We start from the raw sequence: 288,358 nt of genomic DNA on the forward strand, positions 1-288,358 counted from the left end.
GCATTTATTTCCCCAGTTTTCAGTTTAACAATTGGCATTATTCTTTGTGTTGTAAGGGCTTTAAGACTCCAAGGCCCTGAACTTTGAACTCCCTGTTTTTGTCAGATTGTGATTTTGTTGATTTGGCAATTTTAACAAATCCTAATTTTGCCCTATTTAAACATTGCCAAGAATAACACTGTTCAGTAAAATGTATTAAATGTAAAAGCAACATGTGATTTTGAGGAAAGTAAATTTTATCTGTTTAAAAAGAGGCCGATAACTCAAATAAAAGATCAGACTAAACAAGTAAATGTATACAAGTAAATAAGTAACTAATTAAATAACTAAGTAATACCTAAATATGAACTAATTAAATAAACTTTTTTTCTATAGCACCTTTCTAAGCCAGAGGTACAAGGTGCACTAAAATACAAAACATGTAGACAAATCTAAAAACATTCAAGTAATAAGTTACAAAAATGCCAGTAATTGGTTTTTGATGAACTGGATTATGTTTGTCATGAAATTTTTATAGTTGCACTGATCTGATTTACTAAGACAGTGGGCCTGTGTTGTGAGCCAGCATTTAAAGAACATTGCTCTGAACAACTTACAACCCATCTAAAGAAATGCTTCAGACAATATAGTAGCTGTCCAGGCCTTTTTCTGTTTCTGTTTCTATGCACGATTAAATGCCAGTAATTATGCACATATTGATATTAATATTGCATTTTAATGTCATCACTCTCTACTTTCAGCATCCTCTCCTTTCTTCTTTCTTCTAAAATGACAAAATCAAAATGATAAATGCTATTGTCCACTGTCTAAAGTTGAAAGCGCAAAAGTGGAGTTTTTGTATTTCGCTGGTGATGCCAACAGTGTAACAGTGTTATACTGAACCTGCCTATCTCTGAAGGCAAGTAGAGGGAATGGTTGCAACACAAGCAAGTGTATCAGAAATGATGCGCATCATAACTTCTCATGTAGCTTACTTGCCTGTTGACGCAGTATCAGAATCAGAATCAGAATCAGAATCAGTTTTATTGCCAAGTATGTTTTCACATACAAGGAATTTTTTCTGGTGATTGGTGCAATTGATCAGCAACAGTGGGGCTCTCTAGCCTTGTTGATGAGGCTAATAGCAGATGGGAAGAAGCTATTTTTGTGGCGAGAGGTTTTGGTCCTGAAGGACCGCAGCCTCCTGCCAGAGGGGAGTGTCTCAAAGAGTTTGTGTCCAGGGTGGGAGGAGTCAGCTACAATCTTCCCTGCACGCCTCAGAGTCCTTGAGGCGTACAGGTCCTGGAGGGACGGAAGATTGCAGCCAATCACCTTCTCAGCAGAGTGGATGATACGCTGCAGTCTGTTATTGTCCCTCTCCGTGGCAGCAGCGTACCAGATGGTGATGGAGGAGGTGAGGATGGACTCAATGATGGAGGTGTAGAAGTTCACCATCATAGTCCTTGGCAGGTTGAACTTCTTCAATTGCCTCAGGAAATACATCCTCTGCTGAGCTTTTTTGATGAGGGAGCTGATGTTTAGCTCCCATTTGAGATCCTGTGTGATGGTGGTTCCCAAGAAGCGAAAATGCTCCACGGTAGCCACGGGGGAGTCACACAGGGAGATGGGGGTGGGTGGGGCTGGGCTCTTCCTGAAGTCCACTATCATTTCCACTGTCTTCAGAGCGTTTAGCTCTAGGTTGTTCTGCCTGCACCAGGTCACCAGACGCTCAGTCTCCCACCTGTAGGCAGACTCATCGCCATCAGAGATGAGTCCAATGAGAGTGGTGTCGTCTGCAAACTTCAGGAGCTTGACAGACTGATGGCTGGAGGTGCAGGTGTTGGTGTACAGGGAGAAGAGCAGAGGAGAAAGAACGCTGCCTTGCGGGGATCCAGTGCTGATGGTCTGGGAGTCAGACACGTGCTTTCCTAGCTTCACGTGCTGCCTCCTGTCAGACAGGAAGTCGGTGATCCACCTGCAGGTGGAGTCAGGCACGCTCAGCTGGGAGAGCTTGTCCTGCAGCAGAGCCGGGATGATGGTGTTGAAGGCAGAGCTGAAGTCCACAAACAGGATCCTGGCATAGGTCCCTGAGGAGTCCAGGTGCTGGAGGATGAAGTGGAGAGCCATGTTGACGGCGTCGTCTACGGACCTGTTGGCTCTGTAGGCGAACTGCAGGGGGTCCAGGAGTGGGTCAGTGATGGATTTGAGGTGGGACAGGACAAGGCGCTCAAATGATTTCATGACCACAGAGGTCAGGGCAATGGGTCTATAGTCATTTAGTCCTGTGGGCCTTGGTTTTTTGGGGACAGGGATGATGGTGGAGGATTTGAAGCAGGCTGGCACGTGGCAGGTCTCCAGTGAGGTGTTGAAGATGTCTGTGAACACTGGAGACAGCTGATCAGCACAGTGCTTCAGGGATGATGGAGAGACAGAGTCAGGACCGGCTGCTTTGCGGGGGTTCTGCTTCTTAAAAAGCCTGTTGACATCTCTCTCCAGGATAGAGAGAGACGTTCCTTTGGTAGAGGAGGAGGAGGGGGGTTCTGATGTGGCTCTGATGTGGAGGTTAGTGTCAGGCTTGTCCCACTGTCTTTCAAAGCGGCAGTAGAACTCATTCAGATCGTTGGCCAGACGGAAGTCATTAATGGAGTGGGGGGGTTTAGGTTTGTAGTTAGTGATCTGTCTGAGCCCTTTCCAGACAGAAGCAGAGTCATTGGCTGAGAACTGGAGCTGAAGTTTCTCAGAGTACAGTCGTTTAGCTTCTCTCACCGCTTTGCTAAACCTGTACTTGGACTCTTTAAACTTGTCCCTGTCCCCACTCCTGAAAGCTTCCTCCTTTTGCCTCCTGAGCTGACTGAGCTTAGCTGTGAACCAGGGTTTGTCATTGTTATAACTCACCCTGGTGCGTGATGGGATACAGCAGTCCTCACAGAAGCTGATGTATGACGTCACAGCCTCTGTGAACTCATCCAGACTGTTGGAAGCAGTCCTGAACACTTCCCAGTCAGTGCAGTCCAAACATGCCCGCAGATCCTCTATGGCTTCACTGCACCACTGCTTTGATGTCCTCGCAACAGGTTTACACAGTTTTAGTTTCTGCCTGTATGTGGGAATCAGGTGGACCATGACATGGTCAGAGTGGCCCAGTGCAGCCCGGGGGACGGCGTGATAAGCACCACTGATTGTGGTGTAACAGTGGTCCAGAGTGTTCCCCTCTCTGGTCGGGCAATTAACAAACTGTCTGTATTTTGTATTATGCGTAGGTATATTATATTTAGCATAGTCTCAAAAATTTCAAAGCGAAAAAAAGATTACTTTGGTGGTCCCACATTCCTCTGTCAGTTGATATATAATATGTTATATAATTGTAATATCATATAGACTGAGAATGTAAAAAGAAGTTGCTGAGCACCGCAACATTTGTGTCTTCTCTCACTGTAGAATACAGTCAGACATTCTCTATATAACTGTGTCACACACCGTGTTATATAATTGCAGGATAATGTGTAATAACTGAAATATGAAACCCCCAAAAGGCCAGCTCTGTAGGAATTCAAGGGGTGGTGAAAAATATCAGGATGAACATGCATGCCTCAACAGAAAAATACACCCAATGATCTCCAAAAATATACCAGACTTTAACTTTGAGCTGGTTCTGTGAACTGTGTGTATTTTAAACTAAAATGTGGACAAAAAGGGACAGAGCTGCACCGAGAAACACACATGCACACGTGACGGTAACACTTACTTTTATTAGCAGTCAGACACTAGGAAATAAATGGTCTAGGTCAACACAAACTAGCCAATGTGTGTTTCGGTGGAAAAGCGGCCCAATAAACTTGAAAACATGCACAAGGTTCACATGCATATTTCATTATGTCAGTTTCAGACTGGTCCAGTTGCCCTGAACCAACCCCTTGTACCCTTTACTCTGGGGAAGCCCTTTTTTTAGCAAGTGCTGAGTGATGTTTGGTCAGTGTGTTTGTTGATCGTGCACTCTCGGACCCCACATTGCTTTGCTAAAGGCCAGAGGGCTCCCAGGTTGGGCTGCTGAAAGTGACCACTGACCAGGACCCCAGGCCCCAAAATACAGACGGCACAAGGCACATATTGTTGCTGCGGTGGTACACTGAAAGTGGACCCAGCACGTTGCACTGTGACGCGCCACAGCACAGCCTGGTAGTCTTCACCCTCAGACCAGAGTAAATAAACACAACCAGCTACACAAACACTTTGGCTGGGGCTGGGAAAGCCCATGAAAAGCTCGCTACTAAAGATGGGCGTCTAAGTATAGAGGGCTTGTTGGGGCTGATGTTGCGACATTGTTTTTAGAGGGAGTTGTTTCTAGGTCCATTTAGAGAGGAGTAAGAATTACTGTTTGCCCAATAAAACATTTCTAATCCTGAAACAATTTAAAGGCCACTGCTGTGTGCCACTCAAAATCAAATTACATGTACTCGCATTACAGGAAATTAATTCAGCAGCTTTTTCAGACAGTGATTTTTTTTTTTTTTTTGTAGTACATCCTCAAACTCATAAATAAGTGTTGAAAAGATCTATTTTTAAGTTGTTTTCCATACTAATAATGCTACTCCTACTTGTACAATGTTTATTTAAATCAAGTCATAGTCCTTGTCTTTGACATTTAATCTGTATTTCCACACCTCATGAAATGGAGCAAGAAAAAAAAAAACAAATTGTGTATTTTATTACTTTGTGTCAACTCATATATTGAGTTGTTTTCCATCTCCTCCATCTTATCTGAGGACTGCATGAAATTGTTTTTGTCAGACAGACCTTGTGAGTCGGCACCCGGACATTATGTAACTGTGTAACTCAATGATTAGTCAGTCATGTCAGGGGAATAATATGGCAATGCTATTTTCAACCTCACTGTTCATCAACCTTGTAATAAACTTTATGAACAAAATACTATGGTTAGTGGTGTTGCCCTTTCTCATACACTTAATGTCATTTTTGATGGGCAATAAAACTGCAATAAATAACAGACAGACAGTGGGAAAGTTGGTCTAGGAAATGAGGGAGAGAGGTCACAGGTTTGATCCCTGGAGTCTCTAATCCTGACAAAGTGTCCTTGAACAACATACTAAACCTAATATTACCACATCCTCCTTGGCACAGTCCAGGTTCTTATTTTTACTGCCATTGTCCACACCTGCAATTCTGTATTTTGCCTCACAGGTCTAAGGACACAGGGTGTTGTAAATTGTACAAATTGAAGCAAATGTAGGATTTTAGGCTATTAACTAAAAACTGACTTGACTTGACTGTGTGTTGCCTTCAAAACCTGGCTACACTGTAGACTGTTGAGTATCTTTTAACACTGTGGTATTGTTATTGTCACTCAAGTATATTTCTCTTGCTACTGGTTTGGAGTGTAACAGAATCCTTTTTGCTGAAGCCCAACTGGATCCACGTTTCCTCTGGTGAATTTCTAAGACCTCTAGTTTAATGGTAGGCGTGCCTGTACACTTTCTCCCTATCTCTGGACTCTGTATCTGGAGGTGGATCTGCATAAAAAACGTGATTCAGCAGCAGTTTGTGAGAAAACAGTGAGAATACCTTTTCAAGTACTTTCAAGTATCTTCTGTTTATTAAACAGAGATAGGTTAAAGTTAACTGGAAATGAGAGGCAAGAGATACAACAGTGGTCCCCAACTTTACTTTCAGACCAACTGCCCTGTTGTGAATGTTTTGTGGTTGAATCCGGAGGAACACCAACAACTAATCATTATGTTTTGACTCTGGGTCTCAGTTTTGAAATCTGTTACAAGCTTTTTGCTGCTTGCTAGCACACTGACAGATCTAAAAATAGAGATGATTAAAAAAAGAACCCCATCGTTTCCATGTTCAGAAATGGCGTCACTCAAGCATAGGACAACATCATGACCCATTTATTTTTTTCTTTATGTCATGCGTTGATCCTGTGACAGACTGTCCTGCAGTCGAGCACAAGCCTTTGATGGCCTATATTGACACAATCACCTCTAGTCATCGGTTTATGGCAAATGAGTCACTATCGGGGAATAAGGTCACTAATACACCATGGATGAAATCAGGTAAGTAATTACAGGAGTTAAATGCAGTATTGTTGAAAACATTTCTTCCTATCCAAAAGGTTTCTCCTTCTGATAAGAGGTGTGTCACAGGCCCCATCCACCTTTTCCTTTATTTCATATTTTTTAAGGAGAGCTCTCAGACTATCTCAAGATCTATGCCTTAGTATGCTGCCATTACTAGACCTTCCTTTTATTAAAACATATATCATTCTTTTTTACCCTTCCAAAGCGGGGCCGGGAGGACAAATGTCAAATATACCTGGGAGAAAACTGGAGATCCCAGCTGTTTCTCAAGAACAGGTTTTCTTCTCAGGAACATATTAAGTTTTTGTGCTGTATACATTGGCCTCCAGTAATAAGAGACATGCGAGAATGAAACAAAATACAGTCCAAATTAGACCAAAACATAGACAAGAGTGTACTTCTCTTCGTCACTGAATGTGTTTTGTTTTGTGCTTTACCCTTAGGGGTCACCATAGTCATGGGCCATATGCATGAAGAATTTCCTGCTTGTGGGACATGACTGGATATGAACACTGGCCACCAGCCAAATACTGGTATGCTTTACTGGAAATTGTGTCTATAATGCTGGTTGTTTTGAGAGATGACAGGCCAACACTGAATCAAAGCTTGTCAGACAATGTCTTTCAGCCTTTTCAGGCTGAGTGTACTGGTGACTACCAAGTAGCTGAAAGTTGAAGTTGACTTTCCACAAAAGAATTGTGTTAGGTCTTGTTTAACATAGCAAATATCAAGTCCTTTTATTATGTTATTCATTTAATTTAGACATCAAATTTTAGTATTTAAGGAACAGCAATGTGAGATGTCTTTCTCTATTTCATATGATTTGTCTTATGATTGTAGCTTAGTTCCGTTTCTACCAATGATTTCTATTTTTTATAATTTCTGTTCTTATTATTTTAATTCAAGCTTTTGGAATGGCCCTCACTCAAACATCATTGAAAATCTGCAGGTAGTTCTTATATATTCTGTGTGTGTGAGACAGCCTAAAATCATCTCAGATGTTGAAGTGATATGCAGGAATAGTGGGTGAAAATTCCTGAATCAGGAATATAACTGGCTATCCGCCAAAGGAAGGGTCACTAAGTACTGACTTAGTATAGTGCCCAAACTTTTTCCATACGCCACAATTACTATTTACTATAAGTGCATGTGATAAAAAAGTGTCCATGCACTAACATTTGAAGGAAGGCTCACTTTTAGTGTCATTTTGCTCCCAATTCACTGTGACCACAGTGACCAAACTGATAACATACACACTATTATTCATTTTGCTGTCACGCCTGTATAGTCCTGATGAATGCACTGATGACTCTCAGTCTTGTTTGTTAGGCAGCATTAGGACTGACTCAGGTGATTTGAGTCACTGTGTTTTTATAATATGAATGTTTTAGACTTTAATCCCGGATAGAAACTGGATTTTGCAATAGGTTAGTTAAAAATATACTTTAAAAAAATGGACAGCAGTTTCTGTCAGCGGTTTCTGTTCAGACTATTTAAAAGGGCATCGCCTCTTATCATGGTTGTAGTGTCAACAACAATGAATAAAAATTTATATTGCTTAAACTATATATATATAATTCATGTGTTATCACAAAATTATCACCGAAACTAACATCTGTCAACAGCTGGTGAACTCTGTTCCGCTTTATCGGGTGGGACGTTAACCGGAAGTGATGCCGATGACGACGACGGCAGTTTTTTTTTTCTTTTACAGAAATAGACTTCAGCAATGTAAAAGTAATTTTTGCAAGACAACTTAAGAACAATAACAGAAACATACGAACAATATAGGATATAGTCTATTTCATATGTTAATAACTTCACTGGCAAAAGATCTAGGGGTTATTACATAAATATCTAATGACTAATAAAGTCAGATAAATCTCTGAAACATTTTGAACATATGCTGTTTGTTTTTCATGTCTCGGGTATAGATAAGTCCAAACCCTACTATATTATCAGTTTAAATATTATTTTGGCTAAGTTCCTTTGCAAGTGCAAATTGAATAAAGTTAAGCCCTTCTTTATTGTTTTTTCAAAATAAACTCAACAATATAGGCTATCTATTTATTTATTTCAAATTTAATTTGAGGATAACTCCTGTGATGCATCATTTCATTTTCAAGGTGGTATAATAATAATGAAAACTAATACAGTCTAATACTACAGTCTTACATCAGTCTTACTTACAACTTTTAGAGAGACTTTGCATACTGACAGGTGTTTTTATTTTATTTTTGCCACCACCATTTATATCAGTGAGGGTAGGCTAAGTAACAGAAACACCGCTCTATGTTATGCAGTACAGTTCAACAGCATCACAAACTATGTACTTCCAGAATGATCACACAGCTAAATCCACACCCCTGTAAAACTATTTCAATAAACACAACGTTGAAACCTTCATAAAGGTAGGGTTTACTCTAAGAGTATTAGAGCATTAGTTTTAGATCTTCCTATTAAACTGCAAACAGGGTGTACATACATTTGTGATATAAATTATTTATAATTTAAAACACCACCAGACTGAATGTATCACTTCCTTTCATGGCTTCAAGACTTCTTTGCTTGCTTGCCTCAAAAGTACTTCTATTTATTATTATTATTATTATTATTATCACTATTAATAATAATATTTTTTTACTATTTTAAAATTATTGACAGTTTCACAAACAGCATATAGGATGAGATAAAAGTTTGTGTTAGATTTTTTATTCATATATTTATTTATTTAACTAGTTTGACCTCCATACCCAGCATGCACTTCGTTCTTGCCATCTTGTCGGGTGGTTGGGGTAGAGGAGCGGAGTTAGCTGCCTGTTAGCTTACTCCCTCTGTGGTTTACTGGTTATCTGTCAGCTAGCTGCTAGTAGCAGCTGCCAAAAGTGAGCTGTCCATACGTCTGAGAGGTAAAACTTGACCGACTCTGAGACATTTTCTCTGTCTGCCGCTCGATTACATATTGTTTTTGAAACGCCGATGGATTTGTTTACATCATGATGTCGCACATGCTGGTACCGAGGTAGGGAAAACTGGCTAACATCAGCTAACTTAGCTAGTCGGCGAGATATACACATAGCAGAGAGAGAGAGGAGTGGGCTGAGAGACCGGGCCCGCCTCAGACTAAAGTGCCGGTGCCAGCAGCTGAACAAGAAGTTTGACAAGGGCCTGTTTGCTACCCCGCTGCCGGGACACAAAAAGGCCGACCGGGTGTTACAGAGGCCGGCGGAGGAGAGCAGCACTGTGCCGTTACCGGAGAGAGCGGAACGCATCGGGAGTTTCGGAGGATCTGGCCTCGGTTGTGACACTTTTCTCCGACAAGAGAGAGGGAGAGGGACGGTATGGAAATGAACTGTGACGGTACGTGTCTGTGTCATACCCCTCAGCTTTGAATTACTTCGAGAGACATTAGTCCAGCACTTAGTTTTATCTGGGAGCAGACAGGCTTGACGCAGATAGTCAACATGTCGAAAATGCCAGCAAAGAAGAAAAGTTGTTTCCAGATCACTAGTGTAACGCAGGCTCAGGTGGCGGCCAGCAGCATCACCGACGACACCGAGAGCCTGGACGATCCGGACGAGTCCCGGACAGAGGACGTGTCGTCGGAAATATTTGACGTTTCTCGGGCCGATCTGGGGGTGTGTGACAGGAGTTCATCCGAGGAAACCTTAAACAATGTCGGGGAGCCACAGGAAAGCCAGCCGCCCGCCACGGGTCCTGTCAACGGGGGACTCCCTTTTAAAAGTTTAGGCACTGGTCGTGTCACCCCACATAATTTAGGGGGAAGTGTGCCTGTGCAAGCTGCAGCTCAACCCATTGTTCCGAGCTCAGCCACCCATCCTTTGACAGTCATCAATTCGGCCCCTGCTGCCACAGTCTCTGCCAGTGTGGCTCACACAGCTCCTGTTAGCACCAGCTGTAGTTCCCGTTTCAGGGTCATTAAACTTGACCATGGTACCGGAGAGCCCTTCAGACGGGGCAGGTGGACATGCACTGAATTCTATGAGAGAGATTCAGATTCAAATGTTAATCGGACTGCGGATAGCATAAGGCCATCTGTAACCCTTGATCACAGTATAGACAGGGACAGTGGGCTAGGGGCCCCCAGTAGCTCAGTAGTCACTAGTAGTGCTTTTTCTGCACAGGCTTCAGAGAGCACCGCAGATAGTGGCTACTCTGCCGGGCACACTGCCCACCCCCACCTTTCAGAGCTTCAGCAGCAAGGCTACAGCTTGGCTCCTCAGATAGGGAGTGGAGCAAGTGCCTTCCAGCCCACAGGGTACACAACTTCAGCGTCACAGCAACCACAGCAGGCTCAGGTCAATATGCAACCTGTTGCTCCCCAAACCTTCCTGTCTAACAGCCTCAATGGTGTGCACCAAGGTCCCATGCAGCAGAAGTCTCCTATTATGCCTCCTGCCACACAGCCCCAGCAGTTTGCCTATTCTACTCATCCCACTGGCCTCTCAGCTGGCCAGCCAGACTATCGTCAGCAGCACTTTGGCCCAAGCACTCAGAACCCTCCCATGACCACCATCCCTGGGGTGCCTCCAAGCAGCCAGGTACCCTCGCCTTTAATCACCCCCGCTGGTCCAGGAGTCCAAGGGCTGGGTGGAGAGGCAGCCTCAGCCCAGGGCCTCCTGCTACAAGTGAGCAATGCACCAACCATTGCCCCCATCCATCCAACAAGTGGTCAACAGCAGCCTGTTAGCCAGACTCAGCCTTTGGGAGGGCTAGGCATTGCCCCTACACCTTCCGTCACCACCACCAACTCCCACAGCGGTGTTCAGAACGTGCCTGCCACAGTGCCCAGTACCACCAACACCCCTCCAGGTGTGCCAAGTCAGGCGCCTGGCACAGGAGGACTTGTCCACCCCCAAGGAGCCCATGGAGGAGCCACAACAGGTTTCAGTAACCAGGCAGAAGATAGTATTCAGAAGTCAGATGTTCTGCCTCAGCCCAGTGCTGGTTTGGTGCCAGGGAAAGATGGCGTCAAGCCTTTCATCAGTGAGGGCCTCAACCTGCCCACTCCTGCTGTCAACAATCTATTTGGCATCCATATTACCATGGATGTGGATGAGGACAGGTAAGATTGTATAATATTAAAACCCTTATGGGAAATGAGTCTACTGCCATAAATATTGTTTACTGCTTTATGTGTTCATCTACGGGCGATCAGCTATGCAATATTGTAATTCCAGTGGATATCACTTTGTCATGAAGAGTCTATGAAGAAAAAAAGCGAAGGTATATACCTGGAGCAGCACTGATAGACTGTTTGAAGTAGTACGTGTGTATCTGGAAGTTTTCCTGCATATTAAACATTCTTGTGGCATTCTACAGCAATGTGGTCATACTCTGCACTGTGGCGAACGCCTCTCCCTTCCCCAGTACCAAAATTAAACATGCTATAACTAAAGGGTTTGCTTGTACTTAACAATAAAACTAAACACACATATTTTTAGTTCTATTTGTAAGTGTAAAGTTGTAGATTGGGAGGAAGGAGGGATTAGAGGGGTAGTGAGCCAATGAAAAACTGGCAGAGACAGAAGGAATTTTCTGTCTTTGTCATTAATAGGCAACCCACAAAATGCTGGATGGTAACTTGCCTCTTTAGACATCCACAGCCCCCTCCCTCAAGCCCCTATTCAACCATTCAGGCTTTTTGTTGGGTTTAGGGGGCGTTAGCAAGCACTTGGATAGGTTACAACACACGCAGTAGCTGTGTTTTGTAGCTGAGAGGGGAATAACTCCCCAAACGTAGGCGGCTGGTTTTTATCCTCCTGTCTGTCTAGGAGAGATGGTTAGCATACTTGACCTGGGCAGTGATCCCAGCCTCCCAACTTTAAATCTCGTAAACACTGACTCTTCATGTGCCTACAGTACTCTTACAGTACTCCTCTAATGTACACACTGTAGCTATTTTGGGGTCTGTCTGATGGCACATAGCTTGAGCTGCAGTGTTGCCACTCTTTGCCATTCCAAGCAAGCAAGCAAGCAAGCGGAGCAGAGCTGAGAGGTGATGTCTGAGCCAAGAATGACCTAGTGTGGAGTCCACACACACACACTCACACACATGCATGGTGTGTCCTGTATTTATGTAGGCCTCAGTGTTTATCTGTGTGCTCTGTTCTGTTCTTCAGTGCTTATTATGAATGGTACAGCCAGAGGAGGAGGAGGTGTGTGTGTGTTTTTAGGAGGTTGTGGCCTGATTTCTATCACCCACAGTCCACATATTCCTGAAGCTAATCATTTATTACCAAGAGACTTAATCATAGCAGCATCACCCAAGCGTTGATAATATGTGGAGCGCAGAAACTGTGTGTGTTGTCCCTGATTTCATGAGAGAGGAACAGCCAGTGCCTGTTTCTTCATCGTGTGTGCGAGAGAGAAAGAGGGGTGACATCAGTGGCTGCCTGAGTAGCTATGGTGATGCTGGCAGCAGGACAGGACAGAACATGTCAGGGAGGTGGAGGGGACAGACAGACAGCACACAGACACACCTGTGGCAATGATAGCAGGCACGTAAGCCGCTGTGTTTGTGGCAGCGATGACTTGGGCAGTCTGAATCAGCAGGACGATGGCTGCTTTCTGCTCTTGTCAGGCGTGTCGATGTTGACACATCAGCTTAAGTGTTGACTTGTTGCTGACCTGTTAGGGGTTTAGGCTCCTTTGTCTTGTTCTTTGCACACTTTGTAATGTTTCCATGAGTCGTAAAACTGTGCACCACTCATAATTTTAAGTACGTAAAATCACATCCTTATCGCAAGACATTTGTCAACCTCAATGGTTCTGAGGTAATTTAAATAATTTAAAACCTTTTTGTACCTAACAGCAAATTAGTGTCAATTACACTTCATGACTATTTTTCAGTAAAGTAAGACACAAAACTGACTCTGAAGTCCGGATGAACCACAACTCATGAGGTGAGAGTTGAGTTGCTGCAGCATATTCAAGACAACCAATAGGGGTCACTACATCCTCTAATCCAGTGGATCAGGATGATTACGCACAATTTCAGTTAATGCCCTGATTGATTTGCGCTATGATAATAATAACCATCGAAAGACTTGTAAATAGACCTGCTGTTATAAAATAAGAAGTAAATGCCTCAGTCTTCTCCAGACAGGCACTTCGGAAGTCTCATGCAACTTCAGCAATAGTAGCAATTTAAAAACCCATTTTCCCAATGAGTTGCGCGCTTTGACCCGGGCATATGAGACTATCACAGCCTTATAATATATAGTATTCTCTTACTGTATGTATCATTACTACAAATACCAGCTTAAACCCCTCTGTGACTGTTAGCAGCTGTATGCCTGTCACTACTTTTTTTTTCAGTTCTCTATAGACTCTGCTTGCTTCATATATGCACACACATGTTAAATTTTGGTTAACCTCAAAAATTGTACAGTTTGCTGAGTGAGGCCCAAAGGCAAGTTGGCATTCAGAGGCATAATTTTAACTATCATCCGTTGTAATTAAAATGCCTTGTTAACTCATAACTTTCTTGTAAATCTCAGCGAGGACCAAAAGAGACATATTTCACGGAACACACCCCAGCATAACCGGACACAGATTTTCAGACTTTCTCCCCTTGTCAGAGGTGCATTGTTCTGTGCACGAGCTCAGCCTTGTAGAGGAATCTGTTCCAAGTTTCATTGTTTGGTTCTGTTTTGAATTAGAGTGCATCGCAAAAGTGGAACAAAGCGTTGTGGGGGTGGAGTCGTGAGATGAGAATAATTTCCCCTCAGTATGGGATGGTTGGTGTCTCCGCTCAGTAGACTGCATCTCTGCCAAATAAGTGATGAAGCTGCCCCTGGGACAAATTGGTTTCCTTCAATAAGAGCACTTGGCCTTTAACTCAGTTACTCCTCCCAGGACAGACCACAATACCCTTTCACTGTTCTCTCTCAATTAGGAATGTTAATTATTAATCCATAATTGATGACATTTTCTCCAGCAGAAAAACAGTGATAGCCCAAGTGCCTAGAAATACACTCTGAAGTAAATTCTCTTTGACAATTTGCATTTTACTATTTCATTTTACCGAGAAGGGAGCACAATAACTGCCCTGAAATCAAACAGATTATTCGTATTAATAATGTGAACAAAGGTTAGGTATGCATGTGCATCCCAGATACCTTAGCTTTTTGTTGAAAGGACTAATGACATGAGTCACACAGGCAGGATATGTTATGTTCTCCTCTGTGTATGTTGAGTCATGCTGCTCTTTTGATATCTGCACAAATCACATCAAGCACCGTCCACAAGTCCAGCCAGGAGGTCTGGCAAAGATGCACTTCAGAAGCAAAAGCCCTGTGTAATAAACAGTGATACTGGTGGAACGGTGTAAAGATTCCCCCTTTACTACCATACTATAAGCCATTTACTGACTAAGTCTTGCTTTTACATGATTCTTCCTCTGCTGGTTTCTCCTACACACTCCTCTACACCTTGCAAAACATCCTGACACTGTTGGTTGCTATTTTTCCTGAGGCAGTTTCAGTGGCCTAGTCTTAACTGAAAAACTGTTTGACATTTTTCCAGGGCTAAAAATGTTGGTCCGTCTTAGAAGAAGCCTGCAAAATGACATTTGGTGACAGATTAATTACAGTTTTTGTAATGCTATAGGAGGTGACTCTGGCAAGTATAAAAAGGTTATTTTTCCCAGTCAATGTGGGGATTTGAACCATCTACTCGCAAACATGGTTGTATAAACATTAATTTGTCTCCACAAGATTAAAAAACTGCCGCTCATATCAGCAAACAAGCCAAACAAAAGAAAAGTAAACCAGCTGCCAAACCTCCTCGACTTGTCTGGTAGCTGACATATGACGTCACTGTGCAATTGTGGAAACTCAGATACACGCAAGATTCATTTCTCCTCACACACACTGAATGTCACATAAAGTTGTAATCTGATTGGAAGCTTTATGAAAGGTCAGCTGCAAAGTGTGTATGAATTCAACTTGATGGAAAGTGAGTGTCGTTCACCTCCAACTGTGGTGAATGCAGCCTCTATAGCAGTCGGGAAATCTTCTGATCAATTAGTGCTGGTTGTGATGTAGGAAATTGTAAATCTTTGCTGTTGCTGCTCCCCGCAGTCTTTAAAGCAGCTGCCAGCTAATGTATGTTCACACAGGATTGACTTGAAGCTTAGCAGGAGATTAGCACGTATCTTGATGGTTAGCTCTTAATGGTTCTCAGTTGACTATGTTGTGAAAACATTGTTATTCCTGTCAGGCGGTGGATGGCTCGAAGGCATAGAGATGAATCTTTTTGTGTATTTTGCACTAAGTAATAATCCTTTTCTGCTACTTATACCTGCATTCTGAGCAGGGCAGGGAGATACACTGACATTACATGGACAATGTAATTAGAAACTTAAGAGATAATATAGTGACATTTGTTTTTGTCTTCATTATCCAGCCTTAAATCTGAGGTGAATGTAGACGGACTATTTTTGTCGAATTCCGTTAAGGTTTAATTGTTCTTTTATACTTTCTCCACATCTTCTTCATTTTTTTCTTCACTGACTCTCTGCTGAGCAGAAGGTCAAAGCTTTTGGGGCATGTTTAAAATCTTTTCAGTTAGTGACACATTTTGGACAGTGTATAAGTGGCTACATTCTGCTTAAAGTATATGTTACATTTTCTCACTATTTTATTGATTTGAATTATTTTGACTTATTATTTTAGTTGGAGTGTGTGACAGGCAGTTTCAGTGTCATTTAGTGTTGAACCCTGGAGAAAGAAGAAGAGTTTTTTCCCTGTGGTTTCTCATGACATTGAAAATGACAGCAAACTGTCAAAGGTTTTTGTTGTTAACTAGTACTTTTCAGCAGCCACTAAAACATGGCACTGCTTGGATATAAATATATTAGTTTTTAAATAAACTGTCCATAGAGGTTAGGAGAGAATTAAATGGTCCCCATTTGTTACACAGGTGCACATGGGGACACTGACGGGCTAAATGCGAGCATGTTCAGTACTTGTGCGGTAGCGCCTCCCTCCATTCCACCTCCTGGCAGTTTGACAGTTTAACACAAAGGGGGAGCGTGTGAGGACAGGGTGGGATGAAGAGTCAGGTTTGGGATGGGGCGTGTGCGTGTTAGGGGTTGTAGTTTGGTTGCCACGGTGCCTGGAAACAAGGCCGCAGCTTATTTTCCACAGATAGCTGACCTGCCTGAACTTCCAGGGGACACATTCCAGGAGCCCTGAATGGCAGTGGTTGTCAGACGCCCCGGGCTGCAGCCTGAGCGGATGGGTCTGCACCAGCTCTGTTTTTAGGATGGACGACTGGCCTGCCTCCTGTCTCCTTCTAATGTGGCTGCTCTGTCGCTTGGGGTTTTTTTTTTTTTTTTGGATCTATCCCTAACTGACCTGTTAACACACTCTCTGTTTCTGCTTTCACAGGGGGCTGTGCTTTCACCAAAAGCCACAGTTCATACTTCTCTCCTCTTTACTTTTAAATTAGGGTGGAAATCTTGTTGTTGAGCAATCACCAGCAGTTTTTACAAGCATAGAAGCTGGCAATAGTTGGCTTTTAATTATGTGTCGTTGAGCTGCTCTCATAGTGCTCATTAATGATTTCATCTAATTTGGTCCTGTTCCTAAAACAACAATCCTTTTGTAGAGGCAGAGCAAACAATTACCCCCTTTTGCCATGGTACAGTGAATTGTGTTTGATTTTAAACATGTCGAGTTTCTTATATTTTTTCCTTTTTATAAAATGTAAGATCTAACGGGGACAGTGGTGTGAGGCAGAGTGGTTGAACAAGTTAGCATAGCAGGACCCACCCTGTTATCTCAGCAAGATGTGGTCAGGGGATCACTTCCAATTAGAGTGGACCTGCCAAAGCAAGTAAACAACCACGCTCCTGGCGGCGTACCATAACTAACTCAGTTTTTGCTGGAAGCGAGACCATTGAATCAGCCGCAGAGTGTGTTGCAGGCAGTTCTAGGAATGAGGACAGTGTGTGCAAACTGTTTGTGTTTGTTGTCTTTTCCAGAATGGTCTCAGTACAGAACAGGTTAGACCCCTCTTTCGAGCGCTTTCAGTATGTTAAGTATGCACCCCTAACCTGTTGACAGGTCCTTGTTAACGCTCTGTATTTACTACGTAGAGAACGGGGCCATGTTGAGCTGAGGAACTGTGTAATATTCCATGATGTCGTAACTTTGGCAGAGGATGTTGATAGTTTATCAGTGATCAATCACTGTTTAGAACTTTTTAACCAAAAATATGCAACGTTAGTGTCATTATTTTACACATTTGCTCTGTCAGTGCTTTCAGAAGTGTGACTTTTTGTCAGTCATTTTAATTTGTCCAAGGAAGCTATCCTGAGCCTGACTGACGAGTTAGAAGAAGCACGGAGCCCTGACTTTCGATGATACCACAGCATCTCAGCTCTGCCACAGCTGAAGTGAGGGGAACTAAGTGGTTTGACATGGTCACTCAGTCAGCCATGTTTTGCAGTTTGAAAAAAGTCTTCAATTACCCAGAATTCACAGCAAGTCAAGAACTAGACAACTTTTTGCAAGAGATGAATACAGACATCAGACATCTGACTGTCAGTGTGATATAAGCCACAGTCAAAGTCTGTCTTAGTTATACCAATCCCTGCAGAGCTGCAGTGATTCGTATCTTTTAGTGGACTTATGGAAACTTTTTATCATTATTAACTTTTGTTCAATTGTTTACATCATTTATCAAGCAAATATGGAAACTGTAATGGGCCTTATTAATTATTATGACATTGTATATTTAAAACAATCTGCAAAAGAATCGATAATTAAAACATTTGTTGCAGACCAAGTCTGTAATAAGAAAAACAGTGACACAAGTTGTTTACGTACTACAAAAACAGCACATTAATAAGATCTTGATAAACTTCATCCAAGCTCAGCACCTGTAGCCAGCAGCTCATCTTTTTCTGGCTACTTTTTGTGACATTGACATATGGTTACAGCTGTTGCAGCTGACCTAAGACTGCAGAATAGTGCACATCATGGAGCTTGATCTGTTACATATCTTGTAGGTATTTCAGCATTGGGAAGTGAAAAGCCAGTCACCCACTGGTTTGTCCAGAATCAACTTGAACTTCCTGGCAACATGGTTTTTAGGTTCATTTAAAACAATACTCTTCTTGACAACTTCAGTGCTTCGGAGTTTCCTCAGAGGTCATCTCATGTATTTCCGATCTTGTTGTCTTTTACCCTGTTGGTTTACAGTAAAGTCAGATATTCTGACACAAAATTGGGAAGTGAAAGAGAGAAAGGTTCAGAGTCTATTAGTGGGACTGTTTCTCTACAAGTGTCAGATGGTACAATTTCCAGACAACCACTTAAATATACACACTATAGTGTGTAATATACACACTATAAACACATATCACAGTTTCTTGTCACAGTTGTCGCCTTGATTTGTTGTAATGATTGTGTTAATGATAAGCAGTAATAAATTTAAAAGTGCAGGGCAGTTCAGAGCAAGTAAAGCACGATAGGAAAGGGGAAGGAAAATAAAATAAAAATCTATTGGGGTTAATGCAGTGGTTCGGTGATTCAGCAGTTCTAGGACAATGACTTTTTGTTGAGGAGAGCTTTTAAAGCTGACCACAGATCGTCTTTAGGCATGGAGTTGAAGATTTGACTGGATGTCTGTGGGATATAAATGTCCTCAGCTCTAAAAAAGCTAACCAGTTGCTGTAGAAAATGTGAAGCTATGTATTGGAGTCATTCAGTCTCCCAGAGTGGGAAGCAAGGGCTGAACAACGAGGTTTCAGTGCTTAGGGCCTCCCGGAGCCCAAGATGTCTGAATAGTGAGTAATGAGGATGTGTGGAAAACATGGCAGGCAGCTGCATTTGAGTCATCCATCCCCTCTCTGTGCGTTAGCCTGCTTTCAGTGGGTGTCGTCGACTGATCTGCTTCACTGGTGCCTGTGACTGCATATCTGTTCTGTAGTCCCCTGTGTGTAGATGTATGTGTGTGTGACAGTATAGGATTGGCTGAGGGAGTTGAAGAAAGAGTGAGGAAGAGATTTCAGAGGGTACTCAAGTTTGGCTTCTCCTCAGCATCTCTGGGGTCAGGGAGCTTTTTCTCTTCACTGTCCTTTTCAATAGCCAATCACTGCCTGTCTTGTTTTCCTCCAAATCCTACAAGTCTCTTTCTCAAGGGGGTAAAAGTCTGTCTGTGGATGCACAAGTCCACACACAGAGAAACAAATCACTGCCAAGACTGATTCAGATCTGATTCAAATTTGAAGCTGATTTGGCCTGGCTTGTTTTGGCTTTGAGAATATGAAGGTTTAAGATTCCTCAATCACCCCTAAAGAATAGTCCTTGGATTCAGTATTTCAAGTTTTGAATTGATGCATACCACATTTCTCATCTGGAAAGCCAAGTGTAGTGGGTCAAGCCCAACAGATACAGTTTTTTGAGACAGATACTAATGTTCATATATATATATATATATATATATATATATATATATATATATATATATATATAGTATATATAGTATTTGCTTGTAAAACTAAAAATTGTTGTATACTGGCATCTTTACAAAATGTTCAAACATTTCAAGTGACTGCAAATGCCTGATGAAGCAGACCCCGTGCATAGTGCTGGATGTGTTATTGTATGTTTTTTGTAGTAGTTTGATTGTTTGCTGCTTGGAATGTAAGCCATGTGTGTGTGTCTGCTTTTCAAATGTCCAAGACAAATTTCTCCCAAGGGAGACAATAAGGGTTAACTTCACTTAACTTAACCCAATAGTCAATATATTGGTCGATGAGGTTAAATGGGCAACTGGCCATAATTTTGCAATATTTTGCTTGAATGAATCAATTATTTGTTCTATAAAATGTCAAAATTGTCAAAGAATTCTATTGCAACTTCCTAGAGCCCAAGGTGACATCCACAGATAGCCATAGGACAATTAAAGGATGAAAAATCATCAATTTGGTATCAGTATCTTCTGTATTCTTATAGTTATATCCCTACTAAATGAATCAGTTTTGTCAGATTGTATAGGATCTCAATAAGTAAGTCAACATGAGCACAAGCTGCTCTAAAGGCCAACTAAGGTCATATCTGTTCGGCAAGCTGAATCGAACATCCATGCAGGCAGTGCAAACTCCTCAGGGCGCTTTTTTTCTGTCTTCAGCTGAGAAAGACACAGGTTTTGTAAGAACCTCGGTTTCCTGCTTTGCTTTGATGTCCGCTTTCATATTCTGTCAAACGCTTCCTCTGTCATCTTCTTCCTCCTCTTTTTCTCAAGTCAGCTTCATCTCGAGTGTCTCCTCTCGTAAGCACTGAACCACTTTCTGCCCCCCTCACCTCCTCCAGTGTCTTACAATGAGCAGGCTTCTGCAAGGAAACGGACGTGAGTCATTGTGGCTGGGTAGACTGATAACGGTTTATTCACTCATTCGAAGCGACACTGTTGAACAGATGGCACCTTGGTTTATCACTGAATCAGAGTGGATTTGTCATAAGGGCCCAAACTCGTCCTCTTTCTCACCCAGTGAGACCATCCAGATGATAACATTTATCTCCTTGCTTCCAACACAAAACCTGTAATTATGTGACTATGTTTAATTTTGTGTGTTTTCGTGTGTGCGTGTGTGCGTGTGTGCTGCCCCTTATGAAATCATTATTTTCATAACACTTTGTTGACCTTATTGCTGCATGCCGTTGTGAATCAGACTCTTACTTGATTTCATCAGTAAAAAATGCTGATATCTGTGAAAACCCAAGCTGCCATTGTGATAATCACAGGCCTCCTATGATCTTGACACTTTTTAATTGGTTGCTTTAACACCATTTGTGTTTTTTTTTTTTTTTTGTCTCATCGTATTTAAGAGGTACTTAACCAACATGAGCCCTGTTCAACTTCCTGGTCAGCAGCATGGTGAGAGGTGATAACTGGTTCATGCTGAACTTTCACACCGTCAAGCCTCTGTATTCTTCGTCTGAGTCAGCCTCTAAGTTTAACATGTTGCAACATTTCACCCTCCGTCTTATCTGCCATAGAGCTGTGAAACATGAACATGGGTTAAAAGTAACAACACATGTCAGCTGAAGTACTGCACTTAAAGGTCTAGCTATCATCATTTGTTTTTAACATTTAGTACTGCTGCTGTTTTCTTGTGCTGCTGCTGTGCCACGCTCTGCCTCTCTGCCAGTGTGCCTCTTTGCCACCATGAGAATGAGGTCAGCCAAAAAACACTCCATACCAAACAACGGAAAATATTCTGCTGCCACTTCCTGTGCTGTCAGTGAGTTAACCTCAGCTGACGGACAGCAGCTGAAACCAGGAAGGCCAGTGCATTGGCATTTTATCACTGCACTCGGATTGCAACAAACATATTTGACAGTGTGACAATCCCTGAAAAGTTCATTTCGTGGGTGTTAGAGGCCAACAAACACTAAAACACAGGTCTCATGTTGTATGTGTTGGTGTGGCCCTCAACAGTCACCACCATTAGTTTTACTCCTCCACACCACCACACCGCACCTGGAAACTCCACAGTATAACTTTAGAATAGTTTTCTGGACCTTTCCACGCTCTGTGTCTGCCAATCACAGATATACCTGCAGTAGATGTTTGTAATGAAAGCTGATGTTGGTTGCTATGACTTAAAATGTTGCTGTTTAACAGAGCCAGAGCGCTAGTACCTTGTCCAAAGTTAGCTCACTTTAGTTTTTGTTTGCCAAGTAGCAGCAGAGACCTACTGAAAGCCTTATGTCACAATGTACAATTTATGTCCTTTATTTTGTTTTTTCTTTTTCATCTGTCAAAGGTGTCGGATAACTCTGCGTCTGAATTGATATAAGTAAACATGCACAGTAAAATCATATCTATTTTACAGACACTGTTGAGGATTAAATCAAGTAAGGTGTAACATACCTTACAATGCAAAATATGATAACTTAATACTACATTTAACATCAGCCTCTCTCAGCATTACTCTTTTTTTCCGCACAAAGACCTGCAATAGGAACTTGGCACTGGGAATAATTTCTTTACCAGAGAAAACTTTGGATTGACAAAAGTTTACCTTAGGGCAGTCAGTGTAATGCCCACAAGACACACCCACTGTACGGTATGTAAAAAGGGTTGGTTGTGATTTGTCACAGGAATCTGCTAGTGCTTAGTCTGCATGGAGATATGAAAGCCCAGGCAACCAGCAATACAACAGCTGGGAGGACTTTGCGTCAAAGCCAGGGTATGGTATTGAACACTCTCAATAGCAGTTAAATGGTTGGAATGGAAAGCTCCTTATGGGTCTGGGCATGATAAATTGAAGTTGTGTATGGTAGTGTTAGGTAGTTTGGATAAAAATGATAAGGAGACAATCTGCCCTGCCAAAACTTACTAAGAAACCTGCCCATTTTCCCACTTAGGCCACACACACAAAAAAAACCAACCAACCCACATCTATGTCATATACTGTACCTTGGTAAGTGTTTACCAAATGCCATACTGTCAACTATATGTTGCAGTTGCACCTTAAAGAAATAAGTTTATTCAAAAGTTCAATGTGAATAAATAAAAAAATGTGCCCTCTGTTTTTTATCTGATGACTTGGCTATGGGCCCATAACGCAGACAACTATTGAGGCTTATAAAAATTATTATTAACAATATTCAGAAGATTTGCTGTCCCACTAGATACATCCCTTGTACTCCTTTTCAGATCTGTACTTCTAAGTTGCCTGGCCTTGCCGCTTGACCTCAGGCGAAGTCACTGGAGAGTTACAGACCAGTGTTGTTAAAGAGCAGCCGACAAGCTGAGACAGAAACAGACCTGAAGACCAATATGGCAGAGTTCAATGGGCCAGCGTCACGCTTCAGGAAACAATTCTACACTTTATTTAACCGACTGAGTCGATGAACTTGAGCCTTGCTAAGTGAAATTGAGCAGATAGGGTGGCTTTGTAGCTCCAGGCTGATGCTATCAGCTTCCTCCTAGCTGAATGAGCCACCCCAGACCCTGAATTATACTGACTCATCTGTACTCATGGTAACAATTATGTGTAACCTGAGTAGAAATTAGCACCCTCTGCTTACCAGAATGCTCATATCAGTGTGACATATTTTCACTCATCTTTCACTGACTTTACATATTTGCCGGTTTTTTGCTGATGTGTTGCGGCCTGCATTTAACATTGCTAATGCTTGAGTTGTGATCTTACTTACTGAGGTTTTTAAACTTGAGTCACAAGTACCCCCAAAGATCCCGCTTCTCTGTCGTATGTACTGCAGCCTCCCATAGGAGAGTGGGCGGGATTGTGTTGTCAGTGGTGGTTAGCTGCACAGCTGGGACTGGCCTGACCCTGGTATGGCTGCAGGCTTGGCCCCATGCAGAGGGTCACATCCCTGTTTGCCATGGGGGCCTTTTCCCCTCTCTCCCACGGCATGTCCTAATCACTGCATTATGAGAGGAACTCCTCTTACTGCTGGGTCACATCGCGTCCCACCCTCCAGTTTATTCAGCCTCCCTCTGTGTCAGGCTTCAGCCGAAAAACTGTCTCGTGCTTATGAACAGGGACACAGTTTTGTAGGCATGACATGAAGCTAAAGATGTATAGTCTAAATCTGTGTATGGATAAAGTCTGCTCAGTTTTGTGTGCATGCATGAACATCAAAGGGACAGCTTCAGGAAAACAACCTGCAGTTCAAACCCCTGTGTTTGCAATACATTTGGTCTTTCATGTTGTGCAGCCTGACAGAATGGCACTTATGTTTGTTGAGTATATGGACTGAAGGCATCTTGTTTTTTATTTTGAAGGAAGGGAATGTAATTTCTGTGGTCTCTATTGAAAGCAGCAGCTTTCTTCAAGTGACCTGAGGGAGTATGCGTTCATTCAGACCCATGCAGCAGCCTTTTTCTGAGGCATCTAAAGGACTGAATCAGGTTTACAGACAAAATCCCACTTGATATGCACTATTCTTCATCTTGTGTATGTTGTGCCAGGATTGTTAACCTGTCAGAGCACAGGAATTTTTATGGGCATACTTGTTTTTATAAGTTCCTGTGCCACAGTGGGGAGTTGGAACATCATCAAACCATTATGGTTATGTCATTGTAGTTATATCACGTATAATAAACAGTATTTGAATTACCTTTTTTTTTGTCTCTCATCACGAATCAAATCATGTAAGATCCTAAAACTTGGATACTTTTGCAAATCCAGACGAGTGACAAATTAAAGGAAACCCAAATATAAAGTGTCTTGGGCCAACACAGGCCTCCCGAACAGCTACAATGATAACGATAAAGTCTTGGACTGTACTGAAGGGTTGAACACAGTTGTTCTCAAAGATATTCCCTTATTTGGTGTTTGGTGATGGATGTGGGAGAATGCTGTCTCATCCATAGGTGTTCAGCTGAGTTTAGATCTGGTGACTGCAGAGGCCATAGCATATGATTCACGCCATGGTCATACTCAAACCATTTGCCAAACAAACCAGTCTGAAAGCTTTTGTTTACGTTGTTTCTCCACTCATTAACTCAGACTTTTCCTTTAACTTGTGCCCCATCTGTAGTTCTGCGTGTTTGAGTTGACAGGCTCCTCATGTGAGATAAAAGGCTGTGAACATAGCTCCCTTATTGAAAGAAGTGCTGGCTGCTAAATCCCTTGTCAAGCACACATCATGAGACCAGGGAATGGTCTCACTCATCTGACAGTATAGTGTGACTTTCCCTCAGGAATCATGCCCGACCCATGTTTTTGTAGGAACTCATGATGTCTTTAACCGTGAAGATATCCGTCCATGATGTATTTCAAATAAAGTAAAAACAACACTCCATAAAAGTGCAGAACATTTAGTTATATCCTGGATGCTTAGTGGTATCTGATAATGTAAATACTGAGTTCATTAATTAAATTATAATTAAATAAAAATCACTATCCAGAGCGGGTAATGTTAAAACCTCACTAAGAGAAATAAATCCAGGCTGAATGGGGCTTCTTACATACATTTTGCTGGCCTGTGTTTGTGTAAAATGATAGACTAGTTCTGTAAACAGGCTGCAAGAGAGAAGTATCATAATGTGTCTTACCTACATGCGCTGTACTGTAATTTGTGTGACCTCTGAAAACTTTATAAACAACCTGACACAAATAACTCGGGTTGTGACCTGAGTATTTGAGGTCACAACCTGACCTCAAACACTCACTTAACATCCCACGGATTTTAATGCTCTTTCAGGAGTCACGCCAACAGTGGACAAGCAGTGGCCTGAGCTAGAGGCACTGCGGGCCTTCTCTCAACAGCCAATGCAAGAAAAACCAGTAAATGCTAACTCCGACGGAAACTCACCTGAAGGTTAAGTGTAGTCATGTGCACATCAGTCAACTTGTAAGATGAGTGCCTTCTAAATGAATGCCCGAGGGGTGCACAAGAGTTCCCATCATGTTTTGTAGTGTATTTCACTTGGGCTATAGGTCAAGCAGATAAGAAGCTATGGTTCTGAACTTGCATACCTACCTAACAACATTCTGTGAAATTCAAAGGTTGCAACGTGACGGGACTGCGCTTTGTAAAGTCAAGGTCTTGATTTATATTTGATTATGCCTACTACTAATGATTATTTTAATTATTGATTAATCTGCAGATTATTTCCTTGACCGGCCAGATGTTTTGTTTAAAAAAAAATCAGGAAATGTTTAAAATGACCAAGAGCCAAAGGCAATCCCTTCAGAGATCTTGTTTTGTCCGACAAACAGTCCCCAATCATACAAAACGAAGCATCAAATCCTTGCAGTCGAAAATTAGATTAGACTTAATGATATGTAGTATGACAGGTATGTGTGCCATTAAAGCGTTAATGCATTCATTTTTTGGGTCAGATGAAGCTGCGGTTTTCAGTCGCCCATGTGACTGAACTTCAGTTTTATTCAGTGCAGCTGCCTACAACAGCTGCAACGTGGCTCACCTTTACTCATGCTGTACATTTGTAACTGTGGCCCAAAGCATCTCTTTACACTTCAAGTTTTTGTTTTTCATGTGTGCTTTTAAGCACACGAGTATGTATTGCCAAATGAATCTTAATGTACTGCAGTGCTGTGACTGAAGTGTACACACTAACTGATGAAATGAAGTGATGCCTACTCATGACTTCCTCACAGACTCCATATGCAGAGTGACTTGCCAGTCAAACCAAAGAATAGTACTTCCTTTGTAGCTTACTTCACCCCATTAGAGACGACTTTCAAAAGGTTTGATGAATGACCGATAGCTAATATTCAAACCCTAATTTCTAATAGCACAGAGCAAACATGAATAAATAGTATTCAATACCAATCAACCACAAATGCTGGGCCTTTAAAATCGCTTTTACTGTGCTGTGTACAGTGCACTGCAGTATACTATATATAGCATTTAAAAAGAGATTTAAGTACTTCACGGTACGGTTCCTACTGCAGAGAGTAGGTTCAGGTGAGGTAACACACCATGTCCCCCCATTTCCCCTGATTTTTCCCTGTCTCTACTTCCAGGTTTTTAAATAGCAGCTTTTCACTCACTTTCACTCTCGTCAGATCTTTCTGCCTGTCTTGTTTTTGACTCGTCAAGCATACAAAATTCCCCCCCTGTCCCAATAACACCAAGTACAGATAGGTGAAAAATTAAAGGAAGAACCTATCCCGGGGCTTACTAACACACATTGTTAGATTTTACTTTCGTGTCATTCACCACGTCAGTACATTATTTACAGAATATAAGAAGATTGTAGGGGTCCTTTATAAGGTTCTGGTGGTTATTGACGGGAAAGTTCTAGAGGTCCTTTGGTTTGTTTTAGGGTTTTTTTAGAAGGTTTAAGTGGTCACTGAATAGGTTCTACGGATGGTTTTGGAGGTTTCAGTATAAAGCCATCAAAAAGTTTGAGTGGTCCTTTAGGAGGTTGTGGAGCTCAGTGAGGAGATCCTAGAGGTCCTCCGGGACTTTTTAGAGGGCTTTTGAAGGTTCCAAAGTTTTGGAAGTTTTAATGGTTGATGACAAGGTTATAGGTCCTTCACAAGATTCTGGGAGATGTTAGGAGGTTGTAGTGGCCATTGAGGGGGTTCTACAGGTCCTCTGGGAGTCCCGAGGGGTCTTTTTGGAGATTTTCCTTTAAGAATCCCCTTTTACGGTTCTAGTGGGCCTTTAGAGGATTTTAGTGGTCCTTTAGGTACCTAAACACCTATGAGATTTAGTGGTGATATTTATTAGGCTTAGGCAGAGTTCCTCACCATCATCAGCAAAACACCATTTAAGAGAATGTCCTTTGGACAAACGATGCCCTCTTGCTTTTGTTTTTTTGGTCCGCCAATGAAAACTGTCCACTTTACGATTTTGTAGACCACCCCTGCTCTTACTGTTTGACAAGCCATCCGTGGAAGGTTTTACATTTATTGTGCAGACAGCAGGGTGACTGACATGAACTTGACCCAGCCAGAGCATCTTCTTGTCTGACTGTTACCACTGTCAACTTGCCCTTTATCTCTTACTGTTTGTTCGTGAACACTGGTGTTAATGAAAGTTGTTTTGGCGTTTTAAATGTTTCTTGCTTTCCACCTCAGTATGCGGGAGTCTAAAGTTCTGAATATTTTGTTTATGAAATGCCTTCATTGTAGATTTAAAAAAAAAAAAAAGGACTTTAGTTGAATTTAGTTTTTCCAGTAAAGCATTAAATGCAGGTCTGTTGGGAGAAAACATCACAGCTGAAAACAAATATTTTATGGCCTTAAAAAATGTATGCAATCATGATATGTTAAGGCATTTTGATAGAAAATTGTTCACCAAATGTTCGTAAGAGAAGTTTATTAGAAGTCGCCTGTCTCTGTGTTTTTGTAGTCAACCTTCAGATATCCAGGAATGAGATTTGGAGTCAGATTAAATTATGAACTTTGTGTATTATTAACACCATGTGCTAGCAAATACCCAAATGCTGATAAATATTAGATGTGGCTGGTAATTTTATCTACTCCCAGCTGCTGTGTCAGGAAAACTGCCCCTGTTTTGAAGTTCACTTTCTACTCTACAAATCAGTCTGGCCTAGTAGCTGGAGAGTAATAGTAAATTTCTGAATGTGAATAGCTTTATGTGCACAACAAAGATCACTTAGTGTCTAGATCATCACTGATCGGTGGTGATTTTTGATGTGTCAGTAAGTGTCATAATATCACAATGTCCTTCTCTGCGTTGTGTTATTAAATATTAGACCACATGAGAGTACAAGTTGACAAGATGATCTCAACTGTAACTGATAACAAGAACTAAAACTAGAACAAGATCTATTTTAAAGTCTGTGTCAGTGTTCAGGGTTTTTAGTTTAGTAAGAGAGTGGCCACAAGACAAATGTCAGTTTACTGTTCATAATTTCCTGGGCTTTGCAGGTGCACACTGTATCAAATATTTTGCATTCTTTTTTTTCGGCTGAAAGATTTTTAATTTTTATTTTAATGTACTGGCAGAGTCTACCAAGAATAATTCTCCTAAATTATGGACAGACAATACATCTGTATGTCCCATCTTACAAAATGGTCAGTGGGAACAGTTGTTGGTTTAGCACTGAAATGTTTCTGTTATTTAAAATTACAATGATTAACAAGGGGTGACAGTACTTCAACTTGTCAGAGACAACATATGATAGGGTTTTTTTTTTTACAACTTGGAAAAATGCACCCATGATGCCCTTGGTCTTGCTATATCATGTAATTTCTGAATAGTGCTGGGCAGTCTGGATTGTGTCATCATTTCCTCTGACCTCTCAGTGTGAGAGGTCTTCCTCTACTCTCTCATTCAGTCTCTCTCTCTCTCTCCCTCTCTCTCTTGCTCAAAGCATGTCTCTCTATCAGTGTCCTTGTTTCTCCTCCTTTACTCATGTTTCCCCTGTCTCTGTTTCCTTGCCCATTAAAATGCAGGAACCCATCCACAGCTTTCTACCAGGCTTTCCGGCCTAGCAGATTACGAGGGTCAAAGCCTGTCAACGATAGGTATGAGCTCAGGTTTGTTTACGTGTGTGTGTGTGTGTGTGTGGCCTGGACTGGTTGGCTAACCAAGACCCTGCACCCTTATAACGCAGCACACCTTGCAAGGAAATGTCAGTTTTAACTTGTTGTTTAGCTATTTGTGGAATCCTGAAGTGTCATTTTTTTTTTGAGAATTTTCTCCTCAGATGCCATCAAGGTTCCTCCAGGACATAAAATCTTTTTGATAAAAAATATAAAAAAAGATGATTATAGTTTTATTCATTAGTTTCTCTACTTTTTGTGGTGGACAGGCCTTGGGTAAAAAACCACTAACTTCAAAAAAATGTTCTTACATTTGGTTTCAGAGACAAAGTTCAGTCAGTAAAAGTTATTTAAATAGAAAGCAAATGAATAGAAAAAAATCAAACAGAGAGGGAAAAGAAAGACTAAGTGTATCATTATGTTTTAAATACTGTTGTGTACACATTTCTACAAGGATAAAATGCAAGGAGAAAGGAACTGAATGTACTGCAAAATTATCACATGAAGATTGTAGGAACTTGTAGAAATTTCTGCTATCAACCACTTCATTGTTGCATTCAAAAACTTCCATGAATGAATCTTTATTTCACTTCTTTGGCAAACCTTTTTTTAAAGGAAAAATGGCACTTTGAGATGACCTACAGAAACAAAATGACTTGTCAAACTGGACATTTCAGCAGCTATGAGTGTGTGATGCATGGAGAAATCATGGCACTGCGGGAAACGTCCGGGTGCGTTTTGTAACACTCTGATCTGGCTCCGTTTCAGGGCTCGGTGACACTTTTGAGTATCCCTGTTCTGCCGGTCACGAGGATGTGGTGCTCAGGTTTCTCTTGCCCATACAACGTGCGTAACACAGTGCCAGGGGGTTTTAGCACTGCAAATAGAAGATCACACTGAGATAGCATGACGGAGGTTGTATTATATGATGTAATATTCTCTACAGGATGCATTTTAAAATTAACTCTTATCTTTGAAGAACTCGTCCCTAAAGCCAAAGAAATTAACGTAGAGCTGTAACTAACTTGTCTTGGCTGTTGGTCCTTTTTGTGTGAAATGCTAAATCGGCTAAATCAAATTAACTGAACATGCCAGTGCATTTCCCTTTATTCATTATACAGTCTTCACCACAGGGAGAAACTGCTCTCACAACCCAAGGCGAAAATATAAGTGGGGAAACAATTACGCTGGGAACACACTGCTCGTGTTGCGTGTGTGTGGCGGCCGCCATCGCTGGCCTGCTCCTGCCAGCTCTATCTGTCTGCATTGAGTTTGCAGGTTACTGGAATGTTGGATTTCTCTTCATTATGAATTATTTTCTTATTTACTTTTGACAGAAAACGTCACTAAAAGGCCACTGTCTCCATAAGCAGCTGCTAAAATGGTTAAAACATTTATTTTACATTTTTACATGTCTGTGTCATATTCAGATTCAGCCTTGACATAGAAAACTGTAGATCATGTAACATGTGATCATGAGACATGTGTCTCAGGCAGGCAAAGTGTCTACTCTAACCCATTAACATGGGCGCCAAAATGAAAACTAAGATGTTCCGCAGCCGCCACGCACACGCAACACCGACCTGAGTCGATTATGTCAGAAAATGAATCAGCAACTATTCTGATTAGTAAAATTTTGCAGGTTTCAGCTTCCCAATCGTCTTCAGTCAAGTAATTTATTGGTAACAGGCATTTTTCACTATTTCATTTTTACATTTTTGTAATCTAAACAGTAAATCAGTATTGTCGTTAAACTGTCATTAGTTGCAGCCCAAGGGGGTATAACTGAATCATTTCCAGGTCTTAAGAATGTTTGTTCAAGTGATTGTTAATTATTATAAATCATGTGAGTGCCTGTTGAATAGCATCATTACTGTCAGAAGATGAATGCTATTTGTTTTTGACTTCTAAGTAATTATGGTTTGCATTAGTCCCAACAACTTTTTGTTCCCATGTGCTGTCTCGTAGAGGCAGTTTGAGGTCTTGATTCTTTGCCATGGATATTGAATGGGCTGTCAGCAAACAATCACAAGCTCTGGGATTAAGGTGGCAACGCTTTTGCATTCAAGTCCTTGACGTTGAATGAATGGTTGGCACCAGTGTTTGAAATGATATGACATTGTTTGAGCAAAGATCTCCAGGGCAACAGTCCTTAGTTTGGGTCCAAGGACATAGGGATCCTTTAGAGTCCCAGGGCATCTGCAGGAAATTAGTGTAATTTTCATTGTGACTTTTGCTTAATCTGCCAGATTTGAGTGTGTGTGTTCTAACTCAGCTGTATGTTGCCAAACATATTATAACAAATATCTTCTCAGCCCATAGTTGTTCTGGTCTCTCATCTAAACGAATGTAATACGATGATTCGATTTTCTATTTGGCAGTGCCTCAGATGAAAAATTAGCAAAAACGCTGCTCTAAGGGAAATTATGCTAATGTATGTTAAATTTATTACATTTTCACTGTGGTTGATATTGGTGGCATGCAGTATAGTTTATATGTTTGTTTCCAATTATTATTTAACAGTTGTGATCAAAGGTATTAGTCACATAAAGTATTTGATTTACGTAACATAAATTAAGACATGACAAGTGACATGGGAATATCCTCCTGGTTTAGGCATCCCATGATGCCTACCAGCTGTTGCCAAGAAAACAAAGACCATTAGTGGAATAAAACTGATGTAACAATCATGAATCTAGTGTCTGTATGTGTGTAATTCAGTGCAGTGAGCATGAGATGCACCAACGTCCATATGACCATAACTTTAAAAGCGAAGCAGGTCCAGATGAGATGGATGTTTACGTAAAACAACAGTAGCAGTTGAACAAATGTGTCTCATTGCGGCTGGCAAACGATTGAGCGCTTCTGTTTGTTCTCAGTCCAGCTCATGTTTGCCTCTGGGCTCTGCAACTCACAGTGCAGCTTTATTCAAAACTTTTCAACTAACCGCAGATGAACCTGAGGGAGCCGCCTCATTCCACCTTCCTTTGTCCTATGCCTGCTCTCCTGCAAGGTTGGGCTTGTTGGTTGTGAAAGGGGGGGGGGGTTGCTCACAAACAGTTTGAGGGCATAATGGAGCATTCCTGAAAATGAGTGCTTTGAGAAAAATGTAAAACCTCAGCAGGGCAGCTTACCTCCTCATCACTTGTGCATAAAGAGCTGTGATATTTTGCGTATGTCTCTAGTACATTGCGGGCATCAAAACGTGCTTATCTGTTCATCTTCACAGTGCCACATCTGCTGTGGCCTCGTGGGCTTAAATACAAGTCAAAAAGATTTAGTGATCATGTTCAGAGTACACTTCAAAACCAAGGCTTACATAACATCCTTTATAAACAAATGACAAGATTCTACTTGATATTTCCAAGTTTGTGAATGTATAGAATCTTTTTTTACGTTTCAAAATAAAATTTGTGAAAAAATGATATCAACAATGAGGTGACACAAAGAAAATAAAATCCTTCAGTGAACATCTGAGTATAGATTTAAAGCAGAAAGTACATTTAAAAAAAAAAAAGAAAATGTAAAGTGCAAATTTTGGCCCTGATGTTGACTGTTAAAGCAGTGCTGCAATTAGTCCCTGTAACATGAATAGGTGTTTATTTGTATAGTGCTGTATGTGTAACTTCAGTGTGACATGCAGTATGGAACCTTTCTCATTTGTCTGTTTTGAATTTGTACTCATATGTTCACAAAAGCTTTTTTCTTCTCTGTGTTATCTCACCGTTGATGTAATTTGCGCACAAATTTTATTTTGACATTCTCAAATTTTTTCCGGCAACTCTTCACACTCACATCTTAAATTGCCCATGCTGTTTTTTTTTTTTTTTTGTTTACAAGGCTTGATCCCATACTGCTCTGTTTGGATCCCCTCTGGTTAACCTCGAGAAATTAATTTATTTTAGACTAACTAAATTACTAGTTACACTCTGAGTTTGTAAACATTTCAGGCAAGAGATCTGTTGATCCACTGAATGGATTCATTGTGATGCTGTGATTAGTCCCAAGCAAAGCAGCAGGAGCAGCCTTTTTATTGCCCTCCATCTACAGTGATCAACTTTATGATCACAGACAATAAAGAAAAGACAGATTTATATTCGGACTGAGCACACCTGATCAGTGGCCCCACACTCAGCCATGGAGGGTTATTTGCTCCAGACCAGGTATGCAGCCAGTGTTTATGACACAGAAACAAACATTTCATTATGAGGAAAGCTGAAGCTGAGAAAGCTGTAGTTTAACTCTTGACGTCCTGACAGGAAACGCTCATACCAGCGAACTCCTTAATCGGCTTAGTTGATACATTTTCAGCAATCTTGCCTTAATCAATCCCCTATGAAATCATGTATCCTTTATAAATTAATACTCGTTTATTCAACAGCCGTAAAACTTGGATTTTCACCTTATACTCCTTTTTAAATACTTTTTCGTGGCACTGACATAATTGTAGTCACCCTGCCTCCACACAAATGAAAAACATGCACACCAAAAAACACTTTGTAATTGCCAACAGACTGTGGGGCATATCCTCAGAGGACCTACCCCAATTCAATTTCAAAGTCTCTCTAAGAGGCACACACAAGCCTAAGTACATAATTTTGAACGGATTACTCAGCATTCGTGCAGGGGTACCCCCACCCCCAGCCAAAACACTAACTGCACATCTGTGATTGACATGACTTGACTTGACATTGTGTAGAGGTCTGGCCTTTTTAGATGCAGGGAGAAACTGACGGTTGGATCATAACCATCAAAGACTTTTAAACCGCTTATGTAACTGACCTCAGCACTCAAAGATGGCACTGTACGTTGGCAACATTTTCATCCCGTCAACTTTATCTTCGGAAACTTTGCTGACATTTGACCTTTTTATTTACCTAGAAAAAGTTTGCTGAGCACACATGCAGCCTTTTCAACATCGTCTTGCTTCACACTCAGTTAAAGGCATTCACACCTGGGAGATACCTGATATAACCACAGGCTATATTAGCCTGTGGTTATGTTAGGTATGTTTGCCATTAAACACCCCTACTGGACCAGCAGAGGGTCAAATACTATATACATGGTGGCCGATACAGCAGATGATTATGGACAATATTGAGTTATACATTTTACTTTCAACATAAATGGGGATGCAGTTAACAATTATTTTTATTATTGATTAATCAGATCTTTATTTTCTCACTGGATTAACTGCTATGTCTCTAAAACGTTAGAACTCAAAAATGTACTTTCAATTATGGCAAAGAAAAGTATCAAATCCTTACATTTGAGTTGCGGGAACCAACAAATCATCAAAATAGTCATTAATATTCTGTCAATCAGCTAATTAGACCATATGTGGAATCTTTAAACTCAGTTTTCCCTCTTGGTCCAGAGAGTAAAAACAGTTGCCATCTACCCACAAACCCATTTTCTAATCTTTAAGATAACTTTTGAGCTGTGTCTCTGCTTTGTTTTGTAATGTAAGTTTATCAGACTGAAGCCAAGTTGAAGAACAATTGCTGAGACATGTATCAGGCCCAGTGTCTTCGCAGCATAGTACCTAATGACGTTAGTCTGATTCAAGACAACGTCTGGAGGTGGTCCGGGCCACATGTGGCCACATTCTTTTAGGAGTGTCAGTGCAAATGTGTCCTGGGCCACACTGATGCACCTCTTACACAACTGATGTCCCCTGCTACAGTTTCATAATGAACTAAAAATATTTTTACACTTGTCACAGTGTTTCCCACACATTGATTTATTTTTGGCGGCCCACCATAACATCAGCATTGACTACATTGATTTTCCCTTTTTCCTTTTTTTTTTTTTTACTATTTCATTCACTCAGACCCTTCTTGCCCTGCTCTTCTTCCCCTCTCCCTATCTCACAAACACATTGACAACAGACCCGTCTGTCATAGTTGGACTGGCTAAAAACAACAACGCATTTGGCCTTAGCAAACAGAAATGATGTTTGTGTTTATGTGCATATAGAATGGGGAATTGAGAGCCAATCACAAATGGTCATGGAGACACATTCGAAAGCCAGGTGTGAACTGATGTGTTTAGAGTTGTCCACTTGGGACCGGATCACCCGAGACACACATTAATGCCAGGTCTGAACACCGACTAAGTCCTTGATCTTGTGATAAATGCTCTGCTGAATACAGAGGCTCGTTAACGGTGAGGTGCCAGGATTTTCCCATTAAAGCCTCAGGAGTAGCACCATTACTTTTAACACATTCCAGTGGGGTCTTAATCCACATTGAGCCAAACAAGTGGCACAGGCCCAAATCACTCAGGGAGGCAAAGAAAAAGTAGTGAAATATGATATTGAGGCACATGGTGCATGCTGAAGATCTGGTTTTAGTGGAACACCGTTTTGACAGTCATTATTGAAGGCTATAGGACCCCCTGCTCTGGATTCCCCCGTGTTTGCATATGGAGTTTGATGGTCACATTACACTGTGGCTCTTTATCACTTCTTCAGGAGCAGGACGGCTCTGCAACCATTAACAAACATCCCTGCTGGCAGTTATTTTAGCCTCTAGACAGCCTATAATAACAAGGTCCTCCATAACCCATTGAAATTGAGAGTGATGGCTAAAGCTCATCCGCTGTCTCAAGAATTCAGATCTTATCCTTGACTGTATTAAGCCCCCGAGGGCCTTGATTCCTGCTCACGCTCCCTGTCATCCGGTTCATCCACCAAGACATCTGGGAGAGGTGTCCATGACTTGGTGGTGGACAGGCTGGTGGTCTTTGAGCATGTCACGTAGGGACATATGCCGAACAAGGCGATGTTTGTGCACCAGTCTAGAGATTATGTAACAGGCGAGGGTGCAAGTGGGACAGTTCCTTTGAGCTGTTTACTAGGAAGCTCGGTGGCAGCAGACACACCTACTCATGACTCTGATTTAGTGCTGGAAAAATAAAGCTTCCATCTTCAGACAAGGAGGTCCCTGAGGTTTGTCTTATGTTGTTTTGTCTCTATTGTGTCAGCGTGGACCTCGGCTTATGTAGACAACATATCCCCCCCCAAAAAAATCCACCATGTTCAGAGGCACATATTAGCATACCTCAGCATCCTGCAATTGTTGTTATTGTTTAAAGCTCTTCAGGGCAATAAGGACAGAGGCAGCTAGACAAGATGCTTTCCTCTGTGACTACTGTAGTTCAAAATGCAAATTTAAGTCTCCATGTGGATTATGTAACTTGTTTCTCCCTTGAAATACTCAGAATATTTGACAAGGATGTTGATGGCATCCCTAGTTTCACACTTCCCTCAGTGCACATTATCATTTTACCCAGGCTGCTCGGTGGTGGAAGAGCTTAACATGGAAAGATTACACAGAAAAAATGTTCACCTTAAATCTTGTGTCCAGCTTTAAATAGTTATTAACAACAAAAAGGAAAGTTTTCTTTTGGTTTGATGTAATATGTTGTTGTCATGGAATTGTCCTGTGGTTATTCAAATCTTCTTTTTGTTGATGGATTAAGAGTTAAAAAAAAATACAGTCTTAGAAATGTTTTGTTAATGGATTAATTAGTTGATTGGTAGAATATTATTTAGCTGCCATTCTGATCATTTCAGTCATTTTTCAAGTAAAAATATCAAACATTTGCTGGTTTCCGTTTCTCTTTTCTTCTGCACATATGATAGTAAAAGATAAGATGAAATAGATAAATGGATTTTCATCTGGAAAATTATTGGAAGACTAATTGATAATGAAAACAGTCATTATTATTTTTAAATAATTTCCTTGAGAGACATTTTTATTTACAGTGGAGGTTTTCATGGAAAATTGGATGTGGCCGCTGCCATGATTTAATTTATCTAACTAGATAGGTAAACATGAGGGGCTCACAGGTCCCCTGTTGAGAAGGCCATCTTGCAAAATACTGGTCTCTTTGTTTTCAGAGAGGGTGATCATTAGTCCACAGTGTGTAGAGGGGCCAGCTTGTTTGGTTACAGGGTCAAGCAGTAGTTTTTTTTTTATGTTTTCAGTAAATTGAATAGAGGAGCCACATTCAGTTCTTTGCACACATGTTACATTTCCATGTTGACTTGTAGCATTTGGTGGACTGAGTGAGTTAGTGATTGATTTGGAAGTTTCACTTGTTACATGACAACTTCAAATGTTAGAGCCTTGATGATTGTGACTTTTGAGTGATTTTTTCCTCAAAATGGAAGCTTCTAACTGATTTCTGCCATAACAATGAGTTCATTGTGATCAATAAGGGAAGACAGATTAAACTGCTCTTGCCCAAAGCTGGTCTGTGAGTTTTCGCTCACGTTTTGTGCTGGAGCTGCTCGGAGCCTCTGCTGACCTCCTCTGATGCCTCAGCTGAACTGCATCTTGAAAGACAAACAGTGAGACCCAGGCCAAAGCAGGCCTCTGCATCTGAGAGAGGACAACAGTGAGTCGTCAGTGAGCGCGCTCCTCTGTTGTTACAGCCCCCACCCTTCAGCTATTGTTCTGAAATGCACTCACAGAGGGAGGAGGAGGGGTGTTATCACTGAGGTCTAATTTATTCAGCTGCCTCCCCCCATAGTGAGTGTTTGTATGCTTTGGGATGGGGACGTGTGCCGGTGCATCTGTGCTCCAGTGGAGAACGCAGTGGTTTTCAGATGCTATAAAACATCATGTGACAAACTCAGAGACATGGAAGAGACCACACTTTGCTCCTGCACGTGTCTCATATGTTACAGAGCCACACATAAAGTCGGATTCAATAGTATACCTCCTCTCTCCTTAGTAACTTGTGGTGTGTGAGCAGGTAGGAGCTCTGTGTCCGACCTGCTCACATGCCCATGATGGAAAACCAGGCTGTAGCTGGTATCAAACCGAACACCTTGTGGTTACAGGACTGTTTTGATAACCAGTCCTCACTGAGGAGCTTGACTGTGTGTTGTCCCAGCATGATGGTGGCTCTGACACAGATGTCTGGGATTGGAGGTGCTGGCCTCGGGACCGGAGGTGTCCAGAGCTGGAATGTGCTGCCATGTGGTCCTGCAGACTTTGTTGGGGGGGGGGACGAGTGCATGTGTGCGCTGCTACGGTCTGCGGGGAAGGCCCATGTTGAGGTTAACACAGCAAGTGGTCCTTATATAAACCACCACATGTCCTCCTCCTTGAATAAAATGTACAATTTTCTTTGTTTTGCTTGGACACCGAATAGCAACAAATTAGTTTAGGCCTTTTTTGTCTCCGTAACATTTCGAAACATTTCATTGTCCTGTAGGTCAGATTTTTCAGTCACTTGATGAGCTAATTTGTTCCAACCTGCATGTCTCTTGTTTTTTATTTGATAAAAACATATTTCAGCTGCAGCTAGTGGACTCTTTGTCCCAGATGTGTAACTGCTCAGTTCTAAGGGAGGAATGTCTTCTCCTCGCGTTGTTTATCAGTCTTCAGATCACAAGTCCGAGCGAGATGTTCATTGTGGAATGCACCTCATTTACCCTGCTGTCATTGCGTCAGTGTGGATTTGTTCTGCTGTACATCATCTCTGAACTACAGTTAAAATATTTTTAGCTTGCTCAGTAATTCGACAAGAATTCAGCTGAGTAGGAAAATGAGCTGGTATTTTTAAAGTATTTCTTTTGCATACGTATTTCGTTCTTTGTGTTGCCCCAGGACAGAGAGAGAGAAGAGGACGACTGTAGATATGTGGAACGCTGAATTTCCTATCTGATCACTTGCAAAGCACATGCATTCACCCTGTAGATTTGGTGTGACGTGTCACTGAGTCTTAATGTCATTACAGTAAAAGTTAACCCATCTGAATCGGCTTTTCACACTTCTTTTTGATGGCCCCAACACAGATTTCACAATTGAGCTGCTTGAAATGATCTCCCTCAACACTTTAGAAACAGAATAATCACATTAAAAGGACACTGACCATGTGCAGAAACATGACTGAAAATGTATGAAAACTGTTGTGGAGATGAACTTTGACGCAGTTAAATTTATACATGGTTAAAACACCCCCTCAGCAGTTGGCACCTACTGCTGTTATCATGCGCTCATACTCATCTGTCATTTCTCTTTAAAGACCAAACGGCACTGCACTTTTGTTATTCCCTGCAAAAAGATTTTTATTTAAAATAAATAAAAAAAAAAAAAAAACACTACTCCAGAGTTCAACATTTTGTACTAACAGAAAAGATCAGGGGCATTAAGACCTCTTTGTCAGCACATGCGAAAACACACTGCCTCCTCTTTAATTAAGGCTTAATCTTTGAATAAGTCGTCCTGTGCCTCTGGGGTGGCGGCGGCTCTGGCAGACAGTGGCAGCGAATAATGTGACTCAACAGCCTTCCCAGGAGTAAATGAGGTGCAGGAGAGGGGAGGGCAGGGAGAAGCTCAACTCCGCCCCCTTGTTTTCTCGCCATGTGACCGAGCGGGGTTTTAAGACTCACTCAGCACCTAAAGTCAAACAAGAGCCATCCGTGTTTGAACGCACAGTGGACTAGTTTATCAGAAAGCTTTGCAGAAGCCCCGGAGAGACGCCGACATGCGCTGCAGAATGAGCTACAGTCTGCCCTGCTCGCCGGGAACTTCACCCACATACTCGGGGCGTTTGATGTCTTACAGGGCGAGATGCGCCGGGTAAAAAGGCTTTTATTTACTCTTATGTTTTTTTGTTTTTTTTTTAATTGTAGGATAAGTTAACTTCAATGTGTTGTTACAATCTGTGGGCTTGTTTTTCTCATTTGATTTGAGTGCCCGGTTGTGCTTTTTGCTGTGTTTTGATTTGTGTCATACTTGCTGTGTTATTATTCTTAGCTTCACTGAAATCTGCGTGATGTGCCCCTCTCCTCGAACTGACGCGTTTCTCTATGTGGACTTTTTGACATTTCACTCTCAGTCATTGGAGGACTGCTTTATGGCATCTCGGCCACTGTTGACATCCAGTCCTTTGAATGGCCATCCGCTCTCGCTGGGTGCCCCGCATGTTTTGTTTTGGTTTTGTTTTTTGTTTTTTTAGTATTTTGCCATCAGCTGTTTGGTATTCAAGCCTCTCTCTGGTTGTGGCACAGCAGCGTGTTTTCCCTCAAGTGTGGCATCTGTTTGGTGTTTGTAGTATGTGCCCCTGCCCCCCTCTGCCCCCCTGCCCCCCGGCCCCCCAGGCTGTCCACAGTGCGCTGTACGTGCGCTCCAGCATGTCGGGATGTAAATGCAGGATGGGCTGCTGGGGCCACGCATGAGGCTGCGGTGAGATTTATGCACAAGACCTATGGTTTGTGTGTTAAAGACGGGTCGTTTTGAAGTAGGTCGCTTTACGCTTTTTATGTTTATTTATTTATTATTATTTTATTTTGTTCCCCCTCTCACTTTATGTACACCCCACTTGAGTTTAAACTCATTCCAAGGTTTACATTATGTTCCCCCTCTTGCCTCACATTCATGTCAGAGCACCTTCTAGCGGCACGAAAACGCCGTGCCCCCCCCCCCCCCCCCCCCCCCCCCCCTCCTCCTCCCCTCCCGTCCACATCCGAGCAGGGCGGTGATTGTGCAAGAGAGCGTTTCTGCAGAAGAACGGATAAAGATCCTGCATGGTGTTTGTTTTTTTTTTTGTTGTTGTTGTTGTTTTTCGTCTTTCCGAGAGGTAAACTATGGACCTTGGCACCGTTCTGTCGCATGAGGATACGCAGCGTGGTTGAGTAAGTTGACGGTCTTTTGTTTCTAAAGTGGGATGCGTTGTTTCTTTCTCCCGGTGGAGGGGAGGGGCTGGAAAACGAGATGTTGCGCTGCCCTGAAGTGGTTTTGATAACAGTTACACAAAGCCGGGCACACAAAGGAGTGACGCGGATGCTCCCCGTTTTAGTACAACATGATAAAAAAAAAAACCTGTCTTCTTACAGTCTGGAAATAGAAACAATGAGATTTGGCGGACAATGTGAACTGATGGCGACATCAGCCGCACCCGGGAACACATCTCCCGCAGGATTGAAGCCACACTCCCTGTCTGTGGTCTGCTTCCACTGGAGCTGTGCAGAGATCTGATGCTTGGTGAATGTCGTTTTCAACAGCCCCATTGAGCTTTGTTATCAATGCTCCTGCTGATGTGTTTTTGTTTTTTTTTTTACATAGAAAGGTTTTGGTGAAATGTGTTGCATTGCTTTTTTTGTGCGTTACTTTTGTTTAAAATGTTTAAAATCATTTATACAAGTATTCTAAAATGTTGCTTTCCATTATCTGTTTATGTGCTTGTGATCAGACTCTGACTCATACATGACCCAGCCTTCATTGTATGCTCTTAATGAGACTTGAGCACCTGTTTTTTTTTTTTTTTTTTACTGATGAAAGACGTCATGTGAGGTGCTTCAGTTGCCGCTGACTGCGTAAATGGAAACCTACCCTTGGTGACGTTTATAGTGTAGCTCTGAATCACTGTCCCTCATGTTGATATTGGCCACAAAGATCCCTCAAAATAAAAAAGACACAAGCAATTTAAAGGGAAATCTCCCTTATCTAGGACAGGTGAGACTGTTGGTGACAAGGGACAGTAACGGCAGTGTTTAGGACTTCGGGGGTTATCCTTTTATTTTAGTGTGTCGTGTCTTTGATTAAGGCCATCTGTATTTCAGTATATTGGCATTAGAGTCTATTTTGTGGCTTAATGCAGAAGTATATGTAAGGGAAATGGTGTTGGGACAGAGGAAATGAGAAGACCCTGTGCTGAAAGTGTTTGTTTTTACTTGTAATCCTGGTCCAGGTTGTGCAGTAGTATTGAAATGTAACCATTTTAAAGGGCTTCAGTACAAGCTGGGAGCTGACTGGCCACACAATGGAGTAATTAGCATGAGACAGTTTTCACCCCTCACCTCCTCACTCTGTTTTTTTTTTTTCATGTAAATCACTAGTTTGGTTTGTAACATCCCCCTCGTTGTCTCTGTGTTGGCATTGAAAGTGTTCACGTGTCACTTTCCCTCAAGAGCATTAAAAATGTTTGTTTTGGAAAAGGAATCAGTTCATCTCATTCTCCAGAAACAGATATGTCAGAAAATACCCTGAAGGGGTTTTTTTTTCTTTTACATCTCAGAAGTACCAGTTAACTCTCTGATTTCATGTTTGTTACTAACTTGGCAGTTAGTAAGTGTGAAAGAGCTGATATCACTCAAAAGCACGTGGCAGACATGAGCTTGATATCTTGTGGTAACTTTAGCTCCTTCTCTCCACAGTGCATCTGGAGCCAGTGTCGTCGCCATCGATAACAAGATTGAACAGGCAATGGTGAGTTTGCCCACACATGTGGAAGTTACAACAAAACATGGTCAGGTGACACACATTCTCTGTGGGGCCTATACAGTGACTTGTTTCATAATGAGTCTCCTGCAGCTGATGCTAAGTAACACAACAGTCTCAGAGAGGATGAACATGAAATAAATAACATCGTAAACATAAGAAATATAAAAGATTCACCACCTTCTGCATTTCCTGGTCTGAACAATACAACCTGTAGTAGGAGCATCTAAAAAAAAAAAAAAAACTTACAGTATTGCCCATGCAGTTTGATTGACAAGTCATCTCTTGAAAATGCAGCTGCAAAATCCCCAGGGTAATGAAGCCTCAATGCTAAAGATACTGCGTAAAAAAATCATCACACATCATCACTTTAAGCTCTGAAATCAGGTTTTTATTTTTTCTTTCTTTGAGGAAGACATCTGCTGTATGTAAAAATTGCTCATACCCATTTATTTTTCCTTAGCAAGTGTCACTCTGTGTAATAACTTCAGTTTCTCATTTCCTGTCTTCTCTCAGGACTTGGTGAAGAGCCATCTGATGTATGCCGTTCGTGAGGAGGTGGAGGTGTTGAAGGAGCAGATCAAGGAGCTGTACGAGAGGAACTCGGTGTTGGAGCGCGAGAACGCTGTGCTGAAGTCGCTGGCCAACACAGAGCAGCTCAGCCAGCTGTCAAATCAGCTCAGCCAGGGCAGCAGCACATCGCCGCCCCTGCAGCAGCAACAACACCCGCTCATCACAAACAACAACAACACCCCCTTAGCTCACCACGAGGGGAGTCAGAGCGTCCCTCATCAGCCCAACATCACCTCGGCGTGATCCTGCTTCCCCCAGTTCACACGCTCAAACACACCTTCCATGGACAGGAGTGGGAGATCCTGTTAGAAAAAGACAACAACTACTACCGTCCCCTTAGCTCCATAAAGCAAAAGGCTCGGCTCTGCGTTCAGTATGTTCCATTTTTAGGAAAAATCAACAACAGCGACATCTTTGTTTGCCACCAAGAGCCATGCTTCAGTGTGTGCACGCTGCCATCACCGGGCCTTCACATTAAGACATTTACCACCCATTGAAAGGTCTTATTCTGGCCCTGTGTTTGGCTGCAGGATAGCTGAAGAAGAAGAAGGAAGGAGGGGGCAGGGGAGCTCGTGTGCACCGTAGAACTGCATGCCGTTCTTGTGCAGGAGACGGGGGTCAAAGGGCACAGAGAGCTCGATTTGTTGGGGCAACAAGTGGTGGAAGAGGACGATGCCTCTGTGAGGGGCAAGTGTGGTGACGAGGGTCCTGTAAAACATCCAGCAGGGACTGTCCTCCCCAGTATCTCTACCCCACATCACTCCAGGGCTGAAAGAGGCCAGAGAACCGAGGGAGAAGTGGGGGAGAGGATTCTGCCTCCCCGAGCGGAGGAGGACGCCAGCGGGCTCCTCAGCTTGAGCGGAGCGAGTCGAGCGCCTCGGCTTGTTATATGCTGCAACAAAAGCTTGTGTTGTTTTCTCAGAGCCACCGTACTTTGACATGAATCATAATACTTTTTCATTAGTTCAGTTTTAGTATTTGCATTTATTTATTTCAGGGCTGCTATTTTCATAATGTAAATGAACAATGTCATGGAGATACTTATTAAAAACAAAAAAGAAACCCTTCTCTTTGGTCTTTTGGTATTTTAGAATCTGTCAGGTATAAAATTTGGTAGTCTCTTGCAACAAGTAGATCTCAATAAGTAGGCAATAAGTTCCATAATAGAAATTTTTCTTCTCATGAAATAGTGCTAACACTAAAGCTGAGCTTGCATTAGGTGAGATCCAGGTTGAATGTATATTTTGTAAAGTGTAAAGTATTAAGAGCGAGGAGGGTTTTTACAGGGGAATACCTGTTGTTAAGATATGAAATATGTGATGGGATGTTTCGATAAAGAAAACTATTAAATTACTTTTTCTAGACTTTCTTTGTCAAAACAAAAAAATACAAATGAATTTGGGGGTTTGGTTGTGGGGATGAAAAGCTGTGAAAATTGTTCGACCTACTTTATAACCAAAGACGCAAAGCTGTGTAAGATTTTTTTTTTTTTTTTTTTTTTTCTCCCCCCATTTTTAAATGCACACATATTTTTTTCTACTCTCTCCATCCCTATATTTTGTTGCTGTTTTGCATGTTCTGCATGATCTATAATCAAACCACTTTCTTACCTCATGTTTTTATCCAGCACTCTTGTTTTTCTGTCAAGTTGTCAGTCTGTGAATGATTGTGAGAGGATTTATGAAAGAGAAAGAACAATGGGCAGGGAGGGTGGAGTAAGTAGTCAAGGGTGAGAATTAAAAAGAAAAGAGAAAAAAAAAGAATGGAAAGGTGTTTGTGTCAGCTGGATGGAAGGGCCTCGTGCACAAAACAGTCAGAAAAGGAGCCATCTTTTGTTTTCATGTGTTGAATTTCATATGCAGAGAAAAGGTTTTGTTACATTGCAAATTTTAATGTATTTAATGAATGCAGCATTTAGATTTCGATTGTAGTGTACCAACACGTTGCTAACAAAGGAGAAAAGAAAAAAGAAAAAAAAAAAAACTAGACCACAATATCCACAAAACAAAACAATGGAAACTATTAAATATTTCACACTTCAAAGCTGGAACCCAGTCGATTGTGTATGAGCATATTATGGGATGTCCTGTCTGTGTCACGTCTTTGTGCCTCCTGTGCCGTCGTCTGCTGTCGTCAGGCGATCCGGTTTCTTTCTCTGTGGCTTAGAACCAAACCAAAATGCTTGGTAATTGTACAATCAGTCATCTTTCTACAGGATGGACTCTTTGATTTCCCTTTTTTTTTCTGTTTGCAAACAGGCTCATTTCTTCTCTGTGTAGAGTTGTTTTCTCTCTGTTTTTCTTTTGTTTTGAAGGAGATGCCGTGTACATGCCAAGTGTACTGTATGAAAGTGATCACTGAGCCTTGGAGAAAATATCTTAACAATGCCCTTGTAATGTGCTGTTCAGACGATTTTAGTTTTCAGTCAGAAATAAATTACTGTTTTATTAAGACACTGTCTTTGCGTGTTTTTATTACCTCGCCCCTTTTTGTGACAAATGTCAAACCACTTGTTTTACATTTCATAAATAAAATAACATTCCAACCATAGGTAAACAATATGCTAAATGTTTTCAAGTTGTCACAGATAATTTCTCCTTTAGAATTGTAAACTTTTTTTTTTTTTTATTGAATCAGAACAAAGAGCAATTTTGCTGTTTATACAAAACTCACATTAACGTATACAAAAGTGATAGAAGTTATAAGTCCAGCACAGTTGGCCTTTTTCACAGTGGACATTTTTATTTGTCCCAGTAGGAAAAGCATAGGTGTTACTAACAACAATGGCTCTGCACTATTCACGACCAGGACCATGAAACTGAAACAGCTAAATAGCTTTCAGCTGTAATTCAGTTTATTATTTACACCTGTAATTTTCCTACTGTTAAAGTGCGCGTTGGAGCTGGAATGACTTGTCCTTCAAAGTAAAGCTGATCTGGTCCCTTTGCACAGAGTAGATTTGATCAGTCATGTTTTAACAGGATGTTCACTGTAAAGGTATACACCACCTGTTAGAGGGCAAAGGATTTTAAAGCATCTTGACCTTTAAAGTCTAGAGAGAAAGAGGTGAGAATATCCCCAGGATACAGGCAAGAGACGGGCCAAGATAAGGATGTGACATCTTCAGTCTTACATTTCAGAACACGTGTGTCACTGTAGTGATATGAAGTCTAGTGTGTTTCGGTTATTTGAATTTGTCAGCTTAATTGTTGATCAACAACCTGTTATAGTGAATGACACCAGAATCTGAAAATGAATAAGAACAATAAAATAATTACATTTAATAACATTTAAAATGTGTGTATTTACATAAGGAAAAAGGGTAAATCTTAGTATTCCTATTGAAATGACATTTGTTATTAGACATTTTCCCATTAAAAGAATAACATTTACAATAAAATTACATTCAAAATATATTATCAAATCTTTCACAGAAAGCTTTAAATTATTAATTCAAATGACAACAAAACTGTAAAGAAGAAAACAGTGCCTGTGGTTTGAATGTCTGTAGTTCTCTTCAGTCAGATCAATGACCTTTTTAGTAATTAGGGCTCCAGCCAACTCCAACCTCATCATATCAAAATCATCTACACGGATGAAGTCAGATCCTCTTTCCACAATTCCTCAGAACTACAGGAGATCCTGATAACGCTCGGCAGAATCTGATTGTTTATTTGGAAGAATTCTTGTTGTTTTCCAAGGGGGAAGTAAGAAGTTCCTGTGTGTTCGCTGGGGGTTTTACGTAAAACAAGACAATCTGCTTCTTCTGAAGGGGGAAGGTGAAGATGATACCTGCACAGACTGAGGCATGTGCGACCGGGGATTAGTCATCCCAGACATCAAGTAGTACTTGTCCAGAAAGGTGGTTATTTTCAAAGCAACTCTGGCACCAAGCTTGATGTCCTTCATCACCCCATGACCGACATGACCGCTGCCAGCTGATGTCAGTTTCACTACTGAAAGTCAAAATAATACTTTTATTGTCTGTGTTTATGAACTGAGTAAGGAATGATTTGTTGCTCTCTCTGTTTCTCTTTTTTTTTCTCTTTTTTTTCCTCTTTCATGAATCGGTGAAAGTTCAAATGAAAGCTGGTTTTATGTATCAGCTTTTAATGATAATGATGATTTAAGCTTTGTTTATGCTGTTTGGCGTTCAAATCAATCAAAGCCACTGTGCCCTTTTTGTCCCTCATTGTGTAATGTTTCTTTTCTTTTCTCCCTCCAGGTGCTGAATGACTCACTGCTGTGGTTTCACACGTTTGGCACGTCCTATGCCAATCTGTGAATGCCATGCTTGCTTTTCAACAAAGGGAAAATACGTAATCTACAACAACTTCCCTATGTCAGCAACAGAGGGAGGTTGACCCTGGTGTTAAGTTTCAGCACGCATATTCTGCATACAGTATAGTCACCAGTGTGTTGATGTGCAGTGATGAAAATAAAGTGACACAAACCATGGCTTCAAGATGGGGATCGTTCTAGGGAATCGAAGCCAGTGATTCTAAAAATGTGCTGTATATTTGGAGGAAAAGACAAAATAATCTCAGTGACCTTCAGTGATCCCTTCATGTGACCAGAGGCAACAACATACGTGTGACCTCATTCATTCCCACCTTTCATTCCTTTGAATTACAGCAGCCTGTTGACACAAACTGCCACATCTTTGTGTAGGAGGATCGGTTTGTTCCAAAACGGTGAGCCTTCCAAAAAAAAAAAAAAAAAAAAGAGTTTTCAAGAGAATGCAATATCAGCAACTTTCCAAGTAATTGAGTCACAATCTCCCATCTCCTTCCTGCAAACAGCGCCTGACTACTTGCCCGGCTTTCATTCTAGCATCTCTTTCACCAGTTTATAACCTGCATCACTTGTATACTTGTCATGAATACTTTGAACATTTGTCCCTATAACCTTAAAGTTATAAACTGCTATTGAGTACAAAATGAAAACAAAATGAGGATGAAGAGTCTCTGCACAAATCACCAGCTTCCAAGAAGTGTTGGTTCTATGTTCATGTGAATCCAATTTCCTTCTTAGACTTTTACAAAGTTACTTGTAATCTGATCAACTGTTATTTATTTTCCACAGAAAGTTAGAATGGCACTTTGGGCTCATTCTTAGTATCAGGGTTGACCTTTGGACTGTCTTAGATTTGTATTTGATCTTTTTTTTTGTCATGTCAAAAGTCTTCTTGGAACGTGTTTACTCTCAGTCAAACATTACACTCCCTGTATGCGAACAATGACATATTGTGTTGTATAACAAGAACAAAAGGCTCTCCAGAAAAATTTGACACTGTTGAACAGATTTCATGTGAAATAAATTCATCCTTTAGGCTACATGAGGGTTTTTCTGAGCATATTCCCCAATGCACTTCTTTCTTGCCACTTGCTAAATGTCTGTGAAACCATCTGGATGCACATAGTTTTGACTTTCTCACTAAATTAGACAAAAAAAAACCCAAAATAAATTACTGACTTCTCTCTGTAGGTACAACATAAAAGAGTCAACTACAAAGGCAGCTTCTGGCTCCAGCTGGCATGTTTGTCGCAAACTAAAAAAGTGGATGGCCGAGTATTTGCGTCACTGTGACAGATCTTCCTATTCACCTACTTCCACTCATCGTGTGTGTTCATGCCACAGCAAGTTACAGCCGTGAGTCATAGCATCTCATGCAGAGTTGTGGTATGAACGGGGTGTGTTTTCCATGTCACTGTGAGCAAGTTAAGTAATTTTCAAAACCATGAATGAAGGGTGAAAATGAAAATCTTCTCCAACTCCCATCTCCTCATGACTTGATTATCAAGTCATCTTGACGTGCCTTGACTCTTGACGCATAATGTGATACGTGTCAGGAGTCAGGGCGCACATTAAACACACTCAGCGCAACATATTGTGTGTATTATTCAGTGGTGGGAAGCAACTAAGTACATTTACTCTGTACTTGAGTTTTTCCATTTTGTGCTACATTACACATCTACTCCACCATATTTTAAGAGAGATATATTGTACTTTTTTTACTCACAAAATCTATGATTATATAATAGCATTTATAATAATTGTCAAAACATTTAATTTTATTTAAACATTTAATTGCAAGAAAACTGTATGTGCTTCATATTAAAATGCAAGCACAAACACCCATCTACCCAGAGACCACAACCACAACGCTATTTACACCTATCACGAACAATTTTTACATTGTGATATTACTACTTCCGCTTAATTAAAGGATCTGAATACTTCCTTCAACACTGGTTTCATGAAATTTACACTGGTACATTCCCACTGTATTAATATTTCCAAAGAATAAGGGAATAAGATCAGATTTCCCCCTTCTCTGAAAAAAATCAGCAAGATACAATTGTGCAATGTTCTTGTACCAGAATGTCTTACGTGTCATATAGCAGAGGGGAAGGAAGTCTTATGTAATCTCAGGAGAGATTTGTACTTTGCAGGAACTGACCATGATGTGTATGTGTGCGTGCATGTATGTATGTGTGCGTGTATGTGTTCATTAGGCAAGGACAATTACTCACCATTCAGTCATCCGCAGCCACGCCTCGCAATTACAGGGATCATATGGACTGTACAACTGTCTCAACTCACCACTGCCATCAAGTGATAAACCTGATTCATGAGACCCTGTTTACATGGAGTCAGCACGCAGTTCAAGGCTGTGGTGCCATCATGTGGTGTGATATGAGAGTAGCTTCAAAGGTGCAGCTGACAGAAGGGAAGAGGGGGATGGGGGTGTTCAGGTCTCAGTGGTGTCACAAAGTTAAATACGTTTCAATGCAGTTATACAATGATGAAATCGTCCATATCCTGCTCATTTGTACCGGGTCGCGAGGGGGCTGGAGCCAATGGGGCGGGGTACACCCTGGACAGGACACCAATTTATCACAGGGCTGACATTTAGTGACAAGCAACCAGTTACACCTACGGGCAATTTAGAGTCACCAGTTTACTTGCATGTCTTTGGACTTGTGGGAGGAAGCTGAAGCCAGAGAACATGCAAACTCCATACAGAAAGAGGAAATGTGCCAAGTGTCAGAGTTTCTGCCACACCGTTTGCTTCTGGATGTATTACAGACTTTTTTCTATGAGCAGTTTCTCATTTGATTTCCCAGAAAATGTCTCCTTTCCTAACTACTTTTCCTTGACCTCATGACGTTTTCCATCGAGGTCAAGATGTGTAAGTGAGTCCGGCTGCACTTACACTAGACCTTTTTTCTTTTTAAACCAACTTTATTTATAACCTTATGACAATTGGACCATAAATGTTTCTTTCCTAACCGCAAAAACATACAGGACTGAATTTTTCAAAATAAGATAACATGAAGAGAAAACACACACGGAGAAAGTTGAAATAATAATTAAGTAAAAATAAGGAACTGAGCAAAGGATCAGAATAAATTATATTCAGACATAAGTATATAGAGTTTCCTGGCATGGGAGGTTCTGGCCTTTGTTGAATAGAAATTCATTTGTAGTGCAATCCACACTGGGGGATAACTTATTGTCATGTGTGTTCCACAATGATGATGCCTGTTCACTTGAAAATGTTTAATAAAGATGTTAAAAAATAGACATATTTTTCTCACCATGTAAGTAGTAACATATTAATATTAATACACACATTCTCTCTCTTTTAATTCTGGAGATTCTAAGTTACTGAAGATAAAACATTTTTCCTGCTCCACACAAGTCCAAAAACTGAAAACAAATTTGTTGATCAGAACTTCTTCTATATAGAGTTGTTCATGCAGACTTTTTTTGTATTGGTACCTTTATGTCTATGGTTTATGTAAGTAAAGTATCAGAGTATCTTTTCCTCTGCATATTAATCGATTGTCAACTCCAACATGGCAGTGAGACAGCAGTCATAGTTACAAAGCCAACTTGTACCAGCAGGCGGAAGCATTGGCCAAAGGTTATTCTGCGGCCCTGTCGCTCTTTCTTCACCAGCCACCTCAAAGGTTTCGATAATTCACTTGACATGCCTCATGCCTCGCAGAAAGCACAGCTAATCCGCAGGCTCAACAGCGGAAGAGAATGAACTCTGAGGTTATTTTGAGTAAAAGCGCGACGATGGTTAAAAAGTGGGCAGAGCAGAGGACAACACCCCCCGCCCACTCGCCGATGAGAGCGGTCATGCGGCCTCCACTGTTTTGATCCACGGCTCGGGACGAGCAGGAGCAGACATGGCGGAAGACTGGTGATCCGGGTGACTCTGTCAAGAGCAACCCTGCAACCGCTGATAAAAACTCCGTTGTACCAAGGAAGGCGGGAGAAAATATCGCTGAAGCTGGCAGCTTTGTACGGAGCTCTGTTCCTCCCGGAGGACATGGAGATCACGGAGGAGGGAGAGGCGGAGGAGCGCAGGTGAGTGACAGTCTGGGCTGGGCTGGCTATAGCCGGGTAGCCGGGCTAAGAGTGACCGTGGTGACATAAACAAGAAAACTAGAGACTGTATCACCGAGAACCCACTGTCTAGTTATTTCAAGACGACCAAAAGGTCCGGAAACTCACTTGAGTTGAGACACTAAATCTGCGGAGTAGCAGTGGAGGAGTACTGACGCTGGTTTGTAAACTAGCAGCGATGCTAGGCTAAGATAACCTGACATGTCAGGGTTTGACAGCTTTGAGACAGCATCATGAGTTCTGCAACCTGTCAAATCCAAAAGGTCAAGTGTTTGACTGAGTAGTCCTGTGTGAAAGTTTTCGTAGCGTCAAAGCAACATTGTTTTAACAGCTGAGGCACTGACTAGCTAATAGTTAACTGCGAGCTCCCCCTTAGCTAGGTTGTGCTAAGAGCTAACTAGCTAGCTGTCAAATCAAGTTGACATTTTCTAGCTCTTAGCTGTCGCTGCGTGTGCTGTGCGGAGTTATTTTCACACATTAGTTACAGACGTTATCAGGCAACGACTGGGGTTTTACTAATAGAATAAGCGAGCTGGACTGCTTGTTTTATTTCAGGCTGTTGACAATATTGTGTTGACATTACGATTAGTTTTCATGTGTTTTGGAGGAGCGTCGTGAGTAAATGCTGCACAAGTTCACTAAGATTTAACCCGGTGTGCTGTAACAGGAGCCTAATTTAACGTCCTTTCACTCGTAACTGTGCAAATATAGTGTAGTTATTGTTTTCATTTCAGTAGTTTGATTATTTAACGTAGAAATACTTGTCTTAATAGGACAACATAGGTACACAAGCCAAAAAAGTTAGAAACCACTGAGCTTCCCTTTAACATTGTGCTGTATTTTATAAGATGATCGTGTTTTTCTTTATGTTTTTCTTATTTATGTTCATCTGAAAAGTAACTAGTACATCCTGCTGTCAGATAAATGTAGTTGAGGAAAAAATACAACTAATCTCTCTGAAATGTGAAGTACTTCAAATCTATACTTAGTAAATGTATTTAGTTGTATTTCACCCCTGGATGAGCAGGGTACATCATGAACACCTTGAAATCATCTTCGTTTTTCCAAGAATTAAAGATCAGATTGTATAAACAAATCTCACTTGACCCTTGAGACAAACAAACACACACACACACACACACACACACACACACTCTCCTATAAACACAAACATGCCCAAACAAAACAGAGAGTTGTGAGGTTAATCTTTAACCTCAACAACCTCTTTGAGCCTTGTGAAATTTACTCCTTAATATCCAACACAACACAACACAACACAACACAACACAACACAACACAACACAACACAACAAACAAACCTCTGTTGTTGCATAAATATATCATGCTCTTCAATATGTGGAGAATGTTCTCTAACATTCAAACTCCCCCTCTCCATGTTACATGATGGCATTTGATCTGCTCAGCACTGCAGCTTTACAAAAAAAGCGTTGTTTTCATAAGTGCGCCATTCTCTGGTTTCATAGCCATTTTTTTGTGTATTTACACTGTCTTTGTCTTAGATATCATTTTTGGTATTTTAGGGAAAGAAAATACATTAATTGTCCTGGATTTAACTTTGGCCCTTCAAATGTTTTCAACTACAACCTAGTGACGTGTTTTAGGGCTGATTGTTGCGTCTTTATAATGCATTTAAGGACATTAAATGATAAAAACAAAAGCACGAGATGGCCATTTAAATTATGCACTCTAGGTTGTTGGTACCTTCTGGCTTTCAGCTTTACTGCTTACCTCAGGTGGAAAAAGAGGAACTCCTGGATATGAGCACGCACTTAATGACCTGTTAGAGAGTGTGACCTTTAACCTTTTAGTTCTGTATCTGACACTCTCTGAGCAACAGCTTTCCTTAGCTGCATCCTCAAGATAAGGTTTAACACCCTGGAATTGCACATTGCAAGCCCAGAATCTCAGACCTCTTGTTACGGGAATTAATGCCAATATTTATGTATCTGTCTATGTAGGAAAGGAGGTGGTAATATTGTTAGCACATTTATTCATGTTTTGAACTTCCAGGTAGTTATTGAGTAAAGTTTTCGTAACTTAACTGCTGAACAAGCAGTTTTCAATTTTGGGAGAGGTTTTTGTTCTTGTGAGTAATAATTCAAGCCACAACACAGCTAACACAAGCGCTTCTTTACCCTGTTCCTCATTCCTAAACTTCCTGCCTCACTCCTTCCTGCTACCAGGAGGGAGCACTGGAAACTGCTGTCCAGTCTGAAGACCACAGTGGAGGGTCTTGTGTCCACCAACAACCCCAATGTGTGGTCACGCTATGGGGGCCTGCAGCGGCTCCACAAGGACATGAATAACATCCTCAGCCATGGACTGAAGAATGAGCAGGTCAGGAGATCTGACTGATACAACTCTCCCTTTTGTAATCATTTGTTTTTTGTGTAATCTGTAAACTAAAAAAACTGCTGAACACTTTCAGTGTTAGCTCTGGTCAACTTTTGTTGCACTTTAACCTGTGAATCTGCATGGTTGGCCAACAGAAACAGTGTTGTCGTGATATGATCTGTGATTGAACATAGGGGTTATTGAGTCTGGCTGTGTCCCATAACCCTGTTTTGTATATACCCCACCATCAGACTACAAACTGCAGCAGTGGTTGGCTCAGTGTTTCCAGATTGCCTGTGTCACACTTCTGACATCACATTGTACTTGGGTGTGAAGGGACAAGGCAATACATGCCATTGGCAAATGTCATTGACAACCTACTGGGTTTACACTTCAGTTACATTACCAGTAAATGTAGACTTTACCTATGCCACATAATGTTCCCATTTTAGTGGGAAAGTTGCAGAAAAAACATTGAAGACCTTCACATCATTAGAAATTATGTAACAGGGAAGTTTCTCACTCACCAACACATTGTCAGGAATGTGTGCAACAGATTTTTATGTTAAGAGACAGGTGTTTCCTTTCATTATCAGTTGACCTCCCAAAATCCAGGGAAAAATATTGAAATTTGGGACACTCTTCCCCCCCACGATGGTTTATTGTGTTTATTGATGCTCCTCTTCTTTGTATGTGGGCCACGCTAACCACTGGTTTTGTGTTGCAGGTATACTACAAGCAGAGAGACTACTGGCCCTTTGTGTGGTGTGTTCGCTATATCAGCCCTCACCTTGCCTCGCATGTTGAACAGGTATGGTCACTGCCAGCCACACGCAGGGTGGCATTTAAATATTTTTGAGTTTAGTTGGGACACAGATCTCAAAGTTGCTCTAGACAGTTTTAAAAAAAATACAGATTTCAATTGTTAGTTGTTAAATCTCATTTAACATTGTTAGGTAGACTGACCTTTGGCTTTCAGGTTGTGAACTTTATTTGTTGTACAGTTTTCATCATGTCCCTCAAAAAATGTGATAATGTGAAACAAAATGTATTCTACACTACCCTTAATCTTAAGATGATTCACACCAACTGAGAAATAAAAGTCAATGTGTAGCAATTGTATTAGAGATGAGACTATACTGATAAGACATCAAACTTGAGGATGGAAAAAGTGAGCAGGGGAAAATTAGAAATGCATAATTAGCATTGCAAATGACATTGCTGTTAAAGGGAAAAAACCTTGTAATGCTGACAGTGATGAGCAGTCAGTTCCTATTTTTAAGAAGTTACTATGTGGGCATCTGTCTTTGATTTCCATCTGTTTTTCACACAGTAGTTTTATTTATCTCCTAATCATGAGTCATCTTGGTTTGTTTCAAAGCCTAATACAGCGTTGGAAAATTATGAGAACTTTTCAGGTTCCATGTTTACTGCAGAAGAGGAGCTTATGTGTTTCGGTTCTGTAATTCATTTTCACAGACAACGAGTGATGTCTACCCATGCATTTTTACTCACTCTGATTTCCACAGAGTATAACTCTTCTAGGAGGGAATAAGCTGGTGATTTTTTTCATATTTTAGCAGTGGCATTTTTTTGGTTTTCCCAACCAACCACTGTGGCAGGAGACGAATCCTCATTTAGCTAATAAATTGTCTTTTGCTTTGCTTGTTGGACAGTGAAAGTAGACATTGAATTTCGAACCTGTCTGCCTGCAGGACAAGAAACAATAATTCCTGCTTGTGTAAAGCTGTGCAGTTTTAGATGCGGTGAGAAGATGACCTCAGCAAAGTCACTACACTTCCTGGATTACCTAAGTTGTTGTGTTATGAAGTCATTCTTCATCTCCAGTCCTCTTTGTCAAGTGTTGACAATATTGTGCAGCAGCAGACAGACTTGGAGTCGTTGGAATCTAATCTTCTTTATGTCTGTTACTGTCCAGCAGGGCTTACAGCTCACTCAGCCATGATGCAATCATCATGTGACGATTTGTTGTTGATATCTTGTCTGCACTCTCCTAGTTTTGTGCTGATATGTTTCTCTCACTCCTCACTCCACTCATTGCTCTCTCTGTTCAGAGTGTCAAGCCAATCATCTACAACACACCATGTCAGTCCTATCTTAACCCAGGGTATCTGCTGGTATCTCTTGTAAAGTCTTCAAAAGCAATGAGTTAGTCACCTCAAAAAGGAGGTTATTTAAAAAATATGTTGAGACAAAAATTTTAAATAAAATGAACTATAGTTAACTGTTAAATACAGGTGGGAAGAACTGAAAGAAATGTCAGATAAATGTCAATAAATTCCTACAACAAATAATCGTAGATTGTCCCAGCTTTCATTCTTTGACATGACAGTGAGGAAGATATTGAACTGCATTCTATGCGATATTAAAAAACCTCTTTAAAAAAATGTACTTTTAGTGTGGTGAACACACGCAAACAGATTGAGTGTCATACCAACTGCCAGACTTAACTGGGCTACACACAAACAGCAGTATGTTTGGAGTAAACAGAAGATGTGGTTTGATGTCAACCACCGAAAACCCAGTGAAGATGATACCATGTTACTGGCTGCTATGTGGTTTATTTATCAGGGTAGACAACAAAAACAAAACAGATGAAGAGTTTACATATCACTAGTTTCAGTGTAGTAAAGAAGTATTAATATATGTTCTTTATACTGAAATGAAAAGCATTTTATAACCACTTCCCTCACAGATCTACTTCACATTTTCCTCTCTCTCTGCCTCTCTGTCCATCCTCAGTTCAGTCACCTGGAGCCGGTACTGAGCAGCGGGATGCAGAGTGCTGGTGAGAGCTACAAGGCCGAGCGCTGGCTGCTTCACAGCTTACAGGTTCACAAACTGTCGGCTCAGCTTCGGCCTCTGCTCAGGCATCTGGGACATACACGTAAATACTATAATGGTGAGTTGTCCAGTTTCATATATAAGAATTTGTGTGCACTGTAAACTTAAGTAAGAAAGTAATCGTGAAAATCAATTTCTGTTCTCCAATTCCCTTTGTGTCTATCCCTGTACTTCTGTATGAACTTCTCTGTTTCATTTTCTCTTTTTTGTGTCTTCACTTATGCCTTACAATGTATTGCTCTCCATATCTTCTCTCCTTCTCTGTTTTTCTCTCCTTGTATCTCTCTTGTCTTTCAGATGATGCCTTTCTGCTGAGTGAGCCCCACGTGACCGCCATGTTTCAGTGTCTGGAAGCTGTGGAGCAGAACAACCCCAAACTGCTAGCCCAAGTAGACACTGTTGGGGTGGGTCTGGTGAAATGACTTAAATGCTTGAGCTGTGCTTTAATAATGTCTCTCTGCTTTTTTTTTTTTTTTTTTTTAATCTTATACCCCATTATTTTGTTGTTCATCCTTTATCCATTTGTTGAATGTAGTTTTTTTGTAATTGCTGTGCCATAATGATGATGACTTCAAAATAAGGTTGTTTCAAGAAGAAGACCTAGGACATTGCCTTGAATTTCTTATTCCCTTTTCACCCACCAGCTATCCCCTCTGAAGGGCCCGCCATGTCTGGGTCTGTTGAAGAGCCAGAGCCTTTGTGTGTTGCCTGGGGCCAGTGGGACCTGGAGGAACCGTGACTCAGCCCCCCGAGGAGAATCTCTAAACCGCAGACTCACCACATCCAACTGCTCTCTGCGAGAAGCAGTCGCCACCAGCCACAAATCCGGGAACACTACGGGAGTCGGATCCCTAATCAGCAACAGCACAAGTGAGGAAAAGCTGAATTTTTCAGGGTTGGTGGGGGTTCATGTTGTGTGTTTTTTTTTTATGTGTAGGCTGACTGGCAGATTCGTATTGTTAGTTCTTTGGCCCAATTAAATGTAGGCAGACAGTTGACATGTTGATATCTCAAGTGGCAGATGTGTGTCACCACAAGAAGGTGAGCGATCAATGATATATTGACATGGAGCATGCTTTGGGTCATGAACTTTGTTGTTACAATTTTTGACCACATATGGGTTTGTGGTCATTTTTAGGAAAAGAAATTTAGTGAGAGTCCCACAAAATGATTTTCAGTGAACGATCTCACCAAAGAAAACCAGGATTGTGAAATGACAGTTTTTGAGGTTGCGCAATGAGTGAAGCAAATGAGAAAATGGTCACTATTCTGTAATCGGTATGTGGACAGATACAGGGGGTGCTGTCAGGGCATCTATGAATGGACTACAGTTTGTATGTGAATAGACTGACTGACTTAACCATACAGAGGCCTGATTGTTTGTGAACAAGGTTAGTTATTGAAGAATTTGTTGATAAAGCCTCTTAAACCTCAATGTCCTGAACTGGCTCACTAAAATGGATGAAACCAGCTTGGACTGGTTCTCCTAAGTATATTTGTATATTATTGTTGCTTTGCATTAAAAACAAACTTAATGTATAAGATAACCCTTGTCCATTCTACATGTGACCGTAGGTATTTCTTTTTAGGAAAATTTTGTTGTAAAAGCATGCTTCTTCACCCCCCTCACCTCATCTACATGTTGTGTTGCAGACACTACCTCTTCAGCCGGCAGCCTGGGAGCTCCCTGGGTGTGTGTGTCCAGGCCAGGGGAGAGCGAGTGGAATGTGACTCCCCCTCCTGTCCCCGTCTCGGTCCCTTCTATCTCCCTAACAGAGTCTCCCACTCCCAACTCCCTTCAGCCAGAGACTGGAGACTCTGGTGATGGCGACTATGATGATGGTCCAGAATACCTGGCTATTGGTAACCTGGGGCAACGCAGTCGCCGTGACTCCCAAAGCTCCACCCGCAGTAGTGAGCAGGGTGAAAACCTGGACCAGTCCCTGGAACAGAGTTCCCAGGCTCTGCCCCCACCCAGACGCTCATCTTTTTCAGAGGGCCAGAGGGGGCCAGGCCGTGGGTCCCGAGGACACACCCGCTCCTTTTCCGACACAGGGGTCAATCAGAAACTCAGGAATGGTAAGTAAACTTGAAGGTGACTCATTTGACAACAGGCAGGCTACCCACCATCTGCTTGTATGTTAGTTATGTTGTCCTGAATTAGAAAGGTTGAATTGAAATCTAAGTGTGGTTGACAAGCAACTGTATTTATTAATATTACTATTATTGATTTTTTTCAATAAAGTCAAGTAAGCATGAAGGATAAAACTGTTTTAGAATGAGCCTTTAGCTTTCTGCAGGTGATAGAAACATCTATTCTATTCCTCTGTGTTCCTTTTTTTTGCACACTGTCTGAGTTAAATGAGGGTGAGGTTTAGATTGAGTTACACTGTCGTAGGACACTGTGTAGTGTGTGTTCATTTATAACTGTGTAAGATGTGCTCAGGCCACATTCTCTCTCTGAAGGTGCACACTTCCTGTCTGACGCTTATTAACATCTCTGCTCTCGTTGCTCACTGTTTCCCCTTCTTGGCTTGAGGTGACTCTCTCTCTTTCTGCTCTATCTCTCGTGTCTATTTCTGCTGTTTGTGCGAAGGAGGGGCCCCCCGAAAAATCACCATAATAATAGAAGATCCAGTAGCAGGTTGGCAGTGCAGTTTCACTGTACTCCATCTCTTGATCCCTCCCACCCTTCTTTTTATTTTTCTCTGCATGGTGATGAACTCTCTCCATCCCTCTCATTTTCAGTTTTACCTTCAGGTTCATAATTTATGTATTTGGTTGTACAGGTTTTTTTTTTCACTGTTTTTGTTTTGGTTGTTTGTTTTATTCAGGTCAAATTGATGTGACTAAAGCCATGAATGATCACTTTCATTGTGTTATTCATGCACACACTTTTCATGACTTATTAGGGTTTTGATGAAAGTATCATGTTGTGTTCAAGTGTTCCTTCTGTTACAGTTATGCTTTATGCCAATGTCCTGATGGTGTACTGGCATTGACATTGAGAATCTTTCCTAATACTGTAATGGAACAATTAATGTTTACATGTCAAAGATTAATTAGCAGGAGCTTTCCTGTATTTGCTGTATGTACATGAGGTAGTTACAAAGAATGTAATTGCTGTACACTATAATTTAATTAAAGTTAAACTTTCTTTAATAAAAATAGTAATTGGGTCACTATTGTGTACCAGCTTTTGCATAGACGTGTATCACTTCTGTACCACTTAGAAATTTTTGTTAGCAGGGGAACACTAAATCTGTGCATCCCTGATTAAATTATACACACTGACTCTCATTATACTGACACTGATAAGGGTCAACAGTCAGCAGCCATATGTGTTTCTATGTGTTTCTGCATGCAATAAAATGAACCACATCCATTGATTTTATTGATTGTTTGACACAAAAACGATGACACAATAAAAGCATTGTTTAACCAGTTGCTTTCCCTGCTCTGTGTATAAATGATGCATGCTCCCATCAGTTTTTAAGAATTCGTTATCAATTTTATTGACTCTGGCTTTTAGGGGGTAAGAGGCAGCTAACATGGACTGTTTGTCTTTTAGAATCGGCAGGCGATGACTGCTGTATGAAGGACTATAGCCCCTTCTCAACTCAGTGCAGTGATTCCAGCACCCCCAGTTCTCTCTACATGGAGTCTCGTAAGTTTTCGGATGTTCTGTTTGTAATACCTAATCATGTGCTTTTTACAGTTCATTTTTTGGCTACTGTTGCACTTTTTCTGCATTTGACATATATTCATGTTTCAACTCCGTTGTTCTTGTCACAACAAAGTTGAAACAAGGATTACATATTTGAATTACTTATGCATTTAAATTAAAAAATCTGAAATTACAGTCATAAATATAGATAAAAATGTCTTTGTTTGTCACAGAGAACATGCTCTTATTTAGTAAAATTAATTTATATAGCACCTTTCACAGATAAAAATCAAAAAGTGCTTTACATCATAAATTAATTAATTAATCATAAATTTATTTATATATATATATATATATTTAGTGATTGTTTAAAGTTTAAGTCAGATGTGAGCCAAAGAAAGTCCACTGCAAACCTAAATACAGGAGGAAGCTGGACAGGAAAGCTGACATGACTGTTTCTTGGAAAAAAATTAGTTCCTGTATGTGAATGTGGTAAGTGTGTCAGCACATCCATTAACATGACACTCTGGATCATGAGCAGGAAGGTCAGAGAAAAGTTAATAAGTGTGTTTGTGAGTATAAAATGTTTTACTGGCCACAACATTTATCGTGAAGTTCATCTTACAAGACTTGGTGCATTACAGAGTTTATTGTTTAGATGAAAAGATATCCTGCTCTCGTGACATTGTTTTTTTTTTGAGCTTGGAATATTTAATGTTGTTAAGTTCATACCTATGTATAAAAACCAAACATTTATCTTGAAAGCTAAAACAGATTACATTAAAATTCCAACACTGAATCTCTTATGTGCATAATTGTAATGGTGTTTGTTGTGTGTTTGGTTGTGTATGTTTTGGGTGCTTCAGATGGGTCCCAGTACAGCAATGTGTCAGATGGGATGTTCAGGAAGCCGTCGGAGGGCCAGAGCCTCATCAGCTACTTGTCAGAGCAGGACTTTGGCAGCTGTGCAGACCTTGAAAAGGTCAGGGCTTGGTCCATTTGAACTAATGACTATTTACGTCTGGTGGTGGTGCTAATTGTTCAGTCAGTGGGTCAATCATTGATTTAGTCAAACTCTGTTTGTATGCCCTTTTTATGCAAGTGCTTTAAAAATGCAGGTTTAATTAGAAGAACTCAATACTAAATTTCAAATCCTGTTTGAAATAAAGGTTTGGAAAAGTACAGTCTTTAAGTTGAAATCACTGTTAGACAGTTGAAACAATGAAGTTAGTCTTCTCCCTTGGCTGATTTCTAATTTTCTGTGTTCTGTAGGAGAATGCTCATTTCAGCATTTCAGAGTCCCTCATTGCAGCCATTGAGCTGATGAAGTACAACCTGCGGCGTCAGGAGGAAGAGGGCGAGGAGGAGGGAGATAGCGACTGTGAAATTCAGCAGCTCAAGCAGAAGATTCGCCTGCGCAGGCAGCAGATACGTCGCAGCCGCCTGCCGCCCTGCACGACCTCTCATCACAGTAAGTCAGCATTAATAGTGGGGTGTGTAGATGTATTCAACATGATTTATATGTCTCAGTCTAAAATCTTTCCTTCTGGCTCAATAAATAGCCTCACTGGCATCATAGAATATACTGTATATTGTATACTTGTTATCTGCTACTGTTGATTTCTGTTGTTAATTTGCCTTTTTCTTTGTTTTGTCTCTTGTCTTCTTCCTCTCCAACAGTTTTTCACTCCACTGACAGCGGAGGCTCCAGAAGGAGCTCTCAGGACTCCTACCAGGGCCTGTCTGACTCTGGTTCAGCTGAGGAGGTGGAGGAATGTGAACTAAGAGGTAGAGACAGGGAATGAGGGAGCACCAGGGAAGCCTATCACGGAGGGGGGGGGCATATAAAAAAACATAAAATCACATTTATTTGTGGTCTTAACTGTCACAGCTGCTAAATCAGTATGACCGTGTGAACTTCTTCAATCCAGCTATATAACTGCACATTTCATGCATATGTCAGTTCAGTTAGCATCTTTTCACTTGAGCATGAACAGTCTACAGCTACAAATTTGAACTTTAACCAAAATATTTACAAAATATTTTCAATTTTTAATCAAAAATCCATAAGAATGCATTATCTGTCTGTGTGAATGAATTTGCATTCTGTTCCAGTTGTAACCTCATCGACCCACTGTCTTCATATTACTCACAAAGCATGCCATGTTTTACCATGGCCTATAAACATGGTTGTCTGAGTACAAAGTCTGTAGTGTCTGTGACAGTAAAATGATTTTATCAGTGTGGCTATTTATACAGACAGGACAGTCATGGAGTTGATAAATCTAGGATTTTTATGGTCACTAGATTGAAAGGGTGTGACTGGTGTTGGAAAGCCTCTTCTGTATTCCAGGCAGTCATTCTGAAACATTTTCTTCTGAGTTAGGGGAGCAGATGCCTGTTACTGTTATGTGTTACAAATAGTAGTCACAAGACCCTAATCACTAACATACATAAGTATTAGAACATGTAATTCTTTGATTCTATTAACATGGGTTGTGGGATTTTATGTGTGCTTGTACTTTCTGTTTCACTGTGATTGTGTGTAACTTCACCTCTCAGTACTGCAGTATGCATATACATAAGTGTTGTATCTTGGAGCTGTATAACTGCATGACTTCCACATGTACAGTATCAGTGCAGAATACTGTACAGTACATTTTGCCTGTGACACTGACACACAGCTCTGTGGAGTGTTAAAACTGTTTGTGTGTGTGGTGATGTTTGTGCTGAGTGTTAGTTTCTGTCTCTCAGATGGCTGTGAGGGTCAGTCCCTGCTGGCGGTGTCTCAGAACGGCCTCTCCCTGTCACTCGCCTCCCTCTTCTCAGGTATCTGCAGGCTGGACGGGTGGGCGAGGCTCCACAGATACATACTGACTGTTTACTGAGGCGGTGCTCCTCTGAGAGGAAGCTGATGGCTTCTCTCCAAACTGAAAATTTCTGTCTTTAATTCCTCCTGTTACACTGGGTGTGGCGTAAAGCACAATGTTTGCCAGTCCCAGTTTACAACTGATTTTTCATCTTTTTTTAGTCCTACTGATTGAGTCTGTCCAAAAAACTCTCTGTACATTTACAGTGTCAACCCCAAAACCCCAAGCATGTATTTTTCAGATATTTCACATATATATAAAATTTTATATTTTCATTCATATTTTTTAGAAATTCCTGTCCTGTCCAGCTTTAAGTTGTAATTTTTCCCTACTTCTCTTAGGTTTTTGATTTACATGTTTAGTTTTAGTGCATGTTGGCTCAGTAGGATTGTGTTGATAAATAAAATAGATACATCAAATCAAAGCTATTACACCCTTTATGGGGCAGGTAATCAGCTGTCAATAATTAGTTATTGTCCTTTGAGTTAATAATGTTCAGCAGTTAAAAGACTCACAGCAGCTATTGGACTTAAGTGGTCGTGTTATTCAGATTAAAAAGTTTATTCTCCTATTTGGTTCTTCAGTAGGCTCCAAATAAAACTCGATAGTAGGGTGGAGAATGTTGTAAGTTTTCAGTTTGGAGTTGAGCCAGCTGCCTCCTCGCATCTGCTGAATTGCGCACTTGGCTGTTTGTGATGGTGCTTGTTGCTCCAGGCTTTTGGTGGTGCAGGAGGACAAATGTGCCTGTGCATGTCAGAGTTCAGGGAGGTTCATGGGAGGAGATTGATGAGCTAACAAGTTGCATTTTGTGGTGACTGCAACTACAGGATTTATTCACTTATTTATCCATCAAACCATCCATCTATTCATCCATCAAACCACCCCATTATTCATTATCTCCAAAGTGGTCCCAGTGAGAATGAGGTGTGATTGCTATCACATACATCTTTCTACTTTGTCGTTCCTTTTTAAAGTTTGAAGTCAATCCAGTACAAGTTGTTTCTTTTGTGGGGTGTGGCAAAATGATTCAATGATTTTTTTTATTGAAAGCACAAAGGTGGTGTTGTCTGAAACTCACTATGAACATTATTAGAGTTGGAAAATACATATGTCAGTATAATATCACATTATGATAAAGGAGAAGACCAGATGTTGCTAAGGATTTTGGCTATGGTATTATCGTGTTATTAATTAAAATATATGTTTTTTTTGGTCTGCATTAAGTGATATATTTTTGTGTTCATAGTAGGCTGTTTATTGAACAGCCTCAAGGATTATTTTTTATTGTTTATTGAATGCCTCAATTGATACTGATATTCCCAAATGATTTATACTTGATTGAATCCCTTAATCAAAATAACTTCATTTAACCTAAATTTAGTAACTTAATCATAATCAAAATGACTAAACAAAACTTGAAATGATAAGTGTGATTACTCTTTGGTAACTCTTTGGTTATCAAATGAATTAATTTTCTGAGAATAGCCTTAGTCATCACTAAAAGAATGTCATATTATTGATATGGAGATGTTTGATCAAGATATATTGGTACTTGATTTAGTCAGTATTCCCTGAGTCCTCAACCTAATCAGAAGGACCAGCACTTTCTAAAATGTTCTTTTAAGCAAATCTTATTTAGACGTCATGGCGTATACAGTATTTGCCAATGGCAGTTTTGATTTAGAGTACAACACATATGGGAATGATAAACAGATTAATGAATTAATCTTGCCTAATGCCAGTGATGAAATATTCCTCCTAATCTCACACCCTTTCTAATTGTGCTGCAATTGCACCTCACTTCTCTGGACACAGAATTACTGAAAGTCAATCACCATGTTAACATGCCAGATGAAAATCTCCCTGTGCCTGTACAGTAGTATCAGTTTGTAGCCAACAATCTTCCCAACCCCCCTGTACAAATTAGGCCAAAGAATTATTATGTGGTCAGATGATCTTCACTCACCATTTAGGCCAATCGGATTAGTGCCTATGAAACTAAAACCAGATTATTATTATTATTATTATTATTTTATTTTATTTTTTTTTTAATAATTCCAATTGAAAATAAGTCTGCACATGAACAACAAAAGCTATTTGTTGATTCCTTCTGAGGACTAACTTGCTTATTCAATTCTTTACTGCTGTGTGACAGCTGTGAACCTAACCAGTGTTTTATGTGAGCAAATGTTGATCCTCTGATAGACAGAAGCTGCTGTAATTATACAACAATCCACACAGGTGGTCTCCTGTTCTGCCAAACCTCTACTGCTTCATGTCTTTGCTTCACATGTTGGTTGTGGAGTTTTATCTCTACTCTACTTTTGAATCTCTTTGGCTTTCCTATATGCTACCTGTTAAAATATATAATTAAATATGCCTGAACTTAATTAGATGTTATTGTGGTTTTTCAGGGAATTCCATTCAAGTATGGAAAAGGAAATTGACTTCCTGGATTTGTCTTACATTTGTATCCCTGATCTCATCTCTCTTAAGTCATTTCTTCTCACAACATTGAACAGTGCTTAGCTGTGGCAAATGGTCCCCTACACCTGTGATGAGAATTTAACACCGTCCACCAGCCAACTGCTGGTATATTTTTATTCAAATAAAATATCGATCATTTGACAACTTCACTCTGAATGTCACAAAATTTGGAATTTATTGCATAACTAATAATAATTTTCTAGTCTCTGTGGCTGGTGGATAAAAGCATTTTCTCATCCTTGTACCTGTCTCTGCTCCTAAGTGTTCAAGTCTCTGTTATTTTTTACTGTTCTTCCAGATGCAGACATAAAGCGCAGTGTGAGCTCCAGCACCAGGTCATTTCTCAGCTCAGAGTCCATGTAAGTAAAATAGACACTAAATCCTTTATACTCTTATTTCTCATAATCCATATAATTGTTACTTGATTTACCCACAGAAAAAAATCACACATTGGGGAAAAAACAAAATCATGACTTTCCCAAGGTAATTTCATTTAGAAAGTTAACCGTTTTCCATTTTTGGTGGTAATATAATCCACATTTGGGATTTTATGTTGGTTCTGTGGATTCGATGAAAACAGAACAAACTGAAGCATTTTTAAAATTGATTATCTCTTTTGTCTGTTTCCAGATCTCCATCCTTCCTCCAGTCTAACTCTGCTGAGTCAGTAGCCATGGGTTTGCTCAGACAGTTTGAGGGCATGCAGCTTCCTGCAGCCTCGGAGCTTGACTGGCTGGTCCCAGAACAGGACGCTCCACAGAAGGTACAACATTTTGTTTACATACTGTAAAGTAATTGGCAGAATAGCAGAATTCAGCTCTCCGCACATGGCACTCAACTTGCAATAACTGATCTAGAGAAGTCAGGAGGACGACAAACTGAACACATACAATTCTTTTTTGCTGTCTCCCAGCTGCTGCCCATTCCTGACTCTCTGCCAATCTCACCTGATGACGGTGAACATGCAGACATCTACAAATTGAGAATCCGAGTCCGTGGCAACCTTGAGTGGGCACCGCCTCGACCGCAGATCATCTTCAACATTCACCCTGCCCCCAAGTGAGTCCACATTAGGTGTCAACTCCCCTCACAGACACTCTGAATAATAATTAGTGTCTGTGTCTGTGAGGGGAGACTAAATAATTAGAAGTATTTGATAATGAGCTGCAAATTACAACAGAATAGGCTGGGCAGGATTTAAAAGGATTTTTCTGGTTCAGAACTGATCACAAGACTGCAGGCTTCATCTCATTATGGCACACCTATCATAATAACTGAGTGGAGACACAGTGACTGTAATGTGAAATGTTGTGAGCTCTGAAATATGTTTAGTTTTCCAAGTAAGCTGCTTCCAGCTGTCTTTGTGGTTTTGTCAGAAAACTGTTCGTGTACACAAATAGTGATCTAATTGGCCTTTAATTCTATTGGCCACATGTGTGCATTAATTCATAATAATTCATATTCCCCTTAATAAAGGTTAGTCCTTTGTCCTGGCTCTTTGTCCTACAAAATATATTTTGCTTACATGTTGTCTTTCTCTGTCAGGAGGAAGATAGTTGTGGCTAAACAGAACTACCGCTGTGCTGGCTGTGGCACCCGCATCGACCCAGGTGTGATCAGCAGTCCCAGAAATCCCTCTGTACAACCAGAAATTAAATGTTTTTGCTGTTCTTGAAATCTTTACAAGGGATTTAAGTTTTAACATACATTTGAGCATGTTTCCATTCAAACTGTATCAAAGCATTGAAATTTTGTTTACATTTACAGTTTTCAGTTGTTTTTAATATCATTTCATGAACAGAAAGTACAACTGTAAAACTTAAAAATAGTCTCTTTCCAATTTGATCAGCAGGCCTAAAATGTGGTATTTCCCTTTATGTAGAGATATTTTTACTTTTTGTACTCAAACATGTGTCCATTGCAAATTCTTACCTCTACCTTGCTTGTGTTTCTGCTGCCTGGCCCCCCTCAGACTATATTAAGCGACTTCGTTATTGTGAATACCTTGGCCGTTACTTCTGCCAGTGCTGTCATGAGAACTCCCAGGCGGTGGTTCCAGGCCGAGTGCTGAGGAAGTGGGACTTCAGCAAGTACTATGTCAGCAACTTTGCCCGGGACTTGCTGAGCAAGATCGCTGGAGACCCACTGTTCAACCCCAATGACATCAACAGCAGCCTGTACAAGAAGATCAAAGCTCTTGAGGCTGTCAGGGTGAGTATACAGGCAACATATACAGGCATTGGCCAGATGGTTGCAAATTTTGGCTGTGTGTGTTTGTGTGTGTTTGTGTTTGTTTTTAACAGTGACTGTAGTGGGAATCCCACCACCAATAGTGAGTTTCAATTGTTTTTAAAAATCAGCTGATAAAATTGTGTAATTTAAATAGGCACCATCCACCAAAAAAATGTTGATGCTGTTTGCTGAGCATGAATTTTCCTAATTGTATAATAGCAAACTTGTGACTGATTTTACTGCTCAAATTATCTGGGCGTAAAATCAGAATGAATAGAGCCATTCATGCCAATAACAACTACCATGAAGATGATGCTAAAAAAAGACTAATTGCTTCAGGGTTGCTGCTCTGTGGCCAGCAGTAGTACGAGACTGTCTAAACCATGCAGTACATTTGATGCTTGCTCAGTCCTTTATCAGCACAGATGATTGAAGCTGTCTTTTTGTTCCTTACGCAGGGAACACACTGGATGTGTGGCATGTGCGTTGCGGCTGTGCAAAAATGTGTGTGTTCACACTGGCTTCTACTGCCAACTCTATCTCTCTACATTTGCAGGATACTTTAATGTTGGATTTCTCTTCATTATAAATTCATTTCTGAATGCTCTAAAATGGTTAAAAAATATATTTATATTTTTTCATGCCTATGACATATTCAGATTCAGCCTAGACATAGAGACTACAGTGGAAGGTGTCAGCTTTGTGTAATATTGCTGGTATGATGTCAAAATGACTGTCAACAGGTCTTTTCCCTGTTGATTTTTGCTGGGAGACACGTGCGTCATGCGTTAAAAATAGGCGAGATCATGTGACACAGCATGTTTTTAACATGGACGCTGAAATGAAAAAGATGTTCTATAGGTGCTGTTCCTGGCCTTATCCTTATGTTTCACACAATAGTTACAATAGTGTTTTTGTTGTCATTGTCTGTTGAAGTAACCAGATATTTCTTATTCAATTTTATTGTTTAGGTTTTGAGGGTGCAGCTGTTTCACATGAAAAATCTCTTCAAGACCTGTCGTTTTGCCAAAGAGTAAGAAATCTGTTTGTGCATGTTCTTAAATTTCACAATACTTTTGATATCTCACAAAATTACGCTCCCTGTTAACACGGGCATCACCATTGTGTGTGTCTGTGTGTGTCTGTGTGTGTCTGTGTGTGTGTCTGTGTGTGTCTGTGTGTGTGTGTGTGTCTCAGGGTGCTGGAACAGTTTGACAGCCTCCCAGGTCACCTGACCGAGGACCTTCACCTGTTCTCCCTCAATGACCTCACTGCTGTGCGCAACGGGGAACTGGCTCCCCGAATGAAAGAGCTGCTTAAACTTGGTACCATGCACGTAGCTGGCTGTGTGGTAAGATAACCATCTACTTTGGAGAGATTTGTCACAGTGATTTTACACTTTCAGGGAAGAGATCAGTCACATCAGGAGCTGAAATCAGTAAATAACCAGATATTTCGAAAACCCATTTGATCTTAATCCAGTGTGTGGCTTTTCTGTCACCTTTGCTTCGATCCTCTCCAGCTGTGCCAGGCGAAGGGTTTTGTGTGCGAGTTCTGTGGCAACGACAAAGACATCATCTTCCCCTTCCAGCTGAACAAGTGCCAACGCTGCGAAGGTGAGCCCTCTCTGCTGGTGGCAGGCCTGGGCGGCTCCAGAGCCCCCTCCCCCCGCCCCATCATTCCAATTTCCTGGAGAGACTGGAAGATCTCCAAACCTCGTAGCCTGGCAAGGGCTCTCTCCCGAGACAGGAAAGAGGGGGAGGGAGGGGAAGAGGATTTAGAGCTAGAGGGGGATCAGAGTGGAGAGCAAGAAGAGGGGGGACAGATGGGGGAAGAGCAAAGGGATACAACAGAAGAGAAACAGGAAAGAGGAGGAATATTCCAAGCTTTCGCTCCTGGAAAGCTGGTTAAAGTTTTCTCCAGGAGTAAAGACAATGAAGGGGAGCATGAGATGACAGGTAGGACAGAGTCAGAAAGGGAGGAAGAGAGAGAGCTGCAAGGAAATGATCGTGGGGAGGAATCTAGCAAAAGGAGAGAAAAGAAAAAGGAAGGGAGAGATACGCATGCAAAAAAGGAAAAAGTAAATTTGTTGAAAGTTCTTCAAATAGACAGACTAAAGAAGAGCATCTCAAAAGGAGACAGATGTGACAGTGACAGTGAAACATGCAGCAGTATGGAGAGTTTAGATGAAGTAGGACAAGAGAGGAAGGGACATCGGAAGGTTTCACGGTTACTGAGTCTATCGAAGAGTTTCTCAAAAACAGAGCTGGAATGTGAAGGGAAAACAGAAGTGAAAGTGGAAGAGTCTGAAAATCAGTTTTTGGAGAAACCAACAGTAACTGAAGAGAAGGAGAAAACCAAGTGGGAGGTTGAGGAGAATAATGACATGCAAGATAAAGCCAAAATGGACGCAGCTGAAACGGTAAAATCTGAATCTGGTGCAGAAAAAGGAGAGAAAAATCTAAAACCTAGAAAGCTAAGGCCTCATCAGCTGTCAGGTATTTTTTCCAGAGGGAAAAGCAGGAGAGAGGAGGATAAAAGTGGGGAAAGTGATGGGAAAAGAGAGGTAGAAACTGAGGAGGAAGGCGAAAAAGAATCAACCGTCATAACCCAGACTAACTGGAGAGGTCGCAAAACCCGCAGAGCCAGGAGAGTAACCAAAGGCAGGAAGACAAGGGAAGGAATAGAAAAGGACAGCAACACAGAGGGTGGAGAGACAAATGACACAGATGATTGTAGTGAGAGAGGCGAAGGACAAGAGTAAGAGCAATAAAAAGCTAAGACATACTCAAACTACGAAGGGTAAGACATCCTGTCTCCTGCAATGTAATCAGCCAAGTTACAGTACACGAGATAGCTAAAAGGTTAATATTTGATGGACTGTAAATTGTATGTGTCCAGATACTGATGACTGATTGTTGGTAACAGTTAGCTGAAGGCGTATAAAGCAAAAGTCTATAGTTGTTTTAGGTTTAAAGAGGTTACAGTTCCCTCTTGTTTTACATGGTTTTATTTTTTATCCTCGATACTGTAGACTTCAAATACTGTCTTGCAGGGCTGCACAATTACAACTACATTGACAAGTGTGAATATTTAGACTTTTTTTGCCTTTACAATCAACCTGACAGCAATGTTTACAATATCAAATAAACAAATGTTATAGGTGTTAAGTAACATTAAAGGAACGTTTTGGGAAATATGCTTATTGACTTTGTTGCTTAGAAAAGGGGCGGAGCTAGGCTGGCTTTCACTGATGGTAACAATATCTGCCTGCCAGTAACCTTAAAGCTCACTAATTCACATGTTTTATCTTGTTTGCTTAGAACTTGTAAAAAATGAATTACAGTTTGTGGCGGGTCTTGGGTCAGACTATCTGTTGGCTGGGTGCAGTGGCTTCCTTCTAGCTGTAGCGTCATATTTAGCAGACACATAGATAGACAGTGGTATTGATTTTCTCATCTAATTATCAGCATGAATAAAAATAAGCATGTTTCCCATTATGCTAAACATGTTTTTGCCCTTCATCACGATCTGAGTATCAGATTAATTTTGCAGTTCTTTTGTATTTCTCCCTTCAACCTTGCACACCCTTTCAACTGTCTGGTGGTTTGACTCTCACACTTTTCCACTACTGCTCCCATTTGTCGCTCAGTTCCTGGCACTATGGTTGTGTTGGTGTTTCTTGGCTTTGCACAGCTGGTGGAGGGAAGATATTTTGGCAGCTATTTGGTACCGGGTGTCTTTTGGCTTAGATTCTGGAGGTGTCGGTGTGTCACCACTGGTTTAGCTTCCTGTCTTTGGCTCTGAGCTCTGCACTGTTTTTAACTTGGCCTCAGCCTGTCACTATCAGATGGATTGCGGCCAAGTCAAGATAATTTCTTGCGCTAGAAATGGTGGATGATACCAAAGTGGTGTTTCACTCATGCATGTTTACATTTCAGCTTGCTTTGGTCATGAATTTCAGTCTGGATATTCGTAAGAGTAGTCTATTACACATGTTGCCCCAGAGAGCCTGTGGAGGTTTTTTTTTTAATCTAGTCATACACAACTCACAGTGGGGAAATTTGCAAATTAGCTTAGGCTGATTTCCCTGTTGTCTCTTTGAAATCAGCAGAAGTAGTGTTTTAGATAGATGTGGACTCTTCCTCCACCTCAGAGGAAACATTGTGCCTATTGTTGTGCTGCCTCATCTGGGATGTTTTGAACCCATTTTGTTTTTCTTTAGATTTTTGTCGAAGGAAGAATGTCTTATGATACGAGATGACTACATGTGTCAGAAAGAATGAATGTGTTATTTATGCTTTTTAGTTGCTTTTACATCTGCATGATATTATTTAAGCTACATCTTAATGTGAACTTGAAATAAACACTATTTTTGAATTTGAATGGCTTGTCATTTCATCAAATTTATTTTTTTCATTGCATTTGGAAACAGAAACAGATAGGGATAGGGATCTGCTATCTTTAGAAGCAGATGAGTTGAGAGATTGAAGAGTTGTGAAGGGCCCCTGAAAGAACGGATTGTGTCTGTCTGAACAGGTTTAGGGTGTGTGTGTCTGTGTGTGTCCCAGGATATCAGCTTTCTCACATACCTGCCTCCTCCTGCCTTCTGCCTCGCTGTCCTAAACTCCTGCACCTTTTATACTCCCCTCCTCACCCTTCCTCCCTCAGGTCTGATCGTGATTGGCTGTTGTGTTTGCTGCTGTCAGTAAACTGGTTTAACTGGTTTACGACTTCTATGTGAACACTGCTGCATTGTTTGGTTTAGGAGCTGGGAGTGGCTCTCTGTGTTATCTTCCTCTGTTAAGATGACACATTTGTGCTGTAAATGCTTTTAACTGTCATGTCACTGACCCTTATTTTCGCATTCTTTCTCCCTTTTCAGAGTGTCATGCATGTTACCATCGCAGCTGCTTCCGGTCAGGTAAAGACTGTCCTCGATGTCAGCGGCTGGCAGAGCGGAGAGAGAGGATGGCACGCAAAAACATGGAGGAACAAGAAGACGAGGGAGGTGGGACCTAGTGCTTGTAACAGAGGAAGCTCAGAGACAAGAGAAGAAGAAAGAAGAGCACAACGCGACCATGATTGTAGGGACTGACCACCTCTCTTTCCGTTCCAGTCTTCTCAGGCCTGGGTGACAGTACTCGAAGCAAACAGCTGTTTTAATGTCAATAGACCTGAAAGAGACCCATACATTTTTTCTCCAAGCTCTTTTCACACATGCTGCGAATGCTCTGTGAATGCATCCTGTTTGAACAAGAGTCATTTCAGTCAGTATTTGAATTGAGTTTTCATATTTTGAAAATATTCAAACTTTTCCTCCACAATTTTGCATCTGCTCATCCACAGAATGTTGGTCCTAAAATGATAATTTCATTTATTTTCCTTGTACCTTAAATTAAAATGAAAGGTCCTGCATGTAGGATTAGAAAATATTTATTTTGGCAACACCCAGTGACAGTATCAGAAAATCTGAAAAATCTGACAATCATTGCCGCTCCAAAAATATGTTTTGAAATCGAACATTTTGGTGTGTGAGAGAGGTAAGAACACACACATTGTGTGCTGCACTCGTGCACAGTTCAGAAAGCTTGTGTGAAAAAAAATCTACTATTTTGTGTGAGAAAGTTATGTGTGAATGACAAAACGTGCTGCCTTACAGGGATATTTGACACCAGACCTGTTACAGCTACATGTGTGAAAAGGGCCTGAGATTCACTAAATGTCTTGACACTTAGTTCTTCTGTGGTAAAATAAATATATTTGACATTTAAGTGGATCAGAAAAACAAATGTTTGCTCAGACTGTTGTACCCAGGATTGATATTTCTCCTTCCTACAATTGCAGCTTCTGGCAACTGCTTCGACTCTGGTGATTTTACTGGCTACTGGCTTAGCTGAACTTTGTTTTCGTGACCTAAAATGAAATGGTGTATTTAAAAAAAAAAAAAAATCTAATATTAAGTAAAAGTTTAGATCTGTTTTATGATTTGACTCATTTTCAGTGCAGATATTGTACTGAAGCTATCCTGCCCTTTATTTTGAGTTTTTTGTTTAGATTTTAAATTACTGAAGACATTTAATTAATCCCTTCTCCTCCCTGACCCTTACTGTCATGTTTTAAGCTGTTTTAGCCACGCTAATGTGCCTCTGGGACCAATGAACTTAGACTGGCAGAGCTGGTGGAGTTACATTGGATAGCTGAATTTATAGAAGGACTGCACTTCAGGAGGAGGTTTCAGAGTCAGTGTTGTAAATATTTTTAATGAAACTACAAATGCTCCATTCTTTGTGCTGCTTTGTGTGTGTGTGGTTGCTAGAAAATGCTGTGTGAATATGAATGCTGGGTGTGTGTGTGTGTGTGTGTGTGTGTGTGTGTGTGTGTGTGTGTGTGTGTGTGTGTGTGTGTGTGTGTGTGTGTGTGTGTGTGTGTGTGTGTGTGTGAGTGAGAGTGTGTGAGAGAGAGTGTGTGAGAGAGTGTATGAGTATGTATGTACACACGTCTACCTGCTGTACATGCAGCCATGCACAAACGGTTTGCACCAGCCTAATCAGCACTTGCCTGTTTTCTAACATTGTAGGTTTTGGAATAATAGAGAGTCCAGTTAATTGCACTGATCGTGTCTGTATGTGTTGGAGGGGTGAGTCGGGATGGTCACTCTCTTTGGGGATTTTTCAGATGCTCATTATTAGAGAATCTTCACCATGAATTGTCCTTGTTTCTTTAATGAAGCTCCTGTCACCTGGGTTGCACTACATTGTGAAGGGTTTAGATCCTCAGTTTAACTGTAATTATCCATTACTCTTAACATGCCACAGAAGCATTAATGACCTCTGGACTGAAATCTTTCATATTAAAGTGGGGTTTCTCCTCCAACAGATCATAGAAGTCTGGCATAGTGGTTCCTAACCCCTCGCTTCTCACTTGTGACCCCTCAAAAGAATATTTTGACATTTTGGAAAATATACTTCTTTGCTCTTTTGGCAAAGTTCAATGAGAAGACTGATACCACTCACATGTCTGTAAGCTTAATATGCAGCTGGGGCCAGTTCAATGAAACAATCCTTCTCAGATTGTTTTATGTGAGTGAGCTCAAAGATGTACCCTGTATCTAACAAGATTAATGTGCGTAATTTGGAAAAACAGGATGACGCACCTGAGGTGTCCTGGGTTTGGAACCCCTGATCTAGTTACATTTTGTTGTCATTTTTCACTTGTTAAAAGCATATCTGGACTGAAACTCCAAAAAAAAAAAAAAAAAAAATCTTGTGACTCACTTTGCATTTAGGGCTTCATCAGAATTGTGCAAAAGTGCTGTTTCTATAGTGAGTTAAAATAACCAGCAGCCTGAGGTGTTGCTTTTAAAAATGTTAGGTAACTTCTTTTTACAGGATGATCCAAGAGTTTTTAGGGAAGAGTGAATATATGTTCATGTCATAGTTAATAAAAGAAGGAAGGATGTGGGAAAACAAATTTGCCCCCCACTGGTTAAACCAAACATTTCAGAAATTAGATTTTTATACCCAGGATTTTGTTCTAATACGGTTTTATACGTATAAACCTTTTAATGGATTAGGCTCCAGGGTACATACCATCCTGTACAGCCCCGCATGACATGAACACACTCTTCATGAGATGCTGCTTAGAGCAATAAATATTCGTGCCCTGTAGCCCTCACAGATGAGCAATGAAGAGATAAACTGCACCGGTGTCTTTTCATTTTAAGCAGGCTGCTTTTAAAGGAAACACTGAACTCCTCACTTCATGGTTTCTGAACAAAGCGACCAAACGACTCCGCTGAAAAAACCTCCCCAGCTCCGCAGATTGTTTGTCCTTGGATTGCCTTTAACATGGAGGCGTGTGGAGATTTAAAGTGCACTACAGATTAAAATGTCTATCATTAAAAATGTTAATTATTGTTATTATGATTATTATTTGTGTTGATTTGCTCTGTTATTCTGTTGACAATAAAAGAATGGCTAGACTGTTCATGAGGGTCTTTGTCTTTATTGATAGAAGATGGTTGGGGTGATGACTTTTCAGCTACCACAAAATCAAAGAGATTCAGTTTATAATTTGCAGTTTAATGTTGACTTAAAACAATTCATCATGAAAATACTTGCAGATAAATTGACTTCAGCTCTAAACTAAAGCTCAGATTTTTTATTTAAGAGACTTTTATGTTTTTCTCTCAACTCAAGCTGCTAGTTCACTTTCAGGGTTTTGACCAACAGTAAAAAAAAACAAAAAAAAAAACCAAACATATAATATTATGACAGTGAGATGGAGACCATGCAATCCACAGAATCCACACGACAGATAAAACCTGATCCAATACTCCCTAACTTTCAACAAGATTTATAGGAGAACCAACTTCATTATCTCCAGTAACCAAAATCATGAACTACTAAATGTACAATTGTTCTATGATCACAAAGCGGTGAGGCAGCACTGACATTATTTTTTGTTAAAACATGCTGAACACAGGAAAAACATTTTTTTAGCTCTTTGTATTTTGCACATAGATTTTTATCAATGAAGTACAGAGAAGGGAGAAGACAGAAGAGAAACAATCTCTGTCACTGTGACCTGTCTTATTAATCTGTGACTAGTAACTAAACTTATCACGGAAGTGCACTGGAGTAAAGTGGAATCTTTCCCTCTTGAACTAGTGGATTAGAAGTATAACGTAGCAGAAAATTAGAATATTACAGTAAAGTACATGCACATTAGAATTGTACTTAAGTACAGTGCTTGAGTAAATGTACTTTCACCAATGAAATGAAAACTTTCTGTGAGAAACTAGTAATATAATAATAATGTAGTTCTGTTGCAAAGGCTATAGAAGTCATACAATTCATGAGCACACTAACAGGTCACAAAGAAATAGCACAAAGAAATGAATCATCCATATAAATTTAAATGACCCATGGGACACTTGCATTACAGAGTTATGTGGACAGCTTTTGTGTATTCTGTCCAAAACTAATTATAACTTTAATAGCCCACATACTTAAAACAGACAGTTTAATCAGTGTCCAAAACGTCCAACAATCGACCAATAGCACCATCTACTGGAAACAATCTGACATAGTTCTGCAGAACATCAACCTCCAGTGGCTTTAATAAGCTTCGATAACATAATGCAAACTGTGTGACCTTAAAAATGATGAGTGTCTGGGAAATTTTTCTACTGGTGTTTTCACCTCATTTCAAATTTTCTCATCAGTCCAAATATATATGTATGTAGATGTACAGAGGCAGCCCACTGTCTACAATAATGAGTTAAGAAACAATAAAAACAAGAAAAATTGGTTTTAATGATGTAGCCTTGTCCAACCATCAAATATAGTCAAAAAGTTTAAATGTGAAAGTGTGTAACATTTTATAACATTTCTTGAAAAGTAAATGCAAATTGTCCCTTGATTTAGTGATGTACATGGACACAAACTGGTGACAAATGTGGATTTTCTTCCCCCAATAAAACCATTATGTTCGATGGTGTAATTAAAAATTAATTAAATTAAATCTCATTTTATTCAAAATGTAAAACACAGTTAGGTCTCAGAGGCAAACCCAGATTATTATAAATAATTCTACTATAATATAATTAATACTTACTTACTTTTTTATCAGTTGTTAAATATCAACTATTGGAGGGATCGCCATGACATTTTGTAAAGCCCATTGGCTTTGGAAATCTCTTAACTTTTTGACATTTGTGGTTTTTTGGTATTGCCAAAAACTGGACTGGTGTGAAGCAGGTGAATTGTGGGACACCATTCTGCTTCGAAGCGGTATTGGGAGAAGTGTGCATGGATTAAGTGCACTGTATGTTGGCATTTTTCAGACGTGAGACACACTTGCCTTTTACTGGGCAGTGCATAAACCTGCACTGAGTGCTCGAGCCTACAAGGGTGGGTATTGGGTCAGAGCCAAGATTTGTGGTGGTAATTGATGCAAGAAGAATCTAAATGAAATGCAGCACGAATACAAAACCTTTCAGTTTCTTTTTCGGAATTTCAGTACAAACTTCACTGCTCTGCATGATCTTAAAAGAAAAACTGACAAGTATAAGTCTCCAAATACCAGTCTCCTGAAATTAGTATGTAAAACTCCTGTAGATTTTCTCTATCAATGACTGTATATACTGTATTATATACACATATAAAGTCACTGGTCTGTACGATTCCAGTCAGGATTTTAAGCCGATGATTAATCATACAGCATATGAGTTGTTCCAGATCCAGATAACAATGATGGTGATGAAGCTGACAGAGATGAAAATAATGTACAAGCCGAACAGAAGACGGTCAATGACTATCCCAATCATGTGCCATTCCTGTGAGGTGTCGCTCCCCTGAAAGTGTTTGTCCATCTGGTGACGGATGGCCATGAGATTTCTGCTCAGCTTCCTCAGTTCTTCCAGGGCTGGCTCCGCAGGCAAGAGGGCTGGATGGGGTTTCACGAGAGGCGTATCATCAGGAACGGCCTGAGCATCTATTACTGAGATGTTGCTGAGGTTGGTATTGATTGCTTGGTCTGTCAAAAACAAAAAACAGCATATTTGAATTCTAATACATGTAAATAGATCTACTAATCATGAACACCTTATTTTGAAAATAATAAATCTAAATGGTACCTAGAATATTATCCAGTTGCCAAGTAAAATAGTCTTGGCTGGCAAGTGTCCATAAAAATTTTTCATCTGTTCAACTGTTCTACAACTTTTTGAAATCAGTGCATATCACAGTGATTCCCAAACAAAAGTTATGGTGTGCTGTCGCTGGGGGAATACCCATTAAGATTGTGGAGAATTATGATTTTGATCAAAAATGTTTATATATCCATATATTTTTATTTAGGGGGAAAATAAACAACCAAATAGGATTCAAAATTCATGTGATGCTGATCTAAGCTCTCAAGTTCACTGTGCAGGACATGCTTCAGTTCCCCACCAACTTCAGTCAGATGTGCATCATCTCAACATCTCAACACCAATCAGTTAAACTGGCAACAAATAAAAATTTAAAGACTGGTTGACAATTTCAACACGGAGTCAAAGTTAAGGGTGATTATCATTATTATGTCGAGGTACTTTGTTGTGCATTACTGAAACAATAGCTGCCACGAATGGAAGAAAATCATTTGAAAGTGGGTGAAAAAGCTCATTGAATAAATAACTAAAGTAATAGATATACAGTATTTTACAACCAACAGTAATAATAATGACAATACCTCCAGTAGACGGGTTGAGGAAGACTGTGATTCGGTTGCTCTTTTTCTTTGGAGGGATGCAAACAACAACAGCTAGATATCGTAACACGAGGACACTGAGCCAGTGAGGCACAGCATTGTACTGGCTGGAGCTAAACTGAATGTTAGTGATAAACACCGTCTCCAACAGGCTGGCCACCATCAGAGCGAGACTGATGCAGAAGAAAACGTCTGCAGTAAACAACAACACCAACAACAGGGAGGGTTCAGCACACTTTCATTAAATATTGTATGTTTCACATGTATGTTGATATTGTGGTTTTCAGTCTCACCTTGGTAATGATCTTGCGTGTGAAATGATCTTTACACTAAAACTTGAGGAACCTGTTATTCATCTCTTTGAATACACGATTGCAGCAGTGTCCACTTAATTGTCATCTACATAGGGGTGTGCCTTGGTAACAACCAAAACATAACCAGGATACTAAAGTCAACACTAAAGTCAACACACTCATTTAACCCCTCTTATTCAGGGTTGAGCTGCAGATATTAAAGTGCTGTTTCACATTAACTGTGAAAAAAAATATCTTCTCTCTGGCCTCTAGTGAAGGGGTTTTTGAAGTCTGACACCGAGGAACACACCTAAAACAAAACTAAGACAACCACATCCCCATCACCCATACAGTTGAACTTTTTTTTGTCTACATGTTTTAAACACATGGCACATTTGTGTATTGATGGGCAGAAGAGATTGCAGTGCTTAAGGAATATAGGAAACATCTCAGTGGTGCCATCTTAGCCTTATTTCTGTCGTAAAATATTAAAAGTATGCCGAATTAGCCATTAGCTGTTCCTGTTTGCAGTGTACAAACGAATGAAAAGACAGTAAAAGCAGTTTAATGAAAGTGCAGAGTTTTGCGCTTGAATTTGTGATGGACATTGGAGATGATGGCAGCTTCAGGGAACATCAGTCACTCTTAATTAATGTGTGATATGTATATGTTTTCAGGCTCGACCAAGATGATTCTTTTTTTTTCTCTTTTACTGCAAATGATCCAATTAGGCGCTCATGGTTTTAAAATGTGACTGTCTCAATGAGCATGTGTGGAAAATTATGGTGGAAAACCACTGCTGGAGCTACAACTGGTGACCTTCATTATTGGGCCAGATTATAATAACCCTGCAGAAAGGGTTTATCATTAAACTTAAACTGTAGTTGAAATCAAAATGGTCTCCTACAGGATTAAAAAAAATACAAATTTACAAATTAAACAAGATTTTTGTCCAGAAACAATGTCCTGGTCCAGTTTTCATTAAGAAGCATCAAAGTTCATTCAAGCTTCTCCGAAATAAAATGAGTAAAAATATCACAGGTGTCACTCACTGATGAGAGGCGTTGTCTCCCCAGTGACAGGCAGCAGGTCATTCATGATGAGCAGGAAGACGGTGTAGCCCAGGATGAGGGTCATCTTGAAGGAGGATCTGTCCACACTTTGTGGAGGCAGCAGGAAGCTGAAGAGGTCCAATGTGATGAGGAAGCAGCTGGGGATCAGCAGGTTCACCACATAGAGGAGTGGACGACGTCTTAAAATGATCTTGGGAAGAGACACAGGTACACAGCCTTAAGAGTATTGTTTGAGTTTGGACATTCATTTCTTTCTAAAGCGTGGTATCCTGCAAAAGCTGATATTTTTTAGAGTCATTGGAGTCATCTTCACGTTTTTACTTAAGTAAATTATCTGGTATCTGGTATAATTACTATGAAAAGGTCAGTTGCCAAGAGGTCTTCCTGCATTTGGCAAACAAAAAAATTCTGCATCAGAACCATGAACCTGGTTAGATCTGGGACAGACAGCCTGGTTACTTTGTTTGGGTTAGGGTTAGGGTTTCTCAGCAGATAAAGTCTGTGCTCTGATGCATGCTGTTCATCCTCATCACTAACACTGTGTGTGTAGCCAGGATTTAAGAAATACTGAGTTCATTCTTATCAGAAGATTCTGACCAGACAAAAAACGCACTAATGTTTTGATTATTTAGATATTTCACCTTTTCTCTGCTCCATTAAGCTAACAATTTTTTTTTCTGTAAATGTTGTTTCCCAACATGAAGGTCTATATGCTTAACCACAGAACCAGGAATAAACATGATAATACAGAGGCTGTATTACAGGCATAGGCATAAGGTTTACTTGTTACAAATGTCATAAATGTTATCCGTTAATTTAAAGGATTAGTGCTGCACGAAGACAGTTGGTCAAATCAAAAGTCTATAAATCAAAAATCTATACTACATGCTAATTCAAAGCAGGTTGTGAGAATACATGTTGTGTTTAAACCATAAAAATGAGAAAGAGCCCGCAGAACAGTGTCTATGCTAAGAAACTTCTTGATATTTGTGTGCTGTTGATGCAGTGCACAGTGGAAATGGAGAAGCCACTCATAGCTGGAAAAACTGTGGATAGTGCTGAAACCGCCACACCTCAGAAAATAAACAAACAAAAAAAGAATTTTTGGAGGAGAATTTTGCTGTTTCTTTGTTAAATTTCGATTCTTAACTTGCAGTTTTGATTGATGTCTCAAGGCGCAGATATATAAGTATGTTGATTTCTCCTATGGTAACAGGACCTATATAGTGTGATCAGCTATTTTAATTCAAAATAAGTGATCATAGGATGATTAAACTGTTCAAAAATGCTTACGGAGTACTGGATTTCGGAATAGTCTCCCACGTCTAACACCAGGGCAACATTAGATATACTGACGTCTGCCAGCTCCCACTCCCCATTGGTCGTCAGCACTTGTCTGGACTCCTGCAGGATCTGTTCAGCGGTGGTGCTTGGAACCATCCTTACATCTGTAGCTTGAGTAAGATTTAACAGCACAGTTTGGATTTGAGTCATTAGATGCCCAAAGTGATAGTGTAGTTTGTAGTTTGAGAAAGATTGAAATGAGGCATGAAGCTTTGGTTAAATTAAATGGTTTAGTTCAACATTTTGTAGGATTTTGACAGGAAACAGCTAGCAATATTTGGGTAAAAAGGCTGCACATAGGACCTTTAAAATTTAAACACAATAAGGCCAGAGTTGATCTCCGGTCAACATTTTGTAGTATACAATGCTGCATTTTATCCTGTACTGTATTTTTTTGTGTGTGTTGTCGCTCAAAGATTAGACTATTTCTGTTTATTTTTTGTTTAGGCAACCTTACCAAAGTGTAGATATGATCCAAAGGTCAGAGAGCAGTTTTGGAAATCAAATGGGAAAGTGTAGATTACTAATCGGCAGGAACTGACCACTCTGACCGGTTTATCATCAAAAACACGACCTGTGTTGTATAAGTAGACATAGGGAGTTTTTGGAGAATTGTCCTCGTCCATGCTGGAAAAGAATACAATAGAATTACAAAACAGTTTAACTATTAACTAATTAATTCATAACTAGAATGACTTGGTATTTTTATACAGTTTTTGTAGTGAGTTTTAAAAAAATGTAATATGTAAATGTGTAAATGTAATAATTTTTAGCAGATAATTGATTTAAAGGGTTAAAGTTAAAGTAGGTTTTTTAAAACCTCCATAGCAGACAACCACAACACTGTATCCCTGCATGGAGGTTTATCTCTCTCTTCTATTTGATTTACAAGATTTATGACTGCTCTCCGAGTGCTAACATTTCAGGTTTTTACTTTAATTACAATTTCTCCGATTTGTACAATAATTTGAAAAGGCTCACAAACTACACAGCATCCTTTTCACTCACAACTCAGCAATGTGGATGTCCGGGACCCAAAGCTTTTCCCGAGGCACAGAGACTCTTCCAGTTCCACATTCCTTCTCATCCCAGCTCAGTCCCTCTATATCCCACTTCTACATTAAACAAAACAAAACTAATGTAATGTAGTAATTTTAAACTAATAGGTGTGTATGTATGATATTGGAATAAGTCTCTTTGATTGATTTGAGAAATCCAAGAGGTACAATCTGCAAATTACAGACTTTGACAAATTTGCTGAATTCATTGATGTTTTGTTAGCACTCTTAAAACTTACCAGGACTTGCCATAATACTGTTGTCAAAGTCTGAGACTTTGCATCCTAAAGATGAAATGTATTTTATGTTAATTAGTGCTGGTAATGAATTTTAATTATGACTTAAAATCAGTGACTGTTAAAAACGTATTTTAAAACATTATATGCAGGCATAATTGCAAAAGGTGCTTGTGTAAACTCACCACTCCTATAATTCCCACCACAGTGATGCCGATGGATATGTTAATTGGATTTGAAAAGCTTTTTAGAGGGCGAATCAGTTTTTTAGGGAATAATTCTTTCTCAAGGCTATTAAACAGGGATTCAGGAGTTGGGCTGGTGCAGTTCAATGCTGCAACAAAACCTGAGAATAAAAAAAGAAAGTAGGAAACAAAAATCACAAGATAGTTAATGCACTTTACAGAAGCCCTGAAAGGCAAGTCAAAATTTTGTTCAGGATCAGTCTTTTTTTCATCTGTGAAAGCAGGTGAAAAAAAAAAAATTCATTTGCCTCTCTGGGCAAAAAAATAATAATTTAATGTTCCTTCTTTTGCCTAGAAATGTATTTTAATTGGCGAAGGCTTTGCCAAGAACCTTTTAGGAAGTCAGGTGTATAGTATAAAGAGTGACAAAGTCTGCACAAGGACCAAGCTCTGATAGAAGAATGGATCATACATAGGATGTTCACCTAAGAGACTGGGGTACAAATCTTGTTATATGTTGATTGATTTAGTTTACTCATTATTTTAGTTCTGTCTTTATTTTTATTTTAAACCTTTTGGCCAGAAGCCCATGAGGACCTGAAGCCTTTTTTTAAATCTATTTTCACAGATGAAAATGAAACACTGAGAAAAATTAGCTTCAAAAAAAAAAAAAAAAAAAAAAAAACTTAGAAAAATCTGTTGCCTGTCAGGGTTTCCATAGAATCTTATAATCTGGAAAGTCCCTGACTGACTGACTGACTGACTGACTGAGTGAGTGATGATATTTCCACCACTAGTCAGCTGAATGCCACGTTACTGTGTTGGAGTTTCTGGCACAAAACAGGTTCTTTTAGGGAGGTGTTTACGGCCGTCAGCGTTGCCAACTTAGCGCATTGTTGCTAGATTTAGTTGGTTTAATTTTTCAAACCTAGCGTATGGCTGGACTGTGCATGGATGCCAACCAGGGAGATAAGGGCTACACCTATGTTATATGCAATCTATCAAGTCTGGTTGCCTGAGCCTCACCTCTTTTATAGCAAATACATTTTAATTACATGAGTCATTATTACTAAAGGAGGCAGAGGAATAAGTAAACATCTGATACATCGAGCAGAGAGAGCGGGAGAGTTGTGGATCCCAGGCAGAGGCTGTGCTCTGTGTGTGAGACAAAAAAAAAGATATTCTGTTGCTTCTAACTTTCTCTCTGAGTTATCATTTTATATGTAAATATAGCTGAACACGTCACAGTTTTTGTCTTTAAATTATGTTTGGTCATTTTGTCAGATGACATCGCAGCTATAAAATCAGGATTTCACAATTTGACCAGTCTTTTTAAGCTTTTATCCTGAAATCCCAGGTGAATTATCTTTTTATAATGAAGTTGTTTTCTCACAATAACGCAATCATTATCCTGAAAAACTTCCAGATAAATGCAGTGAATGTTTGTGGCTGGGTGCCGTACCAGGGCATGGGGCACTGGAAAAATTGAGTATTTGGATATGGGTGTGGTTGAGATCATGGCCACCCCACAGGCTCCTCTCATCTTCTTATAATGCAGTGTGATGAGATAATTAACATATGGCCCAGAGATAATACAATAAAATTAAATTATTGCAGCTGCAGCTGGCTTCTGTTGCATGGCCATCACTGTACTGACAGCAATAAAGACCTAAAAATAAAATGCTTGCAAAATACTAGATATATAATTAAATTACAACTTGCATAACCCTTTATAAAGGGTGCCTTGTTAGAAGATCAGTTACATGTTATATCAGTGCCTGATAATTTTACTGATCCTTTAATAACCAAAATAAACAGATTCATCCCCTGATTTTCTTTAAGAAGTAATAAACACTGGTAATAATGAGTTAATACCTCATAGAAACAAGGACTGAAACAGTATTTAATAATAATGCGGCTGTTATAAAACCCATTTAGTCAAATGTGTATTATGCAGTGTGAAGGAACTGAAGCCATATATTCATATGTACCCTGTTTATTTTCTTGTATTTTATAGCTGCATATAACATGCAGTATATCTGTATAAAGTAGGAAAATGCATTATTTTATTTCATGTTAGCTTCTAGTTTAGCACAAACCTTAAGTAAACTTTAAATAAAACTTAATCAGCACTATTTATCTGAAGGTGGTTCCAGCTGTACAGGATAAGAAGTAACCTAAGAAATACCAACTTCAGCTTTTAACAGATCATCTTTGCTTATTTTGTGGATAGTCAAAATTTTTCTCCGCCTTACCGTGAAGCAGCATGAAACAGAAGAAGATGAGCTCTGTGGGCTTTACCTCTGTCATTTTCAGCCTCAGTTACACCTTTATTACCTCAAGTGCCTCTGATAATTAGGCAAAGAAGTCAAGTCTGCCCCATATGAGAGACTATCATCTGGAGCAACGTGAATTTGTATTTAGAAAGATGAAATGTGTAACCTCCTCTGAAAGCCAATATTGACTCTAGAGTTTGATGCATGGTAGCACAACCTCCCAGTTGCTTGTGGAGATCCACTCGCCTGATAACTGTATTTGAATAATGTGTGTTTGGATTGCACAACAGGTTTTTTTAATCATCATCAGGTGTATTTTTGTTATATTTATCAACGTCATCGCTTGAATTCATGGCAGCTGAGGTCAACACAGAAGTATGTGCTTGGCTGATTGTTGTGTCAACTTGCTTCCTATAGGGAACTGTATGAAAATGACTCTTTGCCTCTTCTATTGTTAATGGTATAATTTATTACACCAACTCAGTTCAGTTTTACTTTGAGCTTAAACTGAAACTGAAACGAAACATGAAGAGTCTTCTGCCTGACTGGCAGCTTTGTGTGACCTACATTTGCCCAACAACTAACATCAGTATGCAGACATGCTGACAGTGATGATGCTAACACCATCACTGATCAATTCAGTGCGGCCCTCGCTCAACTCTGTGAGCTTTGAATCGCACAAAAAAACAATAAAGGAATGAAACCGAAAGAAAATTAATTCTGATAATTAACGGAGAAGATTAATAATGTCATCTTATCATCAATTAATGCAATAGGTTGAAAAATAATAATAATAATAGAAGTCCAAGAATTAACCCCTGAGGGGGCCCACTCGGTAATGGCATAGGCCCGCTTTTGAGATATGATCTGAACCATCTGAGGACCAGATAATCCTCCAACTCTAGAGGAGGTAGGAGTGGTGGAGGGTAATCCTACTTTATAAGTATTTCTAGACAGCAACCGTATAAAGATTCACCAGTATCAGAAGCTTTGTATGTGTTATGTGATACCTTTTCAGTATTACTTCGATGCTAAGTTATGGTTGGAAACTAGAATGAACTTTGTCCAACAGCCATTTACATTAAAGAAGTTGTTGATTTAATAAAAACAGCTTCTTCAATCATTTTCCCAAAAAATTATAGTTCAGAGTTTAGGTTGTAGCTACCTCCTTAGACAGTTTTATTGATAGCACTAAATGTTGAAATTCTAGTCAGACTATGTCCATCTATAACAGTGATCATGTTCCATAGTTTGGCATGGAGGAAATTTTGGGTCACTTTGATATTTAAGATTTTTATTGTTCCATGAAGAAAGGCAGAAAAGAGATGAGGGGTTAACAGTGCTGGGAGTAAGCTGGCTTATAACACACAGTAAATAACACACAGGAACAGTAAATATTATTGTTGATGATGATCAATATTATACAGTCATTATAGTCATATAATGACTATAATGACTTTTCATTTTTTTATTTAGACATCCTCTGAATAGACAGTGAATTGATTCCTGCCCTTGTCCAGTCAGGACTGGCTGATCCAGATGCACCACATGCAGATGATGACCAAAGCATAGCAGGAGATGAGCAGCAGATAGATGCGGAAGAGCAGGAAGTCGAGAACATATCCCACATGGCACCACTGGTCCTGCAGCTCGCTCTCCTTCTGCAGCGAGATGAGGTGGGCACGAAGGTCGCCTAGGTATTGACAGATCTGTTGCAGTTCAGGCAGAGCTGCTATACCTGGTGGGGGAACAGTGATGGGAAGGAAACTGTTGCATCTGCTGTTTGAAAACATTATTTTTGGAAGTTATGTTTTAGCTTGTGATGCTACAATGATTGTTTACATAGTTGATTGCTTTTTATTGGACAGGCTACAGATGTTAGCTCCCTAAGATGTTCCTTAAGTTGTATTAAGTTGATTATTTGAAACTAGCTAGTAATTACTATGAAGTTGGAGCTTGAAGGGCTTTACACACAAACCTAGTAATAGATTTACAAAAATCTGGAGTAAGATGGTGTAAGGTGGAGATTGCTTTGAACTGGAATTGTGATGCCAAATTCTAATATATGTATAATTTTATAGGGTTTGAATGGTCTGGAATATGATAGACTGTAATGGTGCCATTACGAGTACCTTCGTTGTTTGTTGGCTGCTGGGCAGGGGTCTGGCTGGCTGGTTGGATGATCCATGGGCCTGGGCTGCCATTTGAGCTTTCAGGTTTATCTTTCTGTGGTACAGATGGGGGCCGGACGTCTTCTGGCCAGCGGTAGCAGATGAGGTTAGCAATGTGTTTGAGGACAATCACCCTCACCCAGTTTGGAACCTCTTGGTATTTCATGGAGTTGTGGTGGAGAACATTGGTAATGATGACTGTCTCTAGTAGACTGATGACCATGAGTGCCAGACACACTGAGAAATAGATGCCTAGATCGAACGACAGATTGAAACATTGAAGGATACAGATTAAAGACGTCATATGTGAAACTTGTAAGATTTCAAGTTTCCCTCGTATCTTTAGAGGGTTGACAGAGTTGTTGGTCAGTTTCATTGACTCAGCAATTTCTTTTGCAAGGTACTCAGATTTCCAGCTTCCAAAACTCAGCCCATTGACCCAAATTACAATATTTCTTCTTTAGTAAACATTTTTTAGTTTAGTCTCTTTTTAACTAGCTAGCTTTTTTCAAGGAATGTTTTTGTTAATGGACCAGAGATTATAGATCAAGTGAATAGGTGTCTTTAACAACACTGTTAGCAAATATATTCTTATTTTTAATCAAAACTTTTGCAACAGAAATGAACCAGTATGGGATACATAGTGAAAAGCAGCGCAATAAAATGATTGAATTTGGCCTTGTCACATTGGGAGCAATGTGACACTGGGTCCTGTACAGAGATTACTTTAACATAGAATATACTGAAGAAAAACAAAAATTTGGGGATGTAAAAGTTTTGTCATTCACTTAAAAATTTTGGAAAAACAGTTTTTTTGTCTTTTAATTTCAATTAGTTTTAGAAATTACTATCTGTGTCAATCAGCTGTTGCAACTTTAGAGGGCTGGACAGTTTTGTAGTTTGTCACAATTTCTAAAGTGATGGGGAAAATTTAAAGTTTCAAAACTTGATTTTGTTTTGGCAGTGACCAAATTTACATCGCGATGTACACCATGAATTATCATGACGTTAGTGGCGGTGGAACCAATAACTCAGGTGCAAATTTTTATCACCTCTACATGTCATCAACGCTGACCTATGATGGGCGTGCCGTTTGCTGTGCTGGGCAGCAGGTCGTTCATGATGAGCAGGAAGACGGTGTAGCCCAAGATGAGGGTCATCTTGAAGGACGCGCGGTCGACACTGTGGGGTGGCAGGTAGAAAGACAGGATGTCGATGAGCATGAGGAAGGAGCTGGGGATGAGCAGGTTTACCACGTAGAGCACTGGACGCCGCTTGATGACCACCTAATGAACAAGAAAGGTGCGTTCACTTAAAATGCATCTTTGTGGACATGTTATCCAGAAATTTGAAAAGTGATTTTTTTTTGTGTTTGACAGCAAGGAACTTAATGTATTGGAACATTGACATATCATCACCTTTTAGAGTTGACGGCTGCTTATTGAGGCTAGTGTTACACTTTTTGCAGCCATGAGTACACAAAGGTCCACTGCGTGATGTAAATTTCATCATCAGAGGATATAAGTGGGGCCCTGTGTGGACATCTATGTGCAATATTCACACTCTTTTTGCTCTGATTTTGGTCTTTACCAAATCCTGAGGGGAATATCTTTATCTGCTAAATGCTCCACTATGTTCACCAACTAGTAGCTGTCTGTCTGCTGTTTGTTGCCCTATTAGGTTGCAGACAGTACGTTTTTAGAGCTTTCTCACTGCTTCCTGTAGCCAAAAATTATACTATGAAAGAAGTGAGAGCAAACTAAAACAGTAAAGTTACTGTCAGACGGCTTAAGAATGAGCTGAAACTCACTTTAAAACTCCATAAAGTTGAAGGGAGCGGCAGGGTCATCACCATGAGAGACGCCTGTCATGATGCCACATTGTTTTCAATTTGTCATTTGATGCACAAAAATATTGATTATGTCTGCATGTTACATATAAGGCTACAGATAAAGCTGCACTTTTGCAGTAAGTGTGTTTCCCCAAATGTCAAACTTTCCTTTTAGCATTTGTCATCATTGTTTGCTGTAGTCACGCACTGTTCTGTTTACAGTTGTTATATTTGAAGATGCATGAGTGGTAAACACTGAGTAAACTGATTTCTCTCACCCAGAAGGTGATGATGTCCCACTCGTCGACCCCAAACTGGAGGATGGATGTCTCTCCCAGTATGTCCACCAGTTCCCACTCTCCACTGGCTTCAAGGTAACGCTTTGAGTTGTAAGATATCTCCTTGAAGGTCAGGGCAGGACTTACCCTTACATCCCTTACTGTGAAAGAGAAAAATACAGTGAGTGGGGGAACCAGACAGTTCTATTCTGCAATCCAAGCTAAACTAAATAAATAAGATGGCTTAATGTAAAGTGAGCGTCATCTATTCCATCGTGATTAATATTTTGAATAAATGCAAGGTGCATTTTCCGACCTACTTTAGGCTCTATGTGTCTGACTGTAGCCTATGACTTGATGAGTGTGTTTTTGACTACGTCATTTTAAAGAAGGCTTTTCTTACTGGTGTGCATGTAGGAGCCAAACGTAAATGTGCAGTTCTGCACATCAAATGGAAAACTGAAGATCTCCAGGTTGCAGGCTGAGACGAGCCGCAGCATCCTGTCCCAGCGGATGTGACCCGTGTTGTTGACATAAACATAAGGACAAGCTTGGGAGACGTCATCATCCACACTGGGAGGGTTGGAGATGGAGGAGTCAGGATGAAGTAAAAGAAATAAACAGAAACACAATGACAGAAAAAACTCATTGAGATAGTATTTAAATCAGACCAATGGGAATCAAAAGTAAGTGGTGAAATCACTCTCTCAATTCATGCAAATTTTCTGCTGTCTTGACTTGACTCTGAATATCTCACCTGTTTCAACAGGGAATATATATAACACTGAAAAGGGAGCTGGAAATATCCCAAGCCAGTCTGAGCAGGAGCTTCCATCTACTTCCCCCAATTCTCTGGGTCTGAAGAAACTAGGAAGTATATTGCTGATTCTGAACCTCTGAACTGTCATATTGGGCATTATGGTTCTTTGTTGGCGAGTTGGTGCGAGGCATGAACCAGTGACACTTACATATGCTCTATCCAGAATCTGCTCTTACTAGTTTAATTCACTGTCACTTAATATGATGTGAATGAGTGGTAAGTGCACCCGTCTGTCTCAGGGCAGGAACTACTGTGTGATTAGGCATTTAGTTTGTGCACACGAGACCCTCAGAGATTTATCAAAGATGAAAAAAAAAAAAAACTTGTACAGCTGAATTGAACTTACAATTCATACACAATAATGTCTGGAGACCAAAGCTGCCTCACAGGGAGAGAAATCCTGGTGACGCCGTCACACTCATCAGGGTCCCAAACCAGGAACTCATGGTGCCAGTACTGCAGTGAAATAATCCGAAACAATTCACAGTTCAATTTCCAACAGAAAATTTAAATATCTGTTGTCATTTGTCATTTTATAATCTTAATACTTGTTCCTGCTGTGGATACAGACAAATGATAAATTGCACATGGTCAGATTACATTACATTATTGTCTTTCCATGCTACTTACCAGCCTCAACCAAAGGAAAGTAGTGAGTATCTGTGTCTTCTCATTCTAAAATTACAGTAAACAAAAGGTAGAACTTAAGTGAAGCTGATCGCTACCTCTTGGGAGTTAAATAAAACATGCAATGATTTGAAACAATACACATGATGATCAGTGAAATTAATTGCAGTGATGAGTGTTTGCACGTAAAATATATAGACTAACATTGTAATTTCTCTGAATACTTCTTTATTCTGGATTTAAGTGCTTGTTATATTTTCTTGGAGCATTAGTTGACAAACTCACCACACCCAGGACAGCATACAGGGTGAAGGAGATGTTGGTTATGGTGGGATTGCTGAGGTTCACTGCTGGCCTGAAGGGTTGCAGGTCAAACACAGCTTGCATGGACTCATAGGTTGGACCACTGTGGCCTTCTTTACAGGACAGTTTACTGTAACATAGAGACACTGACGAGAGAGGGATGAAGTTTATAAAAAACTTTTGCTTAATTACGCCTTAATTGCACTTTTACATTTTCCCATTATCAGTTTTTAAGAGCTATTTCATATGTATAAAGCTATACTAAACTATATAAATCTCATGCAGTACTTTTGCAATTAAAATGCCATTAAACAGTGATAACATATTTATTAAGACACTAAATAGAATATCATTCCAGACTTAAATGTTATATAATAATTATATATATATAATTATTAAACTTAAATTATTAAATTTGAATTAAACTGGAAACCAAACAACCAGACGCATTGATTAATGTTATGACATAGATATTATATGGCATAAGGTAAATGCGGTTTGACAGTAGACAGTAGTGTTCTTAAACTTGAGCATGTGCCTTGACAGAATGTGGCATGACTTGCAACTTGCATCAGTTGAGAAATAAATAAATATTGAAATTTGGTGGATTGATAAATGTTTTCAGGGTTTTATACATCCTCATATGCAATATAAGAGTCAATTCAAATCTGCTTGGCTAAGATGGAAATGATGACATTATCACATTGTAAAAATCATTTAAACCTGAAACAGGATAAACTACTGCATTAATTATTAAAATAATTATAGCACTACTTATTATTTGCATGGAGAGAAAGATGCATTTTTTTCAGTTGCAGAGGTCAACATGCTTCAGTTTGGAAAATACGACGCACACATAACTCCAAACTCTAAAGTAGTGAATAAAGCTAGGTTATCTTTACCTGACATCAAGAGTAAAGCTGAGATGATGCTGATTCTCCGCTGAGATGGACTCATGCTGGATGTTTCTGATGGACCAAATATCCTCCACAACCACCGACTAAAGCAAGGAGAGCTGACTGCTGGCAGTCTACATACACACATGCTTGTTTTTGGAACTTAATGGGGGATTGTAATGACTAAGATGAACTCTCTGGAGACTTAACCTAACCATAACCACAACCACCCCATGCCTAACACCAAGTCATAACCTAACACGAACCAAACCCAAACCCTAAGCAGAAACTAAAAAGGAACCAGCTTTTTTGTACCCAAATCACAGATGAGCCCACATCATGTAACCGTGTAAGCAAGCCAGGTAAGATGAGTGCTCACAGACATACATGTAAAAACACACAAACACATGTACTACGATAAACAAACAACTGGACTAATTACAAATAGGAATATGTCTATTCAGTTGCCCGATGAACTAATTACATTGCGGATATACTAAATTTCCTTTTAATACAGAGCTCAAGCTTAAAAAAAAAGGATGCTTTCATACTTTTGATTTAAGAGTGCTGTGGATCCCAGGAAGACTACAGACCACTTAGTGGAAGCTTTGATCCAGATAAAATATAAAGAATTCTATTGCAAACAATGAATAGATTTGAATGAATAGAGATGCAAAACATACAAAACACTGTGATACATGCAGATGGTTCATAAACACACACTGGACAGCCTGGAACTTGTTGTTGTACACCTTTGGTAACCACTCATCCATTGTATTTTTCAACACCTCCACCTCTGGGAGTTAAGATCTGCTGTGTTCTCTGCTGTTGAACAATGTGCTTTGATTCAGTCTTATGTTGTTTTAGAAATCTGTGATTCAGTGTCACAAACCAGCTGTCTATGGATTTTGGTATTTATTGCAGGATTGATTGTTTTTGTGACTTAAGTTTACAAATAACAACAAAAAAGACAAATTGAAATCGAATAAATAAAACCAAGATGACTTACTCAAAATTTTTTAAGAGGTCTTTATTTATTTTAAAGAAAAGGAAAATAAAACCTAGCTTAACTGAATTTCCTACCACGTACCTATACAAATTAAAACACATTTAAAACAGCACTCCTATTCCTAATGATTCTGTACAAGTAGTTTGCTAGATACAGTCTGCTGGATAAAATCCTCAGTCCTTATTCCTTACATACAGAGAAGAAAGACAAAAAACATTCCCTGAGATTTCTGAAACCAAGAAATATTAACATTTAACATAAACCTTATATAGAAAACACAACAAAACTAAATTAAACAACACAAAACACAGCACATTTTGAATCTTCTACATGAACCATTGAGAAAACTGAGAACTACCACATGTTATTAATTTGTGAGCTGCCACAAATTGCTAATGATGAATATAATTGTGTGATTTAACTCTCCCGCCAAGTCAACCCTCCAATGACTTATTCCAGATCCAGAGAGATACGATGGTGATGAAGCTGACTGAGATGAAGATAATGTACAAGCCGAACAGAAGACGGTCAATGACCATCCCGATCATTTGCCATTCTTGTGAGGTGTTACTCCCCTGGAAATGTTTGTCCATCTGGAGGCGGATGGCCTTGAGATCTCTGCTTAGTTTCCTCAGTTCATCCAGGGCCAGCTCTGGAGGGGGTTTCTCTAGAGGTGTACCACCAGAGATGCTCTGAAAAGCTCTTGAATAGATGACGCTGCTATTCATTGCTGTGTCTGTCAAAAATTAAGAGTGACACTGTGATGCATAAAGTAGCACATGCTTTTAAAAAGTCAAGGTAATCACAACAAACAGTGAAACAAACATAAAAAAATCTAAGCAATCAAAGCACATTATACAAAATCATAGCAACTCAAAAACTTTGGCTGACAAACCAACGTAAAATTTTACAGCTCTGATCTTGAGCGTCAACATTAAAACTTGGAAGAGTGTAAAAATAAGCTTCAGGTCCCTTAGGTGGTCTGTGTAGACAGAGTTCTGACAGATGGAAATAAGATGGATGACTGAAACAATTATTCAGTGAGAAATTAGAAAATCATGATCATCTTACCACCTATTTCCAGAGCTTTTAAATGTTTTGGTGCAGAAGTGGGTTTCTATTCAGGTGGAAACCCACTTACAAAGTGGGTTTGTAAGTAATGCAAATTTTAACCAAATTTTGAGAAAAATGACAAATGAAAATGTAAATTAAGGTGTGTTTCGGTCCACTGCCATTAGCTGAAAATTAGAAGTTGGTTTGTCAAGATAAACAGCTAGTTGCTAATTTTTCAGTGCTATCAAACCATTGCAGAAGAAGAGAGTGCAACTACATGTTCATTAAAAGAGTGCCTGTCAAACAAAAATATAGCAAAAATATAGCAAACATGATGGCAATTTGGCATTTCTTTTTGCTTCATGTATTAATTTTGATTAATTCAAAGCTATAATTTCTTCATCACTGGACACAGATCTGATTTTGTCTGCTGATGTTTCTCGTGGAGCTGAAGCTTCATTGGACGTTTAAGATGTACTTCACGTACATCAAGATTAATTGTCAAAGTGTGTTTCCATTGCTCTTTGTCGCATTTTGCTTGTACAGAATAATTCTCTACCTCAGCCAAAGGTAGAAAACCTTTTTTAAAAACAGGTGGATGGAAACCCACCTAATGACAACTGAGCAAACTCCATTCGTTCAAGAAGAGCATTAGATGCAGTTGGACACTCTGGTGGTATCAGATAGTAAGTGCACTTTGAGCCAAAATTATTTTGACAAACTACTATTTCCAAGATTAAGATAAAGAATGAATTGTAACACTCAATTTACACCTATTATGTGGAACTTTTTTGAATGAGATTTAATCAAAATGATTACAGTAAGATGCAGCACCATCAGTAGTGTCAAAATTATCATGATTGTTATGTGATTATACCTGCAGCACGTGGGGGAATGGATACTGTGATGCAGTTGTTCTTCTTTTTTGGAGGGAGACAAACGACAATGGCTAGATATTGTAACACGAGGACGCTGAGCCAGGGAGGCACTGCACTGTATTGACTGGAGCTGAACTGGATAGCAGTAATAAATACTGTCTCCAACAGGCTGGCCACCATCAGAGCGAGACTGACTGAGAACAGGACGTCTGCAGGAAACAAAAAAACATTCAGAAATAAGAGATATTTTTCGTTCAGACTTCATGAGGGAAGAAGTTATCATATTGAGCACAGATAAGCAGTACATGGTAGATGATAGGTGGATGGAGGTGGAATGTTGTCAGGGCAAAAAAGGCAAGCAGTGCTTGACCAGTTAAAGCTTAAAATAGACATCACTTAGAACAATAACAAAGTGGAAGTGATATATCTCTTTACATGATCTCAGAACAGCTTTCTGTCCCATAAAGGATCTGATGCCTGTTTGCATCAGTCATGTAATTTACCTCCCATTTTCATGGGTGTTACAACTGCTCAAAACCCAAAGCAACTTCCTGCATTTCACCTTTGCGTCCCTACCACAGTCCGGCCAGTGAGCCAGGAAAGGTTAACAACATTGAGGCTGGCAATGAGTGTCATTATCAATTAATGGCAAATATTTTGAAAGTTACTATAGAAGTTATTTTTTTTAAATATTTTTCCTCTATGCTGCATTTGATATGTTAAGTGTCAGATCAAAGGAATAATCCTAATAATTCTTCATCATGGAAGGAGTGCAGAAAGGTGAAGATGTCCAGGCAAAGCAATCTATAAAAGCCAGCACATGTCACTGACTTATAGGTGTCACTCACTCATGAGAGGTGTTGTCTCCCCAGTGACAGGCAACAAGTCATTCATCATGAGCAGGAAGACGGTGTAGCCCAGGATGAGGGTCATCTTGAAGGAGGATCTGTCCACACTTTGTGGAGGCAGCAGGAAGCTGAAGAGGTCCAACGTGATGAGGAAGCAGCTGGGGATCAGCAGGTTCACCACATAGACAAGTGGCCTACGTCTCAAAATGATCTTGATGAAATGAGACACAGGTACAAAGCTTGAAGGTTTAAGCCAGACATGATGACGATATTAATGATATAAATGATATTACCATTGATCAATGAAACCTTTGCAAGGAATATTGACCTCTTCTACCACTCAAAGCTCCTCCCTTGAGGTGGGAGGTTGTGCCCTGTCAATGAGGATTTTTCAACATGTGGCAAAATGCAGAATAAAATAAGACAAAAAAAACTGCTCACATAGAATGTGATGTCGGAGTAGGTTCCATCAGATATCTCCAGCGTAGATGAAGTTATTTTGATATCTGCAAGCTCCCACTCCCCTCTGGTCTGTATCACTCTTCTGGACCCTGCCAGAATTGCTTCAGCTGCGTAACCTTGAATCATTTTTATGTCTGAAGCTGGAAGAAAAATAAAAAGACAAATTGTTCATATTTGATGCCTAGCCGGTGAGATTGTTGTGGTTGTGGCTTGTGGTCTTCTGCAAATGAGTAGAGCTCAGCTGTCAATGTGAAAGTTTATAGAAGTTCAGGGCCAACAATAACTAAATGAATTTATTTGATTCTACTGAAACTGAATTTGACATTTCTGTTAAATGCTCAATTTTGAAATGCATATTTAATGCAAAACTTAATTAGACGTAATTAAACTCAAATGACAATTTTCTTCGTAATCTAAGCACTTAATTTAACTTAACTTAATGAAACTGTGAGGTGGACTGAGATCAGTTTTTATTATGTTGGTGTTGTTTTCTGGGCAGACTTACCAAAGTGTAAGTATGGTTCAAAGGTCAGAGAGCAGTTTTGGAAATCAAAGGGGAAAGTATAGATTTCTAATCGGCAGGAACTGACCACTCTGACCGGTTTATCATCAAAAACACGACCTGTGTTGTATAAGTAGACATAGGGAGTTTTTGGAGATTTGTCCTCGTCCATGCTGGAAGAGAATATGATGGAAAACATTTTAATTGCACATACATTCTTTAAAAGGATACTGATGATGTTCCACTCAGCTGACTTGTTTCCTTAATTTATGTAGCTAATACTTAATTAAACCACCAAATACTTAAAGTTGGGTACAGTTGTTGTGTTTGCTGTTTACAGTGTTTCTAAATTGGTAGCAATTTGATCAAAATGAGCATAAAAGATAAACAACGTAGCGGTTTGATTCTTTTTGTTTTTGTTGAAGGTTAAACAAGTTCACAGACTACTGAACATTCTCTTAACTCACAACTCGGAGATGTGGACATCCGGGACCCAAAGCTTTTCCCGAGGGATGGAGACTCTTTTAGTTCCACATTCCTTCTCATCCCAGCTCAGTCCCTCTATATTCCACTCCTAAATTAAACAGAACAATTACCTATTTGTTATTGTCAACAAATACCAGAACAAATACCGGAACCAACAGTTTATGGATCCAACTAAAAGTATGCCAGGTATAGACCCTGGGGCTCTAAGCCTCCACACCAGGCTCATGTGCAAGGGTACTAGCCATGCTCCTACCCTAAAGAGCCACCCCAGAGAAAGAGTCAGGGGCAAGCTTCTGGGAAAGTTTGTGACACCGGGCCCATCCGTTAGAGGACGCATTTGTGCAAGTGTCTGTTTTGAATACTTATGTACCATATGGTTCCTGAATGTCCTCTTGACTGCAGGGCCCAGGGCAGACTTTCTAAAAGAAAAGTCTGTCCTTTTGAAATTTAAGTTGAAGAGGGTTTTAAGGTCATCCCTTAGATTGAGTAGGGGTGACAAGCCAGGGAGCCCTGTCCCAGAACATGCATGCTGTGCACCCTGAATGACAGGCACAGAGAAAGGGCTGGGAAAGAAAATCCACAGGGCCAGTCCAAAGACTTTAAGTTCTTTTGAATTTTTGCAAAAGCAACATTGCTTTGTGTGATTATCTGCGGATAGGGGCTTCTCTGTACCTGCTCTTTTCTCTTGCTCATGTTGCACAAATATGTGGAATAAGTAGTAATTTAACCTGCTGGACATGTATGAAACTGTCAATCACATTTATTTACTTCTAAGTTAATTAAGGTGCTGTAATGCTGTTCCATACTGTTCCAGCCCATTTAAACCCCTGTGTACGACCCTCTCTCAGAGATTTGAGTCTATTTTTTTTATAAGAATGCTAGCATGCTAGCATTTTTAGTATGTTGTTGCCACAACTGTGTGGTGAAGAATGATGGTCATTCATCCTATCCTATCTCATCCCATCCCATCCTACACATCCTTTAGATGACCTTACCACTCATTAGTGGGCAGTCTGATTAAAAATCTGGCATGTGTTTTTCAATTTGATTTCGCCTTACTGTATATCTCAGCGCTTTTTCATTTTCAGAATGAAACTCTACACTTTTGTTTCAAGAATATTTTAGAAAAGTAATTAATGTTTTGTCAGTGCTCTGAAAACTTACCATGATTTGCCATATGAATGTTGTCAGGGACTGGGCTTTTTCATTCTATGGATGAGACATATTTATGATTATTAATGATGAATAAAATTCAGTTACAGTGTAGTTAGTTGAAAATCTATGCATGTGCATGTGCAGGCATGAATATATGTTTATGTAGCTCAGGGACTCACCACTCCTAAAATTCCCACCACAGCAATATTGATGGTTACGTTAAGTGTATCTGAAAACCTTTTTACGGGCCGCAGCAGTTTTTTAGGAAATAATTCCTTCTCAAGGGCATTTAACAGAGATTCAGGAGTTGGGCTGGTGCAGTTCAGTGCTGCAACAAAACCTGAGTTCAAAGAGAGAAGAAGTCTTAGTTAATGAGATCAATCAAGGATTTCTTATTCGCTCACAGGCTTGGCAGATCTTTCACTGTATGCTTAATAGTGGGGTAACACTTCATAAAATGTTTAAAATCCCAATAAAATCTAAGGTTACGCTCTAAATTATTTTTCAGCTATGCACCATATATTTCTTTCATTTACTTTCCATTTCTTCTGACAGAAAAGTGTATCATAGTGTTGCTGGACATTTTGTAGGGCTGAATATTCTATAGGGGCTTAAATGAAGAGCTGTCTCTGTCATGTTTTTTATGAAAGTACTGTTTAAGTATTGTATATGTTTTCATATTTTCAATGAAGATACTGCACAATGTGTGTTTTCATTCTTACATGTTTATTTTGTAATATGAATAGGTAGATTATTATCAGGATTTAATACAAAACGAATATTAAAATGTTAAATAATAACTTCAATTAATATCAAAGTATCTTTGATATTAACCCTAAAAAGGGACAAGATAGCCAATTCACTGATTCAGTCTCAAAATATACTATCAATTTGGAACTATTTTTTAAAATCAATTTTAATAACTACAACCAAAATTACCATTAATAGTTGGTAAGTGTGGAAGGATTTGGACTTATGCAGAATAGAATCTGACGCACCACACCTCATTTTAAGACCAACATGCCCATGACCACTCAGTTAGACTTTTGCTATTTAAAGGGCACCCTCAGTCTTAACCTATGTTGTACTTCTCTCAGCTTTATACAGTAACTTATGGTTACATATTTTGTTTTTTGAAAGTTTTAAATAAACAAACAAACAAACAAAAACACTACTGTTTCACAAAGTTAATAAACATCTCATGACAGTTTTCATTAATGTGCCACAAAACTCCTGTAAATATGCGGTCATATGTACAGTAGGGTATGTCTCAAATTCAAAGCTACTGTCACCATATTATAAAATCATCATCATAATAAAACACAAACATTTTATTGTAGTTCAGTTTCTTTGGTTTTTAGTTTAGCTTGTATTTTTTTTTAAAATCATTTTTAAAGTTTCATCAAACATTAGCATGTGAATAGGTTTCATCATCATCATTTTTTATTGTCCTAACTTGACCAAAATTGACCAATTTCCTAACTAAATTGCCCAAATTCTTTTGTCCTTACCGTGAAGTAGCAAAAAACAGATGAAGATAAGCCCAGCAGTCTTTACCTCGCTCATCTTGTCTGTGCAAGCACAAACATTTTCATAGCATAAGGGAAAATGTCAACAGTCTGAATAAACAATGCATCTTCTTTCTGACTGGCTGAATCCAGCCTCAACTCACACATTTTGACCCTGAATAACTTGCTTGCATATCTAGCTTGTCAAAACATCAGCATTGCATAATTCAACCAGAGAGCTAATTAAGCTAATTATACAGTTAATTACATTGAGTTGAGTTTAATTATCTTTAGATTTAAGACAAAAAAAATCTTGTATGTATGTGCAGTCTTTACTAAAAATAGTTGGCAACACTGCTTTTGAGATGTCATTGCAAATCGTCCATTGGTTGTCTAAGGGACTGGAGCCACATTTTGAGACCTTTCTGTTGAGTAAAGTTTGTTAGCCCTCAAGCCCCAAGCAGTTGTTTGCCTTGCCTGTTCAAACTTCTCACTTCTCACTTCTCTCATCCCTCTCGTCTTTGCTGAATTCTTTAGAATTAGATGATCTGTAAGCTGTGCTGATGATGGTCCTTTAACTGAAACTAAACTTTTCTTCACAATTTTTCCCAGTGTAAATTTTTGCACTTAAAATAAAGTTACTCTTTTTTCATCTTTAAGGCCTCTTTTACTTTTTAGTCAGTGTATTGGCAGTATTTCTGTTATGGGACAGCACAGCATGTTTAACTACTACTGAAATGAATATTTTCCTAGAATGGCAGACACAAATTAACTGTATTTAATATCTATATGATATTAAATGCAAAGTTAATGTGTCCTCCTAGTCATTTATATTAGAGAGAAGTAAAGTCCTGCACTTAATTCTCTCATATGTGCAAAAAGCAAAACAGAAGAATTGAAAAACACACAAACAGTGTTGTGCTGGTTACTGGAAACTTCCAGGTGTAAGAGAATATTGTAGGTCCAACCGGTTTGTTGAAACATGTGAATATTTGTTGCTTAGACAATGCAAGAGAAAAGACTTTCCAGACATAAAAAGTGCAAGCAGCCAACTGGCTTCAAGGGGTTAATGCCATTAAACATAAACGTAAGCGAGACCATTTTAAAGGAAAATAAGTAACACAAAGTGAAAAGGGATTTAACTCATATGACATGCATATAACATGTTACTTGCTGTTCTTAGGATTGTGCTTAAGAAAAGAATTATGAGAATGCTTGTTAACAAACAGATATCCACAAAATCCCTCAAAATATGACAAAAAAACCCCCCAAAAAACCAAACAAAACAACAAACAAACAAAACAAACAAACAAACAACAAGTAGAATTATGAGATAAGCTGGAGAATCCTGTTGCAGTGGATGTGACCCGTGTGCAGTGCTGTTTTTCTCATGGCCTCTTTGAGTGACAGGTGGGTGCCATCACAGTTGGCTAGCCGCTTGGTGTCTAGCTGTTAGCTGTCTACTCGGCGTCACCTCAGCTAATTGGAGTCTCTCAACGTGATCTCTGGATCATATTTGTAATTTTGGTGCCTTTTGAAGGAATTTTCATACAAATATCAGACAGATAATATGACTTGTTGTTCAGTTAATTATCTAACAGAATGTGAGGAAGTCTCCTGTTTTTTGAGGTGAGTGAATTTCTACTATTATTTTATTTATATGTTAGCACTATTTAGCAGGTATCAGTGTCTGCACTCACCGTGCCTGGCTTGTTAGCTTAGCTGTTAATTAGCTTATTAGCCAGCAAATTAATCAGCCTTGGGTTAACCTTTGAGCAAGATGCCCAGCTGGGTTAACGATAGTGACGGCGTGCACCAAAACCTGGGCTCCAGACACACCCCACCTCTTTGCCCATTTTTGTGCTAGCAGGGAGTTAGGAGGAGTCAGGCACTGACTCATATTTCATGTCTTATTACATATTAACCATAACAAATGAATTTACTATTTATCAATCAACTCAGATTTATATTTTAACCTTACATGAAATGCATTGTTTACTCGTTAATTGTCTTATTTATTTAGTGCATGAAGTCATGAAATGCATTATGAATTAATTATGCATCATGAAATTGCATCCATGCAACAACACTTACAGTCAATGAAACCACACTTTTTTCATTGTCATCCACACTGGCATGGTTGGAGGTGGAGGAGTAAGGATGAAATAAGACTAGATCAAAACCTAGAATATGGCTCTCTCTGCTCGGTGTATCTTTTTCCTCTGCCATAATGGAGGTGAGCAGCCCTAAGCCCCTGGTTGGCATCCATATACGGTCCAGCTCTGTACTAGGTTTGTACCTAGTCTTGTTTGAAACTACAGTTATGGTCCAGCCTGGGGATACCGACACAACACAACATGAAACTCCTTCTTCCCAGCTCCCAAGAACAGAGAATGGTTCTGAGAAATTCATAATCATGAAGATGTACTAAAACACGTAAAACACAATAGCAGATATGAAAAAATGGGATCGTCCACATAGATTTTATTATTTGTAAATTGACTAAGCAGAATATTATTGCAGGATAGTTTTCCTTTTGCTACCTGGGCAATGTTAGCATTAGCAGCTGTTTACTTATCTGTCTAGAAGAAACATTGCCAAATCTTTATCAAACTTTGTTCCTTTACCCACCAAGAGTTAACCAGCTAGACCCGCGCCTTGTTGGGACTGTCTCGCAACTTTCCGATACCAAGTCACTGTAGCGTCCATTCTGTCCTAAAGAAGTAGTGCTACTCAGAGGACATATTATAACATCTTGTAAACACAACTTGCCAAGACTAATAACTAAACAGCTGTTAATGCTCACACTGGCTATGTAAAAAAAAAAGCAAAACTTACAAATTGTTCCTTTAAAATATGAGAACATAGAACAGAAAAAGTGACATAAACAAATATAAGAGACAAATATGAGACGAGTCCCTTTGGGCTTTGATTATGATAAAAAAAAAAAAATTGGGGCTCAACTCAATCACTGAATCCATGGCAACATAGAGTGGGGATCCGGTGGGAGTGCAGCTGCCTCGATCTTGCCTAGGGGGGCCCAAAGCATTAGGCTTTGAAAACCTCTGACTTAGACCACAGAGGCACTCAGTAAATACAGGACCTGTTGTTCCACACCTCCAGTAACCACTCACCCATTTTATTTTTCAACACCTGCACCTTTGGGAGTTATGATCTGTTACATTCTCTAGTGTGCTGTGCTGTTGAACCATGTGAGTTTTCATATTCTGCCTGAATGTTGTTAACATATCCTGAGAGGAGAGACAAAGCATTGTCTGAAATTTCTGAAAGTAAGAAATATTAACATTTTTTATACAGAAAACAAACACAGACAATCAAAACAGATCTACACCGAATAAACAGCTCAAAATGCAGCTCTAGATTGAACTGAATTGGTTGTAAGACATTCAGGATACAACTTTTTGCATCTAATTTTGTTTCTCCTGCATGGAATTTACATAAACTAGTGAGAAAACAGATAATTGTGTGAGACAACTCCCCCACCAAGTCAACCTTCCAATGAATTATTCCAGATCCAGATAGATACGATGGTGATAAAGCTGACTGAGATGAAGATAATGTACAAGCCAAACAGCAGGCGGTCAATGACCATGCCAATCATTTGCCATTCCTGAGAGGTTTTGGTCCCCTGGAAGTGTTTGTCCATCTGGAGGCGGATGGCCATAAGGTCTCTGCTTAGTTTCCTCAGTTCATCCAGGGCCAGCTCTGGAGGGGGTTTCTCTAGAGATGTATCACCAGAGATGCTCTGAAGATCCCTTGAGGAGAGGATGCTGGTATTCATTGCATTGTCTGTCAGAAATTATGTTAAAAAATACATGTTTACATGAGTTTAAAAGGAGCAGATGTTCAGCAAAAACCTTTAAGCACCATACAACTGACTGTTGCTAAGACCCTTGGCTACGGCTGTTCAGGATCGGGAGTCAGTGATCAAGCAAACAAACTGAAGCATAGAAATCGATTTGATGCGTTGGCAGCCATGTAGCGCAACAGTTGGATTGATTAAAGGAGTGCATCTTTTCTATTAGATATGCATGAGACAGATGACTGTCTGTCTGTGTTTTCTGTGTAGATGTGTCTGAAATGACAATTTTTTAGTTCTTTCCAGGAAATTTAGGAGAAAACCATGTGAAAATCATACGCCTTAAATCCTCTTACCACCGTTTTCCAGAGCTTTCAGTTGCATCTTAATGAAAACTGAGTGAGGTCTTTTGAAAAGCGTGAGATGCAATTAGAAACTTTGGGAAAAGCTACTAAATGGAGTAAAGATTATTATTTTGTCAAACTTGTATTTCCAAGATTAAGGAAAGAGAATGAACCAATTTCCCGTTGTATTATAGAACTTTGTTCAAATGAGTGGCATACAAAATTATTTCAATAAGACATAGCACTGTTAGCAGTGAAAAAATATTAGTGATTATGTGATTATACCTGCAGCAGGTGGGCGAAGGCAGACTGTGGTGCGGTTGCTCTTTTCTTTTGGAGGGAGAAAGACGACAACGGCTAGATACCTTAACACAAGGATGCTGAGCCAGTGAGGCACTTCACTGTACTGGTTGGAGCTGAACTGGATATTAGTGATAAACACAGTCTCCAACAGGCTGGCCACCATCAGAGCGAGACTGACTGAGAACAGGACATCTGCAGTGAACAAAAAAAAAAAAGGGACAAATATGAAATGGAGAGATATTTTTCATTCAGACTTTATCAATTTTAAATGTACTCATATCGCAGATGTCACTCACTCATGAGAGGTGTTGTGTCCCCAGTGACAGGCAACAGATCGTTCATGATGAGCAGGAAGACGGTGTAGCCCAGGATGAGGGTCATCTTGAAGGCAGATCGGTCCACACTCTCAGGAGGCAGCAGGAAGCTGAAGAGGTCCAATGTCATAAGGAAGCAGCTGGGGATCAGCAAGTTCACCACATAGAGGATTGGTCTGCGTCTCAAAATGAGCTTTGGATGAGATGCAAATGCAAAGCTTGAAGGTTTAAGCCAGCAAGATTTTACCATTAATCAATGAAACCTTTGCCAAGAATATTGACCCCATCTACCAAAGACCATGAAACTTTCTCTGTTTGTGATGCTTTGTCAGTGGCCCCTCAAACTTTTGGTGCTCACCAAGGGTCCTTCCTCGGGTCCCTTTCGTATCGCTGTTTCCATGCTCCTTCTACACTGACAAATTATCCATGAAAACTATGTCTACTTCTTAAAACTTAGTTTCATACACTAAACAAACCACAAACAAACTTTGAACTATTTAATTCAACTTTTAATGATACGTTTTGACTTATCCTTTTGTGTTGCTTGCTGCTCCCCTTATACATTATGACATTTAGCACTGTGGTCTTGCAGTATTCTTAGTTTTGCAGCATTAAAAAAAAACATTGAGATACACTACCAGCTGCGGCCTCTGATACTGAGATTAGTCAAGACTGAGCCTGAGATTGCCTCATTTTTGTACAAACAAAAACTTCAGAAGAATAATTTCAAAGATTAAGCACGTAAATGAAACCAAATGTTCTACACACTGTTTCTTTACGATATTGCTGATTTAAAGATGATGTTACAGATATAATTACTGATATTCATCATATGAATACAGATTGCAGAATAAAATAAGACAGATAAAACTGCTCACATAGACTTTGATGTCAGAGTAGGTTCCATCAGATATCTCCAGGGTAGATGGAGATATTTTGATATCTGCAAGCTCCCACTCCCCTTTGGTCTTCAACACTTTTCTGGACTCTGCCAGACTTTCTGCAGCAGTCTCACCTTGAATCATCCTTATGTCTGAAGCTGGAAGAAAAATCAAGAAAATTTTGTTCACATTTGATTCACATTTGTCAGTCAGTTCCAACAATATTTAACTGAATTTATTTGATTGTACTGAAACTGAATTTGATATTTGTGTTAAATATTCATTTTATATTTTTAAAATGCATACTTACTGCAAAACATGTAACCAAACTGAAGTGACAGTTTTCATTGTACTATGTATACTAACTGTCATAATGAAACTGTGAGGTGAACTTGCGGCTCTGAGATCAGTTTTTATTATATTGGTGTTCTTTTCTGGGCAGACTTACCAAAGTGTAGATGTGGTCCAAAGGTCAGAGAGCAGTTTTGGAAATCAAAGGGGAAAGTATAGATTTCTAATCGGCAGGAACTGACCACTCTGACCGGTTTATCATCAAAAACACGACCTGTGTTGTATAAGTAGACATAGGGAGTTTTTGGAGATTTGTCCTCGTCCATGCTGGAAGAGAATATGATGGAAAACATTTTAATTGCACATACATTCTTTAAAAGGATACTGATGATGTTCCACTCAGCTGACTCGTTTCCTTTATTTCTGTGACTAATAGTCAATTAAACCACCATTGTTGTGTTTGTTGTTTGTAGCATTTCTAAATTGGTAGAAAGAAGAAGCATAAAAGATAAATTACCACGTGGCTTGATTCTTTTTGTTTTTGTTGAAGGTTAAACAAGTTCACAGACTACTGAACATCCTCTTAACTCACAACTCGGAGATGTGGACGTCCGGGACCCAAAGCTTTTCCCGAGGGATGGAGACTCTTTTAGTTCCACATTCCTTCTCATCCCAGCTCAGTCCATCTATATTCCACTCCTACATTAAACAGAACAATTACAGTGTGATGTACATCTTAGAAAATGGTAAACATTTTAACTAAGTCTCTGCTTACTTTAATTTAAAGGACAGGTCCGGAAATATATTTAATTGACTGAATCTGGCTAGGCAGGTAGTTTCACCTATTCTACAGCTTTGGTAAAAGCTTTCATTGGATCTAACCATATTTTCCCTCAGGTCAGTTGAAAAGCTGTAAGAATTTCATTTGCTTCTGTTTCAACCTTGCAGTGTGTGTTCATGCACAGTGAGTGGGAGTTTTTACATTTCATGTGTAGGTTCCCAGGCCCTGTAATTTAGGTTTTGTTTAGAGACGGTTAACTAGATATTTCATAGTGTCTCAGATATTGATATGATGGCTAATGGAGATTGACTGCCGAATGAGATAAGTAAGGATAGTTGACTGGCTGCGGATCTGTGTGTTTGCGCATTGTGCCACTGCACAGACACCACAGTGTCCACCATGCTGACTGAGCTAGCCTGTAATCTGACTTCTCTTCCCACTCGTCCTTGAGAGACACTTCCTGGTTTCCCTGGACATTTAAAAGAAAATGGAGCCATATTTGTTCGAGTGGCCTTAGGCTAAGTCCACGCTAATAGAGTTTTCAAACTAAAGTGACTTTTAAAAGTCACAAAAGGGGCTCAAAAACTCCGGAGTAGTGTGGATGGCTGGCCATAATGTAGCCACGAAAACATGCCCTAAATTATTTTGTGACACCGAAGGCTGAATTGCCTTGCCCCTAAAATTATGACATTCCTAGCCTGGTCACCAGCCTTACATTATTTAGATTGTTAATACTGATGCATCACTGGATTTGCAGCATTTTACTGTTGTGGCAGGTCAATGTGCTAGTGTAGCTAGGAGCTAGTTTTAAATGTGAAAACAAGGGAAAAGGGAACTGCAACACTGGTAGGCCTCCTGAGTATAAAAATGTTGATGTTGGATCCAAAAATATAGTTAGTTTTTCTGTTTACAAGCAATTTTCTAAAGTTTGTACTGTGTATACATTTATTTAGATGTATACAGATCTTATATCTTAATAAACATTTGGCTGACAGCATTAAAAAGTCCTCTTTGTTTTGGAGAGGTGGCAGGGTTATTTTGTTGTTTTGTGTTTTGTCCCCCGTCAATGTTGAGTCCAAACCTAGGCCCTTGTGTGTGTGTATGAAGCGTGTGCATATGCCTGTGAAGGGCAGCTGTATTTTCAAAACACTGTAATCCCCCCCCCCCCATTTTTCTAGATTTCTGTCTACCCCAGCTTTAATCAGCATTTCTTAAATTTAGACTGATTAAAATTCTGGCATGTGGGGCAAACTTTCGCACTTTGGTTTTGCCTTTTAATTTACGTTTCAGCATTTTCAATTTTAAGAATGAAACTCTAAAACTCTATAAGAATATTATAGAAATATTTCTGAAGTAATTCATGTTTTGTCAGTACATATAAAACTTACCATGACTTGCCATATGAATGTTGTCAAGGACTGGGCTTTTTCATTCTATGGAGACATATTTATGATTATTAATGGTGAATAAAATTTAGTTCCAGTACACTTAGCTATACATGTGTGTGTGCATGCATGAATAGATGTTTGTGTATTGCATGGACTCACCACTCCTAAAATTCCCACCACAGTAATATGGACGGTTACGTTAAGTGTATCTGAAAACCTTTTTACGGGCCGCAGTAGTTTTTTAGGAAATAATTCCTTCTCAAGGGCATTTAACAGAGATTCAGGAGTTGGGCTGGTGCAGTTCAACGCTGCAACAAAACCTGAGTTCAAAGAGAGAAGAAATCTAAGTTGCTGTACACTCTTGGTCTTAACATATGTTGTACTTAATTTGGTTTGTGGACAGGTGTTTATTTACAGTTTTTTTCCCCACAAAATACATCCCACAGGTGTTAGTCTTTTGGGTTTAAGATTTAACATTTTAAATTATTGAAATTTTAAAATATAAAATACTAACATTTCACTGTATTACAGTTCATTTGGTTTTATCTCTTATTTTCTTCCAAATCATCTTGAAATTTAAAGTTTCAAGATTTCAACTGATCATCTTCCTTTTTTATTTTCCCAACTTAGTATAATGTCAGAAGTATTTTGTTCTTACCGTGCAGCAGTGAAAAACAGATGAGGATAAGCCCAGCAGTCTTTGCCTCTGTCATCTTGTCTGTGCAAGCACAAACATTTCCGTAACTTAAAGGAAAATGTCAACAGTCTGAACAAATGGTGCATCTTGTTTCTGATTGGCTAGATTCAGTCTCACCTCACTCATTTTGCACCTCATTTATTTTCTTGCATGTGTAGTTTGTCAAAACATTTTAAAACTATGTAAAAGCCTAATCAAACAAGAATGCCTGCTGCTTTCTTTACATGATTAAATTATATTGGTTTATATAAGTCTGTTTATCTTGGGAGTTTTTCAGTCCTAAACAAGTATTGTAAGCACACATATCTCAACAGGCAGTGAGTCTTAATCAGCATTCACATTTACATCAAACACAATTCAAGGGTCAAGACAAGCCCATAGAAATTGTTTTTGAAAATTTAAATGTATGAAGGTTGAAAAATTCTCTGCAGTGTATATCTGCAGTCTAATTAGCATTTTTAAAATTTTCAGTGTTAAGTGTTACTCTGCTCTGCACTCATATTCACTCATTTATCTGAACGTAATCAGACATTAATGATTTAAATAAGACACACACAAGAGAGGATTTTCATAAAGTTGCAGCTTGTTATACCAGGAAATCAATGTTTTCCTACGATGGCAGACACAGTCTAACTGTATTACATATTAGGATGAATATTAAATGCAAAGGAGACAGTTTATGTCTTCTGTTATGTATAGGCATCTGATATTTCATAGAGGTATAAAATTGGCTTTCAGACTTAGGAAAAAAAGGAAACTGAAGAACTTTAAAGACACATGTACAGCATTGTGCTGCGTACTACAAACCTCCAGGGAGGAGGGATTATGGGAGGTCCAGGTGTTTGTTAAAAAATGCAAATATTTGTTGCTTAACTGACAATGCAAGAGACAAGCTAGCAGGACCTTCAAGATGTAATGGTAAGGACAAGCTTCATCATCCTTACTCCTCCCGGTGGGAAGATAAAGTCAATCCATCTATTAGCTATACCACCTACCCTTATAGGGTCACATTCACACCTACAGCCAATTTAGAATTGCCAATTAACCTAATGTACAGGTTTTTGGACTGTGAGAGGAAGCCAGAGTAAGCACACACATCAACATGCAGTTGAATCAGCTTGAATCAGCACTCACATTTGTATCAAGCACCACACAAAAAGGTTGAGTCAAAGCCACAGGAATCGTATTGAAGAACTTTAATGTATGAAGTTAGACAGATACTAGTGATGTGTAAAATTTTCTTCAGTGTGTTTTTATATTATTCAGCGTTTCTCTGCTCTGCATTCATATTCACTCATTTATTTTAATGGAATCAGATATAACCATGAAAAGACACACACAAGAGACGACTTTCACAAAGGCAAAGTTAGGTCTTTTAATATTCGCAAAATTAATATCTTTCTACAACGGCAGACACAAGCATATTACATATTAATAGAAATAATTAATGCAGAGGAGAAGTTTGGGCATTATCTGTCCTCTGTTGTGTCTATAAGTTTCATGAATATGTATGAATCATCCACTGTGAATGTTATTTTGTCATCATTTCTAGACCTATAGGAGTGTGGTAAACAACCGCATAAAGAAAAACAGAAGAAAAGATACGGAACCTGAAAATGTACAAACACGAAAGTGTCACTTTAGCCAGAAGAGATGAATGTAATAGATATCAAGTGGAAGAAGAGGAAAATTATGGTAGGAACTGGCAGATGAGTTGTACAAATCAAGGTGGATTTCACAATCGTTTTAACCTTAAGATACATTTGGGAACCAAGACCCTGGACTTGATTTGGTTACAGACTTAGGGAAAAAAATTGAAAATAAAAGAACTTGTAAGACATATGAGCAGTATTTGCCTGCTCACTAGTAACCTCCAGGGTAGAGTCTAGCTGTAGGTCCAATTGTTTGTTTACACACACAAACAGCTGCGTAACTAACAATGTAAAAGGAAAGCAGGAATTTCAAGATCTGTCAAATATTGGTTTCAGAGCCTGACTGCTTCAAAATTGTAACTGTAAAGAATATAATTTAAAAAATGAATAGAAGATCTATAAGGTATTAAACCATATTAATGAAGAGTAAATGGAGGACAATTGGAGAGGCGTGATGTCACATTAGATTACTTTCAAATACAAAATTTAAACCAACCTTATGCCCGGAATGAATTAACAAGGAATATGGATATGCATGTTAATAAATAATAATTCACAAAAGCCTTCAAAATATGAAAAACAAACTATCTAAAGAGCAAAATCAGGTTGTGTTGTATGACAGCACCCAGATGATGATGATGGTAATGAAGCTGATTGATATGAAGAAGATGTAGAAGATGAACAGCAGGCGGTCTAAGATCAAACCCACCTGGATCCACTCCTCTGAGCTCTGGTTTCCACTGAGCTGCTGCTTCAGCTGAAGGCGGAGAGCCTCGAGATCCCTGCCCAGGCTCCTCAGCTCTTCCAGGGCCTCTTCCTCTTCAAGTGGTCCTTTCTGCTCTGGAGTGTCACTGTCCTCCTTCACCAGGGAGCAGACTTTCATCTCTGTCGCACAGGAGATACAGAAGGAGGTGATGGCAGCTCTGACTGTGCATGTTGATTTGAAAAAAAAAAATGTTTGCAAAACTTTTGCAGCTCATTTAAATGCACGTGACTGCATGAGTAATTTCGCTCATGTAAAATCACATCCCAGGTCTGACATACTACCTTGTGCTGCAGGATTTTGGATGACTGTGTTGTCTTGTACTTCTCTGGGCTTCGGAGAAAACCGTACCAGTCGGGCCAGGATATGAAGAACAAACACTCTGATCCAGTGAGGAACTGGAGAGTAGTGAGCGGAGCCACACATCAGGTTGGTGATCAGGATAGTCTCCAGTAGACTAGCCACCATCAGTGCCAGGCACAGAGACAGGAAAACATCTGGGATGATAATAAGTATTTTTTAAAATCCTTAACCTGTAGCAAGTGATTTCGATATTTGGGACAGTGGACACCAGCTGTAAACAAAAACAATAGCAAATAAACACAAACAAAACAATGAAAACAATTTTCACATCAGGCAGATACAGTGTAACATTAACATTCATTTAGAGCTGTGTGTCTTCCCTCTTGATGAATTCAAGCCTTTTTATCTCTGATTCTGGTCTCCAGTATGGAGAAATGGAATAAAGAAAATGGTGCTTTTTAGCTGCTAAATGCTACATTATGTTACTAAGAGAGTGAAGATTTAAAGGATATTAAAAAAAAGCACAGATGGTAAACATAAGTCTAGTAAGAACAACAATAGCAAAAGTAAGAGGGACAAATTCTGTTGCAACATTGTAAAAAGGGACTTTTGAAAAAACACAGGCAATGCAAAAAAATGAGGTCCAATTCTCAACTTCACAACTTATACTCTCTTAGGTATGTCATTGAGGATGGTCTGAACGGCTTGATATCTTTAAAATATTTTGTGCATCTTGAGGTCTTTTTTCCAGCTGTATTCATAGTTAAATTAGGTTAGAAGGGTGGATATATAAACAGGAGCCGCCACTTTTAAAAATGAGCAATAGTTTACACTCAAACAATATAAAATGTTGCAGAAAAGCTTGGATTCTAAAAACATGAAACAATGAGTAATGCATTTTCTTTGCTCCTGCATTTCACATATGAAACCATGGCATTACAAAATGGTCGAATTATGTAATGGACCAACAAGACATTTACTCGGTCACAATAATTGTCACTATTTAATTTTCAGCAGGTTTTTATTCATCTTGTGATAGCAATTTTCAGAGTGTGTTCTTTTTTGTTATTTTTAATCAACAATGTGTGTATTGCAAGTCTACACAACATTCTTCATTTCTTTTTTTCACGTTCAGGATTTTGTTTTGACCAGATTTTAAACTGGATTTATAGTATCTACACCAATGACGTTGATCAGAGGGAATCATACAGACTCAAGCTGTAACCTAATAGTACTGGGTGCAAGAGTCACAGTGACTACTGACAACAAGAAATAAATATTAATGAAGGAATTGTCAACTGACTTATTAGAGGTATGGTGTTTCCAGTGATAGGCAGAAGGTCATTCATGATGAGCAGGAAGACGGTGTAGCCCAGGATGAGGGTCATCTTGAACAAGGACCGGTCGACGTGCTTGGGAGGCAGCAAGAAGCTTAAGAGGTCCACTGTGATGAGGAAGCAGCTGGGGATCAGCAGGTTCACCACATACAGGGTGGGACGGCGCCTCACTGAGACCTGCAGCACAGTCGGCAGATACACGGCAGCAGGTAAACCTCACTTTTCCCAAAATTTCTACGGCGCTGGTGATATACTGAGTTGAGAATTACAAAAGGCTGTGAAAAGCTGTCTGAGTGGGATCCCAGAGAAACGCTATCTCTTTTTGTATGTAACCAGGACAGGAGACTACAAAAAGACAATAAAGCTTGATTTGATTTGAATATTTATACAAAACACAATTAAAAACAGACTAAACATGTTAATGCAGTATACATGACTGTACTGTCAATTTTTAAGGTAAAAAAAACGAACATTTGGAGTGTTTAATAACTACAGTACAACTCTTTATGATTATGGTCATGCATCCTCAGTATGGTAAATGTTAGGTCATATTATGCTCTGTGATAGCCTATATTTCATTTAACCATATCATTTAATTTCTTATATATAAATTATAGAGTAAAATATTTGGTGACGTAGATTAAATAAAACTATTGGATTAAATAGTTACAGTATAATGAAGTATATAGTATTTACTTACAAAGAATCGGAGTTCCTCATACAGTTCGTCCTGCCCGGCTGGAAGGACGTATTTCTTCGCTGTGATTCCAATTAGTTCCCACTCACCCATAGTTGTCATGACATTTTTAGAGTATTCTGATATTTCCTCTGTAGATATTATGAGGCCAAGCTGTATAGAAGTAACTGAAAGGAAGATATAATATAGTCAAAGCGTTTGTGGAATTTAATCAATTTTATAATTACATTAATATTGCATAATTAAGTTAATACCCATGAACCCTTTTAGTAAAAAAGTCCCCAGAAGAAAAAAATAAATAGAAATACTGGTTCAGTTTCTTCTTACTACGGTGTAAGTAGGAGTTGAAGCTTAAGCTGCAGTTCTGGATGTCAAATGGAAACATGTAGATGTCAAGCCTGCATGAGCTGACCACTTTGACAGGCTGTTCATCAATAATGATGCCATCAAACAGCAGATAGCTGTATGGGGCAAATGGAGCTGAATTCTTCTCCATACTGCAGGATGAGAAAAGACATAAAACTCAGTAAATCTGACTGATGGCATGTTTTTTCTTTGTATATATTATGCCCATGACTCACTGACATGAATGACTACTAGGTGCTGACTTGCAGTTTTGTGTTGTGCTGAAACCTTGAGCATATATCCCTACTTCAACACAGTCCCCCCACTTTTAGGCCAATAGGACAATAATCTTTAACATAGAGACAAGAGCTTTAGTGAGTTGTTTATTTAAGGGATAGTTTGGGTTATTTGATGTGGGGTTGTGTGAGGTAGTCAGTGTACTACCTGCAGTAGATCAACGTGCTGCCAGTTAGGAGAGGCAACAAGGAACACGCCACACTCGCAGAGAGATGTGCCATGAGCTAAACTTCCCTTAGCCTACACTTAAACAGATATTGGATTGTTTTGGTGGACATCTTTTCAAAATGTCTAAAACTTGTTTTTTTTCTGCGGGCTCCATGCACAGCAGTACATGGCTCAGCTTCTGTGCCAGTGCTTCTGGCTGCTTTTTTAAATGGGCAGCGTGCTGATCAAGTCTACTGCAGGTAACACACTGACTTTGCATGACTACCTCACACAACTCCATGTCTAATAACTTGAACTATCACTTAAATGTACACTATGTGTCAACTACAATTTGTCCTCTGAAGACATATTTTATATTATGGATATATGACCGCGTTCAACCATACTGCCATATATTATCTCTTTGTACAGCAGCCTGCACTAGGAATTTAAGTTGTTATCAAATACATAAAAAACTGAGATGTGCTTACATCTATATTAAGCCCCTTTTCCAGTGGTCAAACAACCCCACTAAGACCTGCTAACAACAGGCTTTTGTCGGCAATGGAAAAGAGTACAATCAGCATTCATACCCGGGTCAAATGACTCTATAGCGGATGTGGCTATTTATCGGCTCTGTCTCTAGTCGGCATTGATTTAAATACAACACCCAGGTGAATCTGCTAACTTTCGCCCCTTTTTCTGCTGTAACATCTTTCAGTGCACACAGACCATAAACCTGTCACCAGCCCAGCATGGTTCTGTTAAACCAGAAACACTGTGGCTACAATGGGCTTGAGGATGAAAGAGTGAGTTGAAGCCCTGAAATAACACACAATCACTAATTGAACTGTCTCACACGGAGGTGAACCAGAATCAGAGATGAACCAGATCCGTTTTACCAGTTTGCATGGTGGCTAGCAGCTGCCATGGGATGACAACATTCCTTGCAGTTGTGTGTCCTCAGTCTGAACAGAAAGGTAAATCGACAGGCAGTGGAAAAGGGGTCAAATGGCTTTTATTAGTGGGTTTACCTGCGTTTAAAAAAACACTTACACTAGCTAATTTTGGTGCCATGTATTAAGTGTACTGTCCATAAATGCTAGATGGGGGTGTTTCCCTGTTTTTGTGTTTAAAATTAACCTATGTCCAGATGCATCAGGCAACTTTTATCAGTGCAACACCTCTAATTAACCTGCCCAGCATCAAATGGCTGCTGATTGTGTAAATAGACAACAGTTTGCTGACATGTTTGCCGTAATAACTTTATAAAGTGATAAAGTTATGTTAAGGAAGAATATTAGACACATACTATCACGTTCTGTCCCCTGAAACTGGGGGACTGTGTGTGAAAATGATACAATTCCTACACTGCTCATGGGATGTGGAGTGAGCCAACATAATGTATGACTGTCTTCATATGGTCTAACCGCACTAGGAGGACATTTAAGATACAGTAGATGCAAGTTTACTGCCTCAGGTAGTGTGCTATATGAAACTGTATATCAGCTCAGTTCCCTAAATCCTCTTACTTTACTTTTCCTTATTCTCTACCTCATTCTTCCACATTGCTGCTGAGTGTGCCTCAAGTGGTTATGGTTTTTTAGATCAGCCCGGTCTTGAGATCACAATGTTGTTATCTCATTTTCTGTGTTGTCACACGTAAAACCCACAAATGTTTCAGGGTAATCCATGAAAAAAAATCAAGGAACAACATTTTGTTTTCGTCAACAGGGACTCCAGGACTAGGTTTTTCCTAGAAACGCTATTGGTGCATGGTGTTATTTTACTTCATACCTTATATTTACATATTATTTAGTATTAAAGGTCTAAGTATTATTATATAATATTATATAATATATATTATAATATATATATATATATTATAATAATTTAAGTATTATTATGACAACCTTAAATGGTTGGTTACCCAAATAATACTCCACCTCAAAACCAAAAATAGGTTAAAATGATAAGTTACCCCAAGATAAAGAGGAAGAGTGTCTCTGTGATGTCACCCATTGGTTTTTGAGGAGCGGTTTTGAGATGGCTGTTTCATCGTTACCATCTTGACACGGCCTGACTCTACCTAACTCCTGGCTAATCCAAAAATGGGAAAAGAGGTGGGGCATGTATGGAGCTGAGACTTTGGTGCATGCCAGTTTCATATCTGTGGCAAGCATATGCTCCTGTCAGCATCATTAGCACAGCTGAGCCTTTGGGCGCCTCGCTTGAAGGCTGTCTTAAGACTAATTCATTTGCTGGCTAATAAGCTAGTTAACAAGGTAAGCTAACGCACCAGACACCGACACCTGCTAATTCGCGCTAACATATAAATAATAATAATAATAAAACAATACTAGAATTTCACTTACCTCAAAACAGGAACACAGACTTCCTCACATTCTGTTAGTCAATTAGAGAGGTCACGTTCAGTGACTTGAATTAGCTGAGGTGACGCTGTGCAGAGAGCTAGTGGCGGCACCCAACGGCACACAAGAATTATGCATAATTTTAGGTTAATGCATAATGCATAATTTTATTAAATTTTAAATACAGTTTAAACGGGTGAATTATAGAAAAACTCATCTCTGAAAAGTTGTTCTGAAGAGGGATTGATATAGAGACCAAGACCGTTCTTTGTACCAGGCAGTAAACACATTTATTTCTGCTGTCAAGTTTGGCATTTTAACATGGGAGTCTATGGGGAATGACTCACTTTTGGGGCCAGCCTCAAGTGGCTATCCAAGGAGCTTGCACTTACGTGTTTGCTTCATTTTTCAGCCCTGGCAGTTGCCGCTTGGTGGGGATCAATTGAGATCAGGTCAGTGATGTGCATAAAGCTATCTCACAGTTAAGGCTGCACACAGTAGATGGTACTTACAATTCATTGATGACCACATCTGGTACCCAGAGCAGTTTTCTTGGAACTGTAATCCATGGAGAACCACACTGTTCTGGGTCCCAACTGATAAACTCATTTCGCCATGTCTGCAACATGAATCATACAGATGCAACAAGCACGTACCTGACTACATACAGTATGAAACTAGAGCTTTCAGGTGATGTCTGGCAGACATAATGCTACATTGAAGTTACAAGTTAACATTTTGAAATGTAAGATTGTCCCATTTTAAAAGAATTCAAAAGCCAGCGACATTGTCGTAATTCTTTCTGACTAAAACGTTTTATTTTGCCACTAATAAGTTACTGTCTTGTTTAGTAAAGCTTATAGTTAGGGCTGGCTCGGGTATGTCCTGACCCATCCCTTAGTTATGCTGCTATAGAGCTAGACTGCTGGGGGATTCCCATGATTCACTGGGCGCTCTCTCTCTATTTCTGTCTCTCTCCCCCTCTCTCTCTCGATAACTTCATGCCATTAACTTTGTATTTTTTCTCTCCTGTAGTTTGTGCTTCTCCTCTCTCTCCCTCTCTCTGTCCTCATTCTGCAGGTATCTCTGCCCCGGGAGCAGCAGGATCCAGATCCACCACTACTCATCTTTACTATTAACCACTGTTACCTGTCATTATTATTGATAACACCATTACCGACACAGCTGTTCCTGGTCTCTCTCTCTCTCTCTCTTCTCTCCCCTCTCCTCCCCCTCCCCCTCTTTCTATCTTCTCCTAAACCCAACCGGTCGAGGCAGACGGCCGCCCACCCCGAGCCCGGTTCTGTTGGAGGTTTCTTCCTGTTAAAAGGGAGTTTTTCCTCCCCCCTGTCGCCAAACGCTTGCTCTTTGTGGGAACTGTTGGGTTTATTCTGTAACAAAGTAAGGTCTTGACCTTACCCTGTACAGTGCCTTGAGATAATGTATATTATGATTTGGCGCTATACAAATAAAATTGAATTGAATTGAATTACGGTATCTGATTAGTTTTGTGGTCGATTTCATTATGTAGTATCTCGTGTTCTGCTGCTAGTACACAGTAGAATGTGCCCACTAGGTTACACTGTTCTCTGATTCCCAAGCCTGGAGAAAGATGAACAATTTCGTCTCTTCTTGTAAACTGTGAAATTGATTGTACTTACTAAAGATTGCCAGATAAACGTTCTCAAGATTTGGGCCTTTTCATCCTGAAAAAGAACCAACATTTGGTCGTATGCATTTCTTCTTTACAGATGTTTCCTGAATGGTGAGTTGATATGATCATTGTTGTTATTGAGATTTTAGGCTTAGTGAAAAAAATCAATGCTGAAATCAAAAAATAAAATGAATCAATTAATATAAAGTTGACTTTACACTTAGAATCAATTGAACATGGCTGAGTACTGAATTGGTTTTTAGAGTCCCTTACCACCCCCAAAATGCCAAACATGGTGAAGCTAATGTTGACATGGGTGGGTTCTGACAAATTCATGACAGGTCGAATGGAGCTCAGTTTGAAGACTGGTTGGAGAGCCTCCAGCAGGGAAGGCGTGTCTGGTTGAGAGCAGTTCAGCATGATGGAATTGCACTTAGCTACAGAGGAAAGAAGATATGGGTCATTAGCATTGTTAAAGGACACTGGCAGCAACGACTAGCAGCAAATCATTGCTAATGTCAAAAGCCACAAATTGTAATGTAACTTATTATAACCTAAGTAACCTGCACAAAGCCGGGGTTAAACAGCACCAGAGTCAGCATGGTTTAGAAATATCATTTTGCCATTTTTTTTTTATTTTACTTTTTTTAGTAAGAGGCCCAGTCTCAATGTCTCTGTCCTCTGTCCTGAAGAATCAATGCTCACAAATCTAAATAGTTAATGAAGATTTCCCGTGTTATCTTCTTTTTAATGTTTTGAAAACATGTAATTACAACTGAGTAGTATGTATTTTTCTTTTCACTTGACTCAACATGATGGCCTCAGTTTTCTAAACCACAAGGATGGCTCAATAAGTTGAAAACCTTTTGACTTCACTTATTCACATGTCGGGATACTGGACAGTTGACATACTAAAAGTGACCTGAATTATAACTGTGAGGTAGTTAATTTATGAAAATCAATAATAAGCAGAATTTCTAAATATGTGTGACTGTATAATATGAGCTTTACTCACCATGCAAGAGCACAGAGATGAAGATGAATAGAAGCTTAGAAGGCTTGACTTTCAGCTGGCAGCGCTAAAAACATTAACATTGGGTCAAAAGTGGTTGTTAGTGTGAGTGGTGTGCCGGTGGTGACAGCTGTCCTGTAAAGTTGTCTTCACAGATTTAAGTGGCAACTACAATTAAAAGATATATCACAAATATATGTTTATCTGTAGGTGTAGGTGCTTTTTAAGGGCTACATCTGTATGTAGATGTATTATTTTAAAGTGCAACATGCCTGAAAAGACCTGAATTCTACAAAGTGCCAACAGTGTGAAACTGTTACATAATATTCAGATGTAAATTGAGGACCTAAACAAGAAAATGTAAGTCTTCAAGGTTTCCAACACTGAAGGGAATTTTTTATGTGATTTTTGTTGGTGCTGATTTTGTAATGCAAATGTAAAAATTGTGATCTCCTTTTTTGTCTTTCCTAAAACAAATCCCTAAATGTGAGGTCAATAATTTTTCCATTCTACTTACATCCCTACATCCTCCTTGAATATTCAGATAGTTAAATACAGCAGGTTTACTTGTGTGTACATATATTTAATGAAATTTGGTAACCAGATACGCTATTATGCCAAGAGTATGTTGATGTATGTTTTGCCATGGCCCTAACTTAGGGACATCTTAATGCAATAGCATATAGGGATATTTTAGACAACAATGCACTTCCAGTTTTGTAGCACAGAGCCCTGACCTCAACCACATCTGCAGAACACCGACCGTGAGTGAGGCCATATCGCCCAACATAAGTGCATGACCTCACTAATTCCTGCAACCATATTTCAAAATCTTGTGATTGGATGTCCACATACTTTTGGCCATGTAGTGAACCCTGTTTAGTACACCTTTACTTTCAATATTTTATAGGAATACATTTGGCTTGTGTAATATGAATTATTAATATAACCTAAGTCTCAAAATTGAAATTTTATAGTTACATTTGGTAAATGCATTACCTACACATCATCAGAAACATGTACATAGCTTTCAAATGAGTTATTGCTTGGTTATACTGTATGCTTCTTTACCAATGCAGTAACAGTATTTCTTATATTTCTGCTAATTTCCTTATTTCCTTTTATTAAGAGTTTTGTTATGATGATATGATCAAATGAGAGCAGCAATTTATATTTTTTCTAATTATGTTAGCTTAGCTTAGTTTGGGATATCTGTCTGCACAGTGTGAGCACTGTTAATGTTAGAATTCAACACCCACCAACAATATTTGACTAAAATTAATAAGTAAATGGAAAAAATAATTGGAACATGATAATTATGTTTGAAATAAATGTCCATCAAAAACTGAAAGAAATGTTTCCAAGTAGTTTTATTTTGCATACAGTGGTTTCCTCCAGTTTTAAATTGCACAATACAACACAAAAGGCTAAAACTACATCTCGTTATTGTAGTGGAGTTAATTAAATGTCCAATAGTTATAATATGACCATTTGTTATTATAACAGTAATATATTAACTGTAGAATATACAGTATGTATTGCATTAATTTGCTCTAGGAGAACCATCTAAAACATCACAAAATTTTGATGTGTTGTTAAAAAACTGATTGAAACATTTGAGTGACTAGCGACATAAATGGAGTGCTTCAAAGCAGATAACAGTTGTCTACTGACTGTATGAGTTCACCCAGATAATGATGATGGTAATGAAGCTGACTGATATGAAGAGGATGTAGAGGCCGAACAGCAGGCGGTCTATGATCAAACCCACCTGGATCCACTCCTCTGAGTTTTGGCTTCCCCCATCCTGCTGCTCCACCTGGAGGCGGAGGGCCTGGAGGTCCCTGCCCAGGCTCCTCAGCTCCTGCAGGGCCTTGTCCTCTACCACTGGGCCCCTCTCCTCTGGAGGCCTCTCATCAGCTTTACTCTTTGCCACCACAGCACTTTGCTCCATGTCTGTTTTTAAGGACAAAAAGGTAGATTTTTTTTTTTTAATCAGTTCCGACAAAATGTCATTAAATTTAGCTCTTTGCTGCGGTTGCTTTTGTTCCTTTTTTCAGTTGATCTTTTAGTACAACAATCACGTTCATCCCATTTTCTATAATCTTGTACTGTATTTAACCATTGTAAAACTGCCAATAAACTGAATACCTGAACCTTTAGCCTTACGGGGCAGGCAAACAAGACAGCCCAGAATTTGTAGTATAACCACTTGAACCCAACGGGGAACAGGGGAGAAGTCACCAGAGCCGCACAGCAGGTTGGTGATGATGATAGTCTCGAGTAGACTGGCCACCATCAAAGCCAGGCAGAGAGAGAAGAACACGTCTGACACAGGTAAACAAGAGAGAGTGAGTCCGTGTTAAGTGAGACCAAAACCACTGAAGATTTACACTGTGAAAATGTGACTCATTATTCACTGTATATTCAGCAGCTGCCCATATTGGTCAGAATGCAAGCCTCTTGTTACACCTTCTGGAAAAGCACATATAAATAACAAATGAATCAAAACACATTCTGCCCACAGTATCTGTTTATGGAGTAGGGGATGGCTTGCAGATGAACATCTCTCATCACCATTTCCAGGGACAGAGACGTTCTCATGCAGATTTTCTACAGTACATTGGCTTTGCTATCATCTTAGTTCTATCATCAGTTGTGGGCGGATTTCTCTGTGACGGTTCAGTGGAGTAAAAAGTAATCCCTTCTAATCCATGCACTGCATAGATCAGCTTTCAAACAAATTCAAAGGAAACAACAGGTTTCAATAAAACACTACTGAAAATATTTGCTTAATCTGAATAGCACTGACTTATGAGAGGTATGGTGTTTCCAGTGATAGGCAGCAGGTCGTTCATGATAAGAAGGAAGACGGTGTAGCCCAGGATGAGGGTCATCTTGAAGGAGGATCGGTCCACACTCTGGGGAGGCAGCAGGAAGCTGAACATGTCCACTGTGATGAGGAAGCAGCTGGGGATCAGCAAGTTCACCACATACAGGGTGGCACGACGTCTCACTCTGATCTGCAAGAGGAATATAAAAAACAAACAAACAAAAAACAAAAACACCAAACAAACACTTTGTCAGGTACCTTTTCTGTTCACATTTGTAAACTGTCTTCTTTTAAATACAGCTTTGCCGCTTATTTCTCAGCCCTGTGATAAACTGGCGAACTGTTGAGGGTGTACCCCGCCATCGCCCAATGTCAGCTGGACTTGGCTCCAGCCCCCCTGCAACCCTGTATGGATAAGCGGTATAGAAAATTCCTGGATTGATGGATGGGTGCTTATTTCTCTGACAGACTGTCAAAGATATTTAAGCTGGCTATTATTATGGTAGTTTTGAAGTTCTTTTTATAACTTTAAATTATTCAAAATGACATGAAACTTGATTGGCATGCAGGGACTGTATGACAACGATAAAATAATTCAAATTCGCTTAAGAGAAAGCATAAGTTCATTCAATTCAATGTAATCATTATTCTGGGGTATAACTGAGCTGAATAAATGTGTGAGGAGTGAAACACTTGTCCTGTGTGAAACACTTCAGGTTTGTGGGCAGAATTCTGGGTCGAACAGATCAGACTCAATACACATTATATCATTTATTTTTAAATGTGAATAATTTTCTAAATCCTGTAAACCTGAATAAATTTCACCTTAGTAAATATTGTACTGTATTAAAAAAAAAAGTAATGGGTAATGAGCGTATTATATACATACATACATACAGTACATACAGGTTCAGCAAAACTTGGACTTCAGTCACCTGAAATCTCTGCCAACAAAGTTTTCTTCAAATCAATTTGCACTGAGGGCTGTTAAAATAATTGTGGCATTTGGACACATGCTGTGAAATATTGTTTATTAATGTGGTATTATGCAAGTCAAATATTTTGGACAGAATAATCAATATAGAAATTGCATAATATAAGTTTGCTTGCTTTGAACCCAAATAAATACTCAACAGACAGTACAATCAACTTACATGAAATGCAAGCTCATCAATGTATTCACCATTATCAAGGCCTAAGCTGTATTTGTTGGAGGTGATATCTAGTAGCTCCCACTCCCCCATTGTGGTCATAACCTCCTTGGAGTGCTCTGTGATGTGAGCTGCATCTGAGCTCAGGGTAATCACTATGTCTGACGCTGAGGAGAGAAGAACAGAAAAATATGTTATGTTCGGTTCAATTTTCAGTAACCTGGACAGGACAGTTCATCTCGCTGACATAGAGGACAAAGCTCACTTACTGCCTCTTTAAGTTTACATCGTTAACTTGGGAGAAGCTTTTGTGCACACTGGCATACCAGTTCTAAAATACACCTTCTGGTGCTAGTTGGACATGTCTGCAGTGATGAACCTGGGGTCATAGGTTGTTTCAGGTCTTTAATCATCAGACATCCTCAACCAGCAACCCATCCAGGGGTCATCAGTTTGCTGTAGTGAGTGGCCAGTGAAGACCCAGCACCCAATTTTAACTGGCTCTCCAGCCTTTGCTCCAGTATATTTGGCCCATTGGCCTCTTCTATCTGGAAAGTTCCAGCAGGACCACTTGCTTTGTAGACTCTGATATTAACATGATATCTGGGCAGAGCAAAGTGCTCATCATGTTTCCCAGGAGCTTGATCTTGCATCTTAGTGGAGTGCCCCATACAGCACAATACTGCTTAAGAACAGGGAGAGCCCCAACCATCTCCTCAGATACCGGGAGATGGTCTACTCTGGTGCCTTCCCTGTTGAAAAAATCTTTAAAGAAAGTAAATGAAAATACTGTGAAGTGTCTTACCATAGTGGATGTATGAGTTGAAAGTCAGAGTGCAGTTCTGTATGTCAAAGGGGAATGTGTAGATGTCAAGGTTACAGGAGCTGACAACTTTGGCTGGTAGAGCATTACGCACCAGACCATCACTATGCAGGTACACATACGGGACAGTTGGGGCTGTGTTTTTATCCATACTGAAAGACAAGAAGAAGCAGAGAAGTTGTGAGTAAAACGCCTCTATAATGAGAGTATGGCACATTTTCTAAAAACAGTAGTGTTGAAGAGTTTAACCTTCTTTGTTGTGTAAGAGACTGCTTTTGTGCACAAATGTTAAAATTCAAAACAAAGCTGTTTGTATGCAATATTCTAATTAATATATTTTTTTAAACTGTTTTTTTTTTTCTTCATATTGGCTTCATTTGCATTGAGAATTCTCTACCCAGTTATAACCATTCAGGACAGGAAACCGGTCTGATGTAGTCTACTTGGAACTAAAATGTCCCTTTTCTGTATTATTACTAACAAAATAAAGCTTTTGGGGAGGGTTTCAGACAGCGTTTCAGCTTTATCTTAACCTTATAACACAATTTTCATAACAGTAAGAAGTGCAGTAAACGGAGGATTTGTCACTCAGCTGTGTAAATTAAGTTTCCCTAAACTTTTCCCTTAACTTTCCCCTGAAGTGCTGAATCGGAAGCTAACTTCAGCGTCATCAAAGTTCTGAAGTGCCTGCGCAAGTTGACAAATAATAACAATACCATCTATATACTTAAAGACACAAGTATCTCTCAATGTCTCAAACCCAAACCAAAATATAACTGGATCAAACTTAAACACGCGGGACATGCCTGCTTCAGTGCTCTTAGTGAGAGCTTCTAGCTTGCGGTGGACTATTTAATTAATTCATGAATTAATTTTTCTCCAATGAATCCAAAAATGTATTATTCTGCAGCTGACAATAGTTGCTAAAAACTACAGTGCCCAGCTATTTAGGAAACTGCTGTACCCTTTAAAGATAATGAAAATATAAATTTTGGTTTTGGTCTTTTCATGGTATTTGTTGGCAATAACAAAAATATAGAATAGCACCACCCATATCTGTTAACAAAGATATATTGTGACATTGTGTTAAGATTATTGTATGTACAGTAAATACAATGCATGGTGTGAGATATATATATATAGATACATATATGGTCTGGTGTTAGGAAACTCACAATTCATTGATAACAATGTCTGGCAACCAAAATTTCTCTTTGGGGAGAGAAATCTTGTTGGTGCCGCACTGGTTTGGATCCCAACTGACAAACTCGATCTTCCACCGCTAAAACAACAAAACTGGAGTCAGTGCACACAACAGGTATACACTAAGTAAGTTATATTCTCATCATTCACAAAAAATGATCAGAGTTTTCCGTACGGCACAAGCCTGACTGAGAAATTAGGATGGATCATTGCAGTACTTACATAATTTATCCACAGGTAAGTGATCAAGAGTTGAGACTTTTCATCCTGGAGGACATGAAAACTCTGTTAGTGTTTCCTAATGTGTTCTTTAGGGACCACATGGGTCCTCAGACAAGTCTCAGTGGAGCTCAGCAACATGAAAAACTTGATTCAGGTTAAACCACATGAAAAATGTGGTTGAAGACTGTAACAGAATGATGGAGCATGTCGCTTTTCTATTGATTCTTAATTGTTCATCAATAATAATCAAAAATCTTACACTTACACACATAAAGCTCCTCACACTATAGAAATGACTAGTTGCTGATTTTGCTACTGTTCTATACACCTCAAGTATCATCAGTACAGTCTAATGTACAATACTCATTGTGGTTATCTACTGAGAGCTAAACATACCACTCCTAGTATTCCATACAAGATGAAGGTAGTGTTGATGTTGGTGACGGTTGTCATGTTTGTGACGGGTCGTATGGCGTTCAGGTTAAAGACTGGAGTTAGAGCCTCCAGCAGGGCAAGTTGGTTCGGCTCAGAGCAGGTCACCGTGATGGCACTGCACTGAGCTGATGGGTGGATTCAAAGATAATGAGTCTAGTTATCTTAACAAGCTTTGGCTAACATGCTTATGTGATTTTCAATGAAACAAATCCAACAAAGTGGATTCAAAAATAGATTTTGAGTATTGTTTTAGCTTTCCAAATTAATGCACAATGCACAGGAATTTAAATCTTCCAGAAGCTTACAATATTGCATTATATAATACATACTTTATACATTATTCTGCACCTTTTGTCATATTCACATTGTGCTGACCAAAAAGCTTACCTGTTGTTAGAATAATAAGCATAACCAGAGTGGGCTTGACTAATGGAAAGAGCCACTATAATGAACACAGAATAAAACCTGTTATTGTAGAATAAATTATATGGGAAAGGATTAAAGGAAAAGATTAAAGGAGATTTATTTAAATAATTAAAACTAATACTGTATTCAGCCTCAGAAATAACACTTCATAACGTACAGAATATGCAATGAGAAAGGATACTTTACCTTCAGTGTATTAATCTTGGATGCCATGATGTCAAGAGTAAATCTTTATTTTTCTTCAGTATGACAGGGCCTGAAAGCATAGAATAATCAGTTCATTGCTTTATTGCATTTGCTTTAAGTTGTATGAACAGAAGAGTCATCTAAAAAGACTGCTGAGGTTATTTATAAATAACCATTGCCAGACAGAACATGCATAACAGCTACTTACCTGGGGGACCAACTCTTGCAGGACTAAATTCATCCTTAGCGGCCAAGATATACATTGTGCCATCGGCAAATGATGTGGGAAATGGAAAACTTCGCAAGCTACTTTTCATGTAGGTGGTTTCATACAAAACAAAGCGAACCCACAGTTAATGTTTGGTATGTCAGAGCGTGACTTGCAGATGATGAAGACTAACCACAGCGGCATCAGTGTCACACCTGTTTGCCGGATGCAAATGACTGGTGGATGCTCTGTGAGAAACAGGTGTCCTCTGGTGTCATCCCTTACCTCTGCCAGCCAACTGTTTTTCATGTTGTGTTGTTGTTGTCTTTCAAAATGAAACAGCTTGCACAACTCTGATCCAACTCGTGACGCTTTAATCCCCAAAGCTCTGGCAAGCTTTTGTTATCTTACAGCAGAACTTTGTGCTGTTGCCACATCACAGAGAGTTAGTGATGGCAACATCACTAACTCTCTGTCCTAACACGGGATTAGAGGAAATTACCTCGAAGAACTTACAAGTGGTTTCCTTAAGTTTCAGGTTTAATTCATAGTAATATCAAGTTTATAAGCAGGGTGGGGCATGAAAGGCTTGTGTTGCTGGGGCAGATGTCAAGTGTACACCATTAGTCACTGAACTGTCTAATTGTGGAAAAGCTAAATATACAGATAAAAGTGGTTGTTGATGTTGGTGTTGTTGTCACAGTATCTAGTGTTTTTATATCTGCCAACTGAATTGGACATCTCATACTCATTATTTTTTATTAGAACAGTGAAAGGACCAATTGTATTTGACTTGGACAGCTTTATTTTGAGGCATTTGGCCAGAAAAAGCATGTCCAGCAAAGTAATCGCCAGCAAAATAATAGTTTATATAGACTGCTTTACATTGACATATAAAGCACTGCTCTGTCTTAAATAGAAAAATATACTACTGCAGCCACAGCAGTGTCTTTTGCAGTCTACAATGCACACACATCCTCCGTTGCATTGTGGGCTGGTGATTACACACACTTTTGTTGTTTCCTGTTTTCGTATACAATTGACAGTAGCTAATCTTATAAGCGCTCTAGCTTGGTGTTGTATTGCACTATTTCATGCCTATAGTGTACTGTATTGTTTTTATGTGTATGTTGTTGTGGTTGCAAAACGAAGTAGGTTTTATTACGTGTTGTATCACAGACAAAGTTGTTTAAGTAGGTATTGCACTGACACAGTCTACACACAGGTGTTCTGTAGACTATGTCTCTGATGTGTTTGTGACTTGTACTTTAAATGTTTTTTAATGCCTTCACAGTATGTTTCTTTTTGTGTCCAGATTACAAATAAATTTTGACCTGGAGATACATTTATTCAGTTGACACAATATTCATCATCATTACATTTTTTATTATTATTCAAAATAAACTATTGTATACATTTGTTGGGGAAAGCAATAAAATGAAACATATCATTAGCTGGGAAAACTGTTGCTTTTGTCAATAAGAGTTTAAATATGAGCATAAAACTGAACAAAAGCAACGGCACAAAACTTAACAATCAGGAAGCTCAGCTCAATCTCTTGTACAGACACCAGACATACAGCCCTCACAATGGTCAGGCTCGTGAGGACTCTTGACATCAATCTTCTGGTGATTATAGTGGCCTTGATCCAGCTTTTCATTGTAACACTTTATTCTAATCTTCTTCACCAGATTCCTCATGAGGATGGTGATGTTCTCTGAAGCGATGCTAGGATCTACCATTGGGGCTGCGATGCAATTCTTGCATTTCTGACGGAAACGCCGCACTTTGACAATGCCCTTCCCGTCCATCAGGCACATGTGGAAGACCACCATCACTCGGTTGGAAGGCCAGCCCCTTGGACAGTTAGTGCACTCAAACCTTCAAAGGACAGAGGCCACATATTTCTAAATTATAGCAAACATGGGCATTAAACAGACATTAAACAGACAATATACTTCAATCAACAATATTCACAATATTCATTACTATACCTTACATATTTCCAACTCAAGCCTTAACAGTGCAGAGCTATGCTATGTATTAACCATCGTCCATAACAACACAGCTGTTTGCAAGATTTTAACTAGGCTGTTGTGTTTTGTGGTTTCATGCTCTGGAAGCTAGTATAGATTTATATTTGACTGGTTTTATTGGTTCAAAATCTGAGACCAACCACTATCTTTGCTGAAAGAAAACATTGCATAAATCATCACCACAACTGACAATTATATAAAAGTTACAGCAGTTGAGTCAAGTTGTGAAACCTTTACCAGGCCCCTTGAATGAATGACCAGAGTTAATATGGGTGGGGTTTTAGTGTCCAGCACCTTAAGGTGGATGTGATGTTCTGGATGACAAAATTATATAGGACTAATTGTTGGGAGATTTAGGGGTAGATGTGTGTGGAACAAATAATAATTTTTTCTGCCTCGGTGGTCCTCTTGTTAAACTGAACCCACTGCACAACACAAGGGGTAAGAGCAGAGGAACCTGCCTCGTTGCAAAAACTTCTTACAAAGGAACCAGATTTTCTACATAGTTGTTTTGCTTACCGGCTAACTTAGACCCACAGGTTTCTCGCATTCTCTCACACACACACACACACACACACACACAGTAGTCCAGCACACTGACCTTGCACTTGTGTTCCTGATGTACTGCTGCCATCCCTGCTCTGGGTGATCGGCTGTAATGGCGGAATCAAACTGCAGATCCCAGGAGTCTCCATGCAAGAGATTTTCTGCTTCAGTCTGGAAGATCCGTGTCCACTCTGGTTGTGCCATCCTGTCAGTGCCAGTGGTGCTGGTGGGTGAGGACACAAAATTCTGACAGCTGATCTGTACAGTACAGCTTGAGGCAATGACACATCAGCCTGACAACTGAGAGTTAGAGGAAAATGAAACTTACAGTCGGTTTCCTTAAGTTTCAGGTCTAATTTTAGTAATACTCAGGTAATGACCAAGATGTGGGAAGGCTTGTGTTGCTAGGTCAGATGTTGAATATAAACACCATTAGTCACTGAACAGTCTAATTGTGAGAAAGACAAGTATACGCAGAAAAATAGTATGTTTTGGGCAGTCTGAAGAAAATCTACCTGCTCTTTGTTTACATGGGTCACTGTGGTCTCTTAGGCCTAGAGGCTACTATTTTGTAGTTATTACAACATCACACACATGAGTGTTTTGATTCGTGTGGATTCACTGGGGGACTGTTGTTGTTTATGTGTCTTTCATTTGTCAAAAATAAAAGCACTTGACTAGGCTAGAGGAGGCGGGCTGCAAGAGAAATGGAAACTTACAGTTTTCCACAGTTGTGTTTTTGAAATACTGCCGCCTGCTGGAGTTTTTCTGCTTCACATCCAACAGTTCATCTATTTACAGTCGGTTTCCTTAAGTTTCAGGTCTAATTTTAGTAATACTCAGGTAATGACCAAGATGTGGGAAGGCTTGTGTTGCTAGGTCAGATGTTGAATATAAACACCATTAGTCACTGAACAGTCTAATTGTGAGAAAGACAAGTATACGCAGAAAAATAGTATGTTTTGGGCAGTCTGACGAAAATCTACCTGCTCTTTGTTTACATGGGTCACTGTGGTCTCTTAGGCCTAGAGGCTACTATTTTGTAGTTATTACAACATCACACACATGAGTGTTTTGATTCGTGTGGATTCACTGGGGGACTGTTGTTGTTTATGTGTCTTTCATTTGTCAAAAATAAAAGCACTTGACTAGGCTAGAGGAGGCGGGCTGCAAGAGAAATGGAAACTTACAGTTTTCCACAGTTGTGTTTTTGAAATACTGCCGCCTGCTGGAGTTTTTCTGCTTCACATCCAACAGTTCATCTATTTACAGTCGGTTTCCTTAAGTTTCAGGTCTAATTTTAGTAATACTCAGGTAATGACCAAGATGTGGGAAGGCTTGTGTTGCTAGGTCAGATGTTGAATATAAACACCATTAGTCACTGAACAGTCTAATTGTGAGAAAGACAAGTATACGCAGAAAAATAGTATGTTTTGGGCAGTCTGAAGAAAATCTACCTGCTCTTTGTTTACATGGGTCACTGTGGTCTCTTAGGCCTAGAGGCCACTATTTTGTAGTTATTACAACATCACACACATGAGTGTTTTGATTTGGGTGGATTTACTGGGGGACTGTGGTTGTTTATGTGTCTTTCATTTGTCAAAAATAAAAGCACTTGACTAGACTGCAAGAGAGATGGAAACCTATAGTTTTCCACAGTTATATTTGTGAAATACTGCTGCCTGCTGGAGTTTTTCTGCTTCACATCCAACAGTTCATCTATTTACAGTTGCATGTAAAAATGTCAACAATATGCAACCCTCCTGGGCAAATTACATTTTTTTTTTAATTAAACAGTACTTGTGACATGTGCAAAAGTACTTTGCTCATTACAATTATAATTTCAACTTCTTGGAACTGTGCATTTCCAATTCAACCATAAGTGATATGTTTACACATTAACCTGAGTCACATTCAGTCATCAGTGGAGGAACTGCAAGAGTAAATGGTGCTTAACATTAAACAACAACTCTTAAACCTTTAATTTCTTCCAGGAAAACAATTCATGTAGACCCCTGTGGTCAGCAGCTCATTGTAACAAACCAATAAAAAAACATTGACTTCTGCTGGGTCATTTGCAGGTTTCATGTCTTAAGGGAGAGTAATTCAATTACTGTAATTTTAAATTTGTACCTCATCAAGGGCCTGTAGATAATGATGACTAGTACTGAATGTCATGAATAACACCATTCAGCCATTAGCCTCAATATTATCAGACATATAGAGGCTTTTTGGCTTGCTGTCTTCCAAATGATGAGAAATTAAACTGAGCACACAGTGTTTACCCCTCTGGCTGTTTGACACAAGCGATTGATCTGAAACTCAAATGAGTAACTTTAATTATTCTAATACAGCTTCATGTAGATTTGGAACAGAATTGTTAGCTTTGTGTTGTCTGACTGGCTGGTATTGTTAAGGACTGCATTTACCTTATGTAGATGTTGGATGGTGCAGTCAGGGGAAACCTTGTTATAATGCAGATATTTCAAGTTGGCCTACATGTGATACACAGTAGAAAATATTTGTGGATGGAATAAAAAAGAAGCATGGGTTTTAATGTGTACAGTGTAACCACAAAAAAAGCCATAGCTTTTTTTTTTTTCAAATAGGATGTGGGAGATTTGAAATTTGAGAAATGGTAGATTTAGATGATGTAGAGTTCTCATCAAAGTCAGACACTGATCTTTAAAGCTAGGCAGTAGTCTTCATTTGCTCCTGAAATCATTGCACTTTGTGCTCCTTTTGTCAGGCAAATGAATTCAAATGAGAAGTATTCAGATTTGACTGCAGCTCAAGAGGCCTTGAAAGCAGAGGAGTTCAGAAATCATGATGAAGATCTCGGAGAAGTAGAGACACGGTGTTCCCTCTTTGAATACTACCCTGCAGATACTGATCCATGTTAGAGTAAAAGGAAGGGGGTGAATGTCCACACATCACTGGTTAAGACAGAAATACATATGGAGTGGAAGACAAAATCATTTTGGTTGAAGGAGAAGCTTTAGGCAACATCTTGCCTAAAGATTTCATATAAGAAACTGTCGGTTCATTCATATCTGTATGGCTCTTTTCAACTGCTTTTCAATAGAATATCATAGTCTTTTTCAGCAGTGGGAGGAATAACAAAAAAAAGATTAATTAAATCTATTCAATTAAAAAAGATTTTAACAAGAATAAATTTAAAAGAAATACCCTACGAATTATCAGATAGTATTACAGGAAGTATTCACCATACTCTTATTTTGAAACAGGAAACAAGGACAAGACGTCGCTATGGTAACGGTTACAACTCTGCAAAGATTAGCTAGTTAGCAACGTCCTGTGGTAGCCATAAAATCAACTCGCAATGGAGGGGTCAGATACATACCTCATACGACCTAATCATCAGCACAAGTGAGTCGGTCAACGTGGTTCACTATCATTTCTAGGGGGTAAAGTTAGCTTTAAGCTAACGAGTTCATTGCTGACGATAGGTTGTTCGCTAGCCACTACATCTGTTTTCCAGTGTAACTAGCTATCATGCAAGTACTTACTACAGTTAACGGGCGTCTACGGTAACGTAGCTAATAACGTCAGCTGTATACATATGTGGGAAAAGTGTTAAAATTACTCTAACTCTAATGTTGGTAAATTGTGTGGTAGCGTCGATGCACTTATCTGCCTCATTGTTGATCAGGGTTAAGAAGTTAACATCCAGAATTGTCTTCTGCAGGAACCTCACGAATTCATAAGTGCTGACTAAAATATATACAAGATATTACTCACACATATTGTGGGGCATTTATGCAGGTGTTTTAGTTAATGTCCTGATTTGTTGCTCACTGTAAAATCTTTCAGGTTTAAGCCAGCCATGGTAAAGGAGTGCATTCGTGAAATTGTGAGGGAGCGACTTTCTGGGGTGCAGTACGACCCAGAGCAAGTCCCGGACCTGTCCCGTTCACTGGCAGACTGCATTAAGGACAAAGTGAAGAGTGAGTGTTTCTTTCTCCCTCTCTTGTGATCTAATTCAGATGGACCAAGTAGCCAAATACTGAAGTAAATATGTGTTCATCAGTGGTGTCACTTCACAGCTTGATTTAATATTCAGAATACCAGTGAAATAACTACAAAACTAAAGACTCAGCCTAGTGTTGGCTAAATTCACAATAAGATAATGTACAAACAAAACTAGAACACTGAAAAAGTGATCATGGTTGTTACTTGAACATGTCCCTTTGAGTTTTTAATCCTCCCTTGTCAAGTAATGATGGCCTAAAGATGATCTGCCACTCGGTGTGGCTGGCAGTACAGAATCCCTTGGAGAAGCAAAGAAGTGCAATGTGAAGTGAATATGAGAGTGAATATAGCTATGTTTGTCTCTACAAATATAGTTCACAGATAAAATATCTTCCCTTAACAGAGCTTAACAAGTCTTTCTAGTAAAATGTTTTGGTCAAGTCATTATTCTTGTCTCAGCCCTGTATATTTTTGCTGTTCTCCTCCTGTCTCCTGCTACTCTCCATTTGCCCACCAGATGTCCTCTGACTTTCCTCTTTGTCTCAGTCACCTGACTCCCCACACCCATCTGCTCACCTGTTCCCCATTCCCCACACAGCTCATAGTATACATACCAGCTGTCTTTCCCTTGTCATAGTCATCATTGCATTCCTCATACCCATACCTGCCAGCTTGCTAGCTGGCCTACCTGTAAGCCTTTCTTATCACCATCTCCTTTAATAAAGTTATTGAACTGTTCTGGTGTACCTGGTCTGTGTCTGCACCTGGTTCCTACCTCCTGTTGCCTCATACAAACCACCATTACTTAAGTGAATGCTACACAGCAAATTTGGCATAGTAGTCCTCACCTTTGTATTGTCCCTTTAAAATGTTTGCACACTGACTTACACTATTCCTCTTCCTCAACAGATGTAGGATTTGACAGATATAAGCTTGTTGTGCAGGTCGTCATTGGAGAACAACGGGGACAGGGAGTCAAGTGAGTGATTATTTTGTACTGGTAATCACAAAATAGCCTTCACAATTTGTAAAACTTGTATAATTTAGTGGCATACTATGTTGTCTGGGGAAAGCAGTTGATAGATTTGTTGCACAGACTCAGAGGCACCCAGAGACTTGGCTTCACAGTATTTCTAGGAGTATATAGGAATATATCATGTCAATAGAGTGGTACAAGCACTTTCACTCCAGCCTGCTTAAAAATACATTATTAAGAACATTTTAGAAAATCTTTACTGGTACCAAGCATTATTTAACTAATATTTCCTCATACTGTAGCCTTCTTTCTTGCTGTGATTATTCAAACAATGTCTTAGTAGCAGTAGCTAGCATTTGATAGCCCAGCATCAGATAATAATTTGGAGTAGTGTAGTCTAATTAGCTCAATTCTGCTTTTCACATTTACAAAATCAATGTTTGTAAATAACTTGTAAAATTAAAAACACTGTGACACAATTTTTTGTGGCAATGAAGATGGTTTGAGGTGAACTTCAATGTTGTTTGATTTCTATTGACTCTGCATCACATAGGTTTTGACTCAACTAATTTCTGGGCTGTAGTTTGTGGTACAATATACTATCTCCCAGCTCTGTTTCTCTTTACCAGGATGTCCTCCAGGTGTTTGTGGGATGCTGACACAGACAATTATGCAGAAGACGTTTTCATGAATGTAGGTACCTTTGTTGGGAAAGACAGGGGGTTATGGACAGACTTCTCAAATTCGTTTTTTTTCTTAATTTTTCTGTTTTGTCTCTACAGGACAGCTTGTTCTGCATGGTGGCCGTATTTGGAAGCTATTACTACTGATGACCAGAGGATGGATGACAAGTCTTTCAGATGAAAAGATGTGAGGTGAACATCCAAATAAGACTGTTCACTGTTCGCATTTCCGGTTCACAGTGTGTTGATCTGAAGTAACTGTGTGTGTAACTGCTGCATCTTGAGATCAACATAGATGACATCCGATGTAGAAGTGATGGATATCTGTGGTGAGAATTCCTTTAAAATGAAGGACTCACCTGGAATTATCACCTGGAATATTGTGTGGTAACTCAAAACCTGGCAATTTTGACCCCTTGAAGGCCAAACAAATTCCCAGAGGTGGTGATGAGTTTAATGTCAGGGTGGGTGTTGGACTCCGGTATAGTCATGAGATGTTGTATTTACTGAGGAAGGCAGCTAACTTTCACATCCATCTGTTAAAAATGTCAACATTACCACATTTTCTTTTATTTTGAAAATAATTACCCAAATACCAAGATGACCAGTTGTTTTCTTTGAAAAAATGTCTCTACTAATACTTCCATAACATTTTATTGTATATTTAGCCAACCCTATAAAATAGTGGGCTGCTTGTGATCACAAGCATCATAAAGGACAGCAGCAGCCATTCTGTCTAGTACATGAAGCACTTTCAGCTTCAAAAACACAGTGAAGGCAACAGATGTTGCAGTACAATGTGTTTTTGTACTACACTGTGGGTCCTTGATTTGCACAACCGCTACAGAAGAGTTCAGTCAGTACTTGTCTTTGATTATAAGCATCATAATAGGGATCACTGCTGCAGGCCAGCTATTTCAATTTTACTGTAATAAAACTGGAAAGACTAATAGAGGTTTAACCATTTTCTCTCTAGTGCATCAACACCTTTATTGATCATTAACTTAATTCTACTCACCTCTTTACACACTGCTACCTCCTCACTTTTCAATGACTGAAGACCTTGTAAATATTGATCAGCTGCAGTTTGAGTTTGACACTTTTATTTTGTTATCTCTTATTGTGGTCATTGTGTTCAACAGTAAACACAAATCCAATACAGAAGTGATGTTTCAATATCTGATGTTCAATATCTCTTGTTTGGAAAAAATGTTACCTCATTCAAGTTCCTCTTATCCTTGTTCTTATACACACTGTTTATAGTACAGTAATATTATGAAGTCACTAAATTATAATCACAGTGAGCATTTGTAGATTTGCCAAAACAAATCAAGCCATCACTGAAGCGACTTTAATGCTGCATTATACAGTTAATTGATGGATTTTTCCAGGAACTGAACAAAATTGCATTTAGCAGTAAACGGAAAGAGTTACTGCTCTCCCAGTACAAAAAGTCCAAGTAATAACATTATTTTTATGACGTAATGAAAAGAGTTCGATGGTTACCCTGGTAATATCTTAAATTTGAAAACATTGGCACTAACAGTGCAAGCAGCTCAACCATGGCTCTACTTAAAACTAAATTTAAACTAAAATAAAAACTATACTATACTAAACTATTTTGACAAAAATGCTATGCAAGTGAAAATGAAAGCATAAAGCTGTCTACTTACACGTTTCTAGCCACACAGAATTTCTTGGTTTGAGTTAAGTTAGACTGTACTGTTTGTGTGGTAACTTGTTTTTTGTCTTTTACATGGGCTCTGTATTTCAGCAGTCACAGTGTGCTTGAGGACTTGTGCCAAACATGAAAATGACAAATATCTTTAATATCACACTTGCAAGAAAGATATTTTTCCTCTGAAATATAGAAATTGTAATATATTTTTTTTTATTTCATTAAAGAGAATTGTTTTTCCTTCCGAATCAATAGTTTGAGAAGGTAGCAGCATTTTTCTTAAAAGAAAAGAGACATTTTTTACAAATACAGATGATTCTGCCAGAACAAAAATGGTGTGAACAGATTGTTTGTAACAGTTTTGAGAGCTGTGATTCCTTTATTCAAAGACCTATATATTGAATGTCCCAAGATAGTCAATCTAAAAAAACACATGATAGCATTTGTGGTTTCCCCTGTTGTCCAATGAATTGAGAGGTTGGCCTTTGCTTGGAAATGAGAGAAACGAGTGGTGACTGTTGCTGGATACCTCTCTCTCAGAGGGTGAGCCTTCTTGATTGGGTTGGCTGGCTGAAGAGTCAGCTGCATTGTGGCCATAAAGGAGTTGCCCTGTTGCTCGCTGGCTTAATCTGTAGGAGTGGTCATGATGGACAATGTAGCTTCCTTCTAAGATGCTAAAATAATAAACTTTATGAGCAGCTTTTTGGTCCTCTGCCTGAAGCTCAACCTTTTCAGCCAATCTGTTGTCTCTAAAGTTTGAGTCAGGCATGGATTTGAAAACTGTTTGTCACTTACAGGTGATCAGCTGATTCAAGCCAATTCTGAAAGTATAATGCCTAGCCAACCTGAAAAAATATGCTTGGTCTAAAAACAGCAACCATAAGAGGAAGACACTAAACAGACATTTAATAGCATTTCATACCGTTTGTACAGACTGAAATGAGAGCTGCTGAAGCACAGTCAGACAGGCACCATTGCCTTAAAGTTAGTTACTCCAGAGGATTGACACTAATTCAGTGACCTTTTGGTCCACAGAGGCTTTCATCAGAATGAAAGCTATTATATTTGTTATCTTACTTGTTTTACATGAATACCACCAATTTATTCCATCAGATTCCACTGTAAGCCTGTCTAAATTTAGATAGATTATAGATTTAGTGAAGAGGCACCACTTTGGAGCAGATGAGCCGGCGAGGAACAGAGCCCATCACACTGTTAGACATCACAAAGCACCAGCATTTTTATTGGGAGACTACTGGGGGGAAACCTGTAACAAATTTAAAACCCAAAAGATGAATTTTAAGTGCAATTCTGATCATTGTAAGTTAATGAAGTTTTTAAGCTTGCTAACATTTGTACTGTATGTAGGCTCAAAATGCATTTGACATTTGTAGCAGCATTTTAGCATAGCTAAGATTCAATTTAGCTATTGCTTTTGTGTAGTTTGGTGTTAAGGGAGAATGAGAATATTTGTTCCATTTAGAAGATAATATGATTTTATTGTTATGCCCTATTTTGTGGCATGTTTGCTTCATTAAAAAGTATATTTGCCTACTGCGTTCTGTTGCAGCAATTTCCCGCTGTTGCTCATTTCACCTCAGATTTATGACTCCTCAAAGGCTGACTGTTTTCACAAAACAAATATTTCCCTTTCTCTACAGTATTTGCAACTACCACCAGTTATCTGAAAGGTTAGGAAACTCTTCTTCTCTCTAATTTGTTGGTGAAACTGATACTACACCGGTCTTCAGTTGGACAAGTCATTCTCAGATATGCTTGTGTCTGGTAAATACCTTTGGGCCTCTTCTGTTCATTTCAGCAAACCAGCCTCCAGTGTGTGTGTGTGTGTGTGTGTGTGTGTGTGTGTGTGTGTGTGTGTGTGTGTGTGTGTGTGTGTGTGTGTGTGTGTGTGTATATATATATGTAAAGACTAATGAGACAGAAGTGAGCAGTGAAAGTGATCAAGCTTAGCTGAATTAGTCAAATGACTCATACTCTGATTACATATCCATGCCAAAGTCAGTTTTCCCGTTCTATTTCTGGTTGCTTCATCGGATGAAATACAGCTGCTAGACAAAAGTCAGACTGACCCCTTTAAAAAGATTTTATTTTGAAGTCTTACCTGACCTTAATATGTGAATAAGAGTGACAGGAGAGGAAGACAGCCATTAATGGATTATACCTAGTTCATTTAATTTTCATCTCAATAATTTTATGCATTAAGTGCATGTTTACATCTTGTTCTTATCATTGAAGCTTCTGCTGTTTTGACACGTCTCATTCCCTCTAATTATCTTCCATCTGCTGAAACTCCAATAAATTCATTTGCACTGCTTTTATGATGTATGTATGTCAGCGACAAGTATGAAAAGGTTTGACCACAAGATACAGTCGTTGACTGGTGATAAATCATAAAAATATATATAGCCTTATATATATATTATATAGCCTTTATGCTGTGTTTGTTGTTGATATCAGAATGTAAAGCTACAGTATCCATGATATAGTGCAGGTCTGACTAAGCATTTCAAGAATTTCAGTTGAAAAGACTGATTGAAATGAAAAATTCCCAGTGTTTCACTAAATCAAATTGGCATTTGACTGCTGGTTTATTTGGTGAGAGACACAACAGAGGAAAAGAATGAACAGGGATTTATTGCTTTGTTATGATTGCATCGCATACTCTTTCAAATGTCAGAAGACTGTCATCCAGTTATATTAAGGGCTGCTTACTTTTGGTTTTCATGTAAAAAAAAACAAAAAAAACAAACCCAAACGAACAGGAATTTATTCATATTAAATGTAAAATCACACAAATAAGAATCAAACTAGCATTTGGAGAGAAAAAGCACTTTCAAACTGCACCGAGTACCTGAAAACATAAAAAAGGAAAAAACAGAGCACACAACTCAGCAACAACATAAGCCCTGGTAGAGGCCCGAGGGCCTGATTATAATAAAGTTATGCCTGATTTCTTTCTGAATGTGTTTGTGCAGTGGGTTGCGCAGAAGCTCATTACAATTTAATTCTAGATTTTGATGTTGTTTTTCCATGTGAATGCACGACGGCAGATGTTGACTGTTGGATGTGATTCGATTGTGGCAACTTCTGCAAACCCTCAATTATACTCTGCTCTCTCTTCCCTACTGTTTGTTGTTTTGGAAGCAATGTTATGGTGTTTTAGATAATACAGCTGGAGAATATTGTGACTGACTTGATTCTCTGATGTGGCTTAAATAGGTTTGTTGCTTTATTCTGTGGATTTTGTTTTATTGGCTAAATTTAAAGTTACTGCTTTTACAAAATTCCTTCCCTTTTTTCCAGTATTCACACTAACTCCAGTAAACACACATAACTGGACGTAATTTATACCATTGAAAGAACAGCACGTGGAATTATTCAAATCAGGCCAATCTGCAGTATTTGAGCCACACACTCTCCAGTCAGCACATTGACCAAATTTAGAATTAGAGGATCTGGCGCTATTGAAACATCATTAAAGAACGGAAGACATACCTTTTTGTTACCTGCTTGAAATATATATATTTATTAAAATGAGTCATCAGATGTCACAAAAAAGGGTCGCGAAGCTTTCATTGCTCATGTGTTCCTACTGTTTTAGAAACAATCACATATCAAATCCTCCAAATTAAGCAACATAGCACGCCAGAACACATTTTGTGAGAATGTGACATTTGTAACTGCCTTCAGGAACAACACACATATGGGTTTTCTGATCTGATGCTCCTGTTGGAAGGATTACGTAGCTAGGCAGAAAAATGACTTGGTAGGGAAAGACTATGGTTTGGGTTAACTAGAGCATTGTTGTGATTATTGTGACTTACTACAATAGTAAGGTTAGGAGAACCTTATAATCATGGTTAAAAGAAACCAGTGTTGACTGGACTTGTAAAATGAAATGAACATGATGTTTTGTTGACCCATCTGTCCACCCTGAGCTCCTCCCTCTGTGGACATTAATGCTTGATAACAAAATCTCACTATTTCCTCCCTTGGTCTTGATGGACAAAAGTTATAATCCTGTCTATCACATGAACGTAATTTGTCATTGCTGGGCATTTTGTGAAACAACTGGGTGGACAGATTCAGTAGATCTCACCCATGCTCTTAACCTAACCTTTTAACCTCTGGAAAGCCTGGCAGTTTAACTGAAAATAATAGGTATCTTTATTCTAAAATAACATGTCAGTCCTGCTCATGACTGACATGTCCTACTACAGGGCCTTTTATCCCACTCTTCCACGGTGAAGATCCCAAACCATTAAACAGGCAAAGGTGAAAAAAATATATATATGCTGAACAAAACTGTGACCTTGTACTGCCATGTATCACACAAAATTTAATCAGTTTAACTACTACAACATAATTGTAAAACATCATGAACATACATTTTACCTGAGCTATTATAAATTAAAAAGAACAAAGAACGTGTTTTCTAATATTTGTTAAGTACATGGACAGGTCAGCTTTCCTCACTATTTATGTCACCTTGTGTTATTTAAGCCTTCTATCCTCAGTCCATAATTTTCCATTGCTTATTCCCATGGGCCTGTGATTAAGCAGGCCTATTGATTTTCAGAGTAATCTCTTGACTCCTGAGTCTTAATTGATTTTCAGGCTTAAAGCCAACAGATGTACTTAAATACCTGCCCTTCAGAACATAATCCAGAACTGCTCTGGTTGGAGAAAAGGAAAGGCAATTCCCTTTACAATCTAAATGTGTGAGTAAGTGTGGAGCTGAGTGGTGTTGAAGGGAATAGCCCACCATGACTAAATTAATTTAGTGGAAGAGCTGCTTCAGAATAAAAAGACATGGTGACTTCCATGGTCTTATTTAATATATGTTTTTACTTTTATCAGTTTAATACCATACACCTCTCTACCAGAGTGTCACGTTACTCTAACAGGACCTTGTTCACTGCCGACATAGCCACCCTTTGTGATTGACTCAGGCTGAGATTGAACATCAGCAAAATCAAAGACAGATATTCCTTTTATCATCATTTAAAAGGCCTTTCTACTCGCTATATGAGCAGTAAATGTTCACTCACTCAAAGGAAAACCCTGCTAAAGTCATTTGCAGGTTTTTGTGTGATGTTTGTGTGTTATCTAATTTATGGATGGCTTTATGGTTTATGTTTGAAGCATGACTGGAAGTGTAATCTACTACAGCATCACTCATTGCTTCTTCAAGGTTACATTTTTATTAAGTCATTAACATTGATAGGCATGTGTTTTGCAATTCATGAACATGGATCCTGGGATCAGCGTCACAGTTTTAATGTTATGGGACTTTTTTCACACCCAAGGATTTGCATATTACAAAGGTTATTCATCAAAGCAGACAGCAGCAGAGGAAAAATGTCACCCACTGCTTTCGCTGCTTTGGCCTTTTTGGTCTACATGATTTGTCCATGTGCCATTGGCGATATCCTTTATTGGATTTTGACCTTGAGAAATGATACATCTGACCCACTCTATCTTTGTCAACTGGCAATGTAATGCTTTTAGTGAGATGATTTCTGCTTGATTGCATCAGGAACAAAAACTAGGTAGCTAATATGGCTAATGTTAGCTTCCAACAAATATAATTCCAACCTTGCACCTTCAGTATTTAGTTTTTTTCCCATGGACTGAAGTATGAAGGGTGCATTCACACATGCAAGGATGTGGCTTGACTCTGCCTGACTCTCAGCTGGCATTTTTATTTTATTTTTTTGGTGAAAGAAAAAAAAAATTAAAAGAAAAATATGTGAATGTTACTTCCTGCACACATATTATTTTATCCTAGCAAACAACCCCAACAACAACAATGCATTCTTATGCAAATTGGTGTTATTAATCTACTAACTGCACTTACTGATCTTATACCTGACCTAATTTTAGATAATGTTAAATTTGTATATTTACCCAAAAGAGCTCTATGACTGATGAAATGATTGAATGGTGAATATTATAAATACATTTTGTCAACTGTTCATCAAATTATACATTGTATATTTTTTTTGCCCCCTCCAAAAAGTTTTATTGACACTTACTAGTGTATGCAAAATGTCCTGCTCGCTGCTCTTCATAAAGCCTTGTGCAATGATTAAATTGAGGCAACACAGCTAAGCATGTCAACATATTTATTCACACAACGCAGAAGTTCTCTCACCTAGATTTTGTAGCTGAACAAGAGGACACAGTTTAGAGATGTTGTAGTGAAACTGAAACTGTAAAAACAGAGAGACCAAAAGTAGGATTTGAGGAGAGAGGGGGACATGTCTACCTATTTGTAGTGGAGCTCTTCAAATACTAATCAGTGCAATTGAGACTCGTTGCTTCTTTTCATACTCCGTGATGTCTTATAAAAAGTGTAGTTTAAATAGGAAACATGCAATTAGCACAGCAACACCTGTCTCCTTTTCCATTGCCCAGAAATGCGCAATGGTAATCAAACTCCCTCTAACTAGATATATTTATAGATCAGCTCTAATTACTGGAATGCAGAATTTGCATGAATACAGCCGGTGCCGTGCTTAGCATCATTTCCAGGATGGCTATTAAGAACTGGTGGTTAGTATAATTAGGGATGCTTAATTGATGAAAGATAATAATTGGTTGCAGTTTGGGTGTTCTCCTCTTAGTCCCTATGACGCACTCTTATTTCCCAGCAACATAAAATGATAATCTTAACAGCATCATCAGAATTGTTTTTTTTTTTTGTTGTTTTTTTTTAAGAAGCAGAACAATAACTCATATTTCTTGCCACTCATTGATTGCTCAAAGCCTAAAGGTGAAGTTATATTACATTATGGCGTGCACCCTCATAGGTGCCTCCGCTGGTGGAATGAACTCAGTGTCATATTTCACCCATTGATAGCACTATTGCAACACAACATGGATACATGAATACATTATCGAGCCAAACAATGATTTAATTACATGCCACAAAGTAATTATGTTTACACCCTGTTATTCACTTTGTTATAAAGAGCGACAATGGGAAGGTTTGTCTTTGCTGTGCAATTAGTTTTTTGGTCCGCACCCAAGTACAATTACTGTTTCCACGCCTGCCCAAACGAATTGCACCAAGGGGGAAAATGAACCAGGATTTGATTTAACCAGACTAAAAAGCTGAAACTGAACCTTTCTTCAACTTGTTTTACATTGTCTCAACTATCTCTACCGGCTTTGGAAGCCTGTATGGGAAAAAACAAAAGCAGTTCAAGCTCAAAGTAATTATCAAGCCACTGTGGTGCTGACTTGTCATTACCACAAGTCCTTAATGCGCAAGTAAACATCTGGTTTAAATGTGAAAGTAATTTAGTCATTGTTGATCTATTGTGTTTGTGCCATTTAACATATTTCTGAGATAGCTGATAAACCAGCACTATATGCTTTGCTTTTGCCAAACAGTTACTGAAGTAGATAGATAGACAGAGAGATACATAGATACTTTATTCATCCCTTGGGGAAATTCAATTGTCCAGCAGCTGGCACATATATGCAGTTTAGATCTCCCGTGTATTTGTTTTTCCCTTCCCATCTTGTTCTTGTTTACCATCATATTTAACTTTCCAAACTTACAGCTCCCCTTTTGAAACACCCAGTGATAAATTGTCATTCACGTCATCATCCTACTCTGAATCCAAATCTGTTTCTCAACATGTTGAAACTGTCGAAATATATGCACACAAATGAACAGATACATACACTGATGGTCAAAAGTTGATCTCCACGCAGTATTTCCCTGGTGGCACCCTCTGAGCAAATTCAGTTGAATAAACACATTTTCATTTGAAAAAAGGAAAGAAACCTGATCCTCTCAAGATATTGGAATTTGAATTTTTCATGTTTTATTACACCTGAACCAGTAAAGTAAGAAATCCAGGCGAGAGACATGTTTGAAAATCTTAACATTGCAAAATAGTCACATTATTTGAGCTTGTGATCATTAAGTAAATAACTGGATAACGTGAAATGTCTATGCCAGACTCATTCTACTATACACCTGCCAGGAGGCGCTTGCACATAAGAAATGTAGGTCAAACCCCTTGTTCCTGTGTGGAATGAGATGTGTGATTAATTGTGTTGCATTTACTTAAGTTAATTTTCTGCCACTAAAAACCAGGAGAAATGTGCACGTTATGAGGATTGTGTCAATGACAGCAGACTATGTATGCAAGGGACCTGCATTAAATGAGTTAATATAAGTAACAACTGTTTCTTACCAATAACAATAATTAAATCTCTTCTGCATCCTTATACTGCAGTCTTTTCAAGAATATATATTTTTGAAAAATTTTGGACAGGTAATAGATGATAAATATTTTTTCTCAGATGGAGTTCTCAGGTGGCATCAGCAAGTACTTGTTACTTCTTCACAGTTTGTCATTTTTTTCTTGCTGATGCACACCCTTCCCCTGAGTTTAGTTATGCAATCCCTCATTTACTGTCAGGACGAAGGGGAAATAAATACAATAAAAACTTACTGAAATAAGATGTCTTCTCATAAAGAGAAGATGATGTGTTGTCTCTGTTCAGACTCGCTGAGCAGAGAACCAGCCAAAAATTAAAAACTATCATTACCTACCAAAGAACTTATTACTTGTGGTATGAATGACTGTTTTGTTCTGTTTCTAGAAAGGGCTGGGTAACGGGCTGGGTATCTAGAATTGGTTTTGTAAGATCAAGACAAATTCCAGGAAACTTATTCCATGAATTGCCATGCAACCTATTACTTGTTGGAGACTGTGAACCAGTTCATATAATATTTTCTCAGAATCCAGTATGAGGAGGAGGCATCATCTCAGAGAACAATTTGACAATGTTGATTTGTTGCTGTAGCTTCACCTGTGGAGGATACTGGGGACAGCGTGTTTACCTTTGCCTTCAAATCCATCCAGACATTTTTTTGGTTTCTATAGCAACATCATCTGATCACTGTCTTGAGGCACATAATGTAAACTGGTAAACTGCAGTGTTTGTGAGAGAGCTCACTGTTGTAAAAATGTTAATGTGAAAACAGGTGCTGGTGACCTTGTAGTACTTTGCATCCCTGGATCCTGGATTGTCCTGGTGATGTTTTTTCTTAATTATATTACTGTGTATCACAAACCAAGCTACTTGTTGAGGTTAATAAATGATGAATATGATTTTTTCTGTCTGCAGAAAACCTTAATCTAAGATAATCTTTATAGAGCTGTTTTTGCACCTACTTTGAATAAGCATAGAAACCTTGAGAAATCCACATTGTTCAAGTCTATGTGGTGTTTAGGTCATACAGGAGCAAAATCATCACCTGTCACAACGGAGAAATCTGGTCCCTGTCCTGTTCGCAGTACCTCTGACAGGGCTGTGTTGTCCAGCGAACACACTTAGCTCTGTTAGTGCATGTGAAGCTACCGAGGAATCACTCCCTCATGACTGCACTGACTCATACTTGTTGTTTGAGTGCTCATGCTGCAAGACTCTGTCACGACCGCTGTATTTAACTTCTTCAAGTTCTAGTTGTGCCACGCCGTCAGAAGTGGATTGTCTTCAGGCAGCCTGCTCTTCAGCAGTGGCATTTTCAGTCTCGTTTAGAATTTGCTGACATTTTTTCTGTTTTACCACATATTGAAAACACCCAGCTCATTTATGATCAATATGCATGTCTTAGCAGAAGGAAAACTAGCATTCCTTTTCCTGCTTCACAAACTTTTTTGGGATCATGTAATCAAACAAGAAACTAGTTTTGCTAAATGTAGATAATCACAAACTCAATAGTCAAATGCATCATTAAATATTACTTTTATGTCAACTGTGATTGATTGATCAAAATCTGCATTTCTATGATCTTCATATACAAACAATATGAACAAAACAGCAAGTTCATTTGTCGCTACATTTCCCATATCATGAATACAGGGGTTATGACGATCACTATTTTATGAATTATGCGGTTGAGTCTCTGTCTGATAAGGTTTAAGTTTCTACTAGGTGCTATCTTAGTTCATATTTAGCTGAAAATGTTGTTGGCAGTGACATTTCTCATGAAAAAAATGAGCTGACGATGCCCAAAAATAAACACAATGGCAATAATATCCACCTTTTAATTTGAGAATTCAAACAAGATAAACAGGCTTCAATGTGAGGTTAATGTTCTTCCAATGTGACAACATAATTTCACCTTAGAGTTGAGCTTTTGTTTATGTTCTCCTAGATGGGTTGAAGCGAAGGCTTTGTGTTTGTGTTCAAAATCTACTGATGGACTCCGCCGAGAGTTGTGCCTGTGCATTCATGAGTCCTTTTTTTCCAATCTTCCTCTCCCCCTCTGGGGAGAGCTGGCCAAATGGCTGTTATTTGAAAGCAGCCAGTGGTACCCAATATTGCTTCTGGTTTTTTATTGATGATGATCTATCTTGACAACAGGTCCAAGGGTTTCCAAGCATCTGGCACTATTCAAGACATTTATAGCCTTTGACAGAAAATGTTGTTGCCTAATATACTGTGTGTATACATTATGTACTGATAATGTTAAAATTTCTCACTAGCTTTGATATGGCTTTAAAGAACACTGTTTTGCTTACAATATTTTACCAGTTAGATTTTTGCTGAATCTAACCTAACCATACCCAAACTTCTAACAATTCTAACAATTGAATGATACTATTCCATTGTTTCCTTTGATAAGTGCCCTTGGTCGATAGAAGAAAACAAAACTTCAACATATTTGCCATGTTGCAGGGGATAATGTTATGGACTATTTCTTTGCTCTGAGCAGTTGCCAGGCATTTGGCAGATACTCCAGAAAGTTTCAGCGCCAGACTAAGAAATATTTTGGCATACAACCATCCCTTAAAACAACCAAGTATTGTTTTTACATTTTAGTTATTGTACAGATAAAAGAAACAAGATATAACATGTTAATTAAAGGGTTTGAGAGCTTTTAGGGTGAATGTTTTTACTTGTGGAGAGGGCCAGGCTAACTGTTCCCTCTGTTTCCAGTTCTTGTGCTAATCTAAGACAACCAGCAACTGTATGTTGCCTTATATTCCATTCTTCCATTTCTGTAATAAAAAAAATTCTGTGCTCTAATAAGTAGTATTAAAAAATGACTTTGTTAAGTCATAAAAACTGGTCCACAAAGATTTAGAATACCCTTTGTTATTTAAAAAAAAATCCTTAAATTATTACTCACAAATAAACTGTTTTTAATCCAAAATATACAGCTGCTTATACCACATGGGAGACACATATGACTCAATTCAGTGTAAAAGTATAAAGAAAGAAAATTGAGTGGTGGTGAAGCTGAGTGCAATGGCAGTCAGGTACTGCTCACATCAAGTCCGCTGTGCAAGATGAGTAGAAGAATATAGAAGATTACAGTGTTTCCTTTGATCTTCAAGATGCTTATTCTAAGTGGCTTATTCACGTCAACATCACACTGCTCTGTAATTTCATATTCAAGGTACACAGAAAGCTGAACCTATCACCAAGACAAAAGGTGTCATTTGAAGCCTTGGCAAGATTTGAGGCAATCACACTGAACTACAGCCTCCAACGAAGCACCGTCACTATTCATTTGACCGAGGGCAAGAAGACAAAGTGATGCCTTCATGATGGATAGTTGTGCGTGCTATTATGTGTAGGATTCATTTCTTTGTTTGGCTCAGCATGTGCAAAAGTATCCTTACTGAAATATTCATGAGAAGACGGCATGTGCACCATAATAAATGTAAGTAAGTGTTGTCTAAGTGAATGCTCTGTCTCATGATCTTACAGCAAAGGTAGATAAATGAATAACATACAATTAGAATGCAAACTCTTGAGGTGTTCAGAGTGGTCAGCTGAAGTGTGAAAGTCTTAAAGTTTTTACTTTGTCGGCACAAGTTTATTAGCATTATTGCTGATTCTGAAATAACTTAGAGATGTAATGCATTTGATAAGAGAGCAGAGCTGTAATGGTACACTTGAAATTTATAGCATGGCTTACTTGAGGTGGACTCACACCAGTGCAAGTATATTTGACAAAGGCTTCCCTTTGACTACATGTGAGTACTAGTGCACGATACCATAGCAAGGGCAAGGTGAGTGGCTGCATGACTGGCTCTGTGTTAACAGAAGGTCCTTGAGCGGTCAACGTTTAATTAGTAGGGTTGCACATCTCTCTGTGATAAACGATTCGATATGCATCTAGATACACAGGTTACGATTCAATTCAAAAACGATATCCTTTTATTACAGACCGATTCGATACGAATCGATTCCATACAGTGTAAGAACGATACGATTTGATTCTATGGTTAATATTTGTTGTAGATATTTTATATAATAAAGAAGCCAAGTCTATGAAAGTGACAGTACAATAGTTTCTTTTTAAATATGTAAAAGACTGGCACTGGCAAAAAAAAAAACAGAACAACAAAATCACATGTCAATGTATTTATTTTTAGACATGGACCAAAAAAAAGTCTGGCTGAATCATTGGATGGGAACTCCAGAGGTAAAAGTAGCACAGAATAGTAACAACAAACTTTGTTCGAGCTTCCCTTCCTTCTTATAAAACCCAAAAACGGTCCACACCTTGGATTTTTGTTTCCCCGATGCGTTGAAAATCTTTCTCGGTGCATTATCACCTTCGGTCAGGCTAACGCTTTCGTTCTCCACCTCCTCCATTTTCCGTGTCGTCCCTTGTTTATCACTCATGCTAATACCAGCTAGGCAGCTATAGCGTTTCGCGGGCAGCCTCAGCTCTCGCCTTGTTTTAGAGACCTGCCGCCAACCGATTCAAAGTCTTGCGATACCCGATCCATGACTCTATAACCGATTCATCTAGGAATTCATTGATAATTCGTATCGATTGAGGAGGCTGCTACCGATGCAGCCATATCTCTCACTTGTTGAATCGAATATCCGGTCGCATCGGTTTATCGTTCACAACCCTATTAATTAGGTTGAAGAACAAAAACTACTTGATTAGGTTTAGGAAACAATTGTGATTTGGGTTAAAATAAATACTTCCTTAAGTTTAAAGGACCATCGTCATAGTTACAACACATGGTTAAACGGTCATGAAAACAATGATGACAATTGGTGTCACAGGGGAATCCATCCATCCACCCCAACCTGTTTTTTAACACAGACTTTGTCACTCTTTACACCATGTGTCTGAACTTCCTCTTTTGCTGGTCGCCTAACAATAAAATGGAATTATTGGTTTATATTTTAATTATAAGTTGCTTACACTGACAATCTTTGGGCTGCTTTTTTAAACTTAGACCGTTTCACATTTACAGTAGATGTACAATTATCTGTATAGACAAGACAAGACTATTTTTGTTTGTTTTGTGCCTTTCTTCCTCCTCTAACATGGTTACATGGTTACTAAATCTCTTTCTATGAATATTTGCTTTGAGATGTTACCAGTAGTTATCTAACTTAGTAGCTGCCACTTTTTTTATTTCAGTGCTGAAGAATATGACAGCAAAGAAGAGAACCGCTAAGTTAGCTGGGTAGTGATTTAATGTTACAAACACCCAATTAAATGTTGCTTTCCTGCAATCGTGACTATAACTGAATCAAAATCTAAGAATGTCTGATTCTTGAGTTGACCATTGGAGTGTTTTTGCAGTCTGTCGTTGCCCCAGAGAGCAAATGTACCATCTGTACAGATGCTAGTTGTAGCTAGCTCACTGGTTGAGAGCACAGCATGTGCCTGTGCTATATTTCTGTGATCAGCCTCTGATTTGCCTCTTACTCTAAACCCCTGTTTTTCTGCAAATGTTCCTGTTAATGGAGTCATAAAGTTTTAGAATGAGTATGTGAAACCGAGGTTGCTGGGCCCCAAGATGGAGCTGTACCACCTGGGATAAAAGCCCAGAAAATTAAATACTGTTTAATATTGCATTCCCCATGAATATTTAACAATAGAGACGTTGACTTTTAACTCTGGATGGCAAATTTTATTCCACAATATAGATCCATATAGATACATATAAGATCAGAATTAAGACAATTACATTTTATTCAGACATAGTAATAAAACAACCAGTCCTAGAAAAGAGGCAATATGTTAATGCCAACCTGCTGTGGATGCTCTGAAAAAGATAAAATTGGTAAATCATGACACACCTCAGAATCAATAACAACCCTACACACAGCAAAACCACGCAAAAAAGACAGATAAATATACACACAATATTATTACACCACCACATGCAGTGACGGGGGGTGGGGTTCAGCAGTACACCACCCTATTTACATGACAAGAACACTGGAAAAAGGGGGACAGCAAGGTGAGGGGGCTGAGGTCAGGTCACATCATAAAAAAAAACTGTAGTAACCCTAGTGGTTGGCACCAACATTTCCAGAAGTGGGCCTCTTCCACCTATAAACTAAGTCTAAAAGGATGACTTTACAGTATATATATATATATATATATACACACACAATAAAACACAGATAGCAGCCAAATAACACACAGGCAAAATAGCAGTGGCTTTGACAGAACAGCAGTGGCTATGACAACCCTCAATGGGATGATGAACTACTGTTTTCAAATACCTATGTGCCATCAAGTTTATTATTGTATTCATGTAGTTTGTTCTAATCTGTAGGGTTGTTGGTTGTTATCAAACTATGAAAAAATGTGACCATATCATGGTTTGAGTTTAGTGATGCTTTTCATACATGTCAGTTTAATATTAGAAATGCTAATGCTGAGTTATTCAAAGTTATAAGACTCTGAATATCAGACTTAATAGCCTCACATAAAATGACTGTTTTAGTTAGAAACCTGGAGTTATCTAAAGCAGCAGACTCTGCTTAGCTATATCTTGCATTAATTTCTAATGCAGTTACTGCTCTGAAAAAGTACTAGGTGTGAAGGACTACAAGGTCAAGATCTTGGCATTATCACTGGCATTTAATGGCCTTGCAGCCCGCCTTGGGTTGATGTAATGACACTTAGAACTTCAGCTATGTCACTTACGTATTATGAAAGTTTGCAAGGGTTCAGACCACAAGTAAAGTTCACAATTAAATTCAGCAAGTGTTGAGTTTGACTGCACCAGCTAACCCTCAGACAGTTTGTAAGATTTTACAACTTTTGGTTTCTTGTTATATTGTGATCAGGTTGGGTTTTGGGTACCAGCCATACTTACTTACTTACTTACTTATTATATTTCCTGGTTAGGCTTCACGTTTACTCCCACACCCTCTCTGTGAGAAAAATTGTCAGTTGATATCTAGGAACCAGACATCCTTTATGTAGATTGGGCTCCTCAAGATGCCTCCTATTATCATGCAGGTTCACGCTCTCAGTAATCGCCTGTGCACTCAAATGAAGCTCTAGCATTGGATATAGCACGGAAAGTCTTCTGTACTTCCAGAGCGTATTTGCTGAGTGTCCAGCTGCTGCCAGAGTCATAAAAGAGCCCAGGGCATCGCTGCAGGCATTTTGTGATTCTCTGTGCTTCACCTTGATTTATACCATGGTGAGAGAAGACCTTGACATCCGTGCCTTTGTCAGTACAGTAGCTCATCATCAATCTCTTAAGCTCTATGCTCTGATTTTCTTCACCACTGCTTTGAGCGCACAAAAACATAGTGGGTCTAGGGCCAAAAGACATGGTACTTTACAGCCTATAGTTTGCCCTCAGACAAAGACCTTGTCCTTACGCCTCTTTTATTAGCATAAGCCTTCCAGGAGCTATTTAGCACAATAGTGTCTACAATTAACATTTCTGTGATTCTTTCATGCAGTGATCAATGTAAGTGACAAGTGGGATTGAATCACACCAACGTTCTTTGATGAAGCTTCATGGATGACAATTTTCTGGTGGTTTTTTAACTTAAAAAATTATTTTTCACAAGTACTTTGCAGTTGTCCCTTGAGGCCAATAGTACAGAATGATGGTGATTATGCCTATGGTCTGTCAGTGGACTTAAGAGGATGAAATGTGCCTCTATTACATTCTGCCTGAAGTCCAGAAGGATGATTAAGAGTGGCTAAAACTACCCTGTACTGCTGACGTTGTCAGCTCTGAGAGATTTGAGTTTTAAATGCCTCAAAAAGCTACTGCCCACTGTGATTCTTCCCTCAAATAAGGGACATCCTTGGTTAGTACCAATGAATACATGTCTCAAGTGAGAAACAGCTTCAGTGGACATCTGACCATTCTGCATGAACGTTTTTGAATAGCAAAGCCAGATATGGTGGATGATTCCAATTATATTGTCATGGCATCTAATTATATTATCAAAAATAGCAGGCAGCCGACTTAATGAAAAAAGTCTTTTTCCAGCTATGGCCATCCTATGAGTAACTGTAACAATTTACTCACTGACTTAATTGCAGAGATTTCATGTTTGTGCATCTAAACTTTGATTTTGTATTTCTTAGACCTATTCTGACTTTTCGGATGTAGAGAGCTACCTTTTTAATAAGTTCAGCATTATGCCTATAATTAAAAGGGTTTAAGAGCAGTAACCTTTTTTTTATTTTGGGTATTTTGGGTTATTGCCGGGCTTGTGTACCACAGAGGGGGTAATAATTATCAGCCAAACAATGTGCAGTTTAACGCTGATTGTTTATCATACCTATAGATACTGTAACAGCATAAAGTACCACACACTTCAAGACTGTTATACTATTAAAAGCAATAGACATTTAGCAGAAATTACACACTTAAATACCTCTAATGTAAACAGGACACACAGCTGACAAGCTTTTTTTTGTCACATGAACAGAGCAGTTTCTGATTATATACAGAACTTATAATTTTATATAAATAATGACAATGTAGTTTACTCTTACATGGCAGACCATTAAGATAGTACATTTTCCATCATCTCATATCCATCCATCAGGATTTTGGACATTGGTTCATTTTAATGTCTTTGCAATGCCTCTCTAGTTAATGCAGAGGCTCCAGGCTCTTATTGTCAATGTACAAATACAAATTCTGTTGTTAAGACCCTGCCACATATTCTTACTGTACATGACCAACTATATAAATTTTCAGCCTCTCACTGGCCTAGACCAGCTTTTGCACTTATCAGTCCTCTTGGTTTGTGTCAATTTGTGAATAGCAGTATTTCTGTAGGCTGGGTCATCATTTAAATATACAATATTTTCCCACATGGATTAAAGTTCTTACAAAGAATATGTTTTCATTTAAATGTTTTTTGTACAATAAATATTAGTTCCCATTCATGCTGGCAAACTGAAGAGTACAGTCCTGCATTGTTTCTTATGGCGTGTTCAAGTTTGCACAGGCCACTGCAAGAAGTTTGGAGTTTGACTTAAGTATGTGATTTGCTGAGTTAAAGATAAAGTTTTCAAACACAACACTTACACTGCAGTTTGGCAGTTTCAGCAGAGGCGTGTTCTTTTCTCCCTGCAGTTCCTTCTCTCAGACTATTTTAGGTATTTAACTGATGATACTGTTCAAAGTGGATGTTGATGATGGCCTATGGATGCAGTGACTCAGAATGGGAGATTCTTTTTAAACACCAAGCTGCCCTACCAACAATGTAATGTTGACAAACCCCTTAAATTGAAAAAGTGGTCTCATCTTTCATCCTCACTTCTCCATCCTCTGCCTCGGCATCAACCACAGCGGCTTCATGACTGACTGGCGCATCACTCAGCGTGCTGCGGAGCGTCACCCGGGTGACACTGAGCGAGTATTTTCTGGGAACGTTGTGATGTGGCCGATGGCACATGACCTCCTTGAACATTTCTCTAAAGCGTGTGGACATTAGGTTGTACAGGATTGGGTTTACTGCTGAGCTGAGGTAGAAAAACACTCCAGAGATGATGTGCACATACTCAAAGATTTCCAGGTGGTAGTCATTCCAGTCACTGATGAAACTCCACATGAGGCGGTCAGTGTGGAATGGGGCCCAGCAGATCCCGAAAACCACAACTAAAACGACTGGAAAAACAGCAAGAGAGAAAAAGACAATGAAGAACACAGTTAGAGGGCATTTTAATTGCAGTCCATTGATTAATGTTCCCAACATGCTCTCCCTGCTCTCATTTAAATTGTCTCTCTTGGAGCTGTGTGTCAATAATGCAGAGAATCTATGTCCTGGACACTCAACCTTTGAATTAGTTCTACACATCAGTGCTAAACACATTTTTCGGTTCATAAATGCTCCTTTGAAGTCCTTCTTCATTTAATAGTACAGGTCCAAGTAGTTGTCCATATCACTGGTCCTGGTTTTTGATTGGTCCTCATAGGAGAGCTTGACTGTTCGATACGACATAACAAAACATCAGAAAGCTAGAGCAGAATAAAAACTTCACTTAAAGATCGAAGGAGTTGATTTTTCAAAATGCCAGCATACATTTCCAACTCTCTCACACTAGTTTTAAACTTAATTGTAGATTTTACTTTACAGTTCTTGAATGGAAATATTGTGCCCAAAAATGTGCTGGCACTGGTCCCTGTAATCTCTGTCAGAGTTCTGCATTAGAGATTCAGATGAACTATAAGGTTAGAAGTGGTTCACTATAAGATCTTAATTGGCACAGCTTATTAGGGATGTATGCCAGTTTTAGCAATTCTCCCTAACAAGCTGATTTTATTGCATCTACTGGACATGTCCAAGTAAGTTAGTTAGTCAAAGCCAAGTTTTTTTTGTTAAAAAAAAGCCACTTATAGCCATGAGTTAGAATCATTAATTTGTGAAACTGCATTAACTTGACAGAAATTCAAATATATATACAAATTGGCCATTATTGTGGTACTGTTTTGAGTACCACAATTTCGTGCAATTAAAAGATCAGAAACATGTGGGGAGGACATGACTTATCTGTGGATATCCCCTTCTCAAATAGATAAACATCATCCATGCCCTGGTTCTAAATGTTGCTTATTGACAAAGTATTAAATAAATGAGTATCCTGGAAACACAGACCATTCACAATTCTGTGTTGTTGACTTTTCTAAAAATCGCTTCAATTTTGCACAAAACAAAAATGGAAACCTGGCCATTGTTGATTTCTCTGAGGAAAAGTCTAGACACAACTGTGGGTAGACAACTGAATTTTGACTACTGAGAGGCCTGAAGCAGTAGTCAATAAATTATATAAAGTGATATCTGAGTAATATAATATTTATTCTTTTCTCTTATATTTCATTTTATGTTTAGGATGATTCAGCTGAGTCTCAGCACCTGTACCTGTGAAGCCAAGCATCTGAGAGCATGTAAATCAATGTCATAGGATTATATCGAGGTAGGCTATAGATTAATACCTGCGTACAGCTCATGCTTATGCACCATGACGGACATTCACCTTTGCTTTCACCTTCACCTCTGGGCAATACAAAAGCACATGTGGGCATTAAGCTTATATGACAGACTGTGACCACCCCTAATAACATCTGCATGGTTGATGCCACAGTTAATAATCATATCATCAATATTTATTTATGTTCATAAGCATCAATGAGATATGTCTGGGGGAAATGTAATGCCACATGGACTGGGCTTTTATCAACATTAGACACATCATGTTATCAACATTGAAAAAGAAATAAATCAAGAAAATATGAAACTTCAATAATATAGCTGGGTGCACAACTGATTGTCAGTCAGAGTAATAAGATGCATTTAACATTTATTTACAATAAATAGACTACAGATGTCAGATGTGACTAACTTCTGATTTTGAGTGTCCACTCTTAGATCACAGTTTATTTGTTTAGGATTGCAACCAATGATTATTTTAATTGTCTAATATTTTTTTTATTTTTTACAACAACTCTTTTTTTTGTCTATAAATGTAAAAGATTTAACAAATTCCCATCCCCAGCTTGTTGCTTGTTTAGTCCTACCAACTAACTGTTCAGACCAAGAGATGTTGATTTACAAGGATGTAATACAGAGAAAAGAGGGATATCTTTACATTTCAGAGGATGTAACCAGAGAATATTTGGCATTTGTGCTTATCAAATGACCTGGAAATATTAATAAACTCAAAATTGTTCACCACTCATTTTCCCTCTACAAAATGATCACTCCACTTCAACAGCACATTTATTTGAAATTTGCTCTGCACAAATTTTAGTTTCTTGCTGCTGGATAACCAATCTTACTCCTTTAGAGGGATTTACTGCTTCTCATACAAAATAAATGGGAGCAAATGATTCCACCAATTTCTGCTAGTTAGGAAGTGGGGTGATACCTTTAAGGAGCCCCCTGGAATGGCTCAGGGTTGTGTGGTGATTTTGGCAATAGCGGCCACACTCAGTAGTGTACACGATGAACACTGGCCCAAAAAGCATTTTTTCCAAACACAGTCATCACATTGATTGATCGGGAGAATTTGATACTCACACAACATTTTAGTGACCTGCCGGCGACGTGCCTTCTGCTGCTGTGCGCGCACGCTACAGAAGCTGTCCTGGCCAAGGCTCGACTTCGCCTCCAGTGCCTGATGCATCTTCTCTCGCTTCAGCTGCAGCCCAATCAGCATGTAGAGAGCACTGATGGTTAGCATGGGCAGAATAAAAAATAGCAAAGTGGTCACCTGGATGGTCAGATTGTACATCCAGCGTGGTTTCATCACTGTACAGGTCACTGAGTTAGGAATCTCCACATTAATGGTCCCAGTGGGACTGGTGCAGTTAAGGTGAAGGATGGAGATCCCATGCAGACTTGTGTTGGGAATGGCACACAACACCGACATACTCCACACCGTAAGGATGACCCTTTTGGCATGGGTGCGTGTCACAACATACTTTGCTCGCAGTGGGTGCACCACAGCAATGTAGCGCTCCACACTCAGCGCTGTCACATTGAGGATGGACGCCAAACATACCGTCTCGAATAGGAAGGTTTTAAAGTAGCAACCTCCCTCCCCCAGCAGAAATGGGTAGTTCTGCCACAGCTCATACACTTCCAGTGGCATGCCGAGCAGCAGCACCAGCAGGTCGGACACTGCCAGACTGAACAAGTAGTAGTTTGTTGGTGTCCACATCACTTTGTTGCGTGCAATGACAGTACATGTCAGCACATTCCCCACCACACCTACCAGAAAGATGATCAGGTAGATGAGGCAGACAGGAAGTAACACAGGTGATTGACGAGGACCCAGATATTTTTTCAGGTAGTGTTCATCTGTCAAACAAGCATCATCCAAATCGTAGCTTCCATTGATGCCAGACGTCAGATTGGTACACTTTTCCTCTAGAGGACAAAGCCACCCACCTTTTTCACCCGGTAGATCAAAGGAGTAGTTGTAAGTTGACATCCTTTTGAAATAGTCACATTAGAATCACTCTCTGAGGACAAAAAAGGGATAAAAACAGTCATCAACAGACTCACACGAGAGGAATCCGTTTTGTTGATCACTGCAAATGTGTGTCTCATCAACAAATGACGAAGGAGATGTTTCACATCTTGATATTCATCTCTTCCTGACCAGTTCTCCAAATTGAATTAGATTATACAACTGCTGTTTCTGCTTATGAGTTTTGAATTGACTACTGACAGTGAGCAGAGGACAGAGTGATTGACAAGGCTTGAATTGCCATTTTTTTCCTGCCTTGTGGTAGAGCTCAAAATCTTCAGCTGCTTTGAGGTGCTAAAATGATCTCAAACATGCTGAATTTTCTTGACACTGATTTGCAAAGTAACATCATAAGAGATAATTTGTGGCTGCAGTAGGCAGCTGTTTTTAGCAAGTAAGCTCTGATAAACCCACTATATACCTGTCCAGCACCAAACAACAGACTAGATAAAGTTAGAAACTAACTGGTGAACATAGTGGAGCATTTAGCAGCTCAAGAGCCCAATATACAGTATTTCCCTAGAGTTGGTGGAGCCCCAAATAGAGTTGAAAGTATATTAAATTTGACTTACGTTCACCTGAAACAAGAATCCATATTAATGCAAATGTTGCTCTGTGTGAATGATGTGTTTACAGCTTGTTGCACTACCCTCAGGTTTTTCCTAAAACAGCTGGATGCTATCGTTTTTAGTACATATTACTCAAACAGGAATAAATTCTGCATTTTTTGGGGACTACTTTTGACTGTGGATGAATACATATTTCGTCACATTTATGGCCACAGTGCTTCTCTTAATCGTTATGAAGAAACATGTCACCCAGTGCATTAGTGTGGCTCTTTGATGTGTTTTTATTAGTTTTGACCAATGGAGGTATATGACACAGATGAATAAGTTAGTGTAAATCAGACTTTATGTACATGGGCAATACCTGTTGATAGAATCTTTTTGTTGTTGGCTTTGTTGGCTTCTTAAACCTATTTCAACATTGCCTTTAAATGGCAATCAGTGGATATGTTTCACCAGCGGGAGCTCAGTTGAATGAGGTCAAAACATCATGGGAGGCTTTGAAACAAGCACCTGCAAACACTAAAAGGTCTTGTGTGGTATCTTATTATTATTCCCTTTACCTTGACCCTTTGAAGCTCAGTGGGTGGCGAATGGCAGTGTCATTGACAGAGGTTGGGGCTCCATTTCATGTGTGACTCAGTACATGATGAATGGCTGTTCTGAGTTTGTTCCTTTAGACCTGCTGTGTTAGCTCCACCGTATGTACTTGCGGCACTGAGTCACTAAATTTAAGTGGCCCGGAATGGTAAATGTTATAGCACTATGTACCCTGTGTCAGATCCTGCAGAGAGCCAAATACTCCTCTATATATGTGTTCATTAGGCTGTTTATTGAGGGCCAATTCAGTCAACTTTGTTGGCTCCTAAGCAGCTGTGTATTGGTTTATTTAAAAGAGTAGTTCAACATTTAGATTAATATGATTATTTATATATTTGCTGTCTTTCCATGAAGACCTATACCAATAAAGACTGGAAACAGGGGGAAACAGCTAGCCTGGCTCTCCCTAAAGGTAACAAAATCCACCTACCAGTTACTCTTAATCTGACTAGTTAACTTTTTTTTTTAAAGCTTTGTTTAATCCATGCTTTGTTGAGTGGCATCAATCTTCTCATCTAAATCTCTGCAAGAAATAAGCACATTTTCCAAAATATCTTACTATGTAACTGTTTTGCTTTAAGGGCACCTCAACATTAATAATGAAGGAGTGCTAACACTGCACTTTACTTCACACTACCTGGATCAGATTTATCCTGTCAGTCTGCTTGAGCATTACAGGTGTAGGGACAAATCAGCAGATTCTCACTAGTACCTGCTGTTCAAAGGACCACACCTCAGAAAGCATGGATTCATTATATATGAAGTCTTTGGAGATGTTTGATGTTCCCTCTGCAGGAAAGTAATATTAATAATAGTAATAATTATAATCCTGGGTGAAGGGCTTTATAGGAACTTGGTCTAGATGAAAGTTAAGAACATCTGTCATCGTGATTCCATCAATAAATGACTGTCTGCATGTGAAAGATTTTTTTTTTTTTTTTTAATATTTTATTGGGTTGTAAGTTCATTACATAAAGGAAATTTGATTATGCTTTACAGAGGAACTTCTGGGAAGGATTGAAAAAGGATGTTGCTGAATTTGTTGACAATGTAACAGCATATTAGCATTCTGACCATTTCAATATGATGCAGTGATTAAAAAAAAAAAAAAAAAAGTATTTATTGCCAAATGTTTGCATTCTGTCATTCTTGAGTTGACATGAGGAAATAAGAGAGTCAGTTAGATGAATATAAATTTGTGACTTGGAGGTAAAGTGTAATGATATTTACATTTTACCAAGTGAGAGTTGGATAATGAGAAAGGCTCTTCTAACATATGAGTGACTGTTGATGAGAAGAAGGAAAACAGAACAATGATTTTACCATAAATTTACATATAGCAGTCAGAGGTCTTTTCTATCTCTTGCACAGTTTCTGTGTTATGTAGGCTATTCCATCAAGGTGCATCTCATGTCTGTTGACTGTCAATCCAGACGGAATTGGAGCTTGAAACATCTCTGGTAAGGCATGTTGATAGTATATCGTAGCACCATGTCCACTGCATTAAATCAAATTGCATTCCCTGCGGCTTTGGAGTGTACCCACTACTCTGCCATAAATGAGTTCTCTTGTCAATAGGATTTTCATAGTATAGCACTCAATGTCCAAATCAGACCAGTTGTTGTGCACATACTCAGCCTTGGGCTGTAGGATGCAACAGCTTATTAGGATTCTGACCAGGCCATATTCAAAGGAATAGCATTGTATGCTTTATAAATATAGATCCACTACTGTAATGAATGCTTCAGTTCAGGATCTACAGTGGATTTGATGCATTTATGGATGACACATCATGTGTTCCACATGAGCTCTGCTTTTCATTCAAGTCATGTATCGCTAATATCCTATTTCCACAGTTTCAGTAACTCTCGATTCTTTTTGTTTTAATATTAACATACTAAATACATACAAATTACTTTATCTTAACTGTGTTCTCTACAACAAGTGCTAAGTTATAAATGATTATGCCCTATTTTCAAACAATCATCTTAAATAGCATGATGTCGTTTCATGCTTCTGAAGTTAGATAATTACCGTGTCCACCTGAGAGTGACTGTATGATGTGTTTTCCCCTGAAATGAGTGAGACAAATTCCTAACACACATTGTCCTAAAACTAAAGTGAGTGGAAAGGATTTGAAACTGTTGCATTTAATCGCCTGTTGGCCAGGGATGGAAATCTCTGTGGTTAAGTGGTAGATTGGACTTTATTGATCCCCAAGGGATATTCATTGGTTTTGAATGTCATGATTTAAGGCTGCTAGCATCAGCACTCACTTGTAGAGCAAAGCCCGTGTTTGTTAAATAGCTATACGCATTGCACGCTTACTAGTAGAAACATACAATATTAGCCCATTTTTTAAACAGCTTTTTTTCCAGATGCAGATCAGCTGTCAGTGATTACTTGGCAGTGGATGCAGTAATTTGCAGGACTTTCACATTGGTTCTGCCTTTATGAATGACAAGAGCAGCTTTCACACAAGAGTGCATATCCAGCTACAGGTAACACTCTTTACGTCAGAATTTAAGAAAACATCCATCACCCTGCCTAGAAGCTGCTGCCAGTTCCTGTTTATACAGAGTGATTTCATGAATAATACAAATCACAAGCCTAAATCACATGCACCTGCCTTTAGAGCCAAGTCAACAGACCACAATAGCATCTTGTTCCAGCTTTTGCACTGGTGTCAAGGTAACACTGCTTCCTATCAGGGTCAAAAATGTCATCACATTGTGGGACGAAATGGGATTTGAAATGCTTAGTTCTTCTTTGCTGTACTTTGATACACTTTTGCACGTATTCTGCAGTAATTGTAAAATGGAGTTTCTTAAGTAATTTTAAGCCCTCACCTTAATGACTCTGCAGACATTTTTTGATCCATCATTTGGCGTACTGATGGCACAGAACATCTCTCTGTCTCTGTCCTATTCAAGCTGCACCTTTCATGATTCACATGTATGACTCCAATATGTTGTGCTTTTCTGGCCACTCTCACTGTCTTTTTATTTGTACATTTATTCATATTTAGAGTTGTATAATCAAATCACTTTTGGATTTGGATTTTAACAGAGATGCATTCATTTCACACAGTTTCGCTGATTTTGTATTATAATTCAATTTCAGTGGTTTTAGGTCAATTACCCCCCCCCCCCCCCCCAATACAATCCAGTTATGCTGAACTTGGCATTGCTTTATCAGAAAGTCACCACTTAGATAGATGAAGGTGATAGACAAGACACAAATTAAATTACAGCCTCAGTGTCGCAGCCTAAGCAAATCCTTTTTTTTAATGCTTTCATGCATAAATGTTAAAGTAACAGAGATATCCAATAATGCACAGTGCTCTTGATGAAACGTTAATAAATCAAATTGTTATAATGTTATAATAGAATGTCATTATAATCACTATTAATATAGTGTAGATCATAGCTGTATAAGGAGCCACTACATGTTCACTTCATTTTAGTAGATTCACATAAATGCGTTTTTTAACTTCATTATATGACATTTATTATTGACACTTAAAAAATTGATATATTAAAAAAAGTTAAGAGAGAGTTAAGAATGAATTACAAAAAAAAAAGAAGAGCATTAATGAGTTTATCACATGAAGACATCCACCAGTGTCCTTTCTATGCTTGAGGCACTGACTGATTTCCATAGGAAGGAGTGGATATACATAACAGTGATTTTAGTCCAGAACTCTTAATGTCTAATTTTCTAAAGAGTATAAATCTTCTTACCTCTAATGTGTTCCCCTGTTGTTTTTCCCTGATGTTAACACAGAAAAATGTCTTGAGAGGTGTGTGAACAATGATCTGCTCTCTCCGTACACTCTCCTCCTGGTCTGTGTCTCTCCGCTCAAGCCCCACTTACAATCACACACATACATACAGTGCACACACAATTTCTCTCGCTCTCTCTCTGTCACCTCCCTCACTTCTCTATACTACACATGAACACGCAGACGTTGAAACTTACATTTAGAATTCTGCCCACACTTACATAATAATTACTGTAATTTTAATAGGGTAATGATATGAGTGATGTGCTTTGAGGCACCACTCTTTCACTGCTGGGAAACCTCCGTATGGATATTGAGCTTTCAGTCTGTCAGTCTGATTGTGGCTTAGTATACATCATTATCACTCAGTTCTTTTACTGAGATGGAGATTTTCTTTGCTTTCAACCCTATGAAAACACTGAACTTCTCAAAGTGGTAGCCACAGGGGGTTGTAGGTTGTAGGTTGACTCCTTTGGGGTCCACGGACCACCGAGCGACCCCTGGTGGTCCGCAAATAGACTTGTTAAAATATCATGTTTTAAATTTTGTGTTTCTCAAACTGTCTGAGAGTGACCACAAAGCCTAATAGTGAGTAGTGTACATGTGTTGTTTTTAATATTCAATCACTCATATGTAAATTCAGACACTATTTTCGGAATTGCCTGTTTGGCAGCATTGTTGGACTTACAGCAATGTAACCAACCGTTTTGCGAGACTGCCTACATCAAAGGTGATCAGTGTGACATCTGAAAGGAAATGTGGATGAAGCTCACAGTTATCCTGCCCTGGGAATGTGGTAAATTTCACCAGTTATCAGCAGCCTAGTAACTATCAAACACGGACAACGGGAAAAAAATTATGTAGTCACAACAACTGAGACTAGTAGTGCGTTTGATGTCATCTGACCAGTGTCCATGTATGTGTGACACGTTTGATGCAACTTATATAGCAGCACCTATTGCAGTGAGGCACAAAGGCTACGAATTAGTGAAACTCTGTGCATTGTGGAAGCAGTGGATGGCCCAGGGGAAAGGGTACATGTATTGAATATTTTGAGCAGGAAATCCTGGTTCAATTCCTGGCAGGTCGGACTCCCTGCTGCATGTCATCCCCTTACTCTCTTTTCCAAAAACAAAACAAAAAACTAAAACAAAAAACAAAAACAAATAAACAAAAACTTAGCTGGTCCATGAGTTATATTTACATGGCTAAGTTTGTGAGACTGTTTTTTAGTTGTAGTAGTGTTCTTTAAAGCATAAGGAGAAGAAGCCTTGGCAGGCTTGCAGTAATCTCTCCTGATGAGACTGGGATCTTATTCAGCAGCTGCTGTAACCAAATTGATCACTTCTCTCCCCATTAATCACATCATCCATAAGAAAATGATAGACAGATAACTCAAAGCTCTTCCTTTGTTTGAAAAGGTAATGTCAACTTGTGGCTGGAATATGCACCTCCTTCTCCTGCACTCACTTCTTGCGGGCATTTTTCAGTCCAGACCATTGTCATCTGTCTCTCCCTTCTCTGTATCCCTGGGCTCCAACCTCAGTGATCGAGGAGTGACAGTGTTATAATATGTAAGCACAGTCACAACAGGTGGGCAGCTGTATATTTGCTCTGCTGGCTGGAGACAAACAGCTGTCTAATTCTGCTCCTGTGGCACTAGGGGACTTTGCATCTTTATTATTCCAAACCCCACCCCTATGGGATTCTGTAAGGAGTTATCTTTCATCCGTATATGGCCTTTCCTACATAAAACAAACTTCAAGGACTTCCCTTTTTTCACCTATGAAATGTTGTAAAACTGAAGCATCTGAGACATCCTGTCTCAAAAAGATCCACAAAAACTAGTCCATGCTTTTGTAACTTCTTAGTTGGATTATTCTGTATTTTCTTAATATATTGCTGCCCCAACATGTCTAATGACTCTCCTGCTGATCAAGAATGCTGTAGCACAAGTACTACGGATCTAGGAAAAGAGATCATATTTCTCTCACGTCAGCTTCACTGCATTGGCTCCTTGTACCACCATCATATCTGAAAGTACTCACAGTACTGTCTTACCGCACTGGAACACTGCACTCCTGGATTACAGGCTGACTTGAGGTCCATAAAGTATCCAAAGGTAGAAACGGAGGCAGAGCCTTGAGACTTCCCATGATGCACTCCCATGGGTTCCTCTTCCGTCCTCTCCTTCTAAATCTCTATTCATTCATTCCCATTAATGCATGTTACTAACTCAGCATCTTCTCTCTCCCGCAGTTTTGTGCATTCTCTAGAGACCATATAGAGTGATTTGTGCCTCTCAGATTGATGAGAATATCAACCTGTTCTCAGTGCTTAATAGCCATGGGGAAATGATTTTCAAAACAGCTCATATTCACCACATGTTCCTTAACATTACAAGACTTTTTCAGGCACACAGCAAAAGCTGAACAGATTAATGGTGTACATTCAGTCTAGACAAGTATTTATCAAACCCCAGACAGATGGTCTAATGAAGAAATTTAACAGAAGAGAGAGAAGTCAAGAAAAACAGTATTATTAGCCTCAAAACATGGAGGAAATCGGTGTCTGTCTTTCTGGTCACATCAGTCATGCAGAGAGATAGGTTTGGGCCAGAGGCTATAGAACCCGATAATCTGCAGCTGACAGCTGATGTGGAGTTGCTCCAACAATGATTGATTTGCTGGTATATTTGCTATCAGCAAAACTGTAAAGATGCCCCATCATAGTACACAAGTCTGACTCAGGCTGTAGAGTTCCACGTTGCTGAGGCCACTTTGCAGTAAGTCATGGACTGGGTAAATGGCACCATTGTTACTGACAGCTGGGAGCAGCATCTGCAGAAAGGCCGTGGGCAAATGCTCTTCCTACAGATAAGACAGCTGTCATTAGGGTTTGCCCGAGGCTCAAAGGAAGTGGACTGAGTGGTGCCAACAGGCATTTAAAAACCTATCGATTTGTTTGACTGTGCTGGCTTTCTTCTACAATTTACAAACTGACTGTTATCCCTCCTGAATTTATATTACTTCTCTTGGAGAGAAGCATCTGTGTCTAGCGCAGTGTTGTGGTTTCATCTGCTGTACTTAGCTGTCAGTTTACTGTCAGACCACACTTTGCAAGAGTGCCCCCAGAAAAGTGTAGTATATAGTGTCTGCTGTGATCTTGTCATTTCTATCCCAGCCTGTATTAACTGCTTCAAAACTTCAAAAATGTTTCGTTTAAACATTGTATCTTTCTTGTTTCACACATGAGGGGTAATAAATGTACATTGGAGGTTGGTTGGTTTTAAGATTAAATACCTTTAAGTGATTTTATTTCGTCATTAATAAATGGTGTGTACACAGAATGTGGACAGCAAAGTTTTGATTGTTCAGTGGAAATCTATGAAACATTCAACTTGACCTTTTCTTGTGCAACTCATTATCGTAACACTAATAAAACGGCAGTTTCCCCACGGTCTTTGAGTTAGAGGTGCTGTGTGGAGTTTTTTCACTGTGTCTATTCTAAATCCTGCATTGTTTACAACCATGTTCAATAGCTTGCAGGTGTATTGCTGTATTTCTTGGTGTATTACTGCCAGTCAGTGAAATAGTGTGAAAGCACTGGCAGGAGAGTGTGTTACAAATCAAAAAACGGGGAACAGCTCATAAATAAACAGCTCCATAGCAATACTAGAGGTGAAAACCTTTATAAGTAACCTTGAAGCCAGGCTTCCTGTCCTGTACCTTCTGTATCTCTGTGGTGGATGAGTTCCATCTGCCTCTGTTTAGGGTTTTCCCCTTAAATGGCTTTAATGAGGAGGGTCAAAATTGTAGGTAAGTAAAACAATGTTTTCAAATTGCTTTATTTTGGCTCTTCACACAGACCAAATAGCAGAGGTGTGTCAGGTTTGGAAGATGAACCATAACCATTAAATCATGAGGGATAGCATCACTTGCTCAGTGCCTGCAAGCTTCCAGGTTCTGTTATTTGTCTCTCTGTATCCACTTTCCTTAATCTTCCTTCCTCTCACCCTATTCTCACTTATTTTATTGTCCTCGCTTTCTTGTCAATGCACAGAGGAAACAGGGTGTCTCTCAACAGATAGAAAAATATACAGATTATCCTCATCTAAACCGAAACATACTCAATTTTGTTGTCATAAGAGGGGACATACTGAAAGCTCTGTCACTTACTTCACCTCAGAGAAAGCATTGCTCAAAAATAAAGGAGGCAGATTCAAAGTGACAATAAAAAGATGTTGCTAAAATCTTATGATATGCCCCAATTACTTTCTGCTCCATTCTTTTATCAAACTTCACTTGTGCCTTTATGCACTTTAGATTAATTTTCCACATTATCTATTCGCTATTAATGTTGCTTTGTCCCACATCTTGCAGGGTGGCTGACTGGTAGTGCCAAAGCTAGTGTATTTTAGTGATGTTCAGGTGTCCTCAGAGCGTGAATAGATCTTTGTACAGTTTTATTTAATCTGTTTGCTTCTTCACTTTGATTTGGTGGAGCTTGTGATGAAAATAACATCAGAGTCAAGCTGTACTAATACTCTATAATGTAGTTCCTTGTTGTGCTCTGTTATTAGCCATGCTCACAGCAGGGCTACAGGGGATTGAATATTGGTCTTTATTCTTTCCCCCTCTTTATTAATCTATTTTATTCATATGTTTGGCAACCACCTCTCTCTTGGATGCAGGCATTTGATGTGCTATCACATATAATAATATATAATAAGGCCAACATATTATATCCAGCAAGATATGTCCAAATAGGATCATCGATATGTACATTAAAAAATGTCCAGCAGTTCCAAACAGTAGGCTACTTTTCTTTCATTAAAATTAAAGCCCACTCATAAAAAAAAATAAAAAATTCACAACTTCATTCTCAAAAACTCCACAGGGCACCTTTAACTTCATTAATGATTGTCATTATCAAGATAGGGCTGAAAGGAATAATGGTGTCGAGCCACAGCAGTTCAGCGAGATAGCCATGATACACAGGTGAGGCAATAAAAGGGATCTATCAACTCGTTGCTGCTTGTTTTATTATTGCTGGTGAAGTTGACGGTTCACAGCGTAGGCCCTGACAGAATCATGTTCAGATGAAGTGACTGAAAAATGCACCACTGTCAGGAAATTATGTTTTTATAAAGTGCTTTGAACAAGGTATCTCCAGAGCTACAGTAAAGTGCACTCTGCTGCTTTATTGTTAGTGCTCAGTGGTCTATAGTTGATTGTAGGCTTCTGGCCTGGATCAGGAATTAAATGGAAAGCTTCTAACATGCTAAAAAGAATCTTCCCTTGTAAGTTTGGAAACAAAAACTTTTTGAAATGTTTTTACTTGCCTTGAAAGGATGGTGGATCGATGGAAGAACTCATACCAGCACCAGCAGTAAATAATTTGCTCCAACCTTCTGGGCTGCAGAAAGCAGAGGGTTCATATCAGGTTCTCGCCCAAAGTTAGGTTAAATGTAGAAATGACAATTCTTACATAAATGTAATGTTACTACCTGGTAGCTGTCGTCTTCCAACCCAGTCCCCAGGTTAACTCATTAATATAGAATTAATCAGTTCAGTCTGATCTCTATTCTTTATTAGCGGTTTAGGTTATTAGACTTCCTTGTGATTGCTAATTTACTCTGTATTCAGAGCCTCTGAGGACTACTAATTGTTCTGGAAGCACTTATTTTTACAACTTGTAATCATTTACCAAGTCAAAAGGGCAAGGAATGTATTTCATTTCCAATCCATACTGCTAATTTAGAGAGGAAAAACGGAAAGGAAAAAGACAGAAGCCAGTTTACTCAGCTGTGTGTCAAGCATATTTTTTTTAAATCTCCTCCACTAATCACACAGCTTCATGTATGCTGATTTCCTATGCACTGACACTGGTGAGCAATTTAATTACCTGGCATTTTTAATAAACTTTCAGTAAATATTCCACACTTCAGGGATAACAGAGCCAGCTGATAAGAGTGAATAATTGAATAGAGCACAGATATCCCATAGCATTTCTGTTTTTCATGAATAATGAATCACCCCTGAGCAGATGTTAACCTGACAAGACTGATGCATGTTAATAAGCGATTACCCTGACCTTTCACACACTCTCTCACACATACACACTCATCATTTTCGCAGGGTTTCGCAAGAATTGGGATATGGGAATAACAATGTGTGTGCAGTTGCATTTTAAACCTGACATTCAAGTTTCTATGTGTGTGCCTGCAGCTGTATTTCTTCTTTGATAGCATGAAGTGAGTACAGGTCCACTGCAATTAAATAAAACTTTGCTCTAGCTTCTACCATCATGGCAGGGATCCCATTCAACTCTAAAGGCCCTGCAAACCACAAAGCAAGTGTCTTTGCTAGTTTCAGATCAACACAGTTGTCATTTTCCTGTCCAGTGCCCACATTGTTCAAATAGCAAATACACTAGTGCCCATCTGAGCGCCCATGGGCGTGTTGGTCTGAATGTGAGGTGTGGTCAGTCACATTATTGGTGTATTGCTATCTTGAGGCAGTGGAAAGCAATCGTGTGATTGATCAATAACAACCTGGTCTGAAGTCAATGGTGCAGTATTTCACTGTTATTTTAAGGGTGCATTGTCAAGATAGTAACCTGCCTACATATGCAGGCGTACAAAGCACGTATACATTCTGCCTGTTATGCAGTGTACTGAAAATGCACCTCAGATGTTTGCATAAGTCAAGTGGAACATTAGAGTACAGCCTCAGAAGGCTGGAGCCTACTTTGTGGCATATTGTGTGTTGCACAACTTTGCCATGCATCATAGATTTTCCTTTGGACATAACTGAGGCTTTGCAGAGAAGCATTCTTTCTTACTCCCTGGTATATCCACCACAGTGTTTCCCATTCATAATGAACTGGAAATGTATTTACATGTTTCAAAATATAACATAAAAGATGTCTAACATTGTTTTTGTAGCTGCTTCTTCGTAGACCTTTCCCTTCTGGCTGCACAGAGCTGCTGTGTATGTGCCGGGACTGGACTCACTGGCCAGTCACAATATGCAATCAGACCACCACTAATGGAATCTAATCCTGTGTGAAACACTGCGCCATTATCATAGCAGTCTGCCAAGGTGCAAGCACGCCTGGCTTTTAAAGGGAATGGGGAGATGGTACTCTGATTATTTAATTGCATGTTACACCCAAAACACTACCATGATTAATTAAGAGATTAAGTACAACCATGCCCCTGGCGCAGCAACCATTTTTTCTGCTGTTAAACGGCAAAAGTGATATGGACACACCCAAAATGCACTTACGCTTTAGTGCTTTGGACTGTAAAACAATAGCCCTGACAAACTACAAACATTCCTCACACTGATGACATTTAAATTTCTATAGATGGTAGATGAAAATTCAAGATTTCACCAAAGTTATATATTATATAATTATATAATATTTCCTCCTGAGGGAAACATGGATGTGTATACCTAATTTCATGACAGTTCATCTAATAGCTGCTGAAATATGTCACTCAAAACCACAACTGTCAACTTGTGTTGATGTTAACTTGCCACTGGCAGTAGAGGAAAAGTCAACAGGCTGCAAAGTTTCATGTTAATCTAGTTGTAGAAATATTTCAGTCTGGACCAAAGTGGTGGCAGACTGACAGAGCCATCTTGACAGTTTCACTGCTAGTATGGCTAAAAACAAAAGGGCGAAAACATTAACTGTCAGCTCACCCCTGCGTCTTCAACAAGGAGTGCCATCAGCATGGCATATAGAGCTTATAATGGCTGGAAAAAGTGGCTCAGTTAGGATATCAGGGAGATCCCACAGGCTCAGTTATGCAGATACACTGATGCCAACTGCCTGCAAACACCCTAAGCCACAGATTCAACTGCCGCATCAGTCAGGTATTCGTGTACTTATTCCACCACATTTCACACCTTAAGCAATATCCTTTCAGATCCGCCTGATCCAAGGTGAGGAAAAGAAAAATAAACAGGCTTTTCATTCAAAGAGTCATTTGTGTTAAAGGGCTATTGAGGATTTGTGGAATAATTCAATATGGCTGTTGATATACTAAATGGGCATGGTACGTATGTTTGAACCCATATCCTGGCAGTCATTGGAACATGACCCATGTTGATCGCTGTTCTTGATACTTGGAGGATATTAATATACAGTATGTTAATGCTGAGAGTCAACAGTGTCACAGCTGCCATGTCAGACACGTGTTGCTCATGGGACATTTGATCAAGTCATTAGCTAGGGAGGGAGGTTAGTGGTGAGGACTGGACAAGCTAAAGGCCATTTCATAAATATGAGCAGGATGTCAGATGGACGCTACGAACACAATGCATTTTAATTTTTACTTTTCTCTTGGAGGCCCTGTTGTGTACAAGGGAGGTGAGCTACAGGAGCATTTCACCAAATTTTCACTCCCTGACAGTGTAAGAAGCTGTAAACACCACACTGACATACTATCGCTCATTTGTCCATCAGTTATTTGGTGCTGTGTAGGTGTTGTTGACAGCTGAAGTGAATATTTTTCACTGAAAATATTGAATAGCAACTTTAAAGTATTTATGCTAAAGATGTTTGATTTGATGGCAGCCTGTCACTGCCTGTGTGATTGGCGTTCACATGAAGTATGTTTTTCGTGTCCATTTGAAATTTAATATTTTGTATTAAATACGTTTTATTATTATTATTATTTATTATTATTATTTCATGTGTTTCTAGCACGTCTAGTGCTGTTTGCAAGACTGATATACGCTTACTTCCTGGCTGCCAATAATACGGCACTTTGAACCTGTGGCGTCGACTTCAAGAACAGAGAGCTCACTTGTGAAAGTTTGGGGATAATTTTATCAGACTCATGAGTAATTGTTTGTACTGCTGTCAACATGCAGTACCCTGTGGATTATCATTCAGTCCCTTCTACCGATTGTCTCCTAAGCGTCTTGTGTGAATGTGCATTTATCTCCCAACAGTCTGTCTGCATCAGACCTTTGTGCAAAAACTTCTGAGTCATGGCCAGGTGGTCGTCACATTAAATGTCAGTGTTTTCTGATGACAGCCCGGTGACCAGCTGACAAAGACACAGCTTGGACTCTTTTTGACACTTTCACAGTTGGGCTTAAAATCAGTCCATGACTAATAATGTGAAATGCAGCTTCCAGGAGGTTTTTGTAACTCCCACTTGGTATTTTCCCTCTAGCTAAGCAGTGACTCATGCACCCCAGCCGTTTGTTGAATTATCTATTTGTTTGCTTTTTAAAGCTGCTGTCTCGGCTCTCATGGGATCCCGCAGAGCCATAACTGATCTCACATTGACCTGCTTGATTCCAACATCCCTTTTACCACATTTGTTATTGTCTTTGCCTCCTTTATTACTCCACAGCACACAAGGAGAAATCAAAACTAACTGAGAAACCAGTGAATGCCTCTGCTGACTCTCTCTTGTGGGCAAAGAGTTTAACCTTTAATTGATCTCACTGAGATTATGCACTGCAGTCCCATTCACCTTTGCTCCTTTGGTGAATGAAACAAAAGTGTTTGGGCAGAAGAGAGGATTATAGTTTGTGAAGTCTGTGGAGCGGTAATGACAACTGAGCCTTCAACTTAACATCAATTACTGTATGAGCCAAGCTGAAGAAAAAATTTGTGAGTGGCTCCATATGGAATATGGTCTTCAAAGATTCTTCCTGCTTTTGAAAAAATTGCGAGAGACCCTGAAATCCACTGGGCTGCTGCCACAGAGATCCACTCCCATGCTTTGGTAATCAATTTTTCAGCCTGTAGCCAGGTTCAAATATTTGATGTTTAAGTTTAAGACTGATGATGACAGGATTTTGGATTTGTGAGGCCTTGATGCTGCTCGGCAGAGATCTTTCATCTGTCATCAAGTTTAAATATTTAATTCTCCTTACAAATGTGATAAAATAAATACTATATACATGCAGAATCTCGACTTTTAAAAACATAGATAATATTTCTGTGTCAATCCACTATCATGGCAATGGGAACACTGCAATGTGATAAGTAACATGTGGGGAGGATCATAATGAATCCCCCAAACTCCAACATGAGGCCAGTGCATACAGTCACAGAGTGTGTGCTCAGCCTTCCCTCTCTCCCAAGAACGTGTAACCATCCTACATATGACATATCCTAAAGTGCTCCTCTTGTCTTTATTGCTGCAGAGCAGTAAATGAGTTTTTGTAGAATTTTTACAGAGTTCTACTTATTCATTTTCAGAAACAACTTTAACGAGGAATGTGAAGACAACAAAAGCAGGCAGAAAAAGCTCTGTCGAGGCTGCAATCCAGGAACACTTTAAACGGGGAAGATAAAAGTGCAGCACACAGAAGTTAAAGACATGCTCAGCTGAGCAAAAAGGAGGGATGTAGGATAAACCAAAGATACTAGCTATGATAGGCTGCCTGGCTACAGTAACAAAAGCAGCTTCAGTTCTGGGTGACCAGCTGACATTTTCCCCGCCACCTACCCTGTCTGTGTTTGGAGAATGCTTTGTGGCAGGTGGTCTGTGATGACTGCCGACGCCTCCATGGCCATTGAACCTCAGGCTGCAGCTGCACAGGCAGTCAGCACCATGTGGGAGCTGTGATAAGAAAATGTAGATCACTGAAATGCGCTTGGCATTCATGCATACACACACTCCCAGACAGATGCACACATCTGCCAATTTTGAAAAACATTCCCAGTCCGCTCACAAGATACACATACTCCCACACACAGACACAAAAAAAACTGTTGTTGTGCTAAAACATCACAAAATGAATGTATAATCTATAGTGTTATATGCTGCTGACCATATGCAAACGTTCACATGAGCATGCTAAGTGGGTGATAAGCTTTCTGTTGAACTGACCTCTTAAGAGACTGTCTAATGACCTAATGACTAACCCTAACCCTATCCCTAAGCTTAACTGATTAAAATGAGCTATGTTAACATTCAGTGCCCAAGCAGAAAGTAGAGTTGGTTTTACTTTAACGATCAAAACAATTATTACAAGTGCAAAGTACTTGGTAAATGGTAATTAAAGCTGCACTAAACAATATTTGTATTTCGGCAATGATTGAAATGTGTGTAATGTGAATGAACCCAAGTTGTTCAGTACAGGATTGTGCGCAAACACCACAGCGGAACACTACAACTTGAGGTCTGTTGCCTTTATTGCACTTTAAATGAGGACATTACAGTAGAAAAACCATTGTCAATAAGGAAGCTGCAATTTATGTAAATCTGGTAAAAGAAGAAAATTAAAAGAGAAACTTCAAAAATTCCCCTTTCTTTTTTTTTTTTTTAACATTATCTGGAGCTAAATGTGAAAAAATAATGCTGTTAATTTCAATAGGCACAACTTTACAATTGGCGCCCCATACTAATAGGACTGTTCTTGGATATTGAAAAAGCGTATGACTGGAAAGAGGGTGTGCTTATTAAACGTCATGGTGCAGGTATTAATGGCAGATTGTTTTATTGGCTAAAAGATTTCCTCAGTCATAGGTTGATTCAGGTGACTGATAGGGGAGTTTTTTCTGAAACTGTTGACATTGAAAATGGTACGCCCCAAGGCCATTAGTCCCTTCCACTTTAATGATAAATGACATCTTTCAAAAAGGTCACCAAGATTTTGGGAAGAAGGTGAAAAAATTGTTGGTCACGCCATGTTGGACAGATGGATGTAAAGCTAACATGGAAAACAGCTTGCAATAAACTTTGGGCTTGAAAAAGACAGTGTGACAGGTCTGTCTGGCCTCCTTTTCCTTTTTGATTTCCCCCTGAACCTGAGGTACACTTTTCTTTGCTTACTCAGATGTGTAACAGAAATCTTCATTGTAGTTATGTTTAGAGTTGATTGATGTAAATTAATTTTTAAATGGTTTATGCAGAATCTTACTGATCTAAAGATCTAAGAACCCGGTCTCTGGGAAAACTGGATTTGGGGTTTATGTGGGCGTTCTTCGGATCCAGCAAAGCATCTCCATATCTAAAAATGTGTCTGTTTTTCTGTTTTTTCAGATGAGCTTGTGGCAATTTTTTTTTGGCCATGTGACGGATAGAGCTGGTCAAACTTGGCTTTGTGAGATGGGACGTCAGGGGCCTACCCTGACCTGCTCCTCGATATTTTGTGCTGCTTGTTTAGGATCTGGGCGGTCACTGAGACTTTTTGTGGATAAGTAAGCAATCTCTCTGGAGTCATCTGTTGAAAGGAAGAGGCTGATGATAAACTCTGGGAGGAGGGATGGTGTTGATTAACTAGGCTGAGACTGGGGCATTGTGGTTTATAGGCAGCTATTTGGAAGTGATAGACAAACACGCGGACGGTCTGTGTCAGTGTGGAAATTTGGAAACAGCTCATGTTGTATTCTCAGAAAAGAAGTGAAAGTGAATGGAGTTGTCAGATCTGGGTCTTTTGTCTTTTTCTTTCATGTAAATTTCCTTTCATCTGAAAAGAGTTTCCATCTTAATGGCAGAGCAGGCTTAGGATGTCCTAAAAAAAAAAAAAATAGGATAAATGCAAATCCTTGTCAGTGGAGGGCAGCACCACGCTTTACAGCGTACCGTCTGTCTTCAATTCTTCTAGAGGAGAAGAAAGTGCTTCACGCCAGTGAAATATCTGCGGTGGAGACACGTACGCTGCGCGCTGCAGTCTTTGTATTCAACTGGTTCCTTGTCAAAGCCTGAGGTAGGTCTATTACACTAATGAAATGAAATATCTGTCGCCGGTTTGCTTTCACGTAGCTGCTGTTTCATGCAGGAAGAAATTAAGCTCTGATGGCACTTACACGCTGTCACCGACGTGGATCGACCCTTAGATCCAAAAAAAAAAAAAACCTGCCATATATCCAGACTCCAGCATCTTCACCTTTCGAGAGCAGCTCTGTAAACACTGAAATAATCATGAACGCGTGCGAAAAAACGTCCTGGCTCTTTTCTGAAAGGAGCTCAGTCGTGCAACCCAAGCTTAATTTCCGGATTCACTGATTAAGTACAGTACTTAGTGTAAAATATCAGAAATTCCCTTCACGGCTTCCCATAGTTCAAGATGCTAAAAACGAAGAGATAATAGATGTAGTTTTTAATGACAAGAGACATTGAAAAACTCCAAATCCTCACAATGGAGAAGCGAGACTTTCTAAAATTCGATAAGTTCATTAAAAGTATTGTTGCTGACTCGTCAACTGTTGATCTAAAACGTTACTACCTGTTTCTGCATTATTAGTGGATTATAACATCCTGGTTGGAACAATCAAAAAATTCCTCATCAGTGTCCCACAGTAACAACAGCAATACTAATTATGAAAAATAAATAAATAAATAAAATACACAATGGATAAAATAACTAAATTGGATTCTTACAGAGACACGTAACTGTCACACTATACATTTTATCTTAAATCATCAGAAATTGATGCTCTTATTTTGTAAGTTACTGCAAGAAAAATCCTTCTTTTCCTTTATTTGACGTGTTTTCCTTCAGCACCGATGGCAGCGAAGCATGCCAAGCCCAGCTTAAGTCACTCTCAGGTGTCTGAGATGATGAAGAGGCTCTTCAGGCTGACGCCATCAGAAATTCGCTCTTTGCCCAGCTACGATGACCAGAACTTCTACGTGGCCCCTGTGGAGGGTGGCGAGTATGTCTTGAAGATCATGAATGCTGAGGACAGCAAGAACCTCGCCCTGATTGAGGTGCAGACATATGCTATGTCTTTCCTGCACAAGAATGGTCTTCCTGCACAGACAGCCATGCCGACCACCTCAGGACAGCTCATGAGTCTGGAAGAACTAGGTACGATAACAGTCACACCGTCCAGACATGAGGAGTATTTCATCAAACACATTAGAGAAATGCCCTTTAGTTTGTCTGAAAACATAGATACATTAAACTGATTCGGTCTTGACTGATGTCCAAATGCTTCATAACATTTTCTCTCTCAGCATTCACTTATGAATCCCTCCCAAAGTAACATGCAGTTTGCATCACAAAAAAAAAAAAAAAAATTCAATGCATGGAATACCTTAGAAATAAGAACAATCCAGGATGTGTGGAAACATTTCTAAGATGAAATAGCTGGAGATTTTGGGTGGAGGATTTTATGAAATGTAAATAAGCTGTGCAGGTAAATATTCTGACACTCTTCTAACCTTTGGCCTAAATATATAACATTATAATTATTATTACATTATATTATTACTGTGGGCATTACGTCATTGTTTTTACCATCCCATCAATTATTTGCAAAGCTTTTGCTCTCAGTGCAAATGTATGAGGATAATATTTAATTGCATATTGTTTAATTAACAAATTGGCAGAATGATCTTTTGAGTTCCTCGCAAATCTCAAATAAGTCAGTTATACCTTGGGCTGTTAATGTTTTTTTTTACGGCTTAACTATGCTGAACAAGGCATAGCTTTATTGCTCTGACATGGCAAAAGCAGTCAAGCAGCTTTCAAAGACTACTTGTAAAAACAGCTCATTATGTAATAATATTAATTTATGACAGCGTGTACTGTGAAGGAGTGCATGCATTGTTGTTGCAGCAGTGACTCAGGAGATAGAGCGGGTCATCAATCTCCAGCTTCTCGAGTCCGCTTGTTGAAGTGTCCTTGGGCAAGAAAACTGAACCCCAAACTGCCCCCAGTGTATCATCTGTGTGTGTGTGTGCGTGTGTGATAGAGAAGCGCTGAATGTATAGAAAAATCACTGTGTGTGAGTGAATGGGTGAATTTTGCTTGTAGTGTAAAGCGCTGTGGGTGTTTGACAAAACTTCAAAACCGCTAAATAAGTGTTGTGTTAAATCTGTGTTTTAAGTAAAGGGTTCATTATGTTTAGAGATAAAAGTAAAGCTATTGGCTTTGCATTTGATGCAGTGTTTCCACACTCCCATATAATACTGTGATGATATTTAATGATTTATGAGAGGAAAATTCATATTTTTACCTGTTTCTGTACCACCTGCTGCATGAACATTCATTCATGTACGTCGAATCATGAAAATCTGGCAGCTTCAGTTTACAACATTTTGCTGTTTGACAATTGATGGAAACAGATCAGTAGGATACTGTATAATATCCAACATCAGTATGTTTGTCTCTGAGCATTGTGAACATGCTGGAGTACCTGGAATTGGCCTCAGTGTAGATGCTGTTTAAGAGAGCTCATAAAGATAAGTGACTACTTATCTATTGGAGGAGGTACAGTCACATGTCCTGCCTCAAGGCAAAAAAATATTTCTCTTTAATATTAATACTCACACACTCAGTTAAGTGAGGGAAATGGCTGTAATACTAATCCACGTATTTACCTCTGGCAGATTGTGGCAATGGCTGTCAGAAGTACCTGGTGCGGCTGTTGACTTATTTGCCTGGAACTACTATTTCCAAGGCTCCTGTAACACCACAGTTATTGTATGAAACCGGGAAGACAGCGGCCAGAATGGACCAAATCCTGCAAGAGGTATAATCGTGACATCAACTGTTAGATCATTTACTTAGTACTTGGTAATTAGTACTACTGTACATATATATATATATACATACATATATATATATATATATATATATATATATATATATATATATATATATATATATATATAGATATATATATATATTATGTTGGTAAAACAATTGCACGAAACAGTTCACAACTGATGAGAAAGTTAAAGTTACTTATCCTCCTTTTACTCATGTCTTTTACCTTTTCTTCTGCCTTCTGCTTCTCAGTGTTTTTTGGTTGTTTTTCTTTTTTCAGATGGAGCACCCTCATCTCAGTTTGCTGCAGAGGGAGAAGTTCATATGGAGTCTGTCAAATGTTATCCTCCTGGAAGCGTACGTCCATTTATATGATGGAGATCCTCTTCAGGAGGTTGTGAAGTCTGTCATTCATCAGTACAAGACCTCTGTGGTCCCGAAACGCTCCAGCTTCCGCCAGTGTGAGTACAATATCTGCTCATTAGATTCTCTCCTGAATACTTTTTCCTGTGAAAGATAATTTTTGTTATTACGTCGTTAACGTGAAACTGTTTAGTATGAGCATCTGTATTCGTCACCTTCATATATATTTAAAACCGGTGCACCAGGGAACTGGTCATACTGACACTCCTTTATTCTCCTCTGTTCACCTCCCTTGACACGGCTGGGACTTTGTTCAAATGGTTCCCATTGGCAGCTTGTGTACAGTCAGCAGAGACAAGATATGACATTGAATATATGAGTGATGATGTATTTCAGCTCCCATCAACAGTAGCGTATTATTTTTTTCTTTTCCAAGGCATTAACCACGGCGACTTCAATGACCTCAATGTGCTCGTGCAACCTGATGAGAGTGACGGCTACAGGATTTGTGGCATCCTTGACTTTGGGGACATGAACAGCGGCTACTACATCCATGAGCTGGCCATCACTATCATGTACATGATGATAGAGCATCCTAACCCCATCGAGGTGGGTGGACCAGTCATCGCAGGCTGGGAAAGCGTTCTTCCGCTCACAGAGGTGGAGAAAGAATGCCTCTATGTGCTGGTGCTGTCCCGCTTCTGCCAGTCTTTGATTTTAGCTCGTTACTCTGTGACCTTGCAGCCGGAAAATAAAGAGTATCTGATGATTTCATCCAGGAAGGGTTGCCACATCTTCCGTCAACTCTGGGAGCTCGGAAAGGAGCAGGTGGAGAAGGTGTGGTTTCAGAGTGCTGCTCAGTTCAGTGACAGAAAGTGAAAAATATGTGAGGGAAGCCATTCACAAATTTCACTGCACAATAGGAGGATTCCACTGAGCCTTATATCGAGGTGAATTACAGTTTTTAGGACCACTAGTTGAGGACAATAGATTTCATTATGACATTTACAATAATAATACATAATACCTCTGACCGGTGAATGCATTTAAGAAACTGAATCATGTTTAATAAGTGTCTGATGTCATCCGGGTTTACACACTTCACCGTGCTTGTGTACCAAGGTGCTCCTCTGTATGGTAACAGGCTACCGGGCTGGACATTGGACTTATTTTTGACCAAGCCAGAGATGGTTTACTGAGATCAGATCAGTCTAAATGATGCAGGCAATTTCTGCATCCGAAATAACTCCCCATCTGCTGTACAGTGCAGTATATATACTGTCTGTCATTATTTTGCTTGGCATTTTATAGATTCAGACATTAACGATTGAGTGACACTACAGCTGCCAGTCATGAAGCAAAATGGCTGTGATTAATAAGTGTCTGAAAATCGCTATGGATCAAGCTATTGAGTTTCTGTTATATGGGGAGGAAATGAGTGAGTATGGGAGTGATTTTGGTCACAGCCATTGTGTCTGCAACAAAAAACTGCATGTACCCTCGGCCTAACCAAAATTCTGTAAGCATTAAGTACAATCACTACATTATCAGTTTAACTTGACTCATAATTTGTAAATCATGCTTACATTATAAATAATATAAATATTTTTGGCTCGACCAAAACAGTGAGGCCAGTCTTACAAATGCCATGTCCATGATTGACTGACTGACTGACTGACTGACAGACTGATAAAGTTACACAGTTGGTCGGCTGGTAGAGTGATCCTCATTGGCCATTCCTCTTGCATTCAAACAGTTTCTATTGCATCATCAGGGAGGTGTGACAGATTGTGTTAACAATTTAGTGCCTTTGTCACTAGATTTCCTGACTTTTCAGGGACCTTCAGGGACCTAGCAACTTTTTGTTCAAAATTTAGCAACTTTCCATAGATAAGCACGGCTTGTATTGCCCTGCGAGTGGCTGTGTATTAATACACTGGTTTATTAGTATGTCCCTTTACAATGTGCTGTACAGATTATGCAGTGGTAAAAGTTCCTGTCCACAACCACAAAGAAACTTGGGTTGATTCCCTGTAGCTGGATAAATTAACACAATTTGATGTGTGTTTGTGGAGAGGAAGGTTCACATCACATCTTGTGCCTTAGTGAAAAACCTGTGGAAGGTTTCTGTCCATGTGGGATAAATGCGCACCATGTATCCATAGGTCCCTTTAGTTCACACAATTTGTGTGTAACTAAAATCTGGAAAAACAATCCCTTTTTTACTATGTGTTTGTAATGGTAATGAAATATAAAAGACAAGGAGACCTGAGGCACAATGTGACAGGCTCCAGGATCCTCTGCAACAGAAGATGATTTAATGCTCAGGTAACATTTCAAGAATTTGCAATAAGCCATAGGTTCAGGTTAGCAGTCCTACAATTCGGATTGTTGTCCATACAGAATGTTCTGTTTCAGTGGGAAATTTAGTGTACCACAACTTTTAAAATGTGTAATGTCGATACTTTTATACTGTGTTTCAATTATCTCAATAAACAAAAGAACAATTTCTTAAAGAGTCTGTTAAGGTTTTTTCAATATGTTTATTTAGACCCGTGTTTTTCAGCCAGTGTGCCGTGAGACATCGTCAGGTGTGCTGTGGAAAATTGTCAGATTTATATATATATATATTTATATCTACTTGCTGCAAATAATCTGCCATCGTTGAGCGTCTGTACCTTGATTGTAGTGGTTAGCTAAGTGATTCAATCCTCTTCCATGTCAATAGGGGCAGTAGCGCAATAATGACCATATGAATTTAAGACAATTAAGGTTTCATTTGCACTCGTTGCGTAATTAGACTCTGAACTAGGCCCTGGACTCAATTCTGACCCAGATGAAGGGCCTAGTATGAGTAAAGTTCAGAAAATAACAAAAACTGTGAACTCGAGGCAATACAGCGAAAGTTACCTTTCCTTTGGATTTACTTTCACTGGGGATCTGAGTGCACTGACTCCGTTATGCTTGGTGTGTGGAGGGAAACTGTCTAACAGTGCCCCAGACATCGAAATCATAGTTTTACAAAAGATACTCGTCAGTGGGAAATTAGCTTTGCAACTTGATGAGTGTACGGAAATTAGTGGACATACTCAACTTTTGGCCAGTGTTCTTTTTTGAATCAGGACGCCATCAGGGAAAGTTTCCTGTTTTGCAAGGCATTGCCAGAAAAAGCAACAGGAGAGGAAATTTTTCAGGTCACGTCAGAATACCTCGAACAAGCAGGACTTAAGTGGGAAAACTGCAATAGAGTCTGCACTGGTGGTAGCAGCACCAAAACAGGTGGCAAAACACTGAATTAAACCATGTATGTGTGTGTGTGTGTGTGTTAGTGGTGAGAAACCGTTAGAGTGCAACCGCATAATTAGTTTTTGACCTTAATCCATTTCTTGTGAACTGAAATGAACAATATTAGGATTAATATTGTGACTGATCGGTGTGTGTATTGAAAAACACAGATTTAACAAGCAGTGTTATGTGAGATCAGTGTCACCACGCAAGCATGCACAGTCAGGAATCAGTCAGAGAACAGCATGAGCCAAGTGAGACCAAGTTATTTTTCCTCATGTCGGTAACATATTGTATAACCGCTGTATATAACTGGTGTGTGGCCAGTTTTAAATGTACCGTTCTACAGCTGTCTCATTCATCAATAGCTCAACTCCTGCACTGGGGAGTGTTCTTACTTTCACATTTTTACCTTTATCTCTTGTCTAGTAAATAATTACGTTGTATAATCTTTGACCTGCTTTGTAAAACATCTTCGAAATTACTACACTGAGTAACAACAAGTCTGAGCAGTTACCGCCCATCTGTTATAAAACACAAACACCACCACATCTTGATCTGTAGAAACTAAAAAGCTTGCTGGTTTGTGGATGAAAGGGTCAATAAGAAATCACTGCAGGGTAATCCTTGTAATGATGTATGATTTCACTTGGCACCTTGTTGTCATGCTGCACATGCAAACTCTTAAAACAGCTCTATAAATTCCATATGACTCTAATCAGTTAGATCCCCAGGAGCCTGGCTTTCAGTTGAGCTGAAAGACCACTGAACCAGTCTGAACCTCTGTATTGCAGGATACTTTGTATAGTAACAGAGTGAGGATTTCTTTACCAGCTCCAGGATGTCATGACGCCTGTTATTTCTGTGACAAAAGCAAGAAGTGAAGCCACTGTAGGGATAGGGATATATGTGAGATTTAAATTGCCCATTATGAAAAGCTGTTAAAACATGTTACATCTGAAATTATGTCAGCGATATTTAACAATTTAGTAACTCTATCATGGACTGTTACTGCATCACTTTACACTACTGATTACATTTGGATCATGGATGGTGCTTTTAGGTTGTGAAAATTGTTTAATTCTCATTAGCACGAATGTCCCAACAGATTCACGTAACAAATCTTTCTCTCTGCTGTTGCACAAATTGCTCTAATCCAGCATAATCCAAAGAAAACCACAAACAAACCGCCATCTTAAATGGTTTAAAAAATCCTACAAAATTCTAAACAAATACAGAAATCCCTCCAAGCTGCAGAAGCCAATAAATCTTTGGAAAGCATAAAACGAAGAACCCGTGTCATTTCACTGTTTGCTGGAGCCTTAAAGCCAAGAGGTTAATCACATTAAATCTCTACAACATTTCAGTTGCAAATACGACACCATTGTATGTGCTCTTAGGTACACAGATGCATCATTTTTATAAGTATATTATAGATGAACACTTGATACAACTCACCTACTTTTAACATCTCTGAGCTTTACATTATAGAGAATTTAATGTGTAGAACACTTTTACCAGGGAGCTAGATTTATTTCACATTGTGGACTCACACTTTTATTATTATTCATAGAATCAGTTCTGTCTGCTATTTACTCATGCATTTTTTTGTTTAGAAAAGGGCTTTAAAAAACTGTAGTGTACTATATAGTGTGTCCTGCTTTCTTTAGTTCTGGGTAAAATCTGGTGTAATACTGCCCTCAGGTGGTCCTCATATGCTCCTACTTCAAATGGACCATTTATGTACATCATGTGATTACAGTAAAATAATTGTTGTATCCGACTTTCTGTGCAGCTGTGGTACAATTTTCATTAAAATTTATAGAAATACTGTCTACAGTAGTATGCTCAACAGTGAGTAAAAAGTATAAACAGAACCATAAATTGACAGCACAGTTCAAGACACTTAACTTATTGGTTAATATCTCAGCAGCACAGGTAAATGAGAATAATAAAGCTGCTATAGGATCTACAGTACTATATTGTTGTAATTCTTCACCTGTAATCAGGACATATCTGGTATGGTGACATGAAACTTGACATGTTGTTTCAGGTTATTAAACTTCCACTTGTTCCACTGTGTGTTTTTAAAAAAAAAAACTGATTTGGGGCTGTTTGCCAAAACTCTCAGAAGCATAATTCCTTAACAGCCTCATATACTGTACAGTGTGCAGTGTTTGATTTAATGACCTTGTTTAAGTGTGTTGTGTTTAAAAAAAAATAATCCAAAATCACTTTGCTAAATTCTAGGCATTCAACACACTTACTGCAACAGTTGTTTACATGACATACAAGCACAATGAGTAATATCTCTCCAGTCTGTGCTACAGTGTGTTTACCATTTCACTGCAGACATAGCAGGGGTCTCTGTTAATGATAAAGACCCACTTTGTTGTAGGGCTACACAGGAAGTCAATAAGAATAAAAAAAGGAAAGCTAGCCAATTAAAAATGGACCTAAAAGCAAAATGATATCAGTGTTTTCTGTCTTCTTTAGGTTAGGTGAACAAAGTTTGCTCAAAAGACTTGTGGGGGATCTGGTTTTACTGGCCTCTCCACAAACACACAGATTGAAATCTGTTCAACAGTTTGTAGCATTCACACTCTGTACTGCCAGCCTCTCACCTCCTCCACATTGTCTGATGATGGGTAAGTGCCCTTGTTTTCTTTGTTAAATCAATGGAAAACAATACTCGAAATACTGTTTCATCTAGTTAAGGTCAGCACCATTATTGTTTGCGTGTGAGCTGTCTAAGTGCTGCAAAAGGCTGTTGAGACATTGTAAAAACAAAGTAATCTTTGATTTCAAGCAGCAGAATGTGGTATATATGTACAGCCCAACTACTGGGCATCAGGGATCAACTGGGAAACTAACTGAACTCAACTCAACTCAACAGAAAGAAAGGAAAAAAACATACACTCACAGACACCTACATCTGAATTGCATTTAATAACGTAAAATATTTTCTAAATGTAAACAGGAGAGGATATTTTAATTATTTTAGCATCAAGAAAATATAAATTCAAGATTAGATATTAGATTTCAGTAGTAGCATGAGAAACAACTTGATGCTTTGAAAAAAGATCAGAGCCTCATTGTACCTAAGTCCACTCTTGTGTACCCTAATACATTGATGTAGGCTTGTGGTATTTTATCGATGTAGATTTTTAAATGTAAATCACATTCTTGTGAAGATAAAGAAGAACTGGGGAAGTGAATAATGAACAAGGCCCTCAACACCCACACGTGTATCAATTATTCTGGCTTCTGCTTAGTTAGACATGGGGTGGAGCCATTCTGAGAATGGAGGGAGTTCATTACACAACGTACAAAGAGTTCTGTCAGACTTGCATCCGCCTCTGCAAGGTTTCATTCCACCCCTTATTGATTTTCATGAACCTATTGTGACTGCCAAACTAAAAAATGTGTTTCTGGTTTTGCTGGGAACTTTGGTAGATTCACAAGTTCACAGTTGGTGAGACTATCCAAATACTGTCAGACTCTGAAAGTTTACTTATTTGTGCAAAACTGTTTTGTAATTTTACTGTTATGTACAAATAATGCCACAGCTGTCAATCCAAGGCCAACACTCACCCTGCAGCAAGCAACCGAACTGACACTGCAAGTTTATGGAGTGACAGTAACTGACATCACCACCCTGCCCAGTTATATCGACCAGAACTTCCTTGTGGTGGACAAGGAGGGTACCAAGTACGTCCTGAAGATCCTGAACTCAGAAGACAGCAAGAACACCACCCTGGTGGGCGTGCAGACTCTTGCCATGTCCTTTCTACACCAACATGGAGTTCCTGCTCAGACTGCTGTGTCCACCACCACAGGGCAGCTCATGAGACTGGAGGAAATAGGTATTATACTAATGACCTTGGGCAATACACAAAACAGTCCAGTTGCAAAACAAGTTAAAGTTCTCAGAAGTAGCATACCCCCATCGCCATGTGCAACTACTCGTGTAGCAAACACATTTAAATTAAAACAAACTTTTCTGTCCTGTACATATGGAAGTCATAAATACATTACCATTAAATGGCCCCAAAGAATGGATCTTTATAAGAGAAGATTAATGCCACTTTTACATCTTCCTGTTAAAAATGAAGCCACATCCAGCTGTCCATTAGCTTACCTTAGCACAAAAGATGAAAGCCAGGGGACACAGCTAGCTGGTCAAAGGCTAATTTGCAGGATGCAAATATCTCCATGGTAACATAGCCATTCTCTGCAGTGGTTGTGTGTGTCTGTGCATGAAAAATGTTTGCATCGGGGCCAACCACAATTATGCCATGTCACAGCTGGTATCGATCTTCTCATATAATTCTCTGGTAGAAAGCAATAAATGTATTTCCTAAAATGTCAAACAATTCCTTTAATCAGTTTTTCCAGACACAGAAACCTAAAACTAAACCCTCAACTTAATATAGTTGTATTGAATTGAACCAAGACAACACTTTTGTCTTTTGTCTTTGAACTAAGAGAATATTTGTGCTGCTACTTCATACTGTGCAAGGTATGTGGATGGCTGCTGCAGTTCTTGGTACAGGAGGCACACTGAAGCTCTGTTGACAGTTTGAGGGCATTTGAGAATAAGTTAATAAGAGAATTTGAGGTATGGCCACATTCAACCCTTGGGGCTTCCTGACAAAAAAAAAAGCTACAGTAGGTATGCAGACTTTCAAGCCTTCCCACCAGTAAGGTTACAAAAGCTGAAGCTGACTGTGGAATGCCACTGATCTCTGTTTCATTTAGTATTAGGAGATTGTTTGTAATGCTGAGACACAATTGTGACGTTTTGGTTATTAAATCAAAAGTGATTAATTTTACAATAATATATACGTAATATTATTTGTACACATTAGATGTTACAGATGTTTGACTTTATTGTTTAATGAAGAATGAAGAAGAGCATCTCTGAACACACAACATGTCGAATCTTGAAGCAGATGGGCTACAGCAGCACAAGACCACACTGGGTGCCACTCCTGTCAACTAAGAACAGGAAACTGAGGCTACAATTTGCATGGGCTCATCAAAATTGGACAATAGAAGACTGGAAAAACATTGCCTGGTCTGATGAGTCTCAATTTCTGCTGCAACGCTCAGAATTTAGTGTCAACAACATGAAAGCATGGATCCATCCTGCCTTGTGTCAAGGTTCAGGCTGCTGCTGGTGGTGTAATGGTGTGGGGAATGTTTTCTTGGCACACTTTGGGCCCCTTAGTACCAACTGAGTATTGTTTAAACACCACAGCCTACCTGGATATTGTTGCTGATCATGGCCATCCCTTTATGACCACAGTGTTCCCATCTTCCAGCAGGATAACGCACCATGTCACAAAGCTCAAACTGGTTTTTTGAACATGACGATGAGTTCACTGTACTCAAATGGCCTCCACAGTCAACAGATCTCAATCCAGTGGAGTACTTTGGGTTGTGGTGGACCTGGAGATTTGCATCATGGATGTGTAGCCAACAAATCTGCAGCAACTGCAGGATGCTATCATGTCAATATGGACCAAGATCTCTGAGGAACCTTGTTGAATCTATGCCATGAAGAATTAAGGCAGTTCTGAAAGCAAATGGGGGTCCAACCTGGTACTAGCAAGGTGTACCAAATAAAGTGGCCAGTGAATGTGTGTATATGTATATATATCTAGGCAACCTTATATGACTCACAATACTGTAGTGAGTCATACGTGATTATCTGCTTGACAAGACTGAGTATCTGTGCTTTGCAATGCTGAACACTTCTTTGGGAAAAACACTTTTGATACTGATGAACCCTAAAACAATGTAAAAAAAAATCACCTCATTCCAGCGCATTTATTTTGTAAAACCAGCCCCACCTGTTTTGCCCATTGTGAATAATCCAAGAGAAAACACAGGCCAGGCTTTGTGTCTGGAATTAAACAGTATTAAATCAATCAACTAAGATAATTTCAAGCTCTAAACCAGACTCTACAGAGTTGTGACACTGTACTGAACTGAACATGTGGCTGTTTTTGTATCCACCCTACCTTCTTAGACTGTGGACATGGTGCTCAAATCTACTGTGTCAGGTTGCTATCCTATCTGCCTGGAAAAACCATCGCAGAATCTCCAGTCACGACGAGGGATCTTCATAATGTGGGCAAGTTGGCTGCATCCATGGATAACATATTGCAACAGGTACATTAAAGATCAAATTCTATTAATGGGATATTTGGAGCAGGTGGTTGAAGCAGGACGACTTTGTCCTCCACAAACTAACTATGTCTGTCATTTGTTGTTGATGCTGACCAGTTGGTTTTTAGAGCTTTTTTCCCTGTGGCTGAAAACAGAGGTATCAGTCTGGATATGATTCTCTATAGATAGCTGTAGGCGAGCAACCTCTTTCACATAATAAAAACAGTGATTATTTTTAAAGCTGCACTTATCAGTATTCTTGTATGAACAATGGCTCAGTCCCATTGCTCTCTTCAAACCTGTTTCCAGCTAAAAACCTCTAGAAAACCCCACTTTTTACCACCTGCCAGCACCAAACGGCAGATAGTCAAAGTTTGAACACAGTCGAGTATTCCCATTCTAAAGATCCAAGACTGTTGCTTGCAAAAATGGAGCTGATGAAGACCAAAAAAGAAATATAGGGAGAGTAACTCTTTATCACGTGTCCAGAAGCACAACTCCAGATTCATACTAATTTTGCATGTCTTCTGGATGTGTAAATAAGAAACCCTTTGCTAATGCATAGCCACATCTGCTTTAAGAGTACAATATACCAAAGGTGCTGTTGGGTTTTGCCCCCGAGCTGCCATAAATAAGGTGTCAAAAAGTTATGATTAAAAAAGACTTTCATTTTTCAGCTGGTATCACCAAACATTGAGGTCTTAGAAGAAAACAATTCACCTTGGAGTTTGTCCAACATTCCTGTCCTTGAGGGCTACCTATCAGTGATGGATGGAGATCCCCTGCAGGAAGTGATCAAAGCAGTCATTGAACAGTTTAAATCACATGTGCAGCCCAAACTCAGCTCTTTCCAGAAAGGTAATGCAGATAACAAGCCGACATTCATTATATGCTGCATATGGTTCACTGTGTTTCATTTTTCTGTGTGTATGACAGAGTGAATACTAATCCAGCCCAGTAAACCTAGAAATTAAGTTTATATTGGAGGATTCCATGACGTGTGATTTATGGCCAATGTCTATTGACAATGCAAGAAGCAAACTAAACTTACCCTAACCTCAACCATACAGGAGCTGCAATGTGCAGGTAAGAATTTGAAAATGGGGATTGGTAGAATCGCATTGACATGGGCAAGTCTAAATTCACCTGCACTTACTACCATTACAGACACTTTATGTGAGGCTGCTACCAATAGCAATAAATACTAAAATGGTAGAATTACTTAAAATAGATGTACAGTTTTCCCCTGCAGTACATTTAAAGACACAATGATACTAAGTGTTCTCTTGTCTTATACAGGAATAATACATGGGGACTTAAATGACCAGAACATCATTGTCATACCTGCTGCCAATGGGCATCATGAGGTATCAGGCATCCTGGATTTTTCTCTACTCACAAATGGATGCTACGTGTTTGAAGTGGCAATAATGATCACGTACTTGATGCTGGAGAACTCCAGTCCTTTGGATGTAGGTGGAGCAGTGCTAGCGGGGTGGGAGAGCATTATGCTGCTCAATAATGATGAGAAGGATTCCCTCTTCCTGCTGGTGCTCGGTCGGTTGTGCCAGTCTCTGGTTTATGGAAGGTACAATGTCAAAAAATACCCAGATAACAAGAAGTATCTCCTGACTACAGCGAAGAATGGGACTCGGCTTCTCACCAACCTCTGGGAGCTGGGCAAGAAAGAAGTTGAAAGGAAATGGTTCACAGATGCCAGCACATACTCAGACAGTTAATGAGCATTTGCATCTTTAACCAGGAGCTAATGAGGAAGATAGTTTGTTAGGTATCTTTTACACTTTAAATCAGTCACTGTGTAACAGTTCTGATTGTGATCTACATTGTATTTCTGAACCTGTTCGGATCAAATTACCATATTTGATTCAATTTTTTAAAGATCAGAACTGGTTTCAATCCACCTCTAGCCTTTTAGCTACTATATCTCTTTAGTTCACCAGGAATCATGCACCTTCTAAATAATGGCAGCAGAAAGCCTGGACCAAAATTCTTTTATTAACAACATAATAACATAAAAAACTACAGACTTGATAGTTAGTTGTAATTACCTTTGATAATTGATGACTTACCATTTACTTTAAAATGCAACTTTTTAAAACACGGTACACTGATCTTTATTCAAACAATCTTAATTTCAGTGTAACCAGTCAAACTTGTATTATGTATTGTTTTATAAACCAAATAAATATTAAGACTAAGACTGAGGCAATGCCTCTTTGCTTCTTGCCTTATTTGATCATTTCTGCAGTTGATCCTAGTGTTGTGCATAACACACTTTTCTTTAAGTTTTGAAAAAAAAGTAAGTTGATATAAATTACATTATTGTAATTATAATGTGATTTTATTGGTCCCAGAATAAGAAGCAAACGCTGACCTTCTCTGCAGAGAAAGCTGTAGTGCTGAAAAAGAAAACATTGAACACTAGATGGAGACACTAACCCACTTATTCCACCTTCCGCATAAAAGGCTCCTTCTGTCTTTCAGACTCAATGTCTGAAAAACCTTTAAAGCCCCACAGTTGTTTGGGACCACTTGAGTAATTTTCTCTGATTTTACCTGAGGGGGTGAGGGCTGAGGTGTGGAGCCACCTCATATCTCATGATGTTGTATGAAATTTTTAGTTTGTGGAAAGGGTGAGTGATTTCCATCACCCTCTTCATGTGAGAAAATGTTTTTTTTTTTCAAAAACAAAAAATAGGACTTAAGTGTTAGATTAACAATGTAGTGTGAACAGGATGTTGCATAAAGAGCACCTTTCACATGACTGAGACAGTATAAATGGAAAAAAAAAAAACATTCAAGGGCCCAGACCTGCCTCTCAGTTTGATACCTGTCTCATCCTTCTGAGTAAACCAGAGAGCAGAGCTTACAGGAAAGATGCTGAATGATACTGTTGAAGTAGCAGAATTTTTTTTTTTTTTTTGTCTTTCACTGTATCTCACCTTAGCTTGCTGCTGTGCTCCAGACACCTCAGCCAGAGCCCTATGTCAACACGCCGGACACCATCACACTTCACGCACACACACACATACACAGTCACACACACCTCATCTACCTTTCTACATTTCAACCTCCCACCTCAAAGGCACCATCTGCCCTCTGCCCCCGCTGCAGCTCGCGATATGTACCTCCACTCATGCAGAAAAAGTCACAGTGTGCGTCTGTGAATGTCTGCCTGTGTTCATGTTTGTGCTCCGTCTGTTTCACTGTAGTTCGAGCACAGCGAGCCCAAAGAGGCATAGATCTGAACCTTTGCACTGTTTCCACAGCCACTCTTCTCGCTCTCTCTCTCTCTTTCTAATCTGCTTTTTCTCTTTGTAATACTTTAAATCCATGTTCCGCAAATTATAAAATATGAAATAGAAATGGCAACACTCAAAGGACTTAGCTTAATACACCAACCCCACTCATCAGTGCCATTAATCCTCTTGGCATTTCAAAACAGAGCTCTGGGCCTACACTGCACCTTTTTTAAAATACAGCACAGAAATTTAATTTACACTCCAAAGACCACCAATCTGCAGGCTTTTAAAGTCAGAATTTATTGTTTCAAAAATATGCTGCACCCATTGTTGATTCTCTTGAATGACCTTTCTTTATTTTATGTTTGATATATTTAGGTATTATTGCAGCTCTTCTCAAACAAAGACAACAAGATGCAGTACAATAAGTAAGTAAAATAATAGTGAAAAAAAGATTGGAATTACAAATTCTACATTGTTTAGTCAGTTGTCCACACATACATGTATACAGTATAAAAAATATTTTTGTATTTTACAAAAGTTGAAGATAAAAGAAAAGAGAAAAGGCAGCTGGAGGGAGCATTTTCACCTCCCTCTCTCCAACAGCTAAGTAAGTATGGTCTGTCCATGTGCCGATCATAAGCATAATTTGCTCCAACGAAGAGCTCAGTGTTGCTGATTTCCATCAAAGTGTATTTCTGTGACTGCAGTTCAGCTCCTCAGGGTCATTTGTCAGATGATTTTGGACTTTAAAAGCATTATTAGAGTGAAAACGTCTTCATCAATCATTGACTGGGTTCCTGGAAAGCCCGTCTAGACTCTGGCTATGAATACTGTAAAACAAAGCTCATTTATTCTAGCATAGTAAACTGCACATTTCATAACAAATAAAATAAACACTATTGCCAACAATAGTTATAATCCCTAGTCAGTTACACTTCTTTGCATCAGGTGAGAATGAAAAATTAAAAAAACAGTAAGCCCCATTAGCCCACCAGTTTTACGTGTTTTCAGCTGCGTCTCTTTATTTTATTGAAAGCGACTGTTAGTCTCTGTCTTTAATATGGATTTATCAGATGCACAGCTCTTGGCCGTCTTGCCAAGCGTTTAGTGCTGCCAAGCTGACCTGTTAGGACTAATTCACTTCGTGGATCCCTGACAGACGGTCGTGTAATGCATATTAGCTTTATGTCCGGACCATCTATAGTGCCTGAGATGTTGGAGCTAATCCTAGACTAATGGGTCTCTCTCTGTGTTAACAAAGATGTTTCTCATCTGTTATATTAGTTGACAGTCTGGCAAGGTCCTAAATAGGTTTTACACAAAAAAAAAAAATGTGTGCCCATTACTTAATTATGTAGCACTTTGAGCATGTAGCTTCTGAGCATTTATTGAATAGCTTTGCTTACTTAGGTGGCATTATCCGAAACAAGTGAGGCTGGATTATACAAATTATTTTCTTTATCTGCTCTGTGTGGAGAAATTCTCTTTATTCTGTTGATTTAGTGGCATCATTTGTATTCCAAAGAAAGCATACTTCAAGGATAAAGTCACCTCTAAAGTGTGACAACTTTCTAACAGGGATATAATCACAATAGAATCCAGCCACCAAAACCATGCAAAAAAACAAAAGGGATGTTCCTCACAGTTGGGAGTGAAGCTAAAGAGGAGACAGAGGCCTCAATTAGTAAGCTGCTGTGGTAGCTCAGTGGCTTCTTCCGTCTTATCAGTTTGTTTCAGAGTGTCTGGGCTTTGCAGACGGATGCTGGCCTCAGTCGTCTATCACGAGCCATTCCCCATCAGACCTACAAAACTCACTAATCTAATGGGAGAGCAAGAGAAAGCCGTCAGCATGAATTCATTAAAACTTTCGCACATTATCACGTCGCTCCTCAGTGGACGTCTCTACGTTGGCTGTAACAAAGCGTCATGGTGGCCTATCTGCGACGAACAGGTGTGAAGCACAGTGGCCTCTCAGAGCTCCAACATTAGGGAGGCGCATGGAGAGGGGTAGCTAATCGATTGGACAGACTGGATTTACTGAGCTGACTGAGTCACAGGGCGACTGTGCAGGCAAAGGAGGAAATCTGTGTGTGTGTGTGAGGGTATGTGGGAGAAAGAGGAAGGTGTCGATTCCACTGAGGAATCAACTACCTAAATTATCAAAACAGAGTCATTTTGAAGTACCGTAAGTAAGTAATATTAGGTAAAAGATTTTGAGTTGTAATGATTAACTTTATCCTATCACAGCAGAAATGGCGTTTACCTACAAGCTGTGGGGATGAGCAAGCAGGAAAACAACGTGTTTGCTTTGAAAGCCAGATAAAATCAGCTAACATCAGCGAGTTAAAGGGACAGTTCGGGTTATTTGACATGGGGTTTCACATAGTCAGTGTATGAGATGAAGTAGGTTTGGATCTGTGAGTTGTGAGTTCGGCGAATTAGACACGAGTACTGGCACAGAAGCAGAGCGATGTACTGCTGTGGACGGGGTCAACGTGTTTTAGCGGCTTAAACATTACCCACTGGAAAAAGCCAAAATCAGTTGAAGTGTACGCTTTATTTTGAATATTTTTACCGCTTTATCTTGCCTTTTATCAAGTGCATCAACAGCGTGCATGCATACAGATGTTTGAGTCAGAAAGAGCTAAGCGCAGGTACGCTTGTGCATGACAATAAGTCGCTGAATGTTTGAGAAAATGTTGTTCGAAAGAAAAGGGCTGTTTGACAGCGAGACAAAGTGGTGAAAACATTCAATATACAGTAAAGCATACACTTTGGCTGGTATTGGCTTTTTTCTTTGGGCATTTTTAAGTAGCTAAAAGATGTTTTCTTCTGACCCCGTCCACAGCAGTAGCCTACATCTCTCAGCTCCTGTACTGGCAATGCGCTGATCCAATTGTACTGCTGGTAATACACCTCACACAACCCTGCATCAAGTGACCGCGAACTATCACTATAACAACCCATGTTCTTATCAAAAACCCCGTTGTTTATCATAATACAAACTATTACAATAATATATGATGTATAAATATGATGATGTTAATTTAATGCATCTAAACTAACCAAAAAATAAAAGGTAAACATCTTTCCCTATAATTTCTAGGATGCAGTCTCTGTGTTTTTATCAGCTACTTTCCATGCACATGCGATACTTATCCCAAAACACAGCACACGCTTTTAGTTCTCTTGAACTGTGCTCACAGCAGGGGGGTGACAGAGTGAAGCCTCTTGTCTTATAATATCAGCACACTGTTTGCATACAAGGCCAAATAATGAACATTTTTGCACTGATATCAGCTGGATTTGTTAGTTTTTATTTGCACATTAACCTTTACAGTAGCTATGTTGGTCAATTATTTCTCTGCAAGCAAGGCAAGAAGCATTATCTCGGTGGTACTTCCAAATGATTTCTGGTATTTCTTTAATCCTCCTTGCAGTCCTTCTAGCAACAGGAAGGTAATACATTTACCTACCGTCCATCTACTTTCTAGTCACATAAGCGATATTTTTTTGTGCTTTTCTCAACTTTTTCTGTCCTGTGATTCACATTCTTGACACTGTCTGACTTGATGCTGTTGTGATCCTGATCCACCCACACAGCAAACGTATGGCTGAACTCAGAATATAAAAATGTACACTATGTCTGACTCTCAGAGAGAGTTTAAAACGCCCCCACATGCCTGCAGCCATACACTGGACACATAACTTTTGTCAATGCGATATGTCACAAAACATTTAGCTCTTCCTGCAGCCGTTTAACATGTTGCAGTAATACAAACATTTAGACATTTCTGATAATACTGTCAATTTAATCTGATAACAAAAGCATTAAAGCACAACAGAGATAAAAAATAAATAAAAAACCACTTTGCACTTTCTGATTTCCCGGTGCTTGAAAGAAACCAGCAACTCTTAGGAAAAGAATGGTTGGAACAAAAACCTGAGGTTGAAATTTTGTGCATTCAGCAAAGCTGTTGACAGTAAGAAAGATGAAGTGTTGTAATATCCAGGGAACAGTCTGAATACAATTTTTTTGAACTAGTTTACCATAGTACCTGGTTGTGTGGCACTTGAGCATTTTTACTTTAAAGATACACCGTGGAGTTTGGACAACTAGCAGTGCTATAGAACATGTCATGTGCCATGAAACACATCAATGTGCAAACAAAGGCACTGAAGAAGAAGAGTGCAAACATCAATGCAAACGCTATGCAAATGAAATTGCTTTTAAAAATGGGCTTTGTAATTTTTATATGATGAAAGAATACATGCAGTGTGTTTTGGTGAGGGGAACTGAATATAAACTTAAGCTTGTTTACTAGAAAAGTTCACAGGATTCATGTGTTCACCTCTGACCACACTACAGTTAGTTACAACATGCATTTTCAGATTAGGCTCAGTGCCAGAAAGTCATTTGTAGAGGGAAAATAGATTCTGATCGCTCATTCCCTCGTGTACTGTGCTCTTATTTTGTAGGATGTTGAGTGCGTCTTAAGGGCTGAATGGAAGCCTCTTTAAATACAGTCTATGCTGGACACAAGCCGTGCTCAAGACGAATGTGCTGAAGAAGCTGCTTGCATTCCCCTCCAAGCATGGCTAATTTTTTTCTCTGTCTGACACTGACATCATGCACAACTTGGAGTGCTACCGGCAGTGACACAAAACCCGAATATGCAAAGAAAATCTGAGATTGGAGTAGACACACATCTGCTACAAACAAGGGCTAAAGAAGGGCGGGAGAGAAGTGGGAGAGTGCAAGGCGGCCGTCCCATCCTGTACCCTCCAGAATTTCAGGTCATTAACCAGCTTGTCTCCGGTGGTTTTAGTCAGACTATGTAGGAGGAGAGAGGCCTCTTAATGTCCCTGCTTGCACTGAAATCCTCTGGTGGGGGTGGGGTGGGGTGGTGGTGGTGGTGGTTTTAAGTAGTAGGAAGAGCTCTATGTTACACAAACAGCCACTGAATACTTTGAATACTTTCATCAACCAGTTAACCAGGTTGTATGTTACAAGTAAAAGTCCTGGATTCAAAATTGTAACTTCACCCTGTGAGAGGCACAAACTGGGAGAGTCACGAACTGGGGCTACGGTCAGCCAGTGTTCTGCTTTGTGTATCTGACAGAGAAGCTGCTACACAGTCGGGGGGTTTCAGTGTATGAAATAAACCTTGGACTCCTGCCTGTTTTGTCAAGGTTAAGGAGAGACTGAACCAAACTTTCAAATCCATACAGACAGATACAAGCTCTTTTATTCACTCAGCAAAGTTTTTACAGACAGCATGAATGTTGTTGGAAAACTGGTGATGTATCAGCATCGTATGCCAACAAAAATCGTTTCGTGTGTGCAGTGCAAAAGCAATTAAACAAACAAAATAAGTGTGTATTGATCTCCTTGAGTACAGTGGAGGTCTCAGCAAAATGTACTTCACTGCAATTAAAGAATCATTATGATTATAACTCCATTCAGAGTGTTATAATATATATATTATTGGATTATTATTCCAGATGTTTTAGCATGTAAAAAGCACTATGCTGTTGAAGTATTTTATGTACTGCTGGGAATAACCATTTTAGAAGGGGAACTTAATAATGAGTAACTATAGCAGTCATATAAACATAGTTGAATAAAAACTGGTTTTCCTAGAAGATAGAAGGATTGAATTGAATAAAATGAAAGCATACAAGTAAAGTTAGGGTGAGCAGAAACCGGGGACAAGTGTGGTGGTCAATATATCATTAAAATATTCAGTGTTTCTTATCAATTAAATAAAAAAGTGGGACAGTAACGGTTTCATGTACTTGATCATGGTAACGATTGTACTGTAATACTAGTTTCAGGCCAAGTTTTACACAGTAGTTTCCTCTAAAACTAGGCAAGCAAATGGTTAGTAGTAGAAGAAGAGTGGTATGAAGCTGCTATAGTCAGCAGTCAGCCCCCTCTGCTGGCCAAAACAAACACAACGCGAGACAGCTACCCTTCTGCTGCCTGGTCTTTCTCCCCACTCCATTTTTTAAATTCACAATTTCCAGGTACAGCTTAAAGACAGGCCACCAAAAACAGGGGCTGTCCCTGGAAAATGTGGCCACCCTAAGTAAAGTACAAGTCCCTCAAAGCTGTACTTAACTGCAGTTCTTGAGTAAATGTACTTTCCACCACTGTTTATCCCATGTTTACATGTGTTGTGATGTACTTCGTTTCAAAGTCTACGTTGGAGATTGCGTGTGAGGCTGCAGGCTAATAATACAGTAAATGCCGCTCTGATTAATTTACAGAGTGACTTAACTCAAGCTCTGTTTTGTTCTGTGTTGTCACAGCTGTTCCTCTGTCACCGCAGAAAACAAGTTTCATTCTTCCTCCACCTCCAGCCGTTCCGCTTTTTTATTAAACACATTGCTTTGCATCTGTTTTATGTCATGAGGTAAGTGGTGAGTATGCGGAATAAAAACACCACAAAGTAACTGGGCTAAAGAATTTACAGGAAAGAACCCAGCTCTTAATCCAGCCCTCCTTGATTTGTTCTAACTTGTTGAAGATGTTTACATGACAATTATTTGGACTATGATCTTCCTGAGGTTATAACTGCATCATTAGAGTGAATGTAAACCCAGTCTGTTGTTCAGTGGACTTATAGTTGACTGTAACACGAGCTGTGGGCCTATCGCACAAGTCACGTGCAGTTCATCATGTCCAAAATCATGTGTGTGTGTATTTTGTAGGTGCAGTAGGTGGCTGTGTGGGTGGGTCAGCATGTGTATGACTGTTTGTGTGAATATGGCTCGCATTCAGTGTTGGTGGGTCAGCATGCACAGTATGATGGAGTGAGTGTGTTTGTGTGTGTGACAGTTAAAATATACAGACAGACTGTCAATCTGGACGGAAGCCCGTGAGCTTTCCTGGGAGATTTGGTTTAGAGAAACTGGAATTAAGACTCATGATATGAAAACAGAAGAGTAACAACACTAATCCAGAAAGTTCTACTGGGAGAGAGAGAGAGGAAAAAAAGCCAGAATGTCATCCCTTTCTTAAAACCTATGGCTGAGTGTGTTTATCTCTCTCCCTTTTGACAAATGACATCCATTAAAAGAAAAGTTGAGAAATTAAGAGAAAAGCTGAGGGGGAAAAGCTATTTTACTGGAACAATAAAGTAATGTAAAATTGTGCAGGGTGGCAGGAGCAGTTAAGCCAACAGAAAGCTTTAGCCAACAGTCATATTTTGTCTCTGTCAAAGACCCTCTGTTTTAGATAAAATGGACTTTTAATTCAACATGTAATTTCCAGTAATACTGCAAAATCTCCTCATTCTTTGAGGGGAGAAATTGAGGTGACGCGGGGTTGATTTTTGTTTCCAAGCTGTTGGCAAGATTGAGGAAACAGAATTAAGATGCTTTTCATTTTTTGCTGTTGTTGTTCATTAGTTTCTTAGCGCTCATTATAGAGAACATAATATTTTGATTCTTTTCTGCATTAATTTGGGGATCTAAGGAAGTTCTCAGGACATGTGTTTCTCTTAAGAGTCTTGATGTGATGTTTGGCTGTGTGTGTGTGTGTGTGTGTGCGACTGTGGACACATATGTGTGCACGTGTTTACAGACAGATAGTCTGAAACTAAATGGCAGTGGAGACAAAGACGGAAAGATGGCAAGAGATCAGGAGCAGAAGAAGCGAGCGAGTGGGAGGTGTGGACATCTAGGCTGTGAATCATTGGAGGGGAGGGTGGTGGGGTCAGTGTCACCCCTAATGACCCTTCACACCCATCTGCATGATGCAAAATCCCTCTGAGGTCTGTCGTTGGCCTCCCTCACTTTTCTGTTCAGCCAACTTCAGGAAAGACTGCATACCCACGAGGCTCTCCTGCAAACTCTAGCCCAGATCACTCAGCTCTGGCTCCGCAGCACCCTCTGAACTACAAATAATGTCCATCATAGCAAGAGAGCGAGATTGAATATTGTGTTAGTGATTTGAGAGTTTTGAGTGAAAACACTTGGAGTCAGATCACTAAATGTCAAGGCACAGGTCAGAATTTAATTTTAACAACATAAAAGTGGAAGAAAACATCTAGGAAACAAAGAAAGATTATATAACATAAAAGAAGTGTTTTCAAAGCTGCACTAGTCAGGCATCAGAATGTTTTGAGTGTGTTTGTTAGTGGTAATCTTCTCTGCCCATTCCCAAATCAAAGCCAGCAATGAGGAATTTTCATTTACATATATCACCACTAATGATTTCTCTGTAATGAATAAATCTGCCAAATACAGCTTTGAAGGGTTTAGTTTGAAGGGCCTGCCAGATAGTTTATGTTGCTTTTCAGTTGTGGTATTTCAAACCTCTCCAGCCTTCCTGTTTTCCTGCGAGTGCCTGATCTGATTAGCTAATGCCTCACCTGCCTGCTTCTTTTGGGATTGGTTTGCTTGACCCATCTTCCTGCCCACTGTAACCCCATTTATTTCACTTCTGAACACACAAACCTCCCTCTTACCGGTCTAGTTGGATCTTGGTGTCTACAATTTGTCCCACATTGCCAACCAGTCCTTTGTCGAGGTTGTTTGCCTGACCCATCGGAGTGTTTCCTGAATTAGAGCGCATATGGCAACCGGAGATAAGGCATAAACATAAACTGTTAAAAACCACAGCTGGAAAATGAATAGCTAACTCTTTTATGTTGTGACAATGCTTTAATAAAGGTGTGGTTAGGCTTAGGCACTAAAACTACTTGGTGAGGTTTAGGGAAAGATCATTGTTTGGGTTAAAATAAGTAGTTTGTTGATGTTACCTTCGTTGTCATGGTTACATGGTTAATAAGCACATGTGCAGACTTTGTGGTTTTATAATGACATCACCTGAATTGCCCCTGGATTTCCCATTGCAGCCACCAGAGGACCTTGTCACTTGAATGAAAACATGTTGTTTTGGGGCATTTGCTGAAAAGACTAAGGATGTCTCACACCACCACTAGAGGTCGCTTATCAATAAAATGCAACTATGAGTCATAATAAGATGCTTGCACAAACGACCTATGGGTCATTTTGTATGGGAGGACAGTGTCTTGTTTACTGCAACATTCCTGTTGCCAGTGACCTGCTCTTTCCCTCTGGGTCTTAATCTATCTGCTTCTCAATATGAGACTGTTTTTGCTTCTCAGTCTGAGCCAGTTTCTGTTTCTGAGTTTGTGCGTTCAAGAGATTATTTTCTGCTCCTCAGCCCAGCCTTGTAACTTTCCCTCTTTCAGACTCAGCTTCAGTCTCTCAGTAAGACTAATTTCGTGTTATCTTGTTAGCTTGTCTTTTCTGAGTTTCACCTCCAATTTGTCTCCTAGTGAATGCAAAAAAAATCCCAGCATAATGGTTTATTTTACAGGACAGGTGTAATTTATTGCATCGGGGCAATTAAGACAGTGTGACAGCCTTGCAGTAAAAAACGCACTGTAAACGCTCTTGAACTCTTCTAAACTTCCTGGCTCTGTTTGTGTGGTGGTATGCATAAATCCTGCCACTCTAGCACCTAACTATGCTAAAACACCCTCCAAAGTGTTTTTGCATACATACACTGTTTGACGCAGGTCTTCTGCTGCAGCGCCTATAAAAAAGATTCGCTACTCAGCGTCTGATGATAGACAGACGAGTAGAGAACTGTGGGAAAAGAGGTCAGAGGCGTTGTTTTGGCTGCTTGCAGCAGCTTCATAAATCAGAGACTGTATAAACTGGCTCTGTTGAGAGAAGGACACAGAGGTGCCTGGATCAGAAGCAGGCAAACAGAAAAAAGTGCTATGTTTATGCAAGGCTGCGTGTGTGTGTGTGCGCGTGTGTGTGTGTTTATGTTTTTGCTTTTAGTTTTAACATGTTTGGATGTGTATGTATTCTTAATTTCCCTACAGGGACCATTAAATCTCAGCTGGACTCATCCTACATGTGTGCAATGTGCATGCATTTGTGAATATGCACGAAAGTGTGTTTGCGTGTACATTTATGTGAATCTGTTTGTAATGCAACGTGGATGATCTGAGAACCCTTTTACACCCCGCTGTCTACCCTCATGTCAAAAAATTTAAAAAATGTGTCACTCCTACTATTTTTTTTTATTTGGCCACATTTGGTAAATTTGCAAGATTAAAAATATTCTGAATTAGCTTTTCGCAGTTCCTGTTAGCAATGTACCAACAGATGTTCAGGCTATTATCACTGGATTACTGTGATATTGAAGAAAACTTTAAAATATGAAGTTTTGTAGTTATAAGAAGGGACTTGTTTAAATTTCATTGCAAATTGATCTCTTATAGAATATTTGCCTGCGTACAAGGTATGTATATTTGTGAAGGCTAGAGACTGAGCTGAGTGATGTTAAAAAATTCCATCAAATTTCTCAGTTCTCACAGACAGACAGCAACAAACTTGTGAACAAATCGACACCCTGGAGTGGATTTATGATTCTGACTAACTTGTTTTGTTTTTTCCCAGGGAGTGAGCAGCTAAATTCTGGATCTGATTTGTAGATGGGCTAAGATGTATGTACACAGAGCCAAAAAGAAAATGTGAGTGCCGTCAGTTTGACTATTTGACATCTGGAACTAAGCAGCGTGATATAATTATCAAATTCCAGATCAGTACGTGCAGCGAAACAGCGACCATTTTCCACATTTACAGTGGTTTTTTTTTTGTTTGTTTTTTTTTTTTTTACTTTACTTCACTTGACCTTTACTTTCCATTTTTTGGCGTCTTCGCTGAAGGACAACCTAACTTTGTCATAACGTTATGATTCATGAAATCCTGTGAAGGATGCACCGATTCTATTTTTTAAACTACTTTTTCAAATAACTGTGAAACATGAGAATGCTATCATTAATAACACAGCGGTGGGATTTATTTTGGATTTGGCAGACACATGAAGTTGTACTTTACTTTTGGTTTGCTGGGAAAAGCACTCAAACGAGGGATTCAGAGGCATCTTGTGCTCGTGCTTAGAGAATCCAAGCTAATGTTTAAGCCTATCCAGTGATGTAAAACTGCTCCACTCTGAGTGGCTCTTTTTCAGTGCCTTTGCTGACACTAAAGATTGTCTTTGTTGTGCTAATGACCCTCTTCCACTAATAAGGCACTGTGGGGATGACCCTTAGCCATAAATATGATCCTTCAGTGTCATTCTCATGTGGTTCAAATTACACACATAACAACACAGTGGGTTGTTTCTCAGCTCAAAGGAAGTGATGCCACTATGCCTGCAGTCAGGACCTGGAAGAGCGTGGCTGAGGATGTGACCTCACAACAAGTGCTGATCTGACCTGTGGTAGCTTAGAATTATATGCCATGTCAGACCCCTGCAGTAGTCATGCAGTCTGACAGCTTGTACCACTCTTATGACTTCTACGGAGCAGCAAACCCCCAGAGAGACCAAGCTCAGTTTTTTGCTCATGACAAGAAAACCTGAGAGGAGAAAACAGAGCAATTCACATTTTTGACCCACAGCATTTGAGACCTGCCTCCTGCAACCTAATGAAAAAGTACCATTTGATCATGACTCTTTCTTCTTTTCAATATGCAAAATAAGCACTTTAAAGCCAACAAAGCCACAAAAGTTCACCTTGTGAAACCCAGCAAACTTACCAAAACAAGCAGTATCTCCAGCATCTACACTGCAATTAATTTTCTGTGTGAAGCAGCATCACTTGTGAAGAGCACAGTGGGATTTCTGGTACCGTCAGCATTTGAGCCAATTTCCAGTAATCAGCTTGACTTCACAGCGTCAGCACAGTACACCTGAGTTCATACAGCTCTGGAAATCTTTTAGGGGGAAACCCACACTGCAGCAAAGTCACAAATAGACTGTGGAGTGAGTTTTTAGCAATGAATTAAGATTGTGACTGGATTGCAGTAATTGGCAGTTTGTGTTTTGCCTGTTAATGTGCAGAAGCCATGAGTAGGCAAGAGAAAGTGAGTGTTAGGAGGCTTGCAGACCCACAATGAATCAAGGTCAAATCAATCAATATGATGCTTTTTGTGCGGAACCAGTGTGAAATGTCTTTTTCTGCCTCTGTCTGCATTCCTTTAGTAAGACTTACTTGCATCCCACTTATACATAAGCATAATGTTACCTCTAACAATGGCAGTCATTTTGACATGAACATTTTTGACTAAATTCGTACCTTTTTTTTATCTCAAGGATACAAAACGGAAGAGCCTAGACTCACTGAGCGTCAGTATAATGACACTCAGTTTTCCCATTTCACATCACATCATCAAGTGGCTCTGAATCGGGGTGATGACAATATTTTACCACTAAGTTAAAGCCCTTGATAAACACATCACACAAATTACACTGGCTAGCAATACATTCAGTACACTGTCTAAGGTTTTATTCAAATACAAGGACATCAGTTATGTTTTTGATATCTCTTCCTTAATACCATACATTTGTCTTCATGCATGAAGTGCTGTGCTGTGTGAGTGCATGTTTATGGGTTTCACTCAGCATCACCAAACATAGTCTTACTCTGCTTTCCAAAGCCAGCAATAAAAAACGAATCTCGTAACTTTTGAAAATCTTATTCCTGTCAAAACCTGTCATTTCTAAATCGCCCTGCCTTTGAGTTGCTGTGCTTCTCTACAGCAAAGAATGTTGTTATTGAATTAAATCCTATTGGGGATTTGAGGTAATGGGTATACTGAGACAAGAGAATTTTTTTTTTTGATTTAATGTTCTACATCAACGCACAACAATTTGGTTCTCTTTTTGTTCGTGCACTTCTTAGAGCATGAAAATTTCATAGTTTAACTCAAGCAACTCGGTTGACTCCACCATAATTTATAGAGAAGTAGAATGACTGTGGATGTGTGTGTGCGCCCAAAGTAACATGAGCTTTAGATGTGTGATAGTGTTTGTTAATACATGCATGTGAGTCGGCTAACAAAGGGGAGTTTATGTTTGATTAATGACCCATCTCGTTTTTCTGCTATTTGGTTTAATTTCCAACCAAAAGTCTGACTAGATAGCCGTCCCTCCTCCACTCACAACTGACTCAGGCGCCTTGGTCACATCTTTGATTGGGACAGTTTATGTTAAGGTTCTGATATTCAAATTCACAGTCAGGAAAAGACACTGCTGAGCCCGTTGGATGAGTAGCAGGATGGCACTGTGGCTCATTTTGGAAACCAAACCGGTGCCATTCACAATAAACTCCGGTAGCGGTTGCATGATATTTAGCCAAACCACAAGCACAAACATCCCACAGCTTTCAACATTAAACATGTCATATCCTTTGCTTGATCATGTTTTCTCTAAAAAGTCAAATTGATGGAAGAAGTGTTACAAGAAGCCACACACAACCTCTGCTGGTGCTGCTAGAGCGAAGTCGGTGAGTTGTTGGATGCAACCTTTAATGTTTTTGGATATGATGTTGGAATTCAGTGGCCTGTGTATATTTTCACGAGGTATTTTTATGCAAAATAAATTGTCAAAATTCTCGTTTCTTTTCTGGCACATTATGAAACAAACATTACAGAGCTCATTGATTGCATTGTCTCCTGTCTGCTCCCTCGCTGACTGCACTGAGCCAATCTAAGCAAATAACCCAGTGTGTCCATGAAGATGACTTTGGAAGGAGGAAATTCTCTTGGTAAGCCACATGACTTTCTGAAAGCTTGGAGACTTCATTTAACCGCTTAGAGATGGGGTCAGTCGCCCCACTGTCCTCCTCATGTGGGTTAAAGGGGCCAATCAGACTGTCATTACTCTGCTGACAGCATGTGTTTGCTGTCCTGAAAGCAGCTGCAGGGCCTTCTCCTTGACCCCTGCTGTCCCCATATGTTTTAGGTAAACATGTAAAATGCAATTGCTGTCTTTCTTTAAGTTATTTAAGAGCTGGATAAATTTGCTGACTGTTGCACACTGGAAAATGAATCCCTTAGTTCAACTATTTGCTTTATTCCCTGCATATACAATTCAATTTCTCTCTATATAAATTTCACAATAATACTTTTAACATCTGCAAGTCTAACAGCCATCCGACTGGCATGAATAAATGGTCATTCATCAACAATTTCCTTGCAATTCAATAATTTTAATACTGTATCCATCTTCTTTGGCAGCTCTAACATTTCGGCCAAAAGGTCCTCCTGACTCAATACCCACAGGAAAAAAGAAACCTCAAAGTAACAAGAGAAAGAACTTTATTTGTCTTATAAAATGTCTTGGGGACACAGGCGATGAAACCATTAAATGGTTATGGGAGATGATGGTATCTGAGATAAGTGGGTGGAGAGCACACCAGGGACGGACCACGCGAAACTCAACCCACCCCCTGAAAGCCTTGCTGTTCACCGCGCCATCCGTGAATCAGAGAAATGGAGTCTCTGAAATTCCACCCTGACCCTCCATCTACCTCCCCTCCCTACTCTCCTTTCTTGGTCTCTTTTCCCTCAGTCAATCAGGATGGGGTCCAAGTCTCCCCACAATGGCCGCCACCAGCACCGCTCACCATTCAAGCTACCATTTCCAACCCCATTCTCCCGCTGACTAATTAGTGTTATGGTTAGTTAGCATTTTTGGCAGGCCGGGGGGTTCCCTGTGACATTATGTCTAAAGCACTTGTCAAAACAGCGGTTGGGGGAGCCGTGCTGGTCTTGCCGGCTGATGGGGTTGAGGCAGCAGCAGGGGTGGTGGTGGCGGCGATGGTGAGGTGGAGGGGATGGAGGGAGCCAGGGAAATTGCGGGTGGGCGAGAGAGTTGGGGGGGGGTGTGGGGGGCTGGTGTCTCAGGCAAGGCCCTGACAGCTCCAGTCTCCAGGCTCTCTGCCCGCAGCAGCACCGGGAATCTGAAAGACAGGCAGCATTAGCTGAGCTTGGCCGGAGCTAACGGCAGTATGCAAACTTGTGCTTGCTGCCCAGAAACAATCCTCTCCCTTCCCTACAAATCAGGTTATAGACGTTCACGTATTGTAGAGCACAAGCTGGTGTCACTTGACCATAATCTCACCCGCTATAAGAAGCAAAACGAAGGAAGAAAGTTTTCTAGAGTGCCCCCTCTTGTTCTGTTATCCCCCTTTCTGCTGCTTTACTGATTCTCCTACTCACTTTTATTCCTTTGTTCCTCCTTTCTCACTCTTCTTACCCCTACTTCATCACACACTTCCACCCTGCCACACTCCTTCTCTATCCCTCACCTCTTTCCTGCCTCCATATCAGATTGGAGCTGGTGTTTTTTCAAGTGTCTTCTGTTTGCATGGAGTCATACCCCCGCTTGCTGCCCATTTACCTCTGATCTTAAAGGAACCCCTGCTGACAAGCTATCACTCATTTCAAAAGGGAAACCCCTCTTTAATTGGGCTTGTTATGAGAGTCGGAGAGCATGGTGGGCTCTGGAGAGGAGACAGTTTATGCATTCCCTCAGCCAGAGTGAGGAGTTCAAATAGAGCACGGAGGTAACATTTACACTCATATACTTCGACTCATACATATCAAGCTGTGGTTGCGCTTAGAAATCCAGAGAGGCTTAAAGACCAAAGGTTGTAAATACTTATATGGAATTAGGTTAGTTTATCAATTAGATAAACTAATTAGGAGTTGCTTTCTTTGCATATCACTCATTTAATACTTAACTGAGTTATCAAATGGTCGTTTACATGGCAATTTAGTTAGTGCTATTGTAGATGCTTCAGAGGATTCTGGGTGAGAAATAGGGGTGGGCCATACTGAAAAAAAAAATGATGACATGATGTATGATACTCTTACTTTTTATCGTTAAAAGTGACAAATACACTGTACAATGATGTTTTAAGAGTTGAATGCATCATTTACTTGGAGTTAAACTTTGCCATTTAGTATTTCAGAAGTTTATTCCCAATGTTGGACAAACAAAAAGCTATCAAAGTGTGGGTGACTTTTTAGCTCCATACAATGATGTCACGACAGCCTCAATCCTCTGCCAGTGCTTGACTGCCCAAAATCTGACCCCTTATCCCCCTGCAATCCTGCCCCCCTTCTCCTGAGTCCTGTATTTATTTGAAAAGTACAGTCTACTCTCGTTGATTTATGGCTTTTAAAAAGGAGGGTTTATGGTATCCCTGCCAGTTAAAGGCTCCCAGGGTTGCAGTTTTTTTGGCTGGAAGCTAAATTTCTCTCAGACAAGACCATTACTCGTCATCTGTCCACACAGTGCAGAGCATTCTCAAGTTCATTTTCTCAGACCATCTCACAGTACCTGTACACTGCAGAATACAGTTTTCGTTCAGCACAGGATAGAGACTTCAGTACAAAGCTCTGTTTCCTTAGAAATCCCCCCAGAAGCTGTCCCTCTGGATATGGGAGTGATATGGAGCTTTTCTTCGAGTCCTCAAAAGTCCTGCTGAGTTGTGTTAGAAAAGGAGGCAGGTTGCATATCAGCATTTTCCATCCGTGACCCACAGTGTGATTTCACACCACACACTGTTTTACTAAATAGGCCTACTGGGCATGGTGCAGGAGCCAAAAAAGCACTCATGCATTCTTATTCAGTCTCTGCTGTTTGTCCACCCGTACAGTCACACATCCCATACACTCTCCACCTATATACATCCACTGCTATACTTCCCAAACTCTTCCAAACTTCCTCTAGCTGCAGACTCTGTTACAGCAGAATCCCTCTGTAGTGCAGAGGCTGTTAGAGAGCTCCGCAGGGCAGAGGAGCTCATCAATAATGCAGCTGAGAGGAGCCGATGGATGGGTGCGGTGGTGAGGAGCATCTGCCCTCAGGGCTTGGAGGTCCGGTCAGGCCCCACAGGCAGAATGATAGGCCGGTGCCCTCGGGGCAGTGGGCCAGCGACACCAGCATCGCCCGAGGATGCCTAGCGAGAAGCCCTGCTGTTTGGATTAACACTGCCAGACTTGGTGTGCGTATGTGCGTTTCTGCATGTGTGTGTGTGAGTGTTTCTCGGTGTGTTTGTTTTTGTGTGCGCAGGAGCAGGGTGCTAAAAGAACTGTGTAATATCAGTAACCATTAGCACTTAAGATTATTATCGCTGCGGTTTAATGCTTAGTGGCAGGCTGAGATGTAGATAAATAAACATAAAGACACACACACTGATAACAGCAGATGCATATATGCACATGGATGAGTGAAGCCTTCTTGAAAATCTTGGCCAGTAGCCAGATTTTTTTTTTTTTTTCTGCTGGTGGAGTTTGTATGACTAGCAGCCAATTTCAACCACTCACTGCTTTGTCATACAGCATACAGAAACCCCTGGAAAATTCATCATAAAGTCTCATAGCTCTTTTTATCTGAAAGCATATTTTTCCTTTGATAAAGCATCTGTAAAATACTCTGGGTATTCTCAACTACTTCCACTATTGTGATCCATGCAAACCCCCAATGTTTTGTCGGTGACAGACACATTCACAGTGGCCATAAATCACATAGAAATATGAGTTTTGATTTTTCCCGTACCCACTGTGTTGCTCACTAACGAGACATCTCCACAAACAGAAACATGATCTACCCTTGAAGTCTCCAAAAGGAAAACCCCAATTCCTACAACACCAGAACTATGCTGGGTTATCTTACTGAGGTTCGCTGCTCAGTATGATTGCTGCTAGCTGTAATTATGACCAACACTAACCAGGCTCGGGCTGTCCACAAGATGGCTGTGCGACACCGACGTGGTTTGGAACCGTACCCCTCCTGAAAAGCCTTGGCTGGGAAGTAACCCCACCGTCACCACCAGTCCTTCGTCTCCCCCACTTCCATATATCTCCAAATTATAGGAGCGCTCCTGCGAGTGCGAGGGCATGTTCGGTTTTGGCAGCAGACATTTGCAGATCAATCTCCACTGTTGGGGTAAGGGATGGTGGGATTTGATTTAAACCTGCAGGTGGTTACAGTGCAGTGGCTGTGGAACACATTATCGCCGGGGTGATCCTGCTTTTAGCTCCCCGTCTTCGTCCCCTCCTCCCACCAGGCGGAATGACATTTATAGGGTCCCGTGCAGTGGTCTGTGACCGTGAAAACCATCGTTGCTCTTGAACGCACATCCCGCCCTTCCTGCACCCCAGCATGTCAGTCAGATAGAGGAGAATGTGGGGATGGAAAGTCCGCAGGGTAGAGCAGAACGGTTGACTGACTTGCTCTGCTCTTAACTCAAAATATGGAAATCTGCACTGTGATCTGATTTTACATCAGTAACATATATTTCTCTGCTTCTGTTGTGTTCTTCTATGCTATGTTCTATTCTCTTCTTTTCTGTTCAATACATATGCAGATTCCCTCCACAAATTATGAGATATTCCCTTTATTCAGATCTAGCAATGTCAAAATTAAATAGGATGTAGGTTTTTTGTGACGGTTAAAGACACTATGTGTTGAACCTTAATGGAATTTTTATGAAGATATTCTGATGTAATAATATTTTATTTGTCAAAAACTGAGAAAATCTTCAGTAAAAATAGTTGGCCTTTGATAATAAAATCGAACACATGATGGCTTAAAAATTTTAGCACAAGATGGCGACACCTGTGGTTACTGATGGTAGTAGCAAGTTTAATTCTACGGCCAACACTCCTTGAGTCGCTACATTGTCAGAAGACTACCAAGTTTACAGAACAACCCAAAAAAAAATAAAGTAAATAAAATTCACTTTGTTTAAACAAAGAAGTCAGTCAAAAATAAATGCAACTGTGATGCTGTGATCTGACTTCATGTCGCACACAGCAGGCGTAGTTTTTCACACAACAACCGGGGCACGATACAAGGAGTTGGCTGTTTTGTACAGAAGTTGGAGGTGTGCAGTGTGTTATTTATAGCTCTTCATCTAACAGCTCGTTGTGGCTGGATATTGTTGTTCTGTTACTCAGTGTTAAAATCTGTTTGTGGACGCACTTTTGATAACAGATCATGGTCAGTGATAACTTTGGTGATATGTTGGTGGTACAGTAGCTAATATATGCTAGTAGTAGTTTTGTCTTTGCAATGAAATGGAAGTATATGTTGCTGTTTTTTTGTAATATGTTAATATGTAGTTTTTACACTTATTTGAATATATATATATATATATATGACTCTGCTGCTAAATTAAATGATTTAATGAGAAGGATGTTTTTTTCTTTTTTCTGAGGAAACATGCACTTCAAAGAGCATAAGTAATGGTGAGCCAGCATCGAGTGCCTGTAATATTTCCCATTTGCTTGTAAAACTGGGCTGATAACAAGTTGATGTGGAATCAAACTGATTTGCTGTTACTGGTAAAGGAGAAAATAGAGGAAATGTGGGGGGAAATGAGGGTTGTGGAATGTCTGGCAGTGTGTGTGACTGGTTGGCTGGCTGGTTAGCTGGTTGGCTGGCTCTCTAAATGTGGCTTTCATGGATATTTATACCTACAAGTCCTAAAAAGACGCCCAAGAAACCGCCGTCACTCGCCTCCCCACCCCCACCACCACGCCCCTAGCAGACACATGGTTGCACGGCAGACAAACATGTGTCTTTATTCTTTACTGTTCCACCTTAAATTCCCATTACGACACACACGTATACATTAAAATACACATAAACATACTCAGCAACCGCTCTCCTCACTCAACTCTTCACACTCACACACGGGACTGATAAACCCCAAAGTACTCCTTTATCGTTTGCAGATATTTATTTTATACTGTTTATAGTTCTGTACGTCAAAATCATCAGGAAAAGTGTGCTCCAACATGTTGATTTAAGAGAACATTTACATAGGCTGCGTTCTTTCCTCTTGCTTCTTTGTCTCTCCGTTTCCCTTCCTAACCAGAACCACATTGACCCTGCCTTTGAACACAGCACACCGAGAGCAGATCTACGTATAGAAATGAACTGAGTGGGTACGCATACAGCGCTGGGCTGAAGCCAGACTAATAACTGTACCATATTAGCAGGTCACAGCGAAGCCATGTTTTTACATGTAGTGGGCTGAAGTCAAATAAACCAATGGTTTGCCATAAGCTTTGCCTGGTGTTCTGAATGATTACCTTGTCAAAATGACTTGGGAAGTATATTCATTCAGCTGCTGATGAAGCTATAAGAGCGGCTGCGTTGAGGTTTGCACCCTCATTTTCTGCATGTTGTCAGGTCGCTCCAATTACTTGAATGTTTTTGGTCAAATTTGATAGACCAGAAATGTTCCTAATGCAAACATATGTGTTTCCCACAGCTACCATGCAGCAGTCTTATGTGTAAGAGGTAAAAGTGAGGTGGTTAAAACAGAACAGTACAACAAGAACAGCTTAAAGAGGTAGTAATTAATACTTATTATGATCAATACTACTAATTAAACCATTAACTAATCAGATGATGAGACTTTAGCTCACTTTAGCTGTCAAAACTTACTTTGAATACTTTTTTTTGTTTTTTTTTTTATGTATAGAATGGCATATGTCATTATGTACATTATATAGTCTGCATTGAAAAACAGTGTAAGCCCATAAGCTCAAGAATCTCATTTTGTTTGTTTTTATTTGTTAGTTAGTTTGTTGTTAATTTACTTATATGCCTGGTCACTGAATGTGCAAACTTAAATAATTAATTAAGTAATATCCTTTAAGTAGAGCCAGACTGAATACATTTGCATTATCTCCTAAAAAAGAAAGAAAAAAAACGGTCATTCCCCATTTCTTTTTCACATTATGCAAATTTATTTCCAGCCACTGCTAGCCTAACAATACAAGAAAGACTATTAAAAAATTCAGTTTTTATTTTACAATCTTTTAGTATGAAGAGTAAACAAGCAGATTTTAAGATAAAGACATGTAGGGAAGGACTGTCCTCAGGCTCTGGTTTGTTGCTAAGCTCTCACTGACATTTCCTACTCTTGAAAAACTTGACTCTGAAATGAAAAAGCTAATTACAAAGCAGCAGAACTGACAGCGTTATCATCCTAGTACTTAAAAACACAAAACATAGTAGCTTTTAAAATTTTTTTTTCATTTGATCACAGCTCTGGTTTACTGTCTTACTCGCCTCCTTTGTTCACGTGTTTACTGTTTATCAATGTCAAATTTGAAGCACTGTAAGGAGAGATACAATCTATAAATACTGCAATTAACAGCTGTAAATAGAGGACTTGATTTTTTTTCCTTAAAGGGTAACAACTACGCTCAGGCTCAAACAGAACGTAATACACTTAGAAGCAGTTTTTAAGAAGGCAGAGTCCTGCTGGAAAATCTGACAGTTCAGTCCATTAGTAGGAGAGATTTAAGTGGATTTAAAGTAAGTAGATTTGACTCTAAATCTTATCTCTACCAAATTAGGAGAAGTGAATCAGTAGGGATCCTGGGCATATGCTCACTGTTGGACTGACAGCCATCATGGCTGGACTGGCTGTTCAGACCTGTGGCCTTTGTGCCAGAGGGTCAGACTCTGTGACCGTTAGATGTTCCCTATGGGATTTAGTTTTATTGTGTAGTCTAGTAAAGCGCTGTTTCCTTCTTCATTGAGGTCAAAAGCTGGACAAACAACAGCCAACATACAAAGGCAATTAATGCTTTAATGGTTTAGTCCACTGGTCTCTGTATGAAAAACGGTAAGATGAGTACATGTTTATGTACAGTACGTACAGCACATGTTGCTGTTTGAATGTTGGCTTGTATCTGTGACTGGGGTAGGGGGGAGTTGCCTACCAGCTGGATTTTTTTTTATTTTTTTGAGCACCACATCCAATTGTGTATGTTCGCAGTACATTGATAGCTAGATGACTGTTGTGCTCACACACACACAGAGCACACACAGTGCTTATTTTGAATCCCTGGATGTTTATTCCAGTGCTTCTCAAGTCTCTGTTGGTTTAATGCATGTTGTCAAGAAACAATAAAAGTTTAAATCAAAACAGAGCCTCAGCTTGGAGGAAGGTAATGGAAGTCATTAGAGGACACCATTGTTCAATATTTATTTGTGTGTACTTGTCTGTCTTCATGCGTGGGTTCGTGTGCGTATGTTTGAGTGTGTGCATCTGTAATAACTCAAGTATTAGACTGTGTTATGCATGTGTGGACTTCGGTCACATGCGTCCTTAGTTTACATGCAACTGCACAATCACTCTATTTACAGGCTTTAGGAGACAGAACAGGCTCCCAGAGTTCCAGCCATTACTCATAGCGTTAGAACTCTTTAATAGGAAACCGAGTGAGATTTGGCTCGGCGGAGACTCATGCACAGACAATAGCTCATTGATGCTAGCGCCGTGTCACTCCTACCTTCTCACTCCCTCTGCGCCTTTAGGTGCTGACAGACTGATAGGCAGCTATTGTTCCACATCTGAATCGGAGGAAGGCAAGCTGCGGCCTCTCCCCTGCTCTCTTGCTTCCTTCTTTCACTTCACTGCGTGGTTCTCCAAAGCTCTTAATTCCTTGCTTGTTTTCGTTATCTCTCTCTTTCGCCGTGCACTTTTTTTATTTTGATGTCACGGATCTCCCGCCACTCGCTTGCCCACTCATTTCCTGCTCATTGCCCCTTTGTGCTAGTTCCTCCCTCTCATCTCCCTGTCTCTTCCTTCCCCCTCCCTGGCTCTTCCCCGCCGTGCATCTGTCATTCCCACTCTCCCTCCTGTTTTATCTCCCGACTGTACGTATCCGTCTATCCGGGTCTGCAGTGCCACAAGCAACTTGGCAGGTCACATTCTTTGCTCCTCCATCTGTTGGCTTGATCTCCAATTTCACTTTATCAACACTGTCATCTCTTTTTCTACATTGTTCCCCCTCTCTCCCTCTGTCTCTCGAGCTCGTTCCGTCCGTCTGTGTCATCACCTTCATTTACCCACAAATCCGTCCGCTCTCATGACGTTCTCCACCCAAAGTAACCCACGGGGACCAATCTGGAGTGACTTCATGGTGAAAAGCATGTTCAAAGTTCAAAGCAAAGTTTGCTCGGCAGTGGCAGTTTAAATTAAGACAACTGTTATCTTCTAAAATTCGCCTTGGTGGTGTCACGCTTGGAAAATTGCTGCAGCAATGATAATTGGGGTGTTATCAAAATTCCACTGTGGCAACGAAACCAGATATCCTGTGTCTTAAACGTGTCCTGTGAATGCATTCAGACAAAAGGGGCATTTTAGAGGTAGAGGGTTTCTTACTGTAAAGGTATTAGAGTAAACAGTGTTCACGTCTGAATTTTGCACGAACAGTTTGACCTTTTGGGAAATACAATTATTTGCTTTCTTGCCAAAAGTTAGATGAGAAGATCAACAGCAGTCTCAGGTCTGCACAGTAAATATGGAACTACTCCCAGCAGCTGGTTAGCTTAGCTTAGCACAAAACAGCTAACCTTACAGAGTTCTATTGGTCTTTTCATCTAAGCTAACTAAACGAAGATTAGATGAGTTCAATTCATGAAAAATTAGCTGTTCCTTCAAATAGATTATGTAAAAGATCGAATTTCAATATTGCATTGTGATTTTTGCTCTTTTTTTGTGTACCAATTCTTTTTTTTTTTTTTAAAGTCATCGATTAATAGCAGGCCCCTGTAAGCTGTGCCAGTTAGAGTTCTTGCTGTTTCTTGCCATGCACATTACTTAATGTAATTTTAAATCCAGTACTTATGGCAACAGCTGTTTCTAAGCATGTAATGGAGTCTCAGTGGAGAACCTCCATCTATTCATGCTGCATTCTGGCGTCAGTCCACTGAGTGGCAGTGTCATGTCACAGCTAACGCTCAGACAGGCACCATCTCCTCCGCCACACAAACACACTCGTACACACATACACCGACACAACTTTTTACAAACCAGTTGGGAAGATATATGGACAGAATGTGGGGCACACACATACATGCACGCACGCACACACACACACACACACAAAGCAGGCAAGTACAGACACACCGGCAGTAACAGAACAATCTCTTCTGCCTCTGACAGCACCAAGTGACACTTGACAATAACACTCTGGTCTGAGGGGAGAGAGGAAGTTGACTTAACGAAGTGTCTGGGAATGAAAGGTGGCCTGTCTCACTCGCTCACAAAAAAGGTCAAAGTGGTGCAGCCAGAACAGGCCATTCTCTGGTTGAATGTGTCATGCTTTCACCCTCTTATTCTGGGATGTCATATGAACATTTAAAGAGTGCCCAATCAAAATGAGGCAGACTGTTTGAACAAAAGACAGGTACTTGTTAAAAATAATTGCCAACACATAGTAAACTATGTTTTTACATGGACGTGATAGTCCAGTCTTGTTTTCTTCAATCTTTTATTTGATATTTGATATTGGATTTATGCACTCGAAAATGTTTGAACAGGTAAGGGAGGATTTTATAACCTCACTTAATTAATATCTAAGAAATGCATGAAGATTGCTTACATTTTTGCTGCGTTCCAGACAAATAAAAAGAATATGAGCCAACCCTCTACAACCTCCAAAATACCCATCAAACCAACATCCCAGATATACTGCCAGTCCTTACATGAAACTATGATGATTTATTTATTTTTACATAGCAAAAAGAGTGTGAAAGTAATCCCTGGCAGAAGAGAGGTTTTGAAAGTATTTAAAACAGAAATGCTCCAGCATAACAATGTCTGCTCATGCTTTATTTCACTGTATGCTCTGACTTCATTCAGCTCAGACTCATCCCTTACAGTGTATCTGAGTCCACTTGGCTTTCATTTATGAAGAATGGAGGAGTAAGCCTGTTCCTGGCACACCAACACGCCACATACTGTATACATTCAGTTCAGACAGAATCCTGTTAACTCCTTAAAGGTCCAATCCGTAAATACAGTATGGTGTTGAAACACTGCTATGTGACTACTGGCTGTGTTTACACTGATTTATTGCACTGAGGACAATGCTTTCAGTTATTGTCTAAGCTCACAGGGTCTGCCAACTAAACATGAATTTTGAATGTCTTTAAAGTCTCTACAAAGTTTACACAGCAAAGCAGAGCTGCATTCGGGGGAAATGGATATGCTTCTTTGGATTGTTACTTTGACATGTATCTAGATGTTAACTGCATCCCAGGACATGATCTCTCCATGCACACAACAACTTTGAAAAACCAATCAAATCAATTCACAGATGAAACAAAATTATGATAAGAATGTTGCATATATTTTCTTTCGACGGCTGTAAATGTCTTTACAACCAAACGCAATGAATGAAGGCAGGTTTTTAACCACTAAAACAACTTCGTAATTACCTTGGCCATATGGCTTTCATCATATTCCTTATGGTTGTTTTTTTTTTAGGTTGAACAAATATTAAGCAAATGATAGCTTTTCCAAAGTTTAGCTTTTTATTATTACATTTGCCATGGTTCAGTGGTCACAGCAAAGTACTTTTACTTTTATGCATAGTATTTGCCAGACTATAACAACTCCTGGGGAGATGGAACAAACCTGAGCTCACAGTCAAAGGTGGGTGTTTAGTTAGTGAGCACCAACATGTAACAAGCAATTATGGCTTTGTCACCATAGTATGTCATATTGTTGTCTCTTTCTTCGCTACAATGGATCCTTCCTGGATGATTGTTGTTGTGATTGGCAGCTCCACAAAGCAGATCTGTTCATGTAAGACTCTGACACCAAAATCTGGCATTCCAGGCTGATGTTTCAGATTGATGACAGTTTTCTGCCATTAAAAAAACTCTATTGTAGCTGCTGGAAATCCCTCACTATAACATACAATTTTCTACTGTGGTCACTCATCCACTAAAAAAGCCCAAACAACAAAAAGGATCTGAGGTCTGTTTCACTGTGTTTCGGGATTTTCTGTGCAGCTTTCTTTTTTTTAAATGTATTTATTTTTTATTTACACTTAGCTTCATCAATAAATCAATATCCAATATCCAAAGACAGTTTGAATCCCAGGAATAATTGGTTACAGAGGAGAAAACAAAGGTAGCAAATGTGGAGAAGGTGCATGCTGGGAGAGAGCTTTTTGGTTGATTTGTGTGTTGGCGGCAGCAGCCTTTTAGTGCAAATGTGTTCGTGTGTGTGTGTATGTGTGTGTGTGTGTGTCTCGAGATGGCAGGGCTAGAGCTTCCAGATGTGGAGTGGGCAACCTGCCTGTCGGGACCCAAACACAGGAACTTCCCCTTGACGGCTGAGATTAATCAAAGCCTGGGGAATCTCTACAGCAAGACAAGGAGGGATGATGCATGTGTTTATTTGTGGGAGGATGAGTATGTTTTTATACACATGTTTTTGTGTGTGCATGACTACCAAATTCCTGTATAAAGGGAGAGCTTCTAGTCTTTGCCAAGTCTGTTGATTTGTCATCCGCTGCCTAGAGAAGGAATTCAACCCTCAGCTTTATTGATGGTGCCCTTTGGAAAGACACTTATACTAACGTTATTATGGGAAACATGCAGTCATGCTGGCATGCGCACTGTATTTACAATACAACCAACCAAAGCAAAGTATGATACTTTATCCTAAGATTTCAATCTGATTATAAATCAGCACATGTGTCTATACAATAATCACCCGGTCAAAACACATTTACCGCATCCCTAATGACGGTTTTTTAGATTCAGAGTCCTACTGATGGAACTTCATGAGCCTGTGTCAGAAGCAATCAAAAATGGGTTTGCAGCCTTTCATTGAAGACTTACAGACTTTGCCATAATCTCAAGGGCTTGGTGCAATTTAAAACTCACTCTATTGCCCTCCACTATCAGTTGAGGGCTTTGGTAGGTTAATGGCATTTCACTAACTTTCTCTTAATGCATTTTTCAGTCTTTGATTCACGCCCCAGTGCACTCTTTTGCAGCACTTTCATACTATCTGACGGGACATCACGTCCTGGCGTTTATCAATTAATTGCACACTGCTCCTGGGTGCCATTGTGAGCCATTCAGATTTTTTTTCCCCTCTTCAGTAAATGAGTGATGCATGTCTTCCCTGAGCTTCCCTAGATTGAGGGGAGTAATTACTCACAGGCAAAGCTCTGGCCAGACCTTGGGGTCCTGTTGCAACCTGCAGTGACATCAGTGCACATCAATGTACTGAAATGCATGGTGCCTCAACAACAGCCAGATAATACATGTAGACTGAAACATTTATCACTGTCCTATTTCCCATTTTTAGGGGAAGCATTGTGTGGGAGGATGACCTGCTGAATACAGAGACCTTTACATAAGCAGATGTCAGGTTTGTCATTCTAGTCTCCACCAGCAGTTTCAAAAAAATGCATGAAATATGCACAAACAGTGAGAGCAGATTGTTGGGGTATTATGGGAGTTTTTCACCTGGTTTGTTGTTTGTTAAAGGAATGCTGTTGATACAACTCTCATATTTGTACGATGAGTGTGATGCTAGCACGTTGAGGTTATTGGCCTAGCTTGGAAAAGCAACTGGAAGAAGGGGGAAACTACTGTGATGTGCTAACCTTATGATCACTTTATGATTAAGCTAAGCTAATTTGCTTCGCGGCTCCCTACTTAACACAAGAAATGTGATATTCATCGAGTCATCTCTCTCAACACGCATCATTCCCAAAAAATCAATTATTCATTCTGTGGACAGTAGGGAAGGGTCATTTGAAGGAAAGGGCACATTAGTTCTGATAACTGGCAAACATTACGAGTTACGCTAACCACATGTAGCCTCTACACTTGCAAATTTGGTTTATTGTTGGACATATACAGTATAAGTCGCAGTCGTAGTCTGCGTCTCTGTAGGCACCAGTTGCTTCGTTCTCCTCTATGAAAACGTTTTTCTTGAGCGCATATGCTAACACTCCCTCTGCTCTGCTGACAAATGTAAAAGCTCCTTGGCGTACTTCACTGTACAAGTGACTTGGTATTCCTGGCAACTGCTGTCGATTCCCAGTGGCTTAAAAACGATTGTTCCAGTAAGTGCTGCTGGCTGTCAGGTTAGCTTTAACCACTCAGGCTGGAGGCACCTCTGGCTGCTGGCTCAGAGATAAAGATAGAAACAACCTTGCCAACAGGAACAAAAGCGCGATTGACTCTATGACCAACACTGTAATAATTGAACATTCTCTGTGGTTGCTTTGCTGGTAATGATGATGATGAATGATGACACTATATACATTTGAGTAGTTACTGATTCCAAGTATTATAAACTACGATAATCATCATTTACTGTGTAACACGGATTACTGCTACTAAAAGAAGATGGTGTAAAGATTTCTCAGTGATTTGATATTGGCACTTCTATTGGAAGAGGGCCCACGAAAACTGAGGAAATAGATGCTTAACATAAATAAAGGTGCTCTTCAGTTTAACTTATCGAGTCCAAAACATTTCCACAGGACTATACTCAGCTCTGTGGTTGAGAACAGAGAATTTTTTTTTTTTTTTTGTTTAGCTGCAACATGCATCAGTAAGGTCTATTTTCCTAAAGAGGTCATATATAAATAAAAGGCTCTTTCAACACAGAAAAGCTTTCTAATAAGTGATATTAGTAATTTTTTTTATTCCCCATTAATTGGTAGCTCTATAAGCCCAACAGAGCAACACAATTATAAACCATGCTAATGTGCAACATAATAAAAAAGAGGGAATGACTACTGTAAAAGTAGCCACCAGCCCAAAGGCTGGAGTATCATCTTTCTTTGAGTAGCCTCACCCAAGGGTTCTTGGGAATATATCATTGTCCTCACTGAGGAACTAATACAAGTGAATATGCACATTTATTCCCTCAACCCAACACTCTCACAGTGCTGGTTCAACGTCAGAAAACTATGTTCCTGTTCTCTCCCACATGGTCCCTTCACTGTGGATAAACATGGACTGTAGCTCTTTCACTTCTTGCTCCCGAAGCATGATATTTGCATTTTAAAACTGTGCTGATATTACAAAATTCTGGTAGACCACACTGCATGTTGAAGCATCCAGTGAACCCCTGCTTGCCCTCTTACTGATAACTACTCTGGATAAGAGCATCGGCTGATGCTTAACATGCAAATGATATTCACAATGGCCCAAGGTGGAGTGCAGCTCAGCTCTGTTTTTGTATTTGGTTTGGAAGTGTGAAAATATGTCGGGGATGTGGAGTTAGGTAGACAAGGTTTGAGGAAGATGAGCAGCTCTCTGTAGGCCTGTGGAATGTATTGTCTGGCATTGTGCTTGATGAGGCCTGCAGTTGTGTTTGTGAATGGTATTTGCTATCCTGTAAATGCATGGTGCTGAAAGTTTAATGATGCACATGTGGATGCAAATATGCAATAATGCACAGCTGATAACAATTACAGTCCTTAGCTGAAATTCACTTCATTGTTACGTGTGCAACATAGTGACTTTGGTGGAGACCTATCAACATGATTTTTTTTATTCTAAATTGTTGAATAGATACAACCCCACCCCCTCATCCCCCACCACCACTCCCCACCCTCTCTCTGTCTCCACTATCAACATAATTCGCCTCCCTGCTGCTTTCCTGTACGACAAGTCCATGACGCAACATCTCCATTCAACCCTGGAAAGCACAAGATTATTGTAATTACATGGATGTGCTCTCCCACTTAAATTAGGAGCATTACATTTGTGACCCCTAAAATGAGAGAGCAACTATCTCTTAGCAACCCATACCAACAATATGGAGAGCTCCTGGTCAAAGGGGCTCATACTGGCAATATTAGCTGGGAATGTGCTTTTACTGTAATCCTGCACAATTTGCATTTCGATAGGCTGCTGGAAAATAGGTGAAGGCGCCAGGCAGATGGTTCAAATTGATTCTTCTGTTCATATAGATTCTAAGCCTGAAAAGTTAATCCTGAAATATACAGCCAGTGCCAAAGCTCATCTGCTTCTGGCATTACTGCAAAGCCTGTATGCAAAAATGAAGCCATGCGTTCAATGTTGCAATTACAGCGTTGATTGTAATGAAAATATAAATGAGCATATGTGCTTAAAATGCGTGTTCCAAAATGCATTTATTAACTATTAATTTTGAATGAAAAAGTACAAGTTTATTTTTTGACTAAAGGTTTCATGCATTTTTATGAATCTCTGTAAGGGTCTTAATTAAAATGAGTAAAATCGTCTTTCAGCACAACTGTAACTTCCTTTGATTTGGGGTTTAATTCTGCAGTGCATCATGCCAACGCCTCTGTTCACCCTCACCTCCCAGGTCTGTGAATACTTTCTGCGATTAACCCTTTATTCCTGCATGCTAACATTTTGGAGAGCCCCAAAAGCTGGGGCCAGGGAGTTCAAACAGGGCCCAGACCCAGAGCTAGCTCCCTGAAGGAAATTCAGGACTCATTGGTTCTGCATTTCCTCAGCTTCCTTGCTTGTGTTCGGCCCCGTCATAAGCATGTCACAGTGATGAAGCCGACTCAGAGGCGAGCAGAAGCAGAGGCATGGCGTCGTCATAAGGGAGCAGTGGTCCCTGGTGTAAATTGGGAGGGGTCAGAGGTGGGGTGTCTGGGATTGGTTTTGTTCCGTGGGTTTGAAGTGTTTACATGTTTATGATGCTGCAATAGAGAACAAGGTGCCATGGAGGCCATCTATCATCCTGGCAGTTACATTTTAGGCATTTAGCTACTGCATAATAATCCACAGTGAATTAGGACACTGAGGAAAGATGTGTGGATGTTAATGTCCACAGGAACTGCTTGGTTGGCTGCAGTGGAAATCAACTGTGTCATAAACAAATGTATTGTTACAGCATTATTACACTGTGTTTTCTTTTTTTGTCCTTGGGTGTTTGCATCACATACTACTCAGCTTTTACCCAAACTTCTCAATGTTTATGAAGGGGTTAAAAAGGGTCACTTCATTAGAAAGATAAAAATGCCCTGGGTCCAGAGTACTCTATTTTGCTGTGTTGTTTGTGATGCACGAGGTTAGCCCATCAGTTATTCCCAGTGTCGGCCTCATTTGCTCTTTGCTGCTCCCTCTGGTGTTTGTCCTCCCTCTCTGACCACCTATTAACAAACACAATGAGATAATGTAACTAAATACAAGTTGCAGTAATAAAGGGGATTTATTCTGCACTCAGAGAGAATCAGGAAGATGATTTCTCTTGCTCTGGGCTTGCAAGCTGATTAATGGCTGAAAGAGATTTTATCTACTTTGTTATTAACTTCTCTCCCTCCTTGACTCTTTTGCTCCCCCTCCATCTTCCTTTCACACATTCCCAGAGTCTTACCTCACCTAGTGAAGGTGTGCCTCAAATCTTTATTTTCAGACCTGTCTTTTCTTGTCTCTCCAAATAGCTCCCCCAATGATGCTTGTTTCTTAAATAAACCCAATCTCCAAGATGCTCATTTTTCCTATTAAGGTCCTGCTGTGTCGCCGTGCGTTACAGTTTTTCTTTTTCCTGGCAGGCAGACTTGGATCGCGTTATTTACAAATAATTGTCTGATTTATTGTAAGCTACCAGAAGCAGCACATTTTTTATGGCGCCCTGTGCAGTCAGTCAGTAAGCTGAGGCAGCAGCATAAAAGTATTGCTAAACTTCATGTCAGTTTGTAATTATTTCTATACAAGAATAACTATTCATGATTAATTAAGTGACATCAAGGTTAAAAACCTCTGCTTCATCAGGACTGCGTGTGTTGTTATTTTTATGTGGTCAGGTTTAATTGGCAGCAGCCTGGCAACATAAATAAATAACCCCACAACTGATGTCAGATTTTTATTCAAACTTCACTTTTCAATTCTAAATGGTACATGAAAGTATGTGACATCTCCTTTTTCTAACTGAGGTCCAGCCACTTCAAACACAGTGAGATGAAAACACACATATGAAAACCTCTCAAAAAAAAAGTCCAGTTTTGTCAGCAATGTGTGTTGATGTAGGATCATATCACTCATGGAAAGTTGTTTTTTAAGGGCCTTTAAAGAGGCAATATAAGATGCATAAATGTGACGACCTGTGATAGCATGTGTCACCTCATTTGGAAATGCCAATGTCCTTTTTCACATCGCCAAAGAAATGGCGCAGTGTTGCACTTTTACTCCCAGCATCATAACATCCAGGCTACTGTACCTTCACTAGGTCTGTTGTCTATATAAAGTGCCTGGTGTGTGTTGCATTTAAGGGTTAATGGTGTGGGAAGCTTGACTTTATTTTGACCAGTGATATTACTTTGCCTTCCACTTAGGCCTGTAGATGTCAATTATTATGTTGATGAATTACTTAACACCCATAAAAGTACATTTTATAGACCTTTCTGTTTTCTTATGATACTGTGAGACTGCCTCTAAATCCCGTCCGTCTGCTACCATCAGGCAGTTTTTAGTAAATGTTGACAGTTATTTGCAAATAAAGTGTTTGATCTGGCTCTGCACGCTGGTGTGTGGTGTCACCCTGACTACCTCCGGACGCACGCTCTCTCTCTCTCTCTCTCTCTCTCTCCCTGTGTGTCTCTCTCACACTGCGTGAGTCTCTCTGTCTCTCCAGTTCTGTGTCTTGGGTTACAGGGTAACTGGAGCTGTGTTAGTGTGTGGCGTTCCTCAATCCCCCAGAGGACCTCAGACCCATGTTATGGTTTCCATCAGTCTTGCGCATAGCTGGAAAGTAAGTGTATGTGTCCGTGTCCGTGTGTGTGTGTGTGGGTGTGTCCTACTCAAGGTGGAAGTTCATGCTAGCCATGAGTTGCCTATTATTTCTTAGCCACTGGGGTTCAGTTGTTTTACTGTAATAGTGTGAGTTGGAGGATGTGCTTGACAAATGCTGCAAGTCAACAGCCTGATTTAAACACTGCTACAGTTTATATCTGTTATACTTCACATGAACATATGACCTCATCCGTTTTCATCCTACTACACTTATGTCTGACCTCTAACATTTTCCCTTGCCCTTTTTCTATACTGCACATACAGTAATAATGTCTCTGGGCTTTGTTAAATGAAATTGTGTGCAAAGTATTCAGTCCGCCTCCTAATATTTCAAACTGTTGTTGATACATTAGAAAAGGAATGTCGTTCACCGCTGATCTCAACCTCTAACCACTGATGTCGTGCAATGAGTGTTGGAGCTTTTAAGTCGCCACCAATAAAACATGAGTCGGCGATGAAACAACAATCACAACTGCACTTCGCCCTGTGCTTTCAACACGCTGCAGGACAAAAGGTGGGCCTCACATGTGTCAAAATCACTACTTGTTTATCATACAGTTTTAAAAGAGCAGGGGGACCAGAATGAATGCTTCCAATTTCACTTTCTGGCCAACCTCAACCGTCTGTAAAGATAGCAAAGTTTCATTTTTCAACTTGAAAAATCTACAATGTCTTGAGGTCATACGCATAATATGCATTTCTTTTTTTTTTTCTCATGAGTACTATTTGTCTCCTTCAGCTGGTCAAGTTCCCACCTCAACACCTGTCACTTATCTTGCTGAACCAACTACCTTAAAACAGCATCTAGCCTTTGGCTGAGGGCAACAAACCTGCATAAAGCCACCACAGGCACTGAAGGAGCAGACAGTAAATGCAGGAAATCAGCGATAAAATGCCAATTATATTTTCAGCTTCACTGTACTTTTGTTGTGCTGCTGCTGCTGCTGCTGCTGCAATAACTACCCAGAGCTTAATAACCACAACTCAGCTCATCACTGGCTAATGGTTTACGCTCCAAAACATCCTAAAAATGATTGAAAAACCATTCTGAGACGGAGAGATTCAAGCACGCAGACAGAATTATGTGTAAAAATATGCTATTTATTGAAATTTTCAGGTCACAAACATGCAACTCGCACGCTGTATTGCAACATTATGGTTGTGACCAAGAAGATCCTTTTAAGATATTTCAGGCAATTTATAGCAATGTTGAACATGTCTTGGTAGTCTTATCATTAAGCTACCCTCCACCTAAAAATAATAATAACCAAGTGATAATATAGACAAAACTACAACAAGAACAACAACAACAACTACTACTACTACTACTACTAATAATAATAATGATAATAATTTAAGGTTAAATTCTAATAAATGAAGCATAGATGTTGTTCAAGAAGTATCGTTTGTACTGGTTGATAAGTATAACCTGGTTGTTATATACTTTAGTGCGATTGACCCATACGCACTATTATCCAATCATTTTCACTGTTTTCGCCACTAACACTGTTTTCTGTGGCAGTCTGTGCTTCTCCTCTCGGGTAACTTTATTAAGGAGTAAATAATAAAAGTGCACCTGGAGTCTCCGGTGGACAGCTGCTTGTCAAACAGCCATCGCCTCAGATGCCGGGACACAGGCCCGGGTTTCCTGTGTTTGCTGTTGGACCACGACCGCTCAGCCGGGGAGACGACTCATCGGATTCATCGACTCGCCACCGCCCCCGGGGTCAAAGCTGAGTATCCGCTGCTGCTGCTGCTGCTGCAGCTGCTGTGGTGTAGTGCCATGTTTCGGCTTGGTCCAGACTGTGTGTGCTTGACAATGCGAGCAAGCTAGCTATGGCTGCGGAGCTGTGGGTTGTTTAGCTCCACTGCTGTGCTGTTGATGTTCAGATGTAAATTCGTGATAAGTGTGAATTGTTGACATTTGGAGCCTCTGCATGCATGCAAGTGATGTTGTGCTGCTGGCTGCTCTGTTTGCTACCCTGCTGAATTTGTGTGCAAGTTGAGCTAATATCCTGTTTGCTTGTTGCTAATGTCCAAGTGATCATTTGAATACAACTGTACGGGGAAGCCTTGTGCATATTTTCCTCTGGCTGTTTGGAGTTGCTTTGTTTGGTTTTCTGTTATGCTGATGCTTGCTGTTTAGCTCATTACCAAAGAATTTACTCAACTTGGTTTATAGTTGTCCATCCATCCATTTTGTAGGCCGCTTATCTGAACCGGGTTGCAGGGGTGCTGGAGCCAATCCCAGCTGCCATTGGGCAAGGGCGGGGTACACCCTGGACAGGTCGCCAGTCTATCACAGGGCTGACATATAGAGACAAACAACCACACACACTCACATTCATACCTACGGGCAATTTAGAGTCACCAATCAACCTAGCGTGCATGTCCTTGAACTGTGGGAGGAAGCCGGAGTACCCAGAGGGAACCCACACAGACACGGGGAGAACATGCAAACTCCACACAGAGAGGCCCCAGGCCCGGGGTTCAAACCCAGAACCTTCTTGCTGCGAGGCGCTAACCACTGCACCACTGTGCTGCCCCTAGTTGTTTATATCATAGTAGAATCTATAGCTGAACTCCTGCTAATTGCATGGAGAAACATGGCTTCTCTACAGTCGTTACATTTTAGTTGTAGAATATTTCCCTTGTACCAAAACACTATTAGTATATTGCAATATATTCATCTGAGAGTAATCAGTTTTATTGGGCTACATCTTGTAAGTCTAGCAACATGCTTGTTTTCTTTGAACGCTCCCGGGAGAACAGAGCCTTCTCCACCAAACATAACTGTGCAACTATTTGCTTCAAATGGTCAGTTCCTTCATGCCAGCCAATAACATTTAATTGCAGGGGACTCCCCATAGTCTGAAGCGCAGCAAGTGCATGTTCAAATATTTTCATTTTTGTTATTATCATTAAAGTTGGGGTTAAGCTAGTAATGGGTTGTTGTTTATTACTATAACACTTGTATCACACGAAAGCATTTTAATTCCCCTGTGACCCACATGACATGTGTAAGGCAGCGGCGGCCTTGAGCCCGGAGAGCCAGCGTGGCCAGCTTTGTTGTGGTCAATGTTGACAAATCAAAGTTCTCTGTTAAGTCTGCGGTTTGCAAGGTCAAGGGCTCGACTGAGGTTTTTCTCTCATAGGATTAAGACAGCAGAACAGCCTCCTTATTTTTCAAAAAAGAATGGCGTGCTAATCTGAGAGCTCCCTCTGTGATCTTGTGACCACAGTTTTGGGGTCGAGCTAGCGGGCCACTGAATCGCTCCCGGTTAAAATAAGTTTAACCCTGTGACCCTTTGAGCAAACCACTGCTCATTTGTGTACAAAGCACCTGGTTCTTCAGAAGCCACTGGAGCAAAATGTAGACTGTGTCTGTCTATGTCTTAATTGATGTTGCAATCACTTGGACGCATTGTGAAAAAATAAAGCAAGACACTGATGCAAAAAAGAAAAATATTACATGTAATGATAATTCTTGTAGTCTTTACAGTCTCTATAAATGTTATGTCTTTACACTGGTAAAAAAGGGAGATCACAATGCCAAGACAAATGTGGCATCACAAACCCGACAAGCTGATATTTCACACACATCATTTTATTCTTATGAAGAAAATAAAGATAAGCTCATCCCTGATACTTTTGTGCGATGAAATGAAATGTTGGTTGTGGATATGCAATATTTGGTGCCCTACAGTGAGGTATCAATAAGTCTTGCCACAGTACTACAGTATAGTGAAATGAAAGGTTGATATCTGTTTGTTTTGAGTGGATCAGTGGTCCTGCTGACAAATTATGTGCAATAATATAACAACATGAAATGTGAGGCTTACAGAATCAGCATGATCTTATAAATCAAACCTCGCACATACTTTAATCTCAGTTTTAATGTTTTGTTTATCTTACTCCTCTTACATTATATATTATTTTGTTGGGTGTTTTATTGTATTTCACTCTCTGTACTTTTTATTTTTGTGACTTATTTAATATAGTACTGAATTGTTTTTTGATCTAGATTTTTTTGCAAGGTTTCGTAAAGGATTATTATAAACTGAACTTATAGTGACCATAAATGTAGTAGTAGTAGATGTGAACATGATTATAGAATATAAGCTTTCAGGACTTGATGGTCCACACTGTGTCCTATGTCGAAACTTCAATAACAAGCATATTTAACATATTTGCATTTATTTTTCCACCTAATTTGTGATGACTACTTTCCCTGAGCTGTGGCCCTTGTCGCTCTAATGCCGCAGTTGGCCCGCGGCGTGTGTAGACAGACGTGTTACCTTCGCAACACATGGTGCTGCCAGCCGCCTCTTTTCTCCTGCCAGCAAGGCGCTTCACAGGGAGGGTGTAACACACATGAGGCTCACTCTATTCCCCCCAGATCCTAACCCTGAAAATCTCCCAGTTAATCAGTTGGAGTCACTGGTGTAGCAGTCCCACTTGCGACTCACGATCATGCATGACCAAGCAAGAGATACTGGAATGAACCCCGGGCGTCTACTAGTTAGCAAGAATTCAACCTGTTAGCCACCTGTGTACCCCTCAGTGATGGCTCTGCTCCAGTAAGGTGTGCCAGTGAGCTCTGCCAGTTAGCAAGCTTGAAAATGATCAGGCTGCTGGCATATATCTACTGTAAGTGGAATGCAGCCATTATGACAGAAAAAATGTCCTTCGTGAGGAAAGGCTATAGTTTTGTCTGAATAGTCAGACATGGGCTTAAATCGCAGGCATTTCCTCGCCTACTATACTCTTGTGTTTAGCTGCACATTTAGCTTTAAAGGTAACGGAACTCGTGCTTCTGGCAGTGTGTAAATGACATGTGGCATTCAAGATTCCTCATCTCTCTTCGACATACAGACGAACGGTGGTGGATTGGGAGGCTGAAATACACAGGGTGTTAGCAGAGGTCTAGCTAGATGCATCATCCATTGTCATATTGCCATTATTTATGAGTGACAGCATAGATATGATAAGAGATGTGGCAGAGTAAATCAGATTCCCAAAGGTCACTGGCAAGGTCTAGGGGAGGGGTTCATTATAGCAGATTTTATCGATGTCCTTCAATCGTGTGTGTGTGTGTGTGTGTGTGTGTGTGTGTGTGTGGTAAGTGAGAACAGGGACACTGAGTACAGAAGGAGGGACACTGGCATAAAGATAAAGCCAGACCAAAGTAAGTGGATGGTGAAATGTCTAAACTGCTTGTGTTTACTGAAATTGCTATGACATTTCTCCTCTGTGGCTCAAAATATGCGTGCTTGTACGTGTGCCCTTGCGTGTTTGGTTGTAGGTGTGTTCATCTGCTTTTTTGCTGTGCACACAAGGCAGACAGCCACAACTGTGTGGTTAACAACATGTGCTGGTTGTGCATATATGTGTGTGTGTGTGTGTGTGTGGCTGTGCTGGGTTTTCCTGAGGTAGAAATGTGAAAGGATTTGGACCAGCGGTGTGGGGCAGCTTAATTCCTTCTCCCTCCCCTGGCCTTGATTCCCTTCGCTCGCAAGTGTGACTGCAATTTGCACGCTGTCTTCAGGTTCAAATTTACGACCTTTCCTGGCTTTGCTGAACAAAAGCAGGGATTGAAGGCAGAGGGATCCATTGGGCCCCATCAAGCCCAGTTCTTCTGAGCGCCACTTAATTGATGCCAGATCTTCTCAGGGGCCTATCCTAAATGTATCAGGAGGAAGAGGTGGATCACTGTAGAGTAACATACTCCATACGCTCATGATGCAGAATTAAGCGTTGGCATGAAAATCCCAGAGCCCATCCTCTCTGCTAAGCACTGAGGCTGCACAGTCTGGGCCTGCAGCAAGGAGACAATCTCACTGGTAGTGTGTGTGTGTGTGTGTGTGTGTGTGTGTGTGTGTGCGCGCTACCCTTTGCTAGGGTTTTCTCACAAGTGTCAGTGCCTCACTGTGGCGTGAGTAAGTAGGGTGCTGACCCCATCTATCCCTGGAGAGCATATGGATGCAATCACGCAGAGTAAGAAAGAGGGAGAGAGAAAAATTATAAGAGCCTGAATGGGAGCAAAGAAAGGGGGAAACAGAGAAACAGAGAGAGAGAGAATAAGAGAGGAGCAATAAATTGGCATCTGGCTTGTGTATTTGGAAGACAGAAAATCTCCCTAATTCCTTGTTCTTCCTTCCCTTTATGGATTTGCCAGTGGAGGGTTTTGGTTAAGTCAAGCTGTGATGGTTTCCTCACCCGCTCTTGTTAAGAAGGCGAGGGATGATTGTGGTCACTTTGATTCTACTCTTTGGACGTGGCCAGTAGCTAATTAGCACGAAAATAGCACAATCTCTTCCTTGTTTTGAATTATAGGAAACAATAACTTATTGTGGTAGTGCGTGTCATATATATTGTGTGTTTACGAGGATCTGTTTTCTCAGTGAGAGCAGTAGGAAAGAATGAGAGAGACATGCCCGACTGACACACATTCGGAGTCTAAGGAAAATGATTGCCCCAAATGATCAGCCGTGGTTTCACTCCCAACTTTTAATGCATAAATTCATGGCAGCCATCATTCCTAATCGGGACTTTTTCTGGCATGTTGTCACAAACGCAGCAGCCCACATCCCTCTAGTGTGATTCTGTTCATTTAGTCTGATAAACATCTCCGCGCTCTCAGAGTCCATTACTTGCAATTTACTTCTCCCCCCGGCATGTGGACACTGGCAATTCCTATTGAAGTTACCTCACACGCTCGCACATCTCAGGCTGCAGGCTTCACGGTTTACCAGAAAGAGAAGTTGTTAAACTGACTGGCTAAGTAATCACCAGAGAGATACCTTAATTAGTGTATCAGTGTAAACATACTTAAAGCCAGTTATGCTTTGAGATTATTTTCACTACATTAGCCAATATCCCCCCCACCCTAAACACTGCAAATGATGGTCTTTTGAAAATGCTACATGTTTAAAATGTCTTGGAGTTTTTTTTTTTTTTTTTTTTGTGTGTGTGTGTTTTTTTTCGTTCGTGGTATTACTTGGATTTTGGCAATTATCAATCAACACCATATGCTGATTTGTCAGCAAACACAAGCTCTAATCACATCGTTTCACAGAAACAATTTCACATTTCAAGCCTGCCTGTGTGAACTAGTGCAGCTGAAACAATGAACTACAGCCTGATTATTTATTTATTTATTTATTTAATTTTATTTTTTTTATTATTTCTTTTTAAACTGGTAGGGTGTCTTAAACTGACTTGTTCTTGGGCTGTTTGTATGTCAGAGTCTGAGGAGAAAATCAATGATGCTAATTAGTGCTCCAAAAGCAGACTTTGCTGTGCGCTGATTACTCTGAACTAAGTGCCAAGGGATTAGGGTGGACTTGCCTCACAGACTCAGGAGGCAGAGGAGCTATTAATTAGAGAACTGTTGTGTATATGTGTGTGTGTGTGTGTGTGCGTGTGTGCGCGCCTGCTTGCACATGTGGGTCTGGGAGAATGTACCATGTACCATTATTTTTGCCTCAGCTTTTCTTTGTTTGAAAGACTGGACCCAATAAACACGGCACTGTGGAGAGCTCCACTACTCACGCACCCGCTTCTCCTGCATGTTGATGCATTGCAAACATTTACCTGCCAGAAACAGCCATGCCAAGCAGGAGGCTCGCCGAAGTGCTGCTCTGGGGGAAGAGATGTGTTTACATATGTGATTATCGCTTTGACCTCTCACCCCATGCGGGGCCATTTGTAATACAAACAAAAGGAGATACCCTTCAGATTTCATGGCGCTTCACAATGCACCTCTCATGAGTAAAGAGGGTAGCTCTCGACTTCTCTCAAAGCACCTTGCCACTTCGGAGGTCACATGTTTCCCATTGAGAACAGTTTACTTCCATCGAGACATATTTCCGTAAGCCTTTGATTCAAACCAGAGACAAAGGAGGGTCTCTCTCCTTCTCTCCCTCTCTCTCTCATATGTTCCCCCGTTCAAAACCCTCCATCCTGAAATGATCTCCGCCGGCAGGAATTTGTGTGCTTTTTCTTTTTTTTTCTTCCTTCAGTTCAGTAATTCCATAGCTTTCCAAAAGGTGTATTGAAGGTTATTTTACACTTCATTATAACTAATGGACCACGAAAGCATGACATGTGGGACGGTGCAGGACTGGGAATGAGAGGAGGCATGTTCGCTTTACAGAGCAGGTTGGGTTTACATATTTATTCCCACTTGCTCAAAACCAGCCTGCTTTTAAATAAGGCTCGGATTTCACAGGCCGCTTCACCCAACCATCTGTCTGTCCATTTGAATTAGACAGGCCTTAATCATTGCAAAGTTTGACAAATTTGATAATGTTTCCACGCTCAGATGTGCTGTGATCGGCCGTGCACTTCAAAAGTATCCCTTTCATTCTCACCAGGTTGGTTCGTTTTGTTCCCCATTGTCTGATCACACTCTGTGCTGCAGATCTGCATTATGTTAAAAAGGTGCAGCTATTCACCTCAATGTCAGGCACAGCAGCAGAGTCAAAACCTGCATATGCAGCATGGATGCTCTTTAAAACGTTTTAATTTGAAAATATTTAAGTATTCTCTTTGGTTTTTTCTTGTGCCTATGAAGACACTTTGTTTTTATTGTTTCTTTTTGATGTTGTTGTTTTTGGATCTGTTTTTTTCTCATTAACCTAGTCAGTAAATAGCTGTAGTGTTTGGAAAGTCCTAGTACCTCCCAGTCAGTAACTATAACCCTGAGGATAGTGCTGTCCATTTTTTTTTTTTGGTATGCAAATACTTCTCCATCTCTCTCCTATTGTCCCCACTTATTCTTCATAAATTTAAAACCCCCATATTTGGCTTTAGTGCAAAAAATGCATATTTTCAGCGCTTCAATAGTTATTCAAATCGCACAGTGCAAGTCTGATGTAAAGTGAAAATGGAATTGAGTTTGTGAAATGTATGAGCTTGCAGAATGCAAATGAAGCATTTGATAGAAAAATCTTTGCCAGAGCCAAAATGGTATTTGTTTTTCTGCTCAATTTTGACAGATTATGGACAGAACTGAATGGTAAATAAATTGTATGTAGCAACAAATTATGATTTTTATCTGAATACCCACAACATCTTCTTTAAGAAAGGGACCAAATATGGTTTTGCTTCACTTTAATGGCATTACATCTACCTTTAAACTAATTCTGGAAATCTAATTTAAAACCTGTACAGCAAAATCAAACAGAATATCTGATCAGTCTCACAAAGCCCGGTATAAAAGCCAGTGGAGTGGCTGCAGCAGCCTCACACAGGGTGAAGCTGCCACTAGTGCACCCCTGTGGTGGTACAACTTTATATAGGAGTAGATGAACTTCTCTTTGGCTGCGAGTCTGTGGTCTTGGGATTTTCATAAACAGATATATGCTTTTTGATGTCTCCGTGCAGCTGCACCCCATGGTGATGCAGTCAAGCTATAGGGAATTTGCTCGAACAGCACCTACTGAGAGGGAACGTATCAGTACCAGAGAGGAAGGGAAAACCACAAACAAAGTTTAACTGTTGTTGAAACCGAAGATCTTGGATTGCAGTGACCATTATGACACCAGTGATCAGTGGGGAAAAAAAAAAAAAGCATTTAAAGTGGTTTCATTCCTCAGGCTGGTGCTGTTTCTTGCTACCAGATTACTTAGCTGTATTGATCCAGTGGGAATGTCATAGTTTTCTAAAGAATATGAGTCAGAAAATCCTTCCTCACCTTCAAAATTCTGTTTTATGTTTTGCAAAACAAGGCTTACACCTAGTATTGTACTTGAACAGTAAACATCCATTAAATGAAGAAAACACCCAACACATAATTGCTGACTGTTATCCTCCTCCCAGTCTCTGAGAGTTCCTTAAGGCCTTTATTGACACGCATCTCCATTAAACAACATACAGAAGAATTTGAACTTTTTCATCCTGTATAATCATATCACAATCATACTGCTGATCCCATTAACATATTTGATCATTGTAAATCCATTTTTCTGCCAGTTGCAGTGTTTCAGGATGGACCTCAGGAGCATTTGCTATTCTTCCTGTCAGTAAAAGGGAATTAGACAGCAGTTTTCGGGGAGGTTTGGTACATATTACCTCTAATTGAATTACTCCTCCGATCCCTTTAGGCGTCCCCCATTTAAACATTAGGCAATACTATTTGTGTCACATTCAGAGGCCCTCCCTCAGCGGATAGGAGGACTCTTATTCAATAAAGCTTGTATTAAAGACACAGAACTCACACACCCTTAATTGTTTTCACCCTGCTTTAATAAAAGATGTTATTAAAGGGGGGAAAACTTCTCTGAGTTGGCGGCTCCTCTTGAGAGCCTTGGCTATGTTTGCATTTCGCCAAGATGGTGGAGATTACCTCAGAGGGCCCTTTTTAACTGAAAAGCCGAGAGACAATATTCCAATTACGGAAAACACACAGGAGGAAAGAGAGCTGGGACAAAAAAATGTGACCATTTACAAAGGCCCTCATTATTAAGGCCACCTTGTGACTAAATGTATTTTTCTTATAGGTTATGTGTGAATGGTAGGGTGGTACAGATAGTGTAACATTACAGGGTTTTCCAAGGGCCTGTAGAGAGGTAGATTTTGTGTTGTCGTTCTTGAGGCAGCATGGTGTCGTTTCGAGATTGAAACCATGCTGAGGTGTTACTATAGATCTCCGTGTGTATGGCCATTTGATAGAGCCATTTCCTGCTCTTTGGAAAGTTATTCTTTATTCTATGTGAAAAAGGAATAGGTTCAGGACTCGAGCTTTCAGGAGTAGTATAAACAAAATCCCCTTTTTAAACCCTCACTCAAAGGCTTTAGATGACTGCCTGCATTGACGGAGATCATGAATATACAGCAGCAAGGTCACATCCCAGTGGACATAAAGTCAACACAGACTTTGACCCCTCTGCCAAGCCGAACTACGTTTATGTATGTGTGTGTGTGTGTGTGTGTGCGTGTGTGTGGTGGTTTGGCTTTGGTTGGCAAAGGTCGTGCAGTGTATCCCATCAGGTCATGGCGCGTCTCCAATCAGAGGATGAAGGCAGGGAAAACAAATACAAAGAGAGAAAGATGAGGAGGGAACATAGGACATTAGTGGACAGAGGGGGAATAATAGTTTTTTTTCTGGATGTTTATTTGAACATGGCACAACAGAGAGGGGAGGTCACAGTGGGATTTAAGGGTGGGGAGTAATAAAGTCAAGATGTAGTCAAAGCCCCCCTGCTGACTCAGGTCCCTTTACCTCCGTAAGGCCCCCGGAACTGAAATAGGAGGACACTCTTCGTCTATTCACACACACACACACACACACACACACACACAGGAGAAAGCTGGCCAGCCACAATACATTATCAGTGTGTAGCTTTAATTGATGATGTACATTATTGTTTTAATAGCAAGTCACGGAGAGGTTAGCTGTGTACTAGGGATTAGTTTCAGAATGCTACTCTATCAGAATGATTAACAGCAACGTGTCATTTCAGTCATGTTCTTCTTTTTTTTTTTTTTTTTTGTCATCACGCTGGTCCACCAGTTTGGGTCAAACAGAAATATCTCAACAACTATTTGATGAATTGTCATGAAATTTTATACAGACATTCGTGCCCCGCTGAGGATGATCCCATGACTCTCCCTCTAGGACCCCAGCAGGTCAACATTTTCAGTGCCACTAGCATGGCAGTAGACTCTTGACAAAGGATAGTAAGCATAGTTTTTTTTTTTTTGTTTTTTTTTTTTAAATTAGAACAAGAATTTTGAAATAATCTCTCCTAACAGAGACCAGCACTATGATTGATGGTGTGACAAACAGGCCTTGACATAATAGTGTTGTCTGAGTCTCATTCTAATCAGTTCCAATGAATTGTATTCTCCTTCCATTATTCATTATTCTCACTCAGGACAGCATACTGCTTTAAATGCATTGTTAATATTTCTATCCAGTATTGCATTTCAGTGTAAGCACCCTGTGCCTCAGATTGATAGGTGGAAACAACTGCATCCATAATCACGCCTATTAATCCAACGCTAGACTGCTGAGACTTTTCGCTTCATTTGTGTTCTACCATGTTTCCTGTTCCATTCAGCATACATTTAGCTCCGTCTGAGCCAACCATGTGTTCACCCCTCTTGCCTGGTGCTCATCTCGTGTTTTGATCCCGGGGTGAATGCATTATTTATTAGACGTTAAGGGCTCCATTGCGAACTTTAAGTGGCAGTGTGTTGTACTTGCTTAATGAATGGGGTTAGAGGAGATCAAAGCTGAAAATATGACAGATGAAGGGGAGGGGGTAGATGCAGAGATTTGGCTTGTCTGACTTAATTGCTGCCTTGCAAGAAGAAACCTCATCAAGACAGATTTTGAAGAGTTCATGCTTAGTTCCAAACTCTGGGAGAGTTTTTTTTTTTTTTTTTCATGGCCTTAAAACAAATGATCTGTCCACTAACATTTAGCTTTGATTTATATTATTGTTTTATCCAGGATTCTTCATTCTGCATGGGCCAATGCTTAAAAATTGTCTTGTTGTTGTTGTTGTTTTAAGTAATTATTAACATTTATCAACCTTCCTCACACTGACATTTGGCAAACCAGCATAACAAAACATCCATATATTAATATTAAAACCCAGATAATAATAATAATAATAATAATGATAATCTCTAACAACAAAATTATGTGAGTCATGTGCTGCCACTGATTAAACTCCTTAAGTCCTAAAGTCCTATCAAACCAACAAAGACACTGTATGTTATAGACAGTTTTTAATGTGGGCCAACACAACTGTAACTAGCCTGTTGTTTTTTTTTTTTTTTTATATTTATATTTATATCAGTTGATTTACCTTTTGTGTAGCTCTATGTAGCTTTAAGTATCAGATGACCCTTCAACAGTAGAAGAAACCATGACCTCATTATGGGAAACATTCAGTAGCAGAGAAAAGTTTTCCATCGACTTTGTACTGGAAGTCCTTGTCTGCATGGCGCCTCTGAAGCTACCTCACCAACTAGCCACTCCTCTTTCCTCTCTCCACAGATCATTAGCTGTCATGCTCCTGTCCTTTGAAGTCTGTGAGGTCTGCTGTGTCTTTCATAGCCATGCAAATCCAGGGGACAACCCCAGCCACCTGTTCTCAGACACATCTGTCCGCGGACCGAGGCTTTACTCCGGCACCGTTCAGCTGCCTCGCTCCACTCTGATCCTCAAAGGGCTGGAGGATGGCAAAGAGGCTATTTTTAGGGGCTCGCTTCATATGCTAGTGCAGACCTTACGCTCTCTAATGAACATACATTTCAGTGCGAGTGCAGGAAATTTGTTACTTGTTGAGAAGGTGTTCTCACTGCTCAGGACTCATGGTCTATTTCACTCAGTTTCAGTATATTTTCTGCTTGTCTGCGTTGAAAGACTGTAGAAGAAATCTCATAAGTGAGAAAAGAAAGCAAACTATTTTTTTCCTATCTCATAAACACATTATATTATCTTCCTATTCTAATATAATAATATAACCTAATTTATTATACTATGCTGTATTCAGATTTTACACCCACAGATCCCAATTACGTGCATACAGCGCCTCATAATAATTCACTTCAAAGGCAAACTGTGTTCTTTGAAGGAGATTTTCTGCGAAATAGTGAACTCTTTGTTTAGAGAGAATAGTTGATGTAAGTTCAGTCAGAGTATCCCTTCAGCACAGATATGCTGCATTGCTTTTAATGAAGTCCTTTATCTACATGCTGCAAGACTTCACCACCCTCTTCTTGCCCCCAGTATTGTGATACTCCTGAAAACTGGTGTCTGTCACAGTTGGTGAGGAACCAGATCAGAGCACTCAAAGTCCTAAGGGGGCTTCAGCTTCAGGATGATGACCACATTCATTAAACATTTTAAACAATTTATTAGTGTTTCAGGTTTCCTGAGAACCATTTCTCTCTTTCTCAGTCTGAGACTTGGCATGAAACTATAGGTAATGTAATGAACCCCTGTGACTTTATACCCTCTCATGGGACTTACCCAGGAAATATTTGATTTCTCAGCAATCCACTTGGTCTTCAACAGAACAAGGCACCTGGCATTCATGATGAACTCACCACACAGCGTCCAGGAAGCAGGGCAGAGTGACGTAAGAGCCGGGCAATGCCCATCCTTCCAAAACCATACAGTGGGTTTGCCAGTTTCAACCGAGGGACAGATTGTTTTGCATGTGTCTCTGTTTCATGACAGCCGTATTGTGGTAGGAGACCACTGACAATTGACTCAGAGGTTATGTGCTGAGGGATGTAGGCGGAATGCTCCCTTTTGATTGGCTGCCAACAGGATTGCATGTTTGAATACAGAATAGCAATAGGCCACCTGGGAAGTTATTGCTGGGGATTGAGGGGGTCCTGGTGATTGTCCATCATGACTTTGGGCTCAGGTTGAACGAAACTAAACTTGCTATGAAATGAGTAAAAATAGTGTGATGTTATGATTATTTATGCCTGGCTCTCTAAGGGACCCCGAGGCTAAGCTGAAACACACACCTTGCCATATCCTGTGGCCACACTTGGAATGAAGTACACAGTGTAGCAGAGTTTATTGTAACGCCAACATCAGGAATACATTATTGAACAAAGGCTTGTGGAGAAGAATACAAATACCTCAATGATAATTCCCCCATCTTCCATGCAGTGTATTTTAAACAGATTACTGGCACAATTAACAAAGCCAGCCCTCAGGGGGGTTGCGTTACTACTGACCCAGCAACAAGAGGACATCAAGCATCTGTCAACAACCTATGTGGAGAAATGTAATCCTCATGAATAAAGTCTACACTGTCACTGTACATTACACAACATGAAAAGTAACATAAAACAATAAAAGGCGGATATAACGCAACTCTAGACTCTCATGCACAGAGTCAGTGAATTGTTGGAGGTGGTGAAACATTGCCACGACTCGGTTACAGTAGCTCGGCACTCTATGAGACTGTATGAGAAGTCTTGGGAAAGTTTGCAGCTGTGTAGCCTCTCCCTCTGCAGGGGGATGGAGATCAGTGAAGTGTGTAAGAGTAGATGTGCATGAGGGAGAGACCTGCTGATCCAGGTGTTGAATGCTGCCTGGCACTCTGACAGCTGAGGGGAAAGACAGAATATACGCTTTGATACACACAGATATTGTACGGATACATGCACACGCGTAGCCTACAGGAAAACACACATGCAAGATTCCAACACGCACACACACACACACACACACACACACACACACACACACACACACACACACACAGGCAGTGTTGTGCCATATTGTTTCCACCGGATGCATGCTGCATTATCCTGCCAACCATTCATTTGGAAATGCATGAGACAGAAATTCCTGTTGGGTGTTGTGCCAGGGTTTGTGGCTCAACACTGTACAACTGTCCTCTGTGTCTGTGATTTGAGCCATGATGAGGGGCCGAATCAAAGCTCAGGCAACACCCATATGAAGTTAGCTTCACATCTCGGGAGCAGCAGACTTGTTTTGCTGTGAGCCAATTACAACAATGTGCCTCAGCCTATTGTACGTTCTCTCACAGCTCAAATCTGTGAGGCCCTGAGCTAGTTGTTCCTCTATTTCCATCTGTAAAGAATATGACTGTAGCTGTAACTGCAACCAGCTTCACACCACGTTGTTGTTTTTCAAGTTGTAGCCATTTTGGAAAATCAAGCTCTCTCATTTCAAAGCTCTCTGGGATTATGGGATTGTGCAGTTTTCTTTCAGAATGACCCACAAAGATCTTTTAATCCTCTCCATCTTTGACACCTTTTTATACCAAATGTTGTCATTTTATTTGAAGTTAAACCCATCACTACAACAGTACATTAGAGGCATCTATTTAACCCTTTTTCCCTAACATTTTTTTTCTTGTGACCCTTCAATACAACACAATGTCTTCTTGCTGCCTCTATTCTCAAGGTTTCAGAGAGGTAAAACTATACCGTGCTTCATAAGAAAAACACATTGATGAGAGAAAAAGCCAAAAAAATAAACATCATTTCCATACCTTCATAATCTTCTCATGACCCGCTACATTCCCCATGTACATCTGCTGATCTAGACTAAAGGTTAAATCTAAGAGGATGTCTCATGCCTTACGATCAATACAGTAGAGACACGTGGAGAGCTGTCAATACATTTAATGTCGCCATTGTTTTTATGTCCCTGTGCCGTTGACAGCCAGAGGAAGGATGTCGTTTTCGGGTTGTCTGTCTGTCCCATTCTCGTGGACGTGATATCTCAGTAACACCTTGACGAAACTTCTTCAAATGTGGCACAAACGTTCACTTGGACTCAAGGACGAACTGATTATATTTTGGTGGTCAAAAGTCAAGGTGAGTGTGACCTCACAAAACACTTTTTAGCCATTACTGAAGACTTCACACAACAATTATGACAAAACTTTGCACAAATTGTAATTATTTTAGATAACTCTGGATAAACAGGATATGTAATCTGAAATTAGTCAGAGTGGTGGAGGCATACAACCATGAGGCAGTAATTCTAGTTTCTGCCAGTTATTTTCTCAAGTAATTAATTATTATTATTTTTCTTTGCAGATTTTATTACAGTTTACATTTTTGTCAGAATTACTGTCCAAAAAAATCCTCACAATTGAGAAGGCGCTACACTTGAGTATTTTAAGAATCCAACTTCACTTAACCTTCCACTTACAGGACTACTTTTTTGAAATCAACCACCTTACTTCAGCAAATAATGTGTAGCACCAATCATCATATCGAAGTGGATGGTGAAGTCTATAATGTATTCATTTTAACTTGTAAAACACTGGACCCAAAGTGACTTAATTTTCCCCCCGACCTTCACAGTCAAAATTAAAAAGCTTGACGGTAAATTACTCAGTTGGCGCCCATTACGTGTAGTTCCATTATGGCCTAGTTAGCAGGCTTTGATTTAATGCAGTCCATTCTCCACACATGTATGACCACAGATGCATTGTTCTGTTTACCCTACCATTTCATTTCCAATTAAACACTAAGTCACAGAACGGTGCTTTTCACTTCAAATTATTTTCTGACTTCACGTTTGATCTCGTAACGAGTCAAAGGAATGACCTTAAGCTCATTACAATTTGCCCTACTGTACGTTATGAGTGCACTTTATTTTTTCACATCCTCCACATTTCCACATTACGCTGCCCAGATCTTGTGAGGTGATTGAGGAGTGGGCTGTGATGTTCTCCTGAAGCACAGGGGTACTTTCCAATTGGGAGGCCTGGGGCTTCCTCACAACCAGTGTGATGAAATCCATCTCAGTCATCTGTTCACTCTGTAGTTTAATTGCAGACAAACAAAAGGTTTTTGATTTGAGTCCTTACACCATCCAGTTGGTATGCCTTTTTGAAAAGCCGTCAGCAGCGTGTGCGGCTGCTGGTAACAGTTAGGAAACATCAGCATTCTTCCAATCAATTCCTCAAGAAAGGGCAACAGTGATTTGTCCGCGGCCATTTTGCCTGTCAGAGATGTTTAACTTCCTTGCGCATAATGGCTCTTGTACTCTGGGTAAACAGCCATTACTAGCCTGTTTATTTGGAAGGAGGGGCTCACCGTGGATCTGACCCGGTTTTCAAATGACATCCCATACCAGAGAGATGAGGGGATGAGGGGGAGAAAGGGAGGAAGAGCAAAGGAGGGAATAGAGAGGAAGACCCAATTTATTTTGAGTAATTGGCTCCACTTGAGCAAACACCCATTGCTTGCCCAGTGGTCGTCTCAATCCAAGTCAGTGCCAACAGCAAAAAAGAAAAATATCCCCTCCTATGTTCAGCTACATATATTAAAGGAGAATGAACTAGGCATTTTTGAGCTGAGGTATACCTCCTCTGCAGTAATCCATTTTTATGACTCTGGCACAGCATACTACATGGATTTATATTTCTCGAAAGACTTTTACTGTACTGCTTCACAAGTGAATTTGGCAAGACTTGGGAGGTGTTAGGTACTGCTCATTTTCCCTTCATGTGGGACATTTAACTTCAACCATAATCTTGACTGACTCTTGACTTGATAACTTACTAATATACTCAAACTTGACGTCTTTAGATTGTCAAGCATGATTTAAATTGCCTGTTTAGATAGAGTAGCTTAATGACTTCACTTGGAGAACACAAGCTGGCCGCACATTCACCTTTATTTCCACTGCAGAGTAAGGAAACACCAACTGTAACCATACACGGCTTCTCTTTGACTAAAGCAAACAAATAAAGAAATGAATCAAAATCCGACAAAGCCAGCACAGCACTTTTAGCAGTGAAGTGGAAAAACACACTCCTGGTGAGACTGTCGCCATGTCAGATGACACGCTAAGGGGCAGGGAAAGTCCGGCTCTTTCGTTCAACCATATGCACCTTTCATAGTCCCAAGTGGCCCCAGGCAGTTTCATGGCCCCATGATGCCCCCCTCCCCCAGCAGGACTGTCCTGTACAGGAAAGAGGAAGCCCCCTGAAACAATAGGCCTCGCCTATTGATAAGTGAGACATCTCTGGGCCTCCTGACAGATTGCACAGTGCTGGACTAATGGAGGCCACCGTCAGGAGACGCCTATGGAGCCTGTGGAGCGTTGTGGGGGTGAGGGTGGATCCCCTGGAGGGGTGTCACTGGTGGGTCACTCTGCTAAGTTAGGAGATGTGAGTCAGTGTAAACATGTTGTGATGTGAATACGTGATGCCTGTATATGTGAGAGCCAGCGTGTATGTGTGTGTGTGTGTTTTTCTATTCATGTGTTTGTGTGTACACCTACATGGCAGTGGGTGGTTTGAAGGCCGTCATGTGACTGGTTTCTGTGCAGAACTGATATTGGGCAGTCTTGTGGTTTCTCCTCCCTGAGGCTGCCTCAGATGTCACACACCATGTGTGATTAATACAGCCCCCTTCCCTCCAAACAGAACACACACAGCTTGTTAACCTGCATCAACAGACTATGTTAGTGTCCTAACATATCCACACACACACACACACACACACACACACACACACACACAGACAAATATACAAACACTAAAAACGTCTGGCCCCTAACAACAAACACACATGCATAGACGCACAGTACAATAACACACCCCATGCACACACATCCTCTCGTGTACCCATCTGTCCATCTGGACCGCAGATAAAGTATTTCTAATAAAAATCTCAGATGGCCACCCCTACCCCTCCACTTTTGGCAACCAATCTGTTGACCCGCTTACCCTCACCGCTTTGTCCTTCCATTAGCTGCAATAAATGAGAAAAGGAAGATGTATTTTCTGTGGCTGCATAAAAGAGTTCCTGGGGTCAAGTGGCCATCCCTAAGGCATATTTAACAGCCAAAGCTCAAATGAAGACAAACGCTTGGCCCTAATTGATGCCTGGAAACACTCATGGGGTGGTAAAGCGTGTCCTGTGGCTGCTGATCACAATTCAGCAAGCCAGCTACTCACCGAACTGTGTCCCTGATCCTTTATGTGTGTATCCTTGTGCAAACACATACACACACAGGCTGGACATTAAAAAAAGGTTTAAGACTGTATTTTAAAACAGAGAAATTATCTCAAGACAGAACAAGTAGATAGGAAAAGTGGGTCATGCATTTTCCATCTTTCTCTGATTCATAGTTTAGTATTGCGGTATTATGTCATCATCTGGATAGTGTTTATGTAATTACTGCAGAATCAAACATGGAGTTAAAAACTCAGCATGTTGTAAGGCAGGAACACGCAGTATACATTAATCATTTCAGATGTACACCAGTAATCAAACTTGTCATCAGCCTTCAACTCACAGTTGAAACTTTTCCATTTTCCATTAAATGATAATCTCTTTTGACTTCTTTCCACATCTTTTTCTCACTGTTTCTAGTAAGATAATCAACAATTGGTTTTGACCTCTGATTTCATGCTGTATAGCTACTCTCATGAATACCTCAGTCAGGAAACATGAGAGAGAACTTAATTGGGGAAAAAAAACAACTTTTGTAGTCCTGTTGACCATGGGCATAATTCAGCTCCTTTATTAAAGGCCAGTTCCATGTGTCACAATCATTTCCTAAAGGAATTGTTTGACATTTCGCTAAACCCTTATCTGCTTTCTTTGCAGATACTAAGGTGATAAGATACCACACTTATATCTCTCTGTTCAATGTGTGGCTGTATCAAGCAGTTGGTTAGCTTAGCTTAGCACAGTGACTGTAACGAGGGGGAAGCAGCTAGCTGTCCAAAGGTAACATTATCCATCTCCAAGCATCTCTAAAACATACTGTGTTTACAGTACAATTACTGTGTTATATCTTGCTTGTTTAATCTGTACAAAAAGAGACCTTAGAGAAGATGATTTGCTGTTTTTCAGGGGTTAGGTGTCAGACTATTTCTTGGCTGGAAGCAGCAACTTCCTGGGGTCTCTGATGATCGCCCTGTGACTGTTCAGAGCCAAGAAATATCTGTAAAATGGTGAATTGTTGGTTTTACACTTAAGTTGTCCAGATTAAACAAACACAAAATACAGTGTGACTTAATGATCTTAAGTGATCCAGGTGAGTGGATAATTTTTATTTTTTTTAACAACTGGATGGAGCTGGGCTAGCTGTTTCTGCCTGTTTTCAGTTTTTTTTTTTTTTTTTGCTAAGCTAAGCTAACCAGCTGTTAGCTGTAGCTTCATAATTAAAAGACAGATGGCATCAATATTCTCATCTAACTCTCCACCAGAAAGAGAATAAGCCTATTTCCAGAAATGTCAGGCTAATCCTTAATCCCTTATGACTGAGTGGAAATCTAGACTTCTTGTATTGACATAAAATGTAGCTAGCGTCAACAAAAAGTTTTACTGCTGTTAACAACCATCATAGACATCATAAACCTACAACATAACTCTTCTTTCTCTCCTCTGACTTTCATCCCCGGCCTCACAGAAAGTTCTTCACTGCTCCGCAAAGCCACATAAACATTGGTCAAACCAGATGTCTGCTACGGTACAGAATCCCACGCAGCTATAAATCTTGACCGCCTCTATTTTGTCCTTGTTGTCAATCAAAGCCACATCCTAAGTGGGGACTCATAACAGCATGAATCCCTCCATACTTTACACCCCTCTGTACTTCTATTTCACAGGTTTTACCCATCTCACTTGGTGTGTTACTGTAAAGTTAATAGGCCCGCTGCAGCGTTGGCTATGACTCTCTGAAAACACACTACTCTTCACTTGGACAGAAAACATGTGAGCGACCAGAGCCTCAGTATTTTTCTTGGACATGAAACCAACTGTCACATTTTTTCAGCACAGTTAAAGGTGGGTTTTGTAAACAGACAGAGAAACGTTTGACAGTTTTTACAAGGACTGCAACCCATCAGAGCAGGTCTTATTAAAACAGGTAAAAATATCAGCATAAGGATTTTGCCCCACATTTCCACAGGCCGAAGAGGAATGCAGGGATGGAGATGGACCTGAAGCCCACGCACTGCGTGGTGTGGTCGAACCTGTTTATAGCTGTTGGTTTCTTTCCACCACATAATTTCTTGATTTCCACGGTTCGGCTTTGTCTGCGCACTGTCACTTTTGAGTGCTTACATGAACCATTGTGGTCTACCATACATCACTTGTGCACATGCACTGCAGTTCCACTTATTTTTTTTCCTAACAAGGAGCTTGCAGGTTTTCAACAAAGACACAGAAAAGTGCAGGGAAAGAATATTTCAAAGGCAACCGAATCAAGACCACATATAAAGCAGATAAGATGGAGATAGGCCTCAGGATCATGAAATAACATAACAACTAGATTCGTGGAATGCTGTGAAGAAATACCAACTTTCCATGTGTACTTTTGTACTTACTTTCTCTCACTGTCTCCTGTTGCGCCCTTGGTACGTCAATCCATTCGTCATAAACCGTACATGTGTGAAGATTTGAGTGATGGTGTTTGGGCCTGCTGGGCTATAAAAATCTCTAGTCCAATGATATCACTGCATTCTGGGTCCAGGGCTCCCTGTGTGAATGTTGACATGGGCTCAGTGCCAGAATGCTTTTGGCTCCTTAGGATACCCTTGTCTGTCTCCTCAACAGGCCCCGGGGGCTGAAGTGTGGCCATTTCCTTTTGCACAATAGGTGAACCACAGGGTGATGTCACTCTGTGGAAATCATGTGCAGAGAGCTGCCATCAGTGAGGGACAAGGGGGAATCCTCAGTGTGCTCTGCAGGATGACCCCCAACACCCAGTTTACGCCTGGTATTAAAATGTGATCTCTATCCAGATACATTATCCAGATGATAAGCAATCCCATCTTGCCTTCGTGTTTACACCTGGTATTTTTAATGCATTATTGTTATCCTTGTTGAGATCAGATCTCTGTGCTCTGGAGCAAAACTTTTGCAAAGGTAATGTGAGGTGGCTGCAAATCAGCTGTAGGTGTCAAAGATTGCGTTTATACCTACCTAAGGTCCGAATGCAATGCAAGCCAGAGTTCCTCCAGAACTGTTGAGGCAGATATGATCACATTCTGATGTCAACCCATTTAAACCTCGCCTTAACATGTGTTTTGCAGGATACAGATTGGTGTAAATGATGGTTCAAGTCTCACTGCAAGCAAGGTCTCCCAGGTTCAGGTGCTACAATTTGTGCATTAGCTGCTCAGCATATTTCTCTCAGGAGTTGGTGAATACTGAAATGGATTTAAAAAGAGCAAGAACATTTGATTTGCATGTATCAGGTGGCCAGAAACATGACTCCAAATATGCTAATGTTGCACTTTGTCTGCTGGATGTTTATAGGCAATTTTGCAATCTCCCTCAGCTATATGGAGCTTTGTAGTGTTTTTTTTTCAGTATTTGCATGCTGCATTGCTTCTTGCTGCCTTCAACTTCATAAGGTAATCATACACCAGTGTTGTGTTTTAAAGCTCTTATGCATTCCCCAACTAGTCAAAAAATCTCTTTTTACTGTTTAATTCTCTATTATTTGCAAAAAGGAAGTAATTAGAATTTATTTTTAAATTGTGACAGCTCAAGATACTTGCTGTATGAGTTCACTTTTGATTCATCCTTTTTCTGTTATGTCATGCCTGAACACCCTGTTTTCACAAAAAGTATATTTTAAATCACAGAACGAAAATACCATCAAACTGCCTTTTCTCCATAACTTTAAAACTGTGTTGGGTAGGTAATAGAGACTTAAATGCAATAATATGAAGTTCTGTCTCCTGCAAATGAGAACTGTGATTGCATCGGGCTGAAACAAAAACATGTGCAAATGTATGTATTCTATTAAGGGTTGGACATATAACATTTTGCAATCATGTGGCCATTTGGAGAAGATGTAACTCAATAATGCCAGAGATAATCCTGCTCATTATATCTTCACAATGCGTTTAAAGGAGTTAGGAGTCTCTCAGACTGCTGGCTTGCCTTAGTCATCGTTGCCCTATTTAGGTTTCTGTTGGTGTATTTAGGATTTAGGATTTTTATTTGAAGTTCTTACTGGTGCTTACTTACTAATGAGCCAAAAATATCAATAGAACCATTAATATCCATTCTTGAAAACTTTAATGTGCCCCATTTACATGAATGCCACAGCGGACAAAGATCACATGGCCTCCAGTATGGCCTCTGCTATCACACAAACCATCACAGCCTCATACCCAAAGACATAAATTTTAAAATGCTTTTGCTTTTAACTTAAATTTAGTCTGAAACTTGGAAGACCCGCAGCATTCCTAGATGTGTATCACAAAAACCCTCTCTCTTGGAACTGTTTCTCTACCAACTTCATACTCGCAGTCACTGAAACTTTAACCTTCCCTCATGAATTATATACCCCCGACTTTACCAGTCATACTTGCCCATTCATATTATCTGTGAGAAAATCAGCGGGCACCAAGGCTCCTCTGCGGCCCCTAAGGCATGATAGTGGGCAGGTCACTTTTCCTCTCATCGCTCTTGCCTTGTCCTCAACCTTCCTTCAGGAGCAGCCTCTCAATTCTTCCTGACATTGGATCAAAGTGTGACACACCCAACCTTCTTCCTTTCTCCCACAGCTTGGTTGTGCTTGTTTTTGGAGCTGCACCTCCACCACCACCCGCCTCCTCCCCCGGCAGTGATCTAATCGGGTAATGCTGATTCTGGGGTGCAACAGTCGGCTTCGGTGCCAGCACATACATTGTGACACACTCTTGAGAGAGGACATGAGATTTCTGCACCCTGCGGTGATTTCTTTGAGGAAGAAAACAAAAGTATGAGTGTCTGAGTGCATGTTTCTCTGTGTGTGGAGGCGGCAGCGAGCGGTGGGCTGGTAGAAATATACATAACTAAACATCCTCAGGTACACAGAGAAATAAGCAAGACTCTGATGGAAGCAGAGACCATCAAAGAGAGGTTCCAGGATGTCAGAGGGGGTGAAAGGAAAGAGGGTGGAGGAGGGCTGGAAGGGGTCTCTGAAAACCTCCCTGGTTGCACACAGTGAGAGCTTGACCTGAAAAGAAGGAGTCTTGCCTTTCAAGGATGAAAGTGTGGCAACGCTGCAAGTCAACAGAGTTTCAGGTGTTTACGTGCTGCTTCGAGTCTAAGAAATGAGTCAGCATGATGTTTGCAGCAAAATTCAAAGCAGGAGGTAGGAAGGAGGGGGGCTGCCTCCAGTCATGTGTTTTCATTAGAAAAACTGGGCGTGCATGCTTTAGGTCTTTCTATGGCTGCGTAGTCCTGCAGGCCACAGTTCGGCGCTGGATGTTGAGGGGAGTATGTCTGAGTTTTGCTTGTACCCTAGAGCTCTGATCTCAGCCAGCATAGCTTTGGGCTCTGCTCTTTTCTGCTTCTCTCTACACCTCAGTACGTTACCCACAGTGCACTGCGTCCATCTCGAGCACTTCCCGAGAAAGAGCAGACAAACAACATCAACTTTAATTTTTCGTTTATAACACAGCAATCTGCGGGAGGAGGACGGGTTCCTGGAGTGTGCCTTTCTGTTTTGATATCTCCCAATAAAATGAAATGATATGCTCCCTCCATCTGGATCCAGTTGCCAGTCTGCGCCAGAGGTAGACGTGTCAGATATTATTATTATTCTTCCTCTGTGATGTCTAGGTCTGGTCGCAGATGAAGGAAGGTCACTTGGCATACCTTGCGTGCTCTCCCGTAATTATAGAGCCACTTGTTGAAGGTCACCTAATATGGCTTCACAGGGCAACACATTGCCACGCTGGGTAAATATTCTGCACAGAAAAAATCAGCCGTGGTCACCACCGCATGCCAAAAAAACTGACGCACAAGAGACAATGAATATTGTGTTTCATCTGTGCCTTTTCCAAATGCAATTTCTATTTCATTAATGAGAATATTTGTATTTCATAACTGTCACATAGACTGTATAGAAATTCAAATTTCTGTATCCTTCATTATTTATTTTACTTAACTAGTGAGTTGTCATTTAAGAATTCCTCAACTGAAACATTAATTACTACAGTGTTTTTTGTTTGTTTTTTTTAGGTGTGCATTCATGCGTTGATGATGATGAAGCCAGCATAATTATATTTTGGGTGTCAGCCATTTTCTTTTGTCGGAGTTCATCCTCCCTGGAGAAGACACACTCAGCAGGAGAGGCATATTCCAGTGACAAGGCTGTCTGCCAGCCTGCTAAGTCCATGATTGTTTCCAGACAAGTGTAGTTGCCCTCTGGACAGCACGTCTCTCAGTTGTAGAGTAATGGCCAATTACCAGGAGGCAGTTTGTTGAAAGGATGCAGCCAGGAACTACATCTGCCTTCAAACAGCCCTCAGATCCAAACATATGCTCTGGAACAAACTACCTTCAGAGATGAAATGTATTCAAAAGAACCAAAACAGCCTTCAGAGCATGCAGCCTGTTGAGAAGGGCTTGAGCCCTGACTGACATGAGAACTGGGATATTTTTACCAGATATTGTTTACTGGGATGGCATGGAGTGAATGGTTGATGAGAGCTTGTGGATGGAAATGACATGTGGTGTGTATGTATTTGATTCAGTGCGCACAGTTTTTAATCTTTGAGTTAGTTTCATCTATAGGTCTGAAATCAAACGTGGCGTTTGACTAGGAAACAAAAATGTGGCCTTACACACGTAAAATGAGATTTGAAGTTGCGTGCATGACGACATATTGAGGAAGAAGCAATGAAATCATGCACCGGGCTTCACTCTGCCACTGGCTGTTTTTTTTTTTTTTTTTTTTTTTTTTTTTTTTTGACGTAACAAATATTTACACTTGCGAACCATAGAGCAGATGTGTCGTTTCACACTGCTGTCATCTCTCGAACCTGCAGTCAATAGGCTTCTGTAAAGGCCCAAAAAAATGATTTCAGGAAACCAACAGGGGTTCCAACCAGCTTCTTTTGTCACTGTGTCAGCACCAACAGCTCCACATATCGCCCGACGCGAACCTGCTGCTTTTACAACCACCCTGAAAGCACAAGATACTGTCAGAAACCCAAAAAATGTATATATTAGAGAAGGATATCTGAAAGGGAAAAAAAGTTTCCTTTAGACCTTTTTACTCTGGCTAAGTGGTCACTGTTGAAACACCAAGTGTCTGCCAGATGTTTTCCCGAACCTTTGATATATTTACCGATTCTCTGGAAACTATCAAAAAACACCACATGAAAATCGTTTCCTACAGTCCCTCCCACTCATCCTAAAAAAATCTAATGAAATGGAATAATGAAAATAATTGTTAAAAGCTATGCTATTGCAAGATAGAAAAAAAAATATAAGCTTGGAAATGACTACTACTAAAATCACCAAAGTAACAAGCGGCTTGTTAACACAAAGATGACTTTTCTCTCTGTGTTGTCCTGGTATTTGTGCTTTATCGTAAATGTGATTTTTGTAAAACACTCACAGTGTCAGACTCAACAACTGGCTCTTTGACCTTTAACCTGGTCATTATATCATCCTGTGTGTTATGAAGATGACTTGAAATGCTGTGTATCACGTGTCAGTTCGGCCCCATGCCGTCACCACAGCTGCTTCCTCTTACGGCTGATACACAGCAGGTGGAGACATGATCGGCTGGCGGCCAGATATTGACCTATCAATCATTATGTTGTAGCAACTCTTAATCTTACTCTCTTAAATATATGGCACTATTACTACCAGTGCACATACTTTGGACATAAAAATGATTCAGGCTTTATTGTCCTGTGATTTCCAAACATTTTCTAAAATCATCCAAATGCAGTAGCTCTGTCAGAGGTTATAATAAACAGGCAAATGGAGACCCATACTAATAAACCTATATAGATATTTATGATTTGTCATTCCATTCAATTTTAAATAAATCAAACTGATGTGCTTGATTTCATGAAGAATATACTCTTTTTGTGTGTGAGTGTGTGTGTGTGTGTGTGTGTGAGACCTCTGAAAATAAAGGCTTTCAATCAAATCCAATCACTGTAACTGCACTAAGAGTTTGATCTCATTGCCACCAGCACTTTGAAAATGTGTCATGTGAGCCCCTTACATCCATCTGGACTCTGCGGCTAACCTCGAAATATTTTTCCATATTTTGGATGGAACCTTTCCACATTTCTATTATCTGCAATTTCCTTCTCTCACAGCCCCGCCTGCGTTGCTCCTTTTTCACCACAAATTTGGACAAATTAGAAGTCTCCTTTAATCTCTTGATTAGGTGCTGTTGTGATAGTGGGTATCCGTGGACGACGAAGATTGATTGACTCCTCTGATGCAGTTGTGAGAATCCAAACAGTCCCGTTTCCACTGGTGATGTCACAACGTTAAAACCAGGTGCAGAGGCCACTGAGTGCATCAGAGAGGCCCACTGTAATTCAACGCACACTTTACAGCTAGTCAACATGGCTCAATGTGATCCTTTAGTGTTTCTTAACAGCATTAAGTTAAATTCCTTGAGATCATATGTTTCGAATTCAGACAGCTCCCATTTCAATCATCTAATTGTGCCTGCACCTTTCATTGAGGATTCTGGTTCCTCTATTTATGAAAATAATGGGCCGTCAAGTGTTTAAAATTTTGAAATGGAGCAATGGGGCCTGGGGGTGAATGTAAACCTCCACCTTCACATGCACGTGTTGCTGTGGACCTTTGATGATTTTCCACAGCTATAGCTGCATTCCTACAGGAACTCAGAAAATAAAAACATCAGCCAATACAGGCAGCATCCTGTTCTTCTGCCTCTGTCGTGCTAAGATCCTGTTTTTAAGTTTCAGGTCGCTGTTTTTGATTCAAATGAAGCTACACAGAACCATATAATCTGAGTGCTACAAACCATACATCTGCTTCTCGCAAACCGCTAGGAATGAAACCCTGACCAGCCAGGAGGAGTCACTGGTGCAGAGGGACAGAAGTAATCCCTCACTGGTTTCCACCAACCAACACTGATAATATTGTCTTTTACTATAAATCAGTGTTTCTTTTTCTGTGCCACCCTGAAAAAAAAAACACAGTCAGAAAATTGCTCCAGGGTTCCAGATATAAAAGTCCCAGTTCATTATCTGCACAGACAATACCAGAAATATTCTTTCTAGAAAGCTCATAATACAATAAGCATTTAAAACCAGCTCACGTTTGAATTGAGGGTCATCTTGGATGAATCCAGCCAGCTCCTATGGTGCATTCTTTTGTTCCCAATTGCAATGAAAAAGTGTTTTTAATACAGTATTTTAATCAAAAAAACTTATTTTAATTAGAACTGGTGGTCATTCACATAAACTTATGGCACTGTTGCATTATCCAGGAGATTAAATTGTAGTAGTAGGAACAGTATTAATATCAGTGTTAGTATTCGTGCATGGGTGTATTTATCTTGACATAAATGCCAGATGGGGCAGAAGGGAGGTCTGTTAGAGGGGAGAGTGGGGATCTATAACCAGACTGTTGCCCTGCTGTGTACAAAACTCCACAAATCCACATTAAAATAAACTCTGCAATCTGGTCTTTAACTGGCATATATATGTATGTATATATGGACACCACCATCCCCAACTGCTGTCTCTCATTGTTGTCAGGGGAATTGTTTACCTGCGCCACAGTGTTGCTATGTCTGGACTCCATAAGGCTGTTCAGCTCTGAATTAAAGATGCAGGGGCTCTGGCCTGCAAAGCAGTGGTGTGTAACTGTATACTCCCCCACTGCTCTGGCTCTATCAATCAAACCTCAGACTGGCCGACCCTCTGATGGGATAAATGATTCCGAATCTGACTAAAGCCGTTGCTTTGGCACTGGGGTATAAATCTTGGCCTTTAATTTAATAATGTGTGCTCAGAGGGGTGAGGCACCTGAACTGTGATTGGTCATGGAGATGGGAGTCACACAGGGGAGTCCTTGGGTACTATTTTCTCCTCAGCAGCCACTGGTAGCTGTCCGCCTGCATTTCTAATTCAGCCCGGTCTCTCTTGGTGATAGCCGTGATAAACAGTTTTTTTTTTTTTTTAAATCACTCCCCTCCTACATGAGCTCTAACCACTTCTCTTTCTGTATTGCTTCCTCTTAATATGTCCACCACTAAAGGTCCAAAGGGTTAAAGGGTTATTTCTCTGATTTATAGACTCCTGATTCATCTCCTCTTTTAATGTGCTGTGTTGGCAGGGGAGGTTGGGAGAAAACACGAGTGATGGGGTGAGTCGAGGCTTTTTTTTATTTAACTACCATAATACTTCTCGCAGGCTCAGATCTGGTTTCTCGTTGGCTGGTTTCAATTCAATGGCCAGTAATCACCATTCCTGAGGAGTTTCCACTTTATGTCCTCTTCTCTTCAGCCAGCAACAGCAGGTAATCTCCTGAAAACCACTGACTGGTCTGATTCATTCTGACTGTAGACAAGTCATGCTGATAGAGAGGAAACAGAATAGGCTTATTTTCTTTATTATGTACATGTTTGGAAGGTTGGATAGTGTTGAACTTTAAGTCTTTAAGTCATATGATTTCTTAAAGAGGGCTAAATTAAGAGTACACTGTTGAACAAGTGGATGTCACAGAGGAAGGAGGCGGCTTTTTGATTTGTATTGATACCCGACAGTAGTTATCAATGCTTGGGGATGGAGGTAACTGCTCCCATATGGTGGGGGTTTGTATTGCAGTGAGGCACACATGTGGCTTCACAAATAACAGTCTCGAAGAGCTCTTCTGTAATGGAAACACATGTAGTTTCCCTCTGATGGTCAGGTGTGGGGCAGTGCTCCTTTTATTTAGAGATGTTATACGTGGAGAGGGGTCTTACATTCAAGAGACATCTCATCTTTGTGGTGTAGCTGGGATTTGTTCAGCACTTGCCACGTGTTATTACAAATTGCAGAACTTTGATGAAACACAGTGTTCAGTCTTGGTGTATTTTGATCCTGCTTATTTCTATCCAAAAAGAACAATTTCATCATCAGCAATTTTTTAAAATGATGTCTTTAAGATGGGGACGAGTTGGAGTCAGCGGTTTGTAGGCTACATTGCCTGCCTTATGTAATATATGATTTAGTTAGCATACTGTAAAACCCCATGAGTTGAAAAGGGGCTTTTCGGATCTTTCAGATGAGACCAGCCATTTGTAAAACTGGTGAGTGATGACAATTCTCCTCTGATCGCTGGTCAGTTGTTCGTCACTGAATGAGACTCTCAACCTTAGATCCTTTCATCACTCTCAGGAGCTAACCGACCATCACAGCACGTAATGGCCGGTCAGAGCATATGCATGTCCTCATATGCATCAGACACACTGGTGGGTGGTTAAGTGAGACCTAACGGATCATTGGCTCTCTCAGCTGTTGTCCCCTGTTTCGTTTGGAAATCAGACAGGGATGACCTCATCTCCCTTGACTTCTTCTAGGTCATCAGGCTGTGCTTAGCCCCTTCTCTCCTCTTATTTGTTTTTCCCCATACACAGAGGTCCTACAGCGTGCAAGCACTCAGATGCCTGCAGAGTGACCCTGGACTAGTGGTCAATTAACACGTCATACAACACTGCTATTCTCACTGAAGGAAATGATCACAGAGGATGCCAAAGTGACTCCCTGCAGTGCAACCCACTCTGAAAAACTCAGAGGAGCAAAAGAAGCAAATAGAAACGGGGCAATAACTGCAACAATGTGAACTGTTATTTCACAAACAGGGGAGAGAAGAGCAATTGACATATATATACTTTTATAGTATAGAGTTATCCCTAATCCTATGAAGCAGATATTGGAGAGAATAATACAGAAGCTGTATCTACTTTGTGCTTACAGGGCAAAGAGTAGTCAATAAATAAGAGAGAAAACACTTCATTACTGTTGTTGTTGTTGAGTTACTGTTGCCATGGCGCCGCGGATGGCTGCCTCGGTGTTTTGGTGCGCATTTTTTTGCCTTATTTTCTTTATAAATCCAGTTTTCTGCTTTGGTTTCCGGAGCTCTTTCACCAGAGAAGAGCTCATTAATATCAGAGAAACAACTCCAGTGGATTTTTTTCCTACTTTTCTCGACTCATCTGTGGGATTATTGGACATTTTGGTCAGAGGTGCACTGACCGTTGCTCTCGCAGTGAAACGCCGGAGGAGAGGAAAACGTGCCGGTGCGCTTGCGCGTCTCCGCCGGCGCGCACTCCGCACACCGCTCCCAGGTATCTTTCTCTCCAACGTGCGTTCACTGCCCAACAAACTGGATGAACTTCAGCTACTGGTGCAGAAGAACAGAGACTTTTCCTCATCTGCCGTCCTGTGCTTCACGGAGACGTGGCTGTGTGGATCGATTCCGGACTCTGCGCTGGAGCTGGCCGGCTTCCAGCTCTTCAGAGCGGATCGCGACACAGAGCTGTCCGGCAAAACCAAAGGTGGAGGAATCTGCTTTTATGCAAACAGTGGCTGGTGCAGAGACGTGACAGTGATCCTGCAGCACTGTTCTCCTGACCTGGAGACTTTCATCATAAACTGCAGGCCCTTCTACTCCCCCCGTGAGTTCACCTCAATCATCCTGGTCGGTGTTTACATCCCACCACAGGCCAACGTGCAGGAGGCACAGCGGGCGCTCGCAGACCAGATACTGTGTGTGGAGCAGACCAACCCGGACTCCGTAGTTATTGTCCTTGGTGACTTTAACAAAGGTGACCTCAGTCATGAACTGCCCAAATACAGACAGTTTGTTAATTGCCCGACCAGAGAGGGGAACACTCTGGACCACTGTTACACCACAATCAGTGGTGCTTATCACGCCGTCCCCCGGGCTGCACTGGGCCACTCTGACCATGTCATGGTCCACCTGATTCCCACATACAGGCAGAAACTAAAACTGTGTAAACCTGTTGCGAGGACATCAAAGCAGTGGTGCAGTGAAGCCATAGAGGATCTGCGGGCATGTTTGGACTGCACTGACTGGGAGGTGTTCAGGACTGCTTCCAACAGTCTGGATGAGTTCACAGAGGCTGTGACGTCATACATCAGCTTCTGTGAGGACTGCTGTATCCCATCACGCACCAGGGTGAGTTATAACAATGACAAACCCTGGTTCACAGCTAAGCTCAGTCAGCTCAGGAGGCAAAAGGAGGAAGCTTTCAGGAGTGGGGACAGGGACAAGTTTAAAGAGTCCAAGTACAGGTTTAGCAAAGCGGTGAGAGAAGCTAAACGACTGTACTCTGAGAAACTTCAGCTCCAGTTCTCAGCCAATGACTCTGCTTCTGTCTGGAAAGGGCTCAGACAGATCACTAACTACAAACCTAAACCCCCCCACTCCATTAACGACTTCCGTCTGGCCAACGATCTGAATGAGTTCTACTGCCGCTTTGAAAGACAGTGGGACAAGCCTGACACTAACCTCCACATCAGAGCCACATCAGAACCCCCCTCCTCCTCCTCTACCAAAGGAACGTCTCTCTCTATCCTGGAGAGAGATGTCAACAGGCTTTTTAAGAAGCAGAACCCCCGCAAAGCAGCCGGTCCTGACTCTGTCTCTCCATCATCCCTGAAGCACTGTGCTGATCAGCTGTCTCCAGTGTTCACAGACATCTTCAACACCTCACTGGAGACCTGCCACGTGCCAGCCTGCTTCAAATCCTCCACCATCATCCCTGTCCCCAAAAAACCAAGGCCCACAGGACTAAATGACTATAGACCCATTGCCCTGACCTCTGTGGTCATGAAATCATTTGAGCGTCTTGTCCTGTCCCACCTCAAATCCATCACTGACCCACTCCTGGACCCCCTGCAGTTCGCCTACAGAGCCAACAGGTCTGTAGACGACGCCGTCAACATGGCTCTCCACTTCATCCTCCAGCACCTGGACTCCTCAGGGACCTATGCCAGGATCCTGTTTGTGGACTTCAGCTCTGCCTTCAACACCATCATCCCGGCTCTGCTGCAGGACAAGCTCTCCCAGCTGAGCGTGCCTGACTCCACCTGCAGGTGGATCACCGACTTCCTGTCTGACAGGAGGCAGCACGTGAAGCTAGGAAAGCACGTGTCTGACTCCCAGACCATCAGCACTGGATCCCCACAAGGCTGCGTTCTTTCTCCTCTGCTCTTCTCCCTGTACACCAACACCTGCACCTCCAGCCATCAGTCTGTCAAGCTCCTGAAGTTTGCAGACGACACCACTCTCATTGGACTCATCTCTGATGGCGATGAGTCTGCCTACAGGTGGGAGACTGAGCGTCTGGTGACCTGGTGCAGGCAGAACAACCTAGAGCTAAACGCTCTGAAGACAGTGGAAATGATAGTGGACTTCAGGAAGAGCCCAGCCCCACCCACCCCCATCACCCTGTGTGACTCCCCCGTGGCTACCGTGGAGCATTTTCGCTTCTTGGGAACCACCATCACACAGGATCTCAAATGGGAGCTAAACATCAGCTCCCTCATCAAAAAAGCTCAGCAGAGGATGTATTTCCTGAGGCAATTGAAGAAGTTCAACCTGCCAAGGACTATGATGGTGAACTTCTACACCTCCATCATCGAGTCCATCCTCACCTCCTCCATCACCATCTGGTTTGCTGCTGCCACGGAGAGGGACAATAACAGACTGCAGCGTATCATCCACTCTGCTGAGAAGGTGATTGGCTGCAATCTTCCGTCCCTCCAGGACCTGTACGCCTCAAGGGCTCTGAGGCGTGCAGGGAAGATTGTAGCTGACTCCTCCCACCCTGGACACAATCTCTTTGAGACACTCCCCTCTGGCAGGAGGCTGCGGACCTTCAGGACCAAAACCTCTCGCCACAAAAATAGCTTCTTCCCATCTGCTATTAGCCTCATCAACAAGGCTAGAGAGCCCCACTGTTGCTGATCAATTGCACCAATCACCAGAAAAAATTCCTTGTATGTGAAAACATACTTGGCAATAAAACTGATTCTGATTCTGATTCTGATTCTGATTCTGATTACCCTATAGACATTTCTCACTTTGTTTACTTTGTTGAAACTGTGCATTACATGCATTGCATACATCACATCCTGAGTACAATGACCCAAGTGGCACCCGGTGGTTAACCCAGATGACTTTCCCTTTTTAAGGAAAGTGAGGAAACGGAGAGAGACAGATCCCCTCTGGAGTACAGGTGAAACCTTAGGCCACTAGTACTGTCCACAAATATAGTAGATGGTAAGCAAATCTTACAGAATCGTTCAAGGCTAGATCATGCAGTCCCTCATGACATTGAAATGGAATACCCAGTGCCCAGTCACATTTATGTATGCCTCTATAGTGCATAGTTTTAGAAAAAAAATGCATCAGGAATATCTATTAAGATATTCTGCAGGAACAAACAATAAAGCATTCACTAAACTTTATGGGTTTCTACTAAATGTCCAAGGTTAGGTTTCTTTGATGTAGGTCAAAGAGTGGAGCTTGAACTCAGGTTCACTATATGAACCTTAGCTTTTAGTCATAAAATTCCAAAATGCAATCCTTCCAGGATCTTGCCCCAACAAGAGCTTGACAAACTCAGGGAGAGTTTAAATATGACAGCAGTGTTACTTACCAGAGTAACGACTGAAAATCCAAATTAAGGCTGTAAAAATAACTAAATGCTAGGTGTCATCCTTTAGAGCAAGAGTACATATTTCACAATCATTGTTAGGGAATCAGGAGACAGAAAGCAGTTAAAAAGTGGATGGCCAGAGTACACTACGAGGCCCATTAGCGGCTCAGCCAAGGTATCTGGTGTCTCATGCATTCATAAGGATGTGCGTGTGGTTATTTATGCAAGCTTTCTCACTGAAGACACAACCAAAGCATACATTTCAAAGGCTTTCTCCCTGGTGGACTCATGTCTTTCCGAGTTTGTTGGAGAGAATGTGCAGGTTCTACGGGAAGACGGAAATAAGAATACTGTGCATACTTGAAAGAGACTAGAGATTAGCTAACTTCTTTGATGACCACAAAGGAAAAAAAAAACAAGGACTGGAGGCAAGAATAGGGTGTCAGTGTACGGGCTGAGTACAGAGAAGGTATCTAAACATGTCTGTGCAACCAGGGAATAGTTTTGATTTTAATTGATTAGTAATGCAGCCTTGAAGGGAAGAATGAAACAAATATGCTTTGCAGATTTGAAGGACTGTGTGTTATGTCTGCATAACATCAGGGAAACTGGCTAATACATAAAACACCAACGTATCTGTCTTGATATAACATGTTCGCACAAATTAATAACATGGAAAAAGCTGGTAAAAGTTTTGGCTCATCGTCTTTCATAGATAATCAAATTGAGGAGGATACTCCACTCCCACTTTACTATCATAGAGAACTACAACAGGAAAACCAGAAGCTGTAACATATAACTGATGTTGAAGACTTTATTTGGTTTGGGCCTTGTTCAACCTCCTAAAGAGATTTAGGGATCCATCTAATCCCTGGGATGCATTCCCTCCAACACAGTCATCTGCTCCAATCCCCCCACCAACCACCAACCACCACCACCACCAACTCCCACCCCACCAACAGCACATTCAGGCTGTCTGTGGTCTTCACTGAAGCACAGATCAGTGGAAGAGAGACTTAATCCACCCACCTTTTCCACAGCGTATCCTACCAAGACACGCAAGGAATCGTTTATCAGGTTCCCTCCACAGGGGCTCTGTGTACATGCATCCATGTATTTCCACACCGTACTACCTTAGGCCTTTTTATCCTTGGCCGCCCTCAAATTTTGAAAACGACGGAGCTTCATCCAAACTTTTCCCTGGACGTGCTCAGTTTTGATGGAGACCAGGACTCTGTTGCTTGGGGTAAAAGTTAGCACATTAGCCATCAGGGGAACAGTGTCTGTATACACATGTTGAGACATTGCACCCCAGAGAGGGGAACTTTACCTGAGTTTTCCCTGACAGAACCAAATATCTGCTCTGGGAACCCTGATAACTGCCTCAGGACCACGCTTTGAATTTTTACTGGGTTGTGGAAGGTTTTGAATGGTGGGAGAGTTTTACGTACACATGTTAAATATTGTGGAATAGAAAGGTCAGCCAAACCTAGGTTACCTTTTCTGAACATTGTATGTTATGAATACTTGATGCATTGCGCTAGTCAGAAAGTCAAAATTGTTTGTCTGTTATAGAATACCTATAACAGACCCCATAATTAGTTCTCATAAAATTATTTTGTGGTCAGTCTGTCTTTTACAATCTTTATTTTAAAGCATATTGGTTTGATTTGTTAGAATTTTTCTTGAAAGTTAGAAATACAGTTAAAAAAATTGCAACTTAAAACTCTAACACCATGAGAGTCTAAAATACACTTGTTAGAAAAAAAGAACCCCCCTTGGACATGAGAAAATGTCTGTTTTTCTGATACTAATCAATCTACAGTTTAACGGTCGGGATAATATTTTGAAATAAAATTTGTTATTCAGGAAATGGCTAACAGGCATCTCTCGGCTGGTCCTGCTGGGCCTTCAGATTTATAGAAGTCATTTATCGGGGTTCTGATCTCACCTCAAAAACCTCAGTGTATAAGAAACACACACAGACAGCTTTGCAAAGGTACACACATAGCAAGAGCTTAGCAAAGATAGACATACTGCAGGCTTTGCGCCTGCTGTCAGCAGATAAACACTGTCCATGGGTTAACGCTGCTTGCACTCCTTGGGATTTAGCCACTTTTCTGTGTGCTTTTTCCCTCCAGTGTCAATGTTTTGAACAAGGCTTCTCACCAAGAAAGACAGGATAGTTTCAAGGATAGTGTAGATTTTCTCCTCTGGCTTTCCATGCAATACTAGTGCAGTGAAAATCTGTTTAAATAAAGATCACTGACATTAAAAACATGAGATTATAGTGGCTGTACTACTAAACACTCCATACTTATAACTGCTCTACAGTTTGTAGATTTCGTCTTCTTACATCTGTATTTTTGTCCTAGTTTAGTGTGCTTCAACATAGATGTCACACAACAGAAATAACTGAGATGTGTGTAATATAATTGATATTATACCAAACAGTACATGATGTTGTTCAGTGATATTGCATTATCAACCCAGAGAGAGACTTTTCCTGGCGTGAAGAAAAAAAAAAAAAAAAAAAATCTGGGAGGCTAATAAGACATGCATATTTAACATTACACTCATGTTCCCTGTTGTTGATTTTCTATTTGCTTTTGATTCATATCTGTCCGTGTAATATTGTAATTTAAATGTACGCCGCTGGGCGTGCCAAACAGTAGGTTTCATGGTGCGGGGCGGGTGAATGTGTGTGTGTGTGTATGTGTGCGTGCAGGTCTGACTCTGGCAGCAGCCTGATAATAGAATATGACTTAAAAGGTTAAAGGAGCATTCTTAACTATTTTTTAGGTTTAATCATGCACGCCAACGTTTGATGGAGTCATCCCTTCGACTGCAGAGCTTTCCTCTTCATTACCTAAAATGGAACAGCTCACAAATCAAGTCTGGCAGACCATTTTTTTCCTGCCATGAAGGGAAAGGTGCACATTAATAAGCTTGTATTTATTTAGCTGGAAGCCTTTATAATTCCACAGGAGGAAAAAAAAAGAACCTCAAGGGTACACTGTGCTAGATAACTGCCCCTTACTATTTCAAAGCCTGTGTTTTGTTTAACTCTGAGGGAAATGTTCAGCTGGAGCAGAAAAAGACCGTTACATGGAGATCCTGTCCGGCAAACCTTGATAAGGTGCAAGTTTTATTTGTGTAAATGTAACAAACGACCCGATAACTGTAACCTGATAATTGAAATTCTAAGACTAAGGTCAAGTTTCAAATAATCAACTTTGTGATTTTTTTTTCTTGTTTTGTAGCTGAGGTTTGATGTGATACAAAGTCAAGGAGTGCAAGAATAAAGAAAGACATTATGTATTAGAGAAAAGAGTTATACCAGGAGTTGAAGATGGAGATGAGAAGGGACAGCACAGGAGGAAATGGGTGGTGGTCTCACCACACAAATCTCCCCCACATAGGGGCTAACAAAGTGATGATGAGTCTGAATGAGAGTGTGGTCCTCTGGAGAAGGATTATTCCGCAGCTTATGGCTCCTTCACTGTGCGGAGACTGAGAAGTTATGGTCACGAGGGAACAACATTTCATCGTGTTTCAGGTTGAAGCAAAACCTTTTGCTGGGACAAAGTGCAGGGTTGGAGGGCGGGAACTATCAATATATTTATGAGGTGGGATGTGGTGTGTCAGAAAAAGGAAACGATACAAAATGCGCCGTTGGTCCAGGTTGACATTAATGTTTCATGTTGAAAGTCTTTTAGTGGCAGGTTTTAACTGACAGGAGGAGGAGTGTGGCGTGTTGTTTTTGGTGGGCCAAACACATAGTTGAAATGTAATTCATCATGGAGTTGGGGAGTAATTTCTTCAAGGACTCACAGATGTATCTCCCAGAGCTGTTTGAATTCCTGGAGACCACCATGCAAATCATCCTCAGTTTAATCAAAACGTCCCAACACAGGATAATCCACCGCATCAACTCTGGTTGCTTCAAGAGTCAAAAACAATCCTGGATAAATCAGTGAAAGCACATAATTATCTACCTCTGCAGTGTGCAGGGCTGAAGCACCATATCCGCGTGAGCTAGTAGACAACTGTGCAAATTTGCTCCGGTAAAAAAAATGAATAACAAACGCTCTCAGGTCAGAAATTCACTGTCTTGAAAATGTGACAGCTTTCCTGTGCGATGAAATGAGATGAGACACAAACATGGATTTTAATTTACAAAATGAATTAAAAGTCTTTATCACCACACTCATAGGGCTCCTTGGTGAATTGAAATTATTTTGATTTTGAAGTCATCAGATAAAATGAAGTTAGAATAATAATGTAGCCAGAGAGAAACGGTGATGAAGGGAGAAGAGGATGACATGAAGCGGCAGGTATAAGACAGCTTATTACAGCAGCTCTTCACCACTCACTACCAACTTGGAAATGATGACAGATGCACAGGAAGGTCTCTCTGTCTCTCTCTCTCTCTCTCTCCGTTGTCCATTGTGCTTGTGCTTGTGACCCCGTGGCCGAGTCTAAACAATGCAATCAGCCCTGTTTTATTGACTCATGCTGAGCTGGTGATTTTGATCCCACTTTGTCCTAAATAAACAGGTATTCATAGTGTCAGAAAACCAGCCGGGATCTGCACACATTTTTTCTTTTATTCTGTTTTAATAACCTTCACGTCTTTTAAGTTCCACAGCATTTGCTTTGGCTGCCAAACTTTACCCGTCCAAATTTTCATTTGGGACAGAAGCTTGGCCCCTCTATGTCTTCTGCGTTGGCTTGGATTTTACAGAATACAGTCTTCAACTTAAGTGACAGCTTGTGTAAGCTCGGCTCGGTGTGCTAGCTGATTCGGAGAAAACCAGAGAGCCAGACAGGATGAAAATGGGCGTTTATTGCTCTGAAAACTGTGAATGTGTTCTTTGGTTTTGCTGCAAAACTTCGATGCACCTCTTAACCTCAAAATGCATTCAGTGTTCTTGATTAAATAAATATTTTCAGATTGACACCCCTGGCTGTAATAGTACCCATCCCAAAATATACTGAATGTTTCTAAAGCGGTTGAACTGCTCCTTTAAGTGCGAGGCGGCAGCTTGGTAGGTAAACATACGCTGTGACAAGACACTGTACACTTGTTTCTGCCAGGCTCTTCCCTCACTGTCTCTACTGTAAAGCTTAAAGGGATGAGGTCTGCACTGTGAGGAAGCACCTGGTATCCATTTAGAGCACAATCTATTGTATTTGTGCAATGCGGCACAGAGGGGGAGGTGGTGTCCATGGCCAGTTGAGAACTTGGCCAAAAACCTGGTGTCATGATCAAGTGCGTAAAGGGACAGTTATTTGGAACGGAAAGGAAAGAATGTAATGCAGTGAGGCAGGAGGGTTAAGTTTGTTCATGGCAACTTGTCTATGGGTTTCTCGCTATAAGGGTGAGCAAGACAATTTCCAAAGATGCTGTCATCTTGGAAGCAGTTCTGACTTTCATGTACACACAGTCACACACATTCATGAACATTCATTACCCTTGAACTCTCAACTCACATCCTTCCCTGGGTAATATCATTTATGCCGGTATCCTCCGCGGAGCTGTCTTACTGGAAATGTATCTGCTCGTCTTGTGTATCCAAGGAATCTGCTTATCTGATGCTGACTTCCTGAGATCTTGCCTGTAAACAGACTTGAAGTCCGCTGGTCCGCCTAAAAATCATCACTAGGTCTCATGGGTGAGTGAAAGAGGAGACTGAAAGGAAGGAGGGAAGATGCAGGGAAAGGAAGGAAAAGAAAACGATGTGAAGGGAGGGGATGAGATGATGAAGTTGGTGTACTTTTCGGAGCTGTGTTAAAAAGTCTGGACAGAAGGTCAGGTTGTTTTTCAGGTCAGGATGTGTTTCCTGAAGCAGGTCTGAGGCCTGATGCAGCAAATTAAAAAATACCAATAAAAAATAAACTCTCCTCCTTTTCTTCTCCTTTTCTATTCCTCTTTCTAAAGCAAAGCCCCCCCTCCCACCCCCAGTTTCCTTCCCTGTCATGATGCGCTACTCCAACTGTGCTTAATGTTATTAAAGCTCCAGCCGTGGCCGCTGTTCCAACTAAAATAAAACAACAATGCCTCCCAGGCCTGCAGAATCTTCCAGCTGGACCTCGAGTAACTCGAGACTTCAGAGCTGTGTCACTGCTTTCCGGTACATGTTACATTCACTTCTCAGATCTGCTCCAGACCTCTTGTTAAAGCAGAATGTAGATATGCTATTGCTGAATGAGATAACACTCTGTGGGAGTGAGAGATTTTTGGTCCTGCAGACTAATTCATTTCATTTTAGTGGATTTTTCTAAAGTAGAGTAATGGGTCTGTGGCTGCAGTATGTAGTTAAATCTCGGAAAAGGAATCAGTATGTCTTCATTTTTTGTCTCTGGGACTGCTGATACGTCTTTTCCTTCAAAAGTAATATCTGCTCTGAGAGAGAGCAAGTAAGGGGCTACGGTTGTACGAGGCAGTTCTCAGCTGTGAATACACACAACGCCTCAACCATAAAACTGGGCTTAGGAGAGGCCGACCTTTGTTCAGTTTAGCCATATTTATTAATTCATTTATCAAGATATTTAGCTATAGGTATTAGTGGGACATAAACAGTCAGTACAAAAAATTATATAGCAAAAAACAGCATATACTGTAAGCTCATCTAGTTCTTATTTCAAGTTAAAAAAAAAGAAAATAACAAAGAAATTCCTTCTGAATGATCATAGAGTCACATGTTCTAAGCAAAAACATGACCTGTGTAGCTGGGATTTATCTGAGGCACAGGCAACAGTAGGAGGTGGTGTTTGGTGCCATTAGTTATTCAAGTTGAACTCTTCTTAAAAAACAGTTCACTTGTTAAATGCGTAATGTGTGATGGCAAACCGTTCCATACTTTCATTCCTCTGTATATCATAATATGTTGCCTTGTATTTGCATTTGAGCCAGGGAGTGAAAAACAACCTTCTTAAAGTTATGGCCATTACTACTGTATGAAAATTGATGCTAAAGGACATTTTGGATTTTGGTCAGTGAAATATTTCTTATAAAACAGAGCAGGGAAAGAACCACCCTGTCTCTTGCCAGTGTTCAGTCTAAGGTTGTGTTCATTCTCTTCTCAGCTCCTCTCTTACAGTTCAGTCGTCCTGCTCTATTCTGGACTAATTGTCTGTATTTGACATACTTGACCACACAACAGGACATAAGTCCAAATGAATCAATCCAAACTCATGTTTGAACCATTTGAGATGCACGTTATGGAGCTTGAGTCAGCTGTTGGAGGCAGGCCTGTGTTAAGCCTCAGTGGGCAGAGCTTAGGACCCACAGTTTATACATTTAAGTAAACTTTTTGGACATTGATAAAATTATAACTCGCAACTGTGGCATTTATTTATTTTTTATTTATTTATTATTTATCAACTATTGTCAAAAAGTCATCCAAACTGAATGACAAGAAACTTTGACTTGCCTTCAAAAAAACAGCCTCAGTCAACGCAGTGCCTTCCAAAACCATGAGTGATTCATGGGACTGTCTCCGGATTGGTTATATTTTGGCAAAAAAAACGTATGGTTTCGGTTGAAATAACTTTTTTTTTTATGGTTATGGAACATTCATCGTCATGGTGAAAAGACAATCTACTTGATTAAGATTAAGATGCGTGGTCATGGTGGAAAGAAACCACGCCAACTGTTGGTAGGAAATGAGAAGCAAACGGTGACGGCACGCTTTGTAAGGACAGTCTTATTACTCTATGCACTGGAGGCAGAAAAGCTGCAAATTGTCTTTCACTTTGAAGACCCTGAGTCTACAGTCACTTATGCATAAGCTGTAGTCATACATGTACATACACTAATTCTCTCACAATTGTACACGCACACACACAAACGCGCACAAACAATGCTGGAGGAAAAGGGTGGTTAGCCTCCACCTATCAGCTGGGTTGCAGCTGTCAGTGTCACCGGATTAGCAGTCACACCTCATCATCCTGTGTGCCGAGCTAATCACAGGATGCCCAGCAGCCAGCAGGAGGCCGTGAATGCTCAAGGGCACCGCAGTGGTGCATGAGGGCTGCTCTCCTGCACAGAGCAGGTATGGCCATGAACAGCGCTAACAAGCTCGCTTGTGTTTTTATGTACATGTGTGCACATACTGGATGTAGCTGTGCACGCACACATACCTTATACACAGACATACATTACACGCAGACAGTCTGCAGTAGCTCAACATACACAGGCAGACACTCCTCGGCACTTGTCCGGCACTGCTCCAAAAGAGAAACTGAATAGCTTTAATCGTGGGAGAGCGGTGAATGGCCGGTTGATTTCAGCATGTGTGTTCATTTCCTGACCATCAATCCCACAGTCCATTTGGCTCAGCACACACTGGTGATGCTAACCATGCAATTGGAGGAAACCCAGTATCCTCTTTTTTTTTTTTTTTTTTTTTTTCTATAACACAATTACCATTCATGAGAGAATTGCAAAGAAAACCCAATGATTAGCTGTCATACTCTTTTTAATTCCATGAACACACTGGGAATTGTTCTCCCAAGCAAATGTATCAAACATGTATAGAGTCTTATTTTTTATTTTTTTATTTTTTTATGAAAACTTGCAATTAAATTTTATTTTCAATGTTGACTTCAAACACTGCAATCAATTAAGGAAACCAGAAACTGGATTTGACAACTACTTTGTTGCTATTGTTGAAAATGCCAGAACAATTGTGGTTAGATAGAATTTTTAATTAATATTTAGTAATACTTGCATGCCTTTGTTTTTATTTCATGTCATGCACAGCTTCAATTATTCTCCTACATGGCAAAAGCAGTATATATAATCTTTTAAGAAAAGGTCCTCTTGAAGTGTTTTTTTTTTTTAATGCAGCTGCAACAGCATCCCATTTTAATGCAAATTAATTTCATTATCAAGACTTCTCTGAGTCTGTTTGTCTGCAAACTGGTAAAAAAAAAAAACAAAAAAAACCCCAAGAAGAATGCACATGATATCAACAAACAAGCCATTTAATGACGCACCTTCAGAACCAATTCACCCATTTATGAACGTCTCCAGTGTTCAGAGTTATTGTCTGGAGAGAATGCGACAGGAGCGGCACATCATTAGAGGCTTATTTTCTCATTTTTGCATTCATTTTCCATCCTTGAAGTGTGAATTAATGGGAAGACAGAGGAGAACAGGAAGGCGGAGGCAAAAGAAAGGTTCTTCTCTCAAGAGAGACTTTGTTTTTGTGACTGACCCTCCATCCATGTTCAAACATGACAAACTTCCTGAAAAAGGATCTCTGGAAAACTTTTTGTCATGAGTGTATGTCCTCCACTTGAAGCTATTTTTACAGAATAGACTGAATTATACAGTAGTAAAGGACAAAGGCAATTATGTTAGTTTTCCATGCAGTACATACATGTCCCAGCCGTGGCAGATGTAAGTAGCAGTACTACAGCAATAGAAATAGTAGAAGTAGTAACAATAGAAGTAGTAGTAACAGTACCAGCAGTATTTGTAGTCGAAATGATGCAGCAGTTGTTATGATACTGTATTAGTGGTTGTGGTAATACTAGCTTCAAAACTGGCACTGGTAGTGGTAGTACTTAGTAGTTATATTATTAGCACTGTAAGAAGAGGGGCAGAGGTACAGTATTAGACTATTACAAGGGATACTAGTACAAGAGGAAGAAATTCAAGGTATAGGAAATATAAGTGAAGTAACATTCTGAACTGTCTATACTATAGAGCAGAACCCCAGACGCACTAAAATATTTTCATGTATGTTGACATTTGTGCTCGTGCACTTGAATTTATTTAGAAAGTGATGTTCTCTTTTGGAAAAAAAAGGTGTTTATTCAGTATTTATGTTTCTAATGGCCTTTGCCTGTGGTTTGTTTGGGCATTGGTGTAACAATAGCAAGCCAGGGATAGCTGAATTAAGAAAATACAGCTAAAAAGTAGGAAAAAAATGATATCGGAGATCTGAAAGAAGCCAAGTTAAGCTGGAAAACTTGCAGTTGGGTTTTTGTATGCTGTCAAATTAGCCATTGTTTAACTTCTAACAACAACTTCGTCAAAAGGTTTCAACTTTAAGGGTAATGTTTAACTTTGGCTAAAGACCAGTGAAAGAAGAGATTTCTGAGAGTTACAGAAGCGAGAGAAACAGTGACTTGCCCGGAGCTGACATCAGGACTTTGGCACTCTGTGCTACACAGATACAATCAAGGTTTGAAAAAAGAGCTGAAGATCTCTGTACACTGGTTGTGAATTTCACTTCTGTATTGTACTGATGATAATGTTCCCATCCCCACAGCACATGGGTGATGACCTAGTGGTTTTGTGAGGATTAAACCAACGTCAGCCATATGCCGAGATGTCCTCAATTAGCCAGATGCTGTGGTCCCAACAGAGCATTTAAGGGTGATTTTCAAAGCCTGTCAGTGATGGTGTTGTACAGCGCCATCGGCCAGTTACAGGGTCTGTATTATCACTTCAAACTGTTCTGAAGCATTGACCTTGACTTGTTTGAGATGATGAACGGCGACCATTTCATAAAAAAGGCATTTCATGTCATTATAGTCTGGTGGAGTTGAAGTGATTCTACAGCTTCGATGTTGTTTCTGTGATCTTCTAAAGACTTCAGATTTTATTGATGTGTCCATGATGAAAACTAAGTATTTCACTATTTTAGCTTCTTACTTGTTTGAACATACACACTCTCTCTGGTCCGAGAAGCCATATGGAGCATGGCTGAGGTTTGACTAGTACTTGAGACCTTGCTTACAGCTGATTAAAAGTAATTTCAAGTTGAGTGGCTATTGGGAAATCCCTGCCTGCTAACTTTCACAATCTTATGGATCCTCTTTGATCTAGCGGCACATTTTGAACGGATCTCGCCTACAATGCACAATCGGCAGGCGCTTTCCTGGCACTTAGCCTCAGACATCTTTGATTCAGCCGGTTTTGAGGCAAAACAAAAGAGGGGTGTGGGTAATTTGACACGCAAAGCTATACTCAGCTCTTTTTTTTTTTTTTTTTGCAGTCCCAGAAAACACTCCATTAGCGAGCAAAATACTGGAGAGGTTGTTGTGCGTGGGAGATCGACTTGTTCACAGTTGTAGTATATTAAGCTCTGCTCCCTTAAGTATTAATCTGCCCTGCTTATCTTACCACTTTGATCGATGTGGAGCACTTTTCGTATGGTCTGAACCCAAGTTCTTTTCAAACTTTTTAACGGGCTGAAAACTTCACTTTTTGGCTTTCATCCTCTCAGCCTCATTACAGCCGTGTTTTTGCAGTTGCCTCTATTCAGGAACTAATGACAGTTAAGTTTATTGAAGCAAAGCTGAGCAAATAAACAGTTTGAATATTACAACATCATCCAGTGGGCCAGTTAATAAACTCCATGGCTATATGGGAACATGTTCTTTTCCACTCTTCCCCTCATCAATTTAGGCCAACCTCAGTGCTCTTTGGTTATCTTCGCCCACTCAGCTTCTATTCAAGTTGTGCTGAGACCAAGGAAATTCACTGTCTGCGATTTTCTTTCTTCTATCTCCAACCATCTTATCCACCTGGCATTAACTACGAGCCACTCCAGCCTTATCTGTAATTAGCATAACTCATGCGATGGAGTTCATGGTGTGTTTACACTGTGGCTTTAACAGCTCAGTTAGGGAAAATATGTGTAAGACAAGTATTTATCTCTTGCTGTTCATATGCTGGCTGCTCTCCAGACCAATGTTAGCAAGGACAGTCGTACCACAGGAAAAAAAGGGAAGAGAGCTTCTATCTTTTGCTCTGATGATCTGCATTTCAGATTTTGAGGGTGTTTTTTTTTTTTTTTTTGTTTAGTTTTTTTTTTTACACACTAGTCAACACTGATTCATGGTAGTGACAGGAAATTAATCACAGAAAAGAAGGGGGAGGATTTATGAACTGAAAAAAATCTTGCCTGAGAGTTGCCCAGTACTCTGCTCAGGAAGTCCTCCACTGCTGGCAACTGAAAAGCTTCACTGAAATAGAGGAAGCTGAAGTGTCAGCACAGTGGTGTCAGTTTAAAACATAGGAATATGGATAAACCGGACACCCTCTCCAATTATTTTAATGGTTTGCCGGCAGAAGATAAAGTTGAAGCTAAATAAATGAATAAGTGAACAATGTGGGAACAAAGTCTGGACTTTCTGGATCCATGGATCCTGTAAGACGTCCTCAGTCATTATGTTGTCCCGGCAATGATATGTGCTCCCAGGGCTTAGCTTATTTTCTGCTCATAGTGCAAAATAAATGTCATATCATAGAAATGATATTACCATATGTCATTCATTAAATGCTTGCATCAGTTTTGAGCAGTTCAGGAAATCTTTTATTCCCACTGCCATCAGACTGTTCAACACCTCAGACAAAGGCAGGAGATCAACACATGGACTTCAATCTTAACTGAATACACTGATGAGCCACTGGACAGTCTGAATTTCCCCTAGGGATTGATCAAGTATTTTATCTGTCTATTGTTTTGTTTACAAGTTATTTCTGCTTACACATTTATGTTGCTCATGTTGTTCAGTGGTGTTTATCATTATGAAATAGCCAATTAAGAATGCCTGCTTTGTGGTTGCTGCTGTTATCAATTTATCATTATTAACTCCATCATTGATTTTGCCTTTGTGTGTGATAAACAGCGAGATTTCATCAGTCCTGCCTGCTTGCAACCATTAACATCTGCGTTTAGCTTCAAAGGGAGTCTTTGGCAGTGGTATTCTATTAAGATGAAGGTCAGTTTTTCCTAAAGGACATTTTTTTCCTTATTATGGGGATCTCGCCATTTTTAATCTACGTGTTTCTGCAGCTTTTCTGCCACCACAATGTGCGCACAACTGCGTGACATGATAACTGTGACATCCCCTCTAAATTGATCTATTAGGGCAGGGTTTACCGCTTATTCCTAGTCCTGCCCCCCTTCACCTCAACTCCAACCCCAATGTGTTGTACATCTTGATGAGCTGTTTACCTTGACAGCTTGGGTAACCAGCACATCCAAGGTAAACTGGCTATTCATCACAGGCAACTGCAATTTTATGAAAAGTAACCACTGTGTTTTTGAAAAGGTTTAGTCTGCTGTAATGTAAGCCAAATTTAACTGGACAAAGCCAGAAACCATGTAGGCACAATCCAGGGTCACACTTCAACAGTCTGACAACAAGAATGTGCAACATGTTTAAAAAATGATCCAATTCTTTTGGTGAACTCAGGAACAAAATGGATGCTGCCAAGAGTCATTTTCCAAAAAAGATGCTGAGTTCTCAGGTCTGCCCACAGTGGCAGCTTCCTGTCCCACCCGCCACATAAATACCCTTACGATACCCCTGCTGCAGTCCCTGCCCTTGGTTTTTAAAGCTCTTGGTAGCCACAGCTATGGCTTCCAGATGCTGTCTCCAATGTGTTTTAGGGAAAAGAAAGGAACTAATCTAATAATAAAGGTGGGCAGCACAGAAGAAGCCTGGAAGGTGGGGAAAAATATTAGCCCATCTTCGTAAATCAGAGCTCCTGCAGCGATGCAGCAGACTTTTTGTTAAGATGCCCAGACCACCTCTGTCACAGGGAATTACTTGGTGTGAAAACACAGAGCACAGATTGCCCACAAGCCCCTATAATGTTATTTCTTCTGGTTTAAAAAGATACGGTTGTATTGTGCGTGTTAAAAGAAAACCAACACAAGTGCAGATTACAGTAATTAGCATTTATCAGTCATCAAATCATGAATAATGAAAACACACTTTTCCCCTTTGATGCATCGTACCATGTACTTATTTTCTTCCACTCTTTACCCGAGAAATTTTCCAGGCCTCCATATGGTGCCTATGTATTGACGGACACAGCGAGTTGTATGTATTTATTCATTTATTTTGGGGAATGAAGTGGAAAACAGTATTTCCGTGCTAATTTAACCAGTTCAAAGAGATCAATCTAGGGAGAGAAATTCCCAAAAAATAGCATTAAATTGTTTCAGTGACCACGATCCTTATCATGCGGGCTCTGGCCTGTTGCTGCACACAATCAGGAGAAAAGCTGCATTTGTGGAAACTATGAGTGGTGGGCCAAACAATGTCATGTTGATGAAAGAAGGTAATTCTGCTGGCTGTTGTGCATAGACTGTAAAGACCTCAAAGAGTGTTTAATTTCACCAGATATAGTAGAGGATGGGATGTTTATGAGTGCATCAGTCCTTCTACTCTGCATTCCTGTGCAGTAAACCTGAAGGACTGCCTGGGACTCAGCTTGAGGGCTCGGTGCTGTCAAGAAGTTACGTTTGAGAGAACCAAAGAGAATCATTGAGATTCAACAGCCCAACTGAATTTGTCATTTCATTTTTTTTTCTTTCCTCCAAAAGGGGGAAAAACACCCAGGCTGTCACTCTCTTATACTAACCCAGGGAAAGGCTACCTTCCTCTCCAGTGGCTGTCGAGGAGAAAAAATGTTATTTAGAAATTCACAGGAGGAAAATGCATGGTATTCATTCAAGATAGACAGGACCCAAACGTTAGCCTGTGCCATCAAGAAGACACAGCTGTCCTCACCCTCTCCGGCTGTCATACTCTCTGTTTCTCATCTTCAAGGACTCCTGGCTCTGCCAAATTTCTCTTCCACTCTCTCAGCCACTTCCTCTTGCAAATACTCCTCTACTTTCTCTGTCACTGCCTTAATTTCCTCTCTGCAATTTCCTTTTCACTTCCTCTCTTTCAGGCTCCAAGTTTCTCTTGCACTAACTGCCTCTAATCTCTCTCTGCCTCCAAACTTTCCCTCCTCGCCTTTCTCCCTGTAGAATTTGGTTGCGCTGTAGTGTGCTGGTGAGATGCTAATTAGCAGGTGGTGCAGAGAGACGCATGGGCATCCTTTCACATAAACAGGGGGAAAACGTATCGACACCAAGGCCACATGGACTCTCAACCCTGTTTATAGCAATCACCTGAAGGTCTGATTAATGTTTGAGTTAATCAGCGGAGCAGGAAGGAATTCGGCTGTGGGTGTGTGAGTGACAGGGTGGTTGAAAAGAGGCCGGTAATATGTATCTCAGCATATTCAGTGACCAAGCTTATATCTTTCTGCAGTGATATGAGTGTGTGTATGTAAGAATCTAATTATGTCTTATATTTAATTATAAGAGGTTTTTTGTGTATAACGTTGGAGAACTTTGCTTTATTTATTTTCAGTATATGACCTCGGTGACAGTTTTGCCTGATGTTGTTGTACTGGCCATATTCCTGCTCCATGTCCTTTGAGTGGAGAGCTGAGTTATCTGTCAGAGTGCTGTTACACACAAACAGTAAAAATCTGGTAGAATTGAATAAAAGTTTTTTTTTTTCATTTAAATCAGCTATAACAGAGCTGCTCAAATGTTTTTACGTAGGAAAGCATACATGTCAGTGTTATATATATTTGTAACTTTGCATAAACATGTATTTATTTATACTTCTGTTGTTTGACATGGAATCCTGCGATAGTCTTGTGCTCTGTCTGCCTCTTGCTCATTTTGTGGATTCAGATGGATGGAGTTTGATACTGACTCTGTGAAGTTAAAATATCTTGTTAACATTGCTGATGTGCCATATGAGGCCTTTTGATGACCATCAAGCTGATTGTGTTTGAGGGCAGCTACCTCCAAGTGTTGTTAAGTATCAGGCCTTATTACACAAGACCTGATAGTATCTGACACCTGTCATGAGATATGCCTGCATGCTTAGACCTGAAAATGTAAAGCAAGTTACACCTGTGTTTTATTTATTCCACTAATACTGAGTTCAGTATTTTGGCTACTTTGTGCCGTTTAAAAGAAAAAAAAGAAGAAAAAAAAAGAAAAGAAAAACCAAACAAAACTATTTTCTTCTCCTTGCTCATCTTTTCTGACTGGGTCTTTTATGCCACATCTGGATTGGAGACCCCAAAGAAAAATTAGCGTCATGCTGATTAGGTTTCATTATGATTACCATAACATCTGTTGTCTGGGTCTTGTAGGTGGAATTAAAGAGAACTAGAGACTTTCAACTGAAAATGTTATGTTACCCTTTTGGAGAAATATCATTCCCTGAATTTCATCAATCATTGTCTCCAAAAAAGCAGATGGCAAGCTGTCCTCATTTTTGTCTGCCAAAGTGTCCTACTGCCCAATTTTATTTTTAAAAAGTGCTATAATCTGCTATCAAACTCCTTGTGAGAGAATGTTCAAACGGTGACAATGTCATTTTTGATCAAAGCTCTTCAAATACTTCATAATTCCCCTTTTGGTTTGGATAATGGACAGTCATAATGAAGACCATGATGTGAGCATGCGAGACAGGAATGATGCTTTATTGCCGTTCTGACTGCCAGCATGACTTAGCTATGAGTTGAGCTTCCAAGTTCCGAATGTTGGCAGGTTTTTATGTGGTTTTAACAGTTTTGGCGTAGGGACCTTAGCCTGTGGGGTCACTGAATGATAATGCATGCTGATCACTGTTAAACCCTCACAGACAAAGGGCCCGTTCTTACTTGCTGCTTTGTCAAATACAAGATGTATTTCCTTGTTCTGGCCACAGCATGGCACTCTTCAAATTGAAATCTGACCTCTTTCCTGACAGTTCTGCTCTTTGGTGTGACATTTTGAGTCAATTCCGGAGCATCATGTGAGACCCTCATCGTCTCATTGCCTGCGACCTGTTCCTTGTATTTAGATTTCATGATCAATCCTATCCGTGACAAACCAATCACACACGGCCTTCAGTGAAGGGACAGTGCTACAGTCAGGCACAGCGGGATTTGAGAGAAGCTTTCTTTGAAATCAGAACACGACTCGACCAAGATTAATCCCCTTTCCTCCCTTTTTTTCCCCTTTTTTTTCTTTTTTCTATTACTAGGCACCTCTCTTGAAGAAGCCCACTGGGTGGTTGGTCTTCCTTGTCACCACTGAGACTCAGTGTACCCATCTTATTACTCTCCTAGGGATCTGGGAGGTCAGTGCTATCAAGTGGAGTGGTGCTATAAAATAAATTGAATGTTCTGCTGAGGCAAATGTTGAAGGTGATGGACAGAAAGGCCCCCAGCTCTCTCCAGCTCCCCTGGGTGCTGCAGGCTGGGATCTTGGCTGAACAGCTGGATGACTGGCTGGGAAAAAGAAAAAAGGTTGCAATCAGAATTAAACATGAGCAACCTGACCAGTTTGGTATGTTGGCCATCCGTCACTCTCTGCAGCTTGGAGAGGCTACCTGTGCACGGCCGGTGGACCTGTCAGGTATTGGAATAGTCACAATTGGCTGCACAGAGGTTGAATCAGAATTGCAGATGGGGTCGGCAGAATAAAGTCAGTCGATGTGGAATGAATGGCTAAAGTATAAAGCCACAGAGAGATGGTCTCCATTTCTCCGGTTTTGGCCAAAGATAATGTTAGGCTACAGTTACACTTGTCATTTCAATGTGATATTTAAATTCTTATTCTAAAAATCACAGCTTATGACAGTAAATGACTTTAATTCACCACTTGGCTTGAAAATCCCTTTTATGCATTAATTTAAAGCAGAGTTCTGGCTATTTTTGACTTGGATCCTATTAGGGATATTCCGAAGTCCATTTTTTTCAGCGTTTGACTACTCAGTGGTTTGTCTGAAGAAATTGTTCTGCAGAAATGCCTATATTTACAGCTTTTTAGGATTTACTCCACATTTAAGGAAAACATTTTTGGCTATTTTAATGATTAAACTGTGTATCTGAAATGTAACGAGTTGATGCCAATATAACTGTGCCACACAGTATGTGGTCGCCTTGATGTAAGAGGCTGAAATAAACAATGTCAGATGACATCCCAAAATGACTGGAAAAAAATATAAGTTAGCCTACTTTTCCATTAACATCATTATGTTTAAAAGGACGTGCTTTAGAGGCTTTCAAAGTGGATAAAGTATCCTTGCTCCATTAGGACATAGTTTGAAAATCTTGCAGCGCAGAGAGCAACACAGAAGTAGCTCAGTGAGGTGATAATTAACAGGTTTTTACTCAGAATTGACTGATATTCATTGGTAATATTCAGAAAGGGTTGAGATTAAAATTATGTTTTGAATTTCTGTTGGCATTGCATCACACCACTCCTTTTCACTTATTTATATACATAGCCTTCATAGAATCATGTAACGACTGAATGATAGAAGTGAGACTGAAAAGTAGCCCTTGATCAGAAAGCATGGCCTCAAGCAATCATTTTCTCACAATTGCAAATTCTTTAGACTGAGAAAAACATACATCAAACGGGAAACCCATTGCTTTCTCTATACTGGCTGGTAGTTTTGCAGCAAGTGGAATATACGGTGCTGATTCCCTGAGCTTGTAAACTATCCCATTTCATTTTCAGACACTGTTGACTTTGAAATAAGCCACATACTGTGTAATATTTGTATGTTTTCTCCATAAAGTGCCACTAATAATTCATCTAAGGCTGTACTGCAAAGAGAATAGTTGACTTTGTTAGAGAAAAGAATGCTTTTGGTGTAGTCTCAGATTTGCTTGTAACAGCCGTTAACGCAGCAGTGTAGCAGTGGCTTGCAGGCTTGGCACAGAGACATTTTGAAATGTGAGCTCAATTATAAGTATTCGTGCCCTCATAAATGACATATGTTGTTAGTTATAGGGAGTAACTGTTTCAAATGTGGATATGCATTGAGAGATGGTTAAACAATTATTTGGCTGTAATGACTGAAATAAGGCATGATGAGTCAGACAAACTGAAGGGAAAAGGTGGTTCATCCAGCTTTTTCTCATGGGCCATTTTTACAAGAAGTGGCTATCACACCCAACAAACAGCTGAGGCTGAGATAAAGTACTTGGAAAAAAAAAATCTATTCAATCTACAGAAGAAGTATCTGGAGTGCTTGTTGTTTTCCCAGAAACACCAGAAAAGAAGTAAGCTTACAACTATTCACAATGAACTGTCCTCCAGCGCACTGCGGGAGAAGCAATTTGTTGGGAGAAGTAAATCCATTTAGCCCCAACAGAAAGGTGGCGAGCAGACTTAATTGAGGTCTCCGGCTATATTTAAAAGGAGTAAATAATTTTTGGATGCAGCAGGATATTTTGGCGCAGAGGTCAAATGGCTGAATACACATTTCAGTAATGGAAAGATTACTTGAGTTGAAGTTTGTTGTGTAATTCTGGGCAGCACAACCTCTAAATGTTGTCATATCTTGAAATATGTTAGTCTGTCCTACTTCTCTGCTTGATAGCAGAAGACTAATAACTTTCTCCTTTTATTGTCTGAAAATTTGAAGTCTTATGTTTGGGCTGAGATGTCTGTTCTGCCAGAGTAAACACCGGTTTGAACTGCACAGTGTGTTGTTGCTAAAAAAAAAAAAAAAACTGTGCAAAGAATGTGTGTGGGAAATGCAAAACATTTAATAGCTGAACAGTGCATAAGTTGTTTTTCATTTTCTTGCTCTTAGAGTGCAAAAAAGGTACATGCACACTGGACATACATGCACACACTGAAACACACACACATTATCTACATAAAACACCTGCCTGGAGGCTTAGATTGAGACGACCAAGAGCCAGAGGAGTCTTTGGTTCACTTCCTCCAACACCACAACAGGAAAATCACAATAGAGCGCTCCTGACCTGCATGCCCTGGATCTTTTATGACAAGTGCTATATAATTGCACCGTCTGGCCTAAATTATGCAGTGTCTCTCAAAAATGTGACGATTATTTGTCTGTAACCCGCCCTAATGGCCTCTTTCTCCCTCTTATCTACTCTTTTCTGATTTGTGTGTCGCCACACTGGCATGCCGAGTTAGCCCTGTGTTTCTGATTATGTTTTCATCAGTGTTTTACTAATGCATCAACTTGTAAACCAATTTACCCGCTGGCGCCCGAAAACTATTCTGGCATGAAACAGCTATTGCAGCATTTAGCTTCCACCCTGAACCCTCCCTCCCCCCTTTTCCTTCGCTGCCAGTAAATGTTTAAATATGTTGCAGTTTGTTTGAAGGACCATGTCACCGCACATGGCTAGTCAGCAGATCCCTTCAAGATAAGAACACACCTTTTACTTAGGATTTACTAGCAAACTGTGTTCCAGTGTTGTGGTTACACCATTCGGTGGTGAAAGAATGGAGCTTTGTATCACAGACAAACACTGTTCCAACAAAGTGACTGGGAACACACTTCACCTATCTAAGATGTTTCTAAGAATTACGATTTTCCCCTCCACAAAGTATTGGATGGAATGATTAATTAGATGCTGTTCTGGGGGCAGGAGAGGGCAGTAGTTTAATCTCAGTAACTTAATCCACTTTTTGACCACTTGACCTTGGATATTCAGCTGTTCCAAGGCCATTGCTGATAGTAATATTGATGAAGAGGATCCACAGCTGGATACACAAACTGCAGCAAGAGGCATCCACCATATCAAATGATCAGTCCACATATTTGTCCATTCTCTGTTTGAAACGGTCAAAAGTGTTTAGAGCTGCTTGAAAAGCTGTTAACAGAGAAGAATAGAAATATTTAAAATGATAGGAAATCAAAGTATAGTAGAGTCCTGCTGTTTTCTGGATGAATGTCCTAGTTAATGTCCACTAGTTCTGTTCCTTTGGGAAGGGCAGAGATTAAAAAATAAAAATAAAAACCATGTATTATCATTTGTAGTTGATGCTTGCATTTACTTTTGTCTTCATGACACTTATTATCCCAGAACCAAGAAATGAAAAGTGGCATCTTCCAGTTAAAGGCCAGCTGTAGCTGAAGTCAATCAATACGGTGAGATGGATGAAACTGCTGATGCAGACACTAAGGGCTTTTCCTTTGTTTGGATCCTTACGAACTTGTAGACTTCCACCTGCAGCCGTCTTCTTTACAAGTCCCAAATGTCACCCACTTCATCACTGCCACTCTCTGATTACTTCCTCCTTATTAGTCCTTTATCAGGAAGGCCATAACTCTTCAACCAAGTGTCATTTTTTGACTGTGACATTAATGGAATCAATATTTTGACATCTTGCCTTCCAATGGAGGTAATTCAAGTCACAGGTATAGTGGGTAATCGAGTTGACAGGGGACATGATTGACAGGTAATGGGATAAGGGCTCTCCAAGCTCTGACATTGTCCCAGAGCCCATTCTGTGCATCATGAAAAATGGATTTTAGTTGGTACAGAGTTAAAGTAGTACTTTTTTTGTTGTTAGTTCCTCCAGTTCTCACTATATCTGTAACAAGGTTTCAACATTAAGCTAACTTGAATTTGAAAATGTTCTAGTTTCTTATTTCATTTTGAAAAAAAATATCCTCAACGTGGTGCTTTGTTCTTTTGGTATTTTCAGTTTGACGGTCCAGTTTTCTTTGCATCTCTACTTTTTTCTTGTTGCATTGTCTACTGTTTCTTAAAAATCTTCAGAAAATGTTTGGAAAAAACATCATGTTAAATATGAGACATTATTGACTTACATTAAAGACAAATTAATGACAAATAGCTCAAATATGATTTGAATGATTTGAAATTTAAGACTTTAGATTTTTTGAGCCCGCAGACATCTTCAAAATGTATTAAAGAGAGGGGTTAATATGCAGCATCTCATAAAGAAGTAAAAAGACGGCTTTCTAGCATTAGCTAGTTAGTAAATTTTTCAATACCTTGCAGCTCATAGCTGACCAAAGCTAAATGTAGTAAGAAAATGTTAGCCAGCTCTTAAATGTGGTAGGTCTGCCACTTACTGATAAGTCACACTTTATACAAGGTTTAAGTATTAATTAATGGCTGATTAGTCATCTACTAATGCTTTATAGATCATTTATAATCTGTTAATAAAAATGACTTTTGGGTTGTCAGACTGTGGAAAATCCTTCAGCATCAAACTTGCTTTGTCTTTTTAGCTCTATAATTCATCATGCTGACCCCTCCAACAGACTGCTTGACCACTCACCACTCACCTGACCGCAAGGGCTACAGAACATCTGGACAAGGATCCATGTATAGTCCAGTTATTAATATTTGCAGCTGCAAACTAATGGATTACTATGAGAATCCCTTATTAATGATTCATTAACATTTATAATTACAGTTGACAGATGAACTCTTGCAATGACTTATTAGAAATTGAGAAACTCAAGACCCTTTATTAAGGACATTAACATTTATAATTGCAGAAAGTTAATTGAAGGGACCAATTGATTTATTATTGAATGACTTGAGTGTCATGTCCCTCCTCCATATACTAAAATGGTGATGATTCAAAATAGAAATGGATTGCCCAGCATTCTGGTGTGTTTTTGTTTGCTCCGGGTGCTGAAGCTTCATAGTTATCCGTGGCTAGCACAGAGCTCCAGGCAAAGCCTCAACCAACAGACTGCTTCCCAAGTAATTACCAGACGTAGTGTCAAAACAGAGACACAGGGAGAGGGAAACGAGTTGAGAGGATGGGAGAAATAGAGAGAGACGGCTTAAGAGAGAGAAAATAAAAGAGGTCATGAGCAAGGCTGACTGCTTCAGCTTAAGCGGTGGCAAAACTCCACAATATTTCAGATCACACACACTGTAACTCACACACAAAAAAAACCACACAAACACAAAGGCATGTCATGATAATTGAAATTTGGTAGTTGGTACGAATACCAATGAAATTCTACGATTCTCGATACCAAATTCAATACCACTGCAAGATACAGAAAACAACAGAGGCTGCTGCACGCACAGAGTGCTGACATCATGTACATGCATGCCCACACAAACATACAATGGGATGTGTTTTCACTAAACCTGCTTTCTGGAAAACACCCCTACCCTTGCTGCTGCCATTCAACACATTGTTGTTATTTACTGTGCCTGCCTTCATCCTCTCTACAAGTTTGCTGTCAGACTGGAATGCTTGCAGGGTTGTTATACTGCCCCCATCAGTCTCGGGAGAATCACATCTGTGATACCTACAATATCTTCAGTACCTGAGGCACTGTCGAAAAACAAGCACTGTCACATTTGCAGAATTTTGGAACGGAAGTATTGGTCCTTGTGACATCCCTACACACACAGGCACCTCACTAACTATACCTCTGTCATCTGGCACTTACGCCTCGATCATATGCTTAAGCATAAGTCAAACTGTCCTCCAGATCCATGTCTACCCAGGAAGTCACCTCAGTTATTACCCAGCAGCATGTGCTTCTCTGGAAGCAACTTACAGCAGGCTCTAATCTGTCATCTGTGACATCCAGTAAGACTTCATATAAATCATTGGGCGACTTTTGTTTATAAATCATGGTGTAGCCCAGACCTCTGTAGATAAGTAAATGAACTTCATTTGAGTAAAAATCTAATTTTATTTTATTTTTATTGCATTATACAGATTTAAAGCATGATAGATGTTAAGATGTTATTATCATACTTCACTGAGCACCAGTTAAACATTTAATTATTGGCCACAAGTCTGTGACATGAGCAAGACTAATTTCATCTGAATTTCTTTACATATGGGTATGAATCATATTCATTGTGTGTATGTGTGTGAGAGAGAGAGTGAGAGAGAGAGAGAGAGAGAGAGAGAGAGAGAGAGAAAGAGAGAGAGAGAACAAGAATTTATCCCGGCTTTCTTTTAAGTTAAAAACAAAATCTAATTAAGTTAAGGTTTCCTCACATTACTTTTTGTTATGTGGATCTTTTAGTTGAAAAGAGTGGAGCAACTTTCTTTTGAGGTTGAAGTTAGCTGTTTAATTCATGGGAGAGCATCTTAAGCCGATGCTTTGTTCTTAGTGTGAGATGTGGAATACTTCCATTATTAAATCCTGTCCTGCAAAAGTACCTGATTTGATTTTTCCTTTTTTCCTTAGCAGTTTAAGTTTTTGGGATTTCTTGCCACTTTCTGAAAATACTGGCCTGAACAAATCCTCTGGTCATTGTTGTGTTTTTGCACCAGAGTCATTATAATGTACTGTGTGGTCATCTTTTTGATTTTATATCATGTGTTGCTACAGATTCCGTTTTGGTTGGAAACACCAGGAGGAGTCTCAGGAGTCTCAGAGCTGTGTTAGTCTCTGCTGTACTTTTTGACTTCAAAACTTTGTTAATCATATTCTTTTTTAGCTGTGTGACTACAGCTGCTCTTATCTCGCTTCTGCAGTGTTGAGCTTAGTGTTATCGGAGCTCGTGGTTATACAGTTATACATGAACACTGCTTACAATACACGGCTACAGAGGGTTACGTGACGGTTGTGTCTCATACCTATATGCCTGAGTAATGCACTTTCTCATCACATATGGGTTACACTCATTTCTCAACTTCACTTTTTCTAGAAAATCCAAGATCTGTGTTTTAAGGAGAAGTCTCCCCCAACCGCACAGCAAATTCATCAACTGTGACTTTTTTTATTTTTACCTTTTCACTTCTGAGATGCAATGAGGCCGCACAGCCAGTGAAAAAATAAATACTGTACTTCAAGTCTGAGCGTTGCACTGGATCACTCATGTAGTCGGTTAGGATCGTATGTTGTTGAAGGCTACAAATGGCTAACTCATCAAAGACCTGATTCTGCTAGGCAGTCAAGTGTTCAAGAAGCACACATTTCATCACAATGACTCTCTGGTTAGACTTGAGGTGGCCTTGACTGGGTCTAATCCCAAGTGCCCCAAACAAAAAAAATCTTTCAGGTTAAAGGCATATGCTTCACTGTTACCTCCAACGCTTTCCCCAGCTCTCTTTTACACACACAGAGAGCATAAAGTGTTTATGACCCCATGTTCCAGAGGTCACGCTCAGAACTTTATTCGTTACTCTGTCATGTCAAATGCCCCTATCAGCTTTCCCCATCCCGTGCATTTATGTGACTGAGGTGGTTAAACAAAAATGCAGTGAGAGGTGCTGACCCTCACCTTTGACCCAGTGGAAATGTACATACAAATGTCAAGCCAATAACTAGCTTCCTTCTCAGAGCAGACGAATGCCTAAACAAGACCTGTTGCTGACAAGTAATTCATTGGCCACATCAGACAAGAAGGGAGGGAGGGGAAGAAAGGCATAAAACAAATGGGTCACAATGTAAATACTTTTAACGAACCCACTGATTGGGCCTTCAAAGCCATTATATCATTTGGAAAATGGCTTTTTCGGAGGATGAAACAATGTTTTCTTTCCACAGATAAAGGGGAGAACAGTATACATGGGTCAGTGGTGATGTGGGTTTTGATTATTCCAAAAGCATTTAAGCACCTTTATATAGAAACACATACCAGCTACAGTGTGTTTGCTGTCTTTTCAGTGCAATGACAAATAAACAAATAGTGCATACAATATAACAGATGTTCATACCATTAGTAGACTGCAGATGTGGAAACAATTAGGTAATATAGATTTTTTTTAATGTAACCCCTCTATCCATCCTTAATTTATGAACACACGTGTTGCCAAATGATCATATTTCACATCTTTGAACCATATCGTTTGAGGTATTTTAGGCTTTTTAAAAGGAAAACCGGAGGACCCTCGTGCTCATTCAATCCACCCAGAGCTGGCTTTATAATGCACTGTGGGTATAGGTTCAGCGGGGCCAAAGCAGGGAGGGAGGGGGCATGAACATCAGTGCCCACAAAAAGCTTTCTCCAGCTGGGAGGATGGAATGGACCCTGGCCTGCAAGCTAGAGGCACGAGGCCTCGTAATTGGCCCCTTCCAAAGGGATTTATAGATTTTCACATTCAAATTTATTTTGTCTGGTTTGCATTTGGGAGGTAAGAGGATAAGCTTACCTTTCTGGCTGAAGTACTACTTGGTTAAACCTCACCGGAAAAGAACGGTCAGCCCATTGAGGGGAAACATGACAGAAGAGATAATGTTGCATGAGTTAATAGTGAGGGAGAAATTATTATTTATTTCTTCCTATTGGACGCATAATTTTACTACAGGAAGTATGTTATCAATATATTTCTAACTGGGTCACAGCATACGTGCAATTCATTTTTGGTACAGTAGTTATGTGCCCTCATGTGTTATGTGAAATACACAGTTTTAGTTTAGTTGTTAGTAATATGGCCCAATGATATGCTCTTGTATAAGTTTATAACTTTATTACCAATTATCCCAATGTGGATGAAAAGTGTAATTTCAGTATATTTACCTGTCTTAGGTAGTATTTTTCAAGCAATGTTTTATTGAATAAGTATAACAAAATACAACATCAACTTTAACTTTGTATGTGTTATAAACTAGCAGACAAGTATACTTTCTTTTAAAACTTCTGATCTGAATCTTAAATATACCCCAGAGGGAAAGCTGCTGGTCCAGTGCATGAGCACAGCGAGAGATAATTAACAGAGCCACAATGGTACCCATGCACACCACCCACGAAGTGTTGACACAAGCACGAGACAGGAGAGGTATGGTTAGAATGATTTTGTTCTTATAAATTATACATCCCCATTTTGTATTTTCAGCCACAGACAATGTGGGCTTTTCAATTTTTGATACAGCCTCGCTGACATGAAAGCTAAACTGTAAAGCTCAGATATTGGACTAATCAGGAATTCTTCCTTGGTCAACAGATACTAGATGCTCAGAGAATAGCAGTGTTAACACACTGTGCTGAGTGGTCGAGTTGATACAAGATAAGTCACACACACTGCTGTTATTTATTTTTGCTTCTTCATTTGTATGACAGACAAAATAAGGCAGCATATTTCCCATCTGTCACATGCTGTAAAAAACATCAGAATCCACATACTCCCATGCCCGCACATACATGCTGTTTGTCCACACCTGGCAGCTGCTCGATACATCTGGTTTGTCTACTGCCAACCATGTAGAACCCCCAGTCTTGCCATCTATGGTCAGTTGCCTTGCTGAGGAGCACCTTTTTATAAAATTTGTTGAGTGTATAGCGCTGGATTTCCACATTCCGAATATTCCCAGCATGCACAGCGTTTGCATTTCATACATTGCTAGAGGGAATTTTGACTTTGCACTTTACTGTCTCGACATGGTCCGGCATGACAAGCTCTGAGGAAATTTCCCCTATGTTCAAGCATGTAAAAACAAACATGTTAATGGGCTCTCTGTGTGTTAAATTGTGTTTGGACATCCGCTTTGCTTTCACTGGTTTTCAGCGAGAAGCAGCAAACTACAGGTGTGGAGCATGACAGGCCAACTGGCAGCTCGGGGGAGGCAGGTGGCGTGATGACAACAAGAAACCAGCAAACCTTGGGACAAAGATGACCCCTTTCCTCTTTGCATAGCCAGCAGGACAACTACTTCACTACACAGGTGTGAGGGAGTCAGTTTTTTATATAAGCACAGACCTGAGTGGGTTATTGTCTGTATATTATTGCTGCTTGTCAGAGAACAACAATATCATCCTTTTATATATCAAAATGAGAATGAGAGTTCACAGGTAATTTGCACCTTTGTTTCATTGACAAGTGAGGTGAACCATAAACACAGTGAACACAGCAGAATCCACAGATAGGTAGCTGCAGCAGCCACTAAAATGTTACACAGCACAGCTCGAAAAGATGGAATTTTCTACAAACAATATATTATATGAGGCAGCACTGGTGCCCGGAGGCCTTACCACTGACAAACCAGCTCTGACATTAATACACTGACATGTCTATGATGCTGAATTGAAAATTTCAGGCTTGGGAAGGTCTTAATTGTTACATTTTGTGAGTGATGGACCCAAAATTAAAACTTTCAGGCTAAGGGGAGCAGTACAGTGCTGAGATGTCTCCTTTTCCACAAATTAACTAAATAAATATAAACCCTTAGAGGAGAGGAACTACTTTATACTATAAAATAATTGAGTAAACATATTCTAAATAATTAGCCTTTATATCTCGAGAGAGAGATAGAGATGACACATTTGCTCTGTGGTGCATAGCATTTTTTTTTTTTTTGCTGTATTTTTGCTTGAGTAGATCTGTGTGTTTTGTGTGTAGCTACTGTTAGTCAGTCATCTTGGTTAAATAAAGTCAAATGAAAGCAGAACTGTGACGAGTTGCCTGAGGAAAGCTATAAACCAGGAGTTCTAAAAACAATATCCAAGTCACACGTCATCTTATATCAAATGTCATGCAAAATGAAAAGGGGCCTGGTCCAGTTTTGGGGCAATTTGTCTTCTGTGACACAGACACATGGGGCCTGTAGTCCACTGGGAACCATAACATACTCATCACCTCAGACACGGCTGCTTTAGTTCTTATAAATGCCTTCCCCAAATGTCTGAAACTAAGATCTATGTGTACACATGCTTTCATCTTTGCATGTGTGCCTGGCTGTTCAGTTTTGCTGACATAGTCAGACTCATCATCTTAAGTTCATACATGTAAAAGATTAGATAATGTGATTTGAATAAAATATTCTTTTGGTTCAGCATGGCGATGAAGTTTGGCTCCTGACCTTTTTTTTTTTTTTTTTTTTTTTTAAATCTGTCAGCTCATTTTTATTCTCAACCGACGATAAAGGTAAAATGCCACGGAGAGTATCCTGAGAAGCAATACTTGAAATTCTACCTCTGCCAGTAATTAACATCTTCATGTTTTGGCCTTTGCTAATGTGTTCTGCAGTGTCCTGGCTTTATCCTGTCTTTTCTTCGTGCCAGTGATGTTGTGTGGCCTTGCAGTATTAAGTAACATCTTGTTCTGTCTGCTAAGTACATGACCCCACCTGAGAGTGCAGTGGGTTGGCTCCACGGGGGGAAATAGAGACACCGAAACCATTCAGCTTCTTTCCCTTCAGAAAGACCCCTTCCTGGGTATAAGGCTCTGTAAAAGGGACAGTAAATGCCTCTTGGCCTGTTTACCTGCAGGTAAGTGCACCCATAAAACAATGGGGATGTAGTTTAGTAAGGTGAGTGAGTGTTTTAGGAGAATGTATGCACTCATGTTCCCTGCACAGCCCCTTGGATAAAAGCATCTGCTAAATGGCTTATGTTTGTTCTACAAAGAAAAATGAGGTGCTATCACGATACGCCATCTACAAGTCTAATTAAGTGTTTCACTCGAAGTAATTTGACTTTTAAATTGATAAATACTACGCGGGCACTTTTCTTTTTAACTTGTGGGATGCTAGAGGAAAG

General features: G+C 40.0%; 13 protein-coding genes and 2 long non-coding RNA genes across 20 annotated transcripts; 5 read left to right on the forward strand and 10 right to left on the reverse strand.

The window, feature by feature from the left end:
* The first annotated feature begins 8,840 nt into the window (after positions 1 to 8,840).
* tsc22d2 (TSC22 domain family 2) lies at positions 8,841 to 45,355 on the forward strand. Of its 2 annotated transcripts, XM_071488038.1 has the most exons (4): positions 8,858 to 11,166; positions 28,999 to 29,070; positions 42,266 to 42,317; positions 42,846 to 45,355. In XM_071488038.1, exons 1-4 carry the CDS (start codon positions 9,545 to 9,547, stop codon positions 43,143 to 43,145), a joined length of 2,046 nt encoding a protein of 681 aa, XP_071344139.1. In that variant the 5' UTR covers positions 8,858 to 9,544; the 3' UTR covers positions 43,146 to 45,355. The 2 variants fall into 2 exon arrangements, with proteins under 2 accessions (XP_071344140.1, XP_071344139.1); XM_071488039.1 differs by lacking the exon at positions 28,999 to 29,070 and having other exon boundaries at positions 8,841 to 11,166.
* Positions 45,356 to 50,666: 5,311 nt separating this feature from the next.
* Positions 50,667 to 75,791, forward strand: rubcn (rubicon autophagy regulator). Of its 3 annotated transcripts, none has more exons than XM_071488041.1 (22): positions 50,667 to 51,287; positions 53,531 to 53,684; positions 54,409 to 54,492; positions 56,445 to 56,604; positions 56,844 to 56,950; positions 57,191 to 57,416; positions 58,200 to 58,625; positions 60,118 to 60,213; positions 61,080 to 61,195; positions 61,486 to 61,684; positions 61,894 to 62,001; positions 62,968 to 63,042; positions 65,869 to 65,929; positions 66,201 to 66,333; positions 66,484 to 66,629; positions 67,116 to 67,180; positions 67,543 to 67,781; positions 68,774 to 68,835; positions 69,000 to 69,153; positions 69,325 to 69,418; positions 72,688 to 74,152; positions 74,248 to 75,791. In XM_071488041.1, exons 1-21 carry the CDS (start codon positions 51,250 to 51,252, stop codon positions 72,822 to 72,824), a joined length of 2,880 nt encoding a protein of 959 aa, XP_071344142.1. In that variant the 5' UTR covers positions 50,667 to 51,249; the 3' UTR covers positions 72,825 to 74,152; positions 74,248 to 75,791. The 3 variants fall into 3 exon arrangements, with proteins under 3 accessions (XP_071344142.1, XP_071344141.1, XP_071344143.1); XM_071488040.1 differs by having other exon boundaries at positions 72,688 to 74,150; positions 74,252 to 75,791; XM_071488042.1 differs by lacking the exon at positions 62,968 to 63,042 and having other exon boundaries at positions 50,668 to 51,287; positions 72,688 to 74,150; positions 74,252 to 75,791.
* Positions 75,792 to 75,808: 17 nt separating this feature from the next.
* LOC139627264 (5-hydroxytryptamine receptor 3A-like) lies at positions 75,809 to 85,638 on the reverse strand. Of its 2 annotated transcripts, XM_071488043.1 has the most exons (9): positions 85,503 to 85,638; positions 83,248 to 83,408; positions 83,066 to 83,110; positions 82,777 to 82,883; positions 82,226 to 82,395; positions 81,718 to 81,878; positions 80,404 to 80,614; positions 79,041 to 79,250; positions 75,809 to 78,344 (listed from the first exon to the last, which is right to left on the reverse strand). In XM_071488043.1, exons 1-9 carry the CDS (start codon positions 85,555 to 85,557, stop codon positions 78,022 to 78,024), a joined length of 1,443 nt encoding a protein of 480 aa, XP_071344144.1. In that variant the 5' UTR covers positions 85,558 to 85,638; the 3' UTR covers positions 75,809 to 78,021. The 2 variants fall into 2 exon arrangements, with proteins under 2 accessions (XP_071344144.1, XP_071344145.1); XM_071488044.1 differs by lacking the exon at positions 79,041 to 79,250.
* Positions 85,639 to 86,842: 1,204 nt separating this feature from the next.
* LOC139626396 (5-hydroxytryptamine receptor 3A-like) lies at positions 86,843 to 92,510 on the reverse strand. Its single transcript, XM_071486710.1, has 9 exons — positions 92,456 to 92,510; positions 91,536 to 91,747; positions 91,254 to 91,298; positions 90,970 to 91,079; positions 90,207 to 90,376; positions 89,804 to 89,964; positions 88,770 to 88,980; positions 87,656 to 87,946; positions 86,843 to 87,261 (listed from the first exon to the last, which is right to left on the reverse strand). Exons 1-9 carry the CDS (start codon positions 92,508 to 92,510, stop codon positions 87,044 to 87,046), a joined length of 1,473 nt encoding a protein of 490 aa, XP_071342811.1. The 3' UTR covers positions 86,843 to 87,043.
* An 841-nt stretch (positions 92,511 to 93,351) lies between these two features.
* LOC139627265 (5-hydroxytryptamine receptor 3A-like) lies at positions 93,352 to 100,615 on the reverse strand. The gene is made up of 9 exons (XM_071488045.1): positions 100,354 to 100,615; positions 99,022 to 99,182; positions 98,852 to 98,896; positions 97,669 to 97,775; positions 97,205 to 97,374; positions 96,679 to 96,839; positions 96,238 to 96,448; positions 95,389 to 95,598; positions 93,352 to 94,194 (listed from the first exon to the last, which is right to left on the reverse strand). Exons 1-9 carry the CDS (start codon positions 100,406 to 100,408, stop codon positions 93,893 to 93,895), a joined length of 1,422 nt encoding a protein of 473 aa, XP_071344146.1. The 5' UTR covers positions 100,409 to 100,615; the 3' UTR covers positions 93,352 to 93,892.
* A 2,202-nt stretch (positions 100,616 to 102,817) lies between these two features.
* Positions 102,818 to 109,223, reverse strand: LOC139627266 (5-hydroxytryptamine receptor 3A-like). The gene is made up of 9 exons (XM_071488046.1): positions 109,131 to 109,223; positions 108,632 to 108,792; positions 108,473 to 108,517; positions 106,896 to 107,002; positions 106,461 to 106,630; positions 106,010 to 106,170; positions 105,114 to 105,324; positions 104,800 to 105,009; positions 102,818 to 104,160 (listed from the first exon to the last, which is right to left on the reverse strand). The coding sequence occupies exons 1-9, from the start codon at positions 109,183 to 109,185 to the stop codon at positions 103,859 to 103,861; spliced, it is 1,422 nt and encodes a 473-aa protein (XP_071344147.1). The 5' UTR covers positions 109,186 to 109,223; the 3' UTR covers positions 102,818 to 103,858.
* Positions 109,224 to 110,544: 1,321 nt separating this feature from the next.
* LOC139627267 (5-hydroxytryptamine receptor 3A-like) lies at positions 110,545 to 115,142 on the reverse strand. Its single transcript, XM_071488047.1, has 5 exons — positions 114,249 to 115,142; positions 113,925 to 114,088; positions 113,191 to 113,401; positions 111,869 to 112,081; positions 110,545 to 111,706 (listed from the first exon to the last, which is right to left on the reverse strand). The coding sequence occupies exons 1-5, from the start codon at positions 114,415 to 114,417 to the stop codon at positions 111,423 to 111,425; spliced, it is 1,041 nt and encodes a 346-aa protein (XP_071344148.1). The 5' UTR covers positions 114,418 to 115,142; the 3' UTR covers positions 110,545 to 111,422.
* Positions 115,143 to 117,594: 2,452 nt separating this feature from the next.
* Positions 117,595 to 120,179, reverse strand: LOC139627268 (uncharacterized). The gene is made up of 4 exons (XR_011692544.1): positions 119,752 to 120,179; positions 119,010 to 119,173; positions 118,744 to 118,788; positions 117,595 to 117,701 (listed from the first exon to the last, which is right to left on the reverse strand). It is a non-coding gene; the product is annotated as an uncharacterized lncRNA (long non-coding RNA).
* A 939-nt stretch (positions 120,180 to 121,118) lies between these two features.
* LOC139626416 (5-hydroxytryptamine receptor 3C-like) lies at positions 121,119 to 127,380 on the reverse strand. The gene is made up of 11 exons (XM_071486718.1): positions 127,236 to 127,380; positions 127,028 to 127,097; positions 126,803 to 126,857; positions 126,377 to 126,540; positions 125,981 to 126,025; positions 125,731 to 125,837; positions 124,538 to 124,707; positions 123,736 to 123,899; positions 122,561 to 122,771; positions 121,900 to 122,076; positions 121,119 to 121,704 (listed from the first exon to the last, which is right to left on the reverse strand). Exons 2-11 carry the CDS (start codon positions 127,052 to 127,054, stop codon positions 121,415 to 121,417), a joined length of 1,410 nt encoding a protein of 469 aa, XP_071342819.1. The 5' UTR covers positions 127,055 to 127,097; positions 127,236 to 127,380; the 3' UTR covers positions 121,119 to 121,414.
* Positions 127,381 to 128,600: 1,220 nt separating this feature from the next.
* Positions 128,601 to 130,123, reverse strand: LOC139627272 (receptor-transporting protein 3). The gene is made up of 2 exons (XM_071488051.1): positions 129,873 to 130,123; positions 128,601 to 129,116 (listed from the first exon to the last, which is right to left on the reverse strand). The coding sequence occupies exons 1-2, from the start codon at positions 130,019 to 130,021 to the stop codon at positions 128,786 to 128,788; spliced, it is 480 nt and encodes a 159-aa protein (XP_071344152.1). The 5' UTR covers positions 130,022 to 130,123; the 3' UTR covers positions 128,601 to 128,785.
* A 2,925-nt stretch (positions 130,124 to 133,048) lies between these two features.
* Positions 133,049 to 156,952, forward strand: dynlt2b (dynein light chain Tctex-type 2B). 2 transcript variants are annotated; one of them, XM_071488053.1, is made up of 6 exons: positions 133,049 to 133,207; positions 133,652 to 133,785; positions 134,720 to 134,789; positions 135,416 to 135,479; positions 135,569 to 135,661; positions 156,300 to 156,952. In XM_071488053.1, the coding sequence occupies exons 1-5, from the start codon at positions 133,161 to 133,163 to the stop codon at positions 135,614 to 135,616; spliced, it is 363 nt and encodes a 120-aa protein (XP_071344154.1). In that variant the 5' UTR covers positions 133,049 to 133,160; the 3' UTR covers positions 135,617 to 135,661; positions 156,300 to 156,952. The 2 variants fall into 2 exon arrangements, with proteins under 2 accessions (XP_071344154.1, XP_071344153.1); XM_071488052.1 differs by lacking the exon at positions 156,300 to 156,952 and having other exon boundaries at positions 135,569 to 136,633.
* nmur1a (neuromedin U receptor 1a) lies at positions 151,818 to 163,482 on the reverse strand. Its single transcript, XM_071488048.1, has 3 exons — positions 163,352 to 163,482; positions 157,488 to 158,434; positions 151,818 to 155,077 (listed from the first exon to the last, which is right to left on the reverse strand). Exons 2-3 carry the CDS (start codon positions 158,401 to 158,403, stop codon positions 154,692 to 154,694), a joined length of 1,302 nt encoding a protein of 433 aa, XP_071344149.1. The 5' UTR covers positions 158,404 to 158,434; positions 163,352 to 163,482; the 3' UTR covers positions 151,818 to 154,691.
* Positions 163,483 to 166,695: 3,213 nt separating this feature from the next.
* On the reverse strand, positions 166,696 to 176,619 carry LOC139627275 (uncharacterized). The gene is made up of 3 exons (XR_011692545.1): positions 176,188 to 176,619; positions 173,882 to 173,995; positions 166,696 to 168,810 (listed from the first exon to the last, which is right to left on the reverse strand). It is a non-coding gene; the product is annotated as an uncharacterized lncRNA (long non-coding RNA).
* On the forward strand, positions 172,834 to 181,756 carry LOC139627271 (hydroxylysine kinase-like). The gene is made up of 5 exons (XM_071488050.1): positions 172,834 to 173,037; positions 176,883 to 177,191; positions 178,718 to 178,860; positions 179,158 to 179,338; positions 179,677 to 181,756. Exons 1-5 carry the CDS (start codon positions 173,013 to 173,015, stop codon positions 180,117 to 180,119), a joined length of 1,101 nt encoding a protein of 366 aa, XP_071344151.1. The 5' UTR covers positions 172,834 to 173,012; the 3' UTR covers positions 180,120 to 181,756.
* A 126-nt stretch (positions 181,757 to 181,882) lies between these two features.
* On the forward strand, positions 181,883 to 191,026 carry LOC139627270 (hydroxylysine kinase-like). Its single transcript, XM_071488049.1, has 5 exons — positions 181,883 to 185,173; positions 186,095 to 186,391; positions 188,563 to 188,705; positions 189,380 to 189,560; positions 190,002 to 191,026. Exons 1-5 carry the CDS (start codon positions 184,993 to 184,995, stop codon positions 190,439 to 190,441), a joined length of 1,242 nt encoding a protein of 413 aa, XP_071344150.1. The 5' UTR covers positions 181,883 to 184,992; the 3' UTR covers positions 190,442 to 191,026.
* The last annotated feature ends 97,332 nt before the right edge of the window (positions 191,027 to 288,358 follow it).

Source organism: Trachinotus anak, unplaced genomic scaffold (assembly GCF_046630095.1).
Source record: "Trachinotus anak isolate AG129_WGS33_773 ecotype Australia unplaced genomic scaffold, CSIRO_AGI_Tana_v1 ptg000010l, whole genome shotgun sequence".
In the NCBI taxonomy this organism is placed as follows: domain Eukaryota; kingdom Metazoa; phylum Chordata; class Actinopteri; order Carangiformes; family Carangidae; genus Trachinotus; species Trachinotus anak.

Excerpts from the sequence above, each read along its gene's own strand:
- tsc22d2 (XM_071488038.1), top strand. The coding sequence starts at position 9,545 with ATGTCGAAAATGCCAGCAAAGAAGAAAAGTTGTTTCCAGATCACTAGT. Across the intron at positions 11,167-28,998 it reads ATGGATGTGGATGAGGACAG|GAACCCATCCACAGCTTTCT; the intron begins GTAAGATTGTAT and ends ATTAAAATGCAG. Across the intron at positions 29,071-42,265 it reads TCAAAGCCTGTCAACGATAG|TGCATCTGGAGCCAGTGTCG; the intron begins GTATGAGCTCAG and ends TTCTCTCCACAG.
- rubcn (XM_071488041.1), top strand. The coding sequence starts at position 51,250 with ATGGAGATCACGGAGGAGGGAGAGGCGGAGGAGCGCAG. Across the intron at positions 57,417-58,199 it reads CCTAATCAGCAACAGCACAA|ACACTACCTCTTCAGCCGGC; the intron begins GTGAGGAAAAGC and ends GTTGTGTTGCAG. Across the intron at positions 61,685-61,893 it reads CTGCACGACCTCTCATCACA|TTTTTCACTCCACTGACAGC; the intron begins GTAAGTCAGCAT and ends CCTCTCCAACAG.
- LOC139627264 (XM_071488043.1), bottom strand. The coding sequence starts at position 85,557 with ATGACAGAGGTAAAGCCCACAGAGCTCATCTTCTTCTGTTTCATGCTG. Across the intron at positions 83,111-83,247 it reads TGGTGGGAATTATAGGAGTG|GATGCAAAGTCTCAGACTTT; the intron begins GTGAGTTTACAC and ends TTTCATCTTTAG. Across the intron at positions 81,879-82,225 it reads TGGATCATATCTACACTTTG|CTACAGATGTAAGGATGGTT; the intron begins GTAAGGTTGCCT and ends ATCTTACTCAAG.
- LOC139626396 (XM_071486710.1), bottom strand. The coding sequence starts at position 92,510 with ATGAGTCCATCTCAGCGGAGAATCAGCATCATCTCAGCTTTACTCTTG. Across the intron at positions 90,377-90,969 it reads GACATTATTGTGTATGAATT|TGTGGATGATGACGTCTCCC; the intron begins GTAAGTTCAATT and ends CAACCCTCCCAG. Across the intron at positions 88,981-89,803 it reads GGGACATCATCACCTTCTGG|GTGGTCATCAAGCGGCGTCC; the intron begins GTGAGAGAAATC and ends CTTGTTCATTAG.
- LOC139627265 (XM_071488045.1), bottom strand. The coding sequence starts at position 100,408 with ATGAGCGAGGTAAAGACTGCTGGGCTTATCTTCATCTGTTTTTTGCTA. Across the intron at positions 96,449-96,678 it reads ACTCCGACATCACATTCTAT|ATCATTTTGAGACGTAGGCC; the intron begins GTGAGCAGTTTT and ends CATTTCATCAAG. Across the intron at positions 94,195-95,388 it reads CATTCCCCCACGTGCTGCAG|ACACAGCAATGAATAGCAGC; the intron begins GTATAATCACAT and ends AATTTTTGACAG.
- LOC139627266 (XM_071488046.1), bottom strand. The coding sequence starts at position 109,185 with ATGACAGAGGCAAAGACTGCTGGGCTTATCCTCATCTGTTTTTCACTG. Across the intron at positions 108,518-108,631 it reads TGGTGGGAATTTTAGGAGTG|AATGAAAAAGCCCAGTCCTT; the intron begins GTGAGTCCATGC and ends ATGTCTCCATAG. Across the intron at positions 105,325-106,009 it reads ACTCTGACATCAAAGTCTAT|CTCATTTTGAGACGCAGACC; the intron begins GTGAGCAGTTTT and ends TCTCATCCAAAG.
- LOC139627267 (XM_071488047.1), bottom strand. The coding sequence starts at position 114,417 with ATGGAGAAGAATTCAGCTCCATTTGCCCCATACAGCTATCTGCTGTTT. Across the intron at positions 114,089-114,248 it reads CAACTCCTACTTACACCGTA|TTACTTCTATACAGCTTGGC; the intron begins GTAAGAAGAAAC and ends TCTTCCTTTCAG. Across the intron at positions 113,402-113,924 it reads ATGAGGAACTCCGATTCTTT|GTCTCAGTGAGGCGCCGTCC; the intron begins GTAAGTAAATAC and ends ACTGTGCTGCAG.
- LOC139626416 (XM_071486718.1), bottom strand. The coding sequence starts at position 127,054 with ATGGCATCCAAGATTAATACACTGAAG. Across the intron at positions 122,772-123,735 it reads TTGATGAGCTTGCATTTCAT|ATCAGAGTGAGACGTCGTGC; the intron begins GTAAGTTGATTG and ends TTCCTCTTGCAG. Across the intron at positions 121,705-121,899 it reads CCGTAAGGCTAAAGGTTCAG|ACATGGAGCAAAGTGCTGTG; the intron begins GTATTCAGTTTA and ends CCTTAAAAACAG.
- LOC139627272 (XM_071488051.1), bottom strand. The coding sequence starts at position 130,021 with ATGGCACAACCAGAGTGGACACGGATCTTCCAGACTGAAGCAGAAAAT. Across the intron at positions 129,117-129,872 it reads ATCAGGAACACAAGTGCAAG|GTTTGAGTGCACTAACTGTC; the intron begins GTCAGTGTGCTG and ends TGTCCTTTGAAG.
- dynlt2b (XM_071488053.1), top strand. The coding sequence starts at position 133,161 with ATGGAGGGGTCAGATACATACCTCATACGACCTAATCATCAGCACAA. Across the intron at positions 133,786-134,719 it reads CATTAAGGACAAAGTGAAGA|ATGTAGGATTTGACAGATAT; the intron begins GTGAGTGTTTCT and ends CTTCCTCAACAG. Across the intron at positions 134,790-135,415 it reads CAACGGGGACAGGGAGTCAA|GATGTCCTCCAGGTGTTTGT; the intron begins GTGAGTGATTAT and ends TCTCTTTACCAG.
- nmur1a (XM_071488048.1), bottom strand. The coding sequence starts at position 158,403 with ATGTCAACTTACAACTACTCCTTTGATCTACCGGGTGAAAAAGGTGGG. Across the intron at positions 155,078-157,487 it reads GCAGGTCACTAAAATGTTGT|TCGTTTTAGTTGTGGTTTTC; the intron begins GTGAGTATCAAA and ends CTGTTTTTCCAG.
- LOC139627271 (XM_071488050.1), top strand. The coding sequence starts at position 173,013 with ATGAGCCAAGCTGAAGAAAAAATTT. Across the intron at positions 177,192-178,717 it reads CATGAGTCTGGAAGAACTAG|ATTGTGGCAATGGCTGTCAG; the intron begins GTACGATAACAG and ends TACCTCTGGCAG. Across the intron at positions 178,861-179,157 it reads TGGACCAAATCCTGCAAGAG|ATGGAGCACCCTCATCTCAG; the intron begins GTATAATCGTGA and ends TTCTTTTTTCAG.
- LOC139627270 (XM_071488049.1), top strand. The coding sequence starts at position 184,993 with ATGATATCAGTGTTTTCTGTCTTCTTTAGGTTAGGTGAACAAAGTTTG. Across the intron at positions 186,392-188,562 it reads CATGAGACTGGAGGAAATAG|ACTGTGGACATGGTGCTCAA; the intron begins GTATTATACTAA and ends CTACCTTCTTAG. Across the intron at positions 189,561-190,001 it reads ACTCAGCTCTTTCCAGAAAG|GAATAATACATGGGGACTTA; the intron begins GTAATGCAGATA and ends TGTCTTATACAG.